Below are 288,358 nucleotides of genomic sequence, written 5' to 3' on the forward strand. Positions count from 1 at the left end.
GATTTCAATTTCTTCCTGGATCAGTCTTGGGAGGTTGTATATTTCCAGGAATTTATCTATTTCTTCTAGGTTTTCTAGTTTGGATGCATAGAGGTGTTTATAGTCGTCTTTGAGGATTTCTTTTTATTTTTATGGGGTTGGTTGTTATTCCCCTTTGTCGTTTCTGATTGTGTTTATTTGCATTTTTTTTCTTTGTTAGTCTAGCCGATGGTCTACCAATCTTGTTAATTCTTTAAAAAAAAAACTTCCTGATTAGTTGATCTTTTGTATGGTTTTTCATGTCCCAATTTCCTTCTGATTTTGGTTATTTCTTGTCTTCTGCTAGCTTTGGGGTTGGTTTGCTCTTGTTTCTCTAGTTCCTCTAGGTGTGATGTTAGGTTGTTAATTTGAGATCTTTCTAACTCTTTGATGTGTGTGTTTAGTGCCATAAACTTCCCTCTTAACACTACTTTAGTTGTGTCTCAGAGACTTGGATGTCTTGTGTATTTATTATCATTTGTTTCAAAGAATTTCTTGATTTTGGTCTTAATTATGTTGTTTACCCAAAAGTCACTCAGAAGAAGATTGTTTGATTTCCACGTAATTGTATGATTTTAAACAATTTTCTTAGTGAGGCCAGCATCATCCCGATACCAAAACCTGGCAGAGACACAATAAAAAAAGGAAACTTCAGGCCAATATCCTTGATAAATATGAGTGCTGAAGTCCTTAACAAAATACTAGCAAACTAAATCCAGCAGCACATCTAAAAGCTATCCACGATGATCAAGTAGGCTTTATCCCTGGGATGCAATATTTGTTCAACATATGTAAATCAACAAATGTGATTAATCACATAAACAGAACTAAAAACAAAAACCGTATGATCATCTCAATAGAAGCAGAAAATATTTTTGATAAAATTAAACATCCTTCATGTTATAAACCTTCAAAAAACTAGGCATTGAAGCAACATACCTCAAAATAATAAGAACCGTTCATGACAAACCCACAGCCAACATCATACTGAATGAGCAAAAGCTGGAAGCATTCCCCTTGAGAACTGAAACAAGACAAGGATGCCCACTCACACAATTCTTATTCAACATAGTATCGGAAGTCCTAGCCGGAGCAGTCAGACAAGAGAAAGAAATAAAAGGCATCCAAATAGGAAGAGAGGAAGTCAAACAACCACACTTGACACATGATATGATTCTATACCTGGAAAACCCCATAGCATCTGCTCAAAAGCTCCTAGATGTGATAAACAACCTCAGCAATGTTTCAGGGATACAAAATTAATGTACACGAATCAGTAGCATTTCTATACACCAACAACATCCAAACTGAGAGCCAAATTAACAATGCAACACCATTCACAACAGCCACAAAAAGAATCAAATACCCCAGAATACAGCTAACTATGGAGGTGAAAGGTCTATACAACCAGAATTACAAAACACTGCTCAAAGAAATCAGAGATAACACAAACAAATTGAAAAACATTCCATGGTCATGGATAGGAAGAATCAATATCATTAAAATGGCCATACTGCCCAAAGCAATTTACAGATTCAATACTATTCCTATCAAATTACCAATGACATTCTTCCCAGAACTGGAAAAAAATTTCATAAAACTCATATGGTACCAGAAAATAGCTTGAATAGCCAAAGCAATCCTAAGAAAAAGAACAAAGCTAGAGACATCATGTTACTTCACTTCAAACTATACTACAAGGCTACCGTAACCAAAACAGCTTGGTACTGGTACAAAAACAGACACATAAACTAATGGAACAGAATAGAGACCCACAAATAAAGTGGCACACCTACAACCATCTGACCTTTGACAAACTCAACAAAAACAAGCAATGAGGAAAGGACTCTCTATTCAATAAATGATACTGAGATAACCGGTTAGCCACATGCAGAAGATTGAAGCTGGACCCCTTCCTTACATCATATACAAAAATCAACTCAAGATGGATTAAGTACCTAAATGTACAACCTAAAACTATAAAAACCCTGGAAGATGACCTGGGACATACTATTCCGAACATAGGCTCTGGCAAATATTTCATAAGGAAGATGCCAAGAGCAATTGCAACAAAAACAAAAATGGATAAATGGGACCTAATTAAATTAAAGAGCTTCTGCACAGCAAACCAAACTATCAATAAACAGACAACTTACCAAATAGGAGAAAATATTTTCAAACTATGCATCTGACAGAAGTCTAATATCTGGAATCTATAAGGAACTTAAACAAATTAACAAGCAAAAAACAACCCCATTAAAACATGGGCAAAAGACACGAACAGACGTTTTTCAAAAGAAGACATACACATTGCCAACAGCATATGAAGAAAATACTTAACATCACTAATCATTAAAGAAATGCAACTCAAAAACCACAGTGAGATAGCATCTCATACTAGTCAGAATGGCCATTACCAAAATGTCAAAAAATAGCAGGTACTGTCAAGATTGCAAAGAAAAGGGAACACTTATACACTGCTGGTGGGAGTGTAAATTAGTTCAGCCATTGTGGAAAGCAGTGTGGTGATTTCTCAAAGAATTAAAGGCAGAAGTACCATTTTGTCCCAGCAATCATGTTATTGGGTATACAAAGACACATGCACATGTATTTTCATCACAGCACTATTCACAATAGCAAAGTCATAGAATCAATCTAAATGCCCACCCAATGGTAGACTAGATAAAGAAAATCTGGTAAATATACACCATGGAATAGTACACAGCCATACAAAAGAATGAGATCATGTTCTTTGCAGCAACATGGATGATGCTGAGGCCATAATCCTGAGCTAACTAATGCAGGAACAGAAAACCAAAAACCACATGTTCTCACTTATAAATGGGAACTAAACATTGAGTACACATGGACACAAAGGAGAGAACGACAGACACCAAGGCCTAGGAGGGAGAGGTTTAAAGAACTACCTATAGTACTGATACTATGCTTATTGCTGGGGTCACAAAATAATCCGTGCGCCAAGCCCTATGATATGTAATTTACCTATATCGGAAACCTGCACATGTTCCCCTGAAACCTGAAATAAAAGTTAAAAAAATATTTACTGAATGCCTACTATGAGGTAGGCATTTCGATAGGTAACCAACACAGTCCCTGCCCTTATAGGTTGTTGTAGAAGTCGAATGAGGTGATCATACCAATTGTTATCATTTATTAAGTGCCTACTATGTGCCGTGAACTTTACATTATTATTTGCATTATACATATGCCATGGACTTATTACCTCAGTCAGTCTTCTCATAAATCTGTTTGGGTAGTTACTGCCAATGTGCACGTAAGGTAATTGAAGTACAATTTAAAAACTTGTCAAAGTTAAATAACTTATAAGGGGCTTGACTGGGATTTGAACCAAGGTGGATCTGATTCAAAAGACACTGATTTTCCAAGAAAACATGTCAATATAAAAGTTCTTTACAAACATAAAAAGTGCCATATAAAAATAAAATAATATTTATTATTATTGTTCTCCACACCTACATATGATGATATAAAAACAGACCAAAGCCAAAACCAAGACAGGAATTAGGGGCTTAATCATGTTACTGTGGAAATTCTCATTATAATGCTTTTGATTTCTGGTTTTGCAGTTTTGAAATTTCCACTGTCTTTTTCCCCTGTGGGCACACATTGTTGCTGTTCTTTTTCTGTCTGCAGATCATGGCTGGGCTTTTGGTAAGCACATAATTTTTTAAAAATGGAAATGGTTTCATTCCAATGAATCATTGTGTCAAGGAGGTTGTGTACCTCCTCGATGATGAAAATGCCAATTTCTCATAAAAAGGAAAAAACCCTCATTTCAAAAGGTTGAAAATAATGTTATTTAACTAATTTCAAATGGCTACTTTTAGGTCACTGAAAATGTCCAAATATAAGAATAATCTCTTGGGTCTGTAACATTTTCATTTGATTCAAGAATGGATAAACTTTAATTCATTTTAACCTCTTGCCTTTTGGTATTTGGCTCTTCCGACGGGAAGTGTCTCTCCACTGTGAGATTTGTCTTAGTGCTATGGCCTGCTTAATCTGGAATCTGTTTTCATTATATCCCTGAAAGCTAAAGAAATTTCCAAGTTTTTGACACAAAGTGTATACAATTCTATACAATACAGATTTACTGAACATTTTCTTGAAATGTAACATACATAAAGTATTGTAAAAATCAGTATATTTTTAATAGAACATTACCAATACCCCAAAGCTTCATTCATGCCCTCTTTCAAGTATAACATCTGCAAAGCTAACAGCTCTTCTGATTTCTATTAAAATAGATTAGTCTTGCCTGCTTTTGAATTATATGTAGAGAGAAGCAGAATTCTATAATATATCTCTTTTTGTGTCTGGTTTTATTCACTCAACATTATGTTTATAAGATTCATCCCTGTTCCTGCATAGCAGAAGTTTATCTTTATTGCTATATAATATCCCATCTATTTCTTACTCATCCTATTTTATATAGGCATTTTGGTTGCTTCTTCTTTGTGGCTGCTTTGAATATCTGTGTAAATGTCATTTGGTACATGTATATATACATTTTTGGGGGGTGTATATCTGGGGGTGAAATTGCCTGATATGAGAGTATATTTTATACTTCACTAGATACTGTTAGTTTTTCAAAGTGGTTGCACCGATTTTAAAATCCCACCAGTAATATTTGTGGACATCTGTTGTTCTATATCCTTTCCAGGTTTTAAAATATTAACCATTCTGGTGAAGTATAGTGATATATTATTGTGATTTTAATTTGTATTTCCTTAATGATGAATGAGGTTGAACACTTTTTAATATTTTTACTGGCTGTTTGTATGTCTTCTTTTGTAATGTGTTTTGTAGTCATTTGAAAAATGTCTTCCCAAAGATGTCTATTTCCTAATTCCTGGAACTTGTGAATATATCCAGTTACATGGCAAAGGGGAATTAAGGTTGCAGATAGAATGAAGGTTGCTAATCAACTAAGGTTGCTAATCAACTGACCATAAAACAGAGAGATTATCCTGGATTATCTAGGTGAGTCTAGAGTAATCACAAAGGTCTTTAAAAGTGGAGAAGGGTATTGGAAGAGAGAAACAGAGATGGCAATGTGAGAAGCATGCAGTCCAATATTTCTGACTGTGAAGGTCACAGAAGAGGGCTCTGAGCCAAGAAATGCAGGCAGCCTATAGAAGCTGGAAAAGGCAAGGAAATGGATTCTCCCCTAAAGCCTCCAGAAGCAATGCAGGAATGCTCACACCTTGATTTTAGCAGGGTGAAACTCATTCCTACTTCTAAACTACAGCACTGTAAGATAGTACATTTATGTTGCTTTCATCCACTAAGTGTGCAGCAATTATAGCAGCAATAAGAAATTGAAACATCTTCAAGTCTTTTGTCCATATTCTTATTGGGTCTGTCTTTTTGATTTGTAGAGTTTTTTGATATATTATGAGTACTTTGTTGGGTTTGCTCAATATGTTCTTTTTTCCAGCTTGAGGTATCATCAATGGATAAAATTATATATATTCAAGGTATACATGATGTTAAATATATATGTATATATTGTGAAATCATTAACGCGATCCAGTTGGTCAACACATCCATCCATTTTTCTTTGGCGTGGCAAGAACATTTAAAATCTACTCTCTTAGCAAATTTTAAGTATATAATACAGTAATTTTAGCTATAGTTACGATGCTGTACATTAGATCCCTATCCCTAGGACTTGTTAATCTTATAACTGAAAATATATAGCATCTTCCCTCTTCTCTCATCCATCAGCCCCTGGCAACCACCCTCATGCTATCTATTTCTATGAGACTTCTTAAGGTTCCACATATAAGTGAGATCAGATGTTTGTTTTCTCTGTTTGACTTATTTCACGTGCATAATGCCTTCAAAATTTTCCTACGTTGTTTCAAATGGCAGAATTTTTTTTATAGCTGAATATTATCTCTGTGTGTGTGTGTGTGTGTGTGTGTATGTGAGTGTGCATGTATCCCATTTTCTTTATCCATTCATCTGTTAATGGACATTTAAGTTGTTTCCACATCTTGGTTATTGTGATAATGCTGCAGTGTACATGAGAATGCAGATATCTCTTTGCCATATTGATTTCATGGCCTTTAGATACATACCCAGAAATGGGATTGCTGGATCATATGGTAGTTCTATTTTAAAATTTTTGATGAATCTCTATACTGTTTTCTATAATTGCTGCACCAATTTACATTCCTACCAACCATGCTCCAGGATTCTCTTTTCCCTGCATCCTCACCATCACTTGCTATCTCTTGTCTTTTTGATAATAGTCATTTGAACAGGTGTGAGGTAATATCTCACTGTGGTTTTGATTTGCATTTCCCTGATGATTAGTGCTATTGAGCATCTTTTCATGTGCCTGTTGACCATTTGTATGTCTTCTTTGGAAAAATGTCTGTTCAGGTACTTTGCCCATTTTTAAATCAGTTTTCTTTTTGTATTTTTGCCATTGAGTTGTATGAGTTCCTGATATATTTTGGCCATTAACTCCTTATCAGATACATGGTTTATAAATATATATATTTTTTTACCATTCTGTAGGTTATTTTTTCATTTTGTTGATTGCTGTGCAAAATTTTTTTAGTTTGATGTAGTCCCATGTGTTTATTTTTGTTTTTGTTACTAGTGCTTTTGGTAGAAAATTTTTTAAAAAGTCACTGCCTATGTCAAGGAACTTTTCCCTACATTTTCTTCTGGGAGTTTCATTGTTTTCATTCTTGCATTTAAGTCTTTCACCCATTTTGAGTTAGTTTTTGTGAGTGGTGTAAAATAGGGGTCCAATTTCACTCTCTGTATGTGAATGTTCAGTTTTTCCAACACCATTTATTGAAGAGACTATACTTTTCCCATGGTGTTTTCTTGGTGCCCTTGTCAAAAATTAGATGACTATATATGTGTGGGTTTATTTCTGGGGTCTCGATTCTGTTCCATCCATCTATGTGTCTGTTTTTATGCATGTATCACACTGTTTTGTTTAGAAAGCTTGGGATATAATTTGAAATCAGCAAGTGTGATGCCTCCAGCTCTGTTCTTTCTCAAGGTTGCTTTGGCTATTTGTGGTGTTTGTGGTTTCATGCATCTATGTTCTTAAAAGAGATTCATACAGTTTTTCTTTCATGCAATGTCCTGTGAAGTTTTGGTAACAAGGTTTTGCTGACCAAATTAGAAATCACTTTGGGTTGTGGTCCCTCTTTTTTTATTCTCTCTTAGAATAGATGTAAGATACTATTCTGTGTTTCTTAAATGCTGGTGGAGTTTATCAATAAAGCCATATGGAATTTTGTCTGTGATAAAATTTTTCAAAGGACTCAACTTATTTTGTAGATAGGATTATTCATTTTTTTCATTTTTTCTTATGTCAGCTTTGATAATCTATATGTTTAAAGAAAAATCTCTTCTAGATTCCAAAATTTATTTACATAAATTTGTTCATAATACCTTCCTTTTAAAATGTTTGTAGGGGCTATAGAAATGCCTTTTTTACATTCTTAGATTTGGTAGTATTTACCTTCTTCCTCCGTTTTATTTTTAACTTTGATAAGTCTTGCTAGGAGTTTATCAATTTTAACTTTTTTTTAAGAGGATAAATTTTTGGATTCGTGGATTTTCTCTATTATGTGTGAATTTTCTGTTTCATTAATTTATGCTCCTACCTTTATTATTTCCATTCTTCTGATCTCTTTTCATTTAACTTGCTGGCTTTTTGAAAGGGGAACTTAATCATTTAGTACTTTTTGCCTTATTTCTCTAATACACATATACTTTAAGGCTAAATATATCCCTCTAAATATTGCTTTTGCTACAAATCCCAAGTTTTGATGATTTTGTTTTACTTAAACACATTTTCTAATTTCCTTTGTGACTTTTTTTTTTACCCATGTGCCATTTAGAAGTACATTGCGTAAATTCCAAATATTTGAGAATTTTCTAGTTATTTTTTGTCATTGATTTCAATATTAATTCCACTGCAGTCAGAGTATATTGTCCCTTTATCTCTATCTTTATAAGTGTGTTTATATATGTTTTATAGCCAAGTGTATTGTCAATTTTGGTAAGTGTTCATTTTGCCTTAAAATGATGTGCATTCTATAGTTATTATAAGCAGCATTCTACATATGTCACATAGGTATAGTTTATTAATAATGTTCAAATCTTCTATGTCTCTATGATATTTTAGTATCTACTTGTTCATTCGGATATTAAAAGAGATATGTCAAAATCTCCTACTATGATCATGGATTTATCTAGTTCTTTCCTGTAGATTTTTGTTTAGATTTTGAGAATATTTTATTAAGTATATACAGTTATGCAATTATTTTATTTTTCTTGGGTATTGAACTTTTGAACATGACAAAGTATCCCTCTTTATTTTTAATAATGCTTCTTTAAGATCTGCTTTGTCTGATATTAGTCCCACGATGTCAGCTTTCTTTGGTTAGTGTTTGCATGGTATAATGAATACTCCTGTGCATTGTCTCACGTTTTCTTTACTTTACATCTGATTCTAACATTAATTTCGTTTCCAGGAATAATAATGCAGAAATAAAAAAGAACATTTCTTTCTAATATAAAGATTTGAGCCTTCATATCAACTGGTGTCATGGAAAACATCATTAGATAGTAATCAATACCAGTTCATATATACCCTAGTGAAGTGACTGAAGTTGAAGGCTAAAAAAAATGGCCATTGAGGCGAAACTCAAGTCACATACAAAGGAAAAATGTAAAGTTTGTATTAGATTTTTCCCTAAACACTCAATACTAGAAAACGGTATGTGTGGCATTCTGGGAAGATGTGTGCCTCAATGATTTTCACATAAACAGGTTATCCTTGAAGCATAACGAACAAAAATGTGCACAAGAACTTTAGGAGTATAGTACTTATAAACAAATAAACCAATTTTGATTAGATGACATAATCCAGTTGACCAAGAGATAAATCAAAATAACATTTTTTGAAATGAAGAAAATATAATAAAAATACTATATGAGAACTTAGCTGATGAGCATTTAATCCATTTAGACATGACTAAAATTTGAAGTATGTCTTAATGAAATGCAATTATTGTAAACCTTAACAATACACAAATATAATAACAAAGTAATCAGAAGCGGGCATATGTTTAAGTGCACAGATTTTATGCTGTTAGAGCAGGAGTCAATAGAATCCATCTAAAATTAAAATATTTGGTTTGAAATGCATAATAATTCCAACCTTTCAATATTTTTCATAATGCTTTTAATTAACTTCAGAGATATTTTAAAAATTAATGTTGCTTGCGCTGAAGAAACATCTGAAATTCAACAATTTTGTTTATTTCATTTTTTACTTCTCATTCAGTTAATTCAAGCATAAGCAAAATTACTACTATGTATGCCAGGAAAGAGATGTCTGAAACAGTGATTTCTATTTGTTAACTACAGCTATTTGGGGATGGCAAGTTTTTGGTGAATTCTTTTTTACTTTTCATTGTTCTTTTCCTTATTGTGTTACTTTTGCTTTTCTTATAATAAGCATGTATCATTTTTACATAATCTATGCAGTAATTTTTCTAAAAAAGTTAGAGAGACAGTGATAGAGCCATCTTTAGCTAGAAAAAATTTTCTCAACTTTTTCTAAATTTACTTTTAGAAAGAAACTTTATATTTTATCTTAAAAGAAGCTACTGATTGAATTATTCTTTGTCATGGTGAGCCTAATGTGATCAATTTTTATTTGGGGTTCACTAATGAAGAGTGAATCCTTTTTCTCTGCAACTCCTAGCATTCAGTATCATTCAGCATAAGCTTTCATATCCCAGCCTTCCCTGTTTTAAGTCAAGTCTGTCATCTCTTCTTCTTAGATCTAGGAACAGACAGTGTCACCCAAAAGGACACTCTCTGAGGAGCAGGATGGCGGTGGGGTGCTACTGGTTTGAAAGTGTGTCAGATTGACAGCCATTCTGCCATGTACTACAATAGAGAGTCAAAGAATTAAAACGCACAGTATCTTATTTTATGATGGAAGATGGGGAGGACAGGAAAAATCGGCTCACAATTATTTAGCACCTGATGTATTCCTGGCATGGTCACAGCAACCCTCTCAGGTATTACTAATCCCATTGTGCACACGAGGAAAGAAAAATTTGAGAGAGGTGAGATGAGTTGCCTGTGTTTATGTGGCTAACTGGGAACACTGATGATGAAGCCTGAGCTTCCCCGGGCTCTTCCCTCTGCTTCTATCGCTGCTGTGGACAAATTCCTATAAGTTCCTTTATATTTCTACCAATTCCTATATAAGCTGTTATATGTTTTTGGTTAAATTTACAACCTTGTTTATTGTACTGAAAAAAACCCTTAAAGTTTTGCCTTTGATACAGATAATACATTTATGTTTCAAATTGTTTTTATTTTAAGAATGACTACAAAGACAATGGAAGCAGATAATTCCAGCTAGAATCAAAATTTAACGGTGAAATGAGATCAAACTCACAAAGAGTTAATTATGCTAGCACTAATTAAGTGTAGTCTTCTTAAAAGCAAAAAAAAAAAAAAAAAAAAAAAAAAAGCCAGCTTTATCCTGGCAAGAAGCCTGTAAAAAAGGGACGATCTGTCACAGACTCACAGAACACAGTAATTAAGGTCTGAAACGCTTCCCAATCAAAGAACAGGAAGAGTTCACTCCGAGTTAACTGTTTAAACAGCATCCCTTGTGAAATGGCATTGCCACTGTATGTTTTTAGATTGAATTGATTTAATTTCCTACTGTTTGCCTCTAAGTAGGAATTAGAGCCTCCATTAGGAATTGCTAATGGTGCCCATTCTGGACTCCCTCATCCCAGGACAGGAGTGGAGGGAAGGACTAATGCAGTGTGCCTGTGATATATGCTGCAGCCAGAACCTGTTCACAGGCTAATTCAGCAACAGGCAGGAATGATGAACAATTAATGAACTCACATTGTGTTTACATGTCTAATTTTGATACTAATCATTTATATGTTCTAAGTAAGATGTTACGCTTTCACGGAAGCATAAAAATGTGCACATAAACAAAAATATGTGAATTGTTCCAAAATTATGCTTAAATTTTACATTTCATTTCCTAGCAGAGACGCAGTCAACACATTCATGCAGTGACACCTGTAACTCACACATGGTGGTTTAATTTAGTAACAGTTGATTTCCCTTTACAATAAAACAATCGCCTGAACTCAGCTTCATGTATTGGTTCATTGTTCTTCCTTGCTGTCACTGTTAACCAGTATTTAGGCTTCATCCAGAACATCTACTCCACTTAAAAAGCGTAGTAAATGAACAAAAAGATGGACATTGTCACTTTCCTTTTACTACGATGTGAGGGTTGCACTTTTTCTCAATTCATAATGAATTTGTTTTTATATACCCAACCCACAGTTACTTGTTGCTTATATTAAGGGACAGATTTGGTAAATCATATTTAGGTCCATTGTGACTTGTGAACAGGTAAGTTTTTATTCACTTTCTAAAAGCAATTAACGATTTCAACTTCCTGATAAACACAATAGCTAATATTTGTTGAGAGTTTTTTTTTAGGTACTTAGCTCTTTTGAGTGTTATTTTTTTAATTGTTTCAACAACCCAATTAAGAATGTATTATTAAATATAATTATCTCAGTTTTATACATGAGGAATCTGTGATTTGGTTAAATAACTTGCCTAAGTCCACACAGCTCTGCATCAGGAACTAACATGTCCTGGTAGTGGCAGACTAACCAGGGGGACGTCTCTTGTCTATACTAGCAAAATTCTAGATCACTTAAGTCGGTGAAATGAGAGAAGGGCACTTTGAGTTTTTTTGGTTTTGTTTGTTTGTTTGTTTGTTTGTTTTTTGAGACGGAGTCTCGCTCTGTCGCCCAGGCTGGAGTGCAGTGGCGCGATCTTGGCTCACTGCAAGCTCCGCCTTCCGGGTTCACGCCATTCTCCTGCCTCAGCCTCCCGAGTAGCTGGGATTACAGGTGCCCGCCACCACGCCCGGCTAATTTTTTGTATTTTTAGTAGAGACGGGGTTTCATCGTGTTAGCCAGGATGGTCTCCATCTCCTGACCTCGTGATCTGCCCGCCTGAGCCTCCCAAAGTGCTAGGATTACAGGCGTGAGCCACTGCGCCCGGCAACACTTTGGGTTTTACACTCCTGTTCTATCCTTACAGTTTCTGACTATTGGCATTTTATGTAGAAGCAGAGCAAGTGGAGAGTCAATTATTCATGAAACTTTGGAGGAAGAGATAGCCTCTTCCTCCATCCCATTCTCTCCTTGTTCTGCTCCTCTTTTAAAATTTATTTTAAACTTCATCACCTAATTATGGGTTTACCGTATTACTCACTCATGCAATTATTTTCCATTAATAAAAGTTTCTCATATTGGAGAAATTGTGATATTCGGTGGACAAAGACCATGAACTTTTATACTTCCTATTATGATCCAGAACTCTTTGTAGAAACTATGGCCTCTGGCACAATATTTTCAGTCATGAGAGTTTAGTATCCTATGATCTCAGTGGTATTTAACAATAACTCCTGAAATACATATTTTCAAAAGCAGTGGAAAAATGGATGTCAGGTCCATTAATCGCAGATGAAAAAATTTCTCTGGGTTGGAATGTCAACCAGGCATTAGTGGTGCCTTGCACTAAAAAAATCTATTCAAATGACCTTCTCATTAGGTCAGCTTGTCCTTCTGCCCTGAGATATTTTAAAAGCTGAAACTGGCAGTTAGAGCTATAATCCTTATGATACCTTAGGCTGTGTGTAGTAGATATTTGGTCATAAGAATAGCCACAAGCAACTCCTGTGTAGCATTTTGCTCATAGCTGTCAGCTTGACCAAATCACATGCAAAATCGATTTAAAACTGCATGTTCTGTAAAGTAAGTATGTCCATTATGTGGGAAGTGTTTCGGGGTAATTTGAAATAGGCTAAAAACACTCATTGGTAACTGAAGGATTTATTTAAAATTGATGTTAGGGAAGGTATAAGTAAGCAAAACTATGTTTACTCCTTATATTTAGACATAAGGAAACACTAAGAAAAAATTCTGAACTGTGCCTATCAACAATGGTATGGTTAAAAAGAAATGTGATGTTGGCATTTGTGGCTATATGATAAATGGAGTGATATTAAACGCTAACCATTTGAAAGTTGCAAATGCCCATTTACAAATTTCTGGTGTAAAAGCACAGTTGCACAATCAAAGTACATTTACAACCTGTGAATCGCTAAAGACTTGGGAGGCCGCATCTTGTCCCTGGCAGATGCTATCCACATTCCTCAGCTCTCCTGGTGGCATTCAGGGACAGAGGCTGCTTCTGGAGAGAAGAAGAATAAAGACTCCAAAAGGCTTAAATTAGAGTGGCTTTGAAATGAAATGCATTTTAAAAATGTGTTTTAGTGCTTCTGTAAAATGATGCTATTGTTGTGTTTGTCATACTTCTGTTAAAAATGAGGCCATTTATACAGCAATAGAGACACTGAATGGGAAAGAGAATTGGGAGATGTTGGAATGTTTGAGGATATTCTTTTCCTTCCTGGGCACTGGGAAATTCCACCGTTGTCAGTCACATTAGCAGAATGTAGAACATTAGCTTAGCAATGCCAGGATACCCGCAAGGGAGGAACCGAGGCTACTTTGCCCATGATGTTAACCTCTTGAGTGCCACATTGCTGCAGGGTTTAATGTGTATGGAGGGATATAAGGGAGGAGTTATAGGAAGCCATTTAGTGGAAATACCATTGCACAAAACTTGATGGGCAAACCCAAAGGACAAGAATACTGTATCATAATGTCTAGGGACAGCCTTTGTTTCCCAACAAAGGCCCTCTGGTATTCAGAGGGCCACCCTTTTCCAATGTGAATATGAATACTCCAGAAACTGCACACCCTCTCTACCATGCCCACTCTTCTCATCCTTCTCTACATTCACTATTGGAATGTACATTCACCTTTGGAAGACAGAAAAACAGAAAAGATCTGCTTGTTCACAGCTTTCTATTTTGATCTATTCCTCTAATAAGTAATTTTATTTTTTCTTTAATCTTAAGACCCACTTCTTTCAGAAACATAATTAAAAAATTAGGTTTTATGCTATATGTGTCCTGGAGCTCTAAGTTTTATAATGAATGTAGCATTTATGAGCTTATTCTTAAAGACATATGATTTGCTTGTATTTATTTTTTAAAAAATTGGGGCATCTTCAAGGAATCAGGAGCTTTGCTTGGAGTACAGAGTTAACAAAATACAGTCTCTGTCCTCCAGGATCTTACACTGTCGGGTAATGGTTAGCTCATTTGTTTGCAAAGCAATTTGTATAATTCCTCCTTTCCCTTACCCCAAATTACCAGAAAAAACATGTAGAACACTCCATCCTCTAACCCAAGGAGCATAAATAGAAGTATTTAAAAAATAAAATTTTGCTTAGGAACTGAGAACAGAATGTTCTTCCTGTAAAAAAAGAGCTCATGATTAAATAAAGTCTTACCCTGTTTGTATTAGGCAAAAAGTCATATTTAGAGAACATTCTACTTTTTAACCTTGTTTATTCTTTCTACTTTCTTAATATGCAACTGTTCAGTTCATTGACACATTCATTTGTTCATTAAATTTTCTTGAATTTTTATTACCCAAATCAAGAACCTCATTGTCCGGTGGAAGAGAAAGATACAGTATAAACAGGAAATTGTAACATTTCACTAGTTTGTGTCAGAGAGGTGCTTGAAGAAAGTGTTTTAGGCACAAAGAAGAACAAAAACTAACACAGCTGGTCAGGAAGTGAGAGAGTTTGTTTTGGAGATAATGAGTTTTCAAAGTAAAGAGGCAAGGGAAGAGCATGCTAAACAGAAGGAACCGTAAGTGCAAAGACACAGAGGCTTGAACGATCCTGGAAGGTGGAGGAAATGTGGTTAGTTGGAGGTTTCTTGAGAGACAGGCTACAATGAGAGAGACGAGGTTGGGAGGTAGGCAGGGAATGGAAAGTGAAGAGTTTTATAAGTCAAGTAAATAAATAAGATGGTTCCTTTGGCAGAAGGAGTAATGGATTGTTTTTGAGCATGGCGTGATCACTGCAACAGTAGGAAGGATCACTTTATAAAAAGCAAAACATTTAAACAAAAGAAAAAAAGAGATTGCTTTGAAGTTGTATGGGAAGTAGTGGACAACCAGCTCTGATTCCATGAAGGTTATCTACAGAAGAGATAAGAGAAACCTGAACAGGGCAGTCACTGTGAGACTGGAGAAGATGGAGGTTCCCATTGTATTAAATAGTATTTGGTAACCCATGTGATAGAATATTATGGTGGGGGAGAAAGGAGACAAGAATGACTTTAGATTGATCAGATTGCTCACTTGGCAAATGGTAGCACAAAGCAGAAAAAACTGTTAAGAAGAGCATGTGCTGGGGACCAGGTCATGAGTTTGGTTTAGGACATGCTAAGTCTTAGGTGTCTGTGGGTAGTCAACAGCTTCCAGGTCCACAGAATCCTGCCACTAGATCCCAGCACAGAGTGCCAGGCAGCTGACAGCTCCTTTGCTTTCTTCATGCTTCTCTGTTCCCTCAGATGTCCTGGTCAGTAAGAAGGGCATGAGGAGGAGAAGTGCCAGGTGAGGAAAGAGAGAAAGTTGACCATGGCCTCCTTTTGCTTTTAAATTGCTGCAAGTCTCAGCCAAGAGACGTGAGAAACTGCAACTCTAAATTGAGTTTGGAGCATTGAATACTAGACGATATGGGATATTTTAATTTTAGATATGACTGAGTTTTTCTATGTAAGTGACTTTGTGACTTTTTGTTATCTGAGAGAAACAAGAGAATATGGACAGTCCCTCTTATTGGTTCAACTTAATGTTATTTTGGCTTTACAATGGTGTAAAAGCGATATGCATTCAGTAAAAGCTGTACTTTGAGTACCCATATAACCATTCTGTTTTTCATGTTCAGTATTCAATAAATTACATGAGATAGTCAATACTTTATGATAAAATAGGCTTTGTGTTAGATGATTATGCCTGACTGTAGGCTAATATAAATGGCTTGGGCATGTTTAAACTAAGCTAGGCTATGATGTCTGGCAGGTTAGGCATCTAAATACATTTTCAAATTATAATATCCTCAACTTATGATGGGTTTATCAGAATGTAACCCCATTGTAAGTCAAGGAGCATCTGTAGTTGGAATAGTCTTCCAGTGAGAGGAGAAGAACTAGTGCCACAGAGGAAATTTGGCAAGACAGTGGGTGACCAAAGTAAAGCTGCATTATAATTACCATCTTTGAGTCCAGAGTCTGCATAGGAGGAAAAGAGAAGGGCTCAGGCTGAAGCTTGGGTAACACCAGTATTTGAAGAGCCAGCAGCAGCAGAAGAGGCATCTTTAAAGAAAAAAATACTGGGAAATAGCATTCTCCAATTTGTTCAGATTTAAATCTCATAACAATGGTTTTTATCACCAACTCTTTTCAGATAAATCAGCTCAAGCTTAGAGAAGAAATTAGTCTCCCAAGGGCACATAGCTAGTGTGTGGCAGAATTAGGATCTGAAGCCTGCTGTGTGCGATATCAAAACCACTATGCTAACTATTCTCTACATCTTTAAAAAAATCACAAACTTTGAATTTTAAGGAAAACGCGAGTAAAGAACCCAGAGTGATATAAGAATAAATAATATGTTGAACATTTCATAGGCAGGGTTGATAAGAATCTGATGCTCACTCCAAGTACTGCAAATAAAATTGGCATGTGATTCAGGATACTGTAAGTCTCCTGGGTCAAATCCTAATACCAAACTTGTGCTGGTTTCTCTCTGATGTTTGCCACAATGTGGGCTGTCATTCATCTAAAGGAGTGGGGTCAGATGGAGATCCAGAGGAGCCCCAGTGACCGGCTTGTTTCTACAGTGGCCCTACGTGTGGGGAAGGCCCAATGAGACTGTTAGTTGTTTCTACCCACCCTTCACCCACTTCTCTTTGGTAGGCTTTTTTTTTTTTTTTAAGTTGTGATTCATTGTTATGAAAAACCTTTATAAGAACAATTTTACATTTGGGTTTCAATTATGTACCAACATGAGGTTCTTTAAACAATGCATTCATTTAAGAAAATGAAACCTTGGCCTTTATGGGTCACTTTACATATTAAAAAACATGCTCATAAGGGAAGCCCTAAGCGGATCCAAGAAGTGTAAGATTCACTTGTTATTTTACTTTTTATTAATACTGATTTATAATGAGAATAAAGACATACCCTTACTTAAAAATAAGTGCTGGTAATGTAGGCTATAATTTGAGAAGTGGAAAGCTTTAAAAAACCTTCCATGGTGGTTCCCACCATGGAGAGGGGCTGACTTGCTGTTAGCAGTGATTCTTTTTTCTTGTTCTTAAATATTTCCTTCATGCTTGATTCAGTCTTCATTTAAGTTTTAATTTTGGATTTTCTTTTTCTTATAGAAACATCTTGTAAAGCAGTAAAAATAAAAAGTTGTTTCTTTTGAAAGAAAGCTGATTACTGAGGTGAGACAGCCCAGTCACTGCCCCAAACAGTACAGCGTTTGTATTGTTAAACTGGAAATGAATCTGAAGTCTCCTGGTTTTCCATTCTCCAGGACTGCATGTCCATTCTTTCTACTCTTCCAAACTTGCAAATGTCATCATATTTTAAAAAGTGCCTCATTGATAGTACAATTTTCAAGTAAATTGAAATTTCCCTCTTTTTAAATCCAAGCTCCCTCTTGCTTCCCTCTCTCTCATACCACATCACACACACACACACACACACACACACACACACACACACACACACGATTAATGGTACAGACAGGCTGCTTTGCATGGAATTTGCCCTGCATCTAGACCTGACTGTCAAAGGAAGACTCTGTCCTGACCCCAGCAATACTTGTTATTTGATTTCTTAAATTAATTTTTTATTTGTAATCTCAGGTTTTGTTGACCTTGGAGAACCTCCTGAAAGAGCAATTGGAGAGCTGATTTCAGTCTGTAGACAAGTCTATGTGGAATAAGAAAGAATAGCATAGTCCGATAGGCCAAATTTTGGATTTGTATTTTAGAGCTAAGAGTGCAAATTCCATTAAGGTTGTACTTACAATAAAATTTCTTTTAAATCTGTTTTTCATCTTTAGTTTGGAAATCTGTAATATAATCTATGATTCAGAATATTTCCTATATTGGGAAAGAAGCTAAGTTGTAAAAACTAATATAATGACCATGGCTAAAAAGAAAGTTTTATTATGTTATGCCTTAATTGACCTCAACATGAAAGAGGAGTCCAGAGGTGAAGAAATATATTTGCAATGGAAAAATACCGCTTTACAAAAAAAAAATAAAAGAGGACTCTCACATCACCAACAGAATTTCTGCTAAACTCTGGGTGTGACAGACTGGTTTGGTTTTGCATTAACTTTAGGATTTTGGTGTAAATCGGCTTGTGGAAGCTTGAGGGGGAATGGTACAGAAAAGGAAAGAGAGAGAGAAATGCTTCTTCCCTTAGTCTATGACCTCCCATCCTCAAATCTATCTGGCTCATGGACTAACAGAATTTGGATGGAGTCCTGTTTTCATCCATCTCCATCCTTAGCCCAACAAACATGTCTTCATTAATTCTATCACTCTGTGATCTTGAGCAAGTTACTTAACAGATGCAGGTCTCAATTTTCTGGTTTTCTCAGGAGCTCAGTAAATAGTTTCAGAGGCTGGGCAGGTAATAAAATAAATGAATGATGTGGGGAGAGCTAGACGTTAAAGTCCTGTAGCAAACCTTATAGTGCGCCTCCCAGAGAGCCTATTCAAATGGCTTCATTTATTCATTTTAAGTTTTAGATGTTTAGTTTAAGTCCACACTTGGACTAGATACTCTCTAAATTATCTTCAAGATAAAATTCCATGAATTATCTGTAAGCCGTCATACAGATTGTATTTTCTTCTACTCATGTCGTTCTCTGAGACTCAATGGGGATCAGGAGACCTGTCCCAACTGGCTTCATGTAAAATATTTATTTAAGATTTTCTGCATCTGTAGTCAATGAGATGGAATCCTTTTCTCCCACAGAACCCTCCTTGAGCTAGTAAAGTCTGTACTTGAATCCATGCTCTTTTGTCTGAGGCAGATCAGATTGGGGAATATGATAAATCAAAGTGCTTACTCAAATATTAAACTCTAATGAAGTCTTGGCATTTAAAAATGTGCTATTACAATTAACTAGCTGGCTCCATCCCTCCTGGAATACTATCTTTTCTCTTTCTCCAGGAGTGGTGACTACATTCTGCTGTAGTCAGATTTTTGACTTTCTAGAAGGAATCTCCTTGTGAGGTAGAAAGGGAAGCCCATCTGAAGGTCATTTGCATATTCCAAACTATTAGCCACTATTGAAAATGAAAGGACTAGATTATTGATGTCTGAATCGATTGGCAGTAAATGGTGTCAAGATGCAAGAGCATGATAAGCTCAAGATGTAAGAGCATCATAAACTCAAAGGAGTATTTAGCATCTGCATATCAAAATTGTACCCAGAATCCAATGATTACATGAAATGTAAGCTCATTGTTTCTTTTAAGAGTAGTGAGATTATTTCACAAGATTGACTGTGATGATTATGACTATGATGAAGATGACTATTGTGGGTCATCTTTAGGGATTTTGCTGTAGGTAGACCTTCGCTGTCACAGTATTTTTATGTCATATATAAATTTAAAATCTGGGGCAAGTAAGTTTAAATGATTGCTGTGCGCGCGCGCGTGTGTGGTGTGTGTGTGTGTGTGTGTGTGTGTGTGTGTGTGTGTGTGCTGACTGATCAGGCAACGAATTCTCCTGTTGGCATCTTGACTGTTACCTCCTGAGGGTGGGATTGTGCTTCTCAGTCTAGATTTCCTTGGATTTAGTGATGATTTAGTGATGGGCCTGCTATTTTTGCTGAGTTACCTCAGGAGGGAAATGCTTCAGAAAGGGAGATCTGAGTCTAAGGCTCTGGCTCATGTTGCTCAATCATGGACTTGCCGGCCCTCAGCTCCATGCACTGTTTTTCTGGTCCAGGTAACCCTGGGAGTTCCCAGGAGGACTGAGTGCCCGTGACTGTCCTAATTGCTACTGTGAAGCTTCCTCTCCTCTCTGCTCCTTTCTGGCACACCAGACCCCTTATCTTGTGGCTCACAAGGCCACTGGCCCTCTGGCCGTGGCAGCTAGTCCTGGGCGGCTCTGTGACTTCGCTGACATTAGCAAGCTCTACCACTTTCTATTCCAATTATGGGTTGCTGAAGGGAGAAAAGTCTTCCTTTGCCTTTAGTGTTTATAGTTTCTTAGGCTACAGCACAGAGAGGCTTTGCTCTCTGAGTTCTACTCACTGGCCCTAGGACAGTATTATTTTAGTTTATTTGGAATTTGGCACAATTTCCCTTACACCAAATTTAGGAACTGCACACAAATCATTCTTCCCAACCAACGTTCCTTTTAGGGTCTTTGGTTGAATGGAAAATCTTTCTTCCATCAAATTGATTCATGATGCTATCAGGACTTCCTTCCTCTCTCCTTTCTTTTCTTCCTTTCTTCCTCCTACTCTTTCTAATTCCCTTCCTTCCTCCCTTCTCTCATTCTTCCCTCTCGATTACTGATAGATGTATGGAGGAAAGATCAGGAGGGAACAGTTGACAAAGGATCCCTGGCTTGTGGGGAAGGGGGACACTGAACATAAGGATGGTACAGAGAAGTGTTGACAGACATTTACTTCCCAAGTTGCCTCTGTGAGACCTTCTCACTGAATTCCCTCAGATGGAGTTGAAAAGCACTTGACTACATCCCCTTGCTACCTGGGAGACTGGGAAGGTAGTTTTCTTGCTCCCACAGATATGATACTTCTGCAATACACTTTGGGGGAGAGGCATCAGTAGAGGAGGGGGTTAACGTAGAAACTATTTCTTTATTTTTTTTTCTACCACTAATAATCCAGAATGAGGCCTGTCATATAAGATGAGGAACTAAGGACAAAAGGTAAGCCCTGATTCTTAATTTCTCTGTCTGTCTCTGTGGGTTTAAGTTAACCCTTATTAGTGAGTCCACATCATATTGCTTTCTAATTAAAACATATATATGTCTAATGAGTTTACAGAATAATAAGGCATTTGTAATACTTTAATGAAGGGCATTCTTTTCATCTTTATTTACTCAGCAGCATAATCAGGACCAACTTAGAAAGGTTAGATGTGGTCAAAATAAATGTATGAAGAGTGGCTATTAAGGGGTAGAGCATATGTATGCAGACTGTGGTTAAATAACGGTAAGTAGGATGTGTTTATTAAAATGATGCACGGATTTTATCCCTTCATTCTTGATGTCTCTTAGTACCTGACATTATACTGCTATGGTTTCCATGGAAACAGCACATACTCTTCCTTTCAGCTGACCTGAAGTTCAAGCCCTGCTGTTGCAATAGAAATTCTCAGAAGCACCTCCACTTTTATTAAAAACAAAAATACCAAATCTATGCAAAAAGTAAAAGCAGAAAAAGAGGACAAAAATATCCATTGACGATATTGCAGGAGAGAAGAGAGAATGCACAATATTTTCATTAAGATAGAATCAAGAAACAATTTACTATGCCGGAGGTTGAGAGAGTCTGTCATTTCCTTCCCCTAAATTACCTTAGAATTGATCCTCCTGAGCCTGCCTTAACATCTTCACCTTTCATTTCTAATTCAATATGTTCTACTATTTTTAGTTTTCTGGAAGTATCTCCTTTACTGATTTAAGAACTTGCTTCTTCGTGACTCACAAAAAATGTTGATCCAGTCTATACATTGCATCTTTAATAAAGGGAGGTTAACTTTAGGGTGGGATTGCTGGAATAAGACGTTTCATAAGGAGTCACAAAGTGGGTCTCTTGTCCACAGCCTCCTTTTATTTGTTTTGTTAGCAAAGATGCTTTGGGTTGCAAGTAACACAAAACTTCTTGTGGTCTATATAAGAAGGTGGATTCATTGGCTTATGCAACCAAGGGTCCAGAGCAGAGCCATAATTTGATTTGGGATCTGGGTCTGTTCCTCTAGAATTTTCTAAGCTTTGGCCTCTTAGAGCTGACATAGTCTTCAGGCCAGCTTCTGCACTGTAGCAAAACGCCTGAAGCAATTACCCAGATTATTTCAGCCTGCCATACAAAAGCGAGAAAATGAGGATGATTTTTCAAGAAATTCCTACCAAATAGCATCTTCAGCCCCATTGTTCTGATTACACCAAGGGCACCCCATGAGTCCATAACTGAGCAGGACATGGGGTAAAGCTGATTGGCTTTGGGCCTGAGTCATAGGCTCAACTTCTGGGCCAGGTGAAGTTAGTCTCCTCCAAAGCATATAGACTGCATGGCAGAAAGATGGACATCAGTGTAAAATTTGGAGGTATTACCAAGAGAAGAATAGATAGATACTGGGAAAACAGACATTGTCCACTGCAAAAGGCTATCTCATGCTAGAACCATGAGTCTCAAGCCAAATTTTTCATAGTGCCTAGCATATTCATATCTCTGTTGTTTTCTAATTAAAACACACACACACACACACACACACACACACACACACACACTCACACACACACACACATATATAATGCGCTTTCAGAATAATAAGGCACTTGTGATATGCATACAACTCTCTGTCAGAGTTTAGAAAATTCCAGAGTAACAGACCTAGAGTCCAGATCAAACCATTCCTCTGCTCTGGACCCTTGGTGATGTAAACCAATGAATCCATCTTCTTATATAGACCACAAAAAGTTTTCAGTTACTTGCAACTCAACACATCTTTGCTAATAAAGCAAACAAAAGGGGGCTGTGGAAAAGAGGCCCACCTTGGGACTCCTTGTTCATGTGAAATGTCTTATTCCAGCAATCCCACCCTAGATAAAGTTAACTGCCCTTTATTAAAAATGTCATTTATAAGTGAACCTCTTTGGGATTCCAAATAAAATCTCAGGTCTTGAAAGAGACGTTAGCTAGATTTCAATCTCATCTACTTTCCTATTCACAATGTAACCTTCTCAATTTATTTAATATTACAGCTTGCCCACCCCATCTCATTATGTTATCTTCCATAGCCCTTAACACTTTTACCATACTACAAAATTTAATGTTTGCTGTGTTTATTGTTATATTTGTTGTTTGTTATATTCACTGACATATCCCAAGCACTTAGTGAGTATCTGGGATATAGTAGATGCTCAATAAGTACTTGTCTAACAAATGAATGGAATGTATAAATAAACAGTTGAATTTGACCAGGCACTTTATGGCCATTTGCTAAGGCAATTTGATTGATCTGATTTTTGACAACTGAATATAGTACTCAAATCTCTATTTCTAAAATATCGTTCCACAGGGATTTTTGTACCTGTAGCTTTTGTGCTCCTGTAGGCAGATAACAGTAACCCCAACCTGAGTTAGACATTTTAAGGGAGGTTTGTTTCTTGGCTCCTTAAATCCCTTCACTTGGTTGGAAATGAGAATAGAGGGATATATGGAAGTCACAGTTCTATCATCAGGGTTGCAAAACTCTCCTTCATCCAGGCAAGATCAAGATCTTTCTGGGCTTGGAAGAGTTAACTGTGTCTTAGAGGAGTTCTCTGCTGCCCACTTAGCATGCCAGTGGGTATCTAGAAGCACTTGCCTTCAGGCTTCTCAGGACAATTTGCAGTTTGATGTCAACTTGAAAGCAAGATGTTTTCCTCAGTTTAGGGCAAAACCTACCTCTTTTCGCTATAGTGGCTATTCAGCCTGAGTAGCATGGCTCATGAACCTCCTAAGCGATTTCTTCACAAAGCAAACCTTGATAGCACTAGAGTTAAAGGCCAGGTCAGGGAAGGGCCCTGGCAGGTAAATATTCTGCTCTGGGTGGCCTCAGGGGAGGGATAAAAAATCATATCTGCTCTCTTGTGAGAAAGGGTAAAATTCACAGTGTTGTTTAGCTGGTTGTTAACTTTTACTCAGGATGTTTCGGTTGCTAAGGGCACATGGTAACTTTCATGTGAGCTCTACCTATGAACCTATCATCATATTCCATGAGTCATGCAAGGGGTTCTAATTTAGTACATAATTCAATTCTTCCACCACCAAGATGTCAGGGTAGAGGGTTCAAGACTTCATCCCCTGGAGATCATATCCCTAGCTCTGGACTGAACTCCATCTAATTATTCCAAACAAATTCCTTTTCTGTGGGCTGTCTTGCTCTGATTCTGAAATCCAAGAGACTTGCAGAGATGATACACACTAATAAATAATTCTATCGTGTTATATGTAGCACTTCCAGCCAGAAATCAGCCTTACTATGACAATTATGTAAAAGCTTCTATTGAAACAGTTTTGCCTGCCATAATCCTTGTCTCTAAGGTTAGATACAGTTGCCTCTATAGTTACCTGGGCAGTTCACCCTGCTCAGGGAGCTATATGTAACAATCATCAGACGCAGGGATTAAAAATATTTAACACCCTGTACACTGTGAACACCAGACAATCTCAATGGAGGGCAGCCAGTGAGTTGAATACATCAGCCTTGCCCAAAGAGATGTGTGGGTGGTGATATCAGCCACTAGTTCCCCTTCACCATCTATGAATTAAATAATTACTTTTCAAGAGTCCTCATGTGTCATCTCACTATCTATTTCTCCAGATGAGAAGACCATTTCTAAGGGAGATGAATGATTTGCTTAAAGTCACACAGAATTTAAATGTAACCCAAATAAATTCTGGAACCCCGTGTGATCAAATCTTTGCATATTTTGTGCAAGGAAACACAATCTAGAAACCAGAAGTAATTACACATATTTTGAATCCAGTTTTGGTCTTTCAAGGAAATGACAAAGAGAAGAGTAAATTCTTAATGCATGGCTAAAGTCATCTTCCTCCACTGCTTCCTTTCTTAGCATATTTTACATAGACTGCAGCTGTTACTCTGCAAGCCTCTCTATTTTCCTCCCATCACTTGCTCAAAAACTGCTCCAGAAACCCCACAAACATGAGTTAAACAATCCTCCTTCCCCTGTTGAAGGAGCACTGTGAGGTTTTGCCCAGTGGTTGGCCTGGCCAGGCTGTGGGAGGAGCCCAATGGACCAGGAAGCCATATCACCCATCCCACCAACTCAGACTCCTGATTTTCTACAAAGGGAAGCACCTGGAGGCCACTGACAAATGCATTTCTCCTATCAGTCTCACAGCTTTCCCAGTAAAAAATCATTTTTGGAAATTTCAGTTGAATATAATTCTGAACCTCACTGCACGTATAACCTCTAGGAACTGGAGCCAAGACCTCAGCTTGGGTCTCTAGGGTCCATGCAAATGGATATTATGTCTCATTTATGCTCAGCACACAGTAAATGCACAGTAAATACTCCTTAAATACAGAAATAATTCTGGGGATACAGTCAGGAAAATAATCTCAAAAGAAAAGAATGTCAGAAGGGAAAAGGAAGGGAAAGTGCAAAAGTTTCTGCTCTCCCTTCTTTTTCCTCTCTTTTTCCCTTCCATTTTTTCCTACAGAATAATTTGGATTGACCATCTACATTGGTTAAAGAAATACACCGACTGACAGTTCCATTCTTCTGTTTGCTTTGTGCAGGCCCTTTGGAATTGACTTTTATGGTCAGTCTCCATTTTCTCTTCTTGTCACTTTCCTCTTGCCTTTTTCACTGTATGCATGAGAGTAAGTTTCTGTTATATTGTTATTTTGGAAGGTCTCTGGCAGGGTGGCAGTAAAATGACACAGCTAAGCGATACAGATTTTAATGACTTAATGCTATCATAATTTCTAATAGAAACATAAGTGGAGACACGAGTGATGTTTTAAACGATATAAAAATGAAAAGTGGATCATAGAAAAGATGTTCATGAGAAATTACTGTGGCAGAGAAGAAGCAAGACAGGTGAGGATAAACTTGATAAAGGTGGGTCCATAAAATAGATGCTATTAGTAAAAGGGAAAAAGTCACAGGAGAGAAAAATAACATTTTGGAAGTATGTCAGAAAGAAAAAAAAATGATGACAAAGGGAAAAGGTGAGCTGGCTTCTTAATAGGGGAAAAGAGCAAATATGAAATTACAGAAAAAGGAAGGAAGGCTTGGCCTGTCTTATGAGCCAGGCTTGGTGACAAAGGGTAGTAGCAAAAAGAATACTTACGGTAATAATAGTCAATGAGGAAAGGCGGCGTGGAGAAGCGGTGCATTTCAGAATATCCAGGGTAGGAAAATCACTGCAGAACACAAAAGGAGAGAATAGAGGCAGTGCAGGCCAGCTGGCAATTATTTTTTAAACCTCATGGAAGACTATTAGGTTCCTAGGAATTTGAAAAGGGAAAGGCAGCTCAAATTTTTTATTTTTAAAAGTTTGATGAAATGTGTTAAAGTAGGTCACAGAGAATACATGGATTTGGTGGGCTTTCTTGGGACGCAGGTAAATTTTGGTGAAGCTAATAAAATGGCTAAGTGACCAACACAGGGCCAGCTTGCCCACTGGCTCAAATATGGGCTTCTAAGGGCCCTGGTTCAGACATCCACCCACTGCCACCTCCCCCTCCCATTGTGTACCACTTCACTTTTTATGACTCCACCAGTGGTAGAGAACCCATATTTCCCCTTATCTTTCTTTCTGTGTACACACGGGGAAGACTGAACTTTCCCTTCCCAATGCAGATGAGCAGGTGCTTGTGTGTCTAGGTGGAAGCATACAAAAGCTGATTCTCCATGGTTTTTTCTTTCTTCCTTTGTGTTTTAAAACTATAGTGTATAAGTAAATCATTTCAGGTGTATTAAGGCCAACAGGTCAGGAAACAATTGCCATAGAAAAGATAGTTTATTACTCCCAGGTCCCAAGAAGGGGACCCCATGTCCCAGGGGGCATATGGGAAGCACTGGGGTAGGTCTTGAGGCACAGGGAGGGAAGGAACTGGGTGGGAAGGAAAGGTGAGGCAGGGTAGGCAGGGTTAGGCTTGGCTACTCTGAGTGATTTGGGCAGGCTCTGGGGCACAGCGGCTGTCCCTAGTTGTCTGGTATCTGGCCCTGGGTGATTAGGACAAGTCTACAGTGGCCCAGAGTGTAAGCCTGATAAAGGAAGCGCTTTAGGGTGTGCACTCTGGATTGGTGGGTTTGTATTAGAGACCGTAACCCCCAGGGAGGAGGAGAACTCCAGAGGAGAGTGGTGGGAGGGTGCAATGGTCTGAATGTTTGTGGCCCCCTAAAATTCCTATGTTGATATCCTAACCCCTAGAGCGATGGTATTAGGAAGTGAGGCTTTGGGGAGGTGATTCAGTCATGAAGGTCGAGTCCTCATGAATGGATTACTGTCCTTTTAAAAAAAGACCCTAGAGAGACCCTTCATTTCCTTCTGCCATGTGAGGTCACAGCCAGAAGACAGCCATCTATAAACCAGAAAGCAAACTCTAACCAGAATGATTATGCTGGCACGCTAATCTTGGATTTTCAGCCTCCAGAATGGTGAGACATAAATTTCTAATGTCTGTAAGCCACCCCATTTGTGGTATTTTGTTATAGCAGTTCTAATGGACTAAGACTGGGGACAGGGCGATGAAGGAAGCAGGAGGCTTAGGCAAGGTGACTGAGGCACATTATTGGGTTGTCTAAGGCAAGGCATCTCTAGCATATGCATGTAGGGCATTGTTAAAACATCAAGTTTTCAGAGATAGAAACATGGTTAATACCCCCTGCCTCGGTGGTTGTGGTTGCATGTGCTGACAAGGGGATGCTAGCTGATCAAAGCAGCTTGGAGTGCTGCTGCAAAAGGCTCAGACCTGGAGAGTGACTTTGCATGAGTGAGAAGTTTGTAAGCCACTGGAGTTTTTTGTCACCAAAGCATAACTTAACTGATCCTCACTAATGTCCCCCCATATCAACTGTGGGAATTCAGTAAGGTAACACAAATAAAGCACTTCCTGATACATAATATCGTCTCAATAGAGTTCATTATTTCCTAATATTTATATGATTTGCCAATATTATTTTTCTTCCTAGACTGCTGTTTCACTTTTCTCTGACATCTGATACATTGATACCCATTTCAAATAAGATCAGCTGACTTGTAATGTATAGCTATGCATGTGCTTTGCATTCTTGACTATATTTATTCTGAGAACAAAAGAGTAAGGCAAGTTTTAATATCCTGCTACTACTGCTACTAATACAATAATAAAAATTATTGTTGTCACTGATGTGTTTCCATTTTGGACATGAGGAAATCAAAGATGAGGGAAGTCACACACCTAGACCAAGGTCATACAGCAGGTAAGTGGCTGAGATAGGATTTAATCCCAACTATGTCAGACTCCAGTCCTAGTCCTAACCACCATGTTATACCATATCCCACTTCCAGGATACATGACAAATTGGAGAACTTCAACGCAGTGAAATACAGAACTGAAAGTGCTGTAACAATTAAGAGCTTTCTTGGCACCAGAAGCAGCCTTCCATCAGCTTCAGTGCTCAGCCTGCATTCCCCCAGGCAGCCTGACCTCCTGCAACCAACCTTGGGAGGAAGTGAACACTGACCGTGCTGCTGGGACAGGACTGTGAAATCATCCTCCACAGCATGCTGCCACATTTCAGGATAGCTGCGTTGTGCTCTTTCGCATTCTGCTTCCTCTCTTCCAACCTGACTTCAGTCTCTCCCTCGCATACATACCACTGCTTGCCTACTGCTTTCTGCCTTTACTGCCTCCACTATAGAAGTAGAAAGCTGAATTCACTGCTCAATCTCTGTGAAAGCTAGTGGTGTCCACGGAAGCAGCTCTGGACCATGGGACACAAAGGGAGATCTGATGGGGGATGCCTGGGAAAGATATTTCACTTTCTGATGAAACAGATAGGTGCAAGAGGAGACATCTCTGATAATGCCATTTCCCCTTCTCCCTGTCCTGAGAACAGATGTGATACCTGAAGCCACTGCAGTCATCTTGCTACTATGAGGCAATGAGCCTACGGATAAAAAGCGCAGAGTTGTCAGTGACAGCATGAACCATACGAAAGAGCCCACGTTCTAACCTTATCACAGAGCAGCTGCACAACAAAACAGCAACCACCCGTCCCCTGGCCTCTTGTTAGGCAAGAAGAACAAACCTTTCCTTGCTCAATCCACTATTAACCAGATTTTTCTCTTATTTTCAGCAGAGTGTGTTCCTAAATTATATACCATATCATTATAAGTTTTCATATATATCATAAAATAACATAATTGGAATTTATCCTAATTTACATATCTAATTTCCAATTTTGGATAATTTAGATTATGCCAATGTTTTAACTAATTTAAATAATCCCATGTTGGACATCTTTGTATATAAAGTCTTTTTCATATTTATAATTTCACATTTTCTTTAGTCAGGATTAACTTTCTGTAGTAATTTAAGGCTTTTTATACATATTGTTGAAAAGCTTTACAAAATGTTTGCACCAGTTCTTGGCATTCTGTCTTTTTAAACACTGTACTGTAGTGTGTAGACCCCATACCTGCTTCGTAAATGAAGGAAGCAGACAACCTGAGCAAATCAAAATGAAACTCTGCCAGACTAAATTTTATGCATTTCATCTAAGAAAAAAACTGCCTTGATATGTGTTTCAATGTGTTTGAAAAGTATAAAAGAATAAAACCTTATATAAAAGAGGCATTAATATTATATAACAGTTGTATATAAATGGGTTTTTCTTATATTTACAAAGGTGAATGCTCTGGTGAGGGATTGCAGATGCATTAATTTGATTAAAAGACTTAAACAGAATCACAGTTTTTGTCTTGGGACAGATCTTGGGGCTCTTTTTGGTACATTCTACTGGTACAGGGTAGAAGGATGGAATGGAAGTGTTGGATGACATGTACCTGGTGCATGGACCTTCAAGGGTGCTTTTCATATACTTCTCATTTCACTGTAATATTTAAATTATCGCATCACTATTTCCATTTTACAGAGAAAGAAACTGAAGCATGGCCAAGTTAAATGCCTTGCCCAAGGTTGCAGCAACAGTTTATGGCATTTCAGGGATCCTAGCATCGGTCGGTTTGTCTGATTCCCACATCTCTGCACCACCTATGCCTCCTCATCTATACAAATTGGGAAAGTGATATGACTCATCCCATGCAGAGATGGGTCAAGAACCCAGTACCTCATGTCCTGTGCATTACATTGGAACTTTCAAGGAGATAGTTAAGACACAGTGAATGAAATTTAGCAAAGACAACCTTTATAGATATTTTGATTCACCAAGTGACACTGATGGTGTTGGATTGTTAACAGTTGGGTCACATGTTCCTCACCCAGTTTGGGGGATGAAGTCAACTTGAGGAAACTCCAAAAAGACCTTTATGATAATGAAGGATTTCCTCAAGGAAAGAATGCCTCAGGCAAGCAGTACTGTGAGGCCAAGCCATTTAAATACAGTCTCAAGTCCAAAAGATCTGTACTCAAATCCCAGCCCACTCTGCGCTAACCATAAGACCCTGGACAAGTTATTTAAACCTTTCTGTGTCTCAATTTCCCAGCTTAGAAATTGGTATAAGGATGGTGTGTAACACATCAGGTTTTCAGGAAAATTAAAAGAGACCAAAAATGCAGCCTCTGGCTCATATGTGTTAAGTGTTCATTAAATCAGACAAGTCTTACATGAATAGACAATTCTCAAAAGAAGATACACAAATGGCCAACACACATATGAAAACATGCTTAACATCACTAATTATGAGGGAAATGTAAATCAAAACCACAATGCGATACCACCTTACTCCTGCAAGAATGGACATAATCAAAAAATCAAAAAATAATAGATGTTGGCGTGGATGTGTTGAAAAGGGAACACTTCTGCACTGCTGGTGGGAATGTGAGCTAGCCCAACCACTATGGAAAACAGTGTGGAGATTCCTTAAAGAACTAAAAGTAGAACTACCATTTGATCCAACAATCCCACTACTGGGTATCTACCCAAAGGAAAATAAGTCATTATATGAAAAAATACTTGCTCACTCATGTTTATAGCAGCACAATTCACAATTGCAAAACTGTGGAACCAACCCAAATGCCCATCAGTCAACAAGTGGATGAAGAAACTATGGCATATAAATCAGATAAGTCTTAGATTGCAATGATGTTGTAACTGGATCCAATCACTTACTTACTCCCTTAGTGAACTTTATCCTGAATCTGTTTGCCACTTCTCTGCTGGTCCCTGCCTGTGTAAACACCATGACTCTGGGTTCTGCTCAGCAGACTGAAGGGAACACAACTATGATGATTCTCTATGCTGTACTTGGAGAAGGCTGGTTAGTCATAAGTTTTAAAGCAGGTCAGTATGGTGGATTTCCAGTCTGCCAGCCTCCTTTGCAGTGGGTTGGGACCGAGTGACGGCTTCTGGCAAATGAACTGTGAGTGGAAGTGACATGTATACTTCTGAGTCTGAGTGGTTAACAGCCAGTTAGGTGCCTCTCCTATCTGTCTCTTTTCTTGTTGAGGTAAAGCCACATGTTCCAGGTGGTCTAGCTATAAGATAGACAATGCCTATCTGTCACTGAGAATTCGGGGGTTATTTGTTTTGTTGTTTGTTTTTGTAAAGACAAGGTCTTGCTATGTTTCCCAGGCTGGTCTTGAACTCCTGGCTTCAAGTGATCCTCCTACCTTGGTGTCTCAAAGTGCTTGGATTACAGGTGTGAGCCACACCGCCCGGGCTCGAGTTACTTATTACTAAACAAAGATTCGGCAAGTGGTTCTCAAAGTGTGGTCCAAGAACCCCTAGGTGTTCCTAAGACACTTGTGTAGGGTTTGCTAAGTGAAAACCATTTTCATAATAATGCCATGATGTTGTTTACCTTTGCCACTCTCATTCCGTCATGATTATATAGCAGAGTTTTTCCAGATGATTTAAGATGTGTGATAATGTCATTTCTCTTACAGCTAATGACATGTATCCTTGTATATTCTTGTGTTAAAAATTGTTTCTGTTTAATTTCTAATGTGATAAATATTAATAGGTAGAACATATATAAACAAAAGTTCTTTGAGAGTCCACAATAACTTTTTTCAAAAATGTAATGGGATCTTGAGACCAAAATATTTGAGAACCACTAGATTAGTTAGTTCTACTTTGCCTAATACAGAAATTATATGGGCAATTTGGAGTGGGATATAGTGATCCTAACCTCTTTTGGTTTAAATCAATTTTAAAATTAATTTTCAAAGCTTTTTTATGAGAGAAGTACAGAATAAAAAAATTAATGCATTTTAAATTCAATAAAGTTATTTTGGTGGGGCATACTGAAAGACATTGAGCATTGAAGGAATAGTTAGAAGATAAGTGTGGAATTTGAAAGCCTGGATCATAGAAAAATTAATGATACACAGAAGAAGAAATTGTATAGCAGGCACATTTTATTGCTGAGCATATTAGTCAAATGTCGGTTGATAATTTCTACCCATAACATTAGCAAGAATTTTAGTGAATAAACTATGCAAAGGCATATAAGTTTAGAAGACTAGCTATGCTCTGTTTTTCCTAATTGTTAAAGCAAAGGGATTAAGATTTTATGAATACCTGTTTCCTGCTGTATATTTTATGTATATTACTAATAATTAGTAATCCTTACAACCCATAAAAATGAATTTTAATTACAACTGCCATTTTATGGATGAAACTGACCTTCACAATCAGAATCAGAATTTTAAAATGAAAAACTTAAAAATTTAAAAAAATTAGAATTTAAACTTAGATTTTTTTTTTTGCTCCAATACCTTCACTTCTTCCATAATGCCAAGCTGACCTGATAAAATCAAGTCAGAAATAAACAGAGATTGAATTATCATGAAGGAACATGAGCATCGGAATTTTTCTGACATTTTGCTTTTCAACAATTTTCCCAAAATGCCATTTCTGCCTCCATATACCTTAGTTCAAGGTTTGGGCAGGGATTTGTTGCTCATTACTCTTTCTTCAGATTCCATTCAAACATCTTCAGTGTTTTTTAATTGCCTGCAACCATTTAAGGCTCTTCTTTATTAATTCAGTCACCAAGTATTTATTAAGTTCTTACTACCTAGGAGATACTGTTCTAGATGCTGGAGATACAAAATAAACAAAATCTACAAACATCTCTGCTCTCTTGGCGCTTACATCAGAGAGGGAGCTGAGAATAAACAAGATAAATATACAGAATGCATGTGTCAGACAGTGATAAGGGCTAAGGAGAACAATGAGTCAGAGAAGGGGATGTGTGGGAGTCAGGGGAGGGAGGGTGCCATTCTAGACACGCGGACCAGAGTAGGTCTCAATGGGAAGGCGACATGTCAAAAAAGGTGTAAGAAATTGAGGGAGCTGCATGGGTATCCACAGGGAAAGCCTCCAGGAAGAGCGAATGCTAGCCACGAAGGCTTCGAGGTGGAAGCTGCAGGGAAAACAAAGAGGCCACCCTTGGTTGAAGCTGAGTGAAGGAAAGCTCACTTAGCTTCCTTGTAAGGTCCTTGTAAGGATTTGGGCTTTCCTATGAGCAAGGTGGGTGCTGGTTTAGTATTTTGTGCTGAGGAAAGACATGATCTGCCTGGTGTTTTAACAGAACCATTCTGGTTCCTTTGTTGGGAATTCTGTGTACAGAGGGCAAGGGAAGAAGCAAAGAGACCTGGTAGGAAGATATTGAAGAAATCCAGGTGAGAGACGATGTGACACAGGCCAGAGTGATGGCAGCAAAGGCAATGATGAGAAATGGTCAAATTTTGGTTTTTAAAATAATTGTTTGTTGACATCAGAGAAAGAAAGGAGTCAAGAGTAACCTTAAGATTTTTGGTCTGAGCATCTGCAAGAAAATCAATTGTATGCAGAAGGGTGGAGGAGAAATAGGCTTGGTGGAGAGTACCAGGAACTCAGCTTTAGCATTTGCTGTAGACTGAATGTTTGTGTCTTCCCCAAATTACTGTGTTGAAATCCTAACTTTCAATGTGATGGTATTAAGAGGCAGGGCCTTTGGGAGGTAATTAGGTCATAAGGCCAGAGCCCTCATGAATAAGATTGATGCCCTTATTAAAGAGGCCCCAGAGAGACTCCTTGTCCCTTTCACTATGTGAGGACACAGTGAGAAGGCACTGTCTAAGAGGAAGTGGGCCCTCACCAGACACTGAATGTGCCTTGATCTTGGACTTCTCAGCCTCCAGAACTGTGAGAAGTCAATTTCTGTTCTTTATAAGTCACCTGGTTTGTGGTATTATGTGACAGCATCCCAAATAGATCAAGATAATACTCTTAATTTTGTGATGCCCATTAGGCTTCTACGTATAGATGGCAATTGGATGTACAAGTCTTGAGTTCAGGGTATGCAGTGGAGACACAAATTTCAGAGTCATCTGAATAAAGATAGCATTTAAATCCACAAGAGTAGATGAGATCATAAAGGATGTGATTGTGAATAGAAAATGGAAGCTGTCCAAGGCCTGAGCTGTATTATTTAAAGGGGAGAAGAGGGAATGACCTGGAGAAGGAAAATCCGTCTAAAAAGGAGCAGCCAGTAAGGTAACACTTCAACTTATCTTTCTCATAATTTTGTTATTCCATCTACTCCTCCACAGTTTCCATGGGATCCACCCACATGGTTCAAATTGGTCACATCTTTTCTTGCCTTTATATCCTCTCTAATGGAATGCTTTATGTGTGGCATGATGCCAACTACTTTTTTCTGACATGACTTTGAACTGGTCCGTCTTCAAAGACCATTTTCAATGCCTTTCTTTTTAAAATTTTTTAAAATTTGAGGTTAAATATACATATGTAATTTACCGTCTTTATTATTTTTAGGTGTACAGTTGAGTGTTAATAAATACCTTTATATTATTTTTCCCCTTCAACCCCTCCCACTTTCCAGCCTTTAGTAATCACCACTCTACTCTCTAGCTCCATGAGATCTACTTTTTAAGCTTCTGCATATGAGTGAGAACCTGTGATATTTGTCTTTCTGTGCTTGGCTTATTTCACTGAACGTAATGGCCTCCAGTTCCATCCATTTTGCCACAGATGACAGGATTTCATTCTTTTTATGGCTGAATAATATTTCATTTTGTATGATATGGTTTGGCTGTGTCCCCACCCAAACCTCATCTTGAATAGTAGTTCCCATAATCACCACGTGTCATGGCGGGGGACCCGGCAGGAAGTAATTGAATCATGGGGGTGGTTACCTTCATGCTGTTCTCGTGATAGTGAGTGAATTCTCATGAGATCTGATGGTTTTATAAGGGGATTTTCCCCACTTCGCTCCGCACTTCTCCTTCCTGCTGCCATGTGAAGGAGGATGTGTTCGTTTCCCTCTCTGCCATGATAGTAAGTTTCCTGAGGCCTCCCTAGCCATGCGAAACTGTGAGTCAGCTAAACCTCTTTATAAATCACCCAGTCTCCAGTATTTCTTCATAGTGCATGAGAATGGACCAATTCATTGTATATGTACCGCATTTTCTTTATTCATCTATTGATGAGCACTTAGGTTGATTCCCTATTTCAGCTATTACGAATGGTGCTGTGATAAACACAGGAGTGCAGATATCTCTTTGATACATTCACTGCCTTTCTTATATCCCCCAATTTTTCCCTTTTTTGTACCAACTGCTGCATTTTAAAAACAACTGATATATAGCAATTCCACATACCTTTGTGTACATATTTGTTACTTATCTAAACAGTAAGCTTTTTTGTAGTTAAGGACTGTGCCACCTTGCAGAGTACCTTGCCTACTTATTGAGAAAAAATAAATTTTGTTGAACAATCATTGGACAGATGTGGACAGGATGAAGATGCGAAGAAGCAGGATGTATGCAGGCCCAAAACAAATAAATAAATGAATGTCTAAATAATAACTTCATTTGGATCTAAAAATTATGTGTTGCTGTGGAAACAGATTTGTCATTACATTCCTGTACTAATAGACAATATAAGTTGTGATCGATCTGCTTGTGGTATAGCATGGACCCCCACTGCTATACTGCCTTTTGATTTTTAAATTCTCCTTAAAATCTGGTAATTGAAAGAGAATTTTAAAAAACTGAAAATCAGACATGGCACTAGAATAATTTTAATAATATAGGAGATACAATCTAGTTATCCATAGACAAATACTTCCCTAATCTATTTATAAAATGAAATCATAAACATTTGACCTACTGTCCAAATTTCAGTTTGCAGATATGCATTTGCTTTGTTTGCAGGGTCCTGCACCCTCCTTTGGCAACAGGCCCCTCTGCTTCCTACAGTTTGGTCCAGGGCCATTTTACACATTTACTTTATCTATTGTAGGCAGTCCACTGGGTTTCTCAGCTCCATTTATGTATTATTAGCGTTCCACCATTTATGTGGAATACGTCAGAAATTAATAGTACCTTGGAGTTGTGCAATGCAATAGGCCATCCGTTTAGCTCCTGAAGACATTTGAATGTGTGACCTTTGTTTAAGTAAATAAATAACACATAATTATTTTAACTTTAAAAAAAAATCAAGTCCTACCATTACCTTGTAAATAATGTACCTTAAATGTTAATTGGGTTAGGAAAACCACTAGAAATGAGGAATAGGAAGATTCTGACCAGATGTATGCAGGCCCAAAACAAATAAATAAAAAAAGGCAAATATTGTAAAACTTCAAAACAGGCTTATTCAGGAATGAAAGTTTTACTTTTGATCTTCATTATTGACTGGCTTGATTGCCTTGTTTCTACTTTAGGTTCTTTCTTGCCCTGGAGACTCAATGATTTTATGTCTAGTGGTTCATAAGTCACAAAATATCTGGAATTAGGTGGTAAGTATTTTTCTTTCCATAGTGCAAGCCTATAAAACCTCAGCAGTTTGTATTTTGAGGCAATCAAAACTAAATGGAGTCCTGCATAATTTGCTTCCTCTTCCTAATGTTTCCATAAAAACAAAATACTATAGACGACCCCTGAAATATAGAGACCTTTTCCTTTCTGAATGTAAATGGAATGAAAATTAGCTTGAACAATCTCCCTACATCTATATATATATTTAAACATAAAAAATACCACATTTCACTTTGCTCACGTACTATACAATGATTAGAAATTTTAAAAATATTTGAGTAGTTACTCTTTTTAAAGATAAAAAGCCAACAACAACAACAAAAAACCTTTTGGATAACTTGAGATTTTTAGGGAACCAAACTAATGATAGATCATTACTATTGTGTAAACTACCTTCAAAATATCTCTGAAAATGAAAGAGATGGGAGATAAAACCAGCAAAGCCTCAGAACTTTTTATTAAATCACCCATCTTTTCATTTCTACATCATATGAATAGTCAGCCCTTTTGCTGCTAGCACAAAATGACCCTACAACGTTCACAATGGCTTTTCCTATCCTTTTATTATAAAAAATACCTCTCCTTCCTTTTCACCTTCTGGGAGACTTTTGGCCCTAGAACTTCTAGAAAACTTGAAAAAAAAAAAAGAATCTGAAGGAAGAATGGAAGCTGACTTTGCAGATCTGGCCATGGCTTGGGTGATAGGCTCTGACACTGAGTTAAGGAACATTATTTTGATGGGAGATGTTATTTTTAGAGCCAGACATGGTGCTTTAGAAGAGATGGAAACAGACAGCGCCTTTCTCCTAAAGTGTCGGCACTTTGATTTGTCCAGGACAACATTCATGCGAATGAGGCCTGGAGAGTGTAGCTGGCAGGCAAATCAGCATAATGAAGCTCCCAGCAGAAGGGGGCTTTCAGAAGCTAGTTGAAGATGAAGCTAGAAGGGCCTCAGGGTAGGAGATTATTCAAAAATTAAGAAGGCAGCTGAAAATAAGGCATAGAGAGCTGGGGAACCTAATGGAAGTTGCTCTGGGGAAATAAAAAAGACTGAGAAGGTCAGGTGTGACTACATATGAAAGAAAATAAGGTACAAATACCTAATGCATGAGGGGCTTGAAACCTAGATGACGTGTTGATAGCTGCAGCAAACCACCATGGCACATGTATACCTGTGTAACAAACCTGCACATTCTGCACATGTATCCTGAGACTTAAGTAAAATAAAAAAAAAAAATTTTAAGATGAAAAAAAAAGAAAAAAGTAAGGACAAGGGTGAAAGTAAGAAAGGATTTAAAGAGACTGACAGCTGCAAGAGAAAGCCCAGTGGAATCAAATGACTTGGGAACATAAATGGCATATCCTGATTGAACTACTTGATGAGTGATGTCTATTTTCTAGAATTTTATGTTAGGCAGAGCAGGGATAATATAAATTAGGTTAACATGCATGCTCTCGGTTAGATATTAAGCAAAATAAGAACTCAGAACTTCTTATCTGCAAATAAAGTGACTGGTCAGGAGAGCATTAGGATTGTCTTCCAAGGTACAAACTCTGTATTATGAAGACCAAGAGGAGAATCTTTGTGGAAATGACTAGAATAAGCCTAATTTATTTATGAGTTAAATATCTAAAATATACACTAGTGAGAAAAAGATTGCTTATGAACTCACCAAAGTAAAAATGTTTTTGGAATAGTGATGAAGATTTTCCCATCTATATTTCAAAGAGTGATTGTTACTAGTTCCTGAGAAAAACTGGGAAGAAGCCAAAGGTAGAATAACGTAGGAGAAAGGCATGATTTTTAGTGTAGCAAGTAGATGTATGATTTGGCTATTAGGGGAGAAATTGATAAAATTCAATCACCTGCCTATAACAGAAATAATAATGCAAATGGATTTAATTGGCTTAATTCAAAGGGTTCAAATGGATGCAGAATAACTGTAGAACACTTTCTAAAAGCAATAAATTTACCATAATTTCATACATTCACCAGAAGAATTTAAAATTAACTAAAATGTGACCTTACAAGGCCTGAAAGTCCCATTATTCAATTTGCTTATTATAATGGTTAGAAATAATCCTTGTCTAAATAGATGATGGGGCTAGATGACATAGCCTATGGAGCCAATAAGTATCCTTTTAATTGCATAATGTCCAATGAAATATATTAGACCATTTGTGTTTGCAATGTGTTGAAACAATTTGATGTTATATTTGCAAACTCATTGGCATTGGATGGTGTTTTTCCTTGTTTAAGAATGTTTCTAATAAAATTTCAGATTAAAAAGATAGAATTTAATACTAAAAATTTTAAGGGAAAGCTTTATACATAAGCTGATGAATATTTAATATTTGGATGCTACTCACATTGAGATATTGAGACATGGGAGGGAAAACACTTTCAATACTTCAGAATACAACAGGAAAGTCTAATGACTATACTGCTAGAAAACATTTGAAATTTTTTAACATTATGAATTTTTAGGTTATGATGGTTAATACTGAGTGTCAACTTGATTGCATTGAAGGATGCAAAATATTGTCCGTGGGTGTGTCTGTGAGGGTGTTGCTAAAGGAGATTAACATTTGAGTCAGTGGGCTGAGGAAGACAGACCCACCCATAATCTGGGGGGCACAATCTAATCAGCTGCCAATGAATATAAGGCAGGCAGAAAAATTTGAAAAGGTGAGACTGGCCTAACCTTCCAGCCTACATCTTTCTCTTGCGCGGAATGCTTCCTGCCCTTGAACATCAGACTCCAAGTTCTTCAGTTTTGAGACTTGGACTGTCTCTCCTTGCTCCTCAAGCTTGCAGACAGCCTATTGTGGGAACTTGTGATGGTGTAAGTTAATACTTAATAATCAGTTGGGCCACCAAGCAGCTGGTTGGCTTCTGTTCATCTTCACTTTTTAATCTAGGAGTATCTTTAGTTAATAGTTGCGTGGAAAATGAGCCAACTGCAAATATTTAGAGGCAAATTTTAGGGGCACTAGTAAAGACATATTATTAAACGTGGTTATGTGCCAGGTAATACAGAATTGACACAAAAGGAACCTAAGTGTTGGGGTCATTGGGCTTAGCAGAAGACACACATGGTCTCTTTTTGTCCTCATGACACTTAGTGTGGGAGCAAATATCTTCATGTCATATATGAGGCAACTGAGGTTTAGAAAGGGTAAAGAACTTTCTTAAAGTTCCAGTCCTGGTATGTGAAGGAGTCAGACTTAACTGAGATCCATGGTTTAGCCACCACCGAGCTTGCCTCAGTGTGAATTTACTCCCGGTGGCAGACAGTTGATCAAGGTGGACGTAAAAGAAGCATATTGTTGAGGAATCACTAGAGCTGGTGCTAGTAGTTATAGAAGTGGGGTAAGTAATTGCATGACAGGGACATATTCCTTTCTTAACACTGTTTGGTAGTTTCCATAACACACTCTAGATTATTATGCGTCAGGCACCACACCTGATACGGAGATACAGTGGTGAAGAAAACAAAGCTTTTGGTTTTATATAGCTTATAACCTCAGGCCTGCCACCCTCTTGGTAAAACCGATCTCTTGCCTACATGTGACCTACACCCTTAGTCTTATGCCATAAAGCTCTTGACCACATTCTGTACCTCATTCAGCCTGCCTTCCTTCCATCTTCCCTCCTATATCTGGCTGGCCCCTGGCCCTCACCAAGGCAGTTGACTGACCTGGGGTCCCGTGGGAAGGTCTAGACAGGGCCACCTAATGAGTTCATGGGTCCTGGGTGCTTCTGCCTTCATGGGCCCCTCTTCTATAAACATCACAGTAAAAATTATGTTTCATGACTGAGTTGATATCCAGATGACTCTATTAACATTACATGCTAAACTATTTTCTTTAACCTAAATGGTTTTTTTTCTTCTGTTTTTAAAACAAATTAACACATTTTCATGGACCCCTAAAAGTATTGCAGGCCCTAGGTCCTGCATCTACTGTGCCTAATGGATTCACTGGTTGTGGGTCTAGTCACCAACTGGCAAAAGCTGTTGCTGACCTGAAAGTCAGACAAAATTAGTCAATAGGTACCCTCTTTGATTGATTGTGATCTGTCTGTGAGTGACTTTTCTGGGAGTTTAAGACTTCTGCCCTTTTGCTTTGACTGCTATAATCATCACTCAGTTGTCACTTGGTAATTGCCTAATTATATTATTTGGTGATAAGTGAAGTTTTTAAGCGACAAACTCTTCCAAACAGCTGTGATTGAATTTGTTTTTGATACTTTATTTAATTTACAATTGCATTTGTAAAATCAGAATTAGTCTAATTTATTTAATGACCCCCATCACAGGCTGTAGGATATTTTCTGAGGGCTTTTAATTATACATGAATCAACACCATAATTTTAGAAGGGTTCAAGTGAAGTAGGCATTCACATAATTTCCACCATTGGTTCTCAGCTAACAATTTAGTAATTTCCCCCTGCTACAGTAAAAATCTTCTTAATAAATACAAAATGTTTTTCCAAAAGGTTGAATTCATCTAGTAATTTAGAGATCTATCTTTCTCTTTTAAAGTTTTGGAATCTAGTTATTGACTTTTTCTATTCTGTTCTCAGGATAAATATATTTCTTTGAATGAAGTTAATGATGTTATGACTGATCCTGAACAAAAGGTTAAGTTCTTATAAGGACCAGAATTGAATTTTTGGTTAATTTGTTAAAGTGGTTTCATCTATGCTTTTGTTTTTCCTCCAAACTTAAGTGTCCCTTAATTAGCCTTACCTTAAAGGGAATTTGCATTACATTTCACTCTTTTAGGGAGACCATGATGATGACATTTGGAAGCATCTCAGGAGACAAGAATAAAACGCCATTTTTTTTCCCACTTCGCTAACAACTCAGTGTTCTGAAAAGTCTGGAATGTGCTATGAAAAGTTTGTGTGCTTAGTGAAATGTTGTACAATTGGCCAATCCACTAAGTCTTGGGAAATGTCTTAGGAGCTTGGCAAGAAGAAGTTCTCAAGAGAGCCTGAATGCTGCCAGTTTCCAATTGGCCAAGACACATTACAAGGACAACTGTCTCTCTGAGCAACCTGGCATTTCCACTCCAATTGGAATCTGCAAGGGGAAGATGCGCAGGGGAAGAAGATTAAACAAACCTTTTCAGATTTCTGGTCCAGGTGAATTTTTCATTTATCTGGTGTGCTTCACTCTTCTTTTGATCACTGACCATTTCCAATATTAGGGAACACTGGACACATTGCAGGTTCATTTTTAGAACTGATCAACAGCCAAGGAAAATGCAAGATGAGTGAACTGATCTATCTTTATACATAAACACAAGGCGTTTAACCTGCCTGAACAGTTCAAATTGTTGCTAATAAAATTTTAGATCTGCTCTGTGAGGCAACCTGCCTGTCACGTTGGCTGTTGCTCAAGTAGCTCCCACCCTCGATGCATGTTTAGGAAATGTGACAGCTGTGCTCTTTGCCTGGCTGCTTCCATTTATGAAAACATGGGGGTAAATGGCAGTCACCCCCATAGGCCATTTACTGTGAATCTTCTTTTCTAGGCACAGCCAAGACTAAATGCCCCCAACAGAATCGAATAACAGTCATTCAGGGCCTACCTCAAATAGGTTTAATTTGCTTTTTACAAAAAAAGGCCTCAGGAAATTAAAAAATTTGCCTAATTGGAATTCTAAAAAACATAGTTTTTTTTTTCTTAAAACAATACCCATTTTATGTGATTTTAACATATCCACTTCTGATGGTAGCTTCTCTAGGGAAGCAAGACAAAAATATCCAATTACACCAAGTAAAATTTGCCACCTAAAGTTTATCTTCTGGGTATGGCTGGGGAGGGATTATAGGGCTTGGAGCCCACACATGCCCCTTTGGCAAATCTGATCTCATTCTATCTTGTAAGCATTGTCAGTGGTGTCATCTCTGAAAAGAAAACCTAGTGGCAGATGAGTTGAGACAGTTCCTTCAGTGTGGGTTATTAATTTATCTTTGTCTGTAGAATACTGGTTTCCTTTATCACCATGCTCTTCCTGTCCCTGCATCTTTCAAAGTGCTCCTGGGATTTTGCTTATGCTGTGTGATGCTTATCAGAGTGGTCTCTGCCCTATCTTGTGCAGTCAGCGCAGAAAGGGAGCCAGGGAGATTCTGGGGCAAGCCCTGACACATTTCCCATGTTCCCATCTTTGCCCATGTTCCCATCTTTGCCCATGTTCCTATAGTCTGAAAGCCATGCTTTGAAAACTCCCCCTTCCCCTGCCTTTTTAGTTTCTATTACAGTGTCACTATTGTGAATCCCTGGGCCACCACAAAAATACTAGTGTAATGGGGCTTAAGCAAGTGAAGGCTTCTATCAGATGACTGGAGATCAATATGGAAATTTCATGCACTGCTCCTAATAGGTCTCATTACTCTATGAGCAGACATGCATATCTACTTTTTTTGGATGGGATGCTTTGAGCAGAGCTCTTCTTGCATGTAATGAGTGATGAGTGAATAAGTGAAAGGAGAATCCCAGTGAACAACACCTCTGTCTGCTTTCATGTCTTTGATGAGCACCAGGAGGCTTTCCCAGATTGTCCCACTGGTGTTCACTCCAGTGTTTTATCACACAAATTATCCATTTCCATTAGTACATATATTTATACCCCTCCTAGGTGCCAGGCATTTTGTTAAAATGTCAACCTCCAGACCAGTAATTCAGTGTCTCAGGCATCAGAAATCAACATGGAGAGATGGTGAACCCAGCAGACAATCCTAACAGCAGGTGGAAAGTGCTTTGCTAGAGGCATCGCAAGGGCTGGTGGGAATACAGAAAGAGCACCTGGCCCTGACTAATGAGGTTAGAAGAGATGCCACTTTAATTTTAAAAATTAATTGGCATTAGCAGTGAAGAATATAAAGAAGGGAGTAGTAGGAAGGAGAGAGAGATTGGCATTTTGAAAGCATAGAGACTTGAAGCTTGAAGAACTAAAAGCAAATGAACAAGATCTTCATTGTATCAAGATTAGGTATCTGCTGTTTTTCTACATCTCATCTCCTTCTGTTGGATAATCTTTGGAGATGAGGCCTAATTGGCCAGCATTTCCCACATAGACATCTTCATATGTTTATGGTCACTTCTGGTCTCTACACTTGAAGAGGGAGACAGGAATAGTGACTTTTGCTCAGAAGGAAGAAGACAATTTGTGAGAGAAGTTAAAATTGGGTCATAAAGCAGATGCCTGAAGGAGGTGGTGGTGTTTGGTCTGGAGAAATGACAACTCAAGGGGCTTCAAACCTTTGAAGGATTATTGTTCAGAAGATGGATTAGTCCAGGTTTGACAGTGTCCCACAATGCCGCCATGTTTCTTATCAGACATCAATAATTAAACAAAGCCTTTGTTCCCTTCAAACACCAGATGCAGCCTCACAATCCCCCTCAGCAAGGTGCTTTCAGCAGTAAATTCTGTACCGTAACTCGGATTAAAGTTTTTCGCCATTCTTAGATTGGACAGGAACTGTGTGTTCCTGAGGGTTCAACTGATACCAATGGGTAAAAGATATAGGGATTCAACTTTAAAAACTGTCAGAGTTGACCAGTGATGGACTAGGTCACTCCTAGGCTTAGTGAGTTTCCTAATATGAAAGGTTTTCAGATATATATATTAGAAAAAATGTATCATATAAATTTTTGTGATGTCTCACTCTCCCAAACCTAGCCTTTTGGTGAGAAGGGCCAGAAAGTAACTGTCTCTGAGAAGCAGTGAGGTCAGAGGTACCCCATGTCTAGGGATGACTGGTGTCTTCTTTGGGTCACAGTGGCAGCACTCCGGTAGAGCTCCAAAGCGGAAGATGCACCAAGGGAAAGGCTGAACTCCAGGCAAAGGGTTTTCAGTCTTGCCATGGTGTTTACTGTGGGACATGTGGAAAGAGCACCACTTTTTCAGGGACCACTAGTGGTTTAAAAAATTGGGACATTAGAGGCAACTGTGACAGGCTGGAGAGTCATGGCTTTTACCCCTTTAATCTCCTGAACTCTAAAGTGACCCTGAGAGAAGAAAGGGCCTTCAGTAATGGTGACAGAATTTCCTGCCAGCCAAATAGGCATGAGGCTTAGAGTCAGATTTTATTTTACTTAGATGAAAAAAAAAAAAAGATTTCTTCTACATGTACTTTTGTTTAGTGGCTAAGGTTTGCAACTATTACAATATGACCAATAATCATTGGCCAGGGGCTGGGTGCAGTGGCTCACGCCTGTAATCCCAGCACTTTGAGAGGCTGAGGTGGGCGGATCACCTGAGGTCAGGAGTTCGAGACCAGCCTGGCCAACATGGTGAAACCCTGTCCCTACTAAAAATACAAAAAATTAGCCATGCATGGTGCGTGCCTATAATCCCAGCTACTCGGGAGGCTGAGGCACAAGGATTGCTTGAACCTGGGAGGCAGAAGTTGCAGTGAGCCGATATCATGCTACCAGCCTGGGTGACAGAGCAAGACTCTGTCTCAAAAAAAAAAAAAAAAAAAAAAAAAAAAAAATCCTTGGTGAGGAAGTCATCAAGGAGATTCAAACATTGAAACCAGTGTGGACTACTTAAATTGTCAAGTCTCTCTCAATTCTGAGATGTTATACTTTTTTGATTCATGAAATTTGTAATCAATCATTTTCTTTACTCTTATTTAAGCAGAACAACTCTAATTCCTTCTATTCTACCTCATATGATGTGCAAGATATCTTCATTTACCTTTTGCACATGGCTTGTAAGCTTTAACAATAATTTCAAATTCTTTTAAATATACGGTTCCCCAAATCTGATACTATCGGCTAAGCATGGCCCCAAATTCTGCATCTATGAAATGCAGCAATTAGTAGCACCGGCTCAAGGACAGATTCACTGTGAAATTAATGAAGCTTCACTTCAGGGCTCCTCTCACATTTTCTGGGACTCTTCCAAGACCTTAGGAGCAGGGTTGTTAAATTTAGCAGATAAAAAGATATGGGATACCTAGTTATGTTTGAATATCAGATTCAAGTATATAATAAATGAATACTATATATATATATATATATATATATATATATATATAGTACAAGTATGTCCCAAATTTTTCATGAGACAATATTATACTTAAAAATTATTCACTTTTTAGATGAAATTCGAATTTAACTAGGAGTCCTGTATTTTATCTGGCAACCCCAGCAATAGAGCATTAGTAATTTTTTATTTTTCTTCTCAAAGACGGAGGCCAAATTGGTTAAGCTCTATGCCCCCAAACCTGGATTCTCTTGTGTCCTTAAAGCACGAATAACTTAAAGCACATTACCATTATTAAAACTACCATGGTTATTGCTGTTGTTTTAGGAGAAATATGCCTCGATAAAGAAAGGCCACATTTTATGGCCTTTGCTGACATATTCAGCTTAGGATGAACCAAGAACAGCAGCTCTCTTTTTCCTCACTCATGTTTAATTACTTTTTCTGTCTTGAAAATTCCATTTGCGTTAGGCCCTCTCTATTCACAGCATTTTAATTAATCTGTAGCATGTTCCTAGCCACATTCCTCACCACTGCTTCTCCTTTCAATAGATAAAGCGAATAAATGTAACTTCGAGTCAGAAACAGGATTCTCTCACTCATGCGAAAGCCTGTGAAAATATTATTGGAATACTCACAAAAAGAAAAGGAGAAAGAAAAGAAATTGTATTCTAAGGCCAATTGTCTGCTTTATTTTTATAGCTCAATGCCATTTTTATGATTTTTGAATAGCCGAAGAGGTCTTTCTCCTTTCCCCTGTATTTTAACCCACTAGTCATTTATGAGACCTGCATCAGCTCACTTCACCCTGGGCAGTAGCTCTATGGATGTCCATTTCTGACAATTAGCCAAGTTTTCTCTGGCTGCTTGCCACAGGGAACTGCTTGTCAAACAGGAACAATGAAACTCTATTTTAGCCAAGCTAGTATTTACCTAGCTCACCACCACTCTACTCCTATCAACTTAAGTTCCCATCAAAACCTGATGAATCCCATGAATCCTTGATAGAGCACTGCCAACCCATGAGGAGGGCTTCGTGCTGTTCCTCAGCATCTGGGATATAAAGGACTTTCACTGTGCTTAAGTAAACAATATGTTTCTTACCAGTTTCTTAAGGTTTCTTTGGCAAGCAACTAAGGAGTAGGCTTGTAATATTTTTACATACTATGCTTGGAATCGCTAATGCAAAATCAATTATCTCACCATCGTTTTAAACACTGTGGGAAAAGTACAGGAGTTATGCTAATGTTTCAGAGAATACTGTTTGCCCCCATGGAAGTTATGCTGTTTTATCACTGATAGTTCTCACCCTATGCTTAACCTTGAATGATTTTCCTTTCCCAACCGGTATCCCAGTGCCATGGTGTCACTCAGTACCTTTGTTTCTGTACACCAGGTCTATACTAGTTGAACACTTCAGGGCCATAAAGTCATAGTCATTTGTTTGCCAGTATACTCTCAGCAGTGGTTATCTCTACATTGACCAGCCCGCATTTTGTTTATCATGAAATTCAGTCTAAAGTAAACTGCAGAAACAGCCTGGACATTGTCCTTTATTGCAAGATACAGTGATTGTTTCCTGTGGCCAAAGGTTTTCCCAGGGTCAAAGCAGGCTGCTACTTCAGAAAGGTCCTAGGACAGTGTCATGGTATGAAGCAATGTCCTGGGTAAGTACTGAGAATTAAACTTGGTCTCCATTTTTTAAAGGGAGGTGGAGCACTAAATGACTGCTGGTCTTCAGGGCTTCTACTAATAATATTTATTACAGTAGTTGAAATATTTTGAGGGCTTTCTATGTGCCAGGCTTTGCAGTATGGGATTTACTACACCATCTCCTTAAATCTTCACCTCCTGATGAAGTGTCAATATTAGTTTCCCCATTATACAAATGCAAAACTGAGTGGTTAAAGAATTTCTCAAAGTAATAAAGCCAATTCATTGTGGAAAGTGTTGGTGGAAGGTCAAAATAGATTTGGTGGGCTCTGGCGTTCAGCATCATCTAACGTAATTAATCTTGGACCAAGTACAGAGCCACCTTAATTGAATCCTGGATCTACAGCTCACTTGGAGTTTTTTTTTTTTTAATTCTGCTTCTTTGTTGATAAGATGAATTTAGTAACAGCATCTGTAGTAACTGGTTGTAAAGATTGAAGGGATGCTAATAACAGTGACACTTATGAATGCTTATCATGTGCCAATCACTGTGTCTAAATTCAGTGAACATATCTGCTTATTTAATTCTGACCACAAGCCTGTGAGGTAGATAATCCTGCCTGTCTCCTTCTAGAGACAAGGAAGCTGAGGTTCACAGAAGTTAAGTAACTTTGCCAAGATTATGTAGAGAGTAAATGAAGCTGGGCTATGAACTCAGGCATTTGGTGAGCTTGGAACCACCTTTACTCCATTGCTTTCAGTAACATAACCAAAGCACTTAGCACAGTGCCTTGCCTCATGGTAACCAATCAATAAATGTTAACCATTTAAGAATATAACTCTGTATCAGACATTATGCTAGGCATTTAACATATATTATTTATAAAATTCTCAGGACCACCTAATAAGATATCAATGAACCCAATTTTGCATATTTGGATATCAAGTTGCAGATTAAATATTAGGTCGGTGCAAAAGCCATTGCAGTTTTTGCCATTAAAAGTAATGGCAGATGCTGTTACTAAATTCATTCCTTAAAAGTAATGGCAAAAACTGCAATCACTTTTGCACCAACTTTATACTTTGCCCAAGGTTACATCTCCTGCCCAACATCGCATTCCAAGTGGGTAAGTATATTGGGCACAGACCCTTTGCTTCTTTGTACCCCAAAACCTGTGGCTTTGACCAGTCTGCCAGATTATAGATGCTATTTTTAGAAATAACAGTCTCAGGTAGTGGCATGTTTTTACACAAGCCTATTAATTTTTCTGTTTCTTTCAAAAGCTCCCATGTAGTCTTTTTTGATACTTATTTAGGTTTAGTTTCTGAAACATTATAGTAAAGCATAATCATGAAATTGATCATGTATTACTACTTACGTTTTTTCTTTGGCCTCTCTGTCCCAACACAGTCTCCTCATTCAATGTTTCTCATCTCACTGGGAGTATTGACGCTATAGGAAGCATTTTGCATTCTAGGGCTCTACTGCACCTCACTTTGGGGTGATATATCAGACAATCAGTCACAGCAAGATACTAAGTGCCAGATGTTACTTTGTTAGCTAGGATCATCCTTTAAACATTTGTCTCCAGTCCTGAAAGGGGAAATGCCCTAATGTGCAGAAAACATGGCTTTTTATAAGGAAGCATTCAGGCTGCTAATTAGCCACCAGGAGTGATCCAAAAAAAATAAACTTAACCCAAAGGAAACGGGCCATATTCTATAACTCAATAGTATTTTCAATGGGTGAAGATAGGAGGAGGGGTGCATACTCTAAGGAAGAACTTATCTGATGGCTTCTCTTGTCTTTTTTTAAATCCTAGTGGCTACTGGGGTTTTCCTAGGACCTTTTTCATTTTCTGATTACTCAAAGAATATTTAGAAAAGGCTTGTTATGTGAATGTAGCTGTGCTGTGTACTGTAGAGACTTTTATTGTAGGATCTTTGCCCTTAGGGAGTTACTATTAGACACAATTTGGTTTACATGTCTTTGTATAGTTGAAATTATTTTGATTGATTAATTTATGTATTCATTAAACATTTTGGAATTGCATGCCTAGTGTATCTTTAAGAAAACCAGAATCATGATAACACTGAAATACATATTCTTTACAGGTTTTGTCTTTAGTACATCAACCGTAGGAGCTAACCAGGGAAAACATTATCTTGTACTAGTTTCCTATTTCTGCTATAACAAATTATCACACACCTAATGGTGTAAAACAGCATAAATTTATTATCTCATAGTTCTGGAGGTCAAAGATCCAAAGTGGATTTTGCTGAGCCCAAATCTATCTGTCAGCCAGGCCATGCAACCTCTTGCCTTTTTCACCTTCTAGCGACCTAGTGCATTCCTGGCTCATGGCCTCTTCCTCTGTCTTGAGATCTCTAACAAATACCTCTTTGACTCTGGCCCTCTGCCTCCATCATCATAACTCCTGCCTTTTGTGATTTTGATTTTCCTGTCTCTCTTATAAAAACTCTTGGGACCCTTGTGATTACATTGGGGCTATCCAGATAATCCAGGATAACCGTCCTACCTCAACATCCTTAATTTAATTACATCTGCAAAGTACCTTTTACCATGAGTATTAGTTTCCTAGGACTGCCATGTTCCCTCTAAGACTCTCGCTAGAGTCCTTCCTTATGTCTTCCTTGCTTCTGGCAGTGGTGGCAGCTCTTGGCATTCCTCGGCTTGCAGCTGTATCACTCCAGTCTCTGCCTCTTGCTGTCACATGGTTTCTTTTCACATAGCCTTCCTGTGTTTGTTTTCACATGGCGTCTTCCTCTTCTTATGAAGACACCAGTTATATTGGATTAGTGCTCACCCTAATGACCTCATCTTAGTTTGATTACGTCTGTGTATTATTCAGGGTTCTCTAGAGAGACAGAACTATGTAAAGGGGAGTTTATTAAGTATTAACTCACATGATCACAAGGTCCCACAATAGGCTGTCTGTAGGCTGAAGAGAAAGGAGAGCCAGTCTGAGTTTCAAAAGTGAACAACTTGGAGTCCGACGTTCAAGGGCAGGAAGCATCCAGCATGGGAGAAAGATGTAGGCTGAGAGGCTAAGCCAGTCTCACCTTTTCACATTTTTCTGCTTGCTTATATTCTAGCCATGCTGCCAGCTGATTAAATTGTGTCCACCCAGATTAAGGGTGGGTCTGCCTTTCCCAGCCCACTGACTCAAATGTTAATCTCCTTTGGCAACACCCTCACAGACACACCCAGGATCAATACTTTGTATCCTTCAATCTAATCAAGTTGACACTCAGTATTAACCATCACAAATCCACCCCTTGTCAACTTGAACCCATGCACATCTCTTGAGATCATATATAATCTCCAAATAAAGAAAATAATAAGGTCATAATTATGCCTAACATAATACAACTATCCTTCATACAACCAATGCCCAACCCAAATACCATTACATAAAGTTAACAATACTTAAATGCTGATGTGAAGTCAATAAATCTTATGTCACATGATAAGGAGAAAGGAAATAAAACGAAGATATTTTCTTAGTACAAGTGTATACATGCACAAACATGTTTTTAACAAAAGAAGGAGGAAACTCATGACAACTACAGTCCTCGTAGCTGCAGTTGGTCACGTGGTTGTAGCTGGTATTCATGACTACCTTCTTCTACTACCCATTCTGTATTCCCTTTGCCTTCAGCAAGCACCTCAGCAGGTCGTGGTTTTTTCCTGGTGGAGTGACCGAAACCGTCATTCCTGAAGGGCCTGGGTCATTTGTAGTCCTTCCTGGATTGGGCTGTTGTAGTTTCCCATTGACCTTAATCACAGGGCATGGTAATACTAAGAGACACCCAAATAGATCTCCTGTATTCCATGTGTACTCTTCCTTACTTCCGTTGTGGAGTAGTAGACTGATTTCACCTTGATAGTCCAGGTCAATCACCCCAGCCAACACTGTAATTACCTTCTTAGCCTGTTGACTCAAAGGTAGGAGGAGCCCAAAGGGCCCAGGTGGCAATCTTAACTTTCAGTTTAATGGAATCATTGTTGTGTCTCCTGATGGCAGTGTTCCTCCCTCTGGAACTAAGACCTCTAGGCCAGCAGAACGTAATGTCTCAAGAACAGGAAGCAAAATTTTTCCTAGTGGGCCACTAGAGGTGATTGTGAGTGGTGCCACTTCCACTTCTTGATTCCTGGACCCATGAATCCTGGCTATGGGAGAAACAGTATCATATATTGGATGCCGATTCAGAGCATACATGGCCTTCTGGAGAATTTTGCCCCAGCCCTGCAAAGTATTGTCACCTAGTTGGCATTGTAATTGTGACTTCAAAAGGCCATTCCACCATTCTAACAATCCAGCTGCTTCAGGATGATGGAGAACATAGTAAGACCAGTGAATTCCATGAGCATGAGCCCACTGCCACACTTCTTTAGCTGCAAAGTGAGTGCCTTGGTCAGTGGCAATGTAATGCTGTGTGGAATACCATGATGGTGGGTAAGGCATTCCATGAGTCCATGGATGGTAGTCTTGGCAGAAGCATTGCATGCAGGATAGGCAAATGCATATCTGGAGTAGGTGTCTATTCCAGTGAGGACACACCTCTTCCCTTTCCATGATGGAAGAGGTCCAATATAATCAACCTGCCACCAGGTAGCTGGCTGATCACCCCGAGTAATGGTGCCATATTGAGGGCTCAATGTTGGTCTCTGTTGCTGGCAATTTGGGCACTCAGCAGTGGCTGTAGCCAGGTCAGCCTTGGTGAGTGGAAGTCCATGTTGCTGAGCTCATGCATAACATCCATCCCTGCCACCATGGCCACTTTGTTCATGGGCCCATTGGGTGACAACAGAGGTGGCTGGTGAAAGAGACTGAGTGGTGTCCTTAGAACAGGTCATCCTATCCACTCGATTACTAAAATCCTCCTCTGCTGAGGTCACCTGTTGGGGAGCACTCACATGGGATACAAGTGTCTTCACAACTTTTGACCATTCAGAGAGGTCCATCCACATACCTCTTCCCCAAATTTCTTTGTCACCAATTTTCTAATCATGCTTCTTCCAAGTCCCTGACCATCCAGCTAAACCATTGGCTACAGCCCATGAATCAGTATATAATTGCAGATCTGACCATTTCTCTTTCCTTGCTAAGTGTACAGCCAGGTACACTACTCAAAGTTCTTCCCACTGGGAAGATTTTCCTTCACTGCTGTCCTTCGAGGATGTCCTAGAAAGTGGCTGTAGTGCTACAGCTGTCCACTTGCAGGTGGTGTCTGCATATCATGCAGAACCATCTGTGAACCAGGCCCTAGTCTTCTCTTCCTCTGTCAGCTCATCATAGAGAACTCCCCATGAGGCTATCGGTGCAGACTGGGGAAGAGAAGGCAGGGTGGCAGGAATGGACACCAAGGACATTTGAACTACTTCCTCACGTAACTTACTTGTGTCTTCACAACTTGCTTGAGCCTGATCACGTATATACCACTTCCATTAGATGATGGAATGCTGCTGCGCACGACCCACTTTACGGCTAGATGGGTCAGAAAGCTCCCAGTTCATGATAGGCAGTTCAGGTCACATGGTGACTTGATGACCCATAGTCAAATGTTCAGTTTCCACCAAAGCCCAGTAACAGGCCAAGAGCTGCCTCTCAAAAGGAGAGTAGTTATCTGCAGAAGATGGCAGGGCCTTTCTCCAAAATCCTAGAGGCCTCTGCTGTGATTCACCTATGGCAGCCTGCCAAAGGCTCCAAAGAGCATCCCTATCTGCCACTGACACCTCAAGCACCATTGGATCTGCTGGGTCATATGGCAGAAGTGGCAGAGAAGCATGCACAGCAGCCTGGATTTGTTGGAGAGCCTTCTCCTGTTCTGGACCCCACTCAAAACTGGCAGCCTTTTGGGTCACTCAGTAAATGGGCCGGAGTAACACACCACAATGAGGAATCTGTTGTCTCCAAAATCCCGATAGGCCCACTAAGCATTGTGCGTCTTTCTTGATTGTAGGAGGGGTCAAATTCAACCCCTTATCCTTCACCTTAGAAGGAATATATTGACAGGCCCCACACCACAGGAGCCCTAGAAATTTTACTCAGGTAGAAGGCCCCTGAATTTTGGTCAGATTTATTTCCCATCCTCTAGGATGCAAATGTCTCACCAATAAGTCCAGTATGTTTGGTACTTCTTGCTCACTGGATCCAATCAGCATCATGTCATCAGTGTAATGGATCAGTGTAATACCTTATGGAAGTGAAAAGAGATCAAGATCTCTCTGAACAAGATTATGACACAAAGCTGGAGAGTTGATATATCCCTGAGGCAGGACAGCAAAGGTATGTTGCTGACATTGTCAGTTGAAGGCAAATTGCTTCTGGTAGGCCTTATGGACAGGAATGGAGAAAAAGACATTTGCCAAGTCAATGGCTGCATACCAGGTACCAGATGTGTTAATTTGCTCAAGCAATGAAACCTCATCTGGTACAGCAGCTGCATTTGGAGTCATCACTTGGTTAATCTTATGATTACCCACTGTCACTCACCAAGATCCTTCTGTCTTCTGCACAGGCCAAATGGGAGAGTTGAAGGGGGATGTGATGGGAATCACCACCCCTGCATCTTTCCAGTCCTTGATGGTGGCACTTATCTCCACATTTCCTCCAGAGATGTGATATTGTTTTTGATTTACTATTTTTCTAGGTAGAGAAACCTCTAGGAAAGAGGTTTAATTGACTTACAGTTCTGCAGGGCTGAGGAGGCCTGAGGAAACTTACAATCATGGTGGAAAGGGAAGCAAACATGTCCTCCTTCACATGGCAGCAGGAAGGAGAAGTGCTGAGCAAAAGGGGGAACAGCCCCTTATAGAACCATCAGATCTCATGGGAACTCACTCATGATCATGAGAACAGCATGAGGGTAACCACTCCCATGATTATATTACTTCCCACGAGGTCCCTCCCATGTGGGATTGTGGGAACTGTGATTCAAGTTAAGATTTGGGTGGGAACACAGCGCCAAGCCATATCATCTGTGTAGGTAAGTGCTTGCCCTAGTGTCACATTCCAGAGTCCTTGGATGGGAATTTACAGAAATTGTGTTGGAATCATTGACAATAACAAAGATTTAGACATTTCAATCACTAGTTTTTTAGAGAATGCCATGGCCTGGCTCTATGGCCTTGGGTAAATCACCTTTCAAATTTGACCTTAGTTACCTGATCTTTGAATCAGGACGATTAGACAAATCTGAAACGAAATTGGGCAATGACTGATTAAGAATCCGAATGAACCAGTTCAAGACCAGCCTGGCCAAGATGGTGAAACTCTGTCTCTACTAAAAATACAAAAATTAGCCAGTGTGGTGGCAGGCGCCTGTAATCCCAGTTACTTGGGAGGCTGAGGCAGAGAATTGTTTGAACCTAGAGGCAGAGGTTGCAGTTAGCCGAGATCGTGCCACTGCACTCCAGCCTCGGTGACAGAGCGAGACTCCATTTCAAATTTAAAAAAAAAAAAAAAAAGGGAATCCTAATGAACCTTATGAGCACTGAGAGCCACAGAAGGCAGAAGCTGTAATTGTGTTAAAAGCCTACTGGTGGACCACAGCCGTGGGTGTGCAAACACAGGAGCAAGAAAATGTTATTGCCTAGTGGCCCTTGATCTCTTCCTCAGCATGACAGAATACTTAAAAGTTAGCTTCTTTTCTTCGATGATAGAATTTAAAATCTAAAGCCTATATTTCTTCTTTAGTACCAATTATTCAAAAGAAAAAATAGTACATTTCAGCTATTTTAGCCCTTCTTGCATTTTCTCTACTTTTCATTTGCTCTTTAAACTTCCAATACTCTGAGAAGAGATTTTTTCTTTAATTAATAAAGAATGTATGAAATACTTCAGCAACTTCACACACCCTATTGTTAAACTCACAGTTATCGTGGAAAGATGAGAAAAAAAATAAGATATGGAATCTCCCAAAACCCCAGTTAGGTCAGTGGTATTATATTTTAGAGAAGGAATCACAAAACCTTCAGAGATCTGTATCTCTAAATAGATTGGGTATTTGCTAATGCTCTGGGTTAATCATAAAGATAAAGGAATGGCTGACAGTGTGGTTGCTTAAAACACAGGCAGTAGGAAAAGTCTGAAAATGTAAATTTGCAATTTTTTTGTTGCTCTGTCCTGCATATGTGATGTAATGTGCACACTGTCATTGAGCCCTTACTTTCTTTTGAAAGGTTTTTCTGTGCAAAGGGGGAAATCCATCACACAGATTCATGCACCGAGACCCTGACACATGAGAGTAATCTTGCCAAGCTCTGTCCTCCCCACTTTTTCCATCCCCTGTGGGACTTAGGGAATAAGTCGGCTTCTCTTGACCTAAGATTACTGACCTATACATGAAGGAGTGGGTAAGTCTTTAAGGAATCTATCTTTCTTGGAGGCTAAAGGAATGATCTCTTCATTACCATTTCTTGCTATACTTGGGACATTTGTGGAAAATATCACTTCTTTGCCCACGGTGGTTCACTGTAGCTTTGACACTGCCTCATAATAAGGAATATATGGTACAAGAAATAATGTGGAAAGAAAGTCTAGATCTTCTGAATGGTAGCCTGGGTGGAGCCCACTTTCTAAATGTTTTGTAGTAATAGGAAGCATGACACAGAAAAATCCTCAGAATTTCTCAAAGTGTGTTCTCTACAAGATGAATTATAGAGGTTGTATCAGTTATGATGCTGTTTTTCTGCAAATATACTTGTCCCTAGTTATCTGAGAGGGATTTTTCCCATGCCCTTGTGGATACCAAAATTTGTGGTTGCTCAAGTTCCTCAGAAAAAAGGGCATAGTATTTGCACATAAACCACACACATTCTCTCATATACTTTAAATCATCTCTAGATTACCTATATTACCTAATATGTATTTTTAAAATTGTATTATGTTTTATTGTTGTGTTATTTTTATTGTTTTTTCCTAATATTTTTGATCCATGGTGAGTTGACTCTAACAGAAAACTCAATTACCTTGCTACTCATTGTGTGATTCATCAACCAGCACCGGCATCTCTTGGGAGCTGACTAGGGGCCCAGCCCAGATCTACTGAATCAGAATTTGCATTTTAACAAATCCCCAGATGATTCACCTATTTAAGTCTGAGAAGCTCTTTCCTACTTACCACACTGTCACACACTGAAGGCGTTTACTTATTTGATGCAATGAGACATCCCAGAGTAGGCAGTTCTGAGTTAGTATAGTGTCTCAATGATTCCATCGGAGACCCAGGATTTCATCATCTTTGTGCTTCACTATCCTAAGCATGTAGGGCTTTGCCTTTATTCATTGGCCTTAGAATCACAAGGTGGGTATTGGACCACTGATTTCTGGTCAAGAGGAAAGGCAACCAGGAAAAGATAAAAGGGACTTTCTCTCGGGGGGCCATTCGTTTCTATTCTGGAAGGACACCTGCCTCATGAAGCACCATCTCTTAGTGCCTATAACTGTGGTGCACAGCTAAGGTTAGACACCAGAGAAGCTGAAGTGTAAAGTATTTAATGTTCTCCATACAATAGATGACACAGGAGAAGTAAGTCGCTCTTGGGTGGCTAATCCACTGTCCCTGCCATATTTGTTAGCACATTTAGATAGAGAAAAAAATGGCCAAATAAACGTGGAAAATATATTTAAATAGATTTCCTTTATATAGGGCCACTCAAAATTTTTAATATACCAAGCTTCATTATAAATCTCCCAGAGAGAAATATAGTATGTAATGTTTCCACTTAACCTGATCACAGAACCCCCATTTTTCAGGAAAATATTTTCTGCTAAAAAATCAAATAACAAAAAAAGAAAAAAAATAGATTCATAATATTGTCTCTGTCCAATTATTCAACCCTGTTGTTAGAGTGCAAAAGCCATGGGCAATAGGTAATGAATTTGGCCCTCTGTGGGCCAGATTTTGCCCATGGGCCATAATTTAGTGACTTCTGTTTTATAGTTAGCCACAACAAAAATATGGTCAGCAGTAATACAACCACAACAACGTCTATTAATATGGCACCCTAGATTCTACAAACATTTTTAATATAACTATATATCTATATTATATACCTAACATAACATATATCTATATGTAATATAAAATATATTATATGTAGATATAGACATATACACACAATCTCTTCTGATTCTAACAAACATATGAAAAAGATCATCACTATTTTATGGTTTCTGGAAAATACAGTGTCACGCTGTAAACTTCCCTAAGTAATAGAAACATTCACTAGGGCTCTGGATATTATACTTAGCTAATTGTAGTAACAGTATAATGCTTTGAATGCTTTGAATTTATACTTTTTCTTCCCTAGGTGCTCAGAGAATTTCTTAATTTGATCTTCATAATTGTCCTTTGAGAGAATCCAGCACCCACCGAATTATGCACATGAGCCTTTGAAAGTATTTCACGTACTTTGGATTTATTATTGTACTCTGCAATTTGTAGACCTTAAATCACCCCCCGACACACCCCCAACATCTCCCCTTTCAAGTATACTGGATTATTAAAGGCAGATTGGACTGTTAAAGGCAGCTCAACTTCACTGCTAATTAAGTACCACTATTATACTGTGGACATGGGTCTATCATAACATCTATGGTGTTTTGGCACATATGTTTATTTAAATGTTTATGTGTCTTCCCTAAGAGACAATAAACCACATTAGGGCCAGACGTGTGTGTGTTCTGTTTGTCTCTGTCCTCAGTGCCAAACAGAGAACATAACATATGAATGTTGTTGAGTGACATGCTCTGTGTTAATAGTGGGGGCGGGGAGCCATGGGGGGCAGTGAGGTTGACTTCCCAGCTACTGGGCTGCCCTTCGGGTTTCAGAGTCAGTATCTTCTATCCTCACAGATGCACTGCCTCCATCGCTGCAGGTGGCCATCCATTCCAACTCTGCTGGTATTTTCTGTCATGTCAGAGCAATGAGAACAGATCCCAAGGCGACTGCAACGATGTACCTGTGGATTGAGTTCAGGCCATTAAATTGCCATCATGCGACCTATCTAATGTCATTATAGTCCAGCTTCAGCAAAGCAGAGTGATAGAGAAAAAAATGACACAATTACCAATGTATGTGTTCTCAGACTTTCAAAAGAGCCTGAAGGAAGAAGTGTCTGTAATAGATGGAACGGTAGACACACACACATACTCTCTCTCTCTCACACACACACACACACACACTCTCTCTCATTCTCTCTCTCTCTCACACACACACACCCCCTGACACACAGAGCCATGTTTTCCAGGGAGAAGTTTGTAAATTGTAGGAGGAAAGGAATTACTCAGCTAAGGTTTCTGTTTGGATGTGAGCTCAGTTCACTCTCTTTGGAACTCTCTATAGTCAAGTCTCTTTTCCAGGGGCTTATGGAAGAAATTTTGCAAATTCAAAAGTGGGAATGTTGAAAACCTGAAGCCCTTAAATCATTTATCTGGTGACATATGTTTACTGGTGTTTTACTTTGGGATTAAAAAGAAGAAAGAACTATACTGTCGGACTACAAATTGGTCTACAGCACATATTCGATGGAGTATATAACAGACCCCTATGTAATTTTATATTGAATATACTACATCTTGGATTCACTAAGTATAAAGTGACTCCTAGAAATGTTGTTTTGGTAGTTTTGACTCAGAACCTTTCTCCTGGAAAGGTCCTTTAGGAATTTCCAAATGATTTCTTACTTGTGCAAGTTTCCCAAGTAGCATCTTGCATGCTTTATTGTGCTGATCTTCTTTCTTAGTGTTCATATGCTTTTTCTTTGTTTTGTTGTTGTTGTTGTATTGGCCTCATTTCTTAGGGAAAGACTTGTGCAAAATTTCCACTGCTCTTAGCTTCTTATAATTTTAATGTCAGCCTCTCTTGTCACCTAGTCTGGCAAATTGGCCTGGGAACTTTGGGCATCTTTATGCCTTAAAATTATCTTAAAAATGCCTCCCACCTCCTCTCTAATTAACTGCAATCAGTAAGGCTAGTTGGTGGACACATGGTGTCGTAGCTCTGTGAAATGCTGCCTGATGGCTATAAACACAGCCATATGTTCTCTGTGAAATATGGCTGTAATCACCAGCAACAGGAACAGCTGATAGAAGATGAAGGATCGGCTCTGCTTGTCCTCCTGCGTTATTTGCAAAACCTGTGAGGCACTTTGCAGATTGGCTGAATATTTTCTCTTCGCCATCACTGCTTCTGCTAAATTTCCTTTGTATTTTAGCTTTAGTTCTTTCCAATATATATTTGAGCTTGAAATGGCAGTTATTAAAGGAATACGTTTAGTACCCTCCCATTTAACATCACGACACTTTAATTAAGATGGTCTGTCTTGAAATCCCGCAGTACACATGTAACCCAGGTTTCTAAAACTAAGTGGTTATCAAGAAAAAGGATAAAACCATCAAAATTTTCACAGTGAATGAACAAGAATTTCTCAGCAAAGTTCAATAGATTTGCCCTGAACTGGTGCAGCTTATAATACCCTTGAGCCTAATTGCTTTCCTGCATTTTGGCAAGAAAAATAGCTGTCTTGCAATGGAGTAGAAAGAAGAGGTTTGGAAGAAAGTGTCTTTTAAGAAAAGCTTCCAGTGAAAATTTCAATCAATATTTTTAATCCCAGAAGATGAGATAAAATATGATATTATGTTCCTTGCACTGCGAGATTGTGGATAGGGTTGTTTTTCAGTGTAGGTAGGAGAGCAGTTTCAGGAGCAAAGCAGCCTCGGTATCCCTCCCACACTACGATGCAGACAGTAAGCTATAATCCAACATTTCAACAATGCCTCATATCTGAGATTTAAAACAGTGGACCTCAGATGCCACATCCTTATTCAGCCAGGGTGGATTCCTGGTTTCGTGGCTGGGCTGTGAGACACAAATGTCTGGCTTTCCCACGCAAGCATGTGAGAGAAGCCGCGTATAAGATGTGTAATGCACTCTCTGTCTCTCCACTTAGCTGCATTTAGTTGTTTTGTTTATTAAAGTAACCAGACAATACTGAGTGTACAGTTGAGGCATTGATTGCTTTTAAGCCTCCACTTTCCCATTTTAAAATGTTTTAGTTTGCTAATTTTGATATCAAGTATGTGTGTGCGTATGTACATGTATATATTATATATATTATTGAAAGCTTGCCTCTTCAATGCTTTGGGGGCTTTGTTAAAACAGGGCTGTCACCCTTTACCCTTTTTTTGCCTTTTTGTTTTTTACACCTTGTATGCACCACACAGGCTATTAAACTGTGTGCAGGTGATTGATCTCTTTAATAAAAGCAAGTTCTTTAGTAAGCAAAGAGTGATAAAGATAAACAAATGTACTGGTTTGTCCAGTGCTTTGGAGATTATGGTAACACGAGGGCATCAAGAAAGCCTATTAACAGATAAGTTAGATGAAACACATCAATTCTGATTTCAGTAAGTCAGGAACCATTCGCTTTAAGTTAATTTTATCCATGTTTTCTCTTCATTTGTAATACTTTGTGGGTTTTAACAGAAAATATTTAATAGTGTGCTGCGTAGTCCATAGATAAACGATGTTGGCAATTTCTCCACCTAACTGCTTGTCAAGCCCCTTAGCAAGGTACACACTGCCCTGCAGTTTATCATCTCGATTTCTAGATTGTTTTGGAAGATCATTGAGAGGGCTGAGACTCCCCAGAGGACTGTGCTCTAATCCTGTCATATTTTTTAAAATGCTGGAAAGTGTAAGGTTACATGGTAAGCTGATTTTACATAGGCATTTCTTCAGCTCGTCACAATAGCGCTCTCTTTCCATGGTAACTGGCGTTTCCATGGCACACACTGCAAGCTCCTCCAGAGCAGCTGAGGGGCTTTCTGAAGATGCTCACCCACCCACAAGTGTGAGCACACTTGCCCTCTCTCTCTCTCTCAGGCACAGATTCAGCCCACCGTTTATGTGAAGACAGGCACATTTTCTCACAGAAATTCACCAAATGGAACAAAGCTAATTTAAAAATAAAATTTGCTTTGCTCCCTATTATGTGATAAGACAAATAGCCACTGATGTGGCCTTTTAGAGTGATCTGGAAATGTCACAAAGCCAGTGTTGTCCTCATTGACATGGATTAACAGGATAAAATCTTGGAGGCAAAATTTGACAGGGAAAACAGTCGTCCCTGGACCAGATTTTCTAAATTTATTTCCATTCCTTACACTTTGAGCTAAGTCTATAGCTCAACATCATGTTAGATGCTGTGAAGCATAAAAGAAATTTATGCCCACGGGGACCTTGCTTTTGTTTGGAGACTTGGGGGAATAAGATTTAGACATATGCAATAATTAGAAAATAATATAAGGCTGTAAATAATCAAAATATATTCTTCCCATAGGATCACTCCAACATTTTTAGGCTTGGGGGCAAAAAATTTCGCTGTTTTCTTCCCCTATCACTATTATCCTTAGGACTAGCAAAAACCAAAACATTTCAGGAAGATGCACCAGTTTAGGAAGATGTAGTGGTGAAGAACTTTTTGAGGTACTATCTGCTTAATTTTTAAGAATAAATAGCCATTATATTGTTCTTTTATTACTGATTTCATAATTGACATCTTATCCTTTTTAAGCATAGGCGGTCACTTCTCAAGTTGACTTTCTGGTGCTTTAAATAAAATGTACAGTTTTCATTTGGTCTGAGCAAATTGAGTTAGACTACATCATCATCTGAATGACGATTCCTATATTGTCTTTTTTCTTTGATGAAGCAAGGCAGTGTAGAGAACATGGCTGCTATGGTTAAGTTTGTGTGTTGGAAACTTAATCCCCAGTGCAACGGTGTGGAGAGGCAGGACCTTTAAGAGCTGATTAGAACTAAAGGCATGATCTTAGTAGTGGGTTAGTTATTATGGGAATGGGTTCCTGATAAAAGGGTAAGTTTGGCTCACTTTCTCTTTTGCTCCCTCTCATCCTCTTTCGCCTTCTTATCTAATGCCGTGGGATGACACAGCAAGAAGGCCCTAATAAGGTGCTGGCACCTTGATATTAGAATTCCCAGCCTCCAAAACTATGAGAAATAAATTGTTTTTTAATACAAATTACCCAATCTGTGGTATTCTGTGATAGCAACACAAAACAGACTAAGAAAATAGATTTGTGGTTAAATAAATTCATTTGACTTCTGGATCTCTCATTTATTAGCTTTGTGGCTTTGGCCAAGTTAACTGACCTCTCTGAACTGGAGCAGCAAAGTGGTCTTAATACAATGGTAGGTATGTTTGTTTCTGTTAGGGTAACTATGAGGATTAAGTGGGATATTGATATGCTCAATAAACGGTAGCTTATTTATTCAACAAATGTGCATTAATTTTACACTATGTTTCAGGCATTGTCTTAATTGTGTGGATATAACAGGATTGATTTTTGGCTTTCAGGCATTTAGCATGAAGACACTGATGCAGGAAAACATAACACCATAAGATCCACTGAAACGTGGAATGGCATCTAACAGCTCCCCAAACATTAGTGAGTTAGCCTGGAAAAGTACGGGAATTTAGTTTTGTGGATATGAGTGATCCACTTTTTGCTTGGTTTTGATTTGGGGTCTGTGCCTTTTCATCGATGTCTCCATGGGTAAATTCGTACAATTTTGTGTTTCTGACAAATTGATGTACCATAGTTATAGATATTTACTCGGCTTGTGTAATATCCAAACTGGAATTTCTAATTAAAGCTAATGCTGACTCATGACTCTTGAAGTCTCCTGAGATTGCTGTGGCCAGATCCTGCTTGAAGGTCTCATCATGTATTTACTCATATACTCATTCATTAAGTCATTCATTTGACACATATTTATTCAGCACCCATTATATGCAAGTTAGTAGCTATGCATTAAGGTGGAAACAAAGATCAATCCGCAGATTTTGATCCTATCCTCAAAGAATGGACAGTTACTGAAATTTTGGGATCTGTGAGGGAACGGATGATAGGAGGGAAATGAAGTGTCTAAAATCAGGGGACTGTGTCAAATCGGCAGCTATTCTGGCATAAGATCTGTAGAAATCAGCATCATACATCTGGATCCTCCCCTCCTACCTACCTATGGATCTTCTTGGTCACTGTCCTCAGTAAAGAAAAGTATCAAGTATAAGTAGACATACTCAATTCATCATTTTTTTCAAGGAACATGTATTTTGTTTCCAAATGTGTCTATTGCTTTTCATAAAGAGCTTTCATTTTTCTTGGTAAGGAAATATGATAGCTGCACGGAGCAGCTAAGGAAGAACTCAAGCCTAGAGGTCCCAGTGGAGATTTAGAGTAATAAAGGTAAAAATGGTGGACTGTAAAGAAGTCTAAGATAATGTTATAAAAGTGCTATGTCTTAAATTGTACCTCAAAACAGCAGCATGAAAACAACAATGAGAAATTTGGGTAGGTGGAAAGAAAGGGAGAAGATAGAGAAAGAACCCAAATGTACCCCAAGGATGAAGGCAGAAATGAGCTTGGCACATTATGCTAAATGAAAGAAACCAGACATAAAAGACCACATATTGTAGGATTGCACTTACATAAAATGACCAGAGAAGGCAAAGCTATGGGGACAGAGAGTGGGGCTGCAGATGGGAATGTGGATTAACTGCCAATGGGCATGAGAGATCTTCTTGAGGTGATGAAAATATTCTAAAACTGGATTTTGGTGATGCTTGCACAACTTGATAAACATTAAAAATCAGTAAACTATAAACTCAGAGTAGGTGAATTTTATAGTATTTAAGTTATACTTTAATTATGTTAAAAAATAACAACAAAAAGAAATGTTTCTCCTGTGAATAAAGACTGGTAAGGAAATTGATATGGTTGCAGCTGTGGGGCCAGAGTCTCAGAGCAGACAAATAAATTGACCAAAGTCACACAGCTGGCAAGAAGTAAAACTTAGATTAAAGAAAAAGATAATTTGGCTCCAAGATAAGATTGGATAGGTGAAATGGTGACAATTGGAGGAGAATATTGGGTTAATGAGGAGAAGAGGATGAGCTTCATCTGAAAAACTAGGTGAAATATTTTTGACTCTTTGTAGAAAATAAGCATGCTGAAAGCAGTATTTTAGAAAGTTTAATTTAGTAGCGGGAATCACAGGTGCAATATTTTTTTAGAAGCCATGATGGATGAATGAGTGCAGTCATCTAAGTGAGGTGGGTCTTGGTTAGAGTTATGGAAGAGAAAAATCGGAGGGACATTTTGAAGGAAGAAGAGTCACGTCATGCTGACTGATCCCACAGGATTAATTATATATGAAAGTGCTTTGAAAACTGACAAGTTTGTTAAAGAAATGGAAATGATGAATTTTTACTATTGAGCTTACTGAAAGCAGTAATCAAATAAGTGGAGATACTCAAGATGTTGTAGAGGAAAGGGATAGGTGTGGGAAAAATATCCTTCAGGGGATTATGAGATGGCTTATGAGTAGAGAGGGAGGTATTTCTGTAGGAAGGCAGCTGGTCTCTTCTGGGACTGCAGAGAAGTTGATGCCACACATCACACATATTACAACCTATGCGATGGGTGCCATGCTGGATACAGCAGAGGTTTACTAGGCAGAGGTTTTGGTTGCATGTGACAGAAACCCAGCTCAAATTCATTTAAGAAAAAATGGAGTATGTTGTTACGCAATATTAGAGAGTTCAGGAATTGCATGAGCAATATCTTTTTAAAATCTGTTGGCTACATTACATCCACTCTATGTTTGCACAGTATGTCTCATGTGAAAACAAAGAACAATGATCATTGAAATTCATTTGTTAATTGTTCACTCCTTCTTCCAACAAAACTTTATTCAAAACCTTTTATATCAAAGCATGACCAGGTGTAATAAGAAATACACATGTTCCAAGTCCCAAGGAACTTACATCTAATACACTGCCTGGAGGATATTAGGCCTCGTACAGCAATTGGGCAAATGTTTCTCTCTCCAACTGGGGTCTGCAGTATATGTGGAACAATCTGAACAGTTCTTTCCTTAATCAGCTAGAGAGAAAAAAAGTCAACTAGACCTTCCTTTCCCTTCTTTGATATTTGAGATATTCTTGGAATGGTATTTCATTGCCCTTTGGTGGAATAGCTCACGAAGCCAAATAATACTTTGTGTAAACTACAGACTTTCCGAAAGGGTGTGTTTGAAATTTTTGACTCAGCTAACTTTCGTCAAGTTAAACATTAAAGATTAGGAAGGAATTTAAGCATTTGTAGAAAATTGGGACAAATTTTTGTAAATTAAAGAAGAATTAATTAAAGAAAGCTTATTATAGTCAACAAGTTTTTGGGAGCTCTATTGTGTGACATGTGTCCCCCAAATTGATTTTAAAAAATTATTACCAAGTAGGAGGAGTTGGTGTTTATTCCAAGTTTGTATTTCCAGCTACCTGCATACCATGGAGACACAGTAGGAGAGGGCCTCTTTTATAAGTTCTCTCAGATAAGCCTGAAGGGTTTATTAAAAGCATAACATTTGCGTACACTAAGTGCTGTCCCTTGTTTTTCACTAGAGTAAGCTGAAACTTGGAAAAGTCTAGAAAGCAGATTGAGACCATCAGTTTATCCCAGTGGCAGTATTCAGACATGAAACCAGGTCTCCTTTTTATTTGACATTCTTGGATCACTTGTTTTAACTTCCTAGCAATTCACAGTTGATTGGTTGAACCATGCCCTCTCCAATACAAACAATAGAATCCTATTTTTCCCACTCTCCTACTTGCCCACAGGTCACCATAATATATAGATTAATTTCAGAAATATGTTTCTAAAAGGTTAGTCTTTAAATTTCCCCAACTTCCCGCCATCTCCTTTTAGCTCATCCTGAAGAGCCAGAATACTGTGAAGATTCAGAGCCGGGGTGAAAAAAGAACTGGGCTTTGGTCCCAGTTCTACCAGTTGTTAATGACTACAGAAAGGTACTTAATAGTGATAGTAGGTTGCATTCGTGTCCTGCAAAGTTTCACTCTCTTCCACTCCTTCCATGGGGGCTGTATTTTTCCACCCCAGTGATACTAGGTTTGGCCATGTAATTTACTTTGTCTATGATAGGTTATCAAGGGGAGGCTTTAACCAGAATGTTACCAACATTGAGTTCCAATGTTAAATATGCTTGCCTAGTTTGATTTGGCCTCATGTTCTTTTGCCATCAGCTGTGAGAAAAGTAAGCTCTGGGGAGCTGCTGGTCCTGGAATGAAAGACAGCTTAAGCAAACTCGAGCCAATTTACAGCCTGGAGCCTAGTCAGCTGATCTCAGCTCAGCTCACAGAGTCACAAGTCACCCTAGCCAACCCACAAACTTATGAGTGAGAAAAATTGTATTATACTTATTTCCATAACGTTGTGAAGATTCATAAAGATGATATATGTAACATGTTTAGGACATTACCTATCACATTGTAGAAAACAATATTATTCATTATTATTTATTACTGTTTAGTAAACCATGGCCTTCCCAATAGTAAACACATCATTAAAACATGCTGGTATACTTATGTCACCTGGATATAATAGAGCAAAACCTTCCAAAGAAGGAGGAGTGCATGCAGTATTATGATAAAGCTGAACTCATCACCATTGGTTACACCTGTCCCAACTCCCCAAATCCTTGCTGGGTTAATGGATGACATGAGCCCCTTGGTGGTTGGTAGGTCTCTTCTTTCTACAGAATACCTTAGCTCTTCTACCTAGGCCTGCTACCTCCAGAGCAGATGAAGAAAGTGGTATTGAGCTCCTTTTCATACACTTGTTAGCAATTTTTATGTAATTTTTGGAGAAACGTCAGAAATGTCTGCTAAGTTCTTTGCTTGTTTTTATTTATTATTTATTATTATTATTAATTTTTTTTGAGACACAATCTCCATCTGTCACCCAGGCTGGAGTGCAGTGGCACAATATTGGCTCACTGCAACCTCTGCCTTCTGGGTTCAAGCCATTCTCGTGCCTCAGCCTCCCAAGTAGCTGGGACTACAGGCATGCATCACCACACCTGGCTAATTTTTGTAATTTTAGTAGAGATGGGATTTTGCCATGTTGGCCAGGATGGTCTTGAATTCCTGGCCTCAAGCACTCCACCCACCTCGGCCTCCCACAGTGCTTGGATTACAGGTGTGAGCCACCCCACCCGACCCTTTGCCCATTTTTAAATTGTATTATTTGGTTTCCACTATTGAGTTGTAAGAGGTTGATATATTTTGGCTGTGTCCCCATCCAAATCTCAACTTGAATTGTATCTCCCAGAATTCCCACATGCTGTGGGAGGGACCCAGGGGGAGGTAATTGAATCATGGGGGCCGGTCTTTCCCGTGCTATTCTCATGGCAGTGAAAAAGTCTCACGAGATGTGATGGGTTTATCAGGGGTTTCCACTTTTGCTTCTTCCTCATTTTTCTCTTGCTGCCACCATATAAGAACTGACTTTCAGCCGGGTGCGGTGACTCACGCCTGTAATCCCAGCACTTTGGGGGGCCAAGGCGGGTGGATTGCCTGAGCTCCGGAGTTCAAAACCAGCCTGGGAAACATGGCGAAACCCTGTCTCTACTAAAAATACAAAAAATTAGCTGGGTGTGGTGGCTGGCACCTGTAATCCCAGTTACTTGGGAGGCCGAGGAAGGAGAATTGCTTGGACCGGGGAGGCAGAGGTTGCAGTGAGCCAATCGCACCGCTGCACTCCAGCCTGGGTAACAGAGTGAGACTCTGTCTCAAAAAAAAAAAAAAGAAAGAAAGAAAGAAAAAAAAAGTGCCTTTCACCTCCTGCCATGATTCTGAGGCCTCCCCAGCCATGTGGAACTGTAAGTCCAATTAAACCTCTTTTTCTTCCCAGTGTCAGTTATGTCTTTATCAGCAGTGTGAAAATGGACAAATACAGAGTTCTTTATAAATTTTAGATATCAACCCATTATAAGATTTGTAGTTTGCAATTATTTTTTCCCAGTCCATAGGTTGTCTTTTCATTTTGTTGATTGTTTCCTTTACTGTGAAGAAGCTTTTAAGTGTGATGTAGTATCATTTACTTATTTGTGTTTTGGCAGCTTGAACTTTTGACGTTATATCCAAAAAACATTGCCAAGGCTACTATTGAGGACCTTTTCCCCTATGTTCTCTTCTAGGAGGTTTATGGTTTCAGATCTTATATTTGGTTTTAATTCTTTTTCCCTTCATTTTGAGCTGATTTTTGTGTATGGTGTAAGGGTCCAATTTCATTCTTTTGCATGTAGAATTATAGTTTCCACAGCACCATTTATTGAAGCAACTACTCTCTTCCCATGGTGCCCTTTTGGTGCTCCTGTCTAAAATTAGTTCACCATATATGTTTGGATTTATTTCTTGGGTCTCTATTCTATTCCATTGGTTTATGTTACTGTTTTTATGCCAATACCATACTGTTTTGATTACTATAGTTTTATAATATAATCCAACATCACTAATCATAAGGGAAATACAAATTAGAACCACTATGAGATATCACCACACACCTCTAAGAATGGCTATTATAAAAAAGACAAGCAATAACAAATGTTGGTGATGGTATGGAAAAAAGAGAACCTAGTACACTGTTGGTGGGAGTGTAGATTGGTAGAGCCATTCTGAAAAACAGTATTAAAGTTCCTAAAGAAATTATAAATCGAACTACCATATTGTGTCCAGAATTGGTTCCTTCCAGTGGGTTCTTGGTCTCGCTGACTTCAAGAATGAAGCCGGAGACCATTGCGGTGAGTGCTACAGTTCTTAAAGATGGTGTGTCCAGAGTTTTTTCCTTCAGATGTTCAGATGTGTCCAGAGTTTATTCCTTCTGGTGGGTTTGTGGTCTCACTGACTTCAGGAGTGAAGCTGCAGACCTTCGCAGTGAGTGTTACAGCTCTTAAAGGTGGGGCATCTGGAGTTGTTCATTGCTCCCGGTGGGTTCGTGGTCTCCTTGGCTTCAGGAGTGAAGCTCCAGACCTTCGTGGTGAGTGTTACAGCTCACAAAGGTAGTGCAGACCCAAAGAGTGAGCAGCGGCAAGATTTATTGCGAAAGAACCATCCACAGCATGGAAGGTGACCTGAGCGGGTTGCCACTGCTGGCTTGGGTGGCCAGCTTTTATTCCCTTATTTAGCCCTGCCCACATCCTGCAGATTGGTCCATTTTACAGAATGCTGATTGGTCCATTTTACAGAGTGCTAATTGGTCCGTTTTTACAGAGTGCTGATTAGTGCATTTACAAACCTTTAGCTAGACACAGAGTGCTGATTGGTGTGTTTTTACAGAATGCTGATTGGTGTGTTTACAAACCTTTAGCTAGACACAGAGAGCTGATTGGTGCATTTACCATCCTTTAGCTAGACAGAAAAGTTCTCCAAGTCCCCACCTGACCCAGAAGCCCAGCCCAGCTTCACCTCTCAATATGACCCAGCAATTCCTCTTCTGGGTGTATATCCAACGAGATAAAGTCACTACCTTGTAAACACATCTGCAGGGCACGGTGGTTCACGCCTGTGATCCCAGCACTTTGGGAGGCTGAGGTGGGTGGATCACCAGGTGAGGAGATCGAGACCATCCTGGCCAACATGGTGAAACTCCGTCTCTACTAAAAATACAAAAAATTAGCTGGGCATGGTGGCATGCACCTGTAGTCCCACCTACTTGGGAGGCTGAGGCAGGAGAATTGCTTGAACCTGGGAGGTGGAGGTTGCAGTGAGCAGAGATTGTGCCACTGCACTCCAGCCTGGCGACAGAGTGTGATGCCATCAAAAAAAAAAAAAAAAAAAAAAAAAAAAAAAAAAAGACATCCACACTCCCATTTTCATTGCAGCATTATTGACAACAGCCAGGATACAGAAACAACCTAAATGCTCATTGATGGATGAATGGATAAAATAAAATGTCACATACCCACACACACACACACACAAACTCACGATGGAATATTTTTCAACCTTAAAAAAGGAGATCCTGCCATTTGCCATGAATGGATGAACTAGGAGTACATTACGCTAGGTGAAATAAGCCAGACTCAGAAAGAAAAATATTGCGTGATTTTACTTATGTGGAATTTAATATGTGGAATATTAAAAAACAGGGCTCAAACACACAGGGATAGAGAATGAAACTGTGGTTAACATTGGTAAGGATGGAAGAGAGAAAATAGGGAGATATAGGTCAAAGGATACAAAACATCAGACATGTAAGGAGAACAAGTCTAGATATTTAATGTATAATATGAGGAGTAAAGTTAATAAAATTGCACAGTATTAGGGTTTTTGTTAAATAAGTTCATTTTAGCTGCTCTTGTCACACACACAAAGTAACTATGTGAGATGATAGACAGGTTAATCTGTTTCACTATTGAAACCATTTTACTGTTACTATGTATCCTGCATCATGTTGTAAACCTCAAATATAAACAATACAATTTAGTTCTTTTAAAAAAGAATGTGGTGTTGGCGACTAGAGCAGACACACTCAATGCCCAGCTGGTACCTCCTAGGCTCACTTCTGAGTTTCATACGCATTAAAATCTTTGTCCCTTTGACACTTGGATATCTCTGCTTCTCAGCCTGGGAGCTTTCTCGGGTACCAGGGCAGCTTGTTCAGAAGTGAGGAAGAACCTCTGGGGCAGTCCTCAAGCCTTTAAGAGATGGGATTTGGTGAATTAGTACTGTAGCTTTCCTGTCCCTCTGTGAGACATTTTGAGGAATATTCTATTAGATCCCATCAGGCTTGAACCTCAATTTCCTACAATGGTAACATGTTCATGGACATACCTGTATACGGAAAAAAAAAACTGTTTCACACCACTCCCAATATTTCCCTTCTGACACCAGATAGGTGGGTTTTTTCCCACACCAAGAAATTCTCCAACACCATTCTGCTGTCCTAAAATTTAACAAAATTCCAATACTCTCTACCTGGAGATAGCATCAAATTTCACAGGTTAAAGACTCAGTTCCACAAGACTGCCCTTACTTACAGATGCCAGTTGCAAGTAGTAGGTCCCCAGGTTACCAACAACTTCTTCTGACTTAGGTCATATTGGAGGTTCCCACAACACCCTCCTTGGGTTTGAGAATTTGAGTGGCTCACGAAATCCAGGAACTCAGTTTACCTAGTATGGTTGACTTGTTACAAAGGCTGTTTTAAAGGATACAAATGAACTGTCAGAGGAAGAGGCCTATAGGGTGAGGTTCAGAAGTGTCCTGCACATAGGAGCTTCTGTCTCCATGGAGTTGGGATGCGCCACCCTCCCGACACGTATATATACTCTTGTTCACCAACCTAGAAGTTTCCTGAACCCTAAAGTTCAGGGATTTTTGTGAAAGCTTCACCACACACAAGTGGCTGATCATTAATTCCATTTCCAGTCCTTTACCTATTTTCTGGAGAATAGGGAGTGGGGCTGAAGGTTCCAAGCTTCTAGTCATGGCTTGGTCTTTCTGGTGACCGGCGCCTATCCAGGAATCCATCAAGAGTCAACTCATTAGAGCAAAAGATGCTCCTATCATCCAGGAAATTCCAAGGGATTTAGGAGCTCTGTATCAGATGCTCCTATCACTCAGGAAAGTTCAGTGGTCTTAGAAGCTCTGTATAGGGAGCCAGAGTCAAAGACCAAATATTGGAAAAAAAGATACTTCTCGCACCCCTATTTACAAGGGTTTTAGAAGCTGTATGTCGGGACCTGGGGCAGAGGCCACTTTATATATTTCTTACTATTCCATAATACCCTTTACTGGTTTTTATCCATTTTTTTGTCTTACTTTACTCACTCCCCCGCTTATACTTTCTTGAATGATATCCCAAGTAAGCTTCAAGTCCCTTTCTCAGGACTTGTTTTGGGGAGTACCAATCTCAGAAAAGTGGCTTAACTCATCTTTTCCCCTTTTGTCCACCTTGCCTGCTAGTCTGACAGGGGGACCATGGCAGATATCAACACATATATTGAAAATCTGGTAATAAGTTTTAACTACATTTTCCTTAATTTTGTATGTAATGGAAGCCAGTGTTCTTATTTGGACAAGGTTATTGCCTTAAGAGAAGGGAGCTGTTACACCTAAGGTTGTGTATCCTCCCCAAGGATGGTCCACAACAAATGGCTGGTTGATGTGGAGGTTTAAAGCTTTACCCCACTTGCCTCAATCTGGTATAAGTCTGAAGGGGATTTCCAGCTTCAGACCCCTTATAAGGTTGGAATCGCCTGAGGCTTCTGTTACAACTGCATCACAGTTCAACTTCTTCTGTCCATTTCTGCTTCTCTTACTCCCTTACAGCCTTCTCCCCAAAAGCATTTCCCAGTAGATGCCCTGTGTGTAATCTCTACCTCACTTTTTGTGTCCAGGTGTTGCTAGGAATGGTCTTAGGAAGTGGACTCTAAAATGGGATTTGTAGCTGGATCATGCACCGTCCAGCTGGCAACAAGGACTCCATCATAAGTATTAAGTGGAGTGCTGATCGCTTCCTGGCTTGTTATTATGGTGTTGTTAGTAGAATTGGTGGTGAGCAGTGATGGGATACCTGTGGAAGGCTGGTACAGCATTTCAGGAATTCAAAAGATAGCGGTAAAATAGTCATTGTAGACCATGGAATCAGGTAGCTGTTGCTTTAAATTTTTCCTGATTTAGTCAATGGAACAAAATGGAGATTTCAGAAATAGACTTATAGTTGGTTGTTTCTAAACAGAGGTGCCAAAGTGATTCAGTGGGAAAAGATCCTTAAAACAAGTGGCTCTCAAACAACTGGAAATCCAGGTGTATAACCATGTACCTAAACCCTGTCTCATGCCGTACACAAAAATTAGTTCAATATGAACCTTAGACTTTAATATAAAAATCTAAAACTGTTAAGCTTTTAGAAGATAATATAGGGCAGTAACTTAGGGCAGGCATCTTAGTCTATGTTGTGCTGCTATAATGGAATACCTGAGACTGAGTAACTTATAAAGAACGGAATTTTATTTCTCACAGTTTTGGAGGCTGGGAAGCCCCAGATGAAGTCATTGACATCTGCTGTCTGGTCAGGGCCTTTTTGGTGCATCCTCACTTGGCAGAAGGTAGAAGGCCAAGAAAAGGGACAAATTCTCTCTACAGCCATTTGTGGGAAGGTGCGTAATCCCATTCATAACAGTGAAGCCCTCATAATTTACTCACCTCCCAAAGGGCTCAACACCCAATACTGTTGCATGGGGGACTGAATTTTCTTATGAATTTTGGCGGAGATGAAAACATTCAAACCATAACAATAAGCAAAGATTTCTTAAATAGGATAAACAGCAATAGTAATTTTTAAGAAAGAGAAATTATACTTTCTCAAAATTAAAAAACTTTTACTTATTAAAAGACAACAGTAAGAAAATAATTAGGCAAGCTACAGGTTGTGATAAAATATCATACAGTTATATTAAATAAAACCCTTAAATTCAGAACATATAGAAAATTCTTCCACTTAGTAATAAAAAATTTGGGAAAAGATTTGAATAGTTTAGACACTGCACAAAGAAACATGGTTAATAAACACATATAAAACTCATTGACATCATTAGTCGTCAGGGAAGTAAAACTATAAATCACAATTAGATACTACTCCACACCCATTAGAATGACTAAAATTACAAAGACTATCAACAATAAATCTTGGCAAGGATCTAGAGCAACTGAAACCCATATACATTGCTCGGGAGGGGCGGTATAAAATGGTACAAACACCTAGAGTGTACTCTGGCAGTTTCTTATAAAGTTAAACATAACCTCTATGACTCAGAAATTATACTGCTAGATATTTACCCAAGAAAAATGAAAGTATATGTCTAGAAAGACTTGATTGAAATTTCATAGCAGTTTTATTCACAATAGCTAAAAGCTGGAAACAACTCAAATATCCATCAACAGAAAAGTGGCTAGACCAATTTCAGTATACAATACTATTCAACCATAAAGAAGAATTAAACACCTATATATGCAGTAACATAGATGAATCTCAAAATCATTATGCTGAGGGAAAGAAGCAAGACATGTCAAACTATATTTTGTATGAAGATCTGGAAAAGGCAAAACTAACTGTGTAGTGAAAAAGATCTCAATAGTAGTGAAGCCGTGGACCCTCACGGTGAGTGTTACAGCTCTTAAGGTGGCGCGTCTGGAGTTTGTTCCTTCTGATGTTCAGATGTGTTTAGAATTTCTTCCTTTTGGTGGGTTCATGGTCTCGCTGGCTCAGGAATGAAGCTGCAGACCTTCGTGGTGAGTGTTACAGCTCTTAAGGTAGCGCGTCTGGAGTTGTTCATTCCTCCCGGTGGGCTCGTGGTCTCGCTGGCTTCAGGAGTGAAGCTGCAGATCTTTGCGGTGAGTGTTACAGCTCATAAAAGCAGTGTGGACCCAAAGACTGAGCAGTAGCAAGATTTCTTGCAAAGAGCGAAAGAACAAAGCTTCCACAGTGTGGAAGGGGACCACAGCGGGTTGCCACTGCTGGCTCGGGCAGCCTGCTTTTATTCTCTTATCTGGCCCCACCCACGTCCTGCTGATTGGTAGAGCCCAGGGGTCTGTTTTGACAGGGTGCTGATTGGTGCGTTTACAATCCCTGACCTAGACATAAAGGTTCTCCAAGGCCCCACCAGAGTAGCTAGACACAGAGTGTCCAATGGTGCCCTCACAAACCCTGAGCTAGACATAAATGTTCTCCAAGGCCCCACCAGAGTAGCTAGATACAGAGTATCGATTGGTGCACTCACAAACCTTGAGCTAGACACAGGGTACTGATTGGTGTGTTTACAAACCCTGAGCTAGAGACAGAGTGCCGATTGGTGGATTCACAATCCCTGAGCTAGACATAAAGGTTCTCCAAGGCCCCACCAGACTCAGCAGCCCAGCTGGCTTCACCCAGTGGATCCCACACCGGTGCTGCAGGTGGAGCTGCCTGCCAGTCCCACGCCGTGCGCCTGCACTCCTCAGCCCTTGGGTGGTCGATGGGACTGGCTGCCGTGGAGCAGGGGGTGGCACTCGTGGAGGAGGCTCGGGCTACCCAGGAGCCCACGGAGGGGGTGGGAGGCTCAGGCTTGGCGGGCTGCAGGTCCCGAGCCCTGCCCCACGGGAAGGCAGCTAAGGCCTGGCGAGAAATCGAGTGCAGCGCTGGCGGGCTGGCACTGCTGGGGGACCCAGTACATCCTCCGCAGCCGCTGGCCCGGGTGCTAAGCCCCTCATTGCCGGAGCCGGCAGGGCCGGCCGGCTGCTCCGAGTGTGGGGCCCGCCAAGCCCACACCCACCCGGAACTCCAGCTGGCCCGCAAGCGCCACACGCAGCCCGGGTTCCCGCTCGCGCCTCTCCCTCCACACCTCCCTGCAAGCTAAGGGAGTGGGCTCCGGCCTTGACCAGCCCAGAAAGGGGCTCCCACAGTGCAGCGGTGGGCTGAAGGGCTCCTCAAGTGCCGCCAAAGTGGGAGCCCAGGCAGAGGAGGCGCCGAGAGGGAGCGAGGGCTGTGAGGACTGCCAGCACGCTGTCACCTCTCAGTAGTTTCTTCTGCAGGTAGAGATTACCTGAGAAAGAGCACCTGGGGTCTCCCAAGAGTGAAGGAAATATTTCATATATTGATATGGGTCTGATTATACGGGTGTATTCACTTTTCAATTCATCAAACTATAACACTTAAAAGCAGAGCATTTCAATGTATATAAATTACACTTCAATAAAATAAAGAGTTAAAAAATATAAGTATACTAAGGAACTTTATTAAAAATTTGAATACAGACTTTCTTGAACTTGATTACCTTTCACATTCTCTTTCTTTTAATTATTTGCTGAGGGAATGATTATATTGGAGAGTGCTTTTAAATGAGTAAATTGCTGTTAAAAATTTCTAATTTAGAAATCCATTCTGAGAAAACAATTTAAAGTACAGACCAATATGTATATGCAAAGTCATTTATTAAAGTGTTGTAAGTTATGTTTACATTAAATGAAAATGAAACAAAAAATGGTAAAAAATAATGGTACATTCCTATAAAGAACTATTTCACAACTAAAAATCTTAAGCGTTATTTAATGAAGAAATATTAATAAATAAATTAAAAATATTGTATAGTACTGAAGATAGACTTGCACAGATAGCAATATTTTATACATGCAAATAATATGTGAATGGGAAACTCTAGGCAAATATGCATCAGATTATTCATAACGATAATTTCTGGGATTATTTTATTCTTTTTAATTTTATCATGTCTTTTTACTTCTTTTATAATCTGAAATAAATCATAAGAGTTATAAAGTTTTACTCTAAAACAAAGGTAAACCTAATTAAAAGCCCTGAGTTTTTTTCTTTGCTCTTTTATAGCCACTCAACTTTGGACAAATTATCTATAGAAGCATGTGGGAACCCACTAAGCTTTCTCAGAAATCAACTCTTAGTTGTTGCAGAAAGAGGATACTGAATTAGATTTCTTTTTCCTTCATGATGCAACTTTCTCTTTTCTCCCCTCTGGGTTTTTCTCCCCTCTCTTCTCTCCATCCTGCTCCAATTCTGCTAGTCTGTGAACCATGAAGAGCAGTGATGCTTTTTAGGAGATGCTAGCAAACACTGATATCACTAACATCCATGCCATTCTAGAAATACATTTAATTTGGCTCCATTTCCTAGTCTGCAAACTTGTTTTAATCAGAATTGGAATCAGTGTGATAAGAAGTCAGGTACATCTCAGTCCCACTGTTTGGTATTTTGCTAATATTAAGAGAGCTCAGTACCCTGTAAGAGATCTCCTTTCACAAGAAGTGTTTCTCTAAGCCTGTCAGGCATTGGCACGGTGATTACTGTAGAAAAATAATTTTTTACATCAAATTAGTTTGCGAAAACCAAGGCAATGAGTAATTGCATATAAGAGGAGGTGAAAGAGAGTGAGGAAAGAAGAAGGAATGTCAAAAATATTTCCACAGGGTATTATTTTATTTACCCAAAAGCAAATCCAAAGGTTGCTACAGGACAGTGCACATAAAACAGGTCTGCAAAGGGAATCTTCTACAAAAAATGCTGCCTTGCCCGCTTCACTGGCAGTTGAGTTCACAGTAGAAATACATTCAATTCCACATAGTAATAGTGCTTTAATAACAGATGAAAATATGTTTTATGGTGTGTGTTGATAACTAAATGCTTATCCTATATATAGAAATTCAAATAATTGGAATTTCTCATAGCCAGCATCCATTTGAGACCACTGAAGAATACCTTGATATAGAAGGTTAAAGTCAATAGACTGTGTTTTGGTTATTTTTCAGAAGATGTCTGCTGTATGTTTAATATACTATATTTGTATTATGGGCTCTGGTTCCTGTAAATCTGAGGTCTCTCTTTCTTGAATGAATGAGGAGATAAGCAATTGAATTTGAAAGATACTTTATGCAACAGAAAAGCAATTTTGTTCCTGGTTATCAGAGGGCAAGAAGTGAACTAGCAATTTAATGCTAAATATTTTTAACCCTTGGGAATCTGGTTGGCTTTGAGCCCACTAAAGATTACATTTTTTCAATCCATCTCAGCTTATTGTGTTTCATATAACAGAGGAGTATTTTGTTAAAAATTTACTCAATTTAAAGTAATTACCTTTTATTCTTACTGGGTATGGATTTGATGTTATAGTATCTCAAATTTCTATTTTTAAAAGGAAGAAAAGGAAGATTTCATTTCTACAAATGAAGACTCATGAAGCATGGGATACTGTTTTGCTTTGACAAAGGTCACTTTGTGATGGACTGGTGTTGGTTTTAACCATTATCATTATGGTCTCTGAAATTCTTGGTGCTTCCATGGTAAAGTAAAAGAGGCTGGCATTTTCCCATTACATTTCATGGTGAAAATCTCTTTGCCCGCCTCCATTTGTTCTCCCCAAATAATTTTAAAAGGAATTATATGACTTAAAAATTACTTGTTTTAAATGCTTTACTCCTGAATCTTTGAGAATAATAGTACTATAGTGATTATTTATGGGTGTATCTGCTACTGTTTTTTATTCAATGTTTTTGAAAATTATGACATGCAAAAGTGTGATGTTGTTTGGGTTATCATTTGATAGCACACTTGTGGTGGCCAGACTCTAAGGTGGGCCCCGGGGATCTTCACCTTCTGATGTTGATGTCCTTATGTAGTCCTTGTCCATAATGTATTGGAGTTGGTCTTTGTGATAGATAATATGTGACAGAAGTGAGGTTCAATCCTGTAAGGCATTGCCACTTCTGCCTTGATCTCTTGGATCACTTACCATGTCATGAGGATACTCACTCCTATGGAAAGGTCCATGTGGTAATGAACTAACCTAGTGAGGCCTCTTGACAACAACCAGCACTGGTTTGCCAGCCACTAGAGTAAAACGTTTTAAAAGCAGATTATCCAGCCCGGGTTAAACCTTCCAACAACTGCAGCCCTGGCTAACATTATGACTGTAACCTCATGAAAGACCCTGAAATGGACTATTGAGCTAAGCCATGATCTGATTCTTGACCAACAGAAACTTTAAAAGATAATAAATCTATACAGCTATTTTAGGCTGCGAAGTGTTGGAGTAATTTACAGGTAATGTTAAATAAGACAATACTGTAAAGAATGTCTAAAGCCTAAAGCCTAAGTCTCACTTGAACAGAATTTTATTAAATGATGCTGAAGATGAGAGTAACTTTGGGAGTTGGACATTGTAGTATAACTACTTTTAAAAATCAGTTTCTGCAATTAAATTTTTTTGTTACCAAAAAATGTTGCTAAGGCCAACTCCTCCATGGGTCTGCTGACAGAAACCGGCATATTAGTTTATACAAGTATATTTGCTTCAATATTTTAATAACCATCAGAGTTTATTCCTGACTCCAGATTCATTAGAGACAACAACTGTGTGTTGAACTGAATGTTAGAATCCTGACATGTGAGTTAGAGAAAGTGGAACCAAAAATGGTAGACTTTTCCAGGACTTGTTATACAGGGAAGGCCGAATATGGTGAATAGTATCTGTTTTCCAGATTAGACTCTCCCCACACTGACAAAAGCTTTTCCTGCCTCTGAACTTCAGAATAAATAGAAAAACCTACAAGAGGCAACACACACACACACACACACACACACACACACCCACACAATTATGTATATGTCACAATAACGCAACTGAGCACATATTTGTGGAGCCCTTGCTGTATGGAGTCCACTCTGCTGTGAATTTCAATTAATAGATGACACAGATTCTGCTTCTTGGCACATACTGTTCCATGACCTTTACAACTCTGACAAGCAATCCCGGAGATTGAAGCTTTAAATCCCTGCCTACCCTAAACCTTTGTCATTTAAAGTACTAGTAGATCCCTGAGTTCTTCCCACTTGGGTCTGAAGCCATCTGTTTGGAGACTGGGTCTAAGAATGTATCAGCAGTCCTGCCACAGAATTTTGAGTATTTCTCTCTCTTGTTCACTTAGTCTTGTCTTCCTAGCATTCACTGTTGGTATGATCTACTGTCTCCTCTGATTCCTTCATTATTGGTTGACCTCCCTCCTTAGTTTTCTATTTCTGGTTTAATTCATTGAAGAAAATTCTGTTAATAAGACAGGGTCTCTACCTTTAAGAGGCTTATAATTAAGTAGAATAACAAGTGTGACAGAGGAACACACGAAATCTTCATTTTGATTCCTGCTCCCCATAGACATCAATTGTCCATGAGTCAGCTCCATTTCCTTCTCCCCTGGTGTTGGGGCTTCTATTGTGAGGTGACCTCTTGGCTGCTCCCTTATGGGTCCCAGGACCTAACCACAGTTGGCCAATCATAATCCATCAGGCCCAGTTTGTTCAAAATGAATTGCTCATGTTCTCATACCCAATTCCATGAGATTTATAGTTCGGTTAAGAAGGCAACACCTGGTAGGAAAAATTAAAATAATAGGAGGTTTTAATGCTATAATAATAGAACAGATCTTATGAGACACAGAACATAATTTTTTAATGTGATACCATGGACATTGATTGTCATAGTGTACAAAGGAAGGTAAGATTCTTTGAGCTGGATCACCAGGAAGGGCTTTTCAGAGAAAGTAGTATTTTGACCTTGTTCTCAAATGCCAAATAAGATTGAGATGGGCCAACTGGGGAGGAAATTTGAATTGCATAAACAAAAGGAGCACAGTGAATGCCTGAAGATGGTAGTGTGCAGGGCCTGGTTAGAGGACCCTAAGCTGGGTATGGGGAGAGTCAGGGAGAGGCCTGCAAAAGCATTTTGGGGCAGGTTGTAGGTGCCAAATAAGATAATATATGCAAAATAGCCTTGTAAACTTCAAAGCATCCTAGAAATATGAGAAACTATTATTATAATTCCAGAAACTGTGGTGGTTGCCAGTGAAATAATATTTGACTTAGGGCTTTGTTGTTTCTTTCAAAGAAAAAAAATTCTGAAGATCATTGCTTGTTCCATTGCCAGTAGCTATCTTTCTCTCTTATTGACTTCTTTTCAGCCATCTTTAGTACAAATGGTGAAACTGAAGAAAAACTTCAGTGCTTTGCTCTCTACTTCCTTTAAAGGTTTCTCATCTCTTTAAGAGTTTAGACTTCTTTTTATAACTGTGTCAGCTGCAACTCCCAGAGGTCCTGCCTTGCCTCCAGTTTTGTTTACCACTCAGCAGGAATTTGTTTACTACCTAGTAGAAGAGTCAAGAAGATAAAAGCCAATCAGGGAAGCAGAAAGACAGCATCATGCAGAAAATACCAAGAAAATAAGATTAGAAACACTAGGCCCAAGTAAAGCTGACTTTAGTGACATGGTGATCCTGGAAAGTCTGCTGAGTGCACGTGTTAAATCACTTTATTGTGTAGGTTATTAGAGACTTGTAACATCTTCTGAAACTGCTTTGTGTCTGCTGAACATGCAGCACCATTTTAAACTTTTATGTTTTTTAAAAAATACCCAAACCTTTAAATCGAATTAGTTTTCCTTTAAGTTCTCAAATATACATCTATTTTCCGAAGTTTAGGTTGTTGGACAGATTAAATGTGGGGAAATGTCTTACTTAGAGTGATGAATATTTCTTTAATAAAATATCATTCACCGTGATATACTAAGACAATAATGTTTTTCTTTAACATAGTCCTTTGATGACTGAACTTCATATTGATGAACTTGAGGTGCCAGAACATCCTAGTGCAACATCTGAATTTACAGATAAACTTATTTTCAGCTGAGCATAAGTGTACTTTATTCTCTTTCTTTGGTAATTGGTGATCTGGTTATAATGTGAGTGTGGTTATTTTTTATTAATCAGAATAGTCAATGAACCAGAAATTCTGTTTCTCAGAGTCTGAATATGCAAGGTTTTAATGCAGGATAATTTCATAGGTTAATGCTTATTATTTACAACTTAGGGTGGTGATAAAAATGGTTGAATAATTTTGCTCATGGAATCATTTAATATGTATGCTTTTATAATCTATTTTTATTCATTCGGAGCCTGTATATATGATACTTCTGATCTTGCTAATTCACATGAATATGAAGTAAGATAAATAATTTTTGAGTATTAAAAAAAGTAGATTTCATATTCATTGATTATGAACTGGTTGTTTATAGCAGAAAGCAACTATTTCTTAGCTGTTGGATATTTATTATATATAAATTATATCAAGGGATTAAAAGGGTGTGTAATTCAGAATAGTTTAAAATAGAATTTAAGATAATCTAACACCATTAAAATATATTAATGAATCATTTATTCAACAGACCTTTATTGACACCTAGAAGCTTTTTAATAACCGTGTTAGCCAGAGGTGTTTTTCAAATGTCAACATCTAGAAATTAGGTAGAGAACAATGAGCTAATTGCTACATTTTGAGAAGCAGGTAGGTAATTATCTTTCTAGAAAAGTAATGCAATATTTTTATATTGATGGAGGGAAACACCTGTATTTATTGGGAGTTCCCAATAAATGTCATTCAAGATGATGAGTCAAGAGCAGCCTGGGACAAATCGTGGGGAAGGCAGGTATGCCTTGAAAATGAGGAGGTTGTTCACACTTGGTATCTGTTCTCGGACTCTTTTATAAGCCATTGCTGCACTTCAAAACCTGACAGCTCCTGGGCAAACTGTGTGGATATTTCAAAGATTCCAGGTAGAACTGGCAGAAGGGTAATTGTATCCTGTGGAGCTTGTGGGAGGAGGTTGGGAGGATTATTAGAGTTTATTAACCATCCTAAGGAATTTCCTACACACCTTTCTCGGGAACTTTGAATTATGCCATTTACTCCTCACTGACCCCTTTAACCTTCAGCCTTTTCTTCCTTCCAATTAATTTTTAAATGTTTCTACAAGAAATCATATTACCAAACTTCTACTTTGACTAAAATATTGAAGTGACTTCTCAATACACTGTAGATTTGACCCTAGGCATCTTTTTTTTCCAACCAATTTTCATTCCTTGCTCGTAATTTTTACTCCTGTCAAGTGGACAGGGCATGCCTTTCCTCTGCATAGCTACTTACCCCTCTGCCTGGGAAGTCATTCATCCATTCCACACAGGTTCATGGCTCCCAACTTCTGTACCATGCTGGGTGCTATTGTTTCGACAAAAAATGATTTTGATTCCATCAGTCCCCCAAAGGAACTCATAGCATCAAAAGGACACAGGCACAAAGGTGTAATTACAATACAAAAAAGAGGAGTGCTATCATGCAGTTGTGATGAACAAGGGCAGATGAGGGATCTCCAGAAGGTGTTGCAGGAAAGGCGATGCTTGAACAGTGTTGCAAAAGATGAAAATGTATTTTTCATATGAAAAGAACGGGAGAAATAACAAAAAAGCATGAAAGCATGATTTGTGAAATGGCAAATAATGGTATAGTTAGATAGACTGCAGTGAGAAATGAAGCATGGGGAAGTGAATAAGCAAAACACATTTAGGCACATTTTTGAATAGAAATTAATTCAGAGATTCTCTACAAGAGGGTGGAATGAGCTGATCTATAAAGAAAGTTTCCAATTCAAGCTAAATAAATGAGCATTAAGAAAAAAAACACCTTTCTGAGCTCAATAACAATAAATGAAATCCTTAGTGTTAGGGATAAAATGGGACCCTCCCAGTGGTGAGTGGGACTTGAAGCCCCATAATGTATGGAGGTATCTGATCTTAAGAGTTGAAATTAGGACCTAAGTCATTTGTATGTCAAGGAAACATAAAATGAGCTCCAGTATAAACTCGGGAGAAATTCCATTTGTCAATTGTAAGGTAAAACATGTAAGTATTTCATAGAAGGTGCTATGTAGTGTTGTTATAGTTAGTGCTTTCTGAATTGTCTATATTTTTAGTTTTTATTTCCTCTTTAATCCACCATTTGTTTAGAAAGAGAGCTGATATGCGGCTGGGTGAGATTTCCTGTGGGGTATAATGAGAATTTTTCTTCTGGGTGCAGGGATCCTCTTCCTTTTTCATGGTTTCTATAACTGGGACACTGGTTTGCAGCCACAGAAACTTCTTTGACAATCTTTGGTGTCAGAAGTCTCACTTTAGAAAGCTGAATGGGACCTGCCCTCTGAAAGCAGGTGGGGGTATGGTCAGGACAGTTCCATCCTTTCATTGCATCCACAGGATACAATTATCCTTCTTCTACATTCACCTTTTGGAATGTCCACACAGTTTGCTCGCAGACTCTCTGTCACCCTCTCTCTTGTGTGTGTGGCTTTTGTTGTTAGTTTGTTCCCACTCAGTTTATTTCTTATGTTTTTGACAAATTCCTCACTATTCTGTTTTTCTGGCACTTTCCCTCCCTCTACTCCCATCTTCCTTAGCTTTCTAGTGCTCTTTTGAATTTATTTTCATATTTATTCTGGACTTTATTGGAATTTTGCAAGGGGAGAGGGGTAAACATATGCATTTAGTCAATGACAAGTTATGTTATCTATTCTCTACTTCATATCTCTGATCCCTTTAAAACCCATGGAAACTGTATTATTATAAAGGTCATTCCTTAGCCACTGACAAAAAATAAAATTGCGTTAATAACTGGAAGAGTATTTTCTACACTTGTTTGGTATTTTAGAATGCCACCAGTCCTTCTGGGGTAAACTCTGGAATGCCATTTTGTCCCTTTGTCTTGAAGGTTCTATCTGCTGCAATGTAGATGTCACAGCTTCCATTCTTGTCATCTTAGTGAGGTACTTCAGAATCGCATTATTGACCATGACTCACAAGTCATGATCAGTTTAGCAAAGGTAGGGCATTTGTGGTAGCCTATGAGATAGGTTAAATTTTTGTGGCTGTGTAACATGATGTTTAAATACTCCTTTTTGAAAGCCCAGAACAAAAAAATACAAAGGATTCAAAGACACTACTTAGACAGCCATGTAAATGGTTCCTGGAATCTGGGAACCTGGTAAATCTGATTCAAACCTGAGAAAAAGAAATTTCAGCAGAGCAGAGTTAAAAATGGCCTGTGGCAGCAAAGGGACATTTGAGAGGAGACCACCTTCCCCTGACAACAGGTCAGGGGTTCTTGTTTCCCAGTGAACAGGTAAGGTATCTGTAGTAGAAATGTCTATGTAGGGCTATTTAAAAATAGACCCCTGCCCAGGAGGGTTTCCTGCAAAGACTGAAGGGACCTCAGCCAACACGGGCTGCAGTGTTCTGTTCAGATGCAGCAGCTGTGAGAGAGCCATGAGAAGCAAGCCCAAGGAGAGATGCTGCCCCTACTACACGCTCCATGGGCACTTGCAGGAGACAGAGCTCCCGACATCTGCCAGGGCCTGAGGAAATCAACACCAGATGACACCGGTGTCCACAAGATTTCCTGCACCACATCTCTCCCAACACTAGGTGTGCCACTGGCTATCCACCAAGTGGAGTTAGAGAAATCGAATTTCTAGGCAGGGAAATGGAGCAGTCACCTGCTTCCACTTCTTCCACTGTATGCTTCCAACCTGAAGCCAACCTGAGCCAGGGACATGGGGAGATGCTTGAAGTCTAAATGCAGTACCAAGCCTGAAATCAGTATATGTTACCTGTTAACCCCTCTATTAAAGCAAGACCTCCTAGCAACTAAAATGTCCAGAGAGAGTCTTAATAAACACTCTTAAAGAGTGTCCAGAAAATCCATGGGATCTGGCCGGAATTTCCTCAAGGAAAAGGAAAAAAATACAAGTTCCTCATGGGAGCACCTTTCTGATTATCTCAATGTTATACTTGTTCAAAGAAACATTATTACAGAGACAAATCCCACCTACCCTTCCTTGGGGCTGGTTTGCTACATTGCTGGGGACTAGTCCAGATTTCTTTCTGGTCAGGGGCAGTTTTCTTAGAGTCGAGGGCATGATAAGCTAGGGACTGAGAATCTCAGTCCTGCCATGTCCTACTGTCACCGCTCTGAATTTTGTGCTTTATCATTCTCATTCGTTCAGGGAGTTGAGCTATTTGTCATTTTTCTAACATTAAAACTTAGGTATGAAGATCTCTATCTATATCTGTGGTTTTTAAATGAGTCTCTGGGCCATCTGCATCTGTGTGACCTGGGTATTTATTATAAATGCAAATTCTCAGATTTATTGCATAAGAAAACCTGGGGCTGAGAGCCACCATCCTGCGCTTTAATAGGCCCACCAGATGATTCTGATACATGCTAAAGTTTGAGGACCATGGATGATCAGCAGAACCTCATTTTGTGATGCTATATTACAACTTCAGTATTTTAAAATGTTATTTGCATTTTTTAATACTGGGGATATTGCTTGGCACAGTACACAACTCTGTTCCATATGATTCCTTTCTCGTTTTGGATGATGTTATTAAAACACCCACTTGGCTTCCTTGAGAAAGAAAAAAATCTTCATTATTTTAGAGTCAGGGGGTACACATACAGGCTTGTTACATGAATATACTGCATAATGCTGGGATTTGGGCTTCCTATTGAACCCACCACCAAAATCGTGAACCTAGTACCCGATAGGTAGTTTTTCAATCCTTACACCCCTTCCTCCCTCTCCCCTTTCGGAGTCCCCAGGGTCTATTGTTTCCATCTTTATGTCCATGTGTACCCATTGTTTTAGCTCCTACTTACAAGCGAGAACATGGTATTTGATTTTCTGTCTCTGCATTAATTCACTTAGGATAATGGCCTCTAGTGCATCCATGTTGCTGCAAAGGACATGATTTCATGGTTTTTATGGCTGCATAGCATTTCATGGCATAGACGTAATACATTTTCTTTATCCAATCCACGTTTATGGGCACTTAGACTGATTCCATGGCTTTACTGTTGTGAATAGTGTTGAGTATACAATTTCTGAAACATATTGCTTAAGCAGAGGTGAATCTCTGTCCATCTGAATTCCAGCTGAGGTATTTTCTAGTGAATAAGCTGGAGCCCTGACACCAGAAAGGTCTGGTTTTGAGTCCTGTTTTTACCCACTCCTGGTTGTATGATCTTCAGTAAATAGTTTCAAATTTCTAAGCCTCAGTTTCATAAATTTTGACACTGGGATAATAAGAAAAGCGCTAACCTTATAGGACTCTTGAAAGGATTAAATACTATACTCCATGTGTAATATAAGCAAAACACTTAATCCAGTGTTTGGTGTATAATAAAGCTTTTAATACATGCTGATTCCTATTACTGTAACAGGGATATTTACCACACAGCTTGGGCTGGATCTCATGTGTCTTGGTCTATTTCCAGAAAAAAGAAAAATTTGCCACAGTTCTGCCATAATCTAAGAAGTCCAGAAATCTAGTAGTTTATTTCCCTCCAAGGCGACAACTATCCCAGACTTTTCTAGAACTCGTGAGAATCTTCATTCAGATGTTGATCCAGTGTTTTTCTGTAATTTTGCATTCTTTGTGATTGGGTAGAAACCAGACTCAGTGAGATGTCTGAAGCATGGGAATTGGGCAACCTTCTTGCCCTTCCCAGCAGCTGTGAGTGTTAGAATGCCAGTGTCCCCTGGTAGATTCTGGAGATAGACCATCTCTAAAGATTTAGAGTTTTCTGCTCCAGATCAACAACTTCTCAAACAATAATTATTAATACATAAACCACTTAGATTCTCAGTCTTAAAGCATGTGAATTCGAGTTGTTATGAGGTTTTCTTCTAGAATTACAAGTACCTATTACATTATATTTGGGTTAGTAAATGGACTACTTAGGTGATTTTCTCAAGGCAAAGGGAGTATTCATTTTTGTCACATTTTGTGAGAAAAAATGTCCACCTTTGAAATGAGTCTTTCTCTCAGTCCCATCAAGGAAAAAATATAGCATGCTAGTATAGCAGAGTAATTCAGAACAATGGCTTGAAAAGACCTGTGATCAAATCCAAGCTGTGCTTCTTGCAACTTGTGTGATGGTGTGAATGCTGGTGACCCTCTAAACCTCCCCTGCATTAGCTACAAAATGAAGAGAGTGCAAAGGAAATTCCCTTCATAGGGTTGTTGTGAGGGTCATAGGGGAAATCAGGGGTAAAGCATTTAGTTTGGCGTTTGGTACATGGAAACACTCCAGAATTGTAGTTGTTGTATTGCGTCTTTTAAGAAGCAGGCACCAAGACAGAATCAGACATGCAAAAAGTAATTGAGGGATATGTCTGTGAAAGACTAAGGGGAGACCTCAATGTTGATCTGATCCCTGAGAAAGGAGTTGGGGATGAAGGATTGGGCAGGGAAACTCTCAGACTGCAGCATAGTTCTAAGAAAGTTTTGGCTAGGCTGATGGGCAGTCTTCAAACCAAAGCTGTCCTTTAGAGAGGTGCTTCTTTCCACAGGAATGGGCCAGGTCTCATACTCTGCAGTTTTTAGTCATTGCCAGGAGCAGCCAGGAGAAGGATGGCCTTGACACAAATGTGCTGGAACATCCAAAATGGTGGCAGCTGGGGCTGTAGGTCAACTCTGCTTCCCACAGGATGAGAGCTGAGCGGTTTACGTGAATGGCCATCAGACTTGTTTTCATTGTTGTGTAGGATAAGGTAGAGTTGCCTCAAATAATTGTGCAGATTGAGCCCTGCACAAGAGTTGTGGTCAAGGGGAGAAAGAGTCCTGAAATCCAACTGCTGCTCCAGTTGCTAAGTTGTGCATCTATGAAGCAGGTACCCTTGGAGGAGACACATTTGTCTTATTGTTACAAGGGTGCAACTGGGCAGCGTTCCCTGACCAAGGCACCTTATGCTACATTAAAACACAGAGCCTTTAAGGAAAATAGTATAAACATGTGCATGTGCATACATGAGCCTGGAATAGTGAGTAGGAGGGGGCACTCCAGTAAGAATCCACTGGGAACTGACACTGTAAACTGGGAGGACCATTAACATAGTGTTAACTCACTCTGGAGGAAGAGGCGGGATCTGGAGTATCCCTTGTGACCAAAAATGTGAGTTTTGGTAATTAATCATTTGACTATAAGAGTGTCTTTTCTATTGAAAGCAGCCAAACTCATCACCTAGTGAGAAAGGTGAAGTTCTAAAGACTTCATTTATCTCAGTTCCTTTGTACTCAGCAGTGTCTGTACAAATTGCCTATAAAGTGAAACGCATGGGGGAAAAGGCACAGAGAAGGTTTCCAAGGAAAGCTTTGTTTTAAATCTAGGTATGATTCTCCATTTATTATCAGAGGGAATTATATCAAATATTCCTGTGCTGGAAACAATGATTAAAAGTACCTTTTCATTTGATTCTAAAAAACCAAAAAGTGTAAGCTGTTAAAAAAAAAATGACTAGTGCCAGGTTGCCCAACCCTTATGAAATGAATAGCTCAGAGTGTGGCAGCGTAATTCTGGGTACCCAGTGGGGTTTTGTGTGTCACGGGCAACTAGAGCAGGTTGGTCTGTGATGTGTTCACACCATGGTTATGAATTAGTTAACAGTCTACATAATCTTCATGTGCTGCTGCTAAGATTCCAGGTATTTTAAATCTAAATGAAGGCACTTTGCTTATCCTGTGTAAATGGAACTTACAAACAGAACTGCAATTTCATTTAATAGCCATAAACCATTACTCTAATGGTTTGACAAATACCTATGAGGATAGACTGCAATATTTCATCCAAGAAAGGACTGAATATTAAATAAATGTAACCTCCCAATGGGTTCTACTTTAACCCCCTACTAATTTTGGAGGGTGGATTTAAAAGCTGAGAGCGTTTTAGAGTAAATGTTAGGGATATATGCAGCAGGTTCTGTGGTACAGATTAGCACTTTATCCCAGTAATCACAAATCCTTTTTCATGTTCCGTTATCACTTCAATCTCATCATTGTAAAGTGCAGAACTTAACTCAGAAGTTGGGAACACCATTGTTTCACATCTGACATCCTGCTGAGGGATTTTAGCAATTAACTAATTTCTCTGTTCTCTGCTCATGATTATTATTTTTTTGAAAAACGAAACACTAAACATTTAATGACCTCATTTAGGTTGACATCAATAAAGTCAAAAGTGCATACCCGAATAAAATGGAAAAACAAATCAATCACCTTTCCGTAGTTAGAGACTATGTCAAAGGCATCATCTCTAGATTCAAAGAATACAGTGTCATCAAGAGACTTTCAAATAAGAGGGCTTATAAGTTAGAAAATTTGAATGATGTCTAGAACCAAAAAAAAAAGGTTTATATAATTATCTTATTTAATTAAAGATACTTTTGATGTTGGTTGATCATAGAGAGGGAAGAAATAGGACAATGAATGCCCCAAGGACAGATGTGTTTAAAGAAAAAATTGATAAGAAGATGGACAGTTTTCATGCTGAGTATAACAAAAATTCAGTTTCACTTGATTCATAAACTTTTCTTTCCTGAAGACGTATCACTTATATGCATCACAGGTAAACATTTATTCTGATGATTGGCGGGAAGAGCTATAAGGGGGACCCACAAAATTGATCATGTTGGTATTAACCCAAACAAGATACCAGCAGCTACAAACGCTTTAATTATAAGTGACTTTAAAAAATTTGAAACTGCTTTTAATGGTTGCTTTTATTCTGCAGTTTTGTTTTGTACTTGACAGAGAAAAGATGTTCTGAAAGCTTCTGATTACCCAATAACAATTACCAGAAAACCAATCAAAAGGCAATTTTGATTTTTAGAAAAGTCTGACTTATCAATATATCCAATAGAGTTTTTCTTCTTTTTTTAGCTAATTTGATGGTGATTTTTGAAAAAAAATTATTCCACAGAAACAGGTTTTACTAATAAAATAGACCAATAAGCCAGACCAGGGATGTATCTTTCACTGTTGTAAAAATTGTCCCTGTCATGACACCTACTTATTTCCTAAGACTTTCCTTGGTACCCAGATTTTCTTATATTCAGTTACTTCACCTGCAGCATATCCAGAAACTACTGTGAGGAGACCCTTTTTTGACAACAAAGCAGGCATAGAGTGCAGCACTATGTTCTGATGAAAGAATAACATCCCTATGAATTTTCTAAATAGCATCATGTTTCTTCAAATGACAGGTAAAGGATACAAATGCAGATAATGAACTAATTTGAGGCGTAAATTAGCCCCCTTTGTGGCATGATGGGGATTTAAAGGAAAAAAGAATACATGAAACATGAGCCTCTGTCCTTCTGTCACCTCCCTTCCCCCCTACCAATCTACCCTGGCTGGCACATCTCATTTGTCTGCAGATGCAATGACAGCCACCACCCAGAGACCGTGTGTGTGTGTGTGTGTGTGTGTGTGTGTGTGTAAATATATACATGGCACCCAGGTGTTCAGTTTTTCTCCCTCAGAGAGCTTTAGGCTCCTGTGCACATGTACACACCACACACACACAGACAGACACACACACACACAAAGAGAAGTGGAAGTGGGTGTTTCAGATAGAGAGTGTTTCCTTCCATTTTTGGAATGGACTAGCTGTAGACAAATCCCTTTTCTATCACTGTATTCATAGGTATAATTCCTAATGACTAGTATTTCAAGAGAGGTTCATGTGATACCTGAAAGGTGAACTCACTCTGTATTAGGGGCAAAAAAAAAAACAAAAAAAAACAAAAAAAAACAGCAGTCTCTGCTATTTTGAAACTTGCTTTTCATTGGAAAGATGCTGAAGGCAGAAGTGTACAATTGCTTGCCTTTCAATATTCCATTTGCAAGAACATCTTTTCATTGATCTCTGTCTATATGTCCTGAGAGTGTGTGCTGTTAATTTGTTTATTGAGGTATGGATCCCATAGTGTTGCCAACACTTACGCCTCCCATTAATGTTCTTTGTAATGGTTTATTTTGACTTCTTTTGCAGCAAACACACATCTGCTATTGTAGACAGAACTCTATACAAATCCAAACAAAACAAAACAAAAAAGCCAGTTCCAACGGATGCTAAGTTCAAGTATCTTTGATGGTAGTTTATTTTACTGTGGAAATATGTTTTATTCTGACTTGTATGGGTGCTTGAGTAATCAAAAGTTAGTTTCATAAACAACTTCATGGTGACAAATTCTTATTCCATTTATTGAACTAAAAAATTTTAAATTTTCACATGTTGTGTCTTGTTAAATTTTAAAATGTGAGAGATTTTGAAATTACAACTCTTACCAAATTATTCGAGTATAACAACAGTTTTGATAAATCCAGTTTTTTTTTCAATTTTTTTAATGCTTCTATTTTTGAGCAAGTACTTCCTACATGCTGGCAGCTCTTGTGCCAGAAAATGTATGAATTTTGCTGCATTTCACTCTCTCAGCAGGCCAGCCAGTTATATATTTTCCCCATTTCACAGATGTAACCAAGGCTCAGAGAATTTTGATGAGTCACCCTTTGTCAGAACAGATTATAATGCCTACCCATTGGTTCAATATTTGTTCAGAAGAGTTCTGAATGTTTCAAGTCAAAGAAGGTCATGATTTAAAATCTCTCTGGGCTGATAAAATAGGCATTACACTAAGGGTTTATATTACTATTTCCAGGGCACTAGAAATTCTTATGCATAAAGTGTTATTTTCTGACATTACGTAGCTTGATTTATTTTTATGGTAAGCCTATTGTAGAGTTTGATACATATTTAAACAAGAAAAAGGAAATTAAATCTTAAAAGATCATTTATATGAGATTAAAGAGGCTATCTTAAATACACATATGTGGATAAGGGAAATGTTAACTAAACTGCGTTTCATTTCTGAGTCAGATTCGCTTCCTGCTCTCCTCTGTCTGAAAAGTTCTTCAATCACCATTTTTTCACTGAGAGAAAAGGCTCAGCCTTTCCAGTGGGCCCTGAAATACTGCTGCTATTAGGCTAGGGACCAGACAGTTAATTTGTTTAAAGATGTCCAAGGAAGGTCTTGAAGTTTAAGAGCTTCAGAGGTGATTGATGCATATGGGCACATTTCAAAGACATTATGTTTTCTTTTTTCACTAGTCATGTATGTCCCAGTCTTTCAAAGGTACACAAAGAAAATGACACTATTTTTGGCTGCTTACACCTCCTGCCTAAATTGTAGCTTGATCCTTTTCAGGGTCCAAATTTGTAGAGTCTTCACTCAAATTTACACAAATTATTCCTCTTGTATCCCATTCCCTTTCCTATTATTGCCCTTTCTGGCCTAAGGCTGGAACCCTAAGTTTATAGCAAAAGCACTTCATGATCCTCTTAAGCAGAGAAACCTGTGGACTTTAATCTGTGATGAAAAACAAAAATGTCACGTTGTCATAGGTTTTTGTGAGGACAACTACTACCTAGCTCTCATTGGACCCTTTATCTCCATTTTATTAAATAATGAAACTTATTTTACCATCTTATTATTTTACCCATATGATGGTCCTACATAGAATAATGCAATAGAAGGAGTCAACAATAGTAGGAAAAACTTTATTTCTAATCTTTTTTTGTATTTGCATTTTTACTAATATCTATGGTAATGTGTTAAAGACTCAGGGTTATAGAATTGTGGCAGAAAATTCAGAATAATGAACTGAAAATAATATTTTTATTTTTCCTTCTTTGTCTTTACTATTTAGTTACCAATTATTTTCAGTGACCAAAAATTTTATTTTCTGAGAAGGTTAAAAGTCTACGTTTAAACCCTTATGGGAAACCTATAGTAAGTTATAAAGAGTAAAATTCTCTACTCATTGTGTCAGTATCAATTATTGTTTTAACTTTGATAATACAGTATACAGATTGGTTCTAAAATAATAAAATAATCTGTAGAATATTGGACATCTTCCAGATGCATTTTCTTAGTTCTTCTCTTGCTCTCTTGCTTCTCTTTGCTGACTTCTATTATTCTGGTATTTTAAATCTTGATGTTTGTTAAGTTTATTTCAAACAGAAATTTTTCTACTCCTTGCATAACAAGCACGTATGTGTGTGTGTGTGTGTGTGTGTGTGTGTGTGTATCTGAATATTGGTGTGTGGTCAAGGGAGCTTTCTGCATTTCTGTAACTGCTGATAAAACAGTATTTTATCTGAACATAAGGCAGACTCCCCTTTTCTTAGACATTGATTTTTGTACATATCAACTGGGTCATTCTGAGTGCTCAACTGTTTATACTAGAGGTGAAAGAAAGGACCCAAGAATTGAGATATACAGATACCGATCCAGATGCAAGAAGAAACATATGAAAATAAGAGGGAACCATCCAGGACTGTGTTTTTTATAGTGAAAGCAAATTGAAGGCCTTCTCTTGTGTTCCTTTCCTTTTCTCTTCCCTTCCCTTTCATATTAGTGCCTTTTTGGACTCTACGCTTTATAGATCTCTATTTATAATAACAATAAAGGGCTAAGATGTTATTATGAAATTTTGCCATTATATACTTTTGGATAAGTAAGTGATGTCCAAGCTCTGGCTCTAATGCTATAATATAGAAGATATTTTAAAAAAATCCAGAGTTACATGAGCCAGATTACTCTGCATTTTGTTCATTCATTAATTCAGACTCCATTTATTGATGTTTACTGTGTGCTTTGTTCTAAGGTACACTTTAAAATTGTGATGAGCAATATGATAGCCACTAGACATATGTGGCTAATTAAATTTAAAATAATTAAATGTGACTAAAATATACAATTTAGGTATTCAATCACACCAGTTGCTTTTTAAGCATTAGCCACTGAGACTAGCGGCTACTATAACAGCACAGATATAGAATATTTCCAGCATGGCAGAAAGTTCTTTTTTTTGATGCTTAATAAATATTTATCAAATAAGTGAATAAATATCTCAGTTAACATATACTGTGGCCTGGGAGGTAGGAACTAATTATTTTATTATTACCCAACTGATACCCATTCATTACCGAGAAATCAGAAAAATGTAGATTTACAAAAGGAGAAAATACTAATCACCTCTAATTCTACTACCCATAGATCATTTCAGTTAACAGTTAGCATGTATCTACAGAAGTCCAAGTACTTTTATTTATTTATTTATTTATTTTTCTTTCCAACTTTTATTTTGGGTTCGGGGTTGCGGGGTACATGTGCAGGTTTGTACATGGGTAAATTGTGTGTTGCAAGGGTTTGGTGTACAGATGATTTCATTGCCCAGATAATAAGTGTAGTAGCTGACAGGCAGTTTTTAGGTCCTCTTGCTTCTCTCATGCTCCACCCTCAAATAGGCCCTGGTGTCTATTTTTCCCTTCTTTACATCCATGTGTTTAGTTCCCACTAAAGTGAAAACATGCAGTATTTGACTTTCTATTCCCACTGCAGAAAGTTTTATTGGGCCACAGAATTCTAAAAATTTAATGGTGAATAAGAAAACCCAGTCCTTACCCTAAATTACAGTGATAGACGAAGACCTTTTTTTTTTTTTTCAAAGACAAGGCATGAATACTATGCTCTTTCCTGAAGTAAGAAGGAAACAGATAAATGCTGGAGAAAAAAAAATAATGGGTTGGATGGGAAAACCTTTCTTAGGCAATATTTAAGGTAATAAATGAAAAAGAAGGAGCTGGCTATGCAAAGGGTATTATTCCACCAGGCCGCAGCTACGAAAAACCATGCCCTTTTTTCTGATCACTGTTCTCTGCTACTTTTCTCTATTGACTTTCTTGAAGAACTGGATCTAATTAATGGTGAGGCTCCAACTATGAGACCTCATCTGAAATCTGAATTCTGAACTTCAGGCTTCAGGTCTAAGGCATGTCATCACTTTCGAGCTGTATCTTCCTGACTCCAAAGTCCGTCCTCCTCTTTAGCACATTCAGGACCAGCAAGGAACTGTGTCATCTCTCTGTATTCGCATGAGTGAGTGACCCAAACATATTGACACTTGAAAAATATTTGTTGAATAAGACAGCAGATGCCCTAGATACTCCTCCATCAGCTCGGATGTAACACCCACAAATAAACACAACCAGCCTCCTGGAAAGTCATCACAACCTCCCACATTACTCATTTCCAGGGCATCCACATTCTCTCAGTGTCAAAGGATTAAAACCTCAAAGTCTTGCTTGACTTTCCCCGTCATACTCTCTATCTAATTAGCCATTGAGTCTATTTATTCCTTCTTTTCTTTCTGCCACCACTCAGTCTTTTTCTGATCGCCTTATGCCACCTAATGTCTTAGTTCCCAGACTCTCTTCCAGTTCTGCCTTCAAGATCCCTGCACACAAACCTGAGATGGCTTCTCTTCGCCCTACTCAGCTTGACATTCAAAGCTTCCCAAATCTGCTTTAATTTTCCCTTGCTGACCATATCTCCCTCCTGCCTGTCCATCCTGTCATCTGATTGCCTCCTTATCTCACTTTCTCATAATAGATACCATGGTCAATTCTGATTTATTTTTACCAGCAAAATTCCTTATACATAGAAGCCATTCATTCGTATAATCAATATTTATTGAATGCCTACTATGTTTAAGCACTGCCCTACAAGCTAGAAACATACAGTGAACCAGACAGACACAATATCTGCTCCCAAGAACTTGATCCATTCCTGTCCCTTGCTAGTTTCAATCTTATTCAGAGGATTAGGTCTATTTACCTTCATGAGGTCTTCACTTCCTTTGCTTCCCAACTCACAATGGACAAACTTCCTCCAAATTTCCCCAGCATTTACTGCTCTTATTTCATATTTTGACATTTGGTTCATTCAGTCAACAAACTTTGTATAAAGTACTCTCACTACATGCCAGAGACTGCTATTTTCTTTGATGAATATAACCTTGTAAAATCCATAATTTATTACTTTGAACCATTTACATATTCACATAACTGACAATAGTAACAAGTGGTGGCTGTATAACTCAGTGGATAGGAAGTGCCTGCCACCTCAGTGCCTGTGCACCATGAACCCTCTCTACATGGTTTGTATTTTGGCACTGCACTACCCATGGACACACTGTAGGCAGCAGAGTGAGGATATGAACTGTTTCAATCTGACTCTAAAGTCCAACCTCCTCTTTAACATAGTCAGGGGTAGTCAGGGATCATACTGTCTCTCTGTATTCCCCTAAGTACCTAAAACTCATTGACACTTGAGAAATATTTGTTGGATAAAAGAATTCAGTCATGTCTTCATCATGGTCCAAACATCAAGCGCGCCTCTTTCTGGGCATGCAAGAAGCAAACGGTTTCCAGAAGGTGCAGTATCTAATAAGTGGAGATCTGCTGGGACAGCCACTTGTTACTCTCAATATATAAATATGGGAACGAGACAGTTAAAAAATAACATATTCATTTCCATTTGTAGACCATCTGAACAGGTGACATCTTGTTATAAATAATAATAAATTTAGAGATCCTTCCGGGCTAAGGCCTGCTTAAAAGGGTAGAGTCAAGAGGTGGAACTCAAACAATCTAAGAGTTTAAAAAGCCTTTTTTGTTTGCTTTGAATGTAAAATTTCACAAAGATTCTTTTGTTCAATGAAACAAATATATAGAGCACCTATTGAAAATACACACGCACACATGCAAACACAGTCGTCTAGGCACTGTGAGAGAATCAAAGCAAAAGGGAAGAATTATCCACTGGCATTATAGAAAAGAGAGCTACAAACAAAAATGCTTCTAATAATATAAGGTCTGATGTAATTGAGCTCTAATGGAAGTACAAAGGTGATGCGAGGGTACTGTAGAGTGAGAAGTTAATTTTAGCTGAGGAAAGTGTAGGTGACTTAATGGACAAGATAGGATTTTAAGTGAGCGTTAAATATAGCTAACTACTGAAGGCAAACATTACATGAAAAGGTATGTCAGGTAGAGAAAACAGCCAGAACAAAAGCTGGAGCAATAGAATTCAGGAAAGAAACAAAGTGCTTTGGAAAACACACCTACAAAGGTCAAGAGAGGATCCACTGAGGAAGGCATTGGATTTCAGAGCCAGGAGATGGGATCATGCTTTTGTGGAGTGGGTGAGGTAGCTCCCCGCCCGTACTTTGAAATTGGACAGCCAAAACCCAAAATGATGTAAGATGGGATAACGCTGATGGAGGATGAAGGCAGAGTGTTCTTTGCATTTAGGGGATAGAAAAACTTTGAAACCTCCCTAGTAACAAGGTTAAAGCATAGAGGGCCAAGCTCCTAGGATAGCAGGGTATTTGATGTGCTCCTTGCATGCTTTATCATTATTGTTGTTAGTACTAAACTGTGACAAGTATTTTCCAAAGTAATTTATCAGTTCCTTCCAATTTAAACTTTCCCATTATTTTCTGCATTTCCTTCTAGCACTCATAAAACTGTGAAAGATGGGCTTTATTGTATTAGTTCATATTTTAATTGCATTTTACACTTTCTAAATGATTTATAACCACTAATACTTTGTGATGAATAAGTAGTCATTTGTAACCACTATTTATTTTCAGCAACACATGACAAAATCAGAGTGTGGAGATATTTTTGCATGAAACCAAAAGGTTCTTTCACACAGAAACCTCCTTATGAAAGCAAAGCAACAAGATGCCAGAATGCAAACCAAGTTTTCTCTCTGTTAAGAAGTTAAGGATATGACATAGTGCTTGATTGCCTCTTCCACTAACTAGCTCTTTGACCAGCACCATGTGAAAAAGAGAAGAATTGGTCTCACTGCTCTTTAAGATCTCACTTTTCTCTAAAATGGGTTCCTAGAATATATAAAAACACTGAAGTTTTAAAATTTCATTTTATATCATAATACCACATATTTTCTTACTTCATGTAATGTTTTTGCCTGATATTTTGTCTGATGTTAACTCTATTGAAAGATGATTACAAAATGTAATAGCAGCAGCACCTCGTATTTCAAGGCAGAGAAATGTAAATGTTCGAGGTGTAGTGTAAAAGCCAACATAAACTCCACTTAATCTTCTTACAATAAAGTAAGACCATTGACTCAATAAAACCCCAGTTTGTGTCTCTAATCCACCACTTCACTAGCTTTGCAACTTGGGCAAGATACATAACCATTCTAGAGCTGTTTCTTCATCTATAAAATGGGGATAATAGGCCGGGCATGGTATCTTATGCCTGTAATCCCATCACTTTGGGAGGCTGAGGCGGGCAGATCACTTGAGGTCGGTAGTTCAAGACCAACCTGACCAACATGGAGAAACCCCAGCTCAACTAAAAATACAAAATGAGCTGGGCGCAGTGGCTCATGCCTGTAATCCCAGCTACTCAGGAGACTGAGGCAGGAGAATTGCTTGAACCAGAGAGGCAGAGGTTGTGGTGAACTGAGATAGCACCATTGGTCTCCAGCCTGGGCAACAAGAGTAAAACTTCGTCTCAAAAAAAAAAAAAATGGGGATAATAATGAGTGTGAAGTGTGAAGATTTATTAAATTATTTGAATTAAAATATGCAAAGCAAGCATAGTGTTTTCATTTGTAATAAGAATTCTACTACTACCTGCTATCCTATAAAAATGAATTAGGCATGGTCCCAGCCCTTAAGAAAAACAGCTTGGAAAAGGGGGTGGGCACATTAACAAATTGTACAGGAAAGAAAGTGTTATTATCTTGAAAGCAGCGCAGACAAAAGACTGGGAATTTAGAAGTGGCATCTGCATGTTTTCTATTTAGTGTTTGTGCCATTGACCTTGAACCAGTGGTCTAAGGGCCTATACTTGGACACCTTTATATTGTTTCTTGCTTCTTGTTCACAAGGTGCACATGAGAAGATACTCCCTGGAACATGCTTGAGGGTTAGAGTGTGAAAGCAACTTCTCCTTTAACTTCCCTGTAGTGTGGCTCTGCTGTATTTCAGCAGGTGGTGAGGGCAGTGGGATTTGGAAGAGTCCAGGGCATGACCTCCCAACTGTTACAAGGCCCAAACGCTTCACCATTACAAAAGATAGTTCTTTGGAATGAGGTGTTCTATCTCTAAGAATCTCTTCTCATCATAAAAATATGCTATTCCCTCGATAAGAGATAGAAGGCATACCATTGTTTAAGTGGCAGTTTGTGTGTGTGTGGCGGGGTGAGGGGGAGGGGGAGACAGTATTTTAAAGTGTATTACGTTGTTAAAAACATTCTAATTTCAAAAATACTAAGATGCCTGACATAAATATGCATCTAAGAATTGAAATATAATACATTATAGAGAAGCATTCGGACATACTGCACTTATGTCAGAGTAACTCAAAAGCCCATTCGTTCATACATCCCTTCATTTAACAACTATTCGTTGAGTGTTTGGCATACAATCTTCTGGGCTACGAATGAGGTGGCTTAAGACGTGGTTTACGCAAACCAGAGCTCTAAATTTAGATGGAGATGTGCACTGACAATGTGGTGAGGTAAGTGTTGATGAAGACAGCTATGAGGGGTTGCTACAACACCAAGGATGTGGCAATTAATTGACTAGGGAGGACTTTGGGAATATTTGGAGAAAAAATGGTTATTGAAAGATCAGTGAGGAATCTTTGTCACACTTTCATCTGTTCAGAGTAAAACCAAGCAATGAGGACTAGGACCGCAGACCTGCTCTGGGAATCATATGTGGTGGGCTCATTTCCAGAATCTGGCTGCCATAATGCTCATTTAAATCATTCTGACTACAAAGCTTTGCTCTTGTGCCCATGCCTACTTTCTTCTATTTCAGCTCTTAATGCTCAGACTCTCCTTTTCAGACACCATTTGGGAACCACTGTTCCCTGGTTCAACCTCAGCTTTTCCTTGTAGTAACCTTTCTGGCCTTTATTTTCTAACTCCACTCACCATATCTACAGGTAGAAACCACATTTGCTTTCTGCCTTATGTTGAAGCAACCCAGAACCACTCCTCTTCCTTGTGATAGGAGAAAGCAGAAGATCTGGAACACTTCTGTTTGGAGGGTGGCAGGTGGAGAAGATGGGAAGAAAGTATTCTGGGCAAACAGAAGAACATTGTTCTTTCTCACTGGGCAGAGAGTTTCAGGAATTTATACTTTGCTTGATCTATCATAATGCGGATGGGTATACCTGACTTACAGGATATTGTGAGATTGGAATGAAGGAGAGCATGTAAATACACCCAGCACATAGTAAATATTCAATAAATATATATTTTTTTAATTCCCGTGCCAATGTGATAAGCAGCTTCTGTCAAAGATGTCCTGTTTTCTCCCAGGAGAAGCCATAGGAGATTCCTTTCACAAATACATTTGCCAGAACATTACCTAGATAACAAGACAAATGGCAATTGAAATTACATGATGATTTTGACTTAACTATCGCCTCCTGCCTCTCTCAATATACGCCTGGGCAAGGATTTAATCATGAGGGTCATTTTGACAATCTCATGCTCTGTGGAGAGCTGTTGCATTATTTCATTGGCCAAAATCTTTTAGGACTGAGAATTCCTACTGAAAAGTGTGTGTGTGTGTGTGTGTGTGTGTTTCAAAATCCATAGGTAGAGTACTATGGTAAAGGGTAGCCAGAGAGGGAGAGAGATTAAGGATGATGCTGATAACTCTCAAAATTTCCGTGTAGTTTGGGTCAGAACTAAATAGTATACGTGGTAGTTGGCTACGAGCTAAAGTTTCAGCATGTTTTCTTCGGGATTTTGGGAATGGCACATGTATTCTGCTTGAATAGAAATAGGCTTAGTTCATTTTAAGTCAAAGAATCATTGAATAATAGATCTCCAGGGTTTGAGGAAGGGGCATTTGAATTCAATTAATAAAACTATTGTTGATGTTCGATTCACTCTTGATCATCCCAAACAATTGGATATATTCCCTCTCCAGAGAAAATATTTTATCTTTCTAAGACTCTCAGAAAATAAGAGAATATTTTACATTGCATCTGATTCAGCTGACTTGATGTTCCATCCATTTATCCTAGATTTCCTTTCTGCAGTCATGAGAAAACATCTTTGTCATCTTGTATGAAAACAATGTAGTTACATAAGCTGCCAGAGGGTTTATCAACATCTTTCAAGTGGCTCTTTGGTATGGGATGGGACAGGGTATGGAAACTTTGTGCAAACTCAAAGTTAATTCACCCATTACAGCATGTGCAGTATGTTTATAATAAATTAAGGATACTGATTAATTATAAAATTAGTCTCATTACTACAGCATAATTCTGTACACATAGAACAGATTCACAAGGGACGTGGAAACTTCATGTTTGATAGAACCATCATGAAAGATCCTGAATCAAAAACAACTATTTGTGAGCCATTGAAATTCAGGGAATTTCGAAGTTGAGTTTACTTCTTTGGCTTGTAGATTCCATAAGACCAGATTTACAATTGCCTTGCCCAACTTTGGAAGTAGCTAATTGCAACTGAATTATATAAGCTGCTCCCTATTGACTATATGTGTCCATTTTGAATGTCTTTATCTCCAAATCTCTGTGACAGGTTAGGTACCTTTCCTAAATAATTCCCTATGCAGAGGTATGTATTAAAAATAGCTTGTCAAATTGACTAAGAGGGAAACTTGATGTTGCCCGGTCCATCTCCCTACACAGACACATTTTGACACAGTGTATTTGAGTGCTAATAATGACATTAGAAGATGTTGGAAAGAGATCTAATTCAGCATGCAGAAGTGACTTTGCTGTCATCTCCTATTTTCTGCACAATTGACAGCAGATACTTGGGGCTGAATTTTTATTTCAGGTCAAATTTCCAAGGCCTGAGGCTGTCTGTTAGGAACAGATAAGACCAAAACCAATACGAGAGCACTTGTTGGAAGTGTCAGTGGTGCTGAGGATTTGAAAGGGATGCTTCAGTTTTCTGTTTAGGACATGACATAACAACATATGTTTTAGCAGCCAGAAAAACCAACCAGCAGCTCCCTGTCATTTTTTCTATGGATCCTACTGGGAAGATTTCAGAAGAGAAGTCAGATTTCTTCGGGAGAAGAGATGATTTTTTTAAAAAAACGTATAGCCTCTTTTGTCATACTATTTTCCCCTAGCCAATACTGCCTAGAATATTTCAAACAAATGCAACTAACCAGTATTTTTTTTAGCACAAAGACCAATAAGCCCTAGAATATGACTTTTACAGCCAAAGAACAAACAGAGCTGCATAACTGTATCTAATAAAAAAAGTTGGAAATCAATAAAGTTGAGGGTTTATAAACTCATTCAGATGTGTTGACCCACTGAATTAAATGGGAAAATTCAGGTGTGTTTTAAAAGTTCCTTTGTAAATGTTCTGGGTTAGACTCTAGATAATTGATATTCTCCTGGCTGACAAGAATGGGTCCTGCTCCCTTCAGCTTGAATGTGCCAAGTTAGTATTCACCCAACAAGCTATAGTTAGCATCACCATTTTATTGCTAAGAGCAATTGATGCCTGGATAATCTTTTGTCACTTTAGCTTTAAATTTGAACTACTTCCACAAAAGTCAAGGGTTTGTTGTATCAATGGAACAAAAGCTTCAACATCAAAGTTAAAATTTTGAACATGTTCGCAATCCTAAACTTGACAAAAGTCTCTTTTCTGAACAGAATTCTTTGTACACAAAGGTATCCTGTATTTCTTATACGCCCTCTGAACTAGAATGTAAGTGTATATTTCTCTTCTCCTTTTCTGTGCCTGCTTTATTTTTATTTTATTAGTATTATTATTTAAACATTTCCTGTGGCATTTGAATTAAAATTTGCCATTTTATTTTTCTCTTCAAGAAGGAGTGATTTAAAACCCAGCCATGCACATAAAGATATTATTTGATGTATTGCCTTCAAACATTCGTCATCATAGATGGTTCGTTCTTTGAAATAGAACCCTTGGGGAACCCTAAATTCCAAACCTGAAACTACCTTACAGCAGACCCGATTTGTAATTTGTAACAAAAGTGAACCCTCCTGGACTCATTAATCTCAGGAGACTCATGTCTCATATTGTTCTCATTTTCCAGCAGCCTGGCCCCCGGGTTGAGCACTTTACTTCTTTTTCCATTTCTTCTATGTAGCTGGATTTCTTTTCAATATTCTACATAAACAATAGGTTTTACAATATGATTGCCACAAGGTCTTTCTATGAATAGATCTCTTTCAAGAGTTTGTGGAATTGTCATTGCTTTAGTCTATATTTATTCAACTTGCATAAGGTAAAACTATAAAGCTACAGGCCTTTTTTTCTTTTAAACAGGCAGAACTTTTCCTGCAACCAAGTGTTGCCTTTTAAAAATAGTCTCTTTGGGAAGTCTTTGGGAAGCTATGTACCAATTCCAGCAATTCTGCCATTGCCCAAACTTTTCAGGAAACTTCTTTATTTGAATTGCCTTTTGTGCCAGGGTGCAATTTTTAAGAAAATATTTCATTGTTGTTTAAATTATCAACTCATTAATTAATAGTCACTTAACCATTGTTTGCCAATAACAGTATTATCCTCTTCTATTAATTATCTGGTTATTAAGAATTGACTGCCAAATGACTATTCATTCCTAAACAATGAAACCTGCCATCAAAGGAAGAATGTAATCTTTTGCATAGTTAAAAGACTAAGTCCTCATCTCCAGGTGCAGTTCTGAGAAAGAACATCCCAAACGATTTTTATCTGTGAGATCACCACCAGAATAGGTGAATTGCCTCCGATGGGCCTTTGTGGGCCTAAAATTGTGTAAATTATTTAGGTAAGCTTTTTTTATTCATTTAATAACATGATGTGCATTTCATGCAAAATACTATATTTTTTCCCTTGGCTAATAATTTTTATTTTACTTTCCAGTGAGCACTCAGAGATATCAGGGGATTACAAGTTACCTAGTTTTCTTAGTTCCATTGCAATTGTTTTCCATAAGCCAGCTGCTCCCCAGTAGGTCCAGATGAAAACACACACACACATGTTTTCAAAAACATTCTATTTATCAAGAAACCCTTTAATGCCTTTTAAGCCAATTTCTGCATATTTGTGTAGCTGACATCTGTGTCTTCCAATTACCATGATCCTTTCCTCTTGTGGGAGGCCTTCTCTACATATAAGGAAAGAAAGCAGCAATCATCCAGGAAATGTTTATATCATTGGAGTATCCCTGTGTTGTAGGAGCTTAATATAAACATTTGAATAATGATTCTTTATCTATCTTTTAAGGCATGCTATGAACCCTTTAACAAAATGGTAAAGACAGAACAGGCAACTCTTTTGGGAGAAAAGCAAGATGGAACAGCCTTTATTATGTGAGGTAATGGCTTACAAAGCATTCTCCAACTAGTTAACAGACTATTCTAACTAATGCATAAAGTATAACATGACCTCTCTCCATTTTTTTTTCTTCAGGGCCTGTTGAGGGAGGAGGGACAAATTAATTATTCATTCTCATATGACTGTTCCCACTAGGTACAAGGAGGAGAAAACAGCATATAGGTGATTTATAGGCATTGTCGAGTCATCTTCTAACTAAAACTCTGAAAATCTCTGGCTGTCTTAAACACTGCTGAGCCAGGGATTAAGTCAGGAGGGATTTCTTTGTATCTCAGATTCAATACTTGTAAACACAGAAGGGATGAGCCTAGTGAGAGAAGAAGTGTAGCCGTGTAGAGAGAGGTCAAATATCCCTGGATGAATTCCTTCTGTGCTGCACACTGTCATTGCAACTAAGAAATTTCTTTGTATTGAGTAGAATACCAGATATCTTTACCCTAGTATTAAATCTCTGAGAAAAACAGATTTAGTTCAAGAAACTATTGTCCACAGAGACTGTATAAGAGCGTAAACCTTAAACAACTGATGCCATTTGTGATTTTTAACCAGCTAGAGTGGTTTTTTTCAAAAGTTAATATTTATCTTGCCATAATATTTACCTTCACATGGTAAGTGCTGCTATTTTCCCATGACTGCAATGAAGAATTGTGGTAAGATAAACTCACCTCTATAAGATAAATGTCAGATGTTTAATGAAAATCACTGGATGATCATCCCAGGTTTACTTTGAATTTTCTGAGGGTCTGGCCCTCCAGTAAAATTTAACTCACAAAATTTTCCAAATATAAGTCCCTGTGTTCAAAACTGGGGATTATAAGAAATGAATTTTGAGAGAGCACACACCTTAGGGAAGAGATGGTTGGTTGAGGGAAGCAGAGATGTGAATTCTCTATGCCTTTTTGACACTTAATGGTTGAGAGATTCTCTTGGCCTCAGTTTCATCTGTAAAATGAGCAGACTTAACTAGGTAGTCTCCAAGATTCTATCCCCTTGTATGGTTCTGTGATTCTATGCTGATACATGACCAGGCTGAAGTCCATTGTTTATCATAAATATCATACTCCAGTATTTCAGAAATAAGACATTGGATATAATTTTAAGGATAAAAGAGATCTGAGGTATGTCATTTACTGGCAGGAAATCACAAAATATTTGAGAGAATCAGATAGATATATAAAAAACTAAGTGAGAGCTTACTCTTACTTAAACTTAGGTATTTTCCTAGAAGAAGCTGAAAAGGGATGGGATGCTTGGTTGACGTGTGACAATTTGGGTTATAATTACAAATATTTTGTTCTATTTTCCATAAGGAGCTCTGATAGACCTCACTTGGCTCTCTTTGATGAGATATTGTAGAGTTGAAATTCTAGAGTGGAATGAAGATTCTCTCACCCTCACTTCAAAGACAAACACCCCATTTTTATCTGTTTAATGTATTGTACTTCCTTGTCTTAGTCTGTTCAGGCTACTATAACAAAGTATCATAGACTGGGTGGCTTAAACAACAGAACTTTATTTCTCACGGTTCTGGAGGCTGGACAGTCCAAGATTAAGGCAGCAACAGATTTAGTGTATGGTAAGGGTTCCCTCTCTGCTGCATAGATGTCAACTTCTTGCTACATCCTCACCTGGCAAAAGGAATGAACAAACTCCCTGGAGCCTCTTTTATAAGCACAGTAAACACATTCTTGGGGACACCAGACCTTATGACTTAATCACTTCCCTAAATAACTCACTTCTTAATACTATTGCATTGGGATTACATTTTTAGTATACGAATTTAGGAGTGGGGGTGGACACAAATATTTAGACCATGCTTTTTGTCAAATCTAATTTTAAGGTAAGAGTCTACTTCTCTAGAGAGTTTTGGCATCAGCAAGATGGCAAAACAGGACTTTCCAGAGCTCCTCTCCTGTAGAAACATTAATTTGAATAACCATTCATGCATAAAAATATCTTCACAATAATTGTAAAAACCAAGTGACAGATTACAGCACCTGGCTATTGCACAGAGATGAAAAAAGATGCATTGAAAAGGGTAGAAAAGATAGTTTTACATTACCTATGTCATCTCTACCTCAACCCCAGGCAGAACAGCATGGAGATAAACTCTGCTTAGGGGAAGGACAAAAAACGGGAGTGCTGGACATTACCTTAGACTACAACACTGGGCCTGTGACAGTAAAACTCAGCACTGGGCAGACCTTCTCACCAGACTATAGGCCAGTACCTGCAGACTGAGCCTCCAGGCCCACCCCAGCACTAGGTTAGATCTTACAGCCCTAAACTCTAGGCCTGCTTGGCAGACTTTCTGCTGCACCATTTTAGGCTGATTCCAGAGGTCCCAGGCTCTAGACGGGTCCTAATGCCAGGCCAATCCCACATATTTAGTCAGTAGGCCTGGCTTAGGCTCTGGACCCATGCCAGCACCAGGCCAACCCCTGCAGCCCTAGTCATAAGCAAGCCCTGTGGCCCAGGCTCCAGATCTGGGTTAGGTCTTAGACCAGCCCAGAGCCAGGTGGGCCCACTTAGTCTCAGGCTTCAGGCCTTCTCCAGTGCCAGGTTGGCAACCCTGGCTTCAGTCACCAGGCCAGCACGCACAAACAGGATCCAGACCTTCTCAGTGCCAAGCTATTCCTGCCACTCTGCCATCCAGATCAGCCCCTACAGCCCCTCCCTCCAGCAGACCTAGAGTCCAGGCCTGCTCCAGCAAACCCAGAGTTCACACCTTCTCAGTAGACCCCATCACTGGGCCAGCCTCCACAGACCCAGGCCCCAGGACCACCCCTGAAGCTCCAGGCCAACACCGACATACCCAGACAGCGTGCCAGTTCCTGCAGACCTAGAGTCTAGCTCCTATTGCTCCAGTCACCAAGCCAGGCCAGCAACTGTGATCCAAGGCACTAGACCAGCCTTCTTCTGTATGCAGGCTTCATGCCTGCCCTAGGCTCCAGGATAGTCCCACTGGCCCCAGGATTCAGTGGCCTCAGGGTCCAGGACCAACTCAGTAGATCCCAGTGTTAGGCTAGCCTTTATGGACAGAGGCCCCAGGCCCATCCCAGTGGACTCAGGTGCCAGGTCCATCCCAGTGCTAGGTCAGCTCTTATGGACTCAGGCTTCAGATTGGCTCCACAAATACAATATCCTGGCCCACTTTTTTTTTTTTTTTTTTTTGAGATAGAGCCTCACTCTGTGGCACAGGCTAGAGTACAGTGGCATGATCTCAGCTCACTGCAGCCTTCGTCTTCTAGGTTCAAGTGATTCTTGTGTCTTAGCTGCCCAAGTAGCTAGGATTAAAGACACACGCCACCAAACCCAGCTAATTTTTGTATTTTCAGTAAAGATGGGGTTTCACCATGTTGGCTAGGCTGGTCTCGAACTCCTGGCCTCAAATGATTTGCCCTCCTCTGTCTCCCAAAGTGTTGCAATTACAGGCTTCTGCCACTGCACCTGGCCTCTACTCTTATAAACCCAAGCTCTAGAACCAGCTCTGTGGATCCAATCAATAGGTCCATCCCAGTGGATCAAGGCTCCAGGCCCATTACTGCAAACCTAGGTGCCAGGCCTACCTATCTGCTGACCCAGACACCAAGTCAGCCTACTCAAGGACTCCAGCAGCAAGCCTGCCTATAGATTACATCAGACAGCCTGCCTAGAATTTTTAGACAGGCTTACTGGTAAAGGACTTTACCAGTAAAACAAACAAAGCCAGTCTACAAAGACTTGAATACATCTTTAAATGTGCAAACACTAACATCTGGCCACAAGGATCAAGAACAGTCAGGGAAACATGATACCACCAAAGGAACAATATAAAGCACCAGTAACAGACCCTAAAGAAATGGAGATTTGTGAATTGCCTGACAAAAAATTTTAAACTAATTGTCTTAAGGAAGCTCAGTCAACTTCCAGAAAATGCAGAGGAAAAATTTGGCAAAATCAGGTAATCAATAAACATCTAAAATTAGAAATTTAACATAGAAGTCATAAAAAATTGAACAAAAATTCTAGAGCTGAAAAATACAATGAATGAAATAAAAAATACAATAGAATGTCAACAGAATTGATCAAACAGAAGAAAATCTGTAAACTTGAAGACAGGCTGTTTGGAAGTCCACAGTCAATGGAGGAAAGACAAAGAATAAAAAGAGTTTTCAGGACATATGAGACAGCATCAAAAGAACAAATATTTTAATTATAGGTATACAAGAAAAAGAAAATAAAGATAAACTGGAAGACTTATTTAAAGAAAAAGTAGCAGAAAAATTTTCAAATCTGGGGAATAATATAAATATCAAGGTAGAGGAAGTTCTAAGGTCTCTAATCATTGTCAATCCAAACGAGACTACACAAAGATATCTTATAATCAAATTGTCAAAAATCAAAAACAAAGCAATAATCCTGAAAGTATAGGTTGGTGCAAAAGTAACTGTGGTTTTACCATTGACAGGAATGGAAAAACCCACAGTTACTTTTGCACCAAACTAATAGTAAGAGAAAAGAAGTATATCACATATAAGGGAGTTCCAGTAAGGCTAGTAGCGGTCTTCTCAGCAGAAACCTTATAGGCAAGGAGAGTGGGTGATATATTCAAAGTACTGAAGAAAAAATACTGCCAACCAAGAATAATGTTTCTAGCAAAACTGTCCTTCAGAAATGAAGAAGAGATAAAAAGTTTTTCAGACAAACAAAAGCTGAGGGAGTTTATCACAGCCAAATTTGTCTTACAAAAAATGCTAAAAGTATTTCTTCAAACTGAAAGACAAAGATGATAATTAGTAGCACAAAAACATGAAAGTATAAAACTTATAGATAAAAGCAAAAGCCTATAAAACTCATTGATAAAAGTAAGTACACAGTCAAATTCAGTATAATCTAATACTCTAGAGGTAGGCTATAGATTACTTATATTTTCAGTGCAAAGGTTAAATAACAAAACTATTGAAAATAATAACACCTATAATAATTTGTTAATGTATACCCAATATAAAAAGATGCCAATTGTGACATTGAAAACAGAATGCAAGAGTAGATGTGGAGTAAAAATGTTTTTTATTTGCTCAAAGTTAAGTTGTTGTCAGATTATAATAGTGTGTATATTTTATATAAGCCTTATGCAAACCTCAAAGGACAAGTCTATAGTAGATACACAAAAGATAAACAGTAAGAACTAGAGAATAACACTTTATAAATCACCTATCACAAAGGAAGACATGAGAGAGAAAGAAAGGAATAAAGGAGCTACAAAAAATAAAAACAAACAGAAAACCAGAAAATAACTCACAAAATGGCAGTAGTAAGTCCTAAGCTATCAACAATTTCTTTGACTGTAAATGGATTAAATTCTAAAATCAAAAGCATTAGAGTGGCGGAAGGAGTTTAAAAAAAAAAGACTCAACTGTATCTGTTTACAAGAGAGTCATTTCACCTTTAAGAATATACATACCTGGAAAGTGAAGAGATAGAAATGGATATTCTACACAAATGGAAACCAAAAGAGAGCAGAGTGCTAAGTATATCAGACAAAATTGACTTTAAATCAAAAGCTGTAAGACAAAGAAGGTCATGATATGATGACATAAGGCTCAATTCATCAAGAGGTCATAACAATTGTAAATAAATTTTCAGCCAATACTGGAGCACCTAAATATATGAAGAAAACATTAATAGATCTGGAAAGAGACATAGACCTGGCTATTGTGAATGAACATGAGAGTGCAGATATCTTTTCTGCATACAGATTTCAATTATTTTGTATATAATGCCCAGAAGTAAGATTGCTGGATCATATGTCAATTCTATTTTTAGTTATCTGAGGAACTTCTGTATGTTTTCCTTGATGCTTGTACTAATTTACATTCCCACCAACGATGCACAGCAGTTATTTCCTTTTCTTCATACACTTGCTAATACTTACCTTTCATCTTTTGGATAGTAGTCATTCCAATACGTGTGATGTAATATCTCATTGTGGTTTTAATATTCGTTACTCTGATGCTTAGCAATGATGAGCACTTTTTCATATATCTGTTGACCATTTGTATGTCTTCTTTTGAGAAATATCTATTTAGGTTCTCTGCCCATTATTTCATTGGATTATTTGTTTTATTTGTTATTGAGTTGTTTGAGTCTCTTAAATATTTTGGATATTAACCACTTATCAGATATATAGTTTGCAAATATTTTCTTTCAATACATGGATTGTCTCTTCACTCTAATAGTTTTTTATTTTGTTTTGTTTTTGTTTGTTTTTTTGCTGTGCAGAAGCCTTTTAGTTTGATGCAATTCCATGTTTATTTTTTACATTTGTTGACTGTGCTTTTGAGGTTATATTAAGAAAATTTTTGCCCAGAACAATGTTTTGGGGCATTTCTCCTATGTTTTCTTCTAATAGTTTTACAGTTTTAGGTCTTATGTTTACATCTTTAATTCACTTTTTTTAAGTTAATTTTTGCATATGGTATGAGAAAAGGGTCAAATTTTATTCTTCTGCAGGGGAATCTCCTGTTTTTCCAAGAAAGTTTATTGAAGAGACTATCCTTTCCCCATTGTGTGTTCTTGGCACCTTTGTTGAAAATCAATTGACTGTAAATGTATAGATTTATTTCTGGGCTCTCTCTTCTATTCTATTGGTCGATATATCTGTTTTTCTGTTTACCATGTTATTTTATTTACTATGGCTTTGCAGTATATTTTTTTATGTCAGATAGTATAATGCTTCCAGTTTTGCTCTTTTTTAAAAAAAATCAAGATTGCCTTGGTTGTTCAGGGTCTTTTGTGGTTCTACACAAATTTTAGGATTTTTTTCTACTTATGTAAAAATGTCATTGGAATTTTGATAAGGATTGCATTGAATCTGTAGATCACTTTGTTTAGTACAAACATTTTAAAACTATTAGTTCATCAAATCAATGAACACAAAATACCTTTACATTTCTCTATGTGTTCCACTGTTTGTTTCATCAGTGTTTTATATTTTTCAGTCTACAGATCCTTAAGGTTGGTAATTAAGGTTAAATGAGGTCATAAGGATGGTGCCCTGATCCAATAAGATTAGTGCCCTTGTAAAAATAAACACTGGAATAGACAGTGGAAAATTCATTCTCTCCGTGTGTGTGTGTGTGTGTGTGTGTGTGTGTGTGTGTGCATTCACTGAGGAAAGTCTCTGTGAGAATGTAGTAAGAAGGTGGCCCTATGCAAGCCAGGAAGAGCACCCTCACCAGAAACAGAATTGACCAGAACCTTGATCTTGGAGTTCCATCCTCCAGAAGTGTAAAAAAAAAAAAGAATTTCTTTTGTGTAAGCCACCAGTCTATAACGTTTTGTTATGATAGCCCAGGCAGACTAAGATAAGAACACAAATACATATCACATGAGGGAAATAGGTTTATCTTGAAATAACTTTATAGACATATGTTTTCTCTATGGTAACCAGTTTTAATTTGCATTACTCTGATGTTTAGCAATGATGAACATTTTTTCCTATATCTCTTAACCATTTGTGTGTCTTTTTTTGAGAAATGTCTATTTCAAGAAGAACTGAAATAAAAACAAAATGCAGTGTATAACTAATTATTAGCAACCACTCTGTATGTGCACATAATATGTATATGCTGTTGTACCTAGGACTGAGTTGGTAGAAGATGGAGCTAGGAATATGGACTCTGTAGATGTGAATAGTCATAAAAAAACTATGATGTATATGTCTTGTGCAAATTAGCTCACCTACAAACTTAAATTCTGGAGAGCAGTATTATACACATCAGCACACTGTGGAAGTGCAAAAAAAATCAGCAATAACAAAATTGGTGAGAGGTAGGTGGCAAAATCTTATTATCATTTTATAGAGGAGAAAAAATGTGCAGCAGAAAGGTCAAATATCTTGTTCAAAGTGACACAGAATAGCAGAGTTGAGCCTCAGAATTATTAACTTCTGTTTTCTAATCTAGTGGACTTGAGGTTATAGAATCCAACTAGGAAGGTCAAGGTATCAGTTTTATGTCATGAGACAGTTATGCTGCATGGGTCGCTTCTGTTCTTTTGTCCCCTCACCTGGGAACCACTTGATGACTTTAGCCTCAGCAGTTTTCCCCATTCTGGGAAACCTGAATCTGAAACTAGACACTACATTAAAAGTTAGTACGTCTGACTGACTGAATTTCAGATCTCCTGAACTCTAGGCTATTCAATATTTTTATTTAATTAGAATTTCTTTGTGTTCAATCTGTGTTTTCTTTGTTGAATAATGACCCGGTGATCTCTTCAGAAGAGTATAGGGGCTTCCAGTGGCGGACACCTGGAAACCTGTTCCTAGTCTAAATATTAGTAGTTTGCAGAGCCACTGAAGGGTATGTTGGGCATGATTGGTTTCCCACACTCTGCACTGAGCCTACAGCTTTTGAGATATTGTGTTAATGTCTAGATCATTTGAAGAAGTGAATTGATAAGAAGGTGAAATGATGCCTCCTGAAAATGCTATTGTAATAATTAAGCGACTTCTTTTTTTTTTTTTTTTTTTTTTTTTTTTTGTCTCTCCAACGTTTAGGCACGGTTGGCCATGCCTTCCTTCACATTCTCTCTTTTATTGGTTCAGGGATCATACATTTACTTCTGCAATAGCCACTTATTCTTTATTCACTTCTGTCTGCTACCCACCATATGCGAAGAAATTATTGAATTCAGGGCTTTATGAAAATTACAAAATGATGTTGAGAATAGCAAAACTCATATCCTCAAATCAGAACTTCATGCCATTTTCTGCTGTCAAGTTAAATTAGGCATAAATTACACAACTAAATGAAATGGGTTTGTGGCGACGTTCTGGTTTCAACTTTCAGTTCTTTCTCACTGGAAATCTGATAAGAAAATTTATCCTTTTTGACTTAGTTAATAAGTGACATTTGTTCTGGTCCAGTTTGTGATTATTATTTTTCTATATTTTGATAATTCTTTTTGTTTGTACTTTTTCTATATTGAGTTTTGTTGCCTCTTTGTTTCAATGATTTTATTACTATTTCCAGATTATTCTCTAATTCTAGGTTCCAGATTATTCTCTAATTCTAAGTGATCATAAAAAGTTAGAGAACTAAATCTATCTTGGTTGAGTTCCCACATGAATTCTCTGACACTACTTGGATGTCCCACAATTTTATTTAACTCTGACACTAATAAGCTAGGGTTAGAATAGACAGCACAGGTTGAGGGATTCAGTATCACAAGACTTCCCCCACCTTAGATGTCAACTTTCCTAGGTATCCTCAAGGCACCTGAACTTTTCTCAACTGACTATAAATTTAGGGGTTCCCACGATCCCCTCTTAGGTTTGATAATTCACTAGAATGACTCACAAAACTCAGGAAAGTGCTATACTTTTCATTTCAATATTATTACAAAGGTTGCAACTCAGGAACAGCCAATAAAAGAGATTTATAGGGCAAGGTATATGGTTGGGGTGGGGCCTAGTGATTCCAGGTTTATAGTGCAAGATCTCTGAATCCCTAGTCAATTGACCTCTAATCAATTGATATTATGGCTTTTTAAAGGAAAACTTGTTAAGAGAGTATTGTGGTAATCTAGGTAAGAGATGATGGTGATGCATACTGGGGTGAAAGAAGTGAAGGTGAAGAGGAGTGTTCATATTCAGGGAAGGTCCAGAGCATTTCCAGACATTGAGTATGAGGGAAAAGGCAGAGTCAAGAGTGACTCCAAAGTTTCTGGGCTGAGAGGTTAGAAGGATGGAGTTGCCATCAACTACAGTATGAAAAGCTGTGATTGCAGCAGTTTGGGGTCGGTGGAGGGGGTGTTCATCTGGAGGAAGATCAGAGCTCAGTTTTCAGTATATTGAATCTGAGCAATTAATAACATCCAAATCAAGTAGATACTTACGCCAGTCTGAAAATAGAGGAGAGAGATGTCTGGGCTGTAGACGTGCTTTTGAAACTTGATGGAAAGTTAATGTCACTTAAAGCTGGGACACTGAATTAAATCACTGTATTTTTAAATATGCGAAAAGAATGAAAGTCCAGGGATTTATCCCTGTGGCAGCCCAAGATTGAGAGGTCAAGAAGTAAAGGAAATGCATAGGAGTCTGAAAAGCAGTGACTAGTGGAGTAGGAGGAAAACCAAGGAAACGTTAATTTCCTTTGAAGTCAGGTGAAGAGAAATGTGCTGTGGAAAGAGTGATCTTTTCTTTTAAATGTTGCTTAATAGGTCCAGTAAATGAGGACCAGAATTAACCACTTGATGTAAGAATGTAGATGTCATTGGTGACAATTATAAAAGCATGTTTGGTGGAGTGGTTGGGTGATTGGGGTGACTTTAAAATAGAATGGAGAAAGAAAATTTAGAGACAAGTATTTACAGTTTTGTAAATGAAGTTTGTTTGTGGAGCAGTAGTTAATGAAAGGAGTAAAGGAATATTTTTCTGTTTGCTTATTTTTAAGATGGGAGAGAGAATGCGACATAAGTAGCAGAAGAAATAGGATAATGTAGAAGATCATAGGGAGAATTCCTACAGCATTGTCTTTGAGTAGGTGACAATGGATGGAATCTCATATATGAGTGAAAGTATTAGCTTCTGCCAGGGGCATAGATGTTCATCAAAGTGGGAAGGCAAATTCTGGTAGGTAGAAAGAAATAATGGGAATCTCCTGAACTTCTCTTATGATTGCTTTAATTTTTTAGTGAAGTAAGAGTCAAGAGTCTTCAGTTGAGAATAAAGACAGTGGAGGAGACACTGGGTGTAATAGCCAGGGTTCTCTAAAGGGACAGAACTAATAGGATAGACAAATATATGAAGGGGAGTTTATTAGGAGAATTGACTCACACAATGAGAAGGTGAAGTCCCACGATAGGCTGTCTGCAAGCTGAGGAGCCAGTAAGCCAGTCCGAGTCCCAAAAATTCAAAAGTAGGGAAGCCAATAGTGCATCCTTCAGTCTGTGGCCAAAGGCCCAAGAGCAACCTGGCAAATCACTGGTGTAAGTAACAGAGTCCAAAAACTGAAGAGTTTGGAGTCTGATGTTCAAGGGCAGGAAACATCCAGCATGGGAGAAAGATGCAGGCCAGAAAGCTTAGCCAGTCTAATCCTTCCATGTTCCTCTGCCTGCTTTTATCCTAGCCACGCTGACAGCTGATTAGATGGTGTCCACCCAAATTGAGGGTGGGTCTGCCTCTCCCAGTCCGCTGACTCAAATATTAATCTTTTTTTGCAATACCCTCACAGACACACCCAGGAACAACACTTTGTAACCTTCAATTCAGTCAAGTTGACACCTAATATTAACCATCACACTGGGGTTTCCCTAAAAAAAGAGAAATTGTGAAGTAGTCATCTTAAGGAGTGGATGAATAAATGAACTAGGAATATATAGTACAATTGGGGTGTGTAAATTTATAATAATGATGTGATATGATATATAGGATAATATATAATATAAGGTAAAATATATCTTATGATTTCCTGGCAGCATTAAGTTAAGGACCCACTTGGAATTAATGAACTATTGGTGAGATTCATCACAGTGGTTGTGTATTTTTTTCCAGCTATGTTCAACTGCATCAGTACAGAAGTGGAATAGGGAGAGAATTGACTTTAACCAGGATTGTGGTTTTGTTAGGGGAATACAGCAAAGCAAATGAGAAGGAGAGTAGTCTAGGGGATTTACAAAGGACTAGGAAATTTAAAGTGAGTAAGAAGGGAAATGACGACATTAGAGGTGATAGTAATTGAAAGCTGTCAGATCATCATAATGAGAGATAATTTTGGGGTTGGGATCTAAAGAAATGAACTAGAGAGACTGGATATGGTCAGAAGAGTGTGGAGCATAAAACTGTAATTACAAAGAGATTTTATTACTGGTGATGATAGGGTCTTAGGAGTGACCATAAGAGAGCGTTAGGGAGGAGTATAAGAAGAATAAGATCAATGGAAGAGAGAAATCCAAAGCTCTGAAAGATCAAGTTATTAGAGAGGTCATTTACATAGTCACCAAAAAGAAAGGCAGAATAAGTACTGGAGTGAGTGAGTGTGAGCCAGGAACTAAAACTGCTTAGAATTGAGGAGAAGTGACCCAATTGTGAGGCTGAAGGGGAGGTCATTAGATGACAGCAATAATGAAGAGTAGGGTGAGACAGTCTGCTAAGATTGAGAGCTGGAAATTTTTTCTTTCCAGAAGAGAGAAGGAGAATGGTCTGAAAGCAGAAAAAAAAAAAAAAAAAAAAAAGCGCGGGGATGACTTACCCATGTATTGACCCAGTAGAACAAGAGTTGTGGGAAAATAACACTGGGAGTATTTGAGAGGGCCACGGGGAAAACAATGTCCCCCAGGGAAGAGCCAAATTCTAGTTAAAGCAAGAACATGAAGAGAATGATCAGAGAACAAGTTCTGATTACTAATTGGTCTTCCTAGTGCCCTTCCTTATATTATCCGAGTGAAAAGGCCAGCATAATCTAGACATTTACAAGGCTATCATCCAAAAAATTGGATATTTCATCTGCTATTTTGTTTGTATCCATAATACAAGATGCAAAAGAATATTTATCCTTGGGACATTTTCTTCTTTCACATTCTGGCTGAAATGGGCCGTGGAAATGCTGTTTATTTAGCTAAGATTTTGATTGTGCAAATGATCTTTAACTACTTAATTGGCTTCAATAGATCAAAAGCAGAAAAAGCAATCTGCATACTGGGCTGTGACTTTATAGGCTTGTATATTTGGAAGGTGTTGGTAGGATAGAAAACTAAGGCTTGTAGATTACTTATTTTACCAAGGCCAGAAATAGAAATTGTGAAGGAGTAATAATCTTATAAACCTAGAAACTTCCCAAGCTGTTGAAAATAGTTTACAAACATACAAAGCAAAAGGAAAGACTAGCCTTGTAAATTGTGGTTATTTGTTTATCTTTGTTAATTTCCTTTATGACATTAAATGGCTTTCATTTTGCTAGCCAGTATTTAAAGTTTTAGCTTTCTTCCAATTGATATGCCATGGGCAATAAATTATGCACAGCCCTGCTAAAAACAAACTAGTTTTTTAAAAAAGCAATGATTACCCAAGACCAGAATTACAGTCAACATTTAAATGGATAATATTGGCCTACAACTCTTTGTCTGCCTCTTTTACTGCTAAAATTGCAACTGGTATTTACAAACTGCAAAACATGCCCTGAATTGTTGGCTCCAATGTGCCAAGAACTTTGAGAAAAGAACCATGCTAGAATAAGCCATACTACTCTCCTACCTTTTCCCATTCCCTGTGGTCCAAGCTTCTGATTGCTCTATGCATGACTTCTCTCATCCTACCTCAACGTGAACACGTCAGTCTTTCATCTGTCCTCTAATTGGAATATGCCTAACTCCAGTTTGCTAATTCAATGCCATGATAATTTTCTCCCACCTCTTTCTTTCTATTTTCATTCTTAATTTTGTTGGGAAGTCATAAGTAAGGAGTGTGAAAATAAAATTGGGGTGAATTATAATGTGAAAATTGCCTTTGGATACTGGATAGCACTGGCAATTTTGCATTCTGCTCATTTTTATGCCCTTAGATAGAGCTTTGTGGCAGATAACACCTTTAAAATCCTGCACTTACTCATCTAAAATAGGACCTGCTGGTTGTGGTCTGCACATCCTCCTGTTTCAGGGTACTTTTACCATTGTAATTAGCCTACAGTTGAGTAGTTTAAAATGAGGTTCTTGGCCTTTTAGCTATTTGTCAGATAAATGTATATATCTTTTTTGCTCATCTTTATCTATCAGGTATGAATACATACAAGAATACATGGTATTCTTGATATTAAAGAGTTGAGAGGACTTGTATCAATTTGGAAATATTCATAGTGAAATACTGTGATGACAGTAGCCCACAAAAAAAATGAGACCTCATAAAAAGAATTACACATTTTCTCATTTTCTCTTTCTTGCATTGGCAAGGGAATTGAGGAAGCTTTATATTTACAGGGGGATGTCTTTGCCTTTATGAACCCCAGAAAAAGGTTCCTTTTGTCAGCTGAGCTTGAAATATTACAGCATTTGCCCTCATGTTTCCAGTGGGAATTGTGAAGTAGTAAAGAATTTTGGAAGTATTTTAATCTCCATGAAACAAACAATCCTGTGTGTCTTCATTACATTATCCTGACATCACATGAAAACTCCAATAATTAATATAGGAGTTATGGTGACATATTACAGGATAATCAAAATTTTAGTTGTCCTGAGATTGAATAACAATAACTACACACTAAAACTACATTTGAGGTCAGCTACAAAAGCTCACTTCAGAACAAGCCTAACATGGAAACTCTAAATATAAAATCATGAACTACCTAACCTCTAGCAGGGTGTGAAACCCAACTTGGGAGACCTTTTGATGGAAAACTTCAAATAAACAGAATGCTCAGAGAACAAGAATATTCCAATCAATGAGGCAGTCTTCACTATCATTTCAAACATACCATACCATAGTGACCTTTTTTCTTTGAATTCAGTGTCCATAATAGAATTGTGGTAATTAACTGTGGTCAGCGTCTCGAGGTCATCATTATAAACATCACTCTTGACTGGAGATACATTGCTGATGAGGTTAGGACAGCTCTGTATAGCCCAATAGTATATATAAACATTGTAGAAAATTGCACTATGTCTCCATTCCTAGCTCCCTCCCTTCCTTCCTTTTTAAAGAGATCTTTGCTATCTACTTATTTTCTCAATATCTTCATCAAGTACATGAGCAATGAAATTTCTATTTATAATTAATCCGGGTTTTCATGTACATTTCTATAACGATTTTCTTTTAGATAAAAAGATAGCAGATTTAATTTTAGATGGAAACTCAAAGGGAAGATGAATATAACTTTGTTAATGTCACTTTATGTGGCTTCTTCCCATATAGGGAAGTCAGTAGTGACATTACAAAACTTTAGTTAACCTCTTCAGTTCTCCAAAGTTAAGGGATAGAGAGCTACAAAGTACATAAATAAGCTTAACATTTTGACTATGCCATACTATTTTCCATTTATTTTTATTTGAAGATTTAATTCACCATCTTGTACAATATTTTTGATCACAGACCAAAATTTAGCAGGTGTAAGAAAAATGATGGAACCATCTGACTTCATAGAGAATAATTTTTAAATTATCAAATAATTCATTCCTCTCCTTCTAGATATCTACTTTTATGCTAGGTACTATGAGAATTATTCAAGAAATATAGTTGTGGTCTTTACTCCGAAGTGCATCTGTTGAGATGTAACATGTACACATAAAACAGATGATCTATAGGTACAGATGCCAAAAGTGTCAAAAGTAATCGTGTATATCAAATTTTTTTAAAACTGTAATGAGTCACCAGGGACTCTTGTTAAAAATGCAATGATTTGATTCTGTAGGTCAGGGATAGGGCCTGAGATTCTGCATTTCTAACAAGTTTTCAGGTAAAACGATGCTAGCCAATGGACCGCACTTTGAATTGGAAGAATATAGACCAGTGTTTTTCAATAGAAATATAATTTGAGCCAGAAATCTGAGCCACATATGGAATTTCAAATTTTCTAATGGTCATATTTTAAAAAGTAAAAAGAAAAAGGTAAAATTAATTTAAGAACTATTTTGGTTTAACCAAATATGGAAAAATATGATCATTTAACATATAATCAAAATTAAAATATCGATATATTTTACTTCTTTTTTTCATTTTAAGTCTTCAAAATCCAGCGTATGTTTTGCAGTTACAGAACATCTCAATTCAGACTAGCCACAGCTCAAGTGTTCAATAGCCACATGTGTCTAGTGGCTCTGGACTGGACAGAACAGACATAGATAACATGAGCCATGGAACTGCAGATAGAAAAAGGAAAATCAGAGTCAATAGAAGAGGAAACTGCAGGGAGCCTGACATTGAAGGCTACATAACATTTGCAAAGGAGGGGCTGGAATTGACGGTAGAACAACTTCAAATGAGAAAGCATCTGTTGGGTTTTGCTTATTTGGAAATTTAGTAATAACCAGACTTCAAAACTGTGAAGAGAAGTGAACAGGATTTACATTCTAGCCAGAACCCCACTAGAACCAGATAAATTCTTACCCTGCTCCTGCCTGGAACTGTAGATAAAAAGAGTGGCATCCAATTTGTTGCCATATGAGGTATGGCAGCAATTTGTGATGTTGACCTTTAATATGCAAATAGGAGGCCCACCTAGCTTTGGACAGACAGACTCACCAACGCCCAAAGATGTCACTGAAGTCTTCTTGATATTACATGAAGCTATTCAGGTCGCTGCCAAATCTATCAAATTCCCTTGCCATTTTTAGAGTGTATATTTTTAGAAATAAATAGATCAGAAGAGAAATTGATGGATTCTTGGCTCTATCGATTAAGGTAATGTCATTTAAATTGAAGGTTCTCGTGAGAATTAGAGGTCATGTATGTAAGGAGCAAAGGGCCTGGCACATAACATATGACCAGTAGGTGACTGCTGCTATGACTGTAATAATTCTTATCAGTATCATTATCATTATGTTACCATCCTTTAAACCCCACCTCCACTGAATGGCACATTGCCTGGGTGGAAGAAATATACTCAAAGGGATAGTCAAGTACTACAGCCTTATCAGCAGCAGGCAAAGCTTTCTCTCTCTCACCCTCTCTCTCATTTGCTAAGTTATTGAAAATGAACCCTGTATTCTGATTACTCTCCAGCATGAAGATTCTTAGTTCTTTTTCCTCCCCTATAAGTTGTTCCTGGGCTCAGAGGTAGGCAAGCTGATCCATTGACAGACATTCTCACAGGGGTTACCATACAAGGGCAATCACTTCAAGATGAATATGCTATTAATAACAGTTTTAGATTTATGGTTACTGAGCTTCTCACCAACTGTTGATTGCTACTAAGAATGTGTTATTTAAGAGAGGGAATCATTGCTAAAGATCTGCGTAGAATATTTCATAGTCCTCTTTTCTTAAAGAATATTTGTCTTATTATAACCACAATGATGCTGGTGTGAGTCAGTTTAATGAATTTCTCCCTTTTTTAACCAAAGCCTGGAATAAGTTTCTTACCTGACTATTTTCTCCTCATCTGCAGCTGGTGTGTCTTATTTTCAGATCTCCAGAACTAATGATCCTACCTTTCCAGCTTATGTTCAGCGTGACTTACTGTTAGTATTGTCATGAGTCATTGAAGAGAAATTCAAGTTACCTATTAAATCAGAGGACTGTTTGGGGGAAAATAGGAATTTTATACCTCATTGAAGAGCTGAGTTACAAAAATATCACTTTATGTTTACTCCATTGAACTGCCTTAGGAAATGTCACGAGGGCCCAAGAATTGGGCAATTCACGGCTTTCACACAGGATGAAATTCCTTTCTTCAGCATTATTTCTATACTGTTTCAAGCAAGCAACCAAATGTCAACTGCTGTCACCATCTCTATGGAATGTTTTAATTAACCTCTTTATTGGTAAACGATCAGTCTTTCACCCACCTTCCTGGGAAGTGTTTCTCTAATAAGTGATGAAATTGACCATTTTGTTCATCCAGCTGTCAGAGAAGCGTGCTCTGCACAGAGCCGGGTTGATTCCATACGGGTGTGGTACAGAGCTCATCAGCAGGCTATGAGACGTCATCCTCTTTATTTTTGTTGAGAAGCTTGCCCACCTGCTTCCAGATTTCCTGCTGACATGCCTTCCTATCCAGGTGCCAAATTTTTATTATTGTTCTAAGTCATATTTGAATAACACAGCCATCTTAGCTGACAGTGAAGATATTTTGTATGTAAGCAACCTGTTTGTGTTTTCTGTTTTCTTGTGTTTCCATATTAGATTATATATTTAGAACTATCAGAAACAATGTGGGTTGAGGACATCTTTAAGTGAAGAAGACAACAAGGAAGAACTTCATTTTTTCCCAGTTTCTTTTCAAATAACAGAAACTATGACTTTATTAGGTATGACTCTTTCAGACACTGTGGGGAATAGAAAAAGATCATAAGAGATAGCCCTGGCTGTAGGGAGTGATGGGACTGGTCAATAATTGTTGAGCATTTACTGTTTGCAGAACATTGTGAAAAAGAATAAAGAAGTAAAACACAAGGCATATACAAAGATCGTTTATAATTAAAATGATAAAACTCTATGTGACTACCTGTTAAATGAATGACACAAGTGATTAGAGATGTGGTTATTAAGAGTGAGGAGAAAACATTGTAGGATGGAATATGACCCAAGAAGCTATACTCGGAATAATCTTTCTAAAATGTCAATGTGACAATGGTCAGACCACCACAACCACATTAACAATCTCTTCAGTGACTCTACTTTTCAAGGCCCTACTTCTGCACGCTCATCTGTTGGCCTCTCTCTCTGGAACTAAATTCTCCAGTTGCACTGAAAATTAACCCATTTTAAAGTTCTACTTGATGTGCTCACAGCATTTGTTATGTTATTCTTTCTACTCAGAGCATTAACAATTTGTCTCTTGCCTGGCTAGTTCTTACTATTTCTAAGAATTTTTCTGAGACATTCCCTTTGCCCAATATCTGGGTTAGGTATATCCCTGGCTTCTTGTATTATCCTTATTGTAACTGCTATAGTTCCTCATTGTTCTCCCTCACCCTGAGACTCAAGACTCTGTGAGGGATGAGGACTTCATTTTGGCAGTTTGTGTCCAGGGCAGTCTTGAGGTCTAGTGGAGCCACACTTTCAAGATTCTATGGGATTCTCACAGCTGGAAAAGGAACAATTGGAGCAAGGCTGGAGGGCAATGACATTTCCCCAGCATCCTCCCTGGCCCTGCCATAAGGACCCTGAAGCATTCCTTCTTTGTATTTTCATGTGAACTCTGTATTTTAATACCTACTTTACAAAAGAAAAGACTGGTTAAAGATAAAAATGTGTAAATGTCTAACTTGAAATGATATAGAGGGTTAGTTAGGAAGCCAGAATTGAAATCCAGGTCTGTTTGGTCCTATGTGGTCATTTGGGAAAATGTTTATTTATATATTTAAAACAATTTAATAATACCGATAGTCATAATAATCTCTAAACTTTAAGTTGGTATATTGTTAAGCACTTTGCATGGATTAACTATTAATTTGCTCATGAATACTATAAAAAAAGCTACCATAATTATGCTTGTCTCACAGATAAGGAAACTGAGCAGAGAATTTGGCCCAAAGCCACCCAGCTGGGAAGGGGAGTCCAGGTACATAAATCCTGCCAACCTGAAGTGAGGGCTTGGGATCCAGAGATGGATCAATTTCTTGGACTCTCAGGTCACCTGCTGGAATTCCAGTCCACTGTTCATGATTTGTATAATTTGGGTAGGTTCCTTCACTTCTCTGAGAGCCGGTGTCCCCAGTTGTGGTTTTTAGAATTAAATATAAAATTCTTAGCACAGACGCTGGCATAGAGTAAGTGCACAATAAATGTTAGTCATTAATGTTTTTCTTAGTTATTACTATTGTTAAAAGATCTCATTTTCACCAAACATCAACTTTTTGTTGTCTCTTTGGTATCGCACAGTACCTCTTCTTGGTGGCTTTATTATTTGATACAATTTTCACTTAAATTTGATGAAAAATGTTCCAAGGAAATGGGACTTGCAACAATCATTATTCAATTTTGTGGTGAATTACATTTCAAGTAAAATTTCAGAGGCCATGAATTTTGGCCATAGAGATAGTTGGAGGGAAATGTGTCTTTTTAAATTAGAGAATGTATTAACAGGTCTACATGAAGCCTTAGAGAAAAATCTGGACAGCAGCTGCAGTGGAAGAAGCTGAGTGAGGGCCTGTGTCTTGCTCCCTACAATTGAATTTTTGCATACGTGTTGGTGGAATTATTCAGCTAGCTTCATCATCTTGTCTGTGGCAATTTGGGCATTGGACTCCCCTAATTTTTTTATTTGACTTAATAAGATGTGTTTTGGAATTTTCTGTTTGGTCTTAGAGCTGTGTGTACCACGTCAATACAAACCAGGTAAAGCAGAAAAATCTCAGTTCAAAATCAACTTTTATTGAGTATAAAGATCTATAAGGGGCTGTCATAGTTTCAAGTGAATTTTACATTTGTTTTAATATAGGACATTATAATTTATTACCATATTAACTGGTGAAGCTCTTGAATTTGTATAAAGAAAAGAATATAGGACTGAGACCTGTGAGACTTTCCTCTTGTTTCTGATACTGCACAGCACTGTAAATACCATCACCTTTCTGGGTCTCAGTTTTCTTGTGTATAAGATGAGTGATATGGACTAGATTAGGGGTCAGCAAACTACAGCCTATGCATCAAATCCAACCTACTACCAGTTTCATAAACATGGCAACACAGCTGCTCTCATTTGTTTATGTACCATCTATGGCTCCTTTCACCTACAACAGCAAAGTTGTAATGCAAAGCCTGAAATATTTATGATCTGCTTCTTCACAGAAAGAAAAGTTTGCTCAGCCCTAAACTTGATGTTCTCTAAGATAATTTCTAGCTCTAAGTTATAAACATAGCTCCCCATTTACTGGATGAGTGACCTTGGCCAAATCACTTAACCTCTCTCAGTTTCTTCATCTGTTAAGACAGGAAGGATAACAATAAGAATTTTAAAAAAACTGCACCATAGCCTTGTTGAGTAGACTAAAATAATCCATGTAAAAAGCATAGAACAGTCCAAGTACATTATAGAGACACACCAAAATTTAGCTATCATCATCAATAATGGTAGCATCATTTTCTGTTTTATTAAAAAATAACAAGGCTGGGCACAGTGACTCATGCCAATAATCCCAGCATTTGGGGAGGCCAAAGTAGGAAGATTGCTTGATCCCAGGAGTTTCCAACCAGCCTGGGCAACATAGCAAGATCCCGTCTCTAAAAAAAAAAAAAAATAGCCAGGCATGGTGGCTCATGCCTGTGGTTTCCACTACTTAGAAGGCTGGTAGGTTGAAGCTGAAGTGTGCCATAGTCACACCACTGCATTCCAGCCTGGGTGACACAGCAGGATCCTTTCTATTGCAGAAACCAAAACCAAAAAACACATGATACCTAAAGTCATGTGTAATCTACACAGATTTATTTTGAAATAATTTTGGGCTTGTATCCCATGGCATATTTAAGACTATCACCAGGAATCTCTGGGACTATTTGAGATAAAGTCACTTCCACATCCTGAGCCTTCCTCTCGTTGACAATTCTGTGTGTTCTCCCAGTCTCTACAAAGAGGCTCTGTAGTCTATGAAAACAGAGACTTCTCTAAGCCATCATAAGGCCTAGTTAAGATAGAACAAAAAACCATTCTGTGGATTTAAGCAGAAAATTGCATATTCACCAAGCCTCTGCAAATCCATACCCTCCACCCCTTGCAGACAGATATGGATGATGTTACCTCAACAGTTCCATTGGCACTGAACTTATTCTTGGGTGCAATGAATCTCATCACCCTCTACAGTTAAGTTTCATTCCCCTCATGCATAAAAAGGAGTAGGGAGACGCTTCTTGGTTCCATTTTAGTTTCTTTGACCGAACAGAGCCAAAGATCTCTTGAGTAGAATCAGCTACTTAGGTCAAGAACCCAGGTGTCTGGTATTTTCTTCTGTGTGCCTGAGGTTTGTAGAGAGGCTAAGACTCCTCCAGGAGCATCCCAGAGAAAAGCTCATTGCTCCTACAGAGGAAAGCAGTATACTACCCCGACTTCCTCTCATAACAGTGGGAACTGCTAAATGCCCATCAAAGCTCTTCTCTAGAGTTGTGTTGCATCTGCCTTAGCCTGTCTGCATCAGAGTAGATGCCAAAGATCCTTTCCAAACAGCAAAAAGATAATAAGCTCAGATATAAATGAAGTACAATATCTAATAGGTGATTGTATGTCAGGGATGCTCATTTATGAGGCTGTAAAATGAATTTCGTTATAATGAATGTCAATATTGTACATTCAAGTTTCAAGAACTCACAGTTTCGAAGTGTTTCAAACCATAGGGAATAAAGTAAAAGTTACTGATAGCTTGTCTTTGTGAAGAGGAAGTGGAAATTGAGATAAAGAGGCTAGACAATTGGGACTCCTGAAGCAATTGGGCTCATGTTCCTGGCTATTAGTGCCATATTCAGTTTTAATCAGACAAAATCAGTTATCCAAATGTGAGTCAATGAGCATTATTTGCTTAATTGCTTTTAAATTATTTTTGTTTTTTGTTTTAGACAGTCTTATTTGATGTCATGTTGAGCTATGTTGGTTTTCTAGAAATATATTTATGTAGACAACTCACCATGGTGGCATAAATAAGCCCAAACTCTGGATCTTTAGATGTACACATATGTATAATGGACTTATGTAGAATCATATCTCCTGCTAGCTGAATGAGCACTGTAGTATTTTGCTAGATGAAGGGAGACTAGAGATAATTCGCTTATGAATAAAACAAGTGAGATCTACCTAGCTCTTGGTCTAATCTCTGATCTGCAATGGATGTTCCCCAGTTGCCTTTCTCCTTTTTCCCTGCTACTGTGGCCAATTTGCATAATGGTAGGTGGTCAGACACTAGATCCTGAGACACTATGGTAAAAACGAAGCAAAACGAATAAACAAAGAAAATAGAGGATGACTGAATGCCCATTGAGTTTGAGAATAATGTTCTTATTATTTCTGATGATAATTTTCTGACTGACAGTGTACTTTGCCCACTTACTCATTCACTCAACAAAGTTTTACTATGTCCTCTTTTCATTGCTCTAATCATTGAAGATACAAGGAATATGGCAGATCCATTTCTCTGTCCTTACAAATTTTATAGGTCAAGAGTAAAAGTAGACACAGAGACAGATGCTTGCTAAGTGAAGAAAGAATACTTAAGACTGAATATGCTTTTTGTGCAAGTACTTTTCAAAAGACAGAGGGTAATATAATGTTATTTCAGGGCCTTATTTCTCTCTCCTCCGTCCTCCCCACTACATACACAATAATTCTGTTATTTCTTTTCAATACCTGATTCTACTATAAAAGTTTTATTTCTGTAGCTTCTACCATAAGAGTTTTACTGCTTCAGCTTATAGCTTTACCTATACAAATCCCATATATTTGAGTGCATGTGTGTATGAGAGAGAGAAAGACCTCTTAGGTTGTTATATTACTTTTGATTATGACTGAGTTCCAACTCCTTTCTTAAAAAAGGCTTAAATTAGAAAACAGAAAAGAGAGTGGTAATATATACCACTGGGGGTAAGAGCTGGTGAAAAAGAGTAAAGAACTCTTCTCCAGAATTTGGCCTGGGGATTTCTACCTCTCTTTACACCCTATCCTTTACTTCTTTATTCCTAGGATTTTCTCTTAAGGAATTGAGGCCCCAGATGAAATCTTTCTTCTTATCTTTCAAGTTTCATTCCTAGCATAAGATCCATATTCTGAAATGATTAGACTATTGTCTTAATCACACTGTCCACTAGGGCTTCTTCTCACACAAAAGTTTAGAAAACTCTGTACCCTGCTGAATAAGTTTCACTGGGTTCAGCCTCTTCCCTTTCAGTGGAAGTTTCAAGGACAAATGGAAAACTCAAGTATCATTCTTACATCTCTATGAAACAAATTTTGCAATAATTCATATTGCCCTTTTGTGTCATGAAACTGGCTCTACAATGTTGGCCCAAGGTTGATCCAAATAAAACTTTGATTGTGGGCTGTTGTCACAGTTTCATTGACCAGATCCTACCTTCCAGGCTGGGTGCACCAGGCTGCTTTCTGTACACAATTATATTCAAGAGAACAGGTCTAAAACTCTTTGGACATGGTTGTTGACCCATTTTTTCTCCCTAATATTCCTGTGAGAAATTCTAGAGAAAAAGCACAAATGGGTCATTGTTTCAATTTTACCCCAGTTAATTCTGTAAAGAATTGCAGTACCAGAGAAAATTTACATTAGACTGGTAGCAGTATACTGCAGTCCAAGTGTGTTACTCCCGATAGGTATTGTTCTGGGATGGATAACACTGTCACATTGTTTTCATTGTGTTTACTCAGAGTCACAGAGAAATCTTACGTATTTCTTTTTCTTTCTTTTTTTTTTTTTTGGAGAAGCTTTCAATTGGCATGTGAGTGGCTAGTAGTTTTTCCATCATAATAACTAAGAAAATAGCATTATTCTCTTTGAGAGTGGCCTTGCCTCCACACTATGCACGTCACCGTTGACAATTTCATCTCTCTATGACCTCTGGAAACTGTTATTAGAAAGTGGTTACTTTCTGCAGTCATTTTTGTACATGTTACATCTAAGGAGAGATAAAGCGGTAAATTTTTTTTGCTTTTGTGGATTGTGATCATTAATACCTGGAGTAAATGTTACTTTCCACTCTGAGTGACTCATGTGGACATGGTACCTGTAGCTACCTGTCTTCTGAACTTCTTCATAACAATGCATAGCCCCAGGGCTTCTGGCTGAGGTCATCAGAGAAGAAAGGGTAGAATTAGTTTTGAAATACCAATGGCTTCTGATACAGATATTTTTTACTGTTTGAAAATTTCAGGTTAGTAGTGGCAATCTTGCTGAATCTACCCCCCAACATAGTTGATGTTAATGGATGATTGAAGCAAGAAACATGACAATTCATGTAAAAAGCCAAAGTTACAGAAAAGAGGAGAAATAAATGCAAAAGCTATAATAAATAATATGTTAAAAAGTGGTTGGGCTTCCATAAGTTTTCAACATTGTAAATTTTAAAAAGTCAATGATTTTACCGTGTAATGGTATGTAAATCACAAGATTTCCTCTAAGTAGGAAGTTGCTACCATTAGTGACAAGAATAAAATGCCTGGTACAAAAAGAGAGCTAGTATAGTTTAATTTTTCTTTAAGAGTATGAGTCAAAAAGCTTGAACAAAACCAGTTACAGATATTTTAACAATCTGCACATTCACAAAATACAAATGGGAACAAATTAGACCTTCTCTCCTAAGTGTATTTGTAAGTTGCAAAATATTTGCAAATCAATTTCTGTAGACCTTAGAAATACTTCTTTCTGAGTCAGGTCTTTCTAGAAGCAACACTTTTGTTAGTGATTTTGATTATTTGTGAATATTGCCTCATAATATGTTAGTGTGGTAGCTAAAAGGTACACAAACTGGGCTTTGCTTTTTTTTTTATTATTATACTTTAAGTTTTAGGGTACATGTGCACAACGTGCAGGTTAGTTACATATGTATACATGTGCCATGCTGGTGTGCTGCACCCATTAACTCATCATTTAACATTAGGTATATCTCCTAATGCTATCCCTTCCCCCTACCTCCACCCCACAACAGGCCCTGGTGTGTGATGCTCCCCTTCCTGTGTCCACGTGTTCTCATTGTTCAATTCCCACCTATGAGTGAGAACATGCAGTGTTTGGTTTTTTGTCCTTGCGATAGTTTGCTGAGAATGATGGTTTCCTGAGCTGGTTCTTTCCTCAAAACCAAGTTTTCCCAAATTACTGTACTTTCCTTTCCACATGCATTTTATATTTGGCTCTCTTTCCCTTTCTTTCAATGCCTGGTTCTAGAACCTTGCTACTAGTTCGGCTGTCAAAATCGCTTTCAGCTCCCTCCACTTAAGACTTCAGCTTTCTTATTATCAACACTTCCTTTCCTATTTGGTGTTGACACTCTCCCAGAGAAGATGGTAAGGACTGGAGTGGAGGTACAGGCCAAAGGCATGAGCTGGGGATTATTGAGTTCAAGTCCCAGTGCTGCAATTTTCCATTTTTGTGACTTTGAAGAGTATGTGCCACTATTTCCTCATCTATGAAATGGAGATTTAAAAATTCTTCTTTCAGTCTGGGCGAGGTGGCTCATGCCTGTAATCCAACCACTTCGGGAGGCCGAGGCAAATGGATCACCTGAGGTCGGGAGTTCGAGACCAGCCTGACCAACATGGAGAAACCCTGTCTCTACTAAAAATACAAAATTAGCCCGGTGTGGTGGCACATGCCTGTACTCCCAGCTACTAGGGAGGCTGAGGCAGGAGAATCGCTTGAACCTGGGAGGCGGAGGTTGCGGTGAGCCAAGATTGTGCCATTGCACTCCAGCCTGGGCAATGAGAACGAAACTCCATCTCAAAAAAAAAAAAAAAATTCTTCTTTCAGAGTTGTGAGGATTCAGTGATATAATAAATGCACATAAAGCTCTTGGCACCATGCCTGGAAGAGAAGAAGAACTTGATAGGGAAGAGTGAGATTAGATGTTTTCACTGCTCTTGCTGTTATTATAGATTACCTGAGTCCCAAGATCTTTCTTTCCATATTCTTTCTCTTGCTCTACCCCAGCCTAGCTGATATGACTTTATCACAGAACTTCTATGTCCATGGTCCCTAGGATGTCCCAGCCTAGAAACAATGAACTATTAATAGTTTGTATACATCTTGAAGTTCCCTACTAGGTAAAAATCCACCTTCAGGAGGAAAACTCAAACCCAGTGATTCAAGCAACATCCAGTTGCTAAATATTGGGGCAGCAAATCCTGCATCCCTAGTGTGAGTAGACATTTCAGAGTAGTGGCTGGATCACCTTTATCTGAAGGCTTTGCTGACAACTTATGCAATTGAGAAATTGTTCCCCTTTTCTAATGCCTGTTCACCTTCTGCAAAACCCACACACCTGTGCTAAAACTGTCAGCACAGCACCATAAGCTTTATATTCAGACCTAGGTCTTTGAGCATTGAGTATTCTCTGGAGAATAACCTGGTTCTAACATCAGAGGGTAGGAGTCTGGGGAGAGGGTTAGGCAAAGCCTGTCTTATAGTTTGTTGTGAGGTAAGCAAATTAAAAATTATACCACCCTTTTATTAATTTCTTTGTGAACCTCTCAATCTCACTTTCTTCTAATATCTTTTTTCATTAACTTTAATTAGGTTGACATATTGCCTTATTTTTCAAAAAGCTCTACTTTTGGAGAATGTATTTAGAGAGAGGGACTACTCCCCCTGTACCCCAATAGATGAGCTCTGGTCCGAAGACTCTCAAGATTTGAAGGGAGCTCTCTGTACATTAGCAAAGCTTCCTGTACCCCCCTCCTTCTCCCCCAGCATTCCAGAATCTGGACAAAAACAGCCACAGATAAGCTATAGTTTTTCCAGGCTGTCCTGTGTAATTATCTTTTCCCAGCCCCAGGACACCCAAGGCAGCACACCACTACCTGTTCCCCACTCACACTTGCATCGTGCTGTCTTGCCTTTGTAAGTGAAAACCTAACACTTATAACAGGTATGGTAATCTCCAAAGCCCACACAAAGTAGATTTGTTATAATCTTACAGAGGATTTCCTGAGTTTCTCCAGCAGTATCTTCTTCTCACAAAATTTGGAGAAGGGAAACAGCTTACCATTTTCCAGTTAGCAGAGTTTTTCAAAATCAGTAAGGCACGCATAGGGGAGGAAGAGGTGGAATTCTCACAGTCAAATTCCTAAGTGTTGGCAGCTGTCTTAGTTCATTTTGTGCTGCTACAACAGAATAGCTGAGACTGCTCTCGCATTGTTTATGCTTGCAGAATTAGCACCACGTGGACAACTTGTGCCTTCCAGAGCAGTGGGTCAATCAGTACGTGGGCACATTTGAGCCATGGCTGGGACAGCTGAGGGACACTGTACCAGAATGTGGGGAACAGAGTCTTGAGGGGACACAGAGCAGTGAATGTTGAGGTCCCACAAACACCTCTCTGGAAATCTTACCTTCAAGGTTCTAGCTTGCCTCGAAGATATCTGAAATGCCTTTGGGATTATTCTCCCATTGTGTTGATTAATAGAACAGAACTTGGCTTCCTTCAATCCATATTTCATGATGCTCAAGCTGGTCAGGGTACAGCTTCTTTTTATACATTTTAGGGAGACATAACACATCAATTAACAAATGTAAGACTGACACTGGTTCAATCTGAAAGGGTGGGACAACTTGAACAGGGGACTTCCATGTCATAGGTAGATTTAAACATATTCTGATTGGCAATTGGTTGAAAGAGTTACTATCAGTAGGAAGGAATGTCTGGGTTTCTATAAGGGGTTGTGGAGACCAAGTTTTATCATGCAGATGAAGCCTCCAAGTAGTGGGCTTTAGAGAGAAGACTATAAATGTTTCTTATCGGACTTAAGATTGGTGCTGATGTTAAGGCTGGACGGGTATAACAAAGCATGTCCAACCCTTACTTCCCATCATGGCCTGAACCAGTCTTTCAGGTTAAATTTTACAGTGTCCTGGCCAGAGAGGAAGTCCATTCAGATGGTTGCAGGGGGCCTTCAAATTTTATTTTTGGTTTACAAAGCCATGTAGCACCTTGAATATTTTGCTTCTTAGATACTTCTTCTGCCAGATATCCTAGTTCATTACTCTTAATTTCTGCCTTCCACAAAGTTCTAGGACACGGACATAATTTTGCCAAGTTCTTTGCAACTATTCAGCAAAGACATCCTTTATCCTAGTTTCCAATACCTTGTTTCTAATTTCCATCTGAGATCTCATCAGAATGGCCTTTACTGCTCATATTTCTACGAGCATTATGATCACAACCACTTAATCACTAGGAAGATTTAGGCTCTCTCTATAGCTCTTCTACCCTTCAGATTCCATTCACAACTATCTAGGCTTTATCTAGCCTTCTTCTCCAAATTCCTCCAGCCTCTACCCATTTCTCAGTTTTAAAGTCTCTTCCACATTTTGAAGTGCTTATATAGCAGCACCTCCACTTCTGGTACCCATTTTCTGTTTTAGTCCATTTTGTGTTGCTATATCAGAATACCTGAGTCTGTGTAACCTACAAAGAACAGAAATTAATTTCATACAGTTCTGGAGGCTGGGAATTCTAAGATCAAGGGTCCCACATGTGGTGAGGTCCTTTTTACTGTATAATTCCATGATGGAAGGTTGAAGGGCAAGAGAGCAAAAGAAGAGAGAAGGGAAGAGGGCTGAACTCATCCTTTTACCAGGAACCTACTCCCACAATAACTAACCCATTCCTGCAATAATAACATTAACCTGTTCATGACTGCAGAGCCCCCATGACCTAATCATCTCTTAAAGGTCCCATGTCTCAACACTGTTGCATTGGGTATTAAGTTTCCAACACATGAACTTTGAGGGACACATTCAAACTATAGCAGTAGGGAAACCTTCTATCCTGGATTAAGTACCAGTATACTCCACCCAGTATACTCCAACCAGGCTAGTGGCAAGGAGTGGGAGTAAATACAGTTACAAAGGCTTGAACATGCACTAGCAAAGGCTCAAAATTGAGAACCCTGGGCCACTTTCGGCGCTGAATTTAGTCAGGGCTTGGAATCTCATGCATAGTCCACACTATCTTTGAATCACAGGATCAAATGTGGCAGATAAAATACACAATGTAATTCACACTATTGAATGCGCCTGTTGCTACCATAGTTGTTGACTATTGCTTTCATTTACTTAAAACTATCAACATTGTTTAAAGTAAAAAGATAAGAAGATTTTTTATTGGATTACTGTTTCTTATCATAGACAATGGCTCAAAATAAAATATCATGGCTGCTACTTGAGCTGCATCTCTTAAACATTCATATTGAACTCCTGAAAATATAAACTGAGGTCCTTCCAGATTTAGCTTTCGCTATTGAATTGGGAGCAGTATGACTTTGCCATTGCTATTAATATTAATATATATCTATTAATCTGAGAAATACTGTATATTGCTTCAAGGTCTTATCCGAGAAAGTAGAAGTCCTTTGTAACATGCTCGTTTGGTTTTTTGGCATTCTGACATTTTGCAGATGAACAATTGCTCAATATGTAAAGTCTAAATGGCTGTCTTTATTCAATAAAGTATTGTATTATTGAATGAATTACAAAGAGGCAGTATCCTTTGCACATTAACTTTGAATCTACTGCTTAGAGCACAATTCTGATTTTCTTTCAGATGCTAATAACACACTGTCCAGGCAAAGTAAAGTTATTTTCTAAAAGGAATTGGAAAGACTGGTTTGCTTTAATTTTTTTGCTTAATAATGGTTTCTTATAGTAACAGAGTAACTTTTTCTCTTATTGTTCATTATGGTAATTTGAACTCAGTTGATACTCTTCTGCTTTTGGTAAGTTAAAATATTATTGATTATAAAATAATTAAATGAAGAATAGAATTCTTTTCTTATGGCATGTGTTAATTGTAATGGTTGTTTATTCTTCTAAAGAGAATAAAGAGTTATCACATAATGCTACCAGCATAAATATACATAATATTAGCTAGGCAGTTTAATATCGTGGAGAGATTATTGTACTTGGGGTAGATAGGGCTATCTACCTGCTTCTTACATGGGTTTGGAATATTTACTTATTAGGTTATTTACTTGGATGTTGAGTAAATCATTATAACCTCTTGTAATCTCAGTTTTCTCATCTATAAAATGCAAATAAAACTTGACATTGTCAACATCCTAAAGTTATTATGAGATGAAGTCAATGGGATTAGGTTTGTGAAAGTGCATTGTTAACTATACAGCACTAGCCAGGCACAGTGGCTGTCACCTGTAACCCCAGCACTTTGGGAGGCTAAGGTGGGTGGGTTGCTTGAGCTTGGAAGTTCCAGACCAGCCTGGACAACATGGTGAAATCCTGTCTCTACAAAAAATACAAAAAATTAGCCAGGCATGGAGGCACATGCCCATAGTCCCAGCTACTTCAGGGTCTGAAGTGGGAGGGATCACTTGAGCCCAGGAGGTCGAGGCTGTAGGGACCCAGGATCACACCACTTCACTCCAGCCTGGGTGACAAAGTGAGACCCTGTCTCAGAAAAACAAAAACAGAAACAGAAACAAAAATATATAGTACTATTATGTAACAATTAATATGTTATATAATAACATTATGTAACAAGTAACTATTAATAACAATATGATCAAAATATATTAAAAATTTGTTCCCTCATTGTCAGAAAAACTTGAAAAATGCTTCCCTGAGTTTTGTTATAGAATTCCTTAAGAATCAACTTTTTGAAGCAATTTGATATAGTCTGATCTAGAATTCCAAATACTTGAATAAATTTCTCACTTTTCTGCTGAGTTGCTCTGAAACCTTAGACAAGAGTCTACATTTCCATGTTTTGATCATTTCTCCCAGTAAAATTGGTCCTTCCTTTATCCCTTACTGAATTATGGTGACTGTAGTAGGTTTTGAGAGATGAAATCTGAAGAAGACTGAATCTGTTAGTCATGAATGTTAATAGTTTGGAAACATAAATACTGATAAATGTTATGGGAACTAATGAAAGGGAGTCTGATCATCACCCTTTATGTGTCTTCTGGAGTCGGTAGTAGAAATGTCCATTCATCCTTCTCTATTGAAAGTGCTGGTTGTGGTGAAAAAATCACTGACAAGTGAAGATAATTTTCAAATCATATGTGGTGTATCAGCAAGAGCCAAGTCTTAAAAAATGACACTACAGTGGGTACTTCAAGAGTGGGAATTTAATACTGGGAGGTGGTTGCACAGGTGTTGAGGGAATAAAAGAGCAAAATGAAATACCAAGAAACACAAAAAAGACCACAGGAAGCACCACCTCTTGGGCTGAGGGAACACAGAAAATGGATAGAACTGTCAGAGCTAGCAGCTTTGAGGAACTGGAGCTCACACCTTTGAGGAGGAGGTGGACAGAATTGTTGGGGGTAATGTGGGGGTAGCAACATGGGACTAGTTCTGAGACTGCTGAAAGAACCTAGAGGCGAACCAAACTGCTGCTGCTGCAATAAAGAGCGTTACTATGGGCATGCTGATAGGAAGAGCAAGAAATAGAAAAAAAAAAAAAGAGAAAGAAAGAAATCCCTTTACCCCTGCCACGCTTTCATTCTTTGTCTAGTGCTCCTTTTGGGGGGGCCCTTATAGAAAACCCACTGGCGAAGGAAGTATGTAGTTTTCAGAGTCCCAAACCCCAGCATCACAAAACATAGACTGGAAGAGTAGACATGTAGCTGAGAGACAGTAGCCTGACGACCAGCCCACGTGGTTTTACAGAGAGGTAGCTGTGATAGCCTCAGGCCTGTGGACATAAACAATCTGTCTTTGCTAGAGTGACTGGAGCTTACTCATTTTTTCTTACTGTGGTGGTGATAACTTTCTACAAAATGGACCAAATCAAAAATGATTCAGGCTTGAAGCTTCAAATACTTAAGACAAAACAAAGCACTGCAAACCCCTCCCCTGAGTTTCCACTTCCTTTCAGTCTCATGATGTCTTCCCATTCCTAATCTCTCAGGAGATTGTTGAAAAGCCAAGAGAAGATAGACAGATAAATTTATAAAAACATCTTAAATTGGCCTTTCCACTTTCCTGATTCATGCCTTGGTTCCATGCTGATGTAGTCTTAAAATAAAAGAATTTCAGAATTAGAAATGACCTAAAATACTAGACCATTCACTTTTACAGATGAGAAACTGAGATAAAAAAAATATTAAGTGACTTGCTCAAGCACATATTTAGAATCAAAGTTTATATTGGCTTCTGGATTTCCTAATTGCCAGGTCTGACTCATTCTACCACACCTGGCTGCTAGATAAGTTTATTAGTTATTTTATGCACATTTGTTACCAATAGGTATATTCATTGACCTTAGACATTACTATGATTATCACAAACAACTGCATTATGATTAATACTATGACAGCAGTTGCTGCCATTTCCAAAGGAAATATCAAATTTATACCTATGTCTTTATATCATGTCATTGAGTTGTTACTTTTGGCTCTGATTATTATTGTATTCCAGGTTTCCATTGTTAGGAGAATCATATGTTGTGTCTAACCAGCTGAGAAAATAATGTTCATTGCTATGAGAGCCTCATATGAAATATAATTTTAGTTAATCAGGGCCAGCTGGCCAAACAAATTTTGTTGCTAAATATTACAACAAGTTTTGCCCTAAATATTACGAGGAATATAATTGAACCTTTTCACACTTTAAAAATATCACCTGAAATTCTTTTTATGTATAGATATTTTACAAGCTGTTTTTTAGTAATGTATATTTAAAATAATTTTTGTTCTTCCTTCTAGTGAATGCATATTATGATGGTTAATTTTGTGTGTCAATTGACTGGACTAAAGGAAACCCAGATAACTGTAAAATATTGTTTCTGGGTGTTTCTGTAAGGGTCTTTCTGGCAGAGACTAGCGTTCGAATCGGTAGACTGAGTAAAGAAGATCTACCCTCACCCAGTGTGGGCCGGCATTGTCCAAGCAATTGAGGGCCGAGATAGAACAAAAAGGTGGAGGAAAAGCTAATTCTCTCCCTCTCTCTTCTTGAGCTGGGGCATCCATCTTCTCCTGACCTTCGATCAGAGCTCCTAATTTCTTGAACTTTTGCCCCTGGAATTTTAACCAGCAAACTCCACCATCCCACCCCTCCCCTAGTTCTCAAGCCTTCAGACTCAGATTAATTATACCAATGATTTTCCTGAGTCTACAGCTTCATGCCTTGGTTCCATGCTGATGTAGTCTTAAAATAAAAGAATTTCGGAATTAGAAGTGACCTAAAACACTAGACCATTCACTTTTATAGATGAGAAACTGAGGTAAAAAAAAAAGTATTAAGTGACTTGCTCAAGCAGCTTGAAGATGGAATATCATGAGACTTCTTTTCTTCCATAACCATGTGAGCCAATTCCCATGATAAATATCCTCTTAGATATCTACATATCTATGTATCTATATCTATCTATCCATCTATCTATCTATCATCTCCTATTGATTCTGTTTCTCTGGAGAACCCTAATTTATATACTTTTATAAGTTACCATAAAGAGTAGAAGAAATCTTTATAAACTCAGTAAGTTATGGCATAAAAATGGTAACTGCATTTTAAAGTATTGGTATGAGATTTGGTTTCTAATCCCTATTGAATTCCCTATTATTCAATTCAATACATTCTTATTAGTTACTTACTTTATTACTAAGCTCTAATAATTATTACCAAAAGCAATGGTAAAATATGAGCAAAATTATCTTTTTCTTGGCATATATTATGGTTCCACAAAGTCATACACACTCAATGTTTACTTGTCATGCAAGAATTCCTCCCTGTCCCATGACTGTTTAAAACTACTCATCCTCAACTTCTGCATTCTTTTCAGCTGAACATAGAGGGTGTAATGATCAGCTTCAGGGATGTTTTCTCAAAATAGATGGCCTTTGAATTGTGTATTTTAACAACGGAGGGAAGCATTTGCAGCAGATTCATCAGCATTTAGAAGGCTCAGAAAGGTGAAATGAGATAGTATTGAATTCAGGGAACTGCACTGGTGGCATGAAGATCCAGGCAGAGATGTCTATACCCAATTGGATGTGGAGAACACGAGAGAGATCAAGGCTAAAGATGAAGATTTGGCAGTCAATGGTGTCATTAAAATCACCAGATTATATACAATACCCACAGAGAATGAAAACAAAGAGGTCAAAGACAGAATCCCGAGAAACACTAACATACTTGATAAACAAAGAGAAGCCAGCAGACAGATCTACGAAAAATGGTCATAGCAGTGTGGTAGGACTTTCTCCTTCGTTTGGCTAAAAACAGGGTTCTCGTCACACAACCAGGAAAGATTAGGCTCACGGACACATAGAAAGGTGGGAAAAATGGAATTTATTGGGTGAAAAGGAAAAAAAATTCAGCAAAATGAGAGAGATTCCCATTAACAGGCCCCCACCTCACAGATTGAAACCCAGGTGCCCGCCCCCGAACACGAGAGGCCAGGATCCTCCCACCCTGCAAAGGGCTCAAACTTCCCAGGGCTCCACCCAGTTCTCCCAGTGCACAAGCTGGTTGGAAATTCTCCAGGAACCCCTTTATACTTGGCTGTCTCAGCAGGAGCAGCAAGAAAGTATGGCATGTCTGTGAGTAGAAGTAAGGAGTATAGTAAGTCTTGCAAATGGACCCTAGTCCATTATTGTACAGCACCGGAGCATCTGGAATGCTATATCCTAGCAGCACAGGGAGAAAAGTAGAGGCCAAAGACCTTCCTACTAAAGCAAGAGAAAAATTGGGAGAACTGACCCAACTAGCACAGGTAGTTCTGAAGAGGATGGCAGGGTGTGTTAAATATAGTAAATGAAGAGTAGAATATTCTCTCAGCTAATTCTGGAAATTCAGTCTGTGGGATTGGTTGAGCCAAAAAAAAAAAAAAAAAAAATCTTGATATCGGTAAATGTTTGAGAGTCAAGTGACCTAGTAAGTATCCTTGAGAATTTCATTCACGTGCGACAAAATCCCAGCAGAGAGGCAGGGATATAGGACTAAGCTATGGCTCTGGGAAATTTTGCAGAAATTGGGTGGGACCTCAGCACCTCAACCAGTGAACTAAGGGACCTGAAAGAGGCTCATTTTTGGACAAGCAAGTGGGGACCAACACAGGGAAGCTAATCAGCATTAAGAGGCCTGATATTGGGTCTTAAGCCCAGTTTTAACAACAGGCCTGGTGGGAAAAGAGGGCTAAAACTTTGTTGTCTGGATGCTCAATGCAACACTATGAACATTTGTTTACTGTAGACTTTACCAGTAAGCTTTTAAAAAACTAATTCACTGCAATCTAGTTAATAACCAAATTGATAACATTGTATCTTACTACTACCGAATTTGCTGAGGTATGGTTTTTATAATCCTCATTTAGCTCAAAAACTATTTTTTAAAAGAAACACGTGTAAATAGAATAAGCCTGAAGGCTTTAAAAAAATTATTGAATTCATGAAGGTAAAAGGTATTGCACATTACTCTTTTTAGGTATAATTTTCTTAATTATCCTCAGAGATAACCAGGTTTATACTTAGAAAAAAAAAAGAGAAATCAAGTTCCAGTGAAAACAATTTTTTTTTTTAAAAAAGAAAACACAGCCTACTAAATGTATTCAGGTAGAATAGGTATATTAATTTAAGATAAACCATTTTGATTACAAATATTGTCAATGTGAAAGGAAATTAAATCTTGGGACCCCAAGCTCATTAAGCCAAAGGAAAAAATTAAGCTGGGAACTGGGTCATGAAAACCTGCCTCCCACTTTTCAGTGCCTAAATAAGATGCCTATAAGATGAAAAGCTATATGCCTCCCCAATATTTTGCCCAAAAGGAAATTCCTAGTGATCTCCAAGATCTTTACCCTAAGGTGTTTCTGTTAAAATTTTACCATGGCAATGTAAATTGATAGCCCACCAGACACAAATGTGTATCCCCTGCCCCCATTTTGTCTATGTTATCTTACGTAAAAATGCAGATTCCCTGAGCTAGACAAAGGCATGAATGACTATTTTTCCCTATCCCCCTCTTACATGAAAATTGTGTACTTGTCAATATCCCCTCATTTCCTTTTTAAATTTGGAGCCCTCAAAATTATCTTCAGAGAAATACATAGACCTGTCTCCCAGGCACACATCCTTAACTTAGGCAAATAAACCTCCTAAAATGAGTGAGACTTGTCTCGTCATTTTTCTCGATTGACAGCAATTAAAGTCAGATGTATTGGAGTTGGGAGGAAATTAGCTTTGTAAAAAGCCAAATAAATAAGAGTTTACTCTTTGAACAAGGAAACCCTTAGGTAACAAGAGAGCACTTTGAAGCCAACCTGTTTATAAGTGTTGACCAAGTTTGTCCTAAAAGAGAGGAGAAAAATTACTGATTTTATCTTGCCTGTTAACACCCCTAACAAATAAAAATTTTCATCATTAAGTCTCTTAGATGTACTAAGAAAAGTATACATTTGTATTTAAATGTCAAAAAGGAATCCAGCCTCTCCCCAAAAATTAGTTAATTCTTTGACTTACAAAAGAAGCAAAGCAAAGGGTGCATGAGAAGATATACTAATAGTTATGACAATGTAAATCATTAAAACAATCTGTGGAATATTGACATATGCTTTGGTTTGTAAAGATTTTTTATTCTATAAAATTGAAGAATGTCTGTAAATATAATTTTATGGTATAAAAATGAAGTCTGTGAAGCAGAGATACCTCCCTTGACTATTATCTGTCTGCTTTCTGTATATGTACTGATGTCTGCCATATACTCATGGAAAAAATATCCTTTGAGTCACATTTTACTTTATATATCAGGTTCAAAATAAGGGAAAAAAAGCATCAGCAACCAACTACACAAGGAACAACAGTATTGTTTTATTACATTGAAGCTCTCTTGGGTCCCAGTGGTTCAAGGACCAATGGTGCTTCCATTAGAAAGCTCTGCCTTTCTTGCCAGTGTTGAACATGGCAGTTCAGCTTCATCTTTACTCAGAGTTTAAAACCTAACAATCACACAAGTGAGATCCTTAAATCCTGAAAAATAATGTTCTTTTAAATCATTTTTCAAGAACATGAGAATTAAAAGATGAAACTACTTACAGGTACATTTATAGTACTAAGAATATAAAACAGTATCATTCTATATTATTAGTGTCAGCTTTATTCACTCATCATGCATTCACTGAAAAAAATATTTTTATTTTATTTATTTTATTTTATTTTATTTTATTTTATTTTTTTTATTTTATTTTATTGAGACAGAGTTTCGTTCTTGTTGCCCAGGCTGGAGTGCAATGGAGTGATCTCGGCTCACTGCAACCTCTGCCTCCCGGGTTCAAGCGATTCTCCTGTCTTAGCCTCCCAAATAGCTGGGATTACAGGCGCCTGCCACCACATCCAGGTACTTTTTTGTATTTTTAGTAGAGATGGGGTTTCACCATGTTGGCAAGGCTGGTCTTGAACTCCTGACCTCAGGTGATCCAGCCCCGCGGCCCCCACAAAGTGCTGGGATTACAGGCATGAGCCACCACTCCTGGACAAAAATTATTTATTAAATGTACACCATGATCTGCTTTTCAAGGCCAAGAATATAGCAGTGAACACAACAGAAAAAAAAATCTGCAATAAGAGATTTTACATTATAGAAAGGAAAGACAAACAGTAAGATAAGTAAATCGAAAAGTACATAAGAAGATGATAAGCACTTTGGAAAGAACAAAAATGGGAGTAGAGGAGGGGTTTCTTAGGAATTGTGAGGGATAAGGGTCTGGCACCAGTTTTCTTTTTTTAAATTTATTTTTTATTTCAATAGGTTTTTTTGGGGGAACAGGTGGTATTTGATTACATGAGTGAGTTATTGAGTGGTGATTTCTGAGATTTTGGTGCACCCATCACCCAAGTAGTGTACACTGTATCCGATGTGTAGTCTTTTATCCCTCACCCCCCTTCCAGCCTTTCCCTTGAGTCCACAAGTCTATTGTATCATTCTTATGGCTTTGTGTCTACATAGCTTAGCCCCCACTTACGAGTGAGAACATATGATGTTTGGTCTTGGTTTTCCATTCCTGAGTTACTTCACTTGGAAAAATGGTCTCCAATTCCATCCAGGTTTCTGCGAATGCCATTATTTTGTTCCCTTTAATGGCTGAGTAGTATTCCATGGTATATATACCATATTTTCTTTATCCACTCATTGATTGATGGGCATTTGGGCTGGTTCCACATTTTTGCAATTGTAAATTGTGCTGATATAAACATGCATGTGGAAGTACATTTTGCATATAATGACTTCTTTTCCTCTGGGTAGACACCTAGTAGTTGGATTGCTGGATCAAATGGTAGATCTACTTTTAGTTCTTTAAGGAATCTCCACACTGTTTTCTATAGTGGTTGTACTAGTTTACATTCCCACCAACAGTGTAAAAGTGTTCCCTTTTCACCACATCCATGTCAACATCTATTATATTTTTATTATGGCCATTCTTGTAGGAGTAAGGTGATATCTCATGGTTTTGATTTGAATTTCCCTGTTAGTTAGTGATGTTGATCATTTTTCCATATACCTGTTGGGCATTTGTATATCTTCTTTTGAGAATTGTCTCTTCATGTCCTTAGCCCACTTTTTTATGGGATTTTTTTTTCTTGCTGATTTGTTTGAGTTCTTTGTGGATTCTGGATATTAGTCCTTTGTCGAATGTATAGATTTTAAAGATTTTCTCCCACTCTGTGGGTTGTCTGTTAACTCTGCGATTATTTCCTTTGCCATGCAGAAGCTTTTTAGTTTAATTAAGTCCAATCTATTTATCTTTCTTTTTGTTGCATTTGCTTTTGGGTTCTTGGTCATGAAGTCTTTGCCTAAGCCAATGTCTAGAAAAGTTTTTCCAATGTTATATTCTACAATTTTTATCCTTTCAGGTCTTATATTTAAGTCCTTGATTCATCTTGAGTTGATTTTTGTATAAGGTGAGAGATGAGGATCCAGTTTCATTCTTCTACATGTGGCTTACCAATTATCCCAGCACCATTTGTTGAATAGTATGTCCTTTCCCCAATTTATGTTCTTGTTTGCTTTATAGAATATCAGTTGGCTGTAAGTATTTGGGTTTACTCCTGTGTTCCCTATTCTGTTTCATTGGTCTATAAGCCTATTTTTATGGCAGTGTCATGCTGTTTTGGTGACTATGGCCTTATAATATAGTTTGAAGTCAGGTAATCAGATGCCTCCAGATTTGTTCTTTTTTCTTAGTCTTGCTTTGGCTATGCAGGCTCCTTTTTGGTTCCATATGAATTTTAGGATTTTTTTTCTAGTTCTGTGAAAATAATGATGGTATTTTGATGAGAATTGCAGTGAATTTGTGGATTGCTTTTGGCAGTATGGTCATTTTCACAATATTGATCTTACCCATCCATGAGCATGGGATGTGTTTCCATTTGTTTGTGTCATCTATGATTTCTTTTTTGCAGCTATTGTAAAAGGGGCTGAGTACTTGATTTGATTCTCAGCTTGGTTTCTGTTGTTGTATAGCCCAGCTACTAATTTGTGTATATTAATTTTGTATCCTGAAACTTTGCAAAATTCATTTATCAGTTCTAGGAGCTTTCTGGAAAAGCCTTTAGGGTTTTCTAGGTATATGATCACATTATCAACAAACAGCAACAGTTTGACTTCCTCTTTATGGATTTGGATGCCCTTTATTTCTTTCTCTTGTCTGATTTTTCTGGCTAGGACTTCCAGTACTATGTTGAATAGAACAGGTGAAAGTGGGCATCTTTGTCTTGTTCCAGTTCTCAGGGGGAACGCTTTCAGCATTTCCCCATTTGGTATAATGTTGGCTGTGTGTTTGTCATAGATGGCTTTTGTTACCTTAAGGTATATCCTTCTATGCTGATTTTGCTAAGGGCTTTAATCATAAAGTGATGCTGGATTTTGTCAAATGTTTTTCTGCATCTATTGAGATGATCATGTAATTTTTGTTTTTAATTCTGTTTATGTGGTGTATTACATTTATTGACTTGCATATGTTAAATCATCCCTGCACCCCTGGTATAAAGCCCACTTGATCATTGTGGATTATGTTTTTGATATGCTGTTGGATTTGATTAGCTAGTATTTTGTTGAGGATTTTTGCATCTATGTTCATCAGGGATATTACTTTTTAGTTTTCTTTTTTTGTTATGTCCTTCCCTGGTTTTGTTATCAGGGTGATACTGGCTTCATAGATTGATTTAGGGAGGATTCCCTCTTTCTTTGTCCTGTAGAATAGTGTCAATAAGATTGGTGCCAATTCTTCTTTGAATGTCTGATAGAATTCAGCTGTGAATCCACCTGGTCCTGTACTTTTTTTGTTGGCAATTTTTTTATTATCATTTCAATCTTGCAGCTTGTTATTGGTCTCTTCAGAGTTTCTATATCTTCCTGGTTTAATCTAGGAGGGTCATATCTTTCCAGGAATTTATCTGTCTCATCTAGGTTTTCTAGATTATGTGCATAAAGGTGTTTGTAATAGCCTTGAATAATCTTTTGCATTTCTGTGGTATCAGTAGTAATATTTCCTGTTTCATTTCTAATTGAGCTTATTTGGATCTTCTGTCTTCTTTTCTTGGTTAATCTTGCTAATGGTCTATCAATTTTATTTATCTTTTCAAAGAACCAGCTTTTTGTTTCATTTATCTTTTTTTGTTTGTTTGTTTGTTTCCAATTCGTTTAGTTCTGCTCTGACCTTCCTTATTTGTTTTCTTCTTCTGGGTTTGGGTACAGATTGTTCTTGTTTCTCCAGTTCCATGAGATGTGATCTTAGATTGTCTGTTTGTGCTCTTTCAGACTTTTTTATGTAGGCACTTAATGCTATGAACTTTCCTCTTAGCACTGCTTTTGCCATATCCTAGAGGTTTTGATAGGTTGTGTCACTATTATTGTTTAGTTCAAAGAATTTTTAAATTTCCATCTTGATTTCATTATTAACCCAACAATCATTCAGCAGCAGGTTATTTAATGTCCATGTATTTGCATGGTTTTGAGGGTTCCTTTTGGAGTTAATTTTTCATTTTATTCCACTGTGATCGCTGAGAGTACTTGATATAATTTTAATTTTCTTACATTTACAGAGACTTGTTTTATGGCCTATCATTGGGTCTATTTTTGAGAATGTTCCATGTGCTGATAAATAGAATTTATATTCTGTAATTGTTGGGTACAATGTTCTGTAAATATCTGTTAAGTCTGCTGGTTGTAGGGTATAGTTTAAGTCTATTTTTTCTTTGTTGACTTTCCATCTTGATTACCTGTCTAGTGGAATATTAAAGTCCCCCACTTTTATTGTGTTGATGTCAGTCTTATTTCTTAGGTCTAGTAGTAATTGTTTTATAGATTTGGGAGCTCTAGTGTTAGGTGCATAGATATTTAAGATTGTGATTTTCCTGTTGGACTAGTCATTTTATCATTATATAATGTCCCTCTTTGACTTTTTTAACTGCTGTTGCTTTAAAGTTTGTTTTGTCTGACATAAGAATAGCTGCTTCTGCTTTATTTTGGTGTCCATTTGCATTGAATATCTTTTTCCACCACTGTACCTTAAGTTTATATGAGTCCTTATGTGTCAGGTGAGTCTGAAGACAGCAGAAACTTGGCTGATGAATTCTTATCCATTCTGCCATTCTCTATCTTTTAAACGGAACCTTTAGGCCATTTACATTCAATCTTAGTATTGAGATGCAAGATACTATCCTATTTATTGTGCTATTTGTTGCCTGAATAGCTTTTTCTTTTTTCATTGTGTTATTGTTACATAGGTCCTGTGAGATTTATGCTTTAAGGAGATTCTACTTTGGGGTACTTTGAGGATTTGTTTCAAGATTTAGAGCTCCTTTTAGCAGTTCTTTTAGTGCTGGCTTGGTAGTAGTGAATTCTCTCAGCATTTGTTTGCCTAGAAAAGATTGCATCTTTCCTTCATTTATAAAGCTTAGTTTTGCTGGATACAAAATTCTTGCTGATAATTGTCTTGTTTCAGGAGGCTAAAAATAGGACCCCAATCCCTTCTAGCTTGTAGGGTTTCTTCTTAGAAATCTGCTGTTAATCTGATAGGTTTTCCTTTGTAGGTTACCTGATGCTTTTGCCTCACAGCTCTTGAGATTCTTTCCTTTGTCTCAACTTTAGATAACCTGATGACTATGTGCCTAGGTGATAATCTGTTTGCCATGAATTTTCCACGTGTTCTTTGAGCTCCTTTTATTTGGATGTCTAGATTTCTAGCGAGGCTTGGGAAGTTTTATTCGATTATTCCCTCAAATATGTTTTCCAAACTTTTAGATTTCTCTTTTTCCTTGGGAACACCAACTATTCTTAGGTTTGGATGGTTAACATAGTCCCAAACTTCTTGATGGCTTTGTTCATTTTTTTTTTTTCATTGTCTTTGACAGACTGGGTTAATTTGAAAGCCTTGTCTTCAAGCTCCGAAGTTCTCTCTTCTGCTTATTTGATTCTATTGTTGAGACTTTCCAGTGCATTTTGCATTTCTCTGTGTCCTTGATTTCCAGATGTTGTGATTGTTTTTATTTATGCTATGTATTTCACTGAATATTTTTCCTTTCATATCCTGTATTATGCTTTTGATTTCTTTAAGTTGGACTTCACCTTTCTCTGGTGCCTCCTTAATTAGTTTAATAACTGACCTTCTGAATTCTTTTTCTGGCAATTTAGAGAATTTTTTCTTGGTTTGGATCCATTGCTGGTAAGCTAGTGCTATCTTTTGGGGGTGTTAAAGAACTTTGTTTTGTCATATTACCAGAATTGTTTTTCTATTTTTTTCTCATTTGGGTATACTATGTCATTGTATTTGTATATGTCAGAGGGAAGATCTGGAGTTCAAGTGCTGCTGTTCCAATTCTTTCGTTCCACGTGGTGTTCCCTTGATTCGATGTTCTCTCCCTTTCCCTAGGGTCGGGGCTTCCTGATAGCCAAACTTCAGTGGTTGCTTTTGCTCTTCTGGGTCTAGCCACCCAGCAGAGCTACCGGGCTTCAGGTTAGTACTGGGGAGTGTCTGCAAAGAGTCCTGTGATGTGATCCATCTTCAGGTGTTTCAGCTGTGGATGCCAGCACCTGTTCCGGTGGAGGTAGCAGGGGAGTGAAGTGGACTCTGTGAGGGCCCTTGGTTGTGTTTTTGTTTAGAGTGCTGGTTTTTTGTTGGTTGGCCTCCAGCCAGGAGGTTGTGCTTTCAAGATTGCACCAGCTGTGGTACTATAGGAAAGATGCAAACTTGCCCTGGGGTTATCTGGTTAAGTATTCAGGTTTCACAGGCAGTGGGGCAGGGCCTTAGAGCTCCCAAGAGATTATGTCCTTTTGTTTTCAGCAACCAAGGGGTGGGGGAGGTAGAGAAAGAGCACCAGGTGGGGCAGGAATAAGCCTGTCTGTGCTCAGCCTCTCCTTGGGTGGGGCTTGCTGTGGCTGCTGTGGGATATGGGGGTATAGTTCCCAGGCCAATGGAATTACGTTTCCAGGAGGATTATGGCTGCCTCTGCTGAGTCATACAGGTCTCCGGGGAAGTGGAGGAAAGCCAGCAGTAACAGGCCTCACCCTGCTCCCACGCAGCCTGCAGTCTTAAAGGCCAGTGTCACTCTCACTGTGCTCCCCCAACAGCACTGAGTGTATTTCCAGGCAGCCAGTGACTAAATGACTAGGGCTGAGAACTTGCCCTATACCACAAGCCTCCTCGCTGAGAAAGCAAGCGGACTCACAGTTTTTCAGGGAGCCTGCAGCCGTGATCCAGTTCTTTCAAAGGGTCTGTGAGTCTTTCAGCTTTCCTGGTATGTTTCTTTGGTAGTTCCGGGAGCAAAAGTTCATGATATGAGTCTCCACACACTGCTCTGTCTGTCCCAAGTGGGAGCTGCAAGCTAGTCCTGACTCCTATTGGACATCTTAATCCCCTATTACCTGGTCCAGTTTTAAATAGGAACATCAGAAAAGATTTGACTGAGATTTGATAAAAGGAGATAAGCAAAAACAAAATAGAAACAAAAACAACCAAAAAATACAGGTACCTGGAGAAAGGGCAAAGTCCCTGAAATGAGTGTTTTTGCTATATCTTAAAAACAGCTAGTGGGCCAATGCGACTGAAATGCAGTTTTGGGGAAATGGAAGAATAGGAGGAATAGAAGACCAGGCCAGAGATATAAGGTAAATCATGCACATTTTTATGCTCAGTGTATTAATGATAGATTGAGGGGACATTGGCAAAAACAAGAAAGCTAGTTAGGAGGCTATTGTAGCAATCTGAGTGACAGCTGATGGTGTTATAAAGGTGGTGAGTTGTTAGATACGGGATGTATTTGATAGTAGAGCCAGTGGGATTTCCTGACAGATCAGATAAGGGATAAAGCAAGGTATTTGTTGTAAGCAACTGGAATAAGGAGTGGAAATTTACTAAAGTAAGGAAAATTGAGTGGAGCACTTGGGAAAGGGGAGAGACATCAGGGTTTTTATTTTAGGGAATGCTGTTTGAAATCTCTGTTAAGCAGAATAATGGAGATGTGGAGTAATTTATTTGCATATGTTCTCTTGGTGAGGTCCAAGCTGGACATATAAATTGGAAGTTATCAATATTTTGTTAATATTTAAAGCAATAATACTGGATGAGGCAACCAAAAAGAGGGGTTATATAAAGAGAAGTGGCCCAAGAACCAGGGCATTCCACCCTTTAGATATTAGACTGACCAAAGCAAAGGAGGCTAAGGAGAAGTCATCAGTGAAGTAAAGGTAAATATGGAAGCCAAGTGAAGATAACCTTTCCAGGAAAATGGAATGATTGACTTGTCAAGTTCTGCTGAGAGCTCACGTATGGTGAGGATGGAAAATTGACTATTGAATTTAGCAATATGTAGTAAAAATTTCCACTTCATAATAATTTCTCCAGATCTAGGAAATCAGATGTTGTGCTTAAATACCCCTATTTGGCCATTCCCAGGTTGTTACAACATGAGACTGTTGTGGTGGTATATTTTAGGAATGGTTAGAGCTTTTCCTATTGATCATGATAACATGTTTCCTCAAAGTCAGATGTTTCATGGCAAATTGTCTCTTCTTATTTTTATTTTGTTACAGCTTTGTATGCTATAACTAATGCAAATTGCATATACAGAGAGTGTAAAATTTTATGGGTTTTGACATACATATCTGTGTGCAACCATCACTACAATCAAGATAATGAACCTATCTATTGTCCCAAATGTTTTCTCGCACCCATTTGCAGTCTGTCTTCCTGCTATGCCCAGCAATCAATGCCACTATAGATTAGTCTTTACCCAAATATTTACCATTTCTAGGGATCACAAGTCCTTTGTATAGATCTGAATTTCCACCTGATATCACTTTTCTTTTAGCCTGAAGAACTTCCTTTAGCATTCCTTATAATGCCTGTCTGTTGGTGACACACTATCTCGGCTTTTGTTTCCCTGAAAAAGTCTTAATCTTCCTTTTTGAAAGATATTTTCACTGGGTATTGAATTCTAGATTGGAAGTTTTATTTTCCTTTTAGCACTTTCAGGATTCCATTCCATTATATTTGGCTTGCATTATTTTTGAGAAGTCTCTGATCATTCTTATGCTTATTGCTTTCTATGTAGTGTACTTTTTTTCTTTGGCTCTCCTTAAGATTTTCTTTTCATCACTGGATTTCAACGATTTGATTGTGATGTGCTTTGTTGGGAGTCTTTTGATGTTTTTCCTGCTCAGGGTTCTTTGAGGTTCTTGGATCTCTGGGTCTATATTTCTCATCAAATTTGAGAAGATTTCTGTCAGTATTTCTCCATATATTTTGCTGACTCTCTCCTTCTGGGACTAAAATTATAAACATATTAGAATGCATAATATTACCCCACATGTCACTGATACTGTTTGTTTTGTTTATCTTTCTTTTCTCTCTCTACGCTATTTCTCTCTATTCTTATTGCTATGCATTTAAATTTCCTGATCTTTTCTTCTGTAGTATATAATCTGCTGCAAATCTCATTCTGTGACATTTTTGAGGCTTTTTTTAGCTTTACAAATTCTGCTTCATTCTCTTTATATATTTTTTATTTATCTCCTCATTATGTTAATGCTTTCCTATAAATCCTTGAACATATTTATAATAGCTATTTAATGTCTTCGTTAATTCCATCTGAATTGTCCTTTATGGTTCTGGTTCTAATGACATAATTTTCCCGCTGGCTATGGAACATTTTTCTGTTTCTTTGCATATCTAGTCTTTTTTTGAGGTTTTAAAAAATTTTTATTTTTTAATTGATCATGAATATGTACAATTACTAATTGACAACAAACAATACTACTCACAAGAAATAATACTACTCACAACAAATAAGTACAGTTATTAATTGGCAATTGGCAATTAATGACAATTAATGAATATGCACAGTTATTAATTGACAATTGACAATTAATAACTACATATTCATGGGGGTGCATAGTGATATCTAGAATACAAGTAATGTATAGTGATAAAATCAGTGTAATTAGCATATCTATCATCTCAAACATTTATCACTTGTCTTGAGAATGTTCAATAGCATCCTTTTAGCTTTTTGAAATTATATATTATTATTAACCATAGCCATCCTACAGTGGTATAGAACACCAGTCTTTTTAAATTGAATGTTGTATACTTTGAATATCAAGTTGTTGTATACTTGCATTTTGTTTTCCTTCTTTAGAGAGTGTGGAACTTCATTTGAACAGTCAGTTAAGTTTTTTACAAATTAGCTTGACTTTTTACACTTAAAAAAATCTTACTTAGGGTGGGTCTAGAGTAACCTTTAATATAACATTATTAATAGTTAGCTATATTTCTAAATTGTGACCACTGTGGGATCTTCGCAGAATGCCCTGGTAGTTTAGTGAAGTTTCTGCTTTGAGTGATCTGAACCCAAATGTCTCCCAGTCCTCTGTGAGTTGAGGGAATTGTTCAGTTTATCTTTGTCAGGCCTTGTAGAGTTTTACTCCACACATACAGTGTAGAATTCAGCAACCGACTAAAGGGAATCCCATGCATATTTATGGAGCTCTTTTTCTGTGTGACTCCCCCATCTCCATGATTTTGCTCTGCAATTCCAGCTGCTTCAGACTTCTCAAACTCTGATCAGTCTCCTCAACTCAGCCATCCTGTCATACTCTGCGTGGGTCCTTTTTTCTTGCACTGTGGTTTAGAAAGTTCCCCTAGGCAGACAGCCAGGGTAATCTTAGCATTTACCTCCTTTTCTTCCCTTCTCCCTGGGATCAGAGACCTGCTCTGCCTGTTGTCCAATGTCTGAAAACAGTTGTTTTGCACATTTTGTTTAGTTTTCCAGCAGTTTATGATAAGAAAGTTTAAGTTAATTTATATGAACTGGAAATTCCAATTTCCTCTTTTTCAAAATAAATGGTTGACATTTAATTTTAAATTTCACCATTAAAGCTCAAATAAATCTCATCACTAAGATATCATGCCTTTGAAACATCTCAATTTAGATCTTTATCAATTTTTCAAAATAATTAATAGACTTTTTTAGAGCATTTTTGAATTCACAGAAATTGGTTTGTGTTTACATTTAGGTCTATGAGTTAGTTTTTTAAATATGTTGTAAGTTTGTTGTCTACATTCATATTTTTGCATGAGAATGCCCAGTTACTTCAGCAATGTTTTTTGTCAATACCATACTTTAGCTTTATAGGAGTTTTTAGTATGCATATGTCTAACTGTGTATTCCTATATAGTAATATAGTGTTGGGCCTCTGAATTTTTTCTTCTCCTTCAATATTGTCATGGCCATCACAGGCTCTTTGCATATCTATATAAACCTTAGAATCAATTTGTCCATATTCATAAAATAACCTGCTGTGCTTTTCATTAAAATTGTGTTGAATCTGTAGATCATTTTGGGAAGAACTGATATCTTTACAATATTGAGTCTTCCTATCCATGAACATGGGGTATCTCTTCATTTATTTAGATCTTCCTTGATTTTTTAATCCAAGTTTTGTGGGTTTTCGTATATAGATCTTGTACATATTTTGTTAGATGCATATCTAATTAATAAACTGATTTATTTATTTTGGTGTTATTGTAAAAAGTGTTGTGTTTTAATTTTAAATTCCAGTTGTTCATCGCTGGCATATAAGAAATCAATTGCCTTTTGTATATTAACATTTTATCCTACAACTGCTTTAATTGCTTTTAGCTCAGGAGATTTTTGTTGATTCTTTGGAATTTTCTGCATAGACAGTCATATCTTCTGTGGACAAAGCTTTATTTCCTTCCCAGTCTTTATATCTTTTTTTTTCTTGTCTTATTGCATTAAGTAGAATGTTGAATAGAAGAGGTGAGAGGGGATATCCTTGACTTGTTCCTGACATTAGTAGGAAAATATCTAGTTTATCTCCATTAAATATAATGTTAGTTGTAGGTTTTTTGTAGATGTTCTTTATCAAATTGCGGACATTCCTGTCTATTCCTAGTTTACTAAGAGTTTTGTCATGAAGGAGTGTTGTATTTTTATCAAGTGCTTTTTCTGCATCTATGATATGGTCATATAATTTCTCTTCTTTAGCCTGTTGATATGAAGATTTTAGTGATGGATTAATTAATCCTGTTTTCAACATATGAAGCCTTGATTTTCTCACATTCTGTGGAAATTAATTCTTGCTTCATAGTCATCTATCTTGAATACTTAAAGTGCTCTCCATATCAACAAATATATTGTATATCATTTTTGTGAGTGCACAGTAATCTATTAATGGTATACACTGTAAGTAGTCCCTTATTATTGGACTTTAAGTTTTTTCTAATGTTTTTATTATTATAAACAATCCTGAACTGAACATTTTTACACATTTTTACTTTTGTCATTGTCTGTTAATTTTCTTAGAATTTATTTATAACATTTATTTTTAGGTCAAATGATATAAACAATTTAAATATTTTGAGGAATATTGCCAGAAATTGTCTTCCAGGAATGACGCATAATTTGGGATCCCATTAGCTAATATGTTTTATAAGGAAATAAATTGAATCTTCCAATTTTGGTTTCTAACCAACCTTCCCTATGTGTCTCCCAACCGCATGGTCACTAATAATTTAAGTATCTACTATATGGAGAACACTGCTGTGAATTGGAAATTGAAAAAGATATAATTCTTGTCTTCTAGTAGCTTACAATTGCTTGGACAAAATCAACATATACCTATACAGTTAACCTTTGAACAACATGGGTTTGAACTGTGCTAGTTTACTTATATATGGGTTTTCTCCACCTTTGCCAACCCCAAGGCAGTAAACCAACTGTTTCTCTTCCTCCTTCTCCTCAGCCTACTCAACATGAAGATGACAAGAAGGAAGACCTTTATGATGATCCACTTTTGCTTAGTAAATATATTCTCTCTTCCTTATAATTTTCTTAATAATATTTTCTTTTCTCTAGCTTATTTTAAGAACACAGTATATAATACATGTAACATATAAAATATGGGTTAATTGATCGCTCATGTTATCAATAAGACTGCAGTCACAGTAGGCTATTAGTAGTTAAGCTTTTGGGGAGTCAAAAGTTGTATGTGGATATTTGAAAGCACAGTTGTTCGTGGCCCTAACCCTCTAGTTGTTCAAGGGTCAACATATACATGGCCCAGGTATACCACCAAGCATTGCAGGTTCCCAGAACTCTCTCTGAAGGTAGGACTATTGTAATAAAATATCATCATTTACCAAAGAAGTTGGAGCCTCCAATGTTGTCATGTAGTGTTTTGTACTCTGTTGGAAACAACTTACTCAAATATTCACGAGGGGGATTTAGAAGGCTGATTATAATGGCCTGTGTAAGATTGGTTCAAAGCACTTAGGTGCACTCCCAATAAATGTACAGTGGGGCTGCTACATGAAATAACAAGAGATGAGACAAAGACATGTCTGTTCTATAAAATTAAACTTGTTGATACTTGAGTTCCAGGAGTTAGGAAAGGGTAACCTACCTATAATCACAGTCATTTTAGGTAATATGAGAAACTTAAGTTATAAAATATATTTATTAAATTATGAATTAATATAAAGATGTCAAAAATAGAAGCATTTTCTTCCTAAATGACTCTGCTCACACAGTTTGTTATCAGCTTCTAATGATAACTAGCTTATACCGTAAATTGAAAATTGCATAGCAGAAATCTACAACCCAGTGAGTTAAATGTATTTTATTTATAAATGCTCAGTGAGCAAGGAAAAAACCCAGAGGTATTTAGGAGTCAGAAAATCTGCTTTTCTCCTAGATGTCATAATTGTAACTACAGTACAAAGAATAAATGATAAATGAGACAATGATAGATGAGCATGGTCTGAATTATATTTAGAACCTCAAATATAAACACATCATATTATTTTGTGCCAGGATTATCCCCCCAGCCCAGAGAAGGGAGCCTATTTTTATAAGGTAAATTGAAGAAGAAAAATTGAAGATACTTACAAATAAATAAAAGTGCATGTGGAATTCAAATATGCAAATGATAACAATTCCTTTTGTACACACTGTGGATGGAAGAGGAGAGTAGGTGATCACTGCTGGAATTTATGCTGAGATCTTATACAGTGTAGCATTAGTGGCCACCCTCAGCTCAGGCACACCACAGCTGTTCACTTTAGAGAGCCTGCCACCTCCTCCTCCTTTCCACACCCCCACCCCACCACACACACACAGTAACCCTTCACACTAGCTTTATTTTTTTAAAAAGGCAGAAATGAAGGCAAAACCTTTTTGTGTAAAGAAAAACGCTATAAAGGAGGAGAAAAGCCTGAAGCAGTTACCTTAAAAAAGTTGCTTTAAAAATTAGAATTTCTTTTCCTCCAAACCACTTTTTTTCCAAACGACTTCAAAACACTTACTATGCATTTCAAAGGCAGTCATTATCTATTGTGCATATTGGAGCAGTTGATATGACCCTATTATTTTAGTGAATAAAAACTTTTGTATTGTTTAATTTTCTTTTCCTTGTGCTTGACTTTTGCATTTTGTTGAAATAAATGTATATCTAATTATGCTGCCAGAAAAGTATCATGATCTGCAAAATTTACAAAAAGTATCTAGTACTGAAAAATACTCCCAGTTCCTATTATACAATTGATTTGTGACTAGAAGCAAAATCATATTTGTTTTCATGGTGTAGTGAGCTGAACAGTGCCCTCCAAAAAGATATGTCCATGTACTAACTCTGGGACCTGTGAATATTACTTTATATGGCTAAGGATGTGATTGATTAAATTAAAGATCTTGAGAGGGAGCGTTTATCCTGGATTATTCTGGTGAGCACTAAATGCCACCACATGTATCTTTCTAAGAGAGAGAGAAAGAGGAATTTTTGAAGAGGAGGAGGCAATGTGATCATAAAGGCAGAGACTGGAGTTGTGTGGCTACAGGCCAAGGAACTCCTGAAGCCACCAGAAGCTGGGAGAGGCAAAGAAGAGATTCTGTCCTGGATCTTTCAGAGGGAGTATAAGCCTGCTGACACATTGATTTTGGATTTCGGGCCTCCGGAGCTTTGAAAGAGTAAATTTCCATGGTAGAGCTTGTGGTAATTTGTTATCAGAGGGACAGGAAACTAATATATATGGATTCCTGGAAATAAATATGTTATTAGCTAAATTTCAGATTCTCTAGAAAACAGAGCTCTAGAAAACAGTATAGATGCTTATGTGGGAGGTGCAAGTGGGGTAAGGAGAAAGGGAAGTGAGGAATGGAGGAATTTGAAGCTGATACAGTTTGGATCTTTGTCTCCTCCAAATCTCATGTTGAAATTTGACCCCCAGTGTGGAAGATAGGGCCTAATGGGAGGTGTTGGGGTCGTGGGGGCAGATGACTTGTGAATGGCTTGGTGCTCTTCCCATGGTAACTAGTGAGTTCTTGTACTATTAGTTACTGCAACATCTGATTGTTAAAAAGAATCTAGGAACCTCTCTTCTTTCCTTTGCCCCCTCTCTTGCCACAGAACACTCCTGCTCCCCCTTTGCCTTCTGCCATGAGTAAAATCTTCCTGAAGGCTCACCAGAAGCCAAGCAGATGCTAGTGCCATGCTTGTACAGGCTGCAAAACTGTGAGCCAAATAAACCTCTTCTCTTTATAAATTACTCAGTCTCAAGTATTCCTTTGTAGCAATACAAAACAGACTAATACAAAAGCAATGTGATATGATTGGTTACCATACTGACTACTGCTTATGACCAGCTGCTATGAGATATACGTTGCTCAGCAGATGTTCTAGTTAAACACCTGGACTTCTCTGGAAGGCTGGATGGAGGAATCTTCAGTAGTTCGTGGAAAGGTAAAAGGAAGGAAACTTTATCTGCCTGGCTTCATCCTATCATCTTCTGTTTCCCATGGTTAAGTTCCACTGACAACAATTCGGTTTTGAACGAAGTGATCCAGTCCCTCAGTGATAGATTGGAAAACCAGATTCTGCACTATAAGGTGTGGTATTTCATACATATGCAGAAGTGGAGGGCAAATCAGCATTCATAGGCTTGGCATGTGAGGCATGAAAGCCATTCAGGTTCAATACTTCAATTTGGAGTAAGAGTGGTTATGGATAGCTGATATCCTTGGCATCCTGGTCATAGCAACAGAGGAGGAAATCTCAGCAGCACGCAAAGTTTGTGTCTGATACTCTCTGCAGCCTGGAACAAACTGCTGGGATTCATGATCATTATGGGGAGTGATAGAAACACAACTGAGATAAATTTGGCATTTAGACTGAAGTCTGAGAAAGGTATATTTTAGGATGCCTTCCAGCATAATAGGACATTAAATACAAATTGTTAACTGATAGAGGTCATCACTCAACATGCATTGTTTTTCTAAGTTCTACCATATTATTACATTATTGTCATTAGATCATAGTGGCATACTGATCTTTTTTTCAAATTTTTTCATTGTGGTAAATGTACATAACATAAAATTTATAATTTTAATCATTTTAGTGTATAGTTCAATAGTATTCAATGCATTTATAATATTGTACAACCATCATCACCATCCATTTCCATAACTCTTTTCATACAGTATAACAGAAATTCTGTATCTATTAAACAATAACTCTTCATTATCTCCTCTCTGCAACCTCTTGGCAGAACCTTTGATAACCACCAATCTGATCACAGTGGTGGGCCATCTGGTGCAGCTGCTGCCATCAGGCTGGCTGCAGTGGGGAGGCACCACTGGTGGTGGCAGAAGCAGCTATGGGAGCAGCAGTGGCGGTGGTGGGACCCTGTGACCTGTGTCCCCTGTGCCCCACATCTCTGAGGCAGCCGACTGCCATGCCCCCCACACTTAAATGGCAGGGCAAGACCCACTCCCAGGCCAGAGCCTCCACCACTGCCACAACCCCTCTCCCTGCCGCATCCCGGGAGCCCACGAATACCAAGAGCATAGGGAGGCCCAGGTTCGCAGCTGCAACTTAGGCGGCTGCAGCTGCGCCTGGGAGGGTGAGGTTCCTTCCTGCTCCCAGCTCCTACCAGCACAAAGGCACAGCCAAAGCCACCGCCGAGACTCGTGGGGCTGGCTCTGAGAGCATAGGCTTCGTTTGTGCAGGGTTAGCCCAGGCCACCGTGCTACCTGCACCTTGTCTGCTGCCACTGAGGGGAAAATTCAGCGAGGAGGTGGGCAGTCCCCAGAGCCTGCCCCTGGAAGTCCCCCAGAGCTCACTGCCCTCGGAGCAACCACAATGAGGCCAGGCGGAGTTTCCCGCAGGTGGGGGAGCCATACGGTGGGTCACAGAGGGACAGGTAGAGAGGAGCCCTAAGGTCGAGATGAGCCTGGGGTGGTGCCACGCTCCATGGAGCCGGCAGGAGCTGGGGGCAGGCGGGAACCTCATTCTCGCAGGCGCGGCTGCAGTCACCTAAGTTGCAGCTGTGGACCTGGGCCTCCTTGTGCTGTTGGGAGCCGGAAGCAGGCAGGAGCCCTGCTTGTCAGGGCACTGCTGCAGCCGCCTGGCTGCGGGTGTGGACCCAGGTATCACTGCACTCTTAGGGGCCCAGGAAGGTCTCCCCATTTCCCGCAAAGGCTCAGAGGTGTCTGCACCTGCTGCCTGGCCTCTCCCTACCCGCAGCAACCACTCTGATTTCGGAGCAAGGTTGAGGCCAAGACCGGGCTCTGTTGCAGCCTGGCTGGGTGTGTGTATGCTTGGGGCAGTGCTGACACACCAGCCCCGTGCCACCTTGGCCGCCTCCAGACTTTGGGCACTGCCGATCACAGGAGGGAGGCCTTGGGGGAGCTGAGGGCAGGTCAGTACTGGCCTGCAGGTGCCCCTTGTCACAAACAGCCTGGGCATCATGAACCACAGCAGGAGGCAGAAAGGCTCCTGGTTGGAAGGGGGTGGGTGTCTGGTGAAGCCTTACCTTCCAGCCAGGGAGGGCCTGAAGCCTGGGGGCTGGGCTGCCGGTCCTGTGGACTGGAGTGGGAACTTGTGGCGCTTTTTCTGGGCTGGCCCATGGCCTCCTGCACACACTCCTCCATAGGCACACACTTCCTCCCCTCAGAGGTCCATAAAAAGCTCCAGACTCAGCCGGACCAGAAGAGATGTTGGGACCAGTAGCTGCAAAAAGGAACTGTTCACTCTAGGGTCTCCTCTCTGCTGAGAGCAGGGAGACCATGGGACAACCTGCCTGCAGAGAAGAGCTACCTTCTCTGTGGAGAGCTGAACACTTGCTGGGACACGCTGGCTACAGAAAGGAGCAACCCGCTGCTGGTCTCCTTTGAGTTGTCCTTAATAAAGCTCCTCTTCATCTTGCTCACCATCCACTTGTCTGTGTACCTCATTCTTCCTGGACACAGGACAAGGACGCAGGACTCGCCAAATGGCAGAGCTAAAAAAGCTGTAACACAGTGCTGAAACATGGCCCTTGCTCCACGTGTTGTGGGCAACAAGGATAGAAGAGAGAAGGGGAGAAGAGCTGTGGCCCTTTGGGGAGTCCAGACCTAGGAGTTCCCCCAGTCAGGGCTGTGACACCCTTTTAGGGCTCTGTAGTTCCTGGCATTTCCAAGCTTCTGGGTGTCACCATATTCCCCACTGTCAGCCATGGAAGCTGCTTATGGTATGCCTGGTCCAGCTGCAGCCTCACAGGGAGCCAGTGCCCATGCCTGGCCTGTGCGCAGTGGCCGGACCCCATGCTCCACTCACTCACACACCCCTCAACGCCCTGCTTGCCCTTGGCAGGCACGAAATCCAGGCTGGGAGCATGAGCCAAGCGCAGCCTGCTGGGCGGAGTGGGATCAGTGGGCCAGGGCAAAACTTGGGCAAAGGCACCACTAGCTACAGAGGTTTCCAGCTGGTGAAGCAACACCCCAAAGAGCCTGTGACATTTTTACTTTTTGTCTCTATGATTTAACTATTCAAAATACCTTATATTAGTGGAATCATACAGTAGTTGTTTTTTGTGACTGGATGATTTCACTTAGCATAATGTCCTCAAGGGTTCATTCATGAGGTAGCATATGTCAGAATTTTCCTTTTTTTTTTTTTTTTTTTTTTTGAGACAGAGTCTCACTTTGTTGCCCAGGCTGGAGTGCAGGGGCACAATCTTGGCTCACTGCAACCTCTGCCTCCTGGGTTGAAACAATTCTCCCACCTCAGTCTCCCAAGTAGCTGGGACTACAGGCACATGCCACCATGCCCTGCTAATTTTTTTGTATTTTTAGTAGAGATGGGGTTTCACCAAGTTGACCAGGCTGGTCTTGAACCTCTGACCTCAAGTGATCCACCTGCCTTGGCCTCCCAAAGTGCTGGGATTACAGGCACGAGCCACTGCACCCGGCCTACTGCTACTGCTTTTAATTCTTGTGGGCATATATTCAGAAGTGGAATTTCTGGATTATGAGGCATCTTAGTCCATTTTGTGCTTCTATAACAAAATACCACAGCTGGGTAATTATAATGAACAGAAATTCGTTGGTTCACAATTCTGAAGGCAGGGAATTTCAAGATCTAGGGGCCAGCACTTGGTGAGGGCCTTCTTATGGCATCATACCATAGCAGAAGGACAAAGATAGAATGAGGGAGAGAAAGAGATCAAACTCACGCCTCAAGCCTTTTTATACTTTTTATACTTGGCATTAATCCATTTATAAGGCTGGAGCATTCATAATATAAACACCTCCCGTTTGATCTTACCTCCCAACACTGTTGCATTGGGCATTAAGTTTCTAGCACATGTATTTGGCAGACACATTCATAACACAATATATGGTAATTTCATTTTTAACTTTTTCAGGAACCATCATACTGAGGGACAGTTTTGGCAGATATAGGATTCTTGGTTGCCAGTTTTTTTCTTTTTGCATTTTGCCTATATTGGCCCATTGCCTTCTAGCTTCCAAATTTCTGATGAGAAATCTGGTGCTAAGCTTATTGAGGATCTCTTGTGTATGAGAAATCACTTCTGTCTTTTGGCTTTCAAGATTCTTTCTTTGTATTTGTCTTTTGAGAGTATGATTATAGTGTGTCTCAGTGTGGGTCTCTTTAAGTTCATATTACTTGGAATTTATTCAGTTTCTTGAACGTTTATATTCACGTATTTCATAAAATTTGAAAAGTTTTCTGCCATTATTTTCAGATATGCTCTCTGACCCTTCTCTCTATTCTCCTCTTTTGACTCTCATAATGCATATGTTGGCCCACTTACTGGTGTCCCATAGATCCCTTAAGCTCTATTCACTTTTCTTCAATCTTTTTCACTTCTATTCCTCAGACTTAATAATTTCCATGATCTTATCTTCAAGTTAGTTGATTATTTTTTTGCCTGCTCAAATCTTCCTCTGAGTCCCTCTAGTGAATTTTTTATTTCAATTATTTTACTTTTTCACTCCAGAATTTCTTTTTAGCTTCTTTTTAAGTTTTCTGTCTTTTTCTTGGTATTTCAATTTTGTTTATACATCATTTTCTTATCTTTTCACACATCTTGCTCAAGTACTTTGACCATTTTTAAGACAGTTGTTTTAAAGTCTTTGTTTAGATTATCTGCCTTTAGGTCTTTTGCAGGTACAGCTTATGTTGATTTTCTTAATGTGTCATACTTTTCTATTTCTTTGTATGTCTTGTGATTTTTTTTTTGCTGAAAATTATTCATTAAGATCTAATAGTGTATTAACTCTGAAAATTATATTCTCTCCTTTTTCCAGAATTTGCTGTTTTTGCTATTGCTTTTGGTTATTTTTAAAAATTGTTGTAGGCTCTCTCTATGCCGTCAATCAGCCTAAGATGTAAACTTAATGTCTTTTCAGAGCCTGTGCCTTCCCCTGGCATAATAACTGTCTAATTTTTCCCATGTATGCAATATCTTTGGCATGACCTAGTCTTTAATGTCTGGCTCTCAAAGGAGGAAAAGAAAAAAATAATAAAGTAGAGAGAAAGGCATTAGCTCTTTAAATGCCTTGGAAGTCACTTACACTGGAAGGGGAGAGACTTGTAACAATGAGGGGTGATACAAAAACAATAGCTGCCTGCTTATTTGTACACATCTCTGTGATCAGGAGCAGCAACCAATGATCAGAGCACAGATTCCTAACATGTGGAGGACAGGGTCCTTTTTTACCCACTCTGGCTTCCCCAAATTAAGTGCAGTTTGCTCCAGAAACAGTGCACAGTTGCCTGCCACAGAGCTGGGTTGGGGAATGAGTAGCTGCTCCTGTGCTGAAATTGACCAAAATTAACCAAAATTTACCATCCAAGCCTGATCCTGGAAACCAACAGACTCCAAGATTCCAAAATATTTACATGAGACAGATTCTGCCAAAGCAATTGTAGTCTAGGTGGGAAGACAGATTCCTGGTGCTTCCTCCTCTTCCATCTTTCCAGAATTATCTCACTGGTAAATGTTTAACAACCAATTTCCTCCTAAAAATGTATGGATAGCCATACATACATGAGTTGATTATAAATTTCACTAATATAAAAGATGTGTAGCATATAATTTACAAATAATAATTATATATATTCTTTGTTATACATTTCATACAGATAATTGATTCTCATAGAATGCTTTCTTTGATTTTTGCCAACTCTTGTAGAATTATTGCAATCTATGGCTGCAATTGATAAATGAATGCAGTTCTGACATAAATGTTAGTTGATATTTTCATTTACCTCCATAAGTAATACAAAATGAAACAATGAAGACATATGTTGGAAATTCACTCATTTATTAATGACAGAAATGACTTCTTCACTGAATGAGGTAATAGCTTTCAAATAGTCAGTGAATATTCTCACAATTTTTTGTGCTATTCACAATATAACAGTGATAGTTATGGCACACATTTAAATTTAATCTTCATTATTAACCTTTTTCCCATAATTCTCTTAAATATAGACAATCAGCAAAGCAATAAATAAAGCCATGATTTGTAATGTTTGCCAATTTTAGTGGTGTAAATACTGTCATCATGGCTGATTTCACATGACCAATGTGCTCTCACTGAACATGGAGTTGTAACACAGTATTGTATAGTATTTTTACTGCAGGGATTAAATAGACATAAACTCAATAATATAGATAATAGTAAAATAAAATAATTAGGAAGTGATGCAGTTTGAGTATTTATTATCATTTTAATATAATTTATATTTTATTCAGTTTATATAGGTACACACAAAATTTTATAATTTAATTTTTAATATTGTCTGTGTTTAACCACTAGATTGCAAAATTCCTAAAAATTTTAGTTAATTCTAGCTATATTTTGACATACATAATGGTGCTAAACAAATGTAATATATTCTTATTGAGAATAATGGCAAAAAGGTCCAATTCAAGTATGCTAAAAAACCAGATATTTGGCTTTGGATCTTCAGAATAAAAAAAAAATGTGGATCACATTGAAACAAAAATTTGAATTCTACTTGCTTCACACACACAGAGAAAAATTGTCACCTAGAATTTCCCTTATCTACTGTAAAACATAGCATTAGACATTTTTAGCTTTTCTGAAAGTAATTATAAGCTTTTATTCAGTAAGTTTAATAAGAGTGGTCATTTATTATAAAATGGACAGAAGAGGATAGGAAGATCAAATTATAGTTTTTGGTTTTGGTGTTGTAAAGACACATCTCCTAATTGCATCACACATTTTCTTACTTTTTACTATCGATATATTTATATTGGTTAACCCTTCTAATAATTGCTTATAGTTCTACAGCTCTCTAACATGTTGAAACACTCATTTATTTAACAAATATTGATTGAATGCTTATTAAGTATAGTATGCTATTTCATTTAGGAATAACAATAAGTTTTGTGGAATAGGCAGAAATTTTAACCTCCTTTATACTTGCAGAAACCAAGGCCCAAAGTGGCTTAGTGATTTTTCTCCAAAGTCAGAGATTAGAACTTAAGAAGAACCTTGACCAGCTGGTTTAGCGTTTCTTCTCAGTATCAGTCTGGGTCTGCATAAAAGTTCACTTACGGAAAATTGCTAAATTTTGAAAGACGATCCAGTGTCCTAATTCGTTCAGCTAGTAAAGTTCATTTATTAAATTTTTTAATTGTTTAACAACTATTTATTGAGCTCATATTGTTCGCTGAGCACTGTTCTAGACCCTATGGTTAGAGCTCTGGTTATTCAAAATCATTAGTTGGGATGAAAATAATAACATGCTTGTCCAAAAAAAAAAAAAAATCAGTTGCTCTGTAAAGTCACTGAAACTTTTGAATCTTTGTAGGGTGATAATTTGTATCAAATTCTGCACTGTAATTCTAATAGCTTCTATGATATGACTGGAATTTAGTGTAATAGTAAGGTAGATTATGCTGAATTATGGAGTGTTATATGCCAACATAAACATTTTCTTATTAACTTTATACTATTTTTTTCTGATTAAAAAATGATGCCGTCAGCCAGACTAACGAAAAAAGGGAGAAGACCCAAGTAAATAAAATCAGAGAAGAAAAAGAAAACGTTACGATTGATATTGCAGAAATCCAAAGGATCATTATTGGCTACTGTGAGCAACTATATGCCAATAAATTGGAAAATCCAGTGGAAATGAATAAATTTCTAAACACATACTACCTACTAACACTGAACCATGAAGAAATACAAAACCTAAGCAGACCAATAGCAAGAAACAAGACTGAAACCATAATAAAATGTCTTCCGGTAAAGAAAAGCACAGAATCTGATGGATTTACTGCTGAATTCTACCAAACACTTAAAGAAGAACTAATGCCAATACTACTCAACTATTCTGAAGAATACAGGAGGAGGAACTCTAAACTCATTTGACAAGGCCAGCATTACCCTGATACCAAAACCAGACAAAGATAAATCAAAAAAAGAAAACTACAGGTCAGTGTCTCTGATGAATAATGATGCAAAAATCCACAACAAAATACCAGCAAACTAAATTTAACAATACATTTAAAAGATCACTCATCGTAATCAAGCGGGTTTTATCCCTGGGATACAACAATGGTTCAACATATGCAAATGAATCGGTGTGATACATTATATCAGCAGAATGAAGAAGAAAGATCATGTAATCATTTTAATTGATGCTGGAAAAGCACTTGATAAAATTCAACATCCTTTCATGCTTAAAAAAATTTAAAAAACTGAGTGTAGAAGGAACAAACTGCAACATAATAAAATGTGTATATTACAGACTCATAACTAGTGTTATACAGAAGAGGGAGAAACAGAAAGCATTTTCTCTAAGATCTGTGAGACAAGCATGCCCACTTTCACCACTGTTATTCAACATAGTACTGGAAGTCCTAGCTATAACAATTAGACAAGACAAAGAAATAAAGGGCATTCAAATTGGAAAGGAAGAGGTCAAATTATCCTTGTTTGCAGATAATATAATTACATATTTGGAAAAACCTAAAGACTCCATCAAAAAACTATTAGAACTAATAAACAAATTCAGTAAATTTGCAGGATACAAAATCAACCTATAAAAATCAGTAGCATTTCTGTATGCCTGCAGTGAGCAATCTGAAGAAAAATGTAATCCCACTTAAAATAGCCACAGAGAAAATTAAATACCAGGGAATTAACTTAACCACATAAGTGAAAGATCTCTACAATGAAAACTGTAACATACTGATGCAAGAAATTGAAGAGGACACAACAAAATGGAAAGATATTCCATGTTCATCAATTGGAAAAGTCAATATTATTAAAATGTCCATACTACCAAAAGAAATCTAGAGATTCAATGTAATTCCTATGAAAATACCAATAACATTCTTCACAGAAATATAATAAACAATCCTAAAATTTATATCAAACCACAAAAGACCCAGAATAGCCAAGCTAGTGTGTGCAAAATTAACAAAACTGAAGGAATCATATTACCTGACTTCAAACTATACTACAGACCTATAGTCACCAAAACAGCATGATACTGGCATAAAAACATACACATAGACCGATGAAACAAGATAGAGAACCCAGAAACAAATTCATATGCCTACAGAACTCATTTTTGACAAAGGTGCCAAGAACATACACTGGGGAAAAAGATAGTCTCCAATAAATGGTGCTGGAAATACTGGATATCCATATACAGAAGAATTAAAGTAGACCCTTATGTCTTGCTATATACAAAAACCAAACGAAAATGAATTAAAGACTTAAACCTAATACTTCAGTCTATGAAGCTACTGAAAGAAAACATTGGGAAAACTCTCCAGGATATTGAACTGGGAAAATATCTCCAGGATATTGAACTCCTTGAGTAATACCCACAAGCCCAGAAAAAAAAAAAAAAAGGAAAATGGGATCACATCAAGTTACAAAGCTTCTGCATAGCAAAGGGAACAATCAAGTGAAGAGACAACCCACAGAATGGAAGAAAATATTTGCAAACCATCTGTATTAGTCCATTTTCACACTGCTGATAAAGACATACCCGAGATTGGGAAGAAAAAGTCTTAATGGACTTACAGTTCCACATGGCTGGGAGGCCTCACAATCATGGTGAAGTGAAAGGAGAAGCAAGTCACATCTTGTGCAGGGAAACTCTCATTTTTAAAACCATCAGCTCTCGTGAGACATATTCACTGTCTCAAGAACAGCACAGGAAAGCCCTGCCCCAATAATTCAATTATCTCCCACTGGGTCTGTTCCACAGCATGTGGGAATTATGGAAGCTGCAAGATGAGATTCGGGCGGGGACACAGAGAATCAAACCATATAATTCTGCCCCAGACCCTTCCAAATCTCATGTCTTCACATTTCAAAACCAATCATGCCTTCCCAACAGTCCCCCAAAGTCTTAACTCACTTCAGCATTAACTCAAAAGTCCACAGTCCAAAGTCTCATCTGAGACAAGGCAAGTCCCTTCACCTCTGAGCCTGTAAAAATCAAAAGGAAATTAGTTACTTCCTAGATACAATGGGGGCACAGGCAGTGGGTACAAGCATTTCTCCCATTCCAAATGGGATAAATTGGCCAAAACAAAGGGGCTACAGGCCCCGTGCAAGTCCAAAATCCAGCAGGGCAGTTAAATCTTAAAGCTCCAAATGATCTGCATTGACTCCATGTCTCATATCCAGGTCACGCTGAAGCAAAAGGGGGATTCCCATAGTCTTGGACAGCTCTGCCCCTGTGGCTTTGCAGGGTATAGCTCCAGTCCTGGCTGCTTTCATGGGCTGGCATTGAGTGTCTGTGGCATTTCCAGGTGCACAGTGCAAGCTGTCAGCAGATTTATCATTCTGGGGTCTGGAGGAAGGTGGCCCTCTTCTCACAGCTCCACTAAGTGGTTCACCAGTAGGGACTGTGTGTGGGGGCTCCAACCCCACATTTCCCTTCTGCACTGCTCTAGCAGAGTTTCTCCATGAGGGCCCCGCCCCTGCAGCAAACTTCTGCCTGAGCATCCAGGCATTTCCATACATCCTCTGAAATCTAGGCAGAGGTTACCAAATCTCAATTCTTGACTTCTGTGCACCCACAGGCTCAACATCACATGGAAACTGTCAAGGCTTGGGGCTTTCACCCTCTCAAGCAACAGTCCAAGCTGTACCTTGGCCCATTTTAGCTATGGCTGGAGTAAGTGAAACACAGGGTACCAAGACCCTAGGCTGCACAGAGCAGGAGTCCCGAGGCTCTGGCCAAGAAACCATTTTTCTCTCCTAGGTCTCCAAATCTGTGATGGGAGGGGCTGCCATGAAGACCTCTGACATACCCTGAAGACATTTTTCCCATTGTCTTGGTGATTAACATTTACCTTCTCATTACTTATGCAAATTTCTGCAGCCAGCTTGAATGTCTTCTCAGAAAATGGGATTTTCTTTTCTATCTCATTGTCAGGCTGCAAATTTTCTGAACTTTTATGCTCTGCTTCTCTTATAAAATCGAATGTCTTTAGCAGCACCCAAGTCACATCTTGAATGCTTTGCTGCTTAGAAATTTCTTCTGCCAGATACCCTAAATCATCTCTCTCAAGATTAAGGTTACACAAATCTCTACAGCAGGGGCAAAATGCCACCAGTTTCTTTGCTAAAGCATAACAAGAGTCAGCTTTGCTCTAGTTCCCAACAAGTTCTTCATCTCCACCTGAGACCACCTCAGCTTGTATTTCATTGTTCCACATCATTATCAGCATTTTGGGCAAAGCCATATAACAAGTCTCTAGGAAGTTCCAAACTTTCCCACATTTTCCATTCTTCTTCTGAGCTCCCCCAGACTGTTTAAACCTCTGCCTGTTACTCAGTTCCAAAGTCACTTCCACATTTTCAAGTATCTTTTCAGCAATTCCCCACTCTATTGGTATCAATTTACTGTATTAATTCATCTTCTTGCGGCTGATAAAGACATACCCAAGACTGGGAAAAAAAGGGGTTTAATTGGACTTACAGTTCCACATGACTGGGGAGGGCTCACAGTCATGGCAGAAGGCAAGAAGGAGCAAGTAGCCTCTTACCTGGATGGTGGCAGGCAAAGAGAGAGTTTGTTCAGGGAAACTCCTGTTTTTAAAACCATTAGATCTCATGAGATCTCACTATCACAAGAACAGCACAGGAATGACCTGCCCCCATGATTCAATTATCTCCCATCGGGTTTCTCTCACAACACATGGGAATTATGGGAGCTACAAGATGAGATTCGGGTGGGGAGACAGAGCCAAACCATATCACTACCAATCTGATAATGGATTAATAACCAGAATATAGAAGGAGCTCAAACAACTCTATAGGAATGCTCTAGGAATTTGTTACTATAAATTCCAATAATCCAATTAAAAATGGACAAAATATTTGAATAGACAATTCTCAAAAGAAGACATACAAGTGGCAATAGGCATATGAAAAGGTGCTCAGCAGCACTGATAATCAGAGAAATGCTAATCAAAACTACAGTGATATATAATCTCACCCTGGTTAAAATGGCTTTCATCCAAAAGACAGGCAATAAATGCTGGTGAGGATGTGGAGCAAAAGAAACCCTTGTACACTGTTGGTGGGAATGTAAATTAGTACAACCACTAAGGAGAACAGTTTGGATGTTCCTCACAAAACTAAAAATAGAGCTACCATATGATACAGCAGTCCCACTGCTGGGTATATACCCCAAAGAAACGAAATCAGTATTTTGAAGAGATATCTGCATTCCTATGTTTTTCGCAGCACTGTTGACATTAGTCAAGATTTGGAAGCAATGTAGATTTTCATCAACAGATGAATGGATAAGAAAATGTGGCACTTATACATAATAAAGTACTATTCAGCCATAAAAAAGAATGAGATCTTGTCATTTGCAACAACATGGGTGGAACTGGAGGTCATTATGTTAAGTGAAATAAGCCAGGCATAGAAAATCGAACATCATATGTTCTCATTTATTTGTGAGATGTAAAAATCAAAACAATTGAACACATGGAGACAGAGAGTAGAAGGGGTGGGGAGGGGAGGTGGCGATGGTTAGTGGTTAATAAATAAATAGAAAGAATGAATAAGGCCTAGTATTTGATAGCACAATGGGGAGACTATAGTCAAAATAATTGTCCATTTTAAAATAACTAAAAGAGTATAATTGGATTGTTTCTACTACAAAGAATATATTCTTGAGGAGATGGATACCACATTTACCCTGATGTGATTATTACATGTTGCATGCCTATATCAAGATATCACATGTACCCCCCAAACTGGGCACGGTGGCTCACACTTGTAATCCCAGCACTTTGGGGGTCTGAGGTGGGCAGATCACCTGAGGTCAGGAGTTTGAGACCAGCTTGGCTAATGTGGCAAAACCCTGTCTTTACTGAAAATACAAAAATTAGCCAGGCATGGTGGCAAACACCTGTAATCCCAGCTACTTGGGAGGCTGAGGCATGAGAATTGCTTGAACGTGGGAGGCAGAGGTTGCAGTGAGCTGAGATCATGCCACAGCACTCCTGCCTGGGTGATAGAGGGAGACTGTCTCAAAAAAAAAAAAAAAAAAAAAAAAAAAAAAACTCATGTACCCCATAACTATGTGTGTCTACTATGAATCCACAGAAATTGAAAATGAAAAAATAAAAATAAAAGTAAATTATGCCATATGCTTATGGTCAAAAATTGTATAAATGTAGAAGAGAAGCAATAACAAGAACAAATCAGCTTTTTTACCCTAACATCTATATGTGATCCATTGTTAATATTTTAATGTTTCCTTTCATACACACAATACATACACACATATATATGTATATTATGTAACTGTCATTATATATATATATATAATTCATTTATATAAAGTCATGCATCACATAATGTTTCAGTCAATGATGAATTGAATATAAACAGTGGTTCTATAAGATTATAGCAAAGCTGAAAAATTCCTATGCCTAGTGATTTGTGCTACAAATTCCTACAGTATTCAGTCCATTAACATGCTGTGCAGGTTTGTAGCCTAGGAGCGATAGGCTATACCATGTAGCCTAGGTGTGTGGTAGGCTCTAATATCCGGGTTTTTGTAAGGAAGTTATACTCCATGATGTTCGCATAATGGCAAAATCACCTAATGACACATTTCTTAAAATACATCCCCATCATTAAGGGACACATGAGTATACCACCTTTAACATAAATAGTATAAAACACAAATATTTTTTAATGTCATCATATATGCTTCAAAGACAACCTTTATGTACTTGTGTAATATTTAATCGTGTAGATTTACTATAAATTAACTTAGCCAGACATTAAGCTATTTTCAATGTTTTATTATTATAAGTAATATGATACTAAAATATGTATCATAGCTTTTTAAAAACTTTTGATTATTTTCTCATGCTATTTGTGGAAAATAAATTTTAAGTCCACAACTCGTGAATTTTTAAAGGCTCTTGGTACCTATTTCAAATTTTTTTTTTCAACAGCTTAAACCAAATTGCTTTCCCAGCAATACAGCGTAGGAGTGTGGATTTCCTTGCATTCTTGCCTACGCTGAACATTCATTTCACAAAATATTTCCACTTGGTAGATAAAAGATATAACATGGATTTGATTTGCTTTTCTTTGATTACTAATAAACTTTATTTTATAAGATTATTTGTCCTTTCTCTGTCTTTTAAAGTTATTGTTTCACTGCCTTTGCTCATTTTATTTTTTTAAGGGTCTTTTTAGTTATTTTAAACTTTTTTTTCCTATTCTGGAACCTATAGAAAAATTTTGAGCAGGGAGGTGATATATGATCAGATCTGTTTTCTTTTTCTACTTAACAGTGTAAAACATTTTGAATAAAACATATGGGGATAAATTTAAGCATATTTACATAGTACTAGTCTCACATGTATGCATTTCTCCCTTTTTAAATAAATTAAATTAAAATTTTTAAGCTGCCAAGTGGCACAGACTGGCAATATACATACTCCTTAAGTTACACAACAGTCAAGCAGCTAAAGTCACGATTTATGTATGTGTGCCCAATTAGAAAAGAGGCTGGTGCCAAGATAATCACAAATTTGCCATAAACTAAAGTTCATTACTGTTACATGAGAAAAGATATTGGAAGAACTTCTTTTATTTGTTCCAGTTGTCCTAGAAAAGAAAAAGGATTATGAGAAACATTTCATATGAAAGCACAGCTAACATTTATTAAATGCTGACTAAACATGTAACACTTAAATACATGTATTAAGTAATTTAATCTTCACAACAATCTATGAAATAGCTCCTGTCTTTCGTTCCATTTTATGGATTAAGAAACTGAGGCACAAGGCTGGGCGCGGTGGCTCACTCCTGTAATCCCAGCACTTTGGGAGGCCGAGGCAGGTGGATCACGAGGTCAGGAGATGGAAACCATCCTGGCTAACACGGTGAAACCTCTTCTGTACTAAAAATACAAATACCAAATTAGCCAGGCATGGTGGCGGGAGCCTGTAGTCCCAGCTACTCGGGAGGCTGAGGCAGGAGAATGGCGTGAATGCAGGAGGCGGAGCTTGCAGTGAGTCGAGGTCACGCCACTACACTCCAGCCTGGGCGACAGAACGAGATCCATCTCAAAAAAAAAAAAAAAAGAAAAAAAAAAAGAAACTGAGGCACAAGTTCAAGTGACTTTCCCAAGGTGATTTAATAAGTAAGTGATAGAGCTGGGTTTTGATTCGAGGCAAACTGGCCTTGGAATTTATACAACCTCCTTGCTAGTAGCCTTTTGATTTCAATTCCATTTAACCTTTCAATTCAATTTAACTGCATTTACTGAACAGCTGCATACTAGACACTGTAAACAACTTATGGAGAGAAAAGATAAATAAGGTATAGTTCCTTATTCTAAAAGTGCAGACAAATGAAGGTGACATGCCCATAAAGAGTGGCAAATAATGTGGAAAAGGCAGAGGATTTTACGGAAGCAGAAGGGAAGTGTACTACATTTAGTCTCTGAGAGATAATATCTGAGCTGGGGTCAAAGAATGAGGAGAAGTTAGTCAGGTGAAGAAAGAGAAACAACAATTTGAGTAGATGTTGACAAATGTTGTCAATACCTCTTATGAGTTAGTTTTGTGCTGAAAGCTGGAAATAAAACACTGAACAAATCAGAAAAGTTTTCTGCACTAAAAATGAGTGTATGTCAGCTACTAAATTAGAAATCAAGAGGATATAGATTGTGAACAATACTACGAAGAAAGCAAATGAGAAAACAAGGTACTAGAGAGAAAAAAACTGGGAATGGGTTTTAAGTGAGGTGCTCAGGTAAGGACTGTCTACGAGCTAGTCATGTGGAGATCCAGAGAAAACCAGATCTCCACGTGAGAGGCCACAGCAAAAGTAAAAGCTCTAACATAGAAAAGAGTTTAATATGTTCTGGAAGGTGAAAGAAAGCCAAAGAGGGTATAGCACAGTGAGCAAGAAGTGGCAGAGGATGCCTGAGATATCGGCAGAGCCAAATTTTACAGCCGCTTGTAGGTGGTAGTAAGGAGATTATATTTATCTTATGTGCATTAGAGAGTTATTGACAGGCTTTGAAGCCGGGGTCACTACATCATCTCATTTCTCATTCAGGCTGTTTGCGGAGAGAATGGATTAAGCAGGGCACAAGCAGAAGCTGAGAGATCTTCAAGGAGGCCTTGGTTGGTGGTCCAGCTGAAATATGGTGAAGAAACAGATGCCATACTAAGGAACTTGAACTTTCTTTTGCAAGTGATAGAGGCTCCTGGAGAGTATTTTAGCAGGGAAGTTACGCGACATAAATTGGGGTTTAGATAGATCACTTTATTAAAGTTATGGAGAACTGAGGGAAACAAAATCACTTGTCAGAAAATTTTTCCAGCACATTGTGGATACATAACAGAATTTATATGTGTGATTATAAATACGTATTTTTTTTCCAAATGAGGCTTTCTTTCTGGAGATACAGAAGACTCTCAAAAGACATTATAAACATGTAATTTGACTTCTTTCTCTCTTTCATGAGGACTCAGGTCTTGACAGAGTACTTCCAAAGTAGATTTTTGTCATCTCTTAGGGTTAACATCTAGATTTCTGCTTCAGAGAGGAGCTGATGTGACTGCAGCAGAGAGGAAAATGGTGAAAGAGAGCTGTTATATAATTGTCTCTTCCCTGTTTAGTGGACAAAGTGTCAGATGACTCTCTAGCAATGATCATGAGGCCCTTGACAATCTGGTCACCATTATCCTTCATTTGTAATTTGAATGCTAGGTAAAGGGGACCCCTGCCCTGGACCCCTGCTTTGGACCCCACATGTTAAATTTGTCAGATAGCATGAATGCAGTTGATGCTTTCATAAGAAAGTATTGCTTCCCAGGAGTTCTGAGCATCTGTTTTGCTTCTCTTTGCCTTCCAGTTTGTACTTCTGGAAGCACTCATATGTAGTGCTGAGCTCACTACAGTTGTACACAGCAGCCAAGGAGCATTTTTCAAGGTTAAACAATTCAACTTACTCTTATATTTGTTATATAGAGGTTTAGGTGTAACATGTATGAAGCATGATACCAATTCTTTTCATTGGCAAAGAGGTGGACACAAAAACTAGAATTGTATAAGGTTCAATTTTTGGAAAAACATTTAATAATATTATTAAAATTTAAATTTTTTGAAATTAAATAATGAAAATGCTCATTTTAATGATAGCTTTTAATTTTAATTAAATATATTTCATTAAAATACTTTTAAACATCAAATACAATTTTCAACTTTAAATATTTTTATTAAATATTTGAATATTTGGTAAAATATATTTGATAAATGATATACTAAATATTTTAACTAAATATATTTAATATATCAATATTAAATATTTGATTATGTATTTGATGAATATCAGTGAATTTTTTAATATCAAATAGTTGAATATCAACGTGATTTGTTCACCAACTACAATTTTATTTTATCTTTTAATTTTAATAGATAATTTTTAATATTTTAAAATATATTTTTATATTTTAAACTTTGTTAAGTTTAAGTAATTTTTATTTTTATATTTGTTTAGTTTGTGCTGTTGATGAAATACATCTAATATTTAATATTTTGAATATAATTATATTTTATTTGTTGATTCTGTAAGTTGCTATTAATGGAAAACAAGTACGTAAAAGCTTGTTTATAACAACACAGTGATTTTGCTGAATTGAAAGTAAGAAAATACCATAAAATAAATATATAATAATTTATGAATTGTCTTTATTTTATGACTCATACAAACATTGCTGGTCCATCCCCAGAAATGTCCAATAGTAATTAAAGTTAATTATCTGTGTTTTTTTGCCCAATTTTAGTAATATAAAGCTATACCTTTATATATATCTTCCAATTATGTTGTTATAAAGATACATTTGCAAAGTAAGAGATGGTATATTTTTTAGCTTGATTTATAATTTTTACATATTTAGACATGATACAGGGGCCTCCATGCATCCTTGTCCTAGGCATGGCAAATGTTAGAGGAGGGCCTGTTGATACTCACACACATTTCTGCTATATGGAGGCTTCACAGCTGCCTGAAAAACTCTGCTCCTTCCCTCTCTTCTGCTTAGTTCACTCCTCTTCATCATTCAGTGTTTGGCCCCAATGTCAGTATTCTCTGATCCCTGAATCTAGACTTAGTCACTCTCTCCTCAGGAGTCCCACTACACTTTTCATGTTTTCTTATGATTATCCATTTACATGGGTCCAAGCCTTCTCCTTTACTGTGAGCTCTTTGAGGCCAGGCATTCCTCATTCATCTCAGTATTATTAATGCTTGTCACAGAGCCTGGCCTATAGCCTGTGCCCTCCATAAGTGTTTGAGGGAAAAATGAACACTCACACCCACTCTCCATCTGTAGAGAAGTGCTTGTGTTCACACATTGCATTTGCTCTTGTGTGATGAGACATACTGCATATACCCAAATATATACACACTCTCCCACATATACAGATTTTTTGGAACATGCTTCCCAAATCAAACAATACATTTGTGTCATACAGACTTTTAAAAATCTGATCTTATTTCCTTTTCAAGTTGAATGCATATCTTTCTCTTCCTACTCTTTGAGCTGCTAATACTAAGTTGACATGATCATATATTCTTAAGATTGAGAGCACTTGCTTTTTTTTTTTTTGCTAATGTTATTATTGTTTTAACTACTTAAACAGTTTTTATTTTTTGCAGATCAGCTTGTTAACACTGTATAATAACAATGTAAAAAGAAATATCTTGCAGTTTGGGTCATAAGTGAAAGACATTTATTTAAAAAATCTTCAAATGAGATTATTCCAGAACTTTTCTCTACAACAATGAGTATTGATACCAAACATACTCCCCTGTGCAAAACAATTCTTTGACCAAGCTTACTTTCCTATTTTCATGCTAAACAATATTGGGGCCAGGCAAAAATAATTTAGCTTCTTGCTTCAGGAAATGCCTGCTCCTAGAAGATAAGACTGGAACCAACTAAGGAGATTACTTATCAAGACTAACAGCTTGTTCATCAAGAACTCTTTCAAGACTCTCCCCTCATTGTGCCCACCAATCCCGGTCTATTCTATCACAAAATCTGCAGAATCCCAATCAGTATGCCTTTTTGCGAGACTTGCCTTAAAATCACCCTCTACACTCTGTAAATACCCTCCCCTGAAATCCTTCTTCTCAGCTCAGACACTACTAAGACTGTATTATCATGATAAAGTTCTGCTTTACTGTGTTACATCTAATAAATTTAGTTTTTCTTGATAGACAGTTTTTCTGGTGAAGTTTTTAGGGATGAAACATTTGAAAAATCCTCTAGATTCTACCAAAATATAGTGTCTCAAGACCCTGGAATTGGATTAGCATGCTCCCCAAAGACCCCTTGAGCTTCCTGTCTACAGTGTCTCTGATTGCAGTGGATAATAGATTCCTTAGTGGGTCAGAGCTGTGATTAAAAAAAAAAATTCAGCTCCCAAATATTTCCTGGGAATAAGAAATCTTTGTTTCTGAATTCTTTGATTATCTGATCAGAAGTGAAATCTTTTTTCCTTTGAGAAAAGCTGTCTTGTGACTAAAAACACTGCTGTTTGTCTTTTGGTTTGTCTGTCCTCAACACTTTCTGCTGAATGTATGTAAGAAGATGATCAAAAAAAGAAGATGGGTGTAGGTTTGAGGAATTCATCTCTTGAGTAGTTCAAAAGTTCTCCTTATGTCAGGCTTCTTATAAGGCAAACTTTACCTTGGGTTTCCTATTAAACTCTTATGAGACCTTTCCTCAGTCTTGTCTTATTTTATCCATGAGCATTTGGGTCAAGGCAAGTTTTCTACTCCAAATCTTCCATTTGAAATTGGCGGTGGCTAACTATTAGGTTAGGGTGTGATGGGTAGTTTTATGTGTTAGTTTGATTGAGCTAAGAAATGCCCAGATAGTTGATAAGACATATTTCTGGGTTTGTATATGAGGGTGTTTCTGGAAGGGATTAACATTTGCATCAGTAGACTGAGTAAAGGAGATCACTCTCATCAGTGTGGGTGGGTCTCATCCAATTAGTTGAGGGCCTGAATAGAACAAAAAGGCAGAAGAAGGACAAATTCTCTCTGTTTTTGAGCTGAGACATCCATCTTCTCTTGATCCAGTACATCAGCACTACTGGTTCTTGGGCCTTCAGACTCTAATAACGTATTCTATTGGCCCCTGGCTCTCAGAGCCTCAAACTCAGATTTACTATTGGCTCTCCAGTTTCTCAGGGATTTGGATTTGGGCTGGAACTACACCACCAGCTTTCTGAGTCTTCTAGCTAGCAGAGCAGAGATTATGGGATTTCTCAGCCTCCATCATTGCATGAACCAATTCCTCATAATACATCTCCCTATATGTATTTACGTATATTCTGTAGGTTCTGTTTCTCTGGAAATTTAATACAAGGAACAGTGGGCATAAGCAAATTATCCAGAATACCATGGCTTTCATGAGGCTGTCTCAGTCCAAGTCCATGCTCCAATGCAGCTGGGGAGATCCCAGTGTGAAAGGCTCATGGGACCTCAGGGGAGAATTATCTTTTATGTAAAGGTCCTTGAGGCCCTGGACCTCAGAAGAGTGTTGGGAAATTTGCTTCTATCATGTATTTTCACTATAGTTTGTTTGTTTGTACATTTAAGTGGAATAATTTTACCAAGGATAATTTAGAATTACAGTGGCTATTTTGACGAGCATTTAATTTGAACAAAACTATTCATTTGAGAGATATTTTAGAAAAAGAATGGTCTGCAATTTTCATTGACATAAGAACCTAGCAAAAGAAATTTAGTTTCTCAAATTGATGCTTTCAAAAGATTCCTTAGCCATGGCAAATGAGAAATATAAAAACCTCAAAACTATTTTTCTTAGACCCTCCTGAACTTCCATCTGAATATAACTGCCTTTATTCCACTCTTCCTCCTTCCTAGGCTCCTACATTACCCTTATTCCCACCCCTTCCGTTGACTCATCTCCTTTCCCTTCTAGCCAAGAAGAAACTCCCAAATCTCAAATGTTTTTTAGAGTTAAACCCACTTCAGAACAGATCAAGTTCTATTGTGGTTGACTTTAAGCCCTGATCTTTGTCTGAATTGAAAGCGATTGTTAGCTACTTTCTAAAGCATACACACAAAATAGAGACAGAAATTTACAACAGAATTTGGAGTTGTTCTATTAGTAGATTATTTAGAGATCTCAGATTTACATCATTTGGCTCATATATTAATAGGAATCTCATAGGCAAAAAAAGAGGAATAAAAATTGAATGGAAAAGTCAGAATGGGGAGATTCTGAGTGACCTAATAGACCTTGAATTGTAGGGAAGATTAGAGGGGTTAGAAAAGCTGTAGATGTAGAGCAAGAGCTGTAAGATGCCATCCTCAAAGTCTGTTCTGTAAAAATAGATTGTACTGTAATCTTGTTCTACAGGCAAAGAAAGGATGAATCTACTGGTGACTTCAGGAGTAGGCTTTTTAACACCTTTATACAGCGTTCAGGAATAGATCCAGGAGCAGATGTGACCCTAACTCTATCTTCAGTTTCTTTGAACAACTTTAAGCCAGAACCAGGGGATTTAATATGAAAGCAAAAACAGGAATGGGAAGTAGCTCTGTTGCCTGGTCTCTAGTCATTCACTCAACATCTTGAAATAGCCTTAAAACACAATTGGAATAAGGTGTAGTATGAATTGGTGGTCTCACACATAAAGAAACTGCACGTTCCCTACTCTATCACAAGAACATGGGTAGAGAGTTATTAATAAAGACACCTGTAAACAACGTAAGCAGAAAAAAAATGATAAAACAATTGCACTGTGGTAGTTAGAAACTGAAGGAAAATATTGAAGTGGGTAGACACTGAAAATGCTCCAAAGGGAAATTCAGCATTTATTTTCCCATTTTTACCCTCAAATTTACAAGTAGAAATTTCTGCAAATGTTAAAGGACAACCTGCCAGATTGTTTATCGATACCACAAACCCTGCCACCAGTACACAACCTTTCTCTTAGAATCAAGAAACTAGTAATCTCTAGGTATTTCTTCATCTTAGTCTATAACCACCACCCTTCGACTTTTAACCAAATAACATTTTTTCCCCTTCTCTGTGATACCACATCTGTGAACTTAACAGGGAAGGATCTAGTGGGCAAACGAAATGTTTAGATTAAGTGTTCCACTGTTGACCTCTTGAAATCCTGAGGATTCTCCTAGTCATAATCAGATAATAACTAATTGAGATATTGACATACTGGTTTCTTTGCTTCTTAAATAAGTCCAATATGAAAATCTTCTCCATATATAAGACTACTTGTGAAAAAAAATTCCACTTATTTTGGCAAAATTATTGCTGCCGGCTATGTTCTGGATGTTTGTGTCCCTCTCAGATTCATATGTTGAATTCTAATCACCAAGGTGATGGCATCAGAAGGTGGGCCTTTGGGACATGACTGTGCTCTGATAAAAGAGGCTCTTAGACCTGCCTTAACCTTTCTCCCACGGGAGAACACGGTGAGATGGTGCCTTCTATGCACCAGGAAACAGGCCCTCGCCAGACACTAAATTTGTCAGCACCTTGATTTTGGATTTCCCAGTCTCCTGAACTGGAGAAATGATTTTCTATAGTTTATCAGCTACATATTTTAGGGTTTTTTGCTATGGCATCCCAAAAGGACTAAGACAGTGCCCAAAGCATCAGGGTTCAGATCGATCCACACAAATCTTGATACAAGTTTGCACAATACTGTTTAAAGCCAGAAACTCAAAAGGCTAAAACCAGTAGTTAAAAGACTACTAGAGAAAAGTCTCTTTATACCTAGTACCATTCTTGTAATTTTCCTTACCTCCCAGTTAACGAACGCTAAAGAAAAGGACATAGATTCATCCAGGACTTCAAGGCCATAAACAAAATAATCATTCTCTCTTCTCTTCCTTGTGGTTGTGAACCCATTTATGTGTTACTTGAAGATACATTTTTTTTTTCTTTTTTGAAGTTATAGATCTGTGTTCTGCCATCTTTACTTTCTTTAGCTGTTTGCCTCTTCCTGGGGAGTTGAAAATATACCTGGGCTCTCTCATTTTTGGCAAAGATGAGTTAGCCCTCCATCCTCCTCACAACTAAAAAAACATGGATGTAACAAAACAAACAGATTGTAAAATGCAGAACGAGAGTAGATTGCCTAGGGACCTCTTGACTTGAGGAATGACATGGCAGCTGATCATGTGGTTTTTATTGTTGCCTCCCATATATTTCCTAAAGGGAGCTTCAAAGATCTCCATCCCAGAGCCACCAACAGGTTTGTTGTCCATAGCTAAAGGACTGAGAAAAAGGTAGCCTAACAACAGAAAACTATTTTGGCAATACCTGCCATATGCCAAATAAACACCAATAAATACATTGCATTCCTCCCTGCAGTTTCAGTGGAACTGAACAGAAAGCTGGTGTCCCTTGACATCCTCCTACCCTGTGGAAGTAAGTTCAAGTTGTGATATGCAGATTCCTCTGCTGTCAGCAGACAAAGTGGAGACCTAATCTATCCCTTTCCAGGTAGAAGTCCTACTTGCAGGTAGTCCTTCTATCTGTCTGGTGGAAGCAGACTGTGCTCTGATATTACCCCCAAGCCAACAGGGTCGGATGGTAAGCTGAGACTTCACACCCACCCAGCAACAATGAGACATAATGAGGAGGTGCAAGGAGATAGTCACCACTATACTTCACCATCCACCCTCAGGATTCATGGAGCCCAGCCAGTAGCTGAGCCTTCATGTTCTCCTGGCATCCATGAGACTATACGAGGTGGTATGAGTTGAGGCTAGTCTACCAGCACTCCACTGTCACCTCACTTTTGGTGTCACAGGAGCCCTATGGAGCCCAAACTTCCACACCTACCTGGAGGCAACGAGGCCAAACAGGGCAGTATGAGGCAGAGCTAGTTGGCACTCTGGTTCCTCTGCCTACCCCAGTGTCAGTGGGTCCCAGTGGGGAGCTGAGCCTATAGTGTTCAAGAACATTGAACAATGCAATGCACATGAAGTAGGCTGATCAATATTCTTCTCTCCCCATCCTGTGCAGAGCTGAGCATACACTTCCACCTGGATCAGTAAAGAAAAATGAGGTGATGGATGGTGGGCTAAAAGTTGGCATTTTTTCCCCAAAATGGAAGAACCCAGGTATTTTTTTGACTCCCCAGGGAGTGACAAACAGCTAAAGGCAATAAAGATGGCAGAACACAAATACACATACATTGTTGTAATTTCATGCCAGTAACTTTTGTTGTGCCCTGGAAGAAGTGTGGTGCTTTAATAAATCCTGAAATACGTGGCATTGATGTTGTGATTAGGTGGCAGGCAGAAGCCTGGCAAGGCTCAAGGAGGTTGCCAGCAAGGGCACAAAGACCTGAAGGTTGTGGCAGAAACTGTCATTGCAGTAACATGGAAAAGAGGAAACACAGCCAATAAACTCAATGGTATAGTAAGGAGATTTCCACGCAGAGTGCTCAAGAAACTGTGGATTTTTCTAGCTGCTTATAATAAAATGTAGGAAGACAGAAAATAAACTATTCAGTCTTAAAGTTGGATTTAAAGGAAAAGTAGAGGCTCCAGATATTCTTTCTAGCCAGCAGAAGGTTCTCAAAGTAAGAAATATCCTATGGCAAAGATCAAATTCAGGGTGTTACCTAGAAAAAATAAAGCTGAAAATATGGCTAGTAAAATCCCTTATTAAAATCTTAGAAACACTTAAATCAGCACCTCAAAGACTCTTTCAAGAAGACCAAATGTCTTCTAATGATAGTATATGTATGCTTCACACATTCTCTCCAATAAGTAATAGGAGAATTCCAAGGTCATTGTTCTACAACCACTCTGAAGAAGACCCAGGGAGAGAACCTATTCTGAAAAGATTTGTGGGTGTGGTTTTGTTTAATAGTGTGGAATATAAATCAACTTGTAAGAAGCCCAAAAAGTCTTTAAAAGAATTATAACAGCTTGGAGAGAAAAGGATAGGGACATTACAAATTAAAAAGTAGCCTTTGGGCTCTTGAATGTCTATAAGTAAGAAGCAGGTTGAGAAAATTACTTAACTGCAAACATAAGCTATTTCTGTGGGAAGGAAAGCAGACCAGAGGGCAGAGCCAAGAGATGACAGAGTGATTCCCAGGGAGTTATTACTTGTCCTTAGTCAAGGAACTGGCCTCATGTGCCCTGCTTGTCTCTAAATTGTGTGGATCAATTATTGTGTACCTTCTACCTGTCCCTGTTTTTGAATAGGAATTACGATGCTTGTTCAGCTAATGTACATTTGGCGTGTGTAGAGCTAATAATTTGTCTTTCTTGTTTATAGGTTTTTAGATCAAAAAGAATTGTACTCAAGGAATTGAAGCTATGGAGCCTCTGCCACATCTGGACCTGATTTTGATGACAAGATCCTGTACCTCAAGCCCGAGACTAATTTCATAATTTGATGAATCTTTTTGGAGAGTCATGGGAGGAATGTAAACAATTTGTGGCCAAAGGAGAATTATGGTAGTTTGAAGATGTGGATACAAATTATTTGACATTCTTCTCATAGAAAGGTGATGCTTATGTCTCCACCCCTTGTAAACAAGCTGGCTTGTGACTTTGACCTATAGTGTATGGTGGGAGTGATGCTGTGGAACTGGAATTACTAGCATCAGGAAACCTACTTGCTACAGACCCAACAACGTGCAATGATCAGATCCCAATTTAGACTGTAAAAAGACCAATATCAGAGACTAAGAACTGAGATCAAACATACCTTCTTCCTGTACCAAACAGTTCTGGGGCCAAATATTGTCTACTGTCTCTATGCTAACTAGTACTGAAACCAGGCAAAATTAACTACTTAGCCGCTTGTTCCAGGAAATACCTGCTCTCGGAAGAAATAAGTTAACCCACCTGTATTAGTCTGTTTTCTGCTGCCATAACAGAACATTACAGACTAGATAATTACTTTGAAAAGTTTATTTGACCCACAGTTCTGGAAGCTAGGAAATCCAAGAGGATGGCACTGGTGTCTGGTGAGGGTCATGTTATAGTGGAGGAGTGGAGGATGGAAGCAAACACATGAGACAGAGAGAGAAATCAGGCCAGACTTACTTCTCTAACAAACCCCATCTCAATAACTAACTCATTCCTATGATAATAGCATTAATTATCTCATGAAAGCCCTCATAACCTAATTACCTCTTAAAGACCCCACATCAATAAAATATCAACATGAGTTTTGGAGGGGACGTATATTTAAATAATAGCACCAACTAAAGAGCTTACTTACCTTGCTCATCAAGACTTTCTTCAAGACTTTCATCGTGTTGTTTCTATCTACCCCAAACTATTATTTCATACCCTTTGTTCCATCCCAACTAATTTTAGATGCTACGGTCTGAATGTTGAAATTCATGTATTGAAACCTAGTCACCAATTTATGGTATTAGGAGATTGTCCTTTGGGAGGTGATTGGGCCACAAGGGCTTCACTCTCATTAATGGAATTAGTGTTCTTCTAAAAGAGGCTGCAGAGAGCTGCGTTTTCTCCTCCATTGTGTGTGAAGGCAGTGAGAATTTGTTTGCAATGAATCAGGAAATGGGCCCTCACCAGACACCAGCACTTTGATCTTAGATTTTCCAACCTACAGAACTGTGAGAAATGAATTTCTGTGGTTTATACCACCAACTTAGGGTATTTTGTTATAGCAGCCAGAACAGATGAAGGAACTCCACCTTGCCTTAAAATGACTCATTTCAGGCCCCGAAATCCCATAAACACTTTCCCTTGATGTCTTCCTTTTGAGATACTATTAATATTCTGTCAAGGTAGTAGTCTGCTTTAATATAATCAGCTAGTTTTTTTTTTTAACCAATAGGTTTTTCTGGTGGGTTTGTGTGTGTGTGTGTGTGTGTGTGTAGCTAATAGTCAACATCACCTTATCAAGAACAACTGTCTGAATATTAACTTACTTAGGACGTTTGTCTAGGGAGATGTTGATGTGTGGATGAGTTTAATCTTATTAATGCTCCACATGGGTATTCTAAGGCTGAGTCAAGGCATTTTTCTAACATAACATGACAGCATTAAATGATCCATTTCTAGTGTGTTTTTATTCCACACCACACATTTGTAGACCTAGGACTACAAACATTATCTATGTCATTATAATCACATTTTTTGGTCCTTTCTAACTCATTATTCACAGGATGTTCCTGGAACCAGGACCTATATTTAACACTAATACTGTCATAAAAATAATCCACTATTGCAATTTACATGTTCACAAAATACTACTCTTTTGTAAACAAAGTAAATTTTCTAACTGTAATTGAACATCAAATTCAAGGCCAGATTCCCTAAGGTCAATTCAATTACAATTTACACAGTTAATGGAGTAACTTAAAGCACACATACATTTACACACATTCATACATACTTCTTTCAAAACTGTACTCAGAAAAACACTTTCCTGCTTACCACTGAAGGCATATATTGCTACTGGCATCTAGGCATTTTTGTTTGGGTAATCTACCTGAGTAAGGCAAGGCTTTTAATGGATGAGAATAAATGACTGTGTCAAGCTAAAAGTTTCAAGATCTTTCAAGTTTCATAAAAATGAATCTTTAAGTGTTCTCAGAATGCAAAATTGGAGCTGCAATTGGATATCAAATCAGTTGCAAAAAGTGTGCAGCAGCTGTTGCTCAAGTTGAGACTCAGCTTGCAGTTTTGCAAAGAAGTTTCAGGAATAGTTTGTTTGGCCTTGTCCCATCTTCTGAAATAATCTGATCAGGCATGAATTTCTTAAAAGGCTGCCAATTTGGTAGTGAGAATTTGCTCATACTTCTCCTGAACTTTACCTTCACAGCCTCTTAAGAGATGCTCACATATTAGTCCAACTCACGGGAGCATAAAGACGGCTGGTCCCTCTTCATCAGGTTTGGAGGAATCTGATGAATTTTAGGTGCCATTATTGCTGAGAAGGGAATCATATTCTTTTAAATACAAACTTCACAGTGATTAAAAACAAAAATTATAAACAAGCAACTCCTAATTGTTTCCATTTCTGATAATGGTTTTATTCCTCTTTTCTAATCTGAAAAAATGCACTCCAGGGTGGGTTGAATGGTGTCACTTGCTGCCAGCAGGGTTGGTTGCCGTGACATGGTAGCTGTGGGTGGGGTCCAAGGTGACAAGAGAGACTTCCACACCTAGCTGAATCACTTCCACTCCAAGGTCCACGTAATCCACATCATCCCATGTCCTGTTTCTGAGGGTCAGAGACTCAGTGGACATTCCTGACCCACTGCTCCTCAGTGGGGCTCAATATCCCGATTTTATAATTTTTTAAAAAAAAGAAAACAAAAATAAAACCAAAAATAAACAATCACTCGTTCTCTACTTACATGCAGTGACTGACTCTCATTTAGCTTGATTTGCCCAATTTATTCATATCAATTAATTGGATAATGAGTCACCAACAGTCTTTAGGTTTTACAGAACCATTATCCTCATTTCCTAATTTACTTCCAGGGAAATGATATATGTAAACATTTTCTCAAAAACGGGGGAGTGTATCCATTTTTCAATATATACAAATCATTATTTTTTCATTCCAACTCCTATCTCAAAATATGCAAATGTTTCCTGAAGTTCTCTTAGGATATTTGTCTATTTATAGCTCCCCTTCCCCTCTATTTAACACTGTTTTGAGGTGCTGTTTCTAAAATGCAAATCTGACTCCTCCAGTCACACTTCCAGGTTTAAAAGTCTTCGCAGCTTTCTATCACCTTTAAAACAGGATCCCAAGTGTCCTCCCTGCTCTGGGCCCTGACCAGGTCTGTCCACCACCCGGCACGCATCTTTAAACTTGCATTTTTCTGACTTGCATTTTCTTCCCTCACCCCCTGGCTCATTCACAAACTGCTCCCATTGTTTACATTGCTTTTTACCATGGGTTCTCCTGGCACATGTTTATCTAGTGGCTGGTTCATTCTTCTCTGGGGCCCCAAATCTTCTTAGCAGTGGTTCCAGATTACCTCTTCCTCAGTGTTTCTCGGTAGTTTAGGTGTCCCTCTTCTGAGGTCCTCTCTCAGAATTGCCACGCTGTGTGGCCATCACTGACTTAGTTTTCCATCTCTCCTTCCTCACAAGAAGCTCTTTCAAGACAGGAACCGCCTTTTCTTTGTGAATGCTCAGAATTCCACTAGTGCCAGGCACAAAGGGAGCTCTCAGCTTCTCTGTTGAGTGAATGAAATGAATGCATGAGGGGTTCTAAAGAACTGTGTAGCCTTTCACAAGCAATGTCCTCCATTACAGAGGGGGTAGGACTGCCTTTCTACTCTTGGGGAAAGCTCTGTGCCATCAAACTTCAGATATTTCAAAGTCAGTGCTTTTAGGAGAAAATATTCCATTGGAGCCTAGAAAGCTGCAAGAGGTAACAGGCATGCAAGAGAAAGGGTCCCGTTCATCCTGGATCATGTCTGGCTCTTGGTAAAAAGACACAAGATGACTGTCTTTTTTATTCTTTTTTAGTGAATCTTTTTTTATTCTTTTTTAGTGAATCTTTATTAGTTTAGCAAATAATTTTTGAGCACTATGTGCCTGGCACTGGGGATTCAATAACAAACAAAATATATGTGATCTGTCTTCACCAAGTTGAAATGGATCATGAGTGAAAAACATTAAATTCTCAAGCAAATGACTGCTAAGTTCCAGGCAATTGGGGTAAAGGTTGTGAAGAAGATGCAGAGTATCCTGAGAAGCTGCAAATTTTACTTTTTGTAGATACATGAGCCACATTTCTTCATTCCAAGAAAATATTTTATTAATATGTTCAACCTGATCTGTTGGGACAGTAAAGACTTCTCCAAGAATGGCCTATGAATTAATTTAAGGATGGTGGGTGGGCAAAATGAATTTAGGAACAGCATGCACAGAAGCCCTGCAAAAGAGAATGGAAACAAGGATATTATCCCTGGAGTGTGGTGAATAAGGAGTAAAGTCAGAGGGGGTAGGGCTTGGTGATGCCCCTTCGTAATCACTTGCTGACTCACTGAACAAGTCTTGATCACTCAAGCCCTTGCTGCGTTTGCAATAAAGTCTTGCAGATTTAATCCATAGACAAATGGAAAGCTTCTGAAGGTTTTCAGCAGAGGAGTTGCAAGTTTGCATTATGCTCATTTAAAAGTATTGTTCTGGCTATTGTTTGGAGTGAAGGAGCAGAGAAGGTGGGTAGGTCATTAAGGCAGCAAATTTATCCAGGCAGTCTCTGAACGTGCCTGTGATTGAGTGTGTATGGTAGGACTTTCTGTTCAAGTTTCCTCAGTGATGTGTAATATGGTTCTTGCTCTCAAGGTAACTCCATAGCTGGGAGCCAAGTCTCGAAGCCCCATGAGGGGAAGTGGATACATCTCAGAATTGGGTTTCCTGATACACACGACTGCATCCTTCATCTGCCAGGCCCTGGCATTGTTTACTGGAGAAGATGTCATAGGAAATTGGGCTATGTCATTGAGCCACTGGAGTCACACATGAACAGCCATTTGGAGATTCTGGAATTGATGGTTCAGGTGGAGTACCCCTTATCTGAAATGCTTGGGAACAGAAGCTTTTCGGATTTGGGATTTTTTCATATTTTGAAATTTTTGCATCCTATACTTACAGGTTGAGCATCCCTAATCTGAAAATCCAAAATTGGAATTGCTTCAGTGAGCATTTCCTTTGAGTATCATGGCAGTGCTCAGAAAGTTTCAGATTTTAGAGCATTTTGGATTTTGAATTTTTGGATTAGGGATGCTTAACCTGAACCTACCATTTAAAAGTGCTTAATAATCAAGTCAAATCCTATGTTGGATAATGAGACTTGGCTTAAATAGCCCTTCCTATATTTAACTGTCTATCTTGTTCTGCTGAAACCTTGGGAATTGAGTGGGAAGAGGTATCATGGACCCCTGTTGCCTGTAAACTCCTGAAAGAAGAAAAATATGTTTTTTAACTCCTGAATGTCAGGGTTCTTATTCATCTTTGTGTCCTCTGTCACCTAGAAAAGCCTGGAAGTTAGTAGGTCTTCAATTAATAGAAGGCCTTATAGCATAATTGTTAAAAAGCTGAGGCTTTATGGGCAAATGAGAGTTTAAGTCCTGAATCCACTAATTCTCAACCGTTTCTTGGGCAAGTTAATTAACCTTCCTAAGCCTCAAGTTTTTTATCAGCAAGATAATGATTAAATGCCAAATTCTTAGTTAAATGCCTAGCAAATATAAAGGACCAAATGTATTTTAGTTCTTATTATTAATGTTGATTGAATGCAAAAATACAATCATGATGAAACAAACCATTTTACAAAATTGGGGATGAAGAAAAGAGCAAGATGTGCTACATTTATGAGCTCATCATATTTAATAGGCTTTTCAGTGTCTGCAGTTGTTCTGTTTCTGGGATAAGATTTGGTGTATTTTATATATTAATTCACATAATAATGGATCTTTTTGTGGTAATCTGCATATAACCTGGATGAAAACTCAAATATGTTTCTACAGCCTGCCAAAGTCTCCCTGAGAAGCCAAACTTCTCTTGCTTAGATCCAACTATGGGGTATTGGTATGGCCATGGCTTTGGAATAACGGTGTGATCCAACTGAACTTGGTCACAGTGGTGTAATAAAGTAGCAAAGGCATTTGGTTAGCATAGAGGAAGTGGGGGTTGGGGGAGGCACATAGCTCATGCTACTGGTCTGGGGACATGTCTGGCTGAAATGCTTGTTGGAAGTATTTCAAAGTCAAATACAAATAGTTTTACATAAGTTATTCTTATTTTCTAGTTTAGGTAAACTGTATGATGTAGTGAAACAATGTTGCCTGGAATTCCTGAAGAGAAGACCAATCACTAAAATTTGAGACTACTGCACAATTCTGATATCTGAATCATTTCCATAGATAGATTTTGGTTAAAGCACCTGTGTATATTCTGTCATTATTAATTTGTGTCTGCTTTTTTACGGTTTCTAAAATCATGTTTTTAAATTTTACAAACTCAGGTAAATAAAATAAAACCACCCATAATCCTATCACCTTAACACAGCCTTGGCCAATAGTTTTTTTGTTATATATATTTTTAAGTCTTTTTTTCTATTCACTCTTTTAATTTACCTGTAGCCATTGTGTACATAAAAATTTATATCTTCCTATCTTCTTGCTTAGCATTTATTACAAATAGTTTCTCACATTACATGATCTCAGCTATTGTAAGCATCATTTTATTATTTATTATTCTTATAAGATTATAACCTATATCTACTAAAATGCACATGGTGAAAAATAGTTGTAAATTAAAGTTATATCTTATACAAGCTCAAATTCTAAAGCCAGTATACAAGTCAAAAATTACTTCTGGGTGAATTATTCTTGGAATTTCTTTAAACAACTATAAAATGAGCATACAAAACCCTCACTTCTTCTCTGTCAATGACAAACATTGACAGAAAAACTATAACCCTCAATTCTCAATTTCTTCTCAAAAATGTTGACAGAGTCATACTACTTATTTATCTGGTTATGGAAATATTTTAAGTTTCGTTCATAGGAGAAAATTTAAAACCATGCACATATGTTTTTCACAAATTTCCAACAAGCAATGTTGGTTATAGCATGTGTAATTTCATCTACTGCCAGAAGCAAGAAACCATTGAGAGCAATGGCTTGCATAGTTGTCAGTATTACTTGAATCTCTCTCTCTCTCTCTCTCTCTCTCTCTCTCTCTCTTTCTCTCTCCCTCCTCTTTCTCTCTGTCACCCTTTGTCTCTCTCTGGTGAAGTTAATGTTTATGAGTTAAATTGAATTACCATGCAACTTCATCATTGAATATACTGCTTGTCCTTTCACCCTCTCTCCCCACCTGAACACCAGATGTAATAACTTTAAATATTTTTTAGTGCATTGGCCAGCCAATGTAAGCCCTAACATTAATTCCATAGGTATTTACGGGTGTAACAACTAACTGAATATTCAATATGCTTTTCATATAGTATTTTTTGCACATGCAGTGAATGGCTTCCATAAAGAATATCAATGATGACTATAATAGTTACACAGAGTTCCCGAAGCTCTATTCTGTGTCAGGTTCTGCTTTATCACTTTGCATGCATTGTTTACGTCATCTTCATAATGATCTACTGAGATAGATATGATTATGAGAGGTTAGTAACTTGTTCAGCATCATGGAGCCAGTAATTGGTAGAGCTGGGTCTACAATCCCAGGTATGTATGACTTCAAAGAGCAGTATGCTAACCACTGCTATGAATGTCACTGTACATTTAAACAATATGCTGATATCTCTATTTCTTGATTTATAATTTTTATATTGACTCCCTGCTGTTAAATCTGAGGAAATTAACTTGCATATGCTTCTAGGATGACAAACTTGTCCAGACTTGCCTGGGACTTTCCTTTAATCCCAGCAAACCCATCAGTTTAGAGCAAACTGTCTCTTGGCAGGTGTGCTTCACATTCTAAGTTATTTTAACAGTTTCTCTAATTATTAACTTTCTATTAACTAGTAGTTCTAAGAGTTTTAATCCTACTTAATACCTATTTAAAATAACTTAAATACCTATAATTACATTTTAATATATTTAAAATATTTTAAATATATTAAATATTTATATATAAATATATAACATATATTTTAAATATATTAAATGTAATATATGTTTATATATAAATACATAAAATATTTAAATATATTAAAATATACTTAGATACCTGTATAATAACCTATTGTAAACACTAGGCAGTATCTCTTACCTTCGAATATACAAAATAGTACATTCATATAGTGGAGATTAGTACTCTTTCAGTGCCTTTCCCTTTTCTCTTCCTCCCACTTGCAGACTGCTGCCAGCTATGTATGAGTGTTGTGTACTTTCTGTTCTGCATACCTGAAATTCAGTGTAATATACTTTGTGTAGTCATTGATTCTAAGCATGGAAAACGAGTAAACAGCATTTGCAACATTATGATTAAATAAATAATATTCATTTTATTCAAGTAAGTGATTGGACACCTAGAGAAGGAGATGTCACTGCTGCTAAGCCTGTCCTAGTTATGGGAGTTTGTTCCTTTAAGGAGTGTGTTTCTTGAATCATCCAAGTTAAATGGAAGGTCATTTTCTCTGTTGGTCAGTTTTTCAATTCGTGTAACATTTCCTTCCTATTTGGAAAATTACTTTATTGGTCAAATTTTTGTTTTTGTTTTCTCTGGAATTTTTAATTGTCTTTTTTTGTTAGCAAAAGGAGCATGCACCTTTCTCAAGTTATCACCAATATCTTGAACTTTTTTTTTTGAGACAGAGTCTTGCGCCGTTGCCCAGGCTGGAGTACAGTGGCGCGATCTCAGCTCACCACAAGCTCTGCCTCCTGGGTTCATGCCATTCTCCTGTCTCAGCCTCCCGAGTAGCTGGGACTACAGGCGCCTGCCACCACGCCTGGCTAATATTTTGTATTTTTAGTGGAGACTGGGTTTCGCCGTATTAGCCGGGATGGTCTCGATCTCCTAACCTCATGATCCGCCCACCTTGGCCTCCCAAAGTGCTGGGATTACAGGCGTGAGCCACCGCGCCCGGCCATCTTGCAACTTTTTAAACAAATTATCTGTTGAATGGAATTCATTATGTTCTTCATAAGTATATTATGGTTCTTACTGGGCCCATTGCCTTCTAGGGGTGCTGCATGGCACAGTGCTCCTCCTGGAACTGTGTTTGTAGTTCTTCTGCATTTGTTCCCGCTGTTGGTTTGCTTTTACTTTGCATTTTGTTCCTATAGTTTCATTTTTCTTTCCATTTTACTGGAGTCCATTTTCAGGTAACATTTTTAGGATATATAAATAGAGATAAACATTTCTTATTTCATGACTCACTTCTAACTGACATTTTGAAAGAGAATGAAATCCAAACTCATAACAATTTTCCTTCAGAACTGTGAAGACATTACTTCATCACTGTTAATAAGACATCTGAAGACAATACAACAATTCCTTTTTGAAAAGCCTTGTTTCCTCTGCCTTCCCACCCACCACCCTAATACTATTTTCATCTAATGTAATTTTTCTGTTTATCTCTAAATATGTTTATGTTTTGTGTGTTTTTAAGTGTCATTTGCTTAAGGATCTCAAAGGGGTTATACATACACACACATGCTCTCATGCACACACATCTATATGATTATTTCTGTCAACTAGCACAAAACTTTCAGTAAAGTTTTCTTTTAGTGAGATCTAGTTCCAGGAGACTATTCCTATTCTTGGTTTCACATACCGTTGTAAATCAGATCCATGCCTTCATTTGCTATTCTTTCATCTATGTACCCTTGTGGGTTTATTATGCATTCAATTTCAATGTGTATCTTATGACTATTACACTACCACTGGGAAGGTGCTCTATTTTCTTTCCCTTTATGTACCATACCTTTTCAAAGCATTTGGAAGGATACTAATCATTCAACGTCTCATGAAATTTTTGATGACTGATAGAAAGTAAGTAGAAACAGATGTCTTTCAAGTGGAGAGGAAGAAGTTTTGTTTTTTTTTTTTTTGCATGTGATGTTTTAATAAGATTCCTCTTACACTCTTACCTGTATCCTCACAATTTTCCTTGAGTAATGACATGGATATAAAGACTCCCCTAGATGTAGCAATTTTAAAAGAATACTTACATTGTGAAATTGGAATGGCCTGAAGCAATGCCTTTATTTCCTTGTCAAATCTCATAAACTAAAAAAGTATTAAAGAAATGGTGTTGGGGACTTTGAGAGAAGAGAGTCTTCTTTTTTGATTCTCTTTCTTCCTGTTCCCCCAGCACCGCCCTGATGGAAATGAGACTGCTACAGGGGTTGTTCTTTAAACAGTCAGACAAGTGATTATCCTGTTCCAAAGACATGCTTGAAGTAGATGCTCTGAGAGCACAGGACTTTCTCACAGAAAAGAGGATTGGCCATTCTTCCATCCTAGAATTGGGAGTTGGCATCAGCTAGTACTAAATTCATGAACTTTCTTGTAGAAAATGGGATAGAAAGTGTGTTAGTTGCTCTCATGAGATGAAGAGGATCTGCTACATTAAAGAATGATAATACTAATAATGATAACCAATAGTAATAAAACTAATACTGATAACAGTAATAGTTAACACCATTGAACACTTTTGGGTGCCAGTAACAATGCTAAATACCACATATTATTTTACATAATTCTCACAATAACATTATGAGGTTAGTGGCTACTGTAGTCTCCGCTTTTTTTTTTTTTTTTTTTTTTTTTTGAGATGGAGTCTTGCTCTGTCACCAGGCTGGAGTGCAGTGGCACCATCTTGGCTCACTGTAACCTCCGCCTCCCGAGTTCAAGCTATTCTCCTGCCTCAGCCTCCCAAGTAGCTGGGACTACAGTCATGCAGCACCACTCCCAGCTAATTTTTGTATTTTCAGTCGAGACGGGGTTTCACCATGTTGGACAGGATGGTCTCAATTTCTTGACTTCATGATCCGCCCACCTTGGCTTCCCAAAGTGCTGGGATTACAGGTGTGAGTCACCGCACTCAGCTTTCACTTTTTTTTTTTTCCTTTTTTTTTTTTTATTATACTTTATGTTTTAGGGTACATGTGCACATTGTGCAGGTTAGTTACATATGTATACATGTGCCATGCTGGTGCGCTGCACCCACTAACTCATCATCTAGCATTAGGTATATCTCCCAATGCTATCCCTCCCCCCTCCCCCCAGCTTTCACTTTTTTATAAAGAGAAAATGTGGTTTAGAGAAGTTGAGATACTTGCCCAAGGTCAAAATTAAATAACTGATGTAGCCAAGATTTAAACTGAAGTCACTGCACCACAGAACACGAGCTCCTAAGCACTACTGCTGTCATTTGCCAATGCTAACCACTTAATATGGTTTGGCTCTGAGTCCCCACCCAAATCTCATCTTGAATTGTAATCTCCAAGTGTTGAAGGAAAGGCCTGGTGGAAAATGACTGGATCATGGCGGCTGCTTTTCCCCTTACTGTTCTCATGACAGACCTCAAGATGTGATGGTTTTATAGTGTGACATTTCCCCTTCACTTGCTCTCTCTCCTCCTGCCATGTTAGAGGTGCCTGCTTCCCCTTTGCCTTCTGCCATGATATTAAGTTTTCTGAGGCCTCCCTAACCATGCAGAACTGTGAGTCAATTAAGCATCTTTTCTTTATAAACTACTTAGTCTCAGGTATTTCTTTATAGCAGTGTGAAAATGGACTAATACACCACTCTGCCTAATTAGTCTACAGAGGGATTTTGTTAAAAAGAAAAAAAAAACACCTCTAATAAAAAGATTTATGCAAAGAATTAGAAGCCCAAGCATCAGATTATGCTTAAAAGCTAAAAAAACAAACAAAAACAAAAAACAAAATGCACGCACCCACACAAAACACAAAACAAACAAACAAAACCTTTACTCAGAGTTATTTTCATGTAAAATCTAGCAATAGCTGTGACCCTTCCAATTACCAGGCAAGGAAGTTTGGGTGGTTTTAAGCATTTTTACTTTTGGAGGTTTTCCCAGATCATATCAAATGTATTTTAATGTGCTTATATCCCATGCTCAACCTAATTTCTATGTAACAAAATAAGAATAGAGTTGAGGAACAGAATAATGAGTTGACTAAGTAGTTTACACGTTACATTTTGTAGATATTTAATTATATTAAATTTCATTTTATTCAGAGATAGTTTTCAGTTAAAATTTCCAAGTAATACACATTTTTTAGACTCGAACACTGTTAGGCACCCCTTCATAGCTCATAGGATGAAGCCTATAGAAAGAAGATAAATAAACAGGAACTTTAATGGAGGATAGGTTTGAGGGGTAAAGGTGACAGCCTGCTATTGTTGCAAGAGCAGCAGATTTTGAAGCAGGTAATCAGGGATACAATTATAGCTCCACCATTTTCTTTCAGAAGCTTTGGAAAATCATTTAACTTTCTTTAGGTCTTAGATTCTATGTTTAAAATAATAGATAAATGCTCAGACTATTATAATGATTATAATTTGAAGCTTTTTTAACTCAAAAATATTTATTGAATGCTTATTAAGCATGAGGCATTGCTCTAATGTTGAGATGTAACAAGAGATGAGGACAACAGAAGAGCCCGTTCTCTTGGACTTTATCTTGTATGGAAGGAAACATTAATCAATATTGTATATGCATTCATGTAGTAATAAGGCCTATGAAGAAAAATGAAGTAGGTGAAGGGGATGGGGAGTGAAAGAAGTCTTTGTTTTAGATAAATGGTCATGGGAGTCCTCTTTGAGAAGGTGACACTTGAGCAGAGTCAAACTATGTGTGCCCAACATTTCCTAGAGAATAGGAAAGAATATAAAAGTTGGAAGCAGTGTGTGTGTGTGTGTGAGTGTGTGTGTATGTGTGTGTGTATGTGTGTGTGTGCGTGTTGGGGGGTGTTATGGCGTTATGGCAGCATGACACAGACATGACACAGCTGTTTCTAGAACTCTATGCCATTTCTCTGAATCCCCCCACCGCCTCTGTTCTGAGTGCTTAGGAGCTAAAATAGCAGAGTCCCATGTGGTGTCCATATTTTCCTTAAGAAATGTGTTAGAAAATCACAATCCTGTGCAAAAAAGTCTTTTTAAAAAAGTTTACCTGATGCAAATTCAAATCTGTGAATTTACAGTAAATGCCAATCTAAGTTTGCAGTAAATTATTGTGGAAAACTCTGAGTAATACACAATAAAAACTGAAATAGATGCTGGGCGCGGTGGCTCACGCCTGTAATCCCAGCAATATGGGAGGCTGAGGCAGGCGGATCACCTGAGGTTGGGAGTTTGAGACCAGCCTGACCAAAATGGAGAAACCCCATCTCTACTAAAAATACAAAATTAGCCGGTTGTGGTGGTGCATGCTTGTAATCCCAGCTACTCAGGAGGCTGAGGCAGGAGAATTGCTTGAACCCGGGAGGTGGAGGTTGCAGTGAGCTGAGATCGCACCATTGCACTCCAGCCTGGGCAGTAAGAGAGAAACTCTGTCTCAAAAAACGAAAAACAGAAAACTGAAATAGACATGAAATGATGATTTAATTTATCTCTACCATACAGTGGTATAGCAGATAAAATGTCATCAACCCTATTTTGCAGGTGATGCCCAAACTTACACAGATAATAAATGGAAGACAGTGAGTCCCTATCCTGGCCTCACCCCAGTACAGACTATTCAAACTTGCACCTTAGCTGTTTTTCAAAACACATACTTTGGTTTTATATAAAGACCTTTACAAAATCCGAGCATCATTATGAATGTGGGTCACTTACCCATAGAGGCAACCAGAATAAGGTTTCCTGAGGGAATCTGAACAGTGCTTCAGCAAATCATTGGTTGTGTGAGAGCTCCAGCCAATGAATAGAGGTGGCAGAGATAAGGGAGAGAAAGGGCCTAGGTCCTCAGGGATCAAAGAAAAGAGGGAAAGTATAATAGTGACAAAATCTCACACGAATAAATATCCAGAGTTTGTTTCCTGTCTCAGTCTCCCTAAGGAAAATTCTGGCATTGAACACTTGACATTTCCTCACTCCCAGCTTCTGAACTTTATCATGAGCTTTGGTGTGGGAAGAAAGGAAAAAACTAGAAGATTTACACTGACGAGAGGAGGAGAAAGAATAACTAGTGGTTCTTAACCCTGGCTGGATATTAAAATCACCCAGAGAACTTTGAAAAATTCCAATGCGTAGGCCAATTACAGTCAGGTGCCACTCAATGATGAGTATATATTCTGAGAAATGCATCATTAGGCATTTCACTGAAGGGTGAACATGACAGTGTCTACTTACACAACTCTAGTATGTAGTATGGTATAGCCTACTACACAGCTAGGCTATGTGGTTTAGTCTATTGCTCCTGGGCTACAAAGCTGTGCCGCATATTACTGTACTCAATACTGTAGACAATTGTAATGCAATGGTAAGTATTTGTGTACCTAGATATATTTAGACATAAAAAAAGGCACAGCAAAATACAGTATTATAAGCCTATGGGACCACCAACATATAATGCTGTCTGTTGCTGACTTAAACATTATTATTATGACTGAAACAGTATGGTGTCACATAACCACACTGCAAAATTTCTGAAAGTTGAGCTAAGATATCAGCATTTTAAACACACCTCATGTCTTTTCAGTTTGCAAATATGCTCAAGAACAACTGGACAAGCAGAATGCAAATATATATATATAAGAGAAGGTGTGTTGAGCTGGTGGAATAAAGAATCTGGCATTCTAGGCATAGGAAATCTTGAGGATTGTAAAAATACAGTGATAAAGACAAAAGATGTGAAAGAGCAGCTGCCATCAATGGGAATAATATTGAGAATGGCAGAGGTGGAGAGAAAGGAATTTCAAGATGTTTTGCTCCATAGGAATAACATACTCCCTCTTCCAAACTCAAATTCTCCGGAAATTTTTCAGGTAAAAATCAAAATTCTTTTCAAGGTTTTTTTTTCCCCCTCTTAAAGATTGCTTCTTTTTTATATATACCATTTAGAGATTAGACCACATGGGGCCACGCTTATTTGGGGGTACAAAAGTTTGAAGGGATTAATAAAAGTGAATTAAAAGTAAATATTTATGTAAGGGTTCATTTGCTTCCTGATTATGTTAAGAAAGAATAATCAGAAATAATACTAATGATGATAATTTATGGATTACTGAGCAATGAATATACGCTAACATTCTTCTATGAACTAGAAATGGATCAACTTATGTAATTATCCCAATCATGTGAAATAGGTACTACTATTATTGCTATTTTCAAATGAGAAAATCAAGCAAAGAGAGGTTAAACATTTCTCCAAGTCACACATTTACAAAGTGGTACAGACTAATTCAAATCCAGTTTCACTCCCAAGGCCCTCTTTTAAACACTGAGAGCTTCATGGTGTTTGGCCATGAAGAGAGAGAATCATGATAACTCAGGAAAAGAGTACTATGAAAGAGTGGACAGAAGATGTAGGAAAAGGACACTCAGAGTACTGCAAAGACTTGAAGAGTGGGGGTATCAAGAGCTAAGACGCAGCAAACATGGGCAAGACAGAGGAGAACAGCAACAAAATGGAAAGCTCCAGGCAGTGGTTCAGTCTGAATGGTTTATAAATCAGGAGGAATTTGTAAACCAAACACTGAATCTGAAAGTTGCTTCTGCTTCCATCATGAATCATCAATTTTATTAATTTTGAATAATACAAAAAAAGATCTTGAATCTAAGAAATTTAGTAATTTAAAGAAAGAACACTAACATAGCTAAAGAAATTAAATGAGAGACAAAAGTTTGAAAAATGCTTAGTCTTTTTTTTTTATTAGATAAAATGGACCTCACTGCAATGATACTGCAGAAAAAACCAGGTGGATATGTCATAAATGTCTGCATTACTTTTCCATCTGTCATTCAGGGGAGATAGGTACCTACAAATATATATGCTGTTAGTCAGAAATTTATTTTGGTATTAAAGAAGGACTAAGGGCTAATGATTACAACATTTTTATTTAAAAAAATGCCTTATGATAATCTTGAAATCATTTACAATGTAATTCAAAGTATGCATTTTGTTGAGTTTCTTTTAAAATTGAGTTATGTATCATCTTGTTTATATTGGGCTAAGTCTCTAAATAAAATGAATAAAAAAAATTCTCTCTAACGGCTTATAACCTCAGTTATCTCATTTGTAAAATTAAGTGGCTGATAGTTGTCTTTCTGATCCAAAATACTATTAGCCTATGTTTATCAATACCTTTTACCTTTATCATGTAACAATTCAAAATATCATGAGCAACAGATAAGCAGAGCACAAATGATTAAATGATCAAACACCTTTTTATCAAAAAGAGGTATTTTGATTTCTAATATTCGTTTGAAGTGTTTCACAGACTCTCCACATTTTTTATTTTATTTTTATTGTTTTAGTACATGTTACTAAAATACATAACGGACAGCAACATATATACAGTCACGCATCATTTAATGACAAGGGTACCTTCTGAGAAATGTGTCATTCAACCATTTCATCATTGTGCAAACATCATAGAATGTACTTAAAAATGTCAGCACATTAACTTGTTGACCAGATGAATCGCCTAATCTGTTGTCCTTCGCTAAATTACCACGCAGTCTCGTTGTGCATGGATTTAAACTCTTGAGTCACTACTCAGGTGGTTGCCCTTCTGCCTGTGTCTTCTCACATAATACTGTCCATGGGAGGGCACCAGAGCAGCATTTGCTTATCCTTACCTTGGAAATGCTCACCAGGGTTCAGGCACTTTGCTTCTATGCCAGTGCCTCTCCTGATGTGTTTGGGGTGCAAAACAATGAGCACTGACCAGCCCAACGAAATCATTCTCACCATGGAAAGTTTCAGCACTTGCTCTCAGTGTTGAGGATTTCCTGTAGGATTTTCTCTGTTACTAAAAATGAGAATTTTAGGGGAAAAAATGTGTTTTTTTTTACCTTTAGTTTCTCCAGCTAAGGTCCTGCAAATCAGACTGACAAAAGACAGATTAACAAGAGAAAACAAACAGAAGTTTATTAACATATGCATCACACACATGTGGGAGAACTCAGCAATAAGTACCTCAAAGGGGTGGTTAAAACTTGGGCTTATATAACATCTTAGTAAAAAATAATAAATTTGTAGAGAAATAACAAGACAAAGGAAAGGAATTTTGAGCTTCTAGAGGCAGTAAACTGCAGAAAGGTAAACATATGGGGAAACTAACTCAAAGGAAAATAAGGACTAGTTAGATGTGCTATATAGGTTTCTCTGGTCCCACCTCTGGGCTGATAGGAGAATAGAATTGTCTTCAGTGATTAACAATCATCTTGCCTTTCCTAATAGAGAGATGGAGGGCAGAGAGCTTGTTCTGTGTCTGATATTTCTCAGTCACCTTTAGCTCAAAACAATTCTGTGACAGACTGGCATGTTATGGTGTGAACCCCATCAGAAACTATTAAGAATATTTGTTGTAATGGTGAGCTTTAGACTTAGTTAAACCTATAATCACATCTCTACTTTCCCACTGATAGGTTCTATGGCTTTGGTGAGATTACTTAACCTCTTTTCATAACAGGATTAATAGCAGTGTTTAATATTTCAAAAGGCAGTTAAAGTGTCTAGCACAGGACTTGACACACAGGTGTTTGAGAAATAAAGAATTAGGTACTCTACCCCATCACCAAGTAATCGATTCAGAGGAGGTGTTAGCTTGTGTCCTGTCTGTTTCCTACTGCTATAACGGAATACTACAGACTGGGTCATTTATAAAAAACAAACGTTTATGTGGCTCACAGTTCTGGAGGCTGGGAAGTCCAAGGGCATGGCACTGGCATCCAGCAAGGGTCATCCCATGGCAGAAGTATGGAAGGCAGAAGTAAGTCCATGAGTCAGAGAGAAACATTGATCTGAACTAATCCTTTTTATCAAGAACACACTCCTTCAATAACTAACCTATTCCTGTGATAACAGCAGTAATCTCTTCAAGAGGGTAGAGCCCTCATGGCCTAATCACCTCTTAAATGCCCCACCTCTTAATACTGTTACAATGACAATTAAATTTCAGCATGAGTTTGGGTGGAACATTCAAATCATAGCAGCTTGCTAATGGTTAATAAAGTTGTCAGATCAAGACTCTTTCCATGTGTGAGAAGGAGCCACCCTAAAGAGTTCCTTCTATGATCAGCATTTATCACGTTTTTATGGGAGGACACGATCTAATTGTGGGACTTTTGTTTGAAACAAGATGTAGAAATCTTGGAGGGAGTTCCAAAGAGAATGACTAAAAATGATTAGTTTAGAAAATGGGTCCTTTGAGGAAAAGCTAAAGAAATTTGGGTTATTTAGCATGAAGAAAAGTACCATGGGGATTGGGGAGAGGAAAAGAAAAATGTAAGCAGAGTGAGTTTTACTTACATTTTGATTTAAATCATTAGGTGCAAAAAATGCACTTTACAATGTGTTTTTTTATCAAAGACCTACTCCTGTCAGTGCATGTTGTGTATAATAGATGCCTTTTTTTTTGCTCGGAAGGTATACAGTGCTATGCATTTTAAAGTAGTAATTTATTTTATCACATTATTGTTGCAATTGAAAAAGAAAATGCAGTATTTTTTTATAACTTATTAAAGTCAATTGAAGCAGAGGCTATTAAATTTTTTAGCAGAAAAGATGAGTTATTCCTTAATTCAGAGTTTTCTCCTGGTGTATTAGAAGAGAACTACATCCCAAAATAAGGCATGAACAAATATTTATTTAACCAAAAATAACAAGCATACATTTATATATTAGGCATACATTTGTTTTTGTCAGCAAATGACATCTTTAATTATTTCTTAGCAAAGTAAGTGTACATATTTACTATTTTAGTTACACCTGGGAATTGTGCTTTTTGAAAAACAAAACAAAATAGACATTGCTTAGTGAAGTCGATGAAAAAATTTGAAATGTTAAGCTGAATATTGTAGTTAGTCTTGTTCTCCTTTTCCTGTTATTTCTGTCCTAGAAAAATAGGAGCTTCTTTGTTTTTCTAGTTACTAAATGTTTTCTCAATTTAAAACTAATTAGTACAATGGAAGTAAACATTCTTTGTACACCTGTGAAAGAGCTACTGTTGCTAAAAATTAGGTTATTGCTTTAAAGATGTGAGATAAATTCAGGTGTTTAAACACCTCTCCCTAGACTATTGTATGAGTTTCTTTCAAATCTAATCAACAAATACTGATCTTGAGTGGTTCATCCTCAGTCCTAGAGTGCGTTCTTGTTGGCTTTGAAGACATATGCTGCACGTTCCTCACCCAGTCAGCTCTGCTTAGAAGGGAACCTGTCATGCAAGGTATTAGCAACACATAAGTTGGAGGTACTGTAAGGCATCTTAAGACCTATTAGAATATTGTCATAAAAGGTACACAAATGAATTATACATGATAATTATCATATTATACATGATAATCTAAATTTTGAGCCAACTTAGAAACTCATTTTGCATAAGTCTAATTTATTTTTAAAGAACAAGAAAATTCGGGGTGGCTGGCAAGATGGCCGAATAGGAACAGCTCCAGTCTGCAGCCCCCAGTGAGATCAGCAGAGAAGGTGGGGGTGATTCCTGCATTTCCAACTGAGGTATGGGGCTCATGTCACTGGGACGAGTTAGACAGTGGGTGCAGCCCACAGAGGGTGAGGTGAAGCAGGGTGGGGGCATCGCCTCACCCAGGAAGCTCAAGGGGTTGGGGAACTACCTCCCCTAGCCAAGGAAAGCCGTGAGGGACTGTGCCATGAGGAATGGTGCACTCCAGCCCAGATATTACGCTTTTCCCATGGTCTTCACAACTCACAGACCAGGAGATTCCCTTGGATGCTTACACCACCGGGGCCCTGGGTTTCCAGCAAAAACTGGGTGGCTATTTGGGCAGACACTGAGCTAGCTGCAGGAGTTTTTTTTTCATACCCCAGTGGTGCCTGGAACGCCAGCAAGACAGAACCAATCACTCCCCTGGAAACAGGGCTGAAGCCAGGGAGCCAAGTAGTCTAGCTCAGGGGATCCCATCTCCATGGAGCCCAGCAAGCTAAGATCTACTGGCTTGAAATTCTCACTGCCAGCAGAGCAGTATGAAGTCAACCTGGGATGCTCGAGCTTGGTTGGGGGAGGAGCATCAGCCATTACTGAGGTTTGAGTAGGAGGTTTTCCCCACACAGTGTAAACAAAGCCACGTGGAAGTTCAAACTGGGCGGAACCCAACGTAGCCCAGCGTAGCCCAGCAAAGCTGCTGTAGCCAGACTGCCTCTCTAGATTCCCCCTCTCTGGGCAGGGCATCCCTCAAAGAAAGGCAGCAGTCCCAGTCAGAAGCTTATAGATAAAACTCCCATCTCCCTGGTACAGAGCAACTTGGGGAAGGGGCAGCTGTAGGCACAGCTTCAGCAGACTTCAATGTTCCTGCCTCCCATCTCTGAAGAGAGCAATGAATCTCCCAGCACAGTGCTTGAGCTCTGCTAAGGGACAGACTGCCTCCTCAAGTGGGTCCCTGAGCCCAGTGCCTCCTGACTGGGAGACACCTCCCAGCAGGGGTCGAGAGACTCCTCACACAGGAGAGCTGTGGCTGGCATCTGGCAGGTGCCCCTCTGGGTCGAAGCTTCCAGAGGAAGGAACAGGCACCAATCTTTGCTGTTCTGCAGCCTCTGCTGGTGATACCCAGGAAAACAGGGTCTGGAGTGGACCTCCAGCAAACTCCAGCAGACCTGCAGCAGAGGGGCCTCACTGTTAGAAGGAAAATTAACAAACAGAAAGGAATAGCATCAACGTCAACAAAAAGGATGTCCACACAGAAATCCCATCTGAAGTTCACCAACATCGAAGACCAAAGATAGATAAATCCACGAAGATGAGGAAAAACCAGTGCAAAAAGCTGAAAATTCCAAAAACCAGAATGCCTCTTCTCCTCCAAAGGATAACAACTCCTCAACAGCAAGGGAACAAAACTGGACAGAGAATGAGTTTGACAAATTGACAGAAGTAGGCTTCAGAAGGTAGGTAATAACAAACTCCTCCAAGCTAAAGGAGCATGTTCTAACCCAATGCAAGGAAGCTAAGAACTTCAAAAAAGTTTAGATGAATTGCTAACTAGAATAACCGGTTTAGAGAAGAACATAAATGACCTGATGGAGCTGAAAAACATAGCATGAGAATTTCGTGAAGCATACAGAAGTATCAGTAGCCAAATTGATCAAGCAGAAGAAAGGATATCAGAGATTGAGATCAACTTAATGAAATAAAGCATGAAGACAAGATTAGAAAAAAAAGAATGAAAAGAAGTGAACAAAGTCTCCAAGAAATATGGGACTATGAGAAAAGACCAAACCTACATATGATTGGTGTTCCTGAATGTGACGGGGGGAATGGAACCACGTTGAAAAACAATCTTCAAGATATTATCCAGGAGAACTTCCCTAACCTAGCAAGACAGGCCAACATTCAAATTCAGGAAATACAGAGAACACCACAAAGATACCCCTTCAGAAGAGCAACCCCAAGACACATACTTAACAAATTCACTGAGGTTGAAATGAAGGAAAAAATGTTAAGGGCAGCCAGAGAGAAAGATTGGGTTACCCACAAAGGGAAGCCCATCAGACTAACAGTGGATCTTTCAGCAGAAACCCTACAAGCCAATATTCGACATTCTTGAAGAAAAAAATTTTCAACCCAGAATTTCATATCCAGCCAAACTAAGCTTCATAAGCAGAGCAGAAATAAAATCCTTTACAGACAAGCAAACACTGAGAGATTTTGTCATCACCAGGACTGCCTTCCAAGAGCTCCTGAAGGAAGCACTAAATATGGAAAGGAAAAACTTGTACCAGCCACTGCAAAAGCATACCAAATTGTAAAGACCATTGACACTATGAAGACACTGCATCAACTAATGGGCAAAATAATCAGCTAGCATCATAATTACAGGGTCAAATTCACACATAACAATATTAACCTTAAATGTAGATGGGCTAAATGCCCCAATTAAAAGACACAGACTGGCAAATTGGATAAACGGTGAAGACTCATCAGTGTGATGTATTCAAGAGACCCATCTCATGGGCAAAGGCACACATAGGCTCAAAATAAAGGGATAGAGGAATATTTACTAAGCAAATGCAAAGCAAAAAAAAAAAAAAAAAAAAAAAGAAGCAGGGGTTTCAATCCTAGTCTCTGATAAAACAGACTTTAAACCAATAAAGATTAAAAAAAGACAAAGAAGGGCATTACATAATGGTAAAGGGATCAATGGAACAAGAAGAACTAACTATCCTAAATATATATGCACCCAATACAGGAGCACCCAGATTCATAAAGAAAGCTCATAGAGACCTACAAAGAGACTTAGACTCACACACAATAATAGTGGGCGACTTCAACACCCCACTGTCGATTTTAGACAGATCAATGAGACAGAAAATTAACAAGGATATTCAGGACTTGAACTCAGCTCTGGACCAAGTGGACCTAACAGACATCTACAGAATTCTCCACCCCAAATCAACAGAATATACATTCTTCTCAGCAACACACCACACTTATTCTAAAATTGACCACATAATTGGAAGTAAAACACTCCTTAGCAAATGCAAAAGAACAGAAATCATAACAAACAGTCTCTCAGACCAGAGTGCAATCAAATTAGAACTCAAGATTAAGAAACTCACTCAAAACCATATAACTACATGGAAACTGAACAACCTGCTCCTGAATAACTACTGGGTAAAAAACGAAATTAAGGCAGAAATAAATAAGTTCTTTGAAACCAGTGAGAACAAAGACACAACATACCAGAATCTCTGGGACACAGCTGAAGCAGTGTTTACAGGGAAATTTATAGCATTAAATGCCCACAAGAGGAAGTGGGAAAGATCTAAAATCGACACCCTAACATCACAATTAAAATAACTAGAAAAGCAAGAGCAAACAAATTCAAAAGCCAGCAGAAGACAACGAATAACTAAGATCAGAACAGAACTGAAGGAGATAGAGACACGAAAAATCCTTCAAAAACTCAATGAATTCAGGCGCTGGTTTTTTGAAAAGATTGACAAAATAGATAGCTCGCTAGCCAGACTAATAAAGAAGAAAAGAGAGAAGAATCAAATAGACACAATAAAAGATGATAAAGGGGGTATCACCACTGTTCCCACAGAAGTACAAACTATCATCAAAGAATAGTGTAAACACCTTTATGCAAATAAACTGGAAAATCTAGAAGAAATAGATAAATTCCCGGAAACATATACCCTCCCAAGATTAAACCAGGAAGAAGTCGAATCCCTGAATAGATCAATAACAAATTCTGAAATTGAGACAGCCAAATTCTATGAGAGGTACAGAGGAGCTGGTACTGTTCCTTCTGAAACTATTCCAAACAATAGAAAAAGAGGGAATCCTCTCTAACCCATTTTATGAGGCCAGCATTATCCTGATACCAAAACCTGACAGAGACACAACAAAAAAAAGAAAATTTCAGGCCAATATCCCTGATGAACATTGATATGCAAATTCTCAATAAAATACTGGCAAATAGAATCCAGCAGCACATCAAAAAGCTTATCCACCACAATCAAGTTGGCTTCATTCCTGGGATGCAAGGCTGGTTCCACATATGCAAATCAATAAACGTATACCATCACATAAACACAACCTATGACAAAAAACACATTATTATCTCAATACATACAGAAAAGACCTTCGATAAAATTCAACACCACTTCATGCTAAAAACTCTCAATAAACTAGGTATTGATGGAACATATCTCAAAATAATAAGAGCTATTTATGAGAAACCCACAGCCAATATCATATTGAATGGGCAGAAGGTGGAAGCATTGCCTTTGAAAACCAGCACAAGACAAGGATGCCCTCTCTCACCACTCCTATTTAACATAGTATTGGAAGTTCTGGCCAGGGCAATCAGGCAAGATAAAGAAATAAAGGGTATTCAAATAGGAAGAGAGGAAGTCAAATTGTCTCTGTTTGCAGATGACATGATTGTATATTTAGAAAACCCCATCATCTCAGCTCAAAATCTCCTTAAACTGTTAAGCAACTTCAGCAAGGTCTCAGGATACAAAATCAATGTGCAAAAATCACAAGCATTCCTATACACCAATAATAGACAGAGAGCCAAATCATGAGTGAACTCGCATTCACAATTACTATAAAGAGAATAAAATCCCTAGGAATACAACTTACAAGGGATGAGAAGGACCTCTTCAAGGAGAACTACAAACCACTGCTCAAGGAAATAAGAGATAGCACAAACAAATGGAAAAACATTCCATGCTCATGGATAGAAAGAATCAATATAATGAAAACGGCCATACTGCCCAAAGTAATTTATACATTCAATGCTATCCCCATCAAGCTACCATTGACTTTCTTCACAGAATTAGAAAAAACTACTTTAAATTTCATATGGAACCAGAAAAGAGCCCTTATAACCAAGACAATCCTAAGCAAATGAACAAAGCTGGCATCACGCTACCTGACTTCAAACTGTGCTTCAAGGCTACAGTAACCAAAACAGCATGGTACTGGTACCAAAACAGATATATAGACCAGTGGAACAGAAGAGTGGCCTCAGAAATAATACCACACATCTACAACCATCTGATCTTTGACAAACTGACAAAAACAAGCAACAGGGAAAGAATTCCCTATTTAATAAATGGTGGTGGGAAAACTGGCTAGCCATATGCAGAAAACTGAAATTGGATCCCTTCCTTACACCTTATAGAAAAATTAACTCAAGATGGATTAAAGACTTAAATGTAAAACCTGAAACCATAAAAACCCTAGAAGAAAACCTAGGCAATACCATTCAGGACATAGGCATGGGCAAAGACTTCATGACTAAAACACCAAAAGCAATGGCAACACAAGCTCAAGTTGAGAAATGGGATCTCAGTAAAGTAAAGAGCTTCTGCACAGCAAAAGAAACTAGCATCAGAGTGAACAGGCAACCTACAGAATTGGAGAAAATTTTTGCAATCTACCCATCAGACAAAGAGCTAATACACAGAATCTATGAAGAACTTAAACAAATTTACAAGAAAAAAATTAACAACCCCATCAAAAAGTAGGGAAAGGGCATGAACAGACACCTCTCAAAAGAAGACCAACACATGTTTGTTATGTTGGTCTATAACAAACCAACAAACCAACAAACCAACATATGTTTGTTATGAGGCCAACAAACATATGAAAAAAATCTCATCATCACTGGTCATTAGAGAAATGCAAATCAAAACCACAGTAAGATACCATCTCACGCCAGTTAGAATGGCAACATTAAAAAGTCAGGAAACAACAGATCCTGGTGAGGATGTGGAGAAATAGGAACACTTTTACACTGTGGTGGGATTGTAAATTAGTTCAACCATTGTGGAAGACAGTGTGGTGATTCCTCAAGGATCTAGAATCAGAAATACCATTTGACCCGGCAATCCCATTACTGGGTGTATACCCAAAGGATTATAAATCATTCCACTATAAAGACACATGCACAAGCATGTTTATTGCAGCACTGTTCACAACAGCAAAGACTTGGAACCAACTCAAATGCCCATCAATGAAGGACTGGGGAAAGAAAATGGGGCAAATATACACCATGGAATACTATGCAGCCATAAAAAAGGATGAGTTCATGTCCTTTGCAGGGACATGGATGAAGGTGGAAACCATCACTCTCAGCAATCTAACACAGGAACAGAAAACCAAACACTGCATGTTCTCCCTCATAAGTGGGAGTTGAACAATGAGAACACGTGGACACAGGGAGGGAAACATCACACACCGGGGCCTGTGATGGGGTGGGGGAGTAGACGAGGGATAGCATTAGCAGAAATAACTAATGTAGATGACGGGTTGATGGGTGCAGCAAACCACCATGGCACCTGTATAACTATGTAACAAACCTGCACGTCCTGCATATTTATCCCATAACTTAAAGTATATATAAAAAAGAACAAGAAAATGCAACAAAATCTCAGATTATTAAATTATTTTCCTTGAAATTAACATTTTAATTCACCGTGAGCTTTAGCAATGAGAAAGAATAAAATATGTGATAAGCATAATGGCAAGTTTTGGTTTGCTGATTTCCAGTGAAAATAATGAAAATGAACAATTATAGTCAAAAGCTTAATTAGATCTTAGCTACAAGTCATCTTTTCATACACTCTACGTGTTAGATGGAGGTAGTGCTGCACCTAAGTGAGTGCTCCATCTAAGCTCTATCTGAGCATGTAACTCAGCAAGGTGAAGGGACTACTGCTTTCCAGCTAGTTAGCAGAAGGGCTGGCTAGGATGAAAGCTCAAAAAATAATGGCCGATAGTTCACTAGCCATTATATTTCTTACCACCTAACACTATTTCTCCAGTAGAGACCGCAAACTGTTTAATCCTTTTCTTACTGGATTTGAAAGAAAATGAGGAATACTCTGCTTCAATTTGCTATCCGGAGAAGGAATTTTTTTAGTTGGTCAAAATGGTTCATACAAGCTCTTCAGTGTCAATTTCTTTCTCCAAGGGCCTAGGATAGAGCCTAAGTTGGAGCTGAATGTTCTGGAATTTCCTCCCACCTCCATGTTGGAGAGGTGAAACTGCTTTTCAAAAAAATTCATTAGTTTATTTTCAGCTTTACTGAGGTGTTAATGACAAAAAAATGAATATATTCAAAGTATATAATATGATGTTTCAATGTACGTATACCTTGTAAAATGATTACCACCATCAAGCTACTTAACCTATCTATCACCTCACAGTTACTTTTTGTGTGTGTGGTGAACATACTTAGATCAACTCTTAGCAAGTTTCAAATGTACGATATGTTAATGCTAACTATAGTTGCTATGCTATAGATTAGGTTTCCAGAACTTATCCACCTTGTGACTGCAAGCCTGTACACGTTGACCAACATTTGCTATTTTTCCCACCCCGATCCCTGGTGACCACCCTTCTACACTCTGTTTGAAAGTGCTCTTTGAAGAACAAGCATTAACTTCTTGCTAATGCTGCAAAGAATACACTGCCCACAGAGCTAAAGAACTATTGCAGAGGGCTTTAGCAATTGAATTAGGTGTATAAAAGGCAATCACAGTCAGTCATTTCTGGTATCCACCCATACTAGGGGAGCTATTTTGAATTCACAGGAACATTAATAAAAATTTCCCCTTGAAGTAAATAATTAAAGGTGGATTATGATTTGAAACCTCCTAAACCATAGAGGTGGCGCACATTTGCAAATTAATATATAGAACTGACTTAGGTAAATCACACAAAATAAATGAGAACCAGATTTTGAATGAGGTTAGGCTGTGTAGTAACAAAACTAACGTTAAGGATAAAATCTTGTAAGAGAGAAAGAAAGATTTCTATACGCAGTGTTTTAAAGAATTGATAAAAATGTGCAGAATCCTTCAAGGCAACTAAATGAACTTGAGTAAGTGAAAGAAGCATTAATTATAGTTCTGCTGTGTTAAATGTTATATTAAAAATTAGGGTGTTTATTATCATGGCAATTTGTTATTAACCTTATTTAACAGGCAGAACTTTTTCTCCCTAATTTCTCTTCTCGCAAATACCATCCAGTCGATGAACCCATTTTTACTGAATACTTATATGTCACCATGCCGAGAGATTTCTTATTTAAGTATTTGGTGTTAAAGTCTGTAAAACTATCATTAAAAGTTCACCAATCATCTGGTCTGCTTGTGAAGTACATATTGTATGTTTAATCTTACCATTATTACATGGATGTTTTCTCTCATCTCTCACAAATAAGTTGTCAAATCCACACAAAAGGAAAAACGTTCTAAATTGTACCTTCTTAGAAACATTGTTCTCTCCCTTCATTAACAAAAATAATTGATTTATATGATGGAATCAAAATACAATAAGATGTCATTTAGATTTTTATTTTAATTACCTGTATTCTCATTACAATTCAGATTATTTTTTAGCATTCCCCTTTGATGCCTTTGTTTTCTTATACAAAATGAGAAAAACTTTTTTCCATCATTGATTCTATCGCTTTAAGCCTGGAAACTTTTGAATTAATTTTTATATACTATACTCAGTTTAGTAAAATATTTAGTGCTTTTATAATGTTGTAAACCATTAGGCTGTAATTACACTAACATAGTACGGAGACTAATAGTTCTGTTGGAATACAACAGTGATGCATGATGGCCTTATTAATATAATAGTCCTGAAACACTAAGAATATTAAAAAAATTAATCATTTTTACAGTCTGTATTTAGTTACAGATTGTAAAAAACTACTTATAATTTTACTACTGTTCTTACAGCCTCTGGGAGAAACCTAAAACAATTTCAGTAAAGCTTCAGAAAGTTTCAAACATCATTTCAGTCTGATGATCTAGCTATAGTTTAGTGAATTTTAAAGCAGCAGTAATTTACAGGGAGGAGTCAGACTGACTTTAGCAATTACTAAAGGTGGATCTATTGGTTCAAATACATTACTTCATGGCTACTAGATGGCTTTAAAATAAGCAGATGGATAATAGTGGGAGCTGAATTCCACACCCTAACTTGTTCCCTGTCCCCACTAGATAGTAAACTTGATGAGGTTATGGTACTTTGTGTAGTCATTTTAACCTGCAGCACCTGACACATGGAAGAAACTTAACAAAACACGTTTTGTATGAGTGTAATGGAGTGTATTCAACACGTGTTGAATGAATGCCCAGAATCCAATACATAATCAGGCCAGGCTTTTACTGAGTATGAGCATTGTGTGTTGAATGCCTCTCCCTCCCTCCCTCACTCCCTGTCCCTTCCTTCCTTCCTTCCTTCCTTCCTTCCTTCCTTCCTTCTTTCTTTCTTTTTCTCTTTCTTTCTTTCCTACCTACCTCTTCTGCTCTGCAGACCCTGCTACTACTTTACTTCCCTCCTCCTCTTAACATCTCTCTAGCCTGAGGGTGAAAATTAGAAAACTATGAGATTTATATTGTGGATAATGAAGGAACTCTGTGCATCCACTTTACTTTATAAAAACTCTTTACTGGAGTGCCTAGCAGTCTTGAAGCTGTTAGTAAAGTGAAACTTTGATTCTTAGTTGTAACTTTGCATAATTTTTGCTGGTGGCTAGACTCCACTCACTATATATCCTGACATCTTGCTAAACCATCTGCCTATTGCATATTTTTGGACTCCCTAACACCACCACCTCGATGCAGATGACCCACTTGTGTCTCTAATGGTCTCCTTTCGCCTTTTTATCCAAGACCCTTAATCTGCCTTGCTTATTCTAACTGATTTCACCAAGTTTGGTTTTGATAATTTTAGTCCACAATATTAGGAAACATCTATTTTTCTAAGGAAGAGAAGTAATGTTTATTTCTCACTTTCTACATTTTAGTGTATAACAACTAGGGATTTTTTCTTGTTTTTTTTTTCTGATTTTAGCTCCTAGCATTCAATAATGTTGACTGATTGCCTCTCTAATACTTGATCAGGGTTCTAACTGAGAAACTAGACCCTAAGAATCTGGAGTTTAAGTAGGCTGGGATCCACCAGTGGTTGTGTTGAGCATCTACCTTTCTGAACTAACTTTTATAGAATCATTCTGTAAAATCTATCTAACTACTAGCAGCAACTCACAAGTGAAAGAATTAAATGGCATAATATATGTCCCATGATTCCTTCAGGGACACCTGATATGAGGGTTTTATTGGCAAGGACAGGTAGGCTGCATGATTTCCTGGAAAACAACCTTTGGTACAAGAGTGTATATTTAATTATTTAAACACAGAGTATTGAGCCCCTACCATGTGTAAGGTGCTAAAATGCTGGAAATAAAAAGATAAATAGTAATGAATCTGACAGTGATCTCATCATCGAGGAGCCTCAGTTTAGGTGAAGATGGGGTACATTCATTAGTATATAAGACATGTGAGAAGTAAAGCCTATTGGTTGATAGCAGTCGCCTTGAAGTAGAATATAGGAATCCAAAATTGAAAGGTATTTCAAATTTAGCTCATCCACTCTCACCTAACCTATTTACCATGTGACTAGCCAGTCTTGACTTAAAAATCACAGGAAATAGGAAATACACTACACCCCCCAAAGGCAGCCTGTTCCAATTTTATGTCTCAGAGCTCAAATCTTTCTTCCTGAAATTTCCACTGTGGATCCTATTTTAAAGGCTCCATCCAAGACTAAATCTAACTTATCCTTCTAACAATTCTCAAAGTGTTTGACTGTAGTTAAGATAATATAGCTAATATTAATTGAGAAATTTGAAATGACATTATTAAAGCTTTTATATGTGTTTATTTAACCTTCACAACAACATATGAAGTAAACATTATTACTACTCCCATTCTACAGATGAAGACATGGAAGCATAAGAAATTGCCAATATTCACTTTGGGAGACCGAGACGGGCAGATCACCTGAGGTCAGGAGTTCGAGACCAGCCTGGCTAATAAGGTAAAACCCCATTTCTACTAAAAATACAAAACAAAAAAATTAGCTGGGCGTGGTGGCACATGCCTGTAATCCCAGCTACTCGGGAGGCTGAGGCAGGAGAATGGTGTGAACCCGGGAGGCAGAGCTTGCAGTGAGCCGAGATCGCGCCACTGCACTCCAGCCTGGCCGACAGAGTGAGACTCCGTCTCAAAAAAAAAAGAAAAAAGAAAAAGAGAAAGAAATTGTAATTGTCAATATCGCCAATGTCCAATATTGTCCATCAGTGAGGAGTGAAATTGAGATTTGAAGCCAGAACCCGCACTGCCTCCCTATCTTCTGAGTTCTTTTCAAAGAGAAATCTCCCTAGTTTTCTTATGTCATTTTTTTTAACTCATCATTATTCTGTTGCTACTGGAAGCGTTTTTTTTTTTTAATGTAATTTGCAGTGTGTGCCCAATGGAGAAAAGAATATTCCAGTTGTTCCCTGACCTACTTGGAGTTGAGTGGAACTCTCACTTTTATGCACCTGGATGTGCTATATTCAATAACTGTAGTTCCTATTACTTTTCAGCCTTATCTCCCAGTATCTCCCATCCTCTCCATCCCTTTGCATAAGCTGTCTGGAATGAACTGCAGTTCTGAAAACAATTCTCTCCTTAACCTAACTTTGGTCAGGCTCTTCTGAGCCCTCTTCTCAACTGCCTCCCAATCTTTAGATTTCTTCATGTTTCTTTGTATCATCCAGTCTTAGCAAAAATCCTGCTGAGTTCGTTTAGCAAGAATCCCCATCCTCAATATCTGATCACCCTTAATATCTGATCAAATTCCAAATTCTTCAGCCTTGGTGTTTGATTATATTGGCCTGCCTTCAGCGAGAATCCTGTCAGGTCGTTTAGCCAGAATCCTCCCTTCACTGCTTAGTAATTTTCTGTCCACTGATCCTGCTTCTTGGCTATAAATCCCCACTTGTTCATGCTGTATTTCGAATTGAGCTAGGTTCCATATTGGAGTCTCTTTTTCTCTACTACAATAGTTTTCTAAATGTATAATTTAACTTCACCACTTTAATTTCTGTCTGGCTCTGATTTTCTTTAACAGCTCCTTAAATGTGTCCTGTGGATGTGGGTGGGGTGGCAGCAGAAGCAGGAATCAAGAAATGCTTCCTGGAAGAGATAATGTAAAATCAGAGCTGTAAAAGATGTATGTAAAATTTCTTGGGCAGAAAAGAAGGGAAGAGAGGGCATTTCAAACATGTGATCAGCTTATACAAAGGCATAAAGATGTGAATCAGCATGGAGGCTTTAAAACAATTGTAATCAGTTCCATGTTAACTGAGCAAAGACTGGTGGAAGAGGTACTTAGGACTAAGGCGGACATTTAATACTGAATTGACAGTACTCTGAGACACCAGCCAATGGATTTGAGCAGGGTAAAAGCATATTGAGACATGGTAAAAGATCATTTTCAAATAAGAGGAAAAATCCTGACTCTAGTACAGTATAAAAATGAATATGTGTTAAACATTTTATTTAACTCATTCATTGATGAAACAAGGCAAATGTTAAAACTGTTTCAAAAGAGACTCAAAAATACAGTCACATTTACAGATCAGAAATACTGAAGTGAATTTGCAAGTGGACATAAAACTGGTTTTTCCACAGGGAGGAAGGGAAGACAAACTTCTATCAGACAGATCAGAATCTGCATAACTTGAGATAAAAATTTTGCACTGCTATCAGTTACCTAAGATTTACAGAGTTGTGAAATACCTCCTCAGATTCAGCATCAGATAAGAAAAAAGGATGCTCTATGAACAGTGCATGGATTTCTATTGGTGTAAACTTTTTTTCCTACCAGTTTGTATTCAAGAATATTTTCTTCGTGGCCCTGGAGGACAGAACAGAAAGGAAGTTAGTGTGTTTTGTTCTATTTTAGAGGACCTTCTAAATAGCCCTTTTATTTATTGTATTATTTGTGTGTGGTAGGAAGCATGATAAACAATGAAAAGAAGAAATAATTTTTCAAATTGTTATGTTCTTTACCCTGCCCTTTCACTTGTTCACATGGCATGAGGGAGAATGGTAACCAATAAAGAAACCTTGTATACAACCCTTACATGCGACTTTATTTCCTCTCTCTGTCCCAGTTAGCAAGATTGATTTGAAGTTATAAAGGAGAATAAATAAACTTTTTCTCTACCCTCCTAGGTTCTGTGACTGGGGCCCTGTAAATTAAACTGACAAAAGGCAGATTAAACAGACAAAGAGAAAAACAAAGTTTATTAACATCTACAGCACATATATAGGTGGGAGAATTTCACTGACATGTAACTCAAAGGGGTGGTCAGAACTTCAGGCTTCTGTAGCATCTTAACAAAGAATAATACATTGCAGAGAAGTAACGAAACAAAGGAAAAGGGATTTAGGCTTTTTAGGGTGGGAAACTCTGGAAAGGCAAATATATGGAGAAACTAGTGGGAGATAAGGGTTGTTTAGTAAGGTTTGTCATGCAGCTTCTTCTGGTGCCATTTGTGGGTAGATAAGAGTCTTGAGTCATCTCTGGTGATTAAAAGTCTAAGAGTTATCCTCCCCTTCTTGTTATAGGAGAGGGAGACACCTTTACAAATGGAATTTATGTCCTGCTTTTGGCCAGATAAGGGAGGGCAGAGAGTTTTTATTCTGCCTCTGGTGTTTCTTACTTGTCTTCAACTCAAAATAATTCTTATGCCAAAGTGGCATATTTTGGGGTGGGATTTTCTGATCCCCTACAGAGTCCAGGCAAATGGTTCTTGGAATTATTTTATTATTTTAATGAAGGCAAAGGATTTTATAATCAGGCCAACAAAAGAATGACTTATTCAGTAATTGATAAGTATAGAAGATCACATAGAGAAAGAGATTTTTTAAAAGAGGAACTAGAGAAAAGGATATGGTAATTTTAATCTCACATGTTTTTAATTTTACTTAAAGGAGATCATTTTTCATTACTGTATTAATTTTTGTACATTCTTGGAATGGTCCCATTTTTGTTTGTTGATACAAATCATGCTTAAAGATGCCTCATTTTGCTAATGGCATAGTTTAAAATCTAAGGCCTAATCTTGACATGATTGGCCTTATAAAGTTTCAAAATGTGTTTAAAATACAAAAGCTTCTCTTTGAAGCTGTGATTAACTACATACTATACCTTTGGATGAAGCTAAGGTTCTGATCAATATTTAATAATGATTTCATGGTAAGTGGGTGGGTATGCTCATTGGAACAGTAAGTGAGAAAAGGATGCATTTTAATGGAGAATTAACAAATGGAGCTTGAGGGCAAGGGATATTTGCTTTAGAGATTTGTTGTAATTTAAAATAAGGTATCTTAAATATAGCATTCCATGCATTTCTTTTAAATGACAAATTGTGTCCTAGATCTAAAAGTGTTACCATTATTATGATAAATGTGATCTGAGATGAGGTCTGAACAGCTTAAATAAATTAACATTGTGAAAGCTTGGCTCAAAACAATTTGGAATGGTTCAGGTTTTAATTCATTCAGACACAAGATATATTTCCCATGTTCTTAAATTCAGTGGCATGAAAGTCTAGAATTTTAAGTACAATTTTGGTAAGCTTTCTATTTTATGTCTCCTTTTTTCTCCCATGGGATAAAGTTAGCCTCAAGATCTCGTGTCTCTTGTCCATAAAATTCCACTTTGAGAAAATCTCAGATCTAAAGGCAGTCTCCATTGATTAAAAGAAAAAAAGTAGCAGTAACTATTGTAACACTCTGGCAAACTCTAAGAGCAAGCTTGACCAGTCATTAGTAAACAACACAACAGCATGTGTTGAAACCATAGTTGATCCAGAAACAGAAAACTCATGTTCTAAGTTAAACCACAAAGGGAGTGAAAGGAGAGAAAAAAAATTTATAATGGTTGTTGAGAAATTTAATTTGCATTTGTTTATTTGTAGGTAAGTATAATCTAGTTAGAATGAAGAATTCAGAAGGCCAAATGAATCTATATGAGAAAGAAAATTGGCCTGGAGAAAATGGATCTCCACTACAAGACAGAGACCATGTTAGGTGAATTAGGCTTATTACTGAAAACTTGAGCTGGCTTTCTTCTCTCTAAGAATATCTGGAGAATGGACTTACCCATGGAACATTCAAACAAACCACCACCATAGCCAAAGCTGCTGTCTGTCTTAGTAAGATCTGAACTAGAGGATCTGAATATGTTATATGTGTGTAACTGTGTGTTTGTGTGTGTAAGTGAGAGAGATGGAAAGACGAAGAATGAGTACCTGTGAATGAAAGTTTATGATAATAAATTCATTGCAGATCCAAATTCCATACTCTTATTTGCTTTAAACATTTTTCTATATGTCTCTCATTTGTAAAAATAATCTTCAACTCTTTGACAGTTTCTCCTGTTAGGAAGTCAGAAGGATTTAAGAAAACTGAACTATTATTATAGAAATTACTCTGTGTTTTAGTCCATTTGTGTTGCTATAAAGGAATACCTGGCTGGGGACAGTGGCTTATGCCTGTAATCCCAGCACTTTGCAAGGCCGAGGTGGGTGGATCACCTGAGGTCGGGAGTTCAAGACCAGGCTGGCCAACATGGTAAACCCCATTTCTATTAGAAATACAAAAATTAGCCAGGCATGGTAGTGCATGCCTGTAATCCCAGCTACCTGGGAGGCTGAGGCATAATTATTGCTTGAACCCAGAAGGCAGAGATTGCAGGGAATTGGTGGTTGCAGTGAGCCAAGAGTGCACCACTGCACTCCAGCTTGGGCAACAAAGTGAGACTCTATATCAATAAATAAATAAATAATAAAGAAATACCTCAGGCATGGATAACTTATTTTTTTTTTTTAAAAAAAGAAGTTTATTTGGCTCACAGTTCTGCAAGCTATACAAGAAGCATGGTACCAGCATTGGTACCTTGAGAGGCCTCAGACTGCTTCCATTCATGGCAGAAGAGGAAAGGAAGCCGGTGTGTGCACAGATCACATTGTGAGAGATGAGGCAAGAGAGTGTGAGGGGAAGTGCCAAGCTCTTTTTTAACACCCAGCTGTCACAGGAACTAAGAGAGTGAGAACTCATTCACCTCTCGCCAAAGGAGAGCATTAATGTATTCATGAGGGATCCACTCTCATAGCCCAAGAACCTCCCTGTAGGCCCTATCTCCAACATTGGGGATCAGTTTCAAAATGAGATTTGGAAGGGTCAAACATCCAAACTATTGCACTCTGCAAGTCAACAACTCAGCTTTTCCCAAGAAAATATTAGTGGTGTTCCAGAAAAAAATTATATTCTGACAATATATTTTTCCGAGATGTATGTACACATTTACGTAAAATTGTTATTATTATTACATATGCTTTTATCTTTAAGAAATGGTGTTTCATAATTGCATGAGGCCTGATCCAAAAATGCAGGATTTCTGTTCCATTTGCTTGTTGATGTGAATGCTGCGTTGGTGTTTTTTATGTCATTATCACTAATCCATGTCACATATTTTCTCATACTTTCAAGATGTATTTGTGATATTATCATATAGTATTAATAAAGAAGATATTTTGAAACAGAATCTTGTAGTTCTTAAGTTGTCTGAATCAAATAAGTAATACGTTTGGGTATTATTACAGCTTTTGAATTCTAAAGAAAGGAGAAAACCAGCTGTCCAAGATGAAACAATGGTGTTTAGAGTATCACAATTTAAAAATTACAGAATTTTGCAAATGTATAGTTTACATTCTCCTCTTTGTTGTAGGATAGCTGTGGGGAACCAGATTTTATAGCATTTTTCAGAGAAAATAAAATACAAGAATGGACTTGGTGCTCCACTTGGTATAAAGATCCAATTCAGTGACACTATTCCTTACTTTAAGAAGATATTTGCAAGAGAAGATGGAGAATGAGGAGTGGGAGGGGAAGATGGAGGAAAAGAAGGAGAAGAAGGCTTCTTTAAATATTATTTGTATTTTTAAATGCTGGGATTTTGTGATAAATGTGAAATGAAAGATGCTTTACTTTACCTTTTGTTTTTTGTTCAGTTTTGTTTATTAAAATGAAAGTAAGTAAATTACTTTGATTCACTATATTTGTTGTATCAAAAGAAAACATTAAGGCATATAGATTAAATTTCTAACAGCAACTTATTCTAGAGACCTTTCTTTTAATCTAAGCATGTTTATCTACTAAGATGCCAGTATCTGTTATTTTCAGAATTATTTTATTTATAACTAAGGTTATTTTTTCTAAAGTATGAGAACATTATTTTGTTTAGAATCAAATACATTTAGGAAAAACTATGCAGCTATTGATGTAATTGTCAATTCACAAGAAATAGCTAATGACTTTCTGGGAGTCCAGAGTATATGCCATACTCTTTCTGATAGTCTGACTTATCAGAAAGAGTCCAGATTTTGGGATTCAGTGAGTTGTGTTTCAAATCCCAGGTCTTCCATTCATGAGTATGCCATCTTGAATAAGTAAATTTTCCAAAACCTCAGTTTCTGTGTCTGTAAAACGGGGATAATCATAAGACCACAACAGAACTATTGAAGTAAACATTGAATGAATTGGCAGTTGGCATTATCAATTTTACATGGATAAAATTGGGTCATATTAACTGGGTCAAGAGGCTGGAGATGAGATAAATTGGTGAAAATCTCCTTTCATTTATATGGGAAGAAGAGTTAGAGGACTGATGGAACATCTTGGCCAGAAAGATGGCTTGGAACTTTGAGGCAGCAGCAGATGACTGGCTCTTCACCATCTCTCCTGCCTTTTGCTATGACAGTGTGGAGAAAGATAAATGGCAGAGGCACTTCCTGTGAGGCAACAAGTTCCAGGATAAACCTTACCTCCTCAGGCTTCTGAAAAAAAAAAAAAAAAAAAAAAAAAGAGTTCAAAAATTGATGAATCTTACTTGGAATTTGTTATGGACTGAATTGTGTCTGCAGTCCATTCTAATGTCATTATAGGAGGAGGAAATTTGGAATGCACAGAGACACTCCAGGTGAACGAGCACAGAGGAGAGGTCGTGTGAGGACATGGTGAGAAGGTGGCCATCCTTGAGGCCAGAAAGAGAGGCCTCAGAAGAAACCAAACCTGCTGACGCCTTGATCTTGGACCTCCAGCTTCCAGAACTGTGAGAAAATAATTGTCTGTGCTTAAGCCACTCAGTATGTGGTATTTTGTATGGCAGCTTTGTTAAACTGACACAGAATCCAAAGGTTAACATCTCTCCTCATCATACTTAAAACTTCACCCAGTAGTATAATGAAGAATGAAATAAACTTGGCTCTTCACTCTTACTCGTGCATGGGGAAGAGTGTGAAGAAGGGAAATAGAGAAAGGGCTGTGTATCTTTCTTCCCTGAACACTATGTGCAGAATGCTGCTGAAACATTGCTCTAATTTTGGGATTGAGTGGAGGCTTTCTGGAGGAAATCGTGCCTGAATTAAATCATGATAGATGAATGGGGCTTAGGCCCATGACTAAACTTTTGGGAAATGCATTGCAGATTGAAAGAGCAATCTGAGTGGATTCATGGAGGCAAGAAATAGCATGATATTTGTATGTCAACAGTATCAGGACTTTGGTATTAATGGAGAGTAGGTGTGAAACAAGAGTGACAGGAGAGCCTGGAGAAGGAAGGAGAGGAGAGAACCATATCTAGGTTTTTAGCAGGAGGCAGAAGTGGTCCAGTGCATGTTTCTGAGAGTGAACTATGACTACCATGCTAGAGTGAATTCAAAGTGAGTGTGGCTAGAAGAAGATGAATTAGGCACCTATTACAGTCAGGCAGCAATAATGAGGCCTTGACTCAGGCAGAGACACCTCCCGTGCAGTGGAGGTCATGAATTCCTGCTATGCTTTCCAACAAGGCTTGGAAACCTAGTGATTAAGTGGATGCAGTACAGGAGTTGTGCAGATGGATCCTGCCATTGCTGGAGGAAAATAGAAAGAGGAGCAGGGCCTTTGATTTTGAAGCTAATATGTTGACTTCTCCACTTATTTCTTTCTTTTCATTTTGTTAAGCGCATTTTTGTTAAAACATATATTTCTCACACTTTTAATTTTTTATTTTATTATATAATATATGTAAATTTCTTCAAACTTTGTCATCTGGAAACTTGACAAGCCATTCTTTTTAGATCCCCATTCAAGTCACTAATAAATCATTGAATGAGAGAAGGCTGTATATACACTGATCTGGTTAATACTGCCATACCCGCTGTGGGTTGATATTGATACAATAATGTCAACTCAACTGTAATACTTTCTAGCCCAACCGTGCCATCAGTAACTCTCCCTTCTCTTCACTACTCCTGAAAAATCTCATTAATCTGATCATCCTATTCACAAAATAAATTATTCATGCAGTATACTATACTGTATAGACAAGTATGCAGAACAGAGTTATAATAATCTTTATCTGAAAAGATTATTTGTTAGGAATTCTGTCCATAGAAGTCTGAGCAAATATTTGTATCTTTATAACCAGAATTTAAATATGTATGAACAAAAGTTCCATTTGAAAAAATATCACAATTATCTCTATGTGATTAATTCTGTACTTCTGTATGAACTAGTTTTATCGATGCTGGCATTTCTCAAAAAGACTATCCAGTCTTGTCAACCAGTAAAGTAAGCTATTGTGTCTTCATTTAGAATGTGATTTTCTAAAAAGTGAATGACTTATACATATAAAAGGTAGTAGAAATCAAAACAAATATATTTATTATATGTAAATATTTTAGATTCTTCATGGTAAATGAGTTTACTGATCTTCTTGAGCAAGCAGATCACTTGACTTTAAATAGTAATTTTTTCCTTCTGGGGTTATCTGGGGAGATCTGGAGACATTTTCAACAGTCATGACTGGGAAGAGGGTGCTACTGGTGTCTAGTTGGTAGAGACCAGTGATGCTAAGCACGCTTTGATGTGCACAACGCCTCTCAACAACACAGAATTGTCTGGCCTAGGATGTCCATAGAGTGGAGGTTGACAAACCCTGCTTTAGAGGTGCCTGATTATCATGTACTGCTTTGCAGGGTACAGCACTAATAGCCATCACTATGCTAAAATATTAATTTGCTTAGGAATAAGTTGCTAACATATAGTCCAACACATCTAATTACTTTCCAATGGAAATGGCTATACACTTACAGGTTGTGCTATATTGTTTTCTGCCAACTCTTTTTATTCAGTCCTGTAATCATTTTTTCCTAAAAGTGTTTTAATGAGTTCTACTAATCTATTAGTTCTTACACTTTAATTAATAATTTAAACTTGGCAATATTACTGTATCGTTAGAGCAAATATTATGTAACTGCCCTAACCCTACTCCCAGACTTTACTTTTTTTGTTGTTGTCCAAAATAAGTCCATTTATAAGCCCTTTTGTCTTATCAGGTGCCAGAGAAGCAATCTCTGAAGCTCAAATTCTCGTGCAAATGATTTATTGAGAAAGTGCTCCTGGAGAAACAAGCAAAGTAGGGAGCTGGAAAAGAACAGAGAGTGGGGAAGTAGCCAAGCAAGGACTATGGAGGGTTCCTTCAGCCTCTCAGGCAAGGGGACCTCTGAAGTGTATGTTACACATCAGAAGTGTCCCTTTGCAATACAGTACAGAGGCACTGAGCTTTCATCTGGACTCACAGGTCAGTCATTGACTAAGAGCCTCCACCGTGGACATAAACTCCCTGTACTCCTGCTCTCTGTGCATGTAGGTAAAGATGTTCCAGTTACATGAGAGGTTTTCTAAAAGAAGGTACTGCCTGTGGGAGAAAAAACACAGGGAAGGCAGAGGAGAGATTCCTGAAAATGGCAAAAAAGATCAGAGGGTATCTGGGAAGGTCATTGACAGCACTATCTACATCCTGAAGCAACCACATTTTTCTAAGGTTAATAAAAATGGGAGGGTTGAGTACTGCCCATGTGAGATAAATCGGTATAAATGTTCAAATTCACAAGGTAATAGTTTCCTAGGAAAGTTAGCTTAAATTTTACTGCATGACTCACTGTCAATTTATAATAATTGTTTTATATCATACTTTTAATATGAATTTCACATTTTTCATTTCTCTTCTTATAAGTTCTTAATCATTATAACCATAACTTCTGTACTTCAGTGGGATTAGCATTCCCACATGAACTAGAACTATTAAATCGTTAATAGTCTCTCTATGATTTTTCTACTTGACTTGTTATGACACTTTAATAATTCCATCAGAGTTTAGGTATTGTGAAATGTTACAATTTATACTGCTGGGTTCCAAACACAAGGCATCAATAAAGCAAACTCTTCAGTGAGAATAAAATGTTAAATAAGTTAATGTTACATAGAAAACAACCACATGAATTACCCTACAATGTTACTGATTGATTTTTTAATTTTAATTTTCAATTTTAATTTTTATTTGGTTGTATAGAAATAATGAAGAAATCCTAGGGTGCTATCTGTAAGGTTATTTCTGATTCTTATGTTTTAAGCAAACAACTTTTTATTGTCATAACAAGTAGTTGTCTCAAATATTAGATAAGATGAAAATCAATTTACAAGCTGCATACATTTTAGCTTTGATTCTATCATCTGTTGTACCTTATGTCTGGGGAACAAAAAGTATTTGGCTCTTATAACCATGCAAGGCTCCTGATAGCCAGGTTCCAAGTCTACTTCTATTGCAGGCCACAGGCAGAAAGCACTTTTTTCTTGCCCAGAGGCCCATTCTCCATCTCTACTTGCAGACTAATTAGCTGTCAATTGAATTTCTCTCTCTTTTATAGGGCTCTGCTAAAAGTGAAAGGAAATAGTCAATGAACACCAACATTTTGAATTTTGCCAATGCTATGGTTTGACTGTGCCCCCTAAAATTCATGTATTGAAACCTTCCTCCCCAATGCAACAGTCTTGAGAGGTGGGACATTTAAGAGGTGACAAATGTTGTTATCTCAGAAGTGGGTTTCTTATCACAAGAGTGGATTTGGTATAAAAGCTAATTTGGTCCTATCTTTCCTTGTTTCTCAGATGCTTTCTGTCTGTATGATGCCTTCTGCAAAGTTCTGATGCAACAAAAAGGCCCTCTCCAGATGTGGCCCCTGAATCTTGGAGTTCTCAGTCTCCAGGACTATAAGAAAAAAACATCTTTTTTACAATTAATTATGCAGTGTTGGAAGTCTCCAACATTCTGTTAAAGCAACACAAAACAGATTAAGACAGTCTACATTTCCTCCTCTTGCTACGTCCTTGAAGATATGGTCTACCTTCCAAGGGACTACAGTCTAAAGTTTGAACAATTGTGTGTGTGTGTGTTTGGTTTTTTGTTTATACAACAAAAACATCCTCACCTTTCCCAACTCTGCTATCCAAAATCTTCTGATTACCATTTATTCTAGAGTTTATTATAGGACATAATCTTGTACAGATATGAAATTTTGTAATTGTCAGGATCTAGGATTGGCTGGAAAATAGGAAAACAAAATCATAGTCACATGGGCAACATGAAAATATATTTTTTTCTTTCTTAAAAACACGAAGAAGGCCGTTTTGTTCCGCCAGGGTGTGTAAGAATCCAAGCTCCTCCAATCTTCTTGCTCTATAATATAGTCCCAAACTTCTTGCCATCAATCAGCCTTTCAAGCAGCAGTACAGAGTATGTTAGAAAGTGTTAGAAGTTAAATGGAACATCTTCTATTTTTAAAGAAAAAAGAAGAAGTAATACACTTCACTTACACTCACACCCATTGGGCAGAACTTAGTCAAATGACCACACTTTAAACTGAAGAGAAGCTGAGAAATGTATTATTTATTCCCAGCAGCCATATGCCATGTTAAAAGTTCCACTACAGTGGAACAAGGGTGGTATGGGTTTAAAAGGAATTCTACCAGTTTTCTATACTACAGTCATACCACAGAATGATATATGGTTCTATTAAACAGGAATATACAGTATACAGTATGCAATGAATCATGTGGTTTCTAACTATATAATGGAACATTTAACAAAACTAGAAGAATAGATGTACAATGTATCCTTATAATGGTAGTTGTTTTATTAACAGCTTTGTTAAGGGTTAGTTAACATACAATAAATTGCACGTTTAAAGTATACAATTTGATAGATGTGTTTCTATGTGTATATGTATGTATATACATCGGTACATATGTAGTATTGTATCATAGTTTCATGAAACGTGTATGTATATACACACGTATGTGTATACACACGCATACATTCCATGAAACTGTCATATACACATATAGCGCTTTTAGGTGTTTAATCCATCTTGAATTGATTTTTGTGTATGGTGTAAGGACAGGATCTAATTTCAATCCTCTGCAAATAGCTAGCCAGTTATCTTAGCACCATTTATTGAATAGAGTTTCCTTTCCCCATTGCTTGATTTTGTCAGCTTTGTCAAAGATCAGATGGTTGTAGGTGTGTGGCTTTATTTCTGGGCTCTCTATTTTGTTCTGTTGGTCTATGTGCCTGTTTTTGTACCGGTACTATGATATTTTGTTTCCTGTAGCCCTGTAGTATAGTGTGAAGTTGGGTAATGTGATGCCTCTAGCTTTGTTCTTTTGTGCTAAGGATTCCCTTGGCTATTTGGGCTCCTTTTTAGTTCCATATAAATTTTAAAATAATTTTCCCTAGATCTGTGAAGAATGTCATCAGTAGTTTTATAGGAACAACATTGAATCTGTAAATTGCTTTGGGCAGTACGGCCATTTTAACAAAATCGATTCTTCCTATCCACGAGCATGGAGTGTTTTTCCACTTGTTTGTATCATCTCTGATTTCTTTGAGCAGTTTTTGTAATTCTCATTGTAGAGATTGTTCAGTTTCATGGTTAGCTGCATTTCTAGGTATTTTATTTTTTGTGTGTGGCAGTTGTGAATGAGATTGTGTTCTTAATTTGGCTCTTGGCTTGGGTGCTGTTAGTGTATTTTTGTACATTGATTTTGTACATTGATTTTGTACTGATTTTTGTACATTGATTTTGTATCTTGAAACTTTGCAGAAGTTGATTATCAGGTCAAGGAGCTTTTGCACAAAAACTATAAGGTTTTTCAGATATAGAAGCATGTTGTTTGCAAACAGGGATAATTTGACTTGCTCTTTTCCTATTTGGATGCCTTTTATTCTTTCTCTTGCCTGATTGCTCTGGCCAGGACTTTAAATGCTATGTTGGATAGGAGTGATGAGAGTGGGCATCTTTGTCATATTCCAGTTTTCAAGGGGAATGCTTCCAGCTTTTGCCCATTCAGTATAATGTTGGCTGTTGGTTTGTCATAGATGGCTGTTACTATTTTGAAGTATGTTCCTTTAATGCCTGGTTTACTGAGGGTTTTTAACATGAAGGGGTGTTGAATTTTATCGAAAGCCATTTTTGTATCTATTGAGATAATCATGTGGTTTTTGTCTTTAGCTCTGTTTATGTGTTTAATCATATTCATTGATTTGCATATGTAGAACCAACCTTGAATCCCAGAGATAAAGCCTACTTGATCATGGTGGATTTGCTTTTTCATGTGCTGCTGGATTTAGTTTACTAGTATTTTTAAAAGGATATTTGCCTCTATATTTATCAAGGATATTGGCCTGAAATTTTCTTTTATTGTTTTGTTTCTGCCAGGTTTTAGTATCAGGGCAATGCTGGCCTCATGGAATGAGTTGGGGATGAATCTCTCCTCCTCAATTTTTTGGAATGGCTTCAGCAGGAATGGTACAAGCTCTTCTTTGTACGTCTGGTAGAATTCACCCATGAATCCATCTGGTTCTGGGCTTTTTTCAGTTGGTAGGCTATTTATTACTGATTCTGTTTCAGAGCTTGTTTTTGGTCTATTCAGCAATTCAATTTCTTCCTGGTTCAGTCTTGGGAGGATGTATGTGTCCAGGAATTTATCCATTTCTTCTAGATTTTCTAGTTTGTGTGCATAGACATATTCACAGTAGTCTCTGATGGTTATTTTTATTTCTGTTGGGTCAGTGATAACATACATTTTGCCATTTTTAATTGTGTATATTTGGATCTTCTCTTTTCTTTTTTATTAGTCTAGCTAGTGGTCTATCTTGTAAGTTTTTTTCAAAGAGTCAACTTCTGAATGTATTGATCTTTTGTATGGCTTTTTCTATCTTTATTTCCTGAAGTTCAGCTCTGATTTTGGTTATTTCTTGTCTTTTGCTAGGTTTGGGGTTAATTTGCTGTTGCTTCTCTAGTTTTTCCAGTTGTAATGTTAGGTTGTTAATTTGAGATCTTTGTAACTTTTTGATGTGGGTGTTTGGTATTATAAATTTCCCTGTTAACCTTGCATTAGCTGTGTCCCAAAGATTCTGGTATGTTGTGTCTTTGTTCTCATTACAAAAAACTTGTTGATTTCTGCCTTAATTTCATTATTTACCCAAGAGTTATTCAGGAGCAGGTTGTTTAATTTCCACGTACTTTCATGGTTTTGAGTGATTTTCTTGGCCTTGATTTCTATTTTTGCTGTGCTGTGGTCTGAGAGTATGGTTGATATGATTTCAGTTTTTTTGAGTTTGCTGAACATTGTCTCATGTCTGATTGCATGTTTGATTTTAGAGTATGTACCATGTGGCGATAAAAATAATGTATATTCTGTTGTCTTTGTTGGAGAATTCTGTAGAGTCTATTAGGTCCATTTGGTCAAGTGTTGAGTTCAGGGCCTGAATCTCTTTATCAATTTTCTGTCTTAATGATCTGTTGAAGTCTGCCATTATTATTGTGTGTGAATCTAAGTTACTTCATAGGTGTCTAAAAACTTGTGTTATGAATCTGGGTACACCTGCATTGGTGAATATAGATTTAGAATATTAGGTCTTCTTGTTGAATTGAACTCTTTACCATTATGTAATGTTCTTCTTTGTCTTTTTTTTTAATCCTTGTTGGGTTACAGTCTGTTTTGTCTGAAATTAGGACTGCAACCCCTGCTTTTTCTGTTTTGCATCAAGAATTTTTAAATTAAATAGTGCTATTTAGTTATTTATTTCTTCTTGAGTGAATTTTGGTAGTTTTGTACGTTTTAAGGAATTTGCCTATTTCATCCAAGTTGTTGAATTACTGGCACAATGTTGCTCATGATACTTTCTCATTATCCTTTTCAAATCTGTGGAATCTACAGTGATGTGACCTCTCATTTCTGATACTCATATTTTGTGTCCTTTCTTTTTTCCTGATCAGCCTGGCAAGGGATCTCTCAATTAACTGATTTTTTTGGTTGTTGATTTCTTTCTATTGGTTTTATTTCTTTCATAGTTTTCTGATAGATCTTTATTATTTCTTTCTTCATCTTATTTTGAGGTTTTTTGTTTTGTTTTGTTTTGTTTTGATGGAGTCTCACTCTGTCACCAAGGCTGGAGTGCAGTGGCATGGTCTCAGCTCACTGCAACCCCTGTCTCACAGGTTCAAGTGATTCTCCTACCTCAGCCTCCTGAGTAGCTGGGACTACAGGTGCCTGCCACCACACCCAGCTAATTTTTGTATTTTTAGTAGAGACAGGGTTTCACTATGTTGGCCAGGCTGGTCTTAAACTCCTGACCTCGTGATCCCCCTGCCTCAGCCTTCCAAAGTGCTGGGATTACAGGTGTGATCCACCACACACAGCCTTGAGTTTTCTTTACTGTTCCTTTTCTAGCCTCTTAAGGTGAAACTGAGGTCATTGATTTTAGACCTTTTTCTTTTTTTCTAATATAAGCATGTACTGCTATAAATTTCCCTCATATTATTATATTAGCTGCATCCAACAAATTTTGATATGCTGTTTTAAAATTTTTATTTAGCTCAAAATAAGATGCATTTTGAATTGATTTTTGTGTATGGTGTGATGTAGGGGTAAATGTTCATGAAATTATTTTTATGAAAATAAACAATTAAAAATAAATCTCTAGGAATACTTATAGATGTAATAAAATAACAATAAAAAGAAAGCAAGGGGACAATGAACATGGGATTCAAATTAATGATTACTTCTGGGTCAGGAGAGTCAGGGTTTGTGATGAGGGGTTATACTGTTTATATGTAAATATTGTATGAACTAGCTTTTATGTTTAGTAGTGGTTTCGAGGGTGCTTATTAGACGATTATACCAGCTAGCCAAACAAAAACAGCCACATATGGACTAATGATGAGGATGTATCATTAACCAAGGATGCAAATAATCAAATTCTGTTTAATATATGTGGAAGAAAACAAAGCAAGAAATTCCATTCTTGAGTATATATCCCAAAGAAATTCTTGAACATAGAAAAGAAAACACATATAAAGAATGCTCAGAGCAGATTTATAATAGCAATAAAATTGAAACAACTTAAGTGCCTATTAACAAAATAATGGATAAAATGTGCCATGTTTACATAATGGGATACCGTATACCAGTGAAAATGAACAAATTACTGTTACAGAATCAACAATTATAATTCCCTGGAAAAGCTGGTAGCTTAAAAATATACAGAATATAATACCACTGATATAAATTCCAAAAATTTCCAAAGCATTTGTATATATATTCTTAATTAACACATATAGAGTAAAATGAAAAGAAATGCATGTGAATGATAATCTGAATTCAAAAAGATGACTACATCTGGTGGAAAGAAGGAATTGAGAAGAGGAAGGGAACTCAGGTGGCTTGAACTATATAGTTAATAATCTATTATTTGAGCTTGTTTTACATGAACAAAGAAGGCCTTGGGGATTACTCCTAATACTACTTTATCTTTCTGCCCCTGCCTATTCACATTTATACTGGAGAGCTTGTTTCTCTTTCAGGTGAAATCTAAAGCAAGTGTCATGACTTTTCAGATCACATATAAAAAATTTCCCCATTACTTCTAGTCACAAAAAAAGTGTCCCTTTAGTCATTGGTGTATCCATGGTGCAATTATAAAATTCCAACTCTATGTAAAGTTAAAGCATCTTATCTCCCCTAACTCAGGCTGCTTCCCGTTGGCCTTATGCAGCAGTGAGTGAGACATGCTAGACTTCGCATCTTCTTGCTCAACTAGAGGTTCCTCCTTTCCTCCTGGACTCTCTAGGTTGCCTCTGTATTCTTCAGGGTGGAATCCTGCATGTGGGTGGGAGGATCAACCTTACTTGATTGGGACTATTAATGTAATCTAGTATATTGGAGGGCCATAGGCTTAATCCATTACTAAAAGCTGACTCTCTCTCTAGCTTTTTCGTGTTTTTGTCGAGTGAGGAGATTGCCCCTGCGTAACACTACAGGAAATCTCTGACTTGCAGTTACCTTGTACAGAGAAACTCTCTTATATCCTGGGGATCCAGGAGTACTCACCCAGCCTCTTTCATTCCTGCTGCCACTGGCTTTGTTTAGGTTCCCAGGGCTCTCATCTGGACCATTGTAATAGCTTTTCAACTGGTCTCCCTGCTTTCAGCTTCTCCAACCTCGGTTACTTTCTCCATATTTCCATCAGTGCTAGTGATTAGTACACTTTTCTACTTAACATTTGAAGGTTGTTTCTTTCTATATAATATAGCCCATATTCCTTTGTCCAGCATAAGATGGCATTCACAATTTATGCAGAATTTAACCTTTCTAATCTTATTTCTATCTTCCACAGCATGTACAGTCCACTTCCGCCACACTAAACTTATACATGTTCTCTCATGGATCCATATGCGTATACATGCTGGAATTTACTTTTCTTCTCTTTCTGCATTTTGCCCTTAATGCTGCCCTATATAGCATGGATTATAGTGTCTTTCTATCACAAATATATTATACAATTATGCTTGTCCTCTCCTTTCTCTGATTTTTTTTTTTTTTTTTTTTAGATGGAATCTCACTCTGTCTCCTAGGCTGGAGTGCAGTGCCGCGGTCTCTGCTCGCTGCGACCTCTGCCTCCTGGGTTCAAGCGATTCTCCTGCCTCAGCCTCCTGAGTAGCTGGGATTGCAGGTGCCTGCCGCCACGCCCGGCTAATTTGTGTGTGTGTGTGTTTTTTTTTGGTTTTTTTTTTTTTTTTTTTTTTAGTAGAGACAGGGTTTCAGCATATTGGCCAGGCTGGTCTCAAACTCCTGACCTTAGGTGATCTGCCCACTTCAGCCTCCCAAAGTGCTGGGATTACAGGCGTGAGCCACCATGCCCAGCCCTCCAATATATTAATGTATATTACAGGTTAGCCAGTTCAGTATACTGATGCTTAGCGGAGGCTCTCAGCTAATGAGCCCTAGAGAGACTTTCACACAGTGCCTCGCTATGAGTGGTGGTGCACATTGGTTTTAAACTCTGTATTAACTTCTCTTTGGTCTGTCTTTCTTCCATTAATATATCTTTTGGCAAAATGCTTTGATCCTTCATAGCTGACAAAATAAATACAAATGATGCTATTGGAAGTGCTGAAAAATTACCAAGAAAGTATATCATAAAGTTTTATATATTCAGTGGCTCATTGAAGGTAATAGTCAATAAATAAGAAAGCAAAGACCAGCAAACAGTTAAAGATTGAAAGAAGCACTTTTACTTTATAAAGGGCATTATCATATAAATCACTGCAGCTTGGGTGGATTGACCTGGTATTGTATGAACAGCATGTGAACAAGATTGTGGCTTGAAACAATTGTGAGAATTCTGGCCATGCGTGGTGGCTCACGCCTGCGATCCTAGCACTTTGGAAGGTCAAGGTGGGTGGATCATTTGAGGCCAGGAGTTGGAGACCAACCTGGTCAAAATGATGAAACCCCCATCTCTACTAAAAATACAAAAATTAGCCAGGCATGGTGGTGGGTGCCTGTAATCCCAGCTACTCAGGAGGCTGAGGCAGGAGAATCGCTTGAATCCGAGAGGCGGAGGTTGCAGTGAGCTGAGATTGTGCCACTGCACTCCAGCCTGGGCAAAGGAGCTAGACTCCATCTCAAAAAATAAAAATTAAAATAAAAATTAAATTTTTGTTTTTTTTAAAGAGAGAATTCCACAGCTGGTTTAGTATATGGTGCTTAGTATAAAGCTGAGATGGGAACCACATCACAAATACAGCATATCTTGCTTCATCATTCAGTAGTTTATTTATTTTCAGAAACGTATAACCTGCACTAAGGAGAGATATGCCCATATTATCTTATCAGTTCTTCAGGATCCCAAATTGCCCTTTGTTCTCTGCAATCTTCATTCCTGAGCTACCTTAGGCAAAACTATTTCATCTTTTCTGTTATAAACACAGCATCCACACATACCTTTACCATGATACTTACCATATTGAAGTGTGTATTTGTCTGTCTCCATAAATATATTTTGAGCCTCTTTGGGGCAGGGATCATGGCTTATCCATCTTTGTATCTGTAACACTTAGCATAGATTTTGACACATAGCAGATGCTTGATAAATATTTGTAGAAACAAAATAAAATGTTTACCATAGTTCTTCATTGAAACTCATAAAATCTGCACTTCCTTCCTCCCCAGACACTTACCCACCTATGTGAAGGGAAAATTTGATTCAGAATAATAAATAGAAAATATTACACTATCTAGAGCTGGCCTTGAAATAAAAGACAGCTTTGTTACTTCCACTCTCTGATTCCTCTCAGTGGCTCTTGTCAAGATCACCTATCACCTAAATTGTAAATATCACAATAAAGATTTTTCAGCCCCTGCCATATGGGAAAAGTTAACTTCTCATACTCATGTGGTCTTCAGAAATCCTTTTCTTACGTGATTTCCATAATGATCTCCTCCTCTGGTTTTCTTTAGTTTTCAGGCTTCTTCTTCTTCTTAGTTCCTTAGTAACTGTCCCCTTACTTATTTTATTCTTTAGCACTCTTATGTTCTCATTTTACACATACTTAGGCAGTCATTGCTGGTTAGGTTTTAATTATTATCTGTCTATTGATCATTCTCAAATCTCCATCTGTAGCTAAAATCTCTCCATCAGACTCAGAATTATATAATCACCATCCATCTGGTTGTTCAACATGAAATTCAACATAACATCCTTTCCAAGAAAGAGAAAAAAATGTCCTTTTCCTATAGTATTTTATGCCACAATTGGGTTCTGCCAGTCATCCCAGCCAGAAATCTGCCATGCAGTGATGAATCCTTGCATCTTCCTCATATGATCGTCTTCCTTGTTGCATACACCTGCTCCTCTTTACCTTCTCATCCTTCTTGCACTACACATTCTCTATATCACCCTCCTTCCAATCAGTCCCCTCCGTCTTGCCAACCAAATTCCCATGTCACTCTTTGGCTTAAAACCTAGCCAATAGAGCTCTGCTGTAATGATAAAGAAATCCAAATTCCTTGGCACAACATGTAATAAAAGACTTTTTATGATCCAGGCCTGTCTAGCCTTACCTCTTGGCCTTCTCATGTCTTACTCTAAGTTCCTTTTATGCCAAAACACTCGTGGCTCTTTCAAGTGCTCTGTCCTCTCATTTCCAGTCTTTTTGTATACTACATGTCTTCTTGGAAAATCCTTACCCCACATGTGTTTTCCTTGGCAAAAGTACCTGTCTTAATCAATTGTTTGCCTTTACTCAACAAATATTTATTACGTATTTTAGATACTCTCTGAGTTCTGGAGATAATCGCTGAAAGAAAAAATTTAGTGCCTTCTCTCATGAAGCTTAGATTTTAGCAGGGGAGAAAGTAATTAAACTGATAATTGTACTAATAAATATGTAATTACAAGCTCAGGCAAAGGGAATAAGTAAAAGTAAAAGGTATGTTGAAAAATTACCACAGCACGATTTCCTCTCTCATAGTAATTATCATACTGCATTGACATTGCTTTCCAAGTACCCCAACTAGGTTGTGAGCTTCTTAAGGGCAGGGATTTCTGAAATATTTCTTTTTATATTTTCAAAAAGAATTTGGGCTTCAGAAGGGAATGAGTGACTATTTCTTGAACTAATGAAATAATTTGCACCTGTCAGGTGTAGAAGTGGGTAGTATGTTGGCTGTCTCAGAAGTGTTCTGCATAATTGCATAGGTGGATGGCCTGCTGCTTATGGTTCTGTGGAAGAAATTTCCATATTTGGGAAGAAGTGAGTTAATTGATTTCTGTTGTCCTTGCAACAAAAAATATTATGATAGTTTAGTTACTCATGGGATTAAATGACCTATAAGAGGGAATCTGGCCTTGTGTACTTTGCTGTATAACAGCTGACAAAATGCTTCCTATGAGTGACCATTTACTGTGTGGGAATATGAGAATATAGATGACTAATTTTTTTTAAGGCCCTCATTGTTAACTTCAGAATAATCTAAAAGACATGGAGGTAGTCTACAAGTAGACTTGGCTGTGATGTGGTTGGCAAGCTAAATAAAAGCTTAAGGACTCAGCGGCTATTATTGTTTTTAATATTTGCTTTGTTAATTATAATATTTCCTTGATCCGTGGATCTAAACTGCCTAATAAGATTGTATTTTCCATGATTTGAAATATCAGACAAAAAGCAGGGAAATTGCAATTTTCTAGATAGACTCGAAGCGGAAAACTAGGTGATATTTAATAAGCCAATTCATTTCCTTTTTCCTTTACTGCTTCCCTCACCATGGAAGCAGGGGCTTTGCTTTCTGAAATTGACAAGAATTGACAACCCTTTGTTACAGCGTGAGACGCCTGATCCTATTCCAAGATTTTCTGTCTTGGTGCCCATAACACCCACCCCTCTTTTCTTTGGATGGTGCTTAACACAATGCATTTGTGGCTTGCCATGTTTGAGGATGGAAATGACTACAGCTTGGTAGAGGAAAAAATACTTTTCAGTGGTTTTTGTTTTTGCTTGTTATGGCTCTGAATATTTCCTGCTTTGACATGATGGCTAAAATGTGCACAGCATTTCTGTGCCATCCGCAAACATATTTTCAGCATGCCTGTTTTCATGAAAAAAGTGAAGGAAGCATAAGCTTGGCACAGCACTAAGTATGGGGTGTGTACAAGGAGACCATCTGTCCCAGAGACATGCTGCTCTGCTGACACACAGGAGGAAAGGAATCTGTGAAATCACAATATGGATTTTTAAGGCATTAACTAGTGAGTAACTTGGGTAATGGTCTTGAGGGCACCACTCTTGCTATTTACTGAAAGTTCCTCCCTCCACTTCAACCCCATTTCAGTAACTTGTGGTCAGATCAATATTTATTAGGCCATTACTTTATGTAACAAAAAGTATGTCATCATTCTCATGTTAGTGAAGAGGGAAGGATGCAGAGTGCTAGTTAGCAACATATTTCAGTTAAAAAATGTGTCAGTTAGCCATGCCATTAGGGAGAGGTGCTGTTTTTCCTACCCTTCCACTGGAGCTGGATGAGTTGGAAAAAGCTATAATTAAGACTTTGGAACCTGCTACAGAGCCACCTTCATTAATCTCTTTTTGGGGACTGCTGCCAGGTGCTGCTGGAGTGACCACATCTTAGTAATGTCTTCCTATGGAAATCTAAATTTATTCTATGGAACTATAGGATCTATCTCAAGTATGATAATAAAGATTTATGTTCAGAAAATACTCAGCTTTTCTAGAAATTATTTTCTTCAAGCATTGGCTTAATATTAGTTGTTCCAACTGAATGGATTTAATTGGGTCAAAATCCTCACTCTCCTGGGCTAATTCTTGATCCAGATCAAGAAAGATAGAGAGTGAGAAAAAGAGAGAGTCAGAGAGAGAGAGAGAGAGAGAGAGAGAGGGAGAGAGAAGAAAGAAAGAAAGAAAGAAAGAAAGAAAGAAAGAAAAAAGAAGAAAGAAAGAAGGAAAGAAAGAAAGAAAGAAGAAAGAAAGAAAGAAAGAAAGAAAGAAAGAAAGAAAGAAAGAAAGAAAGAAAGAAAGAAAGAAAGAAAGAAAAAGAAATTCACCCCGGTGAGAATCTCATATGACTTGAAGGGAGACATTATTAAAAACTTTTACCTTTTGTTTTTCACAACAGGGAAACATTAATGGAAGCAAAATCCAACTGACTCTTACCTGGCTTCCTGGTCACAGAAATAATAATCAGATGGCTACCAAGCCGCCTCAGTTTCCTCCAGGGGGCCAGTGTCTAGGAGACTGAGAACTGACCGATTTGAATGCACCCAGACTGAAGCAAGCCCACTTTCAGGCTGTCGTCTTTGGACAGTCAGATCCACTGCTCTAGACTCAACATTGAAGGAGAATAGCCGACGGCATCTATATCACCTCTGAAAAAAATAACACGGTGGTGCTTGGACATTGCTCTGTGGCTTCACTTGGTAGCTTTCTTGGCTTTCTTCTTCTTCCATAGGAACTGGGCTTTTGTTGCATTTCCAAGCTCAGCCTACAGCTCTTTGACTGAGGAAATATATGATTTAAATACAAAGAGACAAATAGATAAGTCAGAGTCTGTTCCCAACGACCCATCATCTGGCAAATTATGTGGAGCTATCTATTTCTATAATCTTAACCCAGGTGGAGAACTTACCAAGTTAATGTCAGGGGTGAAGAATGGGCTATTCCAATTGGATTCAATCAATAAACATTTTTTTCTTCATCCACAAAAAGGAGCTGCTATCATGTATAACGTAAAAGGAAAAAGCAACTCCTAGTTCACTAAAAAATATGTGTTTTGGAATACCTATTATGTGTGTGCTGTTCACAATGAAAAAAAGATAAAGTTTTTGTCTCAAGTTGCTTATGGCCTTTCGAAAAATAGTCTAAAAACCCACCCTGTAAAATTGCTCTGATAGACGCATGTGCATGATACTAAAGAAGCAGAGAGAAGGGAGCACTGAATTCATCCTGGGCTGGTAGTTTTCTTGGAGCAAAGACTATCGGATCTTAACACAGGTCTGGAAATATGGTGTCACAGACTGAAGAGTCAGAGGTGGGGTTAGCCAGGGACTAGGAAAGTCTGAAACAAAAGAGATCACATGGATTTCCAAGATAAGCAGTGTTTTGTCGTCTAGAATTTTGGGGGTGAATGATGGGGAGAAGGATGAAACTGAACAGAGGTGTTCAGTGGCCGCATCATACTGGACCTTCAAGACCAGTCTCCTTGCAGAGACATGGGTCTGCCTGACTATATACTTCTTGAGCCTGTGGCTTTCCTCTTCATTCAATGAGCTTGGATTATTGCAGAAAGAGCGAGAGCTATGCTCCAATTCCCTATTCCTGCTCTTCTGACTGCTCTCCCCTTTATAACTAATCCTGAATGGCTCTGGAAACCTCTGATTTTTAAGTAGAACTTCAATATACAGCCATTACAACTGGGAAGAAGGAGGAATAAAATCTTTTGAGCAAATATCCTTGAGGCTGTGAATCCACAGAAAGGGACATCAGGAAGAGACCATATTTTAGGTCTGGCTACCAGAAAGAACGCAGTAGTAAGAGCTCTCCATAATCAACAAAAACAGACATGGGTTATTCTCTTTTTATTATTACCAACATCACTGTCCTTTGCCTCAGTGTTTTTATCATTGTGGGATTTATAAAAAGGGCATAGACTCCAGACAAAATAAGTTCTTGCATTTTATTTTCCCAGTTGTCGCCTGTCATTTGGGAAGCAGATCAAGAGTGAGAAAGAGTGTCTCACTTTCTTTCCACTCCACCATCATACAGTCCTACCCTCTTTAAAGAAAAAGAAATGACTTCTTTTACTAGGTAGTCATCCCATATCTCTCTGACATGGGACAAGCAAACATTCCACTTTCTAGCAGATTAATGAAAACCAAGCATCCTGTTCAGCGGGTGTCCATGACTGGATGTTGGTTACCGAATGTGCTTATTCACATTTTCACAGTGCTGGCTGGGCTGCCTGCTGGCCTGCATTCTGTTTCTATCACTAGTTTCCTTTTGCCTTTGGCTCCTTCACTTGGCTTTTCTCTGTCCATTTAGCTGCTATCTGTTTCTCTTGTACTAATCTAGTATATATTGCAAATAATGTTTTTGATGAAAGGAGCTTTCCTTGTGATGGTTTTGATTTTATTTTACAATAGAATTAAAACCCAAATTGGCTTTACTGCCTTTTCTTGATGTTATTTATTCAAATTAATTTCAGAAGTATAATAACCTGTTTGGTTATGATCTAGCCACATTTCATATGCTAGTTTCTCTGTATCAGAATTCAAGTCTCATGAGTAAATGCAATACGAATTTTCAGATATATCCAGACTTAGGTTTCAAATTTAGATAAAAAACTTTATGGTGTGCATCAACTATACATGACATATGTAACTTACATTCTCAGCTAATTCAGTGACTTAGGGAAAAGAAGTCAAGGATCAAGTCAGTTTTTACTGACTTATTCCTAGAGTAAGGTTTATAACTGTTATAATTGCATCTCTCATGTTTCTATCATGAAATGGAAGGACACAATTTTCATATTTGAACAAAAGAATTGGACCCATGATCTCGAATTATTCAATAGGTTTCAATAGGCACAGAATATTTCCAAGGTTTCACATGTTTTCACATCATTTCTCTTGATATGTGAAGTGGGGTTAATCATGTGCTAAAATTCAATGAAAATTCACTTGTGGAAAGAAATCTTTACCAATTAATGACTAAGCTAACGATTTCCTAATCTCTACTGTGAATACAAGAACACCATGGAAGAGGTGCACAATTAGGCTTACAGGAGAACATGTAATACTGTGAAGATAAGTTAATTGTATCTTGCAGTATGCCTAAATTTTACTGAACATTTGATATTGAGGTTTTGAGCTTTTGATATATGGATAACCTTTTCAAAATCATTTAGTCTTTAATAACACTTCTTTTGTTCATTCACTGAGAGTATAGATCTTGATCTTAAAGCATCTTTCGTTTCATTGAATACAGTAAAATCTTAGAAATAAATCCATTAACTCATTAATACCTTTACTTTTAGGTAGTAAAGGTGGTGAGAAATTTCATGATGATAGATATTATATAATGATGATTTTAGTTACTGAGAATAACTAATAAGCTTAACATGGGAACTCTGTGCTATGGTATATCTTAACTTTCTCCTTTTACTCGTTATGAAATGCAGTTGAGAGTGCTGCAGGTAGTAGAAGACTAACAAATACTGACATAAGGAAGGGGTTATTTTTCTCACATAACTAAGAGCCTGAAAAACAGCGTGCTGGCAGCATTGATTCAGAAGCTCAGTGATGGTAGAGCCGCTGTCTGGGTATCTCTCGGTCTTTTTCTCCTGTGTCAATTCAGAGTCACAAAAATGGCTGTTGAGCTTCTGTCCGTCATAATGGTATTTATATTCCATGCAGGAAGGAATAGTATCTATATTCCATGCAGAAAGGGTGGGGGTAGCTGAAGGGGCATGCCACCAGTCTTTTTATTTAAAAAATTTATCCTAGAAGCCCCAGATAGATTTTCTGCTTTTACATTTTATTGGCCAGAACTGGGTCTTGTGGCCATTTTTACAGCAATAACTGAAACTGCCTTGGGTGGAGTGGGCACTAGGACACAGAACCAACAGTACCTGCCAAAGAATTATTAAGCACAATCACAGTGGTGTGAGTTTTTCAGGAAATTTTAATAATGCCTTAAACAAGAGTTATATGATAGAAAAAGGAAATGGGAGCCATCTAGCTGGTTTTTCATATATTCCTCTACTATTTTCTTTGTCAGCACTTCCTATGATAGTCCTTTTGTATCTGGGTTGAGCTTAACTAAATATTTGATAAATTAAGTATAGAAACCAACACAAGTTGTGTTACACAGTACAATGGGACATGTTGTAAGTATTTTTTTAATCGGTGCAAATTTAAGGGGTACATGAGAAATTTATTAAATGTATATAATAATGCGTAGTGATCAAGTCAGAGTATTCAAAGTGTTCATCACCCAAGTAAAATACATTTTTTAAAAGTATAGTCATCCTATTCTGCTATCAAACGTTGAATTTATTACTTCCAGTTTACTGTATGTTTGTACCCTTTAATCTACTTCTCTTCACCCTCCCCCTCCCCACGAACCTTTCCCAGTCTCTGTTATCTATTTTTCTACCCTCTACCTCTATATGTCCAAATTTTTTAGTTCCCACATATCAGTTAGAGCATGTGATATTTGTCTTTGCGTGCCTGACTTATGTCACTTAAGATAATAACTTCCAGTGCCATTCATGTTGTTGCAAATGACATGATTTCATTATGTATATCACATTTTCTTTATCTATTCATCCATTAAGGAACACTTAGGTTGATTTCTTATCTTTACTATTGTGAATAGTACTGCAATAAACATGAGTGCAGGTATTGCTTTGATAATATTAATTTATTTTCCTTAGATACCCAGTGTGAAGGCTGCTGGATCAAATGGTAATTCTATCTTCAGTTTTTTTTTTTTTTAAGAAATTTTCATACTGTTTTTTATAAGAACTGTACTACTTTACATTACTACCAAAAGTACATAAAAGTTCCTTCCCTTTTCTTTACACCTTTACAAACATCTATTATTTTTTGTATTTTTTAATAGTAGCTGTTATGATTGGAGTAAGATGATACCTCATTGTGATTTTGATTTGTATTTCTCTGATGATTAGTAATGTTGAACATTTTTCATATACCATTTTTTGAAACCTGGCTGTTCATATGTCTTCTTTTGAGAAATAGATACTCATTTCCTTTGCCCACTTTTTTAATGGGATTATTTGCTTTTTTCCTGTTGAGTTGTTTGAATAAGTTTTTGTTGGCTTTGTTGAAGATCAGTTGACTGTAAATATGAGGCTTTATTTCTTGGTTCTTTATTCTGTGCCATGGGTCTATGTGTCTATTTTTATACCAGTATCATGCTGTTTTGGTTACTATAGCTTTGCAGTATAATTCAAAGTCAGGTAATGTGATGCCCGCAGCTTTGTTCTTTTTGCTCAGAATTGTTAAGACTATTCAGACTCTTTTTGTTGTTGTTGTTGTTTCTTATGAATTTTGGGATTGTTAATTTTAATTCTGTGAAGAATGATGTTGATATTTTGATAGGGATTGTATTGAATTTGTATACTACTTTGGGCAATGTGGTCAGTTTAACAATATTGATTCTTCTGATCCATGAGCATGAAATGTTTTTCATTTGTTTGTGTCATCTTCAATTTATTTCATCAGTGTTTTGTAGTTTTCCTTGTAGAGAACTTTCACTTCCTTGGTTAAGTATATTCTTAGGTATTTTGTTTTCTTTTATTTTTGCAGCAATCATAAATGGGATTGCTTTCTTGATTTCTTATTTGACTAGACCACTAATAGTGTATTGAAATGTTACTGATTTTTATAGTAGTACTATGTTAAATAGGAATGGTGAAAATAGGCATCCTTTTCTTGTTCTAGTTCTTAGAGGAAAGGCTTTCACCTTTCCCCCATTCACTATGATGTTATCTGTGGGTTTGTCTTATATGGTCTTTTATTATTGTGAGGTACGTTTCTTCTATTTCTAGTTTGTTGAGAGTTTTTAATCATGAAAGAATGTTGAATTTTATCAAATGCTTTTTCTGTGTCTCTTAAGATGATCATATGGTTTTTGCCTTTCATTCTGTTAATGATATATCATATTTATTGATTTATGTATGTTAAACCATCCTTGCATTCCTTGTATAAAACCCACCTGATTGTGGTGTAATATCATTTTGATGTGCCATTGGATTTTGTTTGTTAGTATTTTGTTGAAGATTTTTGCATGTATGTTCACCAGAGATATTAGCCTGTAGTTTTCTTCTTTTGTTGTTGTGCCTTTCCCTGGTTTGGTGATCAGAGCAATACTGGTCTCAAAATAAGTTAAGGATAATTTTCTCCTCTTGAATTTTTTAGAATTGTTTCAGGAGGATTGATATTCTTCCTTGTATATTTGGTAGAATTTGGCTGTGAATCTATCCAGTCCTGGGCTTCTTTTTGTTGGGAGACTTTTTATTACTGATTCAATCTCACTACTCATTACTGGTCTGGGAGTTCCCTATTTCTTTCTGATTAAATATTGATAGCTTGTATGTTTCTAACAATTGATACACTTCCGCAAAGTTTTTCAGTTTGTGAGCATATAGTTGTTTGTAATTGTCTCTGATGATCTTTTGTAATTCTGTGGTATCTGTTGCAATGTCTCTCTTTTTTGTTTCCGATTTTGCTTACTTGGGCCTTCTCTTTTATTCTAGCTAGTGGTTTATCAATTTTGTTTATCTTTTCAAAGAACCAACTTTTTGTTTCATTGTTCCTTTGTATTGTTTCTTTAGACACTATTACATTTACTTCTGCTCTGATCTTTATTATTTATTTTATTCTGCTAATTTGGGTTTTTTCTTGCTTTTATAGCTCCTTAAGGTTCACAGTTAGATTGTTAGTTTTTAATTTTTCTACTTTTTTGATGTGGGCATTTATTGCTATAAACTTCCCTCTTGGCACTGTTTTTGCTGTATCCTACAGGTGTCAGTATGTTGTTTTCCTTTTTATTTATTTCAAGGGATTTTTAATTCTCCATCTTAATTTTTTTTATTGACAAAGTGGTCATTAAGAAAAACGATTTTTAATTTCTATGTATTTGTATAGTTTCCAGAGTTCCTCTTGTTATTGCCTTCTAGTTTTATTTCACAGTCTGAGAAGATACCTGATGTGATTTCAACTTTTAAATATTTGGTGAAACTTGTTTTGTGGGCTGACATATGTTCTGTCCTGGAGAATGTTCCATGTGCTGGTGAAAAGAATGACATTCTGCAGTCATTGGATAGAGTGTTCCATAAATATCTGTTAGGTATATTTGGGCTGAAGTTCAGTTTAAATGACATGTTTCTTTATTGATTTTCTCTCTAGATGATCTGTCTAATGCTGAGAGTAAGATGTTTAAGCTCCCCACTATTATTGTACTGCAGTCTATCTATTTAGTTTCATTAATATTTTTTAATGAATCTGGGTGCTGTAGTGTAGGGTGTTTGTAAATTTAGAATTTTTTATCCTCATGCTGAATTGATACCTTTATCATTATAATGATCTCCTGTATTAGTCTGTTCTTGCACTGATATAAATAAATACCTGAGATGGGGTAATATATTTAAAAAAGAAGTTCAATTGGCTCACAGTTCCTCAGGCTGCACAGGAAGCATAGCACCATCTGCTTTTGGGGTACCTCAGAGACCTTTTACTCACAGTGGAAGACAAAGTGGGAGCAGGTATCTTACATGGCAGGAGCAGGTCCAAGAGACAGACGGGGAGGTGCTACATACTTTTAAACAACCAGATTGTGTGAGAACTCACTCATTATCACAAGAACAGCACCAAAGGGATGGTGCAAAACCATTCATGATAAGCCCACTGCCATGATCCAATCACCTCCCACCAGGACCCTCTCCAACACTGGGAATTACATTTCAACATGAGATTGAGGTGGGGACACAGAACCAAAGCATATCACCTTTTTTTTTTTTCTTTTTTCCACTATGTTTGACTTAAAGACTGCTATTTTTTTTTCATATGAGTATTGCTACTCCACTTGCTTTTGGTTTGCCTTTGTCTGGAATATCTTTTTTCCCTCCTTCACTTTCAGTCTATACTGGTAAGGTGTGTTTCTTGTTAGCAACACATAGTTGGATCGTGTTTTTTTCCATTCAGCCATTCTGTATCTTTCAAGAGGAGAATTTAATTCTTTATATTTAATATATTGACATGTGAGGCTTCCTTCCTGTCATATTGTGGATTGTTTTCTGGTTGTCTTAGCTCCTTTCTTTTTCTCTTGCAGTTCATCATGGATTTGTGGATTCCCATAGTGGTACCATTTGAGTCTTTTCTCTTCCTCCTTTGTATTGTTGCTTTATGAGTGAGTTTTATAGTTTCATATGTTTTTATGATGGTAAATATAATGCTTCACTTCCAGGTTTAGGACTCTCTTGAGCATTTTTTATAGGACTGGTCTAGGGGTAACAAATTCTCTCAGGATTTATTTATCTGAGAATGACTTTGTTTCTCCTTTGTTTAAGAAGGATAATTTTGATGGACATAGTAGTTTTATATGGCAGGTTTTTTTTCTTTTAGCACTCTGAATATATCACCCCATCCTTTTCTGGCCTATAAGGCTTCTGCTGAGAAATCCATTATTAGTCTGTAGAGGTTTTCTTTAAACATGACTGGATGCTTTTCTATTGCTGTTTTTAGGATTTTCTCTTTAACTTTGACTTTAGACAGTCTGATTATAACAAAGGAGAAGGTCTTTTGCATTGCATCTGCCTGGGAATTGTTGAGCTTTCTGTGTCTGAATGTCTAAATCTCTTACTAGATTTGTAAAGTTTAAAATTTGTTATTTTATTAAATAGATTTCCTAATCCTTTCTTTGTTTTTTCACCCTCAGGGATACTAACAATTCACAAATTTTGTTGCTTTGTTTGGTCCCAAATGTCATGAAGCTTTGTTCATTTTTTAATTATTATTATTTTCTTTATTTTTTTTTCTGGCTGGATTAATTCAAAAGTCCTGTCTTCAAATTCCAAGATTTTTTATTCTGCTTAATCTAGTCTATTGTTGAAGCTTTCAAATGTATTTTGTATTTCCTTCCATAAATCCTTCAACTTCAGAACTTCCATTTGGTTGTTTTAAAAAACATTTATCTCATTGATAAATTTTTCATTGATGTGTTGAATTGTTTTTCTGGTTTCATTGTAATATTTTCAGAATTCTATCTCACTGAGCTTTAAAATCAATATTTTGAATTCTTTATTTTAAATCTGGAAAATTTCTTTTTAATTAAGACACTTTGCTGGGCAACTACTGTGTTCCTTTGGAAGTGTCGAATTTCTTTGCTTTTTCATGTTTCTTGTGTTTTTATGTTGCTATTGACACATCTGGTGTAACAGTTGCTTCTCCCTGTTTTTGAGTTTACTTTCACAAGGGTAAACATTTTCTTGAAGATGTGTCTACGATGTTGGTTGAGTAGGGTATTTTGCTTCAATTCTGGGTGCATACAGTGGTGTAATCTCTGTATGATTTATCTGGTTACAAACAATATTATTAGTATCTGTAATTTACTTGGTGGGTTAGGATGAGACTATTACTGGAGGCTATGGTGATGCTGTGCTGGGGACTGGGATACGAGTTGAGCTTGTCTTCAGGCTCCTGTGGTGGCAGTAGTGGCCCAAGCATACCTATCTTTGTGCCTCTGGTCAGTGCTGGCACTTGTTGGTGGTGGCCAGCACGTGGATTCATGGGCCTCCAGGGGAGTTGCTCAGATCCTGATAGTGTCAGCAGTGGACCAGGTGAGTGGGTAGGTCCTCAGGCCCCTGGATAGCTAGCATAGTGTAGGTGATGAGAGTAGCAATGACAGGATGATTCTCTAGGCCTCAAATAATGTGTGTTGCTGTTGACAGTGGCTATGTTGGGCTGAGTCGGCCAGCCTCCAGGCCTGCAGGTGGCACTTGCAGTTGTGGTGGTAGTGGCCAGAAGTTTAAGCCCGAATTTAGGCCCTCTGGAGGATTGGTCCAAGGTCCAAGGTCCAAGGTGGTATATTGCTTTGGGCAATACACTGGACCCCAGATTATGGGCTCTGTCTTGGAGGGGGTCCAAGTTGGGCTTTGTGGCCTTGTTTTCAGGCTCCTCAATGGTTACAGTAAGTACCAGCTGTGGGGTGCAGTTGTGTGGGACAACCCTGAGGCCCCAGGTAGAATTCTTGGTTGAGGTGAGGTAGCAGTCATGCTGAGGCCCTGCCACTGGAGATGGTGAGGCTTCCCTCAGTTATCACAGCCTGCCAGCAGGTGGGTGGGAAACACGTGTCTCCTTCACACCTCAATCATGGTGGGACTTGCTCCCCACAACTGGCTGCAGGATCTCATGACCAGTTCACAACCAAGTTCCAGCAGCAAATTGCGCCCTGCTTGCATTCCCATCTCAGATTCTGACAGTGCTGCACTGACTTTCTGGCATTGGTCACTGCCACCCAGGCCTTGCTCATTTTCCAGTCCTAGTTGCTGGAGTCCTCCTGGCTTGCTCCCCTATATCTGGTTCCATAATGAGTTTCCATAATGCCTTGGTTCTGGCACAGCTGAGTCCCAGGACAGTGTGAAGTTCTCCAGAGGCTAGTTTTGAAAATGGTGCCTTACTGCTGCTGCTTAAGTCTCAGAAAAGGTGTGGGACCAAGTGCAAGCTCCTTCCCTGAAACAGTTCTGTCCCATGATCTCCTGGCAGCTTCCTATGTTAGTTTCAGTGGTTGGGAGGGATAAGGGCTTCTCCCATAACCAGGACTACACAATTCCACAGGGGGGATGTAGTCCACTGGAAGTCTCTTACTCCTTCCCTGCATAGGGAACTCACTCCCAGCTCCCAGCCAATCCTGGCTACAAAAGCTGCCTCTCCTTCTCCTTCCCTGCTTCTGGTGTCTTCTTTCCACAATCCTCACTTGGATAATGTACTTGAAGTTTGAGTGTCTATGTACTACTCTTGTTCTTCTAAGTGGAGGAGACACGCATAAAATGCTTCCAGTCAGCCATCCTAAACTCTCCTCCACAGTTTAACTGTTACATCAAGTACTCCCCTATGCCAAAAAAATATGCAAAAAAAAAAAAAATCCCATCAAAACTCAGTGGATTAAAACAATAATAACTATTCTGGAGAATCTGTGAATAGCTGATTAATCTGTGCCATCTGAGGAGCTCTGCTGTGCTCTGCCTGCCTCTCATCCTCTTGCTGGAAATAGCAGTCAATTCCAGGCATATTCTTCTAGGGGATGGCTGTGGTGCAAGAGAGCAAGCCCCCATGTAAGCACTTAGCACTTACTGAGCCTTTGCTTGCATCACGGCTGCAGGACTGCAGGACTGCAAGACTAGCTAAAGCAAGTCCTATAGCCAAGTTCAGAATCAAGGGGGTTGAGAAATAAAACCACCCACAGAGTGTGAACATTTTTGAGGAATAACTTAATCTGCCATAGTCATCCAACCATCTTTGGGCAATCACTAGTTTTCAGTGATTGCTAGTGAAAACTAGTGATTGCTCTGGAATATCTAGCATAATATAGCACTATTTTCATCATGTGTTTGAAAAATAATTGTATAAGGATTGTCTGAGGTTCTTGCCTGTATTTTTAATAAATATATATTTTTAAACAGTGAGGGAGAAAAATAGAGCCTACTATTCTGCTCAGGGTCACTGTGAAATGTCAATGGAAACTTGCTGTCATACGCTGATTGCAATGGAAATTGGCAGAGTACCAGACCTCTTAAGGCAGGAACCCCTAGAGGTGTTACTTTCAAGGCAGATATACATTTTAAAATCTTTATGTAGGGAAGTTCTGGCTGGGAAAATAAGCTCAATATTATATAAATGTGCAAATGTCATGAAGAGTTCTTTCTGTTTCGAGGATAGCACTCATGTCAAAGGAGAGAATGACCCTGAAGCATCATGTTTACTCTGCTGATGAGATGAATGATATTTCATGACCTAGGTGATCCCCTTCATAAGGAGTTTCATCCTTGTACTATAACATTTTACTCTCTTATAATTGTCAGACCCTCAGACAGTCTATACTCCTTTATTGCAGAAACAATTACCCTGGAACATCCTGTCTAGATCCTGTTTATTGTTTCCTCTTGCAGAGTAGGACAGTTGTGCCTGGTAACACATTTCAGGTCTTACAACAACTGAGTAATAAGAATAAGAATAATAGACAACATTTACCAAACAATTCAGGCACTTTACCACATGGGGTAAATAGTATTGTTTCTCTTTTGTAATAGATAAAGAAATAGCTGCTTTGAACCCTTAAGCAACCTAAGCTCACATAATGGATTTATTAAATTAAACATTAAAGAGTCTGTGGTTTTTAAGTTCAAGATAGAAGAGATAATTAATGTACTTGACTGTGTATTCAGTTAAAAAAGTATTAGCATTGAGGATGATGGACATGTTCTTTATTATAAATATATTAGCTATCTATATTTTTGTACGCAATACCATATACAACACATAAAGGGAAAAATTATCATTGACCTTGTGGTGCTTCATGAGAAACAGAAATGCCACTGAAGAGGTCTCAATGTGATCTTGAGAGAAGATGAACAATTTTGCGAAGGAAACGTAGCACAGAAATTCTTTCAAAACTCAGTGATGCAAATTCACAGCTCTGGTTCATGCACTCGTTTGAGAAGAAGGTAGCCTCTGAAAGATGATGGGATTGACCTGTTGAATTATAATAGAAATAGTTCACAATATTAAACTACTTTTGTAAGTGGAGGAGAGACAGAACTCTGTTTTCTGGATAATTGATGTGCACAGTGAGCTGAATGAATATCATCTATAAAGTCAAGAGGAGCTGAGCTGGTTGAACGGATAGGGCACATATTAAATTGATAGTGATTAATTAGTTTTGTGTCACTTTGATGCTTTTAGACTTGTTCATGGTGTGGTTTTCAATTATTTTAGTATTATTGGAAGAGCCAAGATTAGACCATAGTTATTAGAATTAGATGAGTTACCTTATTTGCAGAGTGGGATAACCTTTGCTATTTTCCTTTCACGTGATCAGTGCCATTTACAAAGAAAAGAAAATGAGGTAATGAGGGCATATACAAAGGCTTCACAGAGCGCTAGATTTTTAAAAGCAGGATCAGATAAACCATACGCTCAACATTAAAAAAGATATTCAGATGGGTTGCTTAAATTGTTATTGTCACTTGCTGTCATTTCTAAGTTATTCACATTAAGATGCAAAAAGACAAGAAGGAAGTGGACTTCTGAACTTCTGAGAAAAAATTAGAATATTAAAACATCCTGATACCCTCACATTTAATTCAAAAACTTGTCCTCATGATGTCATTCAATATAATATACTTGAACATTAAAATGTATATAATAAAATATATTTATTCAAAGATTTATTCAAAATAAAATGAATATATAAAATAAGAGACAGGGAAAGAGAGGTGTCTGGGGAGTGACTAGTGATTAGTATCACAGAAATCCTTGCTTCATCTTTACCGACCCCCTGGTGAAGGACAATTTAATCTCCCGACAAACTCTTTCTCATTATTGTATAAACAAAAAACAGTCTCTCTTACTTTAAAGAAAAATAAAAGGCTGCCATTTACTTCATGACCCCTATCTCCCTTTTATCAGTCACTCTTCTGTTAAGAGTATTCTTTGCTTCCATGTTTTTATTTGGATAAAACTGACTATGATGCATTGTTGATTTCCTAATTGCTAAATCCATCTTTTTTTTTTTAATTTTTTGAGACAAGGTCTCACTCTGTCACCCAGGCTGAAATGCTGTGGTGCAATCACAGCTCACTGCAGCCTAGCCCTCCTAGGCTCAAGTGATTAACCCATCTTATCCTCCCAAGTAGCTGGCCTTACAGACATAAACCACCGTGCACAGAGTTTCACCATCTTGCCCAGGCTGATCTCAAACTCCTGGGCTCAAGTGATCTGATCACCTTGACCTCTCAAAGTCCTGGAATTATAGCGTGAGCACGCAGGGTCTAAAGCCATCTTTTAACATCCTATATAACTAACTTTTTTGATGTTTATTGTATGCCCCTGCTCCCTCCCCAATTAGGATATAAACTCCAAGAAGGTATCTTTATCTGTTTTGCTCATTGATGTGTCCCCAGATTTTAGAATGATGCCTAGTACATATGGTGCTAAAATCAAATTTATTGAATAGGTAAATGAGAAGGGGAATGTGGTCTGTTTAAATTGCTGATTCTATTATCATCTCCCTTTCCCCTCCAATGCCCTCTGAGTGGCAAACACCCAGCTGCTGACTTTTTCTCTCATGGGATGCTTTTTTACTTTCTTTATAGACCACTAGAAACCTCAATATCTTACCATGGGGTATTGTCTAGTGAGTTTGGCAAAGTACTTTCACGACAGCTCTGGCTTCTTTTCAGGCATGGGAATTCACAAACCCTTGCAACCTCCTTACTTGAGTAAATAGAAAAAAATGCTAAAATAAAGAGTATATGGAAGAGACAATTGATGACTGGCAAGAACTCAAATAATGAGAACAAGTTTCTTCTCTAAATAATCAGTTTTGAAATCCACAAATGCGTCAGAGTAGAAATAGAGTCACCTGAAGAAATACAACTCACAGGGTAGTTATGGAAGGTATTAACATAGCTGAAAAAATAATATGCTAAAAGATTATAAGAATAGAATTATAGGAAAAGTCACCGGCAAAATTTGGCAATAACCATCCAAGAATGGGCAATTTTATTTTCTTCTTTGGTTAATGGACATTTTCTCCTGAAAGCTCTGTTACCTTTGACATAATAAAATGCAATTTCTTATTAAGAAGTTGAAGAACTTAAAACGAGACATTTTAATTAATATCATAAACAAAATGAGGATAGGTCATGTGACAGGTCAAAGAAAGTAAAGGAAAATCTGATGTGGCATTTCAGATCTAAAAATCCTCTCATGATCTTTTCCACTTTCTCCATCTCTTCCCTCATCTGCCTTCCCTATAGAGGACTGAAATACTAAGGAAGGTAAGAAACTTTAATCTTTGGATATTTCTTTCAAGGCATGACTCAAACAGCCACATTATACTCTTGTGTTAATGTGTTATTGTGGCAAGTAATTGCATTTGTAATTTTTTTCTTACAGATCATAGACTATTCTACACACAGAAATTGTTGACTTAAAATGAGTTATTAATGTAGCAAAAGTACTACGATTTATGACATTATCCTAGTGCTATGCAGCAAAATAGTTGGAAAAAGTTGGAAAGATGGCAATTTATGTTGTAAAATAGCAAAACATTTCATAATACCGTAATAAGTCAGAAGACAGACAATGTACAGGTTAGCATCCCTAATTCCAAAATTCAAAATCTAGAATGCTCCAAAAGCCAAAACTTTTTGAGCACAGACATGACGCCATAAGTGGAAGATTTCACACTTCACCCCATGCAATGGGTCATAGTCAAATGCAGTAAAAAATTTGTTTCATGCACCAAATTATTAGAAATATTATATAAAATTACCTTCACATTATATGTGTAAGGTATATTTAAATCATAAATAAATAAATTTCGTATTTAGGCTTGGGTCCCAGCTCCAAGATGTCTCATTATGTATATGCAAATATTTTAAACAAAAGAAAAAAAAAGTCAGAAATTTGAAACACTTCAGGTCCCAAGTATTTTGGATAAGGGATACTCAACCTGTACATCCTGAATTTGTGTCTCTAGATTAGGGTTTCTCAACAGAAGAACAATTAGCTTTTTGAAGCAGATAATTCTTTGTTGCAGGAGCTGCCCTGTGCAGATGATGACTTTAGGATGTTTGGCAGCAACCCTGTTCTCCATCCACTAGACACTGGTGTACCTTCCTAGTCTTAACTATCAGAAACGTTCTACACATTGCCAAATGTCCACTGGAAGACAAAATTTCTCCGAGTTGAGAACCACTACTCTAGAGGAAGAGACTAGATATAATAGGACTATTTATATTGGCCACTATTGACTTCCTTTGGTGAAGTATTGAAATAAAGAGACTGACTCGGGAAAAATTGACTAGTTTATAAGCAGAAATGAGAAGAAACAGAGAGACTACATATTTGGAAGTTCCAAAGCTTGGAAAAGGTGAATTGTTCCTAGACCTCAGAGAGTAAGAGATGTTTTAAAAATATCTTGAGCATCAAAGCCTCAGTAAAACTTCTCAGAGGACAAAGAGGTTTAGTCCTATGAAAGAGATCAGATGAAGAATGTGATCTTTCCACCTTTTATTTCAGATAGCCTAAAGGTATTCCTTATAATACCAAAAAAAGAGGATCAGGAAAGCTACAAGAAAATAAATCAATTTGGTTTGATTATTATGTCTAAGAACAAACTTTGGGTATGCTTACTGGCATATGAAGTTGACTAAATGCAAATAGATAAGACAATTCCTAAGTTTTTCATTAAATTACATCTCCCCACTCCAGCAAAAACAAAGCAAAAACAAAAACATGAACCTAGACCAAAACAAACTACTGGCTCCCAAGCTTGCTCCAGCAGTAAGCAGGTCATACAAACTCTTCTATTCCCAGAAAAGGCAACCTCTGCAACACTGACTTCAGATATAACCAAGGAAAATGATAAACAAAGAAGTTACAGCCAAGAACCATGGAAAACAATGGGCAAGCATATCAAAAAGAGAAATCAGAGTTTAATTGAGGGGGAATGTCCTTGTTTATTTTTACATAAAAATATTCCATTTTATATAAAAATATGTATATTACACCCACACACATGCGTGTACATACACACACAGAGATACATTCACACACTCACTCACATGCTTCTATACCTATGAATTTTAAATTTACTCACTTTAAAATTAGTAATCATGACTCCTAAGAGTACTAGTATATCAAATCTTCCCAACCCTGCACAGGTTTCAGTGGTCATGTGTTGTTATTTTAGGCACAGTCGTGATACCATTTGTTAGTCTACAGTGTGTTTGTTCTATTTGAGACAGTTTTATTGTCATTTTAATTTTTTAAAAGAAAACAAAGACAAAAATATTTTTGAAAAAACTTGGAAAACTATTAGAAACAAGCAAGACAGGTCAGAACCACTACTATCAACGTTTGCAGTTCTTGTAAAATTTAATTATACATGCATATTTTTACATTGGCAATTTATAAAATGCCAATTATCTCAGTGTATATTTATAAGATACAAAACTAAAAAAATGCACATTGAAGCAAGTGATACAAATAAATACAAAATTAAGATACTTTCAGTATTAGTGCAATTTCACACTGCTATAAGGAACTGCCCGAGACTGGGTAATCTATAAAGGAAAAAGTTTAATTCACTCACAGTTCTGCATGGCTGGGGAAGCCTTAGAAAACTTACAATTAGGGTAGAAGGTGAAGGGGAAGCAAGCCACCTTCTTCACAAGACAGCAGGAAGGAGAATGAACTCAGGAGGAACTGCCAAACACTTATAAAACCATCAGCTCTCATGAAAACTCACTCACTATCATGAGAACAGCACGGGGGAAACTGCCCCATGATCAAATACCTCCACCTGGTCTCCCCTTTGACATGTAGGGATTATGAGAATTATAATTCAAGATCAGATTTGGGTGGGGACACAAAGCCTAACCATATCATTTTTCTCCCCAATTCTCTGAACTTCTAATGTTTCTTGTTTAAATCAATATTAATAATCTTGTTTTTTTCTGCTCATTTCTTCAGGTTCATAAAAACATATTAAACAGATGAGAAAGAAAGAGCAGGTGTGAGAGAGATTTCTGGGTTTTGTTTTATTTTGTTATTATTATTATTAGTTTTGCTATTTTTGTGTTTGTGTTTTTACAAAGTGGTATCTGGGCTGATTATTCAACACTTGTTCCCTGTGTCCCTCACATATTCTCTGTTCTCTGCTCAGTGGCCTGGGAGACTGAACTCTGCTGATTGCATCGATTGCCTTACTAGGGTTTGGCTTGGGAAAGGCATTGGAAGACAACCAGAAGGAGGAGATTTTATGTCCCCTTTGTATCCCTTTTCCCAACCACAGTCCCTTCCTACATTGCGGCCATTCTGGCTGAGGCCAATGTTCCTGTTTTTCTCTTTCACACGTGGGAATGGCACTGACTCTCTTCTGCTGTTCCTGGGTGCCTTATCATCCTTTGTTGGCTCCTGATATGGTTTGGCTGTATCCTTTCCCAAATCTCATCTTGAATTAGAGCTCCCATATTTCCTTCATGTTGTGAAAGGGACCCATTGAGAGGTAATTGAATCATGGGGGGCAGGTGTTTCCTGGGCTATTCTCATGAAAGTAAATAAGCCTCATGAGATCTGATGGTTTTATAAAGGGGGGTTTCCCTGCATGAGTTCTCTTCTCTTGTCTGCTGCCATGTGAGATGTGCCTTTTACCTTCCACCATAATTGTGAGGCATCCCCAGCAACGTGGAACTGTGAGTCCATTAAACCTCTTTCTTTTGTAAATTGCACAGTCTCAGGTATGTCTTTATCAGCATTGTGAAAACAGACTAATACAGTAAATGGGTACTGGTAGAGTGGGGTGCTGCTGTAAAGATATCTGAAAATGTGGAAGCAAATTTGGAACTGGGTAACAGGCAGAGGTTGGAAGAGTTTGGAGGCCTCAGAAGAAGAAAGGAAAATGTGGGAATGTTTGGAGTTTCCTGAAGACATGTAAAATGGCTTTGCCCAAAATGCTGATAGGAATATGGACAATAAAGTCCAGGCTGTGGTGGTCTCAGATGGAAATGAGGAACTTGTTGCAAAGGTGACTCTTGTTATGTTTTAGCAAAGAGACTAGTGGCATTTCGCCCCTGACCTAGAGATTTGTGGAATTTTGAACTTGAGACAGATGATTTAGGGTAGCTGGTAGAAGAATTTCTAAGCAGCAAAGCATTCAAGAGGTGACTTGGGTACTGTTGAAGGCATTCTGTTTTATAAGAAAAGCAGAGCATAAAAGTTTGGACAGGTGCTGTGGTTCACACCTGTAATACCAGCACTTTGGGAGGCCAAGGCAGGGGGGTCATCTGAGGTCAGGAGTTAGTTTGAGACCAGCCTGGCCAACATGGTGAAACCTCATCTCTACTAAAAAAAATGCAAAAATTGCCAGGTGTGATGGTGCATGCCTGTAATCCCAGCTACTTGGGAGGCTGAGGCAGAAGAATCACTTGAACCCAGGAGGTGGAGGTTGCAGTGAACCCAGATCATGCCACTGCACTCCAGGCTGGGTGACAGAGCTCTGTCAAAAAAAAAAAAAAAAAAAAAAGTTCAGAAAATTTGCTGCCTGACAATGAGATAGAAATGAAAATCCCATTTTCTGAGGAGAAATTCAAGCCAGCTGCAAAAATTTGCATCAGTAACATGAGGAGTTGAACGTTAATCACCAAGGCAATAGGGAAAATGTCTCCAGGGCATGTCAGAGACCTTTGTGGCAACCCCTCCCATCACAGACCTGGAAACATAGGAGGAAAAACTGATTTTGTGGGTGGGACCCAGGGTCCCTCTGCAGTGTGCAGTCAAGGGACTTGGTGCCCTGCTTCCCAGCCACTCCAGCAGTGATTAAAAGGGGCCAAGGTACAACTCGGGCTGTGGCTTCAGAGGGTGCAAGCCCCAAGCCTTGGCAGCTTCCACGTGGTGTTGAGCCTATGGGTGAACAGAAGTCAGGAATTGAAGTTTGGGAACCTCTGCCTAGATTTCAGAAGATGTATAGCAATTCCTGGATGTCCCAGCAGAGGTTTGCTACAGGGGTGGGGTGCGAATGGAGAATCTCTGCTAGGTCAGTGCAGAAGGGAAATGTGGGGTGGGTGCCCCCACACAGAGTCCTCACTAGGGCACTGCCTAGTGGAGCTGTGAGAAGAGGGCCACTGTCCTCCAGACCCAGCATGGTAGATCCACCGACATCTTGCACCATACACCTGGAAAAGCTGCAGACACTAAATTCCAGCCTGTGAAAGCAGCCAGGAGAGAGGCTGTACCCTGCACAGCCAGAGGGACAAAGCTGCCCCAAACCATGGGAACCCACCTCTTGTATCAGCATAACCCGGATGTGAGACATGAGTCAATGAAGATCATTTTGGAGCTTTGAGATTTGACTGCCCTGCTGGATTTCAGACTTCATGGGACTTTACCCCTTTCTTTGGCCAGCTTCTCCCATTTGGAATGACTGTATTTACTCAATGCCTGTACCTTCATTGTATCTAGGAAGTAGATAACTTGCTTTTGATTTTGCAGGCTCATAGGTGGAATGGACTTGCCTTGTCTTGGATGAGACTTTGGACTGTGGACTTTGGGGTTAATGCTGAAATGAGTTAAGGCTTTGGGGAACTGTTGGCAAGGCATGATTGGTTTTGAAATGTGAGGACATGAGATTTGGGAGGGGCCAGGGGCAGAATGATAGGTTTGATTGTGCCCCCACCCAAATCTCATCTTGAATTGTAGCTCCCATAATTCCCTCCTGTTGTGAAAGGGACCCATTGAGATGTAATTAAATCATGGGAGCAGGTTTTCCTGGCTATTCTCATGATGGTGAATAAGTCTCATGACATCTGATGGTTTTATAAAGGGGAGTTTCCCTGCACAATTCTCTTCTCCTGTCTTCCGTCATGTGAGACATGCATTTCACCTTCCGTCATAATTGTGAGGCCTCCTCAGCTATGTGGAACTGTGAGTCCATTAAATCTCTTTCTTTTGTAAATCGCCCTGTCTGAGGTTTGTATTTATCAGCAGCATGAAAACAGACTAATATAGCTCCCTTACTTTTGCCCTCTCCTAGGTAAATACAGTCATGCATTGCTTAACAACAGGAATATGCTCTGACAAATGTGTTGCTAGGCAATTTTGTCACTGTGTGAACATCATAGAGTGCACTTACACAAACCTAGATAGTAGAGCCTACTACATACCTAGGTTACATGGTATAGCTTATTGCTCTTGAGCTACAAACTGTACAGCATATTACCACACTGAATAGTGTTGGCAATTGCAACCATGGTTACTATTTGTACATCTAAACATACCTAAACATAGAAAAGGTACAATGAAATACTACATAAAACATTAAAAAATTAAACCTGTTTAGTGCACTTACCATGAATGGAGTTTGCAGAACTGGAAGCTGCTCTGGGTGAGTGAGTGGTGAGTGAAAGTGAAGGCCTAGGACATTACTGTATACTACGATAGACTTAACAAACTCTGTGCACATAGACTACACTAATTTTATTTTTTAAAACTTTCTTGAATAGTAAACTTAAATTGCTGAAATTTTTTATTTTATAAACTTTTTCATTAAAATTGTTTTTACTCTTTCATAATGACACAAACACATTGTACAGCAGTACAAAATATTTTCTTTCCTTATTCTATAAGCTTTTTTCTATTTTTTGAAATTTTTTATTCTTTTTTACTTTTTAAATGTTTTTTGTTAAAAGCTAAGACACAAAGAGACATTAGCCTATGCCTACAGACAGTCAGAATCATCAATAGCAGTGTCTTCCCTCTCTACATGTTGTTCCACTAGAAGGTCTTCAGGGGCAACAATACACAGAAATTTATCATCTATGAGAATAATACCTTCTTTTGGAATACCTGCTGAAGGACCTTCCTGAGGCAGTTTTACAGTTAACTTTTTGTATATGTAAGTAGAAGAATTATACTCTAAAATAACAAGAAAAAAAGTACATAAACCAGTACCAGTCATTTATTATCATTATGAAGTATTATGTACTGTACATAATTGTAGGTACCATATATTTTATGACTGGCAGCATGGTAGGTTTGTTTACACCAACATCAGCGCAAGCATGTGAATAATGCCTTGCTCTATGATGTTCTGACAGCTACACCACCAGTAGGTGATAGGAATTTTTCAGTTTCGTTACAATCTGATGAGACCACCATTATATATGTGGTCCATTATTGACCAAAATGTCTTTATGTGGCACATGACTGTGGTTCCTCATCACATACTCATCAATTAAACTGTAGGAGTGTGCTGTTTCTTGTTGGGTCCATGAATAATATTTGTACTCATAATATACTACTGTGAATAACTTCCTACTGTGCCACTTTTCTTCCACTTAATTTATCACAGACACTTTTCTAAGTCAGTGTCTATATCTTTAATTTATTGTTTATAATAGCTTTATTTTATTAATGTTTGTTATGTCTTATTCTAATTATTCCTTTACATTTTTCTGAATCATCTGGTTTTGGAAATATCTCTTTTAGATAGCATATTGATGGCAGAAGCAGGCCATCCACAGCGGGAAGGTGCAGGTGGTGGTGGCAGAAGGAATTGTGACAGCAGCAATGGCAGCAGTGGGTCCCCTGTGCCCTGCGTTCCTGAGGCAGTGACCTGCATTCCCGAGGCAGTGACCTGCACTGACCCCAACCTTGTGTGGCCAGGTGGGACCCACCCCCAGGCCCGGAGCCTTCATGGCTCTGGCCCCTGGCCCCATGTCACAGCTCTCACCTGCCACTGCTGCAGGGAGAGTGTGGGGAGGAGGCAGAGCTAGGGATGCACTTTGGGGGCCCAGAGTGGGAAGTGGCAGCAGTGCCCGCTTCAGGGATCTGGCCAGCAGCATGGTCACTGCGCCCTCCCTGCCAAGGGCTCCATGTATCTGCACCTTGGGAGGGAGCTCTGCACAGGGCAACCTGGGGCCCCATCCCTGGGGTCCACCCTGCATCCAGGTGACCACTGAATCTAACGCTCCCAACGGCAAGGCTTGGGGCCTGTGATCTGCTCCAGGAAGCACTCCCCATTGGCAGGGACAGAGCTGGGTGAGGGGATGCTCCAGGCTGCCCCTGAGCACTGGGGTCACACAGGAAAAGCTCATGGAAATATTACCCCTGCCCCAAATGCAGACCCAAGCCCAAGGAGGACCTGGAGCCCCCTCCTCAGGCTGCAGGGGGGCACAGCCAGGTGCCAAACTTTACCAAGCTGGCAGGAGCAAGGGACAAGTGGGAGCCCCACCCCTTCCAAGTTGGTGGGGCGGGAGCTCCCCAGGCACAACTGCAGCTGCCTAAGCCACAGCTGCAACCTGGGCACCCCTGTGTTCTTAGGAGCTGGGAGCAGGCAGGAGCCCTCCCCTTCCAGGTGCCACTGCCTACTCTGCCACCGCTGTGGACCCAGGCATTTCTGCACTCTCAGGGGACCCATGAAGGCCCCCCTCCCCCTGCAGCCTCAGGGGTGTCTGTTCCCACTGCCTGACCTCTCCTCACTCTTAGAACCCACTCCAATCTTGGAGTAGGGATGGGGCTGGGCCCAGGTGCTGTCACAGCCTGACTGGGTATGTGAATGTCTGGGGCAGTAGTAACACATCAACTCCCTCCTGCCTTGGCCCCCTCCAAACTTTGGGTGCTGACAAGCCTAGGAAAGGGAAAGCTGAGGGCGGCTCAGTGCTGGCCTGCAGGTCCCCCCTTGGCATGAGCAGCCTTGGCACTATGAACGGCAGCAGGAGGCAGACAGGCTGCTGTGCAGAAGGGGGCAGGTCCCTGGTGAGTCCCCACCTTCTGGCCAGGGAGAGCCTAAAGCCTGGGGGTTGGCCTGCCAGTCCCGCAGACTGGACTGGGGACATGTGGTGCCTTTTCTTGACCCACCAATGGCCTCCTGTGGACCCACTGATGGACACTTCCTCCCCTCTGAGGTCCATAAAAGCCATAGGCTCAGCCAAAGCAGAGCAGAGGACAGAGAGAGGATGGGATGACCAGCTGCAGAGAGGAGCTCTCCTTGCTGCTGAGAACTACAGATGACAGGATGACCTGCTGGAAGAGAGGAAGAGAGTCCACCCACTCTAGGACCTCCTCTCTGCCAAGAACTGAAGACCATGGGATGACCAGCTGCAGAGAACAGATACTCTCTCTGCTGAGAACACTTGTTGGGACAACTTGCCTGATGAGAGTAGCCACCCTTTCTGGTAGGAGCTGAACACTTGTCAGAGCACCCCGGTTATGGAGAGGAGTTGCCCACTGTGGGTGTTCTCTGAGCTATTGTATTGCTTAATAAAGCTCCTCTTCATCTTGCTCACCCTCCACTTGTCTGTGTACCTCATTCTTCCTGGTCTCAGGACAAGAACTCAGGGCCTGCTGAATGGTGAGGCTAAAAGAGCTGCTGTAACACAAACAGTGCTAAAACATGCCCCTTGCTTGCCACATTGCAGGTGAAGAGAAGAAGAGAAGAGCTGCAACTCTTTGGAGAGCCCAGACCTGGAAGCTCCCTGAGCCAGGACTGTGACTTCCCCTTTAAGCCCCTGTGGTTCCTGGCATCTCCAAGCTTCCAGGCATCACTGCATCCCCAGGTTCCAGCCAGGGATGTTGTTTGGCCTGGTCCAGCTGCAGCCCTGCAGAGAGCTGGCACCCCTGCCAGCATATGGAGCTGCCCACCCCGTGGCAGCAGTCAGCATGCCCCACTGTGCGGTGGCTGGACACCACACTCCCTCACACACCCCATGCTCCTCCACATCTGACTCCAGTCTTTCTTGGACGTATGTGATCCAGGCTGGCAGTGTGAGCTGAGGGTAGCCTGCCAGATCAAGTGGGTGTAACAAGCCCAGCAGGCCCAAACAAAACTTGGGCAATGGTGCCACTGGCCACAGGTTTCCAGCCAGAAATGTGACACCCCAAAGATCCCGAAACAATATAATGAATTTTTAATTTTTAACCTGAAAATCTTTGATGTTTTATTGGAGTATATAGTCTGTTTACATTTATTTAATTTTTGATATCAACTTTATTGAGGTTGTATTAGTCTGTTCTCACACTGCTAATAAAGACAGAACTGAGACTGGGTAATTTAGAAATGAAAGAGGTTTAATTGACTCACAGTTCCACATGGCTGGGGAGGCCTCACAATCACAGCTAAAGGCAAATGAGGAGCAAAGTCACGTCTTACATGGTGGCAGGCAAGACAGAGCTTGTGCAGGGGAACTCCCATTTATAAAACCATCAGGTCTCATGAGAATTATTCACTATCATGAGAACAGTGTGGAGGAAACTGCCCCCATGATTCAATTATCTCTACCTGGCCCCACCCTTGACATGAGGGGATTATTATAATTCAAGGTGAGATTTGGGTGGGGATACAGAGCCAAACCATATCAGAGGTATAATTTGAAATCAATAAAATGCACATGCTTTAAGAGTACAATTCAATCCATTTAATCACCACCACAATTAGGATATAAAACATTTTCATGATTCCTAAAGATTCCTTGGTGCCCCTCCTAGTCAATCCCTACCCTCAACCGAAACCTAAACCCAGGAAACCATTGATCTGCTTTCTATCACTGTGTGTTAGACTGGTCTTTCCTAGAATTTCTTATAAATAAAATCATACACTGAACTCTTTTTTGTCTGGGTTGTTTTGGTCAGCATAATGCTTTTGAGATTCATTCATGTTTTTTGATGTATCAGTGACATTCCTTCAAGGGTAGGTAGGATTGTATTTTACAGATACCCAATTTATTTTTCCTTTCACCTGTTGATAGAAAGTTGAGTTGTTTCTAGTTTGGGCTAATATGAATAAATCTCTTGTGAACATTCTTGTGCAAGCATGGACATATATTTTAACTTAAGTAAACACCTTGAAGTATTGTGGGATCGTATGTTAAGTGTATATTTAATTCCACAAGAAACTACCAAACTGTTTTCAAAAGTATTTGCAGTATTTTACGTTTCTACCCACAATGTATGAGAATTTTAATTGTTCCATATCCTCACTAATAATATTCTCAATCTTTTAAATTTTAGCCATTCTACTGTGTGTGCAGTTTAGATTTGCATTAACCTAATAATGATGATCATTTTTTCATGTTTTTGTTCACCTTTCATACTTATTTTGTATAGTATCTGTTCAAATCTCCTGTTTGTTTTTAAGTTGACATATTCTAATTAGTTAATTGTAAAAATTATACACTTAACTTAAACATCTTTGTGAGATATATGTATTGCAAATTTTCTCTCCTAGGCTGTTCCTTGCCTTTTTACTTCCTTATTGAAATCTTTCAAACAGCAGAAGTTTTTAAATTTGATGAATTCCACTTTGATTGTTTTTACAGTTTATACTTTTAAAAATTCCATTCAAGAAAAATGTTTCTTTATGAAAATTACAAATAATTTATTCTATATATCTTCCAGAAGTATTATAGTTTATCTTTTACATTTTGGTTGATGTTACATTTTGAGTTAATTTTTGTGCATGGTGTGAGGTAAGAATTAGAGTTTTAAAATTAATATGTAATAATTATAGATACGTGTGGGGTACATGGAATTTTTTTATGTGACTATCCAGTTGATCCAGCACCATATGTTGAAAGTATAAATTATCTTTCTTATGGAATTACCTTAGCTTCTTTGTCAAAAATCAATTGGCCATATGTCTGTTGGTTTATATCTTGATTTCTTACACTTCCACTACCTGATGAGATAACTCCAGCTACACATGACAATTTAAATTTACGTTATTTACAGTTAAATAAATCTTGAAATTTAGCTCCTTAGTCCCAAAAGCCACATTTCAAGTGCTCAATAGTCACACCTAATTAATGAGCTAATTAGGACTTTATTAGGCAGGATAAATATAGAATATTTGCCACATCACAGAAAGTTCTGTTGGATAGGACTGCTGTCTGGTGTCCTATTATCACATATATATACATACATATCCTTAAGCAAGTATCATACTGACTTAATTAGTACAGGTTCATAGTAAGTCTTGAAATAAGGCAAAACAATTTTTCAACATTTTACTTTTCCAAAATCATTTTGGCTATTCCACATTCTTTGAATTTTTATATTAATTTTAGAATCATTTTGTCGATTTCCATACATAAAAAAAGCCTGCTGGTAGTTTGACTGAAATTGAACTATAAAGAATTTGAAACTATAAACAAATGTGGAGAGAACTGACATATTAACAATATTAAATCTTCCTCTTCATGAACATAGTATATTGCTCCATTTGTTTAATTCTTTATTAATTTCCCTCAGCAATGTTTTGTAGTTTTTAATGTACAGGTCTTGTACGAATATTTTAAAAATTCATTCTCAAGTATTTCACATATCTTGATGCTATCATAAACATTTTAAAAGTTTTTTCTAAATTTGATATCTCATTATTTGTGGTACATATATAGACAATATTGATTTTTAAATATTGATCTTGTATCTTGTAATCTTGTTTAGTTCACTTGTAAGTAGTTTTTTGATAGCTATGTTAACATTTCCAACATACTTGATTATGACTTTTGTGAATAAAGAGAGTTTTACTGCTTTTTAATTTGATATGCCTTTAATTTCTGTTTCTTTACTTATTGCTCTAAATAGAATGTCCAGTAAAATAAAGACAAGGAATGGTCTGAACACATATCTTTGTTCTCAATTGTAGAAGATCATTTAGACTTTTACCATGAAATATGATGTTAGCTCTATATCTTTTTTTTGTAGATGCTCTTTATTAGGTTTAGGAAGTTTACTTTTATCTCAATTTGCTAAGAGGCCTTATTATTTATGGGTGATATATTTTTTTAAATGTTTTTGCTTTGTCTATTGAAATGATTATACAGTTTTCTCCTTAATCCTGTTAATGTGGCAAATTACATTGATTGATTCATAAATATCAAACCAATCACTTGTTTCTGGGATAAATCCTACGTGGTCCTGGTGTATTACCCTTTTTATATATTTTTGCATTTGACTTTTGAGCTCATGAGAGATATTGAACTGTAATTTTGATGTCTTTTGTTTTTGTATCAAGGTCATGCTGACGGAGGTGGGTAAACTCTAAAATGGTCCCAATAAACACTACCTCCTATTACTCATTCCCTTATGTAATTTCCTCCCATTAAGTGTAAGCTAGATTTAGTCATTGCTTCTCAAAAAATAGAATAAGGCAGAAATGCTAGGATGTCACTTCTGAGATTTGATCATAAAAAGACTATGACTTCCATCAGGGGTAATCTCTTCTCTATCTCATATAGCTTGTACTGGAGGGGCTATATCTGTGAGTCCGGAACATCAGTGAGTTTGGAAGCACATCTTCTGAGCCTCATGATATCTATGTAAATGAATTTAGAAGCAAATCAGCTCTGAGTCGAACCCTGGGATGCCTGCTGATCTAGCCAAAGATCTTGCTTATAGTATTACATGAGATTTTTTATTCTATTTTTATGCAGCAACAGATACTTAATCCGTTGACATAATAAAATGAACAGGTAAGTATTCTTTCTTTTTCTACTTTTTAAGAGTTTGTGTAGGATTAAATGATTGATAGAATTCACTAGTTAAGTCATCTGGGCTTGCAGTTTTCTTAATGGGGAAGTTTTTAATTGCAAATTCAATTCATTTAATGTAGCATTATTCAGCTTTCTATTTTCTCATGAATCAGATTTGGCAATCTGTCATTCAAGAAATTTGTGCATCTTATCTAAATTGCCTAATATATCAACAAAAAGTTATTCATAATATTCTTTTATTATTCTTTTAAGGCTTGTAGTTTCTCTAATGATTATCCCTCTTACATTTTGAATTTTGAAGTTATGGACTGAATTGTGTCCTCCCAACATTTATATGTTGAAGCATTAATCCCAAATGTAATAATATTTGGAGGTGGGTGTTTTGGGAGGTATTTAGGTTTGGGTGAAGTCAAGAAGGTGGGTCCCTCATGATCAGATTAGTGCCCAAATAAGAAGAGATACCAGAGACATTGCTTGCTCTCTCTCTCTCTCTGTCTCTGTCTCTTTCTCTCTCTCTCTCTGCTATATGAGGACACAGTGAGAAAGTGGCCATCTGAAAGCTAAAAAGAGAGGCTTTGCCAGACAACCAAATCAGCTGTCACCTTGATCTTTAACTTTCCAGCCTCCAGAGCTGTGAGAAATAAATTCCTGTTATTTAAGCCACCCAGTCTGTGATTCTTCTGTTATGGCAGCCTGAAATGACTAACATAATTAGTAATTTGAGTCTTCCTATTTTCTCATTCAGCCTAGCTAGAGGATTATCACTTTACTGATTCCTCCAAGAATCAGCTTTTGGTTTCATTAATTTTCTTTATTGTTTGTTTGTTTGTTTTTTAGTTTATTTCTACGTTTATCTCAATTATTTTCTTCCTTTCCATTTACTGAGTGTTTAATTTGATTTTCTTCCATAATCTCTTAAGATGGAAGCCTAGATTATGGATTTGAGCCTTACTTTTTTTCTACACTAAATGTTTGAAACTCTGAATTTTCCTTTAAGCATGGCTTTAGATGCATCTGTCCCCAGATTTTCATATGTCATGTTTTAACATCAATTTAATCAAAAATGTTTCCTCAATTCTTTCTTGATTTCTTTTATGACTCACTAATTGTTTAGTAGTATACTGTTTAATTTTCAAATGTGTGTGATTTTTTTCCACCTTTTTTTTATTGTTGATATATAATTTAATTCTGTTCTGGTCAGAACACACTCTGAATGAATTTAATGTTTCCAAATGTATTGGAACTTGTTTTATTCCCTAACATATTGTTTGTAATGGTGAATGATCCATATGCACTTGTTATTATTGGGGGCAGTGCTCCATTTATGTCAGTTACATTAGTTGAAAGTGTTCATTATGTCACCTATGTCCTTAGTGATTTTCTGTCTACTTGTTCTGCCAATGACTGACAGAAAAGTTTCAAAATCTTGAACTGTAATTTTTGATTTTTCAATTTTTTATATACTTTTGCCAATTTTATGTGTATGCATGTGTGTGTATGACTTTTTAGCTTCATGTCAGAATTGAGTGGAAAGTGCAGCCCCTTACCCTAACACACCTCATAGCCTCCCTCAGGATCAACGTCCAGCACCAACATGGTACATTTGTTACAATGGCAACTACACTGACACATCATTATCACCCAAAGTCCATAGTTTACATTAGGATTCACTCTTGGTGTACATTCTTTGGATTTTCAGAAATGTATAATGATATGTTTCCACCATTACAGCATCATAAAGAATAGTTTCACTGCCCTAAAAATACTCTATGTTCTGCCGAAGTATCCCTCCCTTTCTCTAATCCCTGACAACCACTGTCTTTTTACTTCCTCCATAATTTTGGTTTTTCCAGAAAGTCATATTTCTTATGCTTTCTCTTTTATATTTGCAATGAATACAAGTCAATTGTCAAACAACACTTTTCTGCTTCACAGGTAGTGCACATACCTTACAATAACAAATATACCTAATTTCTTTCTATTGTCTATTGTATTATTGATGTCATTCATTTCACTTATCCATAAGCATATAGGTATGTATGTATACACACATACACATACAAACAGAAATATACAATTGGAAATATTTTTGTGATCATTATTTAAGACAAATTATTATCTGTTACATCAATTAAGAATAAGACAAAAGTTGTTTATCTTCACTGATTTCTTCTCTGACAGTCTTCTTTATGTAGATCCAAGATTCTGACTTATTTTCATTCTCTCTGAAGAACTTCTCTTAACATTTATTACAAGACAAACAAAGTTCTTCAATTTTTGCTTGTCTGAGAAAGCCTTTATTTCTTCTTCATTTTGGAAGGATAATTTTAAAGGGTGCAGAAGTCCAAGTTGATCTGTTTTTTTTTCTCTCTTAAAACTAAAAATTTCACTCCATTTTCTTCTTGCTTGTACAGTTTCTGAGGGGAAGTCAGATGTTATTTTTGATCTTCTTGAATTTGAATATGACATGCCTTGATTTCTTTTCTTTATTTTTTATTTCTTTTTTTTTTTTTTTTTTTTTGACATTTTGTCTGCTCGGTAATTTCTAAGCTTCCTGGATCCATGGTTGGTGTCTGACAATAATTTGGGGGTAATTCTCAGTCATTTTCCTTTAAATATTGCTTTTGTTGCTTCCTCTTTTTATTCTGCTGATATTCCCATTACACATATGTTACACCTTTAGTAGTTGTCTCACAGTTTTGAGATATCTTGTTATTTTTTTTTCAGTCTTTTTTTTCTCGTTGCTTTTTCATTTTGAAAGTTTCTATTAACATACCCTCAAGTTCATAGATTCTTTCCTTAGCCATATCTAATCTATTAATAAGCCCATCAAAGGCATTCATTTCTAATACAGCTTTTTCAATTTCTAACATTTCTTTTTGATTTTTTTCTTAGAATTCCCATCTCTCTGCTTACAGTATTTATGTTCCTGCATATTGTCTACTTTGTCCATTAGATCCTTAGCACATTAAGTATAGTTGATTAATCTTATAGTCTGATCATTCCAACATCCCTGCCATATCTAGGTCTGATTCTGATGCTCGCTGTCACTTCAAACTTTGTTTTTTGCCTTTTAATATTTCTTGTAATTTTTTGTTGAAAGGCAGACATGATGTACTATGTAAAATAAACTGCTACAAATAGACCTTTAGTGATGTGGTGGTTAGTGTGGAGGTGGAGGCAGGTGGGCAGGAAGCCTTCTGTAGTCTTATGAGTAGGTCTCAGTCTTTTAGTGACTCTGTGTCCTTGGGTTGTGAACTCCACAAATGACTTTTAGTGTTTTGGTTTTTTTCCACCCTTTTAGGTGGTATAGGATAAAGGCTGAATTTGGATATTTCCCTTTCTCTAGGTGTTAGAGTCTAATAAACGCCCAAACAGGTTGGGCTCTCATAAAAAGGTTTCTCTGAGGGCCGGTCTTGTCAGGTACAACAAACAGAATTCTGTGGTGTACTTCAAAGGGGTTACTTTCCCCCTCCCACTCCCAGAGCCCAAGTGGATTTTTTGCTCTGATCTTCACTGTGAGAACCTGGTAAAGGTGCTGGAAATAAAATCCACGGAAGTGTGGATCCCAACCCTACATTCATGGCTCGGTTCCCCTGGAGATTTTATGGGTCATCCTTGTCCACACTGAGACTCCAGCGGTTCTTCTCTTATAGTTCAGATTCTCCTACTCCAGCGCTGGTTCCCACAGAGGTTTCTGCTTGTGAGTTTCTGCTCTGATAGTTGTGATTCTCTGTATCTGCCTCTCTGTGTCTCCAGTTAGAGGGAGACATTAGTTTACCCTGTGGCCTCACTTCTCTGATGGGCCTAAGAAAAACTGTTGATTTTTCAGTTTGTTCCGTTTTTCACTTGTCTTCAGGATGAATTGGCAACTTCTAAGCTCCTTATGTGTTAGACCATTGCTTCACACATTTTAAAATTCTATTATTAGGTGCTTATACATGTAGGCTTGTTAGGTTTTCCTGATGAAATGACCTTTATATCATTAAGAAATATCTATCTTTATCCCTGGTCATAAACCTTATTTTAAAGTGTACTTTTACTGTTATTTAAATAGCTATGTTAGCATTCTTAGGTTTATTGTTTACCTGTATCTTTTTCTATTTATGTGCTTATCTGTGTTTTTATATTTAAAAGGATTTTTTTGTAGATGGTATATAGTTTAATCTTGTTTTCTTATATAATCTAGTAATCTCTCCCTCTTCAGTGTAGCTTTTAGACCATCCACAATTAATTTATTTACCAATAAGGATGGGTTTAAGCCTACTGTATTGCTATACATTTTCTTTTAGTTACACGTTCTCCCTTTTTCTGTCCTTTTTAAAGGTTAACTGTGTATTACTAGAATTACATTTTCTCTCCAATATGAAATTATTAAATATACTGCTTTTGAGTTCTTTTAAAGGATTGATTTCACATTTACAATACGCGTCTTTAACTTTTTACAGTCTACTTTCAAATGATGTTTTTATATTCACTTTCAAATTATATTCTATGTTTTCCCCACATAGTGGAAAATCCTTATAACAAAATACTTACATTTCCCCCTCCCATCCTTTGTGCTATAATTTCTCATTTTGCTACATATTTTATAACTCACATAATATATTGTCATATTCTTATTTTAAATAGTTGATTATTTCTTACAGCAATAAAGATGTGAATCGTGGGGGTTATTTCAGTCCAGAAACATTTTTGATAATATGGTTAGCTTAAAATTTTTTCAGACTACCTAGGAAGTGTCACCTCAGGCTTCAAACCCTTATGTGTGCCAAACAATGATCACAAATTCACAATGGAGAGTATTTTTTCTCCTACCACTCAGTGCCAGAGCTTATTATAACCAACTGTTCTTTAGTCCTGGGGTGGATATATTTATCTCGGCTTCATCACACATATTCTACAAGATTCCTCACCATGGCTAAGGCCTGGACTTTGTATCTTGTCTCCTGAGCTCCACAAGTCTAAGAAAATTAGTGCTCATTTCACTCCTCTTGGCACATGACTTTATTTTTGGCTGAAATATTCTTCACTTTAATGCCAGCTCATGAGTGCATTTAATCAAAAAGTATTTCATCTTTTTTATTTTTGTTTTTAGTATTTTCAATTGAAGAGATGTTATTCCTCTAATAGTAATCTATTCATCATAATGCTGGAAATAAAAATCAATCATAACAGACCCAATTTGAAAGAGAGGCTTCAGGGAAAGATGGCAGAGTAAGAGCATGGGCTTTCTTTCATGATGTTCATTGAAATTTAAAAAAAATAAAGTTTCACTATCTTCAAACTGAAGAGCACTATTACATACCATAAACCTAGAGGACTATCTGTCAGGTAGAGTTTGTATCATGTTGAATGGACACACGTGCACTAAACCCAAACATTGTGTGTTTCAGGTGATAAGGAAAAGGAATCATTTGGCTTTTATTTAAGAATGGGCCAGATGCAGTGGCTCACACCTGTAATCCTAGCACTTTGGGAGGCTGAGGCGGGTGGATCACCTGAGGTCAGGAGTTCGAGATCAGCCTGGCCAACACAGTGAAACCCCATCTCCACTAAATATACAAAAAATTAGCCGGGCATGGTGGCACACACCTGTAGTCCCAGCTATTCAGGAGGCTGAGCCATGAGGATCGCTTAAGCCTGGGAGTCGGAGGCTGCAATGAGCGAGGATTGCGCCATTGCACTCTAGCTGGGCACCAAAAGCAAAACTCTGTCTCACAAAAAAAAAAAAAAAAAAAAAAAAAAAGAGAGACAATGAGGGTTCTAATCTAATAGGCCTGCGTTTAGCTTTGGAGTTTCCATATTTGAGGCTTGAGCAAGTTAGTTATGCTTCTGTTCCCTCAACTGTAATATGGAGATAATAACACCTACCTCAGAAATTTGTTGAAAGGATCAAATAAAATGAAGTCTTCTTTAAAGATTTAGCACAACTCTTGGTACTTTATGATTATACAAACAACAGTTTGCTGTCAATCACTATAACAACATTAAGAAATCATGCAGGTCAACCACACTAATTTATAGAAATGAATGTTGGGTTCATGGATGGGAATACTTCATAGTGGCCCATTTTCCTGCTATGGAACAATAGAACTGAAAGAGAATCTGTATGGAATGAATATATACATATATTTAACATGTAACATGTTACTTTTATATTATATATAGTAGCAATTTTTTTGAACAGTTTTAGGTTTACCCAAAAAAATTGAGAGGAAAGTGCAGATTGTTTTCTTATACTCCCTTTACCCACAACCCAGTTTCCCATTATTAACATCTTGCACCAGTGTGGTACTTTTGTTACAATGGATGAACTAGTATTGATAAATTATTATTAACTAAACTCCATAGTTTAAGTTTCACTTTTTTGTGTGCCTTTTATGGGTTTTAGTAAATGTATATTGACAGGTATCCATCATTGTATTATATAATATATAGTATTATATATTACTCTATTAATATATTGTATTATGTAATATAGAGAAGAACTTCCCTGCCCTAAAAATTCCCTGTGCTCTGCCTATTCATGCATTCCTCCCTTCCTCTCTCCCCACAAACTCCTGACAATCAGTGATCTTTTTATTGTCTCTGTAGCTTTTCTTTTTCCACGTTGTCATATTGTTGGATTCATGCAGTGTGAAGCCTTTAGATATTGGTTTCTTTCACTTAGAAATATACATTTAAGGTTCCTCCATATCTTTTCATGACTTGATAGCTCATTTCTTCTTATCACTGAGTTATATTTTATTTTACAGGTGTACCAATTTGTTTATCCATTTACCCACTGGAGGACATCTTTGTTGCTTTCAAGCTTTGGAAATTATGAATAAAGTTGCCTTGAACGTTCTTATGAAGGTTTTTGTGTACATACGATATCACCTCATTTGGCTAAATACTAAGGAGCATGACTATTGGATCATATGGCAAGAATATGCTTAGTTTTATAAGAGACTACTAAACAGTCTTCTAAAGTAGCTGCATCATTTTGCATGACACCACCAATAAGTGAGAGTTTCTATTGCTTCCCGTCCTCATCAACATTTGGTGTTGTCATGCTTTGTATTTTAGCTATTCTAATAGGTGTGTAGTGGTATCTTGTTGTTTTAATTTGCAATGCCCTATTGACATGCAATGTTGAGCATTTTCTTCTATGCTTAATTGACCTTTGTGTATCTTCTTTGGTGAGCTTTCTGTTCGGATATTTTGTCCCTTTTTAACCTTTTTTTACTGATGAGTTTTAAGAGTTCCTTATACATTTTAGATTCTAGTTTTTTATCAGATATGTGTTTTAGAAATATTTTCTCCTAGTCTAAGACTTATCTTTTCATTCTCTTAGTAAGATTTTTTTGGATACATTTTTTCCAGCTAACCAAGAAAGAAGAGATCTAGGAACACTAAGATAAAAAAGAAATGGAATACAACTTTATGGGAGTCAGCTGTGCAGCTTATACCAAATGCCAAGTAATCAGAGAAAATATGCAGACCCTCCAAACCAATGGCTCTCACCCAAGCAAGTGGCTTACCCTCAAGAACACTTACTCTTCCATTTCCCACAAGCAGCACACAATGTCCTGAGGAAAGTTGATAAAAACTTTTAGAGGGAAAGTGTTGGGAGTCAGGATATTTCAGCTGCTTTCTTCCTTATCTACTTCCTAATTCCTTTCAGAAAGCAAAATAACTATCCAAATAATATAAACTGGCACTACTTGATATCTAGTATCTTGATGCACAGGAAAGCAAAGGATGTGGGGATGTAGATTTCATTTACACTTGATTGGATCAAATAAGTCAGGATAGATCTGTGTCCACTCAAAAATAAATAAACAAAAAGTAAGAAAAACTTATACAAAATTCGTAATTTAATTGATGGAGAAAAAAACACATGGAAAACTAATAGGAAAAGTACATTTTAGGAAATGACATACCATGAAGCAGAAGAAAATTGTAAGGGGTTCCTTCCCACACTTAATATGCATTTTCAAAATACGAAGAGATAATGTGTCAAAAGAATGTAATAGAAAAGAAATTAGAACTGAGAAAAAATAAGAAAAAGAAAAAAACAGAAAGAGGGAGAGTAATCACAAAGATGCAAATAACACTATGTGCCAGGCAATGTTTAATTAATTTATATATTAATAGATTTAATTATTATGATAACATTATGAGTTAGCTACGTTTATATCTCAATTTTACTAATGAATAACCTGGTTAAGTAACTTGCCAAAGGTCACTAAACTAGTAAGTCTTAAAGCTGGGATTTGAACCCAGGCAGCAGAGTTTCAGAATCCATACATTTAACTAATATATCAGTAAGGTTTGCAAAGTTATGTTATGCTGATGAACAGCCTTAAAAACTCAGTGGATGCAAAAACAAAATCTCTCTCTCTCACTCTAGTTGTCCAAAAGCAAGTCAGTAGGGAGACCCAAGTTGTCGGAGTCAATCAGGGATGAAGACTGAGGAAAACTTCATCTTGATTTGTGTTTCCATTATCACCCACAGCAGGTTTAGGGAACATTCAGTGTCCTGCACTGGCAATGAAAAGATTCTGTCCAGAAGTAACATTTAGAGCATAGGCTTCCATTTCATTGGCCAAAGCAAACCATACTTACTTTTGAGAAGTGGAGGTGGAGAAACACAACCTCATAACATGTGTGAAAGAAATAGGAAAACTGGCATATTTGTAAATAAATCTAACGACTTCCACAACTGTTCTGCTATAGTGCCTTTCTTATTACCTTGCCTTTCTCTGAAGCCACTACAGAAACATCAAAAAGAATTATGGAAAAGGTCTTGAGTATACAAAGAATGTAGAATAAAAGACTGTGAAATAAAGTATTGACAGATATCATACATTAGATGGAAAAGAGATCTAAAATACAGATGAATTGCTTATGGTAAACTTATAAAAGAAATCACAAATTATTGAAGATTTTTTTTAATCTAAAGGGATACCTGAATCTTTCAATTTTAAGATCTTTAAGATCTTCTGTGTTTCAAGAGGAATCATGCAGACAGGTATTTAATTTTATGATAATTGAGGAAAAATAAAGAAAACATAAGAATCAGACACAAAAAGGAATCAGCCTACCCTGGAGCTCCCCAGCTGTGTTAGATGGCACAAAGCTCTGAAACTGTCCACAGAGTTTGGAGGGGAAACTGACTGAAGACACCCTTCCCCACCAGTGTGCAGACTGCATTCAAATGTGAAGGTAACCTGAAGGCATTCTGAGGATACAGAGACTCAAGAAGTGCTTTACTCATGTGACATCTCTAAAAATTCTACTTAAAAATGTAATTCTAAGTAACTCAGCAATGATTTTAAATTTAAAAAATCAGGAGTGGGTAAGTGATGAAGTAAAATGACTGGTGAATTACTTAAATGCATAATTACATTAAATAACAACAATACTTGATTTTAAAAACCTGAAGATATGGAAATAGAAGTGAAGGAGCCAATTAGAATATGGTGAGGAGGTGAGTAATGTCAATATATATGCTTATTTTCTCATATTTAAAGGGTAGTCTGTAGCGTCCTGTTAAGAAGTAAAGATCTCCAGACACTGTGACTCACACCTGTAATCTCAACACTTTGCAAGGCAGAGTTCGGCTGATCACTTAAGCACAGGAGTTCGAGGGCAGCCCCAACATGGCAAAACCCTGTGTCTACTAAAATACAGAAATTAACCAGGCGTGGGTGGCATGCACCTGTAGTCCCAGCTACTTACTTGGGAGGCTGAGGTTGGAGGAACACCTGAGTTGGAGGTTGCAGTGAGCCAAGATTGTGCAACTGCACTCCCGCCTGGTGACAGAATGAGACCTTGTCTCAAAAAAAAAAAAAAAAAAAAATGAAAGATCAAGGTGTATAAACTAAAATTATAAATATCATTCTATTAGAGTTAAAAATAAATTAAAAACAATTTATTTAACAAAAATATGTACTTGAGTTCAAAGATCAAGAACAAACAAAATAACAAGTAATCATTAAAAAACAAGCAATAACAAGAGAACATATAATTATGATGGCAGAAGATAAAACATATCTACTGTCATGGTACTAAATGAGTCATACAAAATAACCTATTAAAATTGAATGATTTTCACGTGCCAAAATAAGTAAGAAAATACTGTATAATGTGTATATATTTTATAAAGTACAAATAATATTAATCACAAGAAAAAGTAAAGAATAAAACAGTTGCAGGCTTTTCCAGGTCTTCATTCTAGGATCATGTCTCACTAAGGGTATTTTAATTTTTCAGGCACTTATTGGTTGAGTGGGATCAAGATGGCCTCTTATACTGAAGTCATCACTGTGGTGCATATTATAATTGTGGGATTCCAGGTTAGTGTCTAATAAGTCTATGGTCCTTTCTCCAAGGCAATTACCTTTGCTACTTCAGATTTTTTGTTTGTTTGCTTTTCTTTAAAAGTTAGAGAATATAGGATGATAGTGCCTTTCTCTTACAGACGGAAACTCATATGTGATGATAAAGTCCACAGTCAAAGAAAGGGGTTCAGCTTCCCTTTGATGTAAGCACAGCTGTTTTTGGAAGATATTGGTTCCCTTAATTCATAGAAAAAGAGAACACGAATAATCAAAGTTTCATTTCCAGAATAGAGAGTAGTGAATTTAAGTTTCAAAAGGGAAATCTTGAACCCAGATGAGAAGAGGAAAGGCAGCAGGGAAGGCAAGTGGGGTTCAAATACTTAGATATGACAATGGCCAGGGATAAATAGTTCAATGCTCTGAGAATTTTTTCCGTATGATTTTTCTATATATAACTGTGCAAACCGCAGTTCGCAGTGTCTGATAGAAAACCCACTGAAATTTAAGTTAGAAGACTGAATTCTAAGAATGGGTCTGTGACAAATGGCATGATGTGAAGGAAGTCAATTAGTTTGAATGTGCTTCTAAAATGGACATAGTGACTATTACACTATTTCTGCCCCACTGGGTAAATGAGAGGCAATGCAGTGACTTCCTTGGAAAAAGGCAGTATAGATAGCATTACTTTTGAATGTTGGACGTGTCAATAGAATAAACTTTTAAAATGTGCCAAAAAGCCTCGGAGGTTTCGTCTGCGTGAAATGTGACCATTATTTAAGTCTTCGAGAGATTAGAAGTAAAGCAATGTCTGGCAAGCAATGTTCAAAAAACAATTTATTACACTAGATTGTCAAGAAAACCTTAAGAATAAATATCACCAAACCAATTCTAGCCTTTCATGAGATCAGAGAACTGGCTATTCTGTTGAAAAGAGCTACTGAGCAGAAATATTATATTAAGACAGTACCTAGTATGAATATTGTCCTCTCAAAAATTCTATTTTCTTCTTTTGAATTTTAGATTTCACTTTACCTGTTTATTGATTTCCTTTCATCTGGTATCTGGATCATCTCTTTTCTAAGTTACAACCTATACAAAAAGTATTGCAGTTTAAGTTTACTAGAATTAGAGCAGGAGATAGGAGAATTTTGCTACAGCTTTGAAAAATGCACATTTATCCCATGTAATGAGAATGCTTATCACATCGTATCATTTGCAGACCAATCTGCTTATCTTTAATGTTGCAAAATGTAAGTAAGTAAAGCTGTAGAAGTTATCAATTTATCCTGTATATGTCACCTCCACCATTTCCATACATTTAAACTCTAGCCATATTTTAAGTTTCTGCTTAGTATCGACATCTTCCCCTAGACCTTCCCTGCCTGACCACTCTCTGGCCAAGCTGATCCTTAACCCCCATTAAACTATTTTTTTTTTTTTTTTTTTTTTTTTTTAGACAGAGTCTCGCTCTATCACCCAGGCTGGAGTGCAATGGCGTGATCTCGGCTCACTGCAAGCTCCACCTCCCGGTTTCACGCCGTTCTCCTGCCTCAGCCTCCCGAGTAGCTGGGACTACAGGCGCCCATTACCACGACCGGCTAATTTTTTTGTATTTTTAGTAGAGACGGGGTTTCACCGTGTTAGCCAGAATGGTCTCAATCTCTTGAACTCGTGATCTGCCCGCCTCGGCCTCCCAAAGTGCTGAGATTACAGGCGTGAGCCACCGCGCCTGGCTAGACTAATTTTTAATATGGCATTTACCACTTCCTAACTTTTATTATGTTCACGTCCTCCCTTTGCTACCAAATCTTTTGGGAAGCACCGTGTCATCACATTTTTTTGTTTTCTCTACACTCAGTGTTTGGCACATAAGGAATGTTCACTAAATTGTTGCATAAGTTAACTTTTAATTGGTCTATAATTTGAATTCATTGTGCCTTTTGAAGATAAAGAAGAAACAACTTTACATCTCCAGCAAACATGAATTGAATGTCTATCTTGGAACTTATAGAAGTTTCATGAATATAGGCTGATACTGCCAATATTTGAAAACTACTTAAAAGTTTTTCTTTTAAAAAAAAATCTTTACTGGGACATAATTAACATTCCATAAAATTTACCCACTTAAAATGTGCAATTTAATGGTTTTAGCAAATTCATGGGGTTGTGTAACCATCACCACCAGCTAAGCTTAGAACATTTTTATCATGCTGTAAAGAAAACCAGTACCCATTAGCAGTCACCTCCTGCTACCCTCCCCGCTTCCTAACCACTGTGTCTAACCCTCAGCAACCACTAATCTACTTCTGTATCTGTAGATTTGTTCATTCTGAAAATTTCGTATAAATAGAATACCACAATATGTGCTATTTTTTAACTGATTTATTTCACTTAGCATAATGTTTTCAAAGTTCATTCATGTATCAGTGCTTCATTCTTTTTTATGGTTGAATGATATTCAATTGTATGGATATACCACAATTTATTTATCCATTCATCAGTTGATAAACATTTATGTTGCTTCCAATTTTTGGCTATTATGAATAATGCTGGTATGAACATTCATGTGTAAGATTTTGTGTGGGTGTTTGTTTTCATTTTTCCTAGGAACGGAACTACCAACTGTTTTTCAAAGCGGCTGCACTATTTTACATTTCCACCAACAATGTATGAGGATTACAATTTCTTCACATCTTCAGCATCACTTGTTATTGCCTGTCTTTTTTATTTTAGCTATCCTAGTGGGTATGAAGTGCTAACTCATGCGGTTTGATTTGCATTTCTCTAATGGCTAATGTTGTTGAGCATCTTTTCATTTTTTACTGGTCATGTATTTATCTTCTTCTGAGAAATGTTTATTTAATTCCTTTGCTTAATTTTCAATTGGGTTGTTCATGTTTTTTTTCACTGAGTTGTAAGTGTAAGTTGTAAGTTATAGTTCCTCATCAGATATATTTTTTGCAAATATTTTCTTCCATTTTGTGAGTTGTCTTGTCTTGATAATGTCACTTAAAGCAATTAGGGAGTTTTGTTTGTTTCTTTTTAAGCCATTTTAAGACTTCTTTAGAAGATATTCAAGTTTTGACTACCTTAAACAGATAGTTTTCAATTGTCTATTATTGGCTTACTACATAAAACAACATGGAAAAAGTCTTTACTTTCCAGAATTTTTCACTGAATGGGAAACTAGAAAATTATTTTTGTACTTACTTTCTTGCTTAATAATGAAAATCTTTTAGGCTACAAATTTGTCTTGAAATATAGTATTGCCTACATTATATTTATTATTCCACTGTATTTCAAATATGGTTTTAACTTCCTAGATGACAAAACAATTAAATTAGGGAAATCTTTTTAAAATTGTTAAGTACAAGAGAAATAGATTATATATATATATATATATCATAAAGGAGAAGGAAATGGCAACTCTTTGTATTTACTTGGAAAATTGAAAGATTCAACACAAACTTTGGTAAATGTTTCAGTACAAAATGCATAAGCAGAAATGAATAGCCCCCATATCCACAAACAACAATGCATTAGAAGATATATGAAAATAATGGTTCTGTTAATAATAATTGAAAAATATAAAGTATCTATGTATAAATTTAACCAGAAATGTACAGGTTATATGAAGAAACAATAAAACTGCAATAAATGACACAAAATAACAAAATATTTGGTTTTCAGAAAGGAAAATTCATTCATAATGATATTACTTCTATTTAAGCTGTTTTATAAATTTAGCATGATCTCAGCAAAATTTTTAAAAATTAGATACGCTACTATTAAACTATGGATAAAAATTAAAAATTCTTTAAATCCAGAGAAATAAAAAATAATGAGAAGGAACTATGTGGCTTTATTAATCAAAACATTCTCAAAAACTTCCAAGGAAAAGTATTGAAAGTTTAAATCACACTGAACTACTTTATTTGACAATGGTAACATGTTAAATCAACAAAAGAAAGATGAATCATTCAAAGAATAGTGTTGGACCAACTGAGTAACCAGTTGGAGAAAAAAAATAAAGTTGGATTCTAATTTAAAAATTTTACATAGATCAAATATTTAAATGTTAAAAAATTTAAAAACCTAAATTCCTAGAAACAACTATGGTAGCATTTTTTAAAATCTCAGAGTGGGGAAAGTGCTTCTAAGAAATATACCACAATCTAAAGCCATATAAGTAAAGACTGATGAATTCAGTTAGATAAAATTTCCAGATTGGAAAAATCATGAAAAACCTAAGTCAAAAGATAAACAGGCAGTATAAAAATAAAAGCAAATGCAACTCAACTCAGAAAAAGAAATAATTACTTCGATACATAAAGAGCACCTGGAAATGAATGAGAATAAGTTGAAGAAGGCAACAAAATTTGGGCAAGTAATTTTTACAACTTCCTCATGGATCAGGAAAGCCAGTCTTAAACTCCAAAATGCTCCAACTTACTCACAATAAGAAAAATGCAAGGGAAAATTAAGAGATAAATTTTATCACTTAGATGGGTGAATATCCAAAGTTTATGTTAGCTATAGTGGGAAAATAGGGAAACTTTAAATGTAGGAGGGAGTGAAAATTCTTTCAAGCTGTATGAAGAGCACATCAGAAATACTTACCAAAATTTGAAATGCACATAGTCATACCCTTTCATCCAGCAATTCCATAGCTTGTTTTTAAATACTGTTGATTGAATTATTTTAGATACTCTAAACTTTTCCTTGCTACTGGGTGTTTCTTTTTCTATTGCATCATCTAACTGTAGATTTTATACAAGAAGGTGTACTTGAATTATTACAATATTATTTATGTGAAATATGATACATTACCCTATTATTTGGGGCAAAGTACTGCATATAACCTATATGTTTATAGTAGCAGAATTCGATGATAGATATATAACTATAAAATTTTTTAATTAATTTATTTTTTTTTAGACAGAGTCTCACTCTGTTGCCCAGGCTGCAGTGCAGTGGCATGATCTCAGTGCATTGCAACCCCTGCCTCCTGGGTTCAAGTAATTTATGGGCCTCAGCCTCCCAAGTAGCTGGGACCACAGGTGTCTGCCACCAGGCCTGGCTAATATTTGTATTTTAGTAGAGACAGGGTTTCACAATGTTGGTCAGGCTGGTCTCGAACTCCTGACCTCAAATGATCCACCCACCTCGGCCTCCCAAAGTGCTGGGATTACAGGCGTGAGTCACTGTGCCCAGCCAATAAATATTTCTGTTTGTACTAATATGAGACAATCTCCATCATATATTTGTATTAAAAAAATAAGATGAAAAAGAGTAATTACAGCTACAATCCAGAATATTTCTGAAAAATTATCCCTTCCCCAAATGTTAAGAAATATCATCTCTGCGTTCACCACAAAATTTTGCAGGCATTCTTCCATCTTTTTGTCGATGTGTAAAATTTACTTTTGCTACAACTAAATATCTATACTGTCACAGAAACATAAATAAGTGCCAAAAGGTGAGATAGTGTAGTGATAAGGATCACAGATTCAAGATCATCTGGACTCAAATGCTGCTTCATCACTAACTAGGTATGTGTCTTGGACAATTTATTTGTTGTGTTAGGTTATCATCATATCTATCAGGTAAAATAAGTGCATTCTAGTGAGAATTCAATGAGTTCACACATGCAAAATTCTTTGAATAGTGCCTGGTGCACAGTAAGCATTCAATATATGTTATCAGTTCTTAATCATGCTAGAGAATTGAGCTGAGTAGATTTTACAGAATGGTAGACTATGGGTACACTTTGCTGTGAATGAAAGACGATTTGTGATTTGCTGGAATAAATTTAAAAAAAAAGGTTGTTCCATGAGCATGTAAGAAAACATGGTTCTATTTAAAATGACACTGTGCCAAAGAGCATTGTTATGTGATTATGTGGATGTTTCTACACGGTGAAATAAAAGTAACCTTAGTTGTATAATTACAGTTCACTAGTGTAGTGTGGTTCAGTGGCCCACATTTTTTGGCCTTCAATTTTGCCAACACATTAAAAAGTTTCATATTGTGCCTTGAATATAATATGGTGATGGATTTTGACATACAACTGACCCTCTTGGTCCTGTTTAATGCAGTTTTGCCTTCAACTCTTAGATTATTTGATTTATAATTGTAATCTTAGCACTATTTTTGTTCTCCATCTTCTCATTTCATCCTTCATTTTGTTTTCTTTCACTGACTTGAGTTTGCTTGATATCTGCTTTCCCATATTTGCTCCTTACAGTCCTGTTTTATGAGTCACTTTTACAAGACAGAGTGGGATTCTGGTTTTGCCTTAGCAAGGGAGAATTTCCTTTTGATATACTTTTTCAACCCAATTACATATATTGACTTTACTAATTTATTTAGTTCTATTTTTGATGCTTAGTTTAATGCTTTCTAAAAAATGCCTTATTGCCATTTTCTGTTTTTCCAATCTACTGCAAAATGTGCACCTTGTTTTTATTTTAGTGATCTTATTTTAAATATTTATCTTTACATTTACATTTTTAAAACATGTTTTAGTTTATACTTCTCCAATTATTACTCAATAATAAAATCCTCTCTTAGTTCCTCTGTGCTCTCCACCTGTACCTGCTACCACCATTTGTGTATTCTAGTTTTACATATTTAGATTATATATTTGACCTCATCAACAGTTACTGCCTTTTTAAATGAAAATGTTTGCAGATATTTTTCTTTTGTGTTCTGGCCACCAACATACAGATTACAGAGCATACAGAATTTCTCTAAGTTGTTTGAGACTAAAATAGTTTATTTGTGGAATACACTTGAAAAACATTGATTTGAAGTAATTCCCTCTTCAGTAAGAATCAAACTGGAATTATCTGCAGTCATATGTGCAAACCAAGTTGGTTAAAATACCGTATGATTGATTCAGTTAAATAGTTGTAAGTATTGTTTTGGACTGACTTGAGTTGTCTTTGACTAATTGTTTAAGATGACTATATAAACTTCGGAAAGTATTTTCTAACTTTCATTGTTTTTTTGAAGAGTTAGAAGTTGGCTACAACTATGACACAACAGAGAAACTGGAAGAGCCAGATTAGAAGTAACACGTGGATTAATGTATGTATATGTCTATACTTATGTGTGCGTGTGTGTGTGTGCACACATAACAACCTTTAATCTTTTTTGAATGGATTTTTGGAAATATCTGCCTTTATATCTAGAAATATCAGCAGCCACTACTAAGAGTCCGTTGTCTATGTGAAATGTCTGTTCCAAGCATGTCCTTGTGTGTGAATATGACTGGAAATGTTTACAGAATATTTTAAAAAGAAAAAGGGGAAGAATTGATATAATTTTAATACAATGTTGTATACAAAATATGCTTATGATGTGAAAGATATTTCTAAAATTAAAGAAACAAAGTATTATTACCCTAGGACAAGTTACCTTTGATTCATTCTTCCTTGCTATTTCCTTCAGTTTCTCTCCTTCTGACTTTCATTGATTGATTTTTTCTTTCTCTCCTCTGCTTCGCCATCTTTTTTTGCTTCCCTTTCCCTTCCTTTCTTTCTCTCTCTCTCTCTCTTGCTCATCCTTTCTATTCTCTGGCCAGTTTCCCCTCCCTCTGGCATTTTTTTGCAATTGTTTTCTAAGTATGAAATAAGGTCTCTCTTTTGCTGCAGCTGCTACTCCATCCCCTGCTGCACTAAATTGACACTTGGGCAAGCAATGGCTCTCGTCAGTCACTCCGAAGCTGCTACTTCCAGAAGTGTCGATTTAGTGCAGCGGGGGATGAGGTGCCAGCTGCAGAAGTAGGGCACAGAAAAACTCAACAAAAGACTCTGCCTTCCCTTATTGTATGTGATATTTGGTAGGAGGAAGAGGGGGTAGAAGTCACCAAAATCAGAAATAAAAAACTGAAACAATAATAATAAGGCACCAGGAAGAACACTGGAATTTAAAAACATGTGGCTTTAGTAACTGTAGCAGATTTATGGAGAGACTGGAAGAAGGCAAAGAAAAGTCTCAATTGCAGTTAATTTCCTTTCACTTGGTTTCAAAACTAGCTGAAAATGCTGAAAATCCAGACATTTAATTCTGCTTGAGTGACATGTACTCATCGGTCATGGTGATTTCCTTAAGCATCCCCCAAAACATGCATATATCCCATTGATTTGGGTGAGAAATTGCCAGTCTGCAATGGGAAACGTGTAAACTCTCAACTTCCCTTGGCAAGTCTTGCTTTTCATTTCCTGTTGACAAAAACACCTACTCTGCTTAATTGAAAGTCCTTCATGAACATTAACACTACAGGCATCTGGTTAAGTGTAAACTCAATAGGTAGCTCTTCCACACCTATAGTAAAATTGTAGTCATATATAAGTATACGTATTCTAAAGATAAAGAGATTTATTTTTTGGAGCTATCTCCACCTCTATGCCCCTCTATTAGTTCAGATAATTTTCTATATTTCTGTGACTATGGGCTCTGTTTTATCATGACCATAGACCGACTACAGGAGATGAATTTCAAAATGCTACATGCAATGCATTTTTGTTGCATACATTGGGTTCTTTTCTAAAGTAACCATTTCAAATAAAGCCAGTTTCAAAAGTGGCACTGTAGAAGCAAAAAATGCATGTGTTACTTATGCTGAATTTTGACCCTTTTATTCATTATGCACTCTTTCAGGTGAACTGCTATGGTAATTTGCTTTTCTTATGAAATGTAAAATGAAAGTATCTTTTGTGTCAAGGAGTTCTGATATAGCTCCTTTAGAAGGACTTAGTATCTAGGTCAGTTGGCTTTCTTAAACCTGAAATAAATGAGATCTTTGATAGTGCAGTACCATGGCTTCAGGGCATAGATTAAAGGAGAAAAGGGCTTTTGCTAAGACAACTGGGAAAAAAAAAACCATCTTTGTATGTTGACTTATTTTTGTCTCCTCATATTAGAAAGACCCAGGATACAATTTTTATCAAAGTGCTTCTTTTATTCTATGACCCCTTTGTTTGTTAAATATATTTTAAACTATACTTAAGTAGACACATGTTAATTGTCTATTTAAGTAGACATGTTAAGTCTCTGATATGCACTGAGAATTGCTCTTTACTAGGTACTAATAGGGAACATGAAAGAAAGTGGTGACAGATCTGTCCATCAATTTGCAAAGATTTAATGCATGATCACTGAAAGGTGAGGGTTAATCAGGAAATGCCCCATGGAACAGGAAGATTTTGAAGACTGCTTTAGACTTACAAGAGCAAAAAATGTTGGACTCTCAAACAGAAATACAGGCAACAGAAACTCAAAATCATAGGTGAGGGGATCGGCAAACTGACTTCTAAGAAGTGGAGAAACAGGAAAGATGAATATGACAGGATGCTGGGGTGAACAAGAAGACTTCACCAAACTGATGGTCCTTAAACCTAGGCTGCAGTGTTAACTTGATATGTTAGGTGTTGGTGAACTCTGTATTACAGAATACATATGGACTAAATGGATGGAATTTATAATCTAAGAGGATCATTCTAATTTTTCAGCCTATTCATTACTGTTGGTCTTCCTTAGGGATTCTGCCCTTGCCAGTGTTTTCTTCTTGCTCTACATCAAGAGCATTTTACCTGGATTCCAAGATGGACCCCAGAGTCATACTGTATCACACTATAGCATTTTGTTTTCCATGACTGTAGTTGCTTTCATATTCTCTGTATTAGTCTGTTTTCACAGTGCTATAAAGATACTTTATAAGCACTGAGTAATTTCTTTTTAAAAAGGAGGTTTAATTTACCAACAGTTCCACGTGGCTTGAGAGGACTCAGGAAACTTACAATCATGGTGGAAGGTGAAGAGGAAGCAAGGCATGTCTTCACAAGGCAGTGGAGGTGGGGAGAGAGAGAGAGAGGGAGAGAAAGAGAGAGAGAGAGTGGTCAGGGGAAACTGCTACTTTTAAAACATCAGATCTCATGAGAACTCCCTCACTATCAAGAGAATAGCATGGAGAAACCGCCCGCATGATCCAATCACCTCCCTCCAGGTCCCTCCCTTGACACACAGGGATTACAATTCCAAATAAGATTTGTGTGGGAACACAGAGACAAACCATATTATTCACCGTCTGGCCCCTTCCAAATCTCATGTTCCTTTCACATTTCAAAACCAATCATACCTTCCCAACAGTCCCCCAAAGTCTTCACTCATTCCAGCATTAACTCAAAACTCCAAGTCCAGAGTCTCATCTGAGATGAGCTGAGTCCCTTTCGCCTATGAGCCTGTAAAATCAAAAGGAAGTCAGTTACTTCCAAGAGATAATGGGGGTACAGGCATTGGGTAAATGTTCCCATTACAAATGGAAGAAATTGGCCAAAGCAAAAGGGGCCACAGGCCCTATCCAAGTCCAAAACCCAGTAGGGCACTTGTTAAATCTTAAAGCTCCAAAATGATCCCCTTTGACTTCATGTCTCAAATCCAGGGCACAGTGATGCAAGGAGTGGACTCCAAGGGTGTTGCATAGCTCTGTCCTTGTGGCTCTGCAGGGTACAGCCCCTGCAGCTGCTTTCATGGCCTGGCATTGAATCCCTGCAGCTTTTCCAGGAACCTGGTGCAAGCTGTTGGTGGATCTACCATTTTGGGGTCTGGAGGACAGTGGCCCTCTTCTCACAGTTCCACTAGGCAGTGACTTAGTGGTGACTGTGGGTGGGCTCCAACCCCACATTTACCCTCTGTGTTGCCCTAGTAGAGGTTCTCCATGAGGGGGTCTGCTCCTGCAGCACACTTCTGCCTGGACATCCAGACGTTTCCATACATCCTCTGAAATCTAGGTGGAAGCTCCCAAAGCTCAACTCTTCTCTTCTGCACACCCACAGGCTCAACACCATGTGGAAGCCACCAAGGCTTGGGGCTTACATCCTCTGAAGCAGTGGCCCGAGATGTACCTTGGCCCTTATAGCCATGGCTGGAGCTGGAGCAGCTGGGACCCAGGGCACAAAGTCCCGAGGCTGCACAGAGCAGCTGGGCCCTGGGCCTGGCCTGTGAAATCATTTTTCCTCATAGGTCTCTGGGACTGTGATGAGAAGGGCTGCCTTGGAAATCTCTGAAATGCTCTGGAGACATTTTTCCTATTGTCATTGTAATTAACAGTCACTTCCTCATTACTTGTGCACATTTCTGCAGCTGGCTTGAATTCCTCCCCAGAAAATGTTTTTTTATTTTCTATTGCATTCTGAGGCTGCAATAAAAATTTTCCAGACTTTAATGCTCTGCTTTCCTTTTAAACATAAGTTCCAATTCCAAACTCTCTCTTTGTGAATGCATAAAACTGAATGCTATTTTTGGTCACCCAGGCTGGAGTGCAGTGGTGCAATCTTGGCTCACTGCAACCTCCAACTCCCGGGTTCAAGTGACAAGCTTCAGCCTCCTGTGTAGCTGGGATTACAGGCATTCACCACCATGCCCAGCTAATTTTTGTATTTTTAGTAGAGACAGGGTTTCACAATGTTGGCCAGACTGGTCTCAAACTCCTGACCTCATGTGATATGCCCACCTCGGCCTCCCAAAGTGCTGGGATTACAGGTGTGAACCACCATGTCCAGCCAAAACTGAATGCTTTTAAGAGAACCCAGGTCACATCTTCAATGCTTTGCTGCTTAGAAGTTTTTTCTGCCAGATACCCTAAATCATCATCTCAAATTCAAAGTTCTGTAGATTTCTAGGGCAGGAGCAAAATGTCTCCAGTCTCTTTGCAAAATCATAGCAAGAGTGACCTTTACTCCAGTTCTCAGTAAATTTCTCATCTTTATCCAAGACCAGTTCAGCCTGGACTTCATTGTCCATATTACCATGAGCCAGCATTCTGGTCAAAACCATTCAACAATTCTCTAGGAAATTCCAAACTTTTCTCCATCTGTCTTCTAAGCCATCCAAACTGCTCCAACCTCTGCCCGTTACCCAGTTCCAAAGTCATTTCCACAATTTTAGGTTATCTTTATAGCAGTGCTCTCTCCTGGTACCAATTCTCTGTATTAGTCTGTTTTCACACTGCTGTAAAGATACTACTTGAGACTGGGTAATTTATAAAGAAAGGAGGTTTAACTAACTCACATTTCTGCATGGCTGGGGAGGACTTAGGAAACTTAGAATCATGGTGGAAGGTGAAGAGGAAGCAAGGCACATCTTCATAAAGCAGCAGGAGAGAGAGCGAGCTCAGGGGAAACTGCCACTTTTAAATGCATCAGATCTTGTAAGAACTCCCTCACTATCATGAGAACAGTATGGGGGAAACTGCCCCCATGATCCAGTCACCTCCCACTGGGTCCCTACCTTGACATATGGAGATTTCAAGCCAAGATGACATTTGTGTGGGGACACAGAGCAAAACCATATTAATATTACTCCAAAGGTATTTATCACATTGAATTTAGGAACCACTTCTCTAAACAGACTTTCTGGAAAATCTTATTCAGAGTTAATTCTTTAGCTACTACTTCCTTTGATAATTTCCACATTCATAATGACAACTTAGTTGTTCATTACCTTCAGATCTTTACCTCCAAAGGCTTCCTAGACAAGTCCACCTGGCCATCTCACAGGTACTTCAAACTCAGCAAGTTGAACACTCACCTTGCTGTTATTCTATCTTCTTCATAAATGGCAACTCTTTTAGTCTTCCTGAGATGCCTAATTAATGACGACTACACATGGAACAACAGCGAAGTTAAAAATGTCTTTATTCTCTTTACACTGCCATCCAAACAGTCATCGAATTCTTTTAAGTCTACCTATTTGATAACTTCTCCCCATCCTCATTTCCAGTGCGTCCACACAGGTTTTTGGATCTTTTGTTTCTCTATCTTTCCCTTCTTTTCTTTTCTCCCTCATGAACTCCTCCACTTCTTCCTTTTCTTCCTCTTCTCTCTCTCTTTCTCTTTCTTTTTCTTAATCTAGTCTCACCTTTATTGTTTTACTAGCCTTCTGTCTTGTCTCAATTATCCTACCTTTTCTAAGGTGTTATTCAAAGTATCATCAGGATGATCCTTTCCTTCCTTTTGTTTTCCTTCCTTTCTTCCTCTTTTCTTTTCTTTCTCCTTTCCTCCCTTTCTTCATTCCTTTCTCTCTTGATCTTTCACTTTTTGAAATTTAAAAAATACAGAACAACCCAAAAAAGAAAATAGCAATAACCCATGTCTTCACCACCCAGAATTAATCACTGCTGAAATTTAGGCACAATTGCATATATTCTTCTTTTATTTTAATACAGAAATAGCTTCAAATACCCTTACTCACTTAACTACCTCTTGCCATTGGTAGAGTTCTGGTTGCCATAAGTTTTTCTCTCAACATTGCTTTCTTTTATAATTTTCTTTTAAAAATCTCCCCATTGAGCAGAATATTGTTTAGCAGAATATTTTTAAATTATTAAATGCATGGAGGTTTGGTTATTTTTGTGATTGATTTGTTATAGAATCTCCATGGGTATCAATTAGTAGTATATATTTTTGAGACTTTGTAATGAAAATTATGTTACCTTGTCAAGAAATAATCATTTAGACTTATTCACTAGTTAAATATGAGATGTAAAGTAGAGAGAAATAAAAAAGAAATATTATTACCTGTGGCATGAACTTGTGATTGCAGTGACAGTAATGAAGCAATTGAAAAGAAATTTCCATGAATTTGGAAGGAAAAGAATGAGGAGAGGATTAAGTCAAGTCTTAACTATCTATATATTTATGACTGGAAGGTAATGGCTTAAGAAATAATGGTGAATTAGGACCAAAATATAAAGAAAGTTAAAGATATTAAATGTGAGAGGACA

The 288,358-nt window shown here is 37.8% G+C and overlaps 2 long non-coding RNA genes across 4 annotated transcripts, besides 3 other annotated features; one reads left to right on the forward strand and one right to left on the reverse strand.

Annotated features, from left to right (window-relative positions):
• The first annotated feature begins 31,230 nt into the window (after nt 1-31,230).
• On the forward strand, nt 31,231-213,655 carry LOC101928219 (uncharacterized). 3 transcript variants are annotated; one of them, XR_001738162.2, is made up of 4 exons: nt 31,231-31,363; nt 182,945-183,176; nt 187,966-188,180; nt 213,576-213,655. It is a non-coding gene; the product is annotated as an uncharacterized LOC101928219 (long non-coding RNA). The 3 variants fall into 3 exon arrangements; XR_246378.6 differs by lacking the exon at nt 213,576-213,655 and adding an exon at nt 189,431-189,685; XR_947615.3 differs by lacking the exons at nt 31,231-31,363; nt 213,576-213,655 and adding exons at nt 180,041-180,114; nt 189,431-189,685.
• Nucleotides 75,165-75,666: an enhancer, noted in NCBI's record as "H3K27ac-H3K4me1 hESC enhancer chr1:96134923-96135424 (GRCh37/hg19 assembly coordinates)". NCBI's record gives its function as "activates a minimal SCP1, AML or CMV promoter by ChIP-STARR-seq in primed H9 embryonic stem cells {active_cell/tissue: H9 hESC(primed)}" and the evidence as "EXISTENCE:reporter gene assay evidence [ECO:0000049][PMID:30033119]".
• Nucleotides 75,667-76,166: an enhancer, noted in NCBI's record as "H3K27ac-H3K4me1 hESC enhancer chr1:96135425-96135924 (GRCh37/hg19 assembly coordinates)". NCBI's record gives its function as "activates a minimal SCP1, AML or CMV promoter by ChIP-STARR-seq in primed H9 embryonic stem cells {active_cell/tissue: H9 hESC(primed)}" and the evidence as "EXISTENCE:reporter gene assay evidence [ECO:0000049][PMID:30033119]".
• Nucleotides 148,179-149,378: an enhancer, noted in NCBI's record as "MED14-independent group 3 enhancer chr1:96207937-96209136 (GRCh37/hg19 assembly coordinates)". NCBI's record gives its function as "activates an origin of replication core promoter dependent on BRD2, BRD4, P300/CBP and CDK7 cofactors, and independent of MED14, by STARR-seq in HCT116 cells {active_cell/tissue: HCT116}" and the evidence as "EXISTENCE:reporter gene assay evidence [ECO:0000049][PMID:35650434]".
• Nucleotides 173,874-179,964, reverse strand: LOC124904592 (uncharacterized). The gene is made up of 2 exons (XR_007067032.1): nt 179,856-179,964; nt 173,874-174,189 (listed from the first exon to the last, which is right to left on the reverse strand). It is a non-coding gene; the product is annotated as an uncharacterized LOC124904592 (long non-coding RNA).
• Nucleotides 213,656-288,358: the final 74,703 nt, after the last annotated feature.

This window comes from Homo sapiens, chromosome 1 (assembly GCF_000001405.40).
Source record: "Homo sapiens chromosome 1, GRCh38.p14 Primary Assembly".
In the NCBI taxonomy this organism is placed as follows: Eukaryota; Metazoa; Chordata; class Mammalia; order Primates; family Hominidae; genus Homo; species Homo sapiens.